This window comes from Struthio camelus, chromosome 21 (assembly GCF_040807025.1).
Source record: "Struthio camelus isolate bStrCam1 chromosome 21, bStrCam1.hap1, whole genome shotgun sequence".
In the NCBI taxonomy this organism is placed as follows: domain Eukaryota; kingdom Metazoa; phylum Chordata; class Aves; order Struthioniformes; family Struthionidae; genus Struthio; species Struthio camelus.
The window spans coordinates 7,454,754-7,728,826 of NC_090962.1; the positions used below are offsets into that span (position 1 = coordinate 7,454,754).

Below are 274,073 nucleotides of genomic sequence, written 5' to 3' on the forward strand. Positions count from 1 at the left end.
CCAGGGTTTTTTCAGACTAGCAGGGAGAGGGAGCAGATAGAGCAAAGAGGTGAAGCGGGGATGTGCTGGCTGACACAGCAGTTCATTGCACCCTGTGCAGTGGCGTTGCAGGAAGGAGGCTGCAGCGCGGATCGGGAGACCTGGCTTCGATCCCCCACCCCGTGCTAAAAAACTCTCCCTGGGCAAGTCCCTTAGCCTTTCCTCGCCTCAGTTCCCCGTCCGCAGCAAGGGGCTAATAACAGCCTCCCTCTAATAGGGATTTGGAGCAGGCGACGTGCATGCTCCTCCCTTGGGCTTTCTATTGCTGTAATCTGGCAGTGTTGTGTTTCCACCAAGGCCATGGTGCATGTTTCTGTAGTGGTGTGTTCATTCCCAGAGAAAGCACCGATGACTCCTCGGAGGAGAAAAGCAGGCAGAGCTCCCCAAGTCAGCATCCCTTGCATTGACAGGTGGAGTTTTTAAAATAAGGATGAATCAGCTGTGTCAGACTTTCCTGGGAGTTAACTCCTGGTCCTTCCTCCGCCAAAACAAGCCTGCCTGGTGCTTACACCGAAATAGTCACGACAGGGCAGCAACTGTGGTGCTGCGCCAGGCAAAGCCATCCGGATTACGTATCCACGTTTAGATACCAGCCCTCACCATCAACTCTTTCTCTTGTGCCTCTAAGCCTGCAGGCAGGAGAGGGTTAAAGCAAGCAGCTTTCTCCTGCCTGGCTGAGTTAGCACTTCCATGTGCCTCCAGTATAGCTGTGAGTAAGGGGGAGGGGGACCGGGAGGGAGGCAGAGCCACTGCAGCAGGGCAGAGGAAATGTTATTTAACCGTGGCTCCAATCCCCTCCCACTCGCCAGTTTTACTGGGGGGAAAGGGAGAGAGGTTTGTAAGGAAGGAATAAATCAGGGGGCTGATGCCAAGAGCTGATCCAGTTCCTGCAAACAGAGGTGCCTGCTGCAGACAGCTGCTTGGGTTCGGGAGGAGGGATTGAGCTGGAGCGGCTAGCGGAGACGGGGACCATCTTGGGGACACGGCTGTGGGCTCGGTCGTGCTCCTCTGGCATCGGTGTCAGCAGCTGGAAGAACTGCTTCCCTCAGTGATCTCCTGATGTGAAGCTTGGGCTCAAAGCTGGAGAGATGGAGGGACGGAGAGATGGCTGAACCCAGGCAGGCGTAGCACCAGCACCAGCCTCAGGCCCACGAGCAGAAGACCTCGGGCTGGAGGAGAGGTGGTGTTGCCAAGCGAGGTCCTTCTCCCCCTGCGCACATAAGGGCAGCGGGGGGCTTCGTCGCAGCTGCTGGGCTCTGCCCCATGACCAACGCCAAGGACCCGAAGGACACGATGGACCCCTCACCAGTGACCTCCAGCGCTGCGACAGGCCCTGTTACCTTCTCCCAGGTGTTTGGGCAGCAGTGCCAGCTCATGGAAGCAGGTAAGAGAGCGGGACGCGTGTGATATAACCTAAACTTCTTGCATGTCATCTCTTGGTGAGCAATGGTTTGCATCCCTTCCCCCCTCCTCGTCCCATTTCCCATGCTCTTCCCAAACCTGGTGTTTCTGAAAGCGAAAGTTGGAGTCACCTGCTCGGCTCCCGGTGGGTTTGCACACCTACCTTAGCTTCTCCTGACCCCAGTTAAACATCCGTGTAGCTACAGTTTGAGGCAAGGGTTGGGATGGTTATGTGTTTTAGATTAACGTGAACTGGAACAAGCTGCGCTTAGCCCGATGCTGGAAGTTAGCGCTGTGTTTAGACCTGTACACAGCAGATGTAGCAACTTCTCAAACACTAGTATAGAAACGAGTTCAAAATAATGACGTTCAAACTGGAAGCTGATTTGCTGCCCTAGAGAGCGACCGGTACAGTCTAGGGCATTGCTGGGTGTGCAGATCTCTGCTTTGGTGTTCAGTTCTGTGAAAAACAAAGCGTTTGGGGTTTTCCTTCTCTTTCTTACTGTTTTTGTTACCGTAGCACCTAGAAACCTCCTTCCCTTCCCCAGTCGTCTTCAGGCATTTCAGCCTCTCTACAGGTGAGCCTGATTGCTTTGGGTGTTAAAGGAGGAGGGTGTAAATTTTCCATTTTTGCCTCTTGCTTTTTGTTATCTGCTCCCCACAGATGGGAAGTGTAGACGGCTCCGGCACGCTGCTCCGTGAACTGTCTTGGAGCTTTGCGTTAGCGTCCCGCTTGATACCTGAGCGCCCAAAATTAACAAATTGGCTTAACAAATGTTACAAGACTTGCTCTCTTTTAACATCCTTGCTTACAGAAAGCTCTGAGAGCTTCCTCATAGCTCTTATAGCCATGGAGAGAGTTGCTGTGGGTTTATTTTGTTTGTTTTTTGAGTTTATTTTTATTTTTTTTGTTCAGTGCTACCATAGAACCCGCTATGAATTTCTAGCGCTCACGTTATTCAGACTGACTGGCGCTTTCTTAATGCTGCCTGGGATGGAGAACTTACTTGCCAAGATATATGCGCTGAAGTGTTCTGTTCCCTCTTTCGCTCTCCCTTTTTCCCTCTCTCCTCTGCCCAGCTGATATTGTAACTGATGACGTTTGGGTTGTTATTATTACACTGATGTGGTGAGATGTAAAATACGATACGATAGGGCTTTGCTGTGGACGGGTGTGTGACTTCTTGTTGTTGTTGCGATTCTGGCACTACTTTCACAGATGAAATTAGGGAAATGACTCGTTAGCTGATAACTTGTCCAGTTAATCAAGCCTGTGATCATATGGTTGCCTCCCAGGAAGTGTCGGGAGGTTTTCCAAGCAGGTTTGTCATTCGTCCTTGCACGTTATAGGGTATGTGACCAGTGCCGAGGCTGTGGCTCTGCTGTATCGGGCGCTACACAAAGAAAAGAGGTGCAAGAGAGTCCTAGTCCTGCGCATGCCGTTTATACACCCCTGAGTGAGACCAGCCAGGTGGGGAAAACCAGGTGGCAATTTTTGCTTTGTTTGCTTTTCCTTCCCCTTTCTTACCAGGGCAATGACAAAGAGGAGGTCTGTGGTCCTAGCTAGGACTTTCAAATCCCACTTCAGTAACTTGGCCACGAGATTTCTTCTGTTTCTGATGGATCGCTTTGGTGGCTTTTGCTAGACGTAGCTGGAGGCTGAAGATGCCTGAGAAGACAAGGTGGGACGCCTTGTAAGGATGGCTGGCCTTAAACGTCCCTAACATTCAAAGGGGAATGAGCAGAGCGCGTGTGTTCGGGAATGCGTTTTGTTACAGCCAAATTATTTATTGGTTGCTTTCATAGGCTTATGATATATTACCTCTAGCTCTTATAACAAATGGGCAAACACTGCATAGCCCTTTCTAATTATCATGAGTCCATATATCTGAGGCTCTCAGAATTTTACTGTGATGCTGGCAATTAAAACTGTTTTTTTTTTTTTCCTCCTATAAAAGCAGTTCTGTATTGATTTCTGTTTGTGTGAGCTTCCTACCTTCAAGGCAATAGCAATGCTCACCTAGCATACCTAAGAGCAGAACTCTGGGTAATGTTTTTGGGTAACTCTCTTTATAGCACCTTGCAAAGCCTGGCTATGCAGACTGTCGCTGTATCCTGGGATTTCAGTGTGGACAGGCAAGGCGAATCCCAGGAAAAAGGAGTGGCTATAGGTTTGAGACACCAAACTTCAATTACTTAGTTGTGTTGTATGACCCTGAACAAATGGTTTTTGGGGTAGAGCCATAAAAAGGCTCTACGTTATTTAGAACCATCTAAGTGCCCTTCGAAACCATAATACCAGATCTTGCCTACAGTGATTCCTTTGCAACATTGACTTTTAAGGAGCTATGTGGATTTAAATTTTGGCCTGTATAGCCCAAACTTCAGGAGCAAGACTTGTAGATACCCTGCACCACATTGCTGTAGTTAGGGGCGCTTAGGCTTTTTTAAATAACACTGTCATGTACTTAAGTGATAATGTTCTGGCCTCAATTAAAAAGCAAACTAAGTGCCTGAAGAAATACTGAACTCTAAATCACAAATTTGGCAGCACAACTTTTATATACCACCTGAAAAGAGCCTGTGTTTTCTATGGCTTCTCCCTTCATTGCATGGCAAGCAGCAAGCCAGAATGCTAGAAAAGGAAAATCTGCTGCTTCCCCCCCTGCCCCAACCAAAAAAATAGCTCCTTTCTTGCTGAAGAAGACTTGCGGAAGGCTTGAAAAGCTTTTGATGCAGCTGATGCTGCATAATTGGCTGATTATTCAAGTGTAGATTTTGCAGATTTGCATAATACCCTCGGATGTCCTATGCTAATCATAATATTAGTCTAAAGAGTATCTTGCCATAAGGAAGCCCTGCTCTAAAGCTGTTTTGCCCTTTGCACAAGTGCTTGATCTTTACTTACTCTGAAATACTGTTTATTTGTACACTATAGGGATAATGAAATTTTAAAAAGAACATCCTATTTTCCTGGTCTACCCTACCGTACCGCACACATGGCATGTGTTTAATTTGTCTGATGCTGGAAAGGGCTGTTAGCGGCAGCCGAGGGCATGGTCGAGTGCAAAAGGGGCAAAATTTCAACAGAAGAGAATAAGTTTCTGTCTTGGGGCAAGGTGTTTGGACAAGAGCTAGGTAAACTGGTTGATTGGTCGGTTTTTCACCTGGCCCAACCTCACTGTAGAGCTGATTATTTCCAAAAGCAGTAACTGAGAAAGAGGCTAACTTCACAACCCAGGTGCAAATCTTCCCAGTCTCAGCTGAAAATCCTGTCCAGCTGGATCTTTATTTTTTTTTAATATAAACATCAGTCGGAGGAAATTTCATGCTATAGATTTTGCTAAAACTGAAATATGTTGTCATAAAAGATTTTAGGGTTTTTTTCCCATTTGGCAGTTTCGGATTTAAAAAAAAAACTTTTGGTTTAAAAAATTTCTGACTGGTGCTCTGAAGCACTTAAAAATGAGGGGGAATTTGGATTTTAGGAGAATTTCCCCCCCCCCCGACATGCAGTACTGAAAGCACAGAGGGCTATCCAATCTCAAGGAGAGCTGAGGGCTCTCCTGAAGAATTAAGATAATCAGGGAAGCCACTTTCTTTGTATGTGGGCAAATGCCAAGAAACTTGTTCTCAGCACACAGCATTTTTCCAGGCTGGTCCCTGACTCAGTGCTCCATTAGATTAATTGCCATTTTCCATTAATTCTTTGGCTTATGGATACCTTTTTTTTTTTCTCCAGTCTTGCCAGCTAATTTTCCACTGGTTGTGCAACACAGATCTCTGTTCCTGATGTGACCTGAATGAACAAGAAGGTCTAAGCAATTTGAGAACTAGCCAAACTTCAGGAAGCTGGACTGAAACTCTTATGTATTAACTCTCCGTTATATATATACATCCTCCAGCACGTATATTTTGTATCCCACTCCGGTGGCTGCTCCGCATACAGGTATGACCCTGGTTTGGCCACCAGCTAGAGAGGTGGGATGTGATACAACAGTCATGGGAATTTTCCCATGCAGAAGAATGAAATTAGCCTTTTTCCCCACCCAAGACAGAGGTTTGTGGTTAAGCTCTTGATCCCGTTCCTCTCAAGACCAGGATGTGGCGTTACCTGTGCAATACATTTATACCACAGCAGAAAAAGGCTGAGGAGATGAAGATTTGCCATCCATGTTTTGTTGTTTTTTTGTTTTCTGTCCTTTAATCCCTTCTGTATTAGTACTTGATTTAGTCTGTCACCAGCCAAACAGGATCTAGGTTTCAAACCTTTTACCTGGAGCTGGCTTGGAGCATAGTGATACGGCTTCACCTTCTTCCCAAAAGCAAAGTTTTATGGTGCCTGTGTGGGCTGTGCACTGGCACTTTGAGAGCAGTGCCCCTCACTGATTTTCTTGCACATAAGCAGGATAAAAGGAGATTATTTAATGGGTTCGCACCAAAATGGCAGTACGTACCACTGAGGTTGATGCAAGTGAGCTGTACTTGTCCATATTGGGAAGATTTTCAGAAAAAGACTCATTAGGATTGGGAAAACGTCTGGAAAAATCTGTGAATAAAATGACCAACAAGGAACTAAAGCTACAGTTTCTTCTCAGGCCTTTCCCAGGCTTAAACCTTACTTCAGTGACCCCGATGTTGCGTGAGCGTAGGATTAAATCGCTGCGGGAGGGTTTCATTCCTCTTGGCGTGAAGCCTCTGGTCCTCGCGGTGCCGCGCTCCCACTCTGCCCCTTGCTCGCTGGCTCTGTCCACAAGAGCCTTCGCGTGGACCTTGTGTGACAGCTCTTCTCTCCTGTGGTGGAGAACAACAGAAAACGGTCAGCATGAAATCTTGCTTAGGTCAGTCGGTTTAAGACCGTGTTGAACCGGGGCTGGAGATGCGTTCCTCAGCGCATCAGGTTGCCTGTGTACGTGACTCAGTAATAAATTGTTTTCACCATAACAAGTTGTTCGCTTCCCTGAGGATGCAGCTGTCGTCCAGGTTTGCGTGCTGGTATCATGGCAAGTTCCAGCAGGTCACAAACAGCGAGCGTAAACCTGTGCTCATCCCTGTGATGCTTGAAATCATGTAGACAAGACCCCTGCGTTTCTGTGCATGGTGTTGTCATGCTAAAAAAGGTTGTAGAAAGAGATAATTTTTATCAAAACTATATATAGTTTTTTTTAAGGTCACAAGAAATGCTCAAACATATGCCAGATGCCTTCTGAGTTTTGTATTTTAGGAGAGAAGGGGATAATCTTGTTCTCTCCAGGGCCAGTTCCAGCACTAAGGGAAAAAATCATGCTCCTGTCTCCAGAGCAGCGTAAAAACCTCCCTGATAGATGATGTCCTCCTGCCTGAGCTGAATAGATTAAGCGGGTGCACTTGGTGGGTGCACGTGCTGTTGCTGGCCTCGATTAATCTGTAAAACAGACCAGCGCAGCATTGCCACTGGAGGGAGGAGGGTGCAGTGACTGTAGTTAACTAATAACTATGAAAATATATGTACTTAAAAAAAAAAAGGTGCAGGTGGTAATACATGGGAACGGGTAACGTAGAGGCTTCTCTGGGAGCCTGCAGTAATCAATCAGCAGTGCGTCTCGGTCACGTTGGCGATGACTTTGGCAGCCCCCGAGTCGATGCTGCCCCGAGGTTCTTGGTGACTTTGCAGAACGCGCTCAGGGTGCGTAAAGCAAATGACACTTATCCGTCTGGAATAGGGGAGGAGAGCTCTTCCGAAACGTGAGGATTGCTGCAGACTTTTAGGCATTGACTTGCGGGTAGCTGCTTCGCGAAGTGGATGCAGCAATTCAGGTGTTGCGGAGGCACGGTTCTCGCACCTCTCTGCAGGAAGGTGTTTTATAAAACTCGGGCTCTTTCCTAACTTACCTGTTCTTGTGTCTGTGGTTCCCACACTAGCTTTTTTAAGGTAAAAAAATAATCAAATAAGGAGGGTTTCATACTGAAATAAGACAAAAGCAGGAAAAAAGAAAGATGAAAATATTCACCCTCTTCTAACTAGGGAGACTCAGCTATCGCAGCGTCTGTGTACTAACCACTGGCCAGCTGCTTTGCTCGTGATTAAGTTAAGAGAAGCATTCATCTCCATTCCTGATGAAAGAAAAGGATTTTGTCCAGGAACGGCAAAGTCTAAGGAAATAGCTCTTTGAAGTTGAAAGTAGACACCATTTTTTTATGACACTAAAGTAATGAACTGAGAACATGTGTATGATTAGATGTGCAACTACAGATGAGAAGTAGTCGTCCTTTCTTTTTCTTTTGAGGTCTTTGAGGCCATTTTAATGGCCATGCACAGTAACAAAGGCAGTAGAACAAAAGACTAACCTTTGAGTAAGGTATCTGAGGGCTAAAAGGGCTTTTGAGCCCTTTCTGTGGCCTTATCCTATTTTATGGAAATGTGGTGATTTTTGGTACAGCTAGTTGAGAATTTTATGAGCGGGTATGGGATATTTCTCAGTTGCCTACTTCTACTTTGAAGTAATTGGAATATTTTACTGGAACGCTTCCAGGACCCAAACATTTCGTTTGGGAAATTATGAGTGTCTTTAGGTGCCATGATCCATTGCAAGATAAAAATCGTAGGAACCAGTTACTGCGTTCATCTAAACAGTAGACTTTCAGGCAAGTGTAGAGTTTTTGAAAGATGCTGAACTCGGAGCAGCGGTACCCGCAATCTCAGTCGGGGGATCTGGAGTGTGTCTGTAAAGACCTGGCCAAACCAAAGGCATCGGCTGCTCTGAAGGTACCTAGAATTTACAGCAAAATGATGTTTCATCCTTCCTGCAGCATCTTGCTGCATGCCCCATGGATAAAAATACTTTGTCCCTTATCTGAGCTGTTCAGATGATCTTGCAACGGAGTTTATTATTAGCTTGATTTTTGCAAATGTCAAAACAAAGGTACAGCATGTTTCAGAGACTCTGCAAAATTGTGCACCTCAGCCTTGGTTTTGCCAAAAATAAACTCCAGTTTCCTGGCTGCCGGTGCGAGATGCCCACGATGCCTCCAGGAAAGGTTAAGCAGCGAGAGTGGACGACGGAGAAGCTCGCGGAGTCATCAGGCCATCCTGGCGTTTTCCAGAATAATGGAATATGCTGTTCTATACAATCAGCAAAGGGGCGAAGAAAAACTCTCAGCTCTCTTCTTCCACCACTCTGAACCCTGCTTGACTTTTGCAGGTATATTCTTTATTAATTAAAACTCATATGAATTATTTTACATATACTATTCTGCATCTATTCCATGCTTCTCAGGAAGTTATGTTATTTTTGCAGGCTGCCACTCCTGAACCCAGTTATCTGATATTTTCTCTAATGCTTGAGTCAACACATCAGCTGCATTTAGGCAGGCTGAGCCTTACACAGATGACAGCTGTATGGGCCAGGGGCGGTTTACCCATGCATAGGAAGGCAGGAGAAATCTTATGCAACGCTTGAACCTTGCCTCAATCTTCCAAGCCAGTGGTTGCTGGCAATTTGTGCCAGAGTTGCTCCAACGTGATGCAAGGATCCTTTGCTTGCGCTGGCGGTGGTGTTCAGCCATCGCGGCAACTTTCCTCGCGTGGATGAAGCCCTCCTCTGCGTGCAGCTGCGCGTGCTGCTTGCAGCTTTCCTTGCGGTTTGCAAAGTTTTGGCTGCGCTGCTGGGCCTCATTTGGCGATAGTGAACCCTGTTAAGGCTATTGCCTATCTTTGTCTTCGTATTGTCTTCAGTGGCTTCCACTGCTGCCTGGGGCAATGGTCCCTCCAGCAGCTCTTTAAACAGGTTTTTGGCTCTCCTGGGCGTGACTTTAGCACATGCAGTAAGGCAGCACTCTTGGGTATCCGCTGCGTTAACCATCTCCAACACAGGGTGTTTAAAAGTATCTGTTTTGCCTGAGGAATTCTAGTTGTACCTCAAACAGTAGGTTAAATCAATGCGTCATTCTTCTGGTTTCAGAGGAATTAGGCTTTCCCTCTTTCACTTGAGGACGGGTAGTTTCAGCAAAGGAGATTTTTTTTTTTTTTAAAGTAGCTCTTTTTCACCTGCTTAACCGTGGTTTAAAAGGCCTGGAAAACGATCCAGCCCCTCTCTCATAAATCTGTACGTGGCTATGGCCCGTATCTACAATTTGAATAGTTCTGCTTTCTGGAAAAGCTGAGATTTAAAAAAAAGAAAAGGAATACAGGTGCTGTGGTGCTGACCCCCAGCGGCCACAGCTATTAGCCGTGCTGCTAATAGCAGCGCGACCCGGGAGGAAAGGAGCCCGTAAAGCAGTCTGTGCGCGAATCCCGATTTCTTGTCAAGCATCTCCTCTCGAGTAAGAGAAGTGCTGGGCTGAAATTTTGGTTCTTGGACTATACTCTGAGAAACGGCACAACAGTTTTCAGAGACGTGTAAACCTTTTTTTTTTTTTTTTTGTCGCTTGCATCAGCTGCAGGCCTCAGTGATTCAATGTGGGGAAACGTATTTCCACTGGGTTATTGCAGAACTGAGAATAGACTGGGGTTTTTTTTTATGAACTGATCATTCAATTTGCTGCGTCTGTTAATACGCCGATAACATACCGACTTGAAAACAGATGAACGATCATACCGAATTCCCGTGGCGTAGTCAGGCTAATGGTATTGGCGGCCCCAGCTGAGCCGGCGGGTCAAAACACATTTCTTAGCTGAAGCTGATATTTTCAAATTCATCGTAAACATATTGTTTCAAGAGCTGGGACTCGAGAAAACCAGCAAGTACATCAACGCTTATAAATGTCAGCTGCCTGAGCTGACAAGTTAGTACTTGCGTTTCGCTGTTTACAGAAAACTTCTCCTTTTGCAGGTACAGAAAAGCTTTTATCTCCAAGGCAAACTGCAAATGAACCACAAATGTAATTTAGGCAATGCCAATTGGTTAAATGGGATTTACTCCTGCAAAGATTAATACAAACGTAGCTACCCCAGGAAAGGCTTTCCAGTTGCGAGAGGCCTCTTATGAAGTGTCTGGATTATGACTGGGAATTTGCAATCTGCAGTTCTAGGGCTGGCTTTGCTCTGAATCAGAGCAGCCGCTCTTACAGCCGCCGGTAGCCGACGCTCCTCAGCAAGTTCCTCCCCGGAGCTGCCCTTTACGTCGCAGCGAGTTACTTCGGAAAAATAACGCAGGTTGTAGCTGCTGCTTTGTCTCCTAAGTATAACGTGCTTTTTTCCAATGTTTTTTTCCTTCCCTTCTAGCTTTTATAACCCAGTTGACTCCGCTCTACTTAATTTGCCTGCGCAAACTATTTGGTAACAGCTAACACGGGGCCCCGTTGCTATCAGCAAGCTGTAATGCAGAAGTAGGGTTAAAAAAGGTTTTCTGAAACCGCTGGGAGAAAAAGAAGTGGAGGAAAGTCCATTCATATCCCCAGTTTTCCCCCCTTTCCCTTTTTTCCTTCCTTATTCCCGCTTTGCCTGAAGCTGGAGGCCAGCAGATGCAGCCAGCCCAAGTCCTCCTGGAGGAGGAAATGGGCTGTGAAAGCAGTTTGCCCAGGGAGAAGGATTTGGTTGTGTTTAACTCTTACTATGCTTGACGATATTTCTCTTGAGGTTTGGTGTGTTAGTTCTCGTTGACTGAATAAGGAAATTTTGGCTTGAGGAGGAGGTCCCCCCCACCCCCTTCGGGAGAGCACTTTGTAATAAGCTGAAGTGATAATGAGTGTGGTTTTGCCGCTTGTGATAGTTTCCTTTAATAAAGGCTGGGTAGAAATTGTTAGGTTTTGATACCCCTGCTTGCGATCTTGAACACGGATTATTGGCATTTTGGCTCGTCTGTTATCTTTTGTTGTTGAATAGGCAAGGGCATTTCCTTCAGCCACCGGCACGCGGCCAAGGCTCTCGTCGCAATCCCCAGCGCGCGGTCAGTGGGTTAATGGCAGAAAGGATTTCCCCAGGGCTCCGCTGTATCAGTCTATAGGCTTTGGGTATCTTAAACGAGCGATACATCCTTGTGTGGCTAATGTGGCTTTCGCTTAACTGGGATTGTGTACTAAAGTTTTTGATTTAGGCAATGCCAGGGAATAGGCCAGGAGATGGAGGCAGAGTACACTGTAAAGCAGAGCTCGCGGTGCAAAAGGTGCCTACTGTCACTAACAGATTTGCAATACGAGCTGCCTGCTGTTGGTCCTCCCTCACTTACGAAATAAACCGATGTTGATCCTGTGGTTGAGGAATTTGTAAAACTCTCCCTCCCGTATGGGTATCTAACTAGGGTTGAGGCCGCTCCGCAGCCCGCCTTCAGCGAGAGCAAAATTAAAAGGATCTTTCTCCTCCTTTATTTTTTTTTTTTCCCCCCCACTTGCCTGTTGAAAAATCAAAGTGTGGGAATGTAGTATCTCGGGGACCGCTGCACCTCTGCACGCGCACAGCTTGCTTACATGAGCCCTACGTCCACAGGTTGCTTCCCATCCACTTATTCAGTCTGCAGTTATCTCAACTGCACACCTATTAAAGCCAAAGTCTCATTGCTTGATAACTCGGGATTAACCCTAAAAATTGGTGGAGGCTCATTATGGTGTGCAAAAGGGGTACGGCAGATGCTAGCCTGAAATCTAATGCCATGAGGTGGTAGGTGTTTCAGGTTAGCTAATCTATACAGATTGAGGCTGATATCAGGTTTATTAGGTTAATTTGAAGTAATTTGATGGTTACAATTAGCAGCGTTTGGTTTATCAGATTAAATCAAATTTGGTATAAATCAGTGTGTCCTCCTGAGAACTTAAGTCCAAGAAACGTCAGGTTGCACAAATCAGGTAGTGGAGATTGCACCTACAGTTTAAAAAAGAGTTGGAGGGGGAAGAGAAGGGAAATAAAAATTGGAAAATCAGAGCTTTGGTGGTTTATAATGCTTCCCTAAATCTAGTAATCATGCCCGCTGTGATATGCAATCAGGCACTGCACAGATTTTTCAGCTGTAGTGAGCCTTTATTTTTCACAAAGAACAGAATTACTGATGTTTATTTTGTGGTTAAACTCTAATCTTTTTGTGACTTCTGCTCAGCTGCTTTCATGTCTTGCAGAGTCTTTTTTTCTTTTCTTTTAGCCTTTACTTGCTATTCCAGTGATTTATTATTTTTGTTTGCTACATTTCGGTGTTGATTTCCTCAGAGGAGGAGGAAAAAGCTACTTCTAATTGGCATCTGAGTGGTGTTTGGCCGAGATGCAAGTTCTGGATCTGTCAGCGGTCATCTCTCTGCTTCAGCATCAGTCTGAGTATTTAAAAAAAAAAAAAAAAAAGCCTCTGCCGAGAAGAGCTCGGTTTACCCCTGCTGGAACAAAAGCCCTGCCTTTTTCTAAGGTGAGAATTTACTTACAGGTTCATGTGTTAAAGCCTCCCAAGCTGAACAGCAACATTCAAACAGGAAGGTTAGCGTCCCTTAGCAAGGAGACTGTTATCTGCTGCTTTGCTTCAAAAAGGTATCTCAAAGACATTAAAAATATTTTGGAAACCTGTAGCTCTTATTAGTCCCGTCTTCTCATATTTCTGGGGATCAGTCCAAATCAAAATGTATCGTAAGGCTTAATGCTCTTGTTCCCTGTGTAAAAGTTTCATTTGAGGCCCCGAGCAATCTTGAAAACTCTTCTGGACTGCATCAGTTTGCTTTAATTTAGCTTCACGTTACAGCAGATGATCTCAAACGACCCCGAGCGAACGTCCCGTGCTGAACACGGGAATCTTCGGCGCGGGTTTTGGGTCGACTCACGCGCGGTGTGGTCGAGCAACGCGCGAAGCCTCTGCGCCGTGGGCGAGCACGTGGCACGCAGGAAAAACGAAATTAGTGTTCGGCTTTGCCTGCGCTACCCAAAGGAAGCAAGGAGCTACCCAGGTCCGAAATAACTCGCCCGAACATCATTACGTGATTGAGGCTTAGGACAAGCGGGGCACAGAATTTCCTGCCGGAGGAGAGGTTTTAGCTAAATAAAGTTCTTGTGAGCAATTACTCTCATAATTCAGTGATAATCCTGCTGGGGGATTGCTCTCAATAACTCTTAATTAGCTCGACTAACACCAGGGATTAATAAATATTGCAGCGTTCTTCTTTTAAGTGAAATGTTATTTATTTATTCTTAATTTATACATGGCAAGCCTGAGGCGTTCAGATCTAAATAACTTGCTGATAGTCGGCCACCGAGCCGGTGACGCGGCCGGGAACAGAAAACGAAATTGTGACTCAGGTGAAGTAACAAGCAGCCTCGTACCAGTTCGGCGGCAAATGGGTTACTCGGCTTTGTTTCTTCTATATAAATTAAAACACAAGCAAATAGTTTTGCAGAATTATTCCTTAAAAAATTTCAAAGGGGACAATTAAGCTAAACTTTGATCCAAAAATTACGTATTGCTTTTCCCACCTGAAAAGTGCACTTTTTTATATCTCCTCCTTTTCTTAATTTTGGATAGATGCAGAAACACTGTTTTATTTTTTAACTATAGCAGCCTTGTTTGTGATTTTTTTTTTTTTTTCTTTTTTGGGCAGGGGGGGAAGGTTAGGGAAAGCATGAAGCTTGTTTGGGAGGAGGCCTTGATGCCTTCAGGGAGCAGACTGGTGATGCTCTTTGGAGCATCTCCAAAGTAAGGCAACTTCCCAATCGCTGGCGTGTTCCTTAAAATCACAGCAGGCTGACTCCGAACGCGCGTCTCGTGGTGGCAGGCTGTGATGGGTGGATGTGCGTGTGGCCCTGGGTTGGTACCCAAGTCTTGGCTGGCAGCATGAAGGTGAACAAAGAAAGCTCATCTACTGCGCTGCTTTGACAAGCTCTTTTTCCTCCTCTTATTTCTCTTTTTTTTGTCAGAAAAGGCACCCGCGTCAGGCTAACCTTTTCCCATGAGCAGGCTGAGAATTAGTTACGACACTTCTTGTTAGGCAATAAACTTCATGTGCTGTTTTCTGCTTATGCTGCCATTCCCCCCCCCTCCCTTTACGCGTCTGAACCATTAGCGCTTTAATGCATCATTGAGATGGAGATTTTCTTCGTGGCTTGATGGTCTGCTCAGACCTCTGCAGTCCTCGTCACTGAGACGTGACAGCGCTAAGAACAGCCCACGCTGCCCTTGGGTACCCGCGCGCCTGCATCGAAGCCGGCTGTGGGACAGGAATATGGCACAATATGCGTCTAGCCTGGTGGCGGACTGCAACAAAAGATGAGGAATGGTAGAAATTTATTGGAAGTCACTTTTGTTACAACCTGAGAGCCGTAATCCCCTCGACTTCCTTGGGTGCCGGAGGGGGTTGTCAGGCTGATGGATGGCTCCTTTCACTTGCTTTACTACATGGAAGGATGTGTGTCCACGGGGAGATGCTCTCCTTTAGGGTATATTTTTGCATACTTCATGAAATATGTTTTTTCGAGCGTGTTCTGTGGTGCCAGGTATATTTATTTCCTTTAATAAATAGAAATAAGCATAAAATGAGAAAACTTGCTAGGGTTGTTGCATTGGGGTAAAAAGTAATGTCCCTAAAGAAAAGGATTCATTATATTTTTCTAAGGCTGGTGTGGTTATTAAATAGATGAATAGCTACATAAATCTACACATAATTAGCCCTTCACTCTGTGGATATATGACGAAATTGGGCAGACCGCTTGTCAAGACATTTGTATCAGCCGTTTGAGGACATCTCAAATCTCTAAGAAACTGTAATTTTTTTTTTAGCAAGCATTAGTTTTAAGGTTAGCTGCTTTCTCTATTAAACTCCCCATAACCGTTATTAGGTTTTGCTTGTATTTGCTTGCAAACGTCCTATGTCTCACCGCTACAGTTCCTGGTGGTGTGTTTTATGTCCTTCTGTATAATGCTTTTTTCACTGTGTCACTGCAGTTCTGGGGAAATTAAGGGCGAAAAAATCTCATGTTGTTTTAAAGTTTTTGGCCTGAGTATATAGCTAGGGTTCCTCTCCCAGCTTTTTAGCTATTTTCTTACATTTATGCTTTATGTTTTCATTTATATTGAAAAACCAAAAGGCCAAAGCACCTTGAATAGACATGGAGTAAGTGTAAGAGTTGGGGCCGTTTCTCTCGGGGTGCGTGAGACTGAGTTGTTTGAAGGATCCAGCCCTTGAAGATCCTGGAAGCATTTTGGCAGATCTGGATACTCTCTGCTACTTAGGTGTTAAATGAGTAAGTAGAGGGGAAAGAGCATGGCTGGAGCCGTCTCCTGGGTCGTTATGGGACCAAGTCCTGCGGGGTGCCGGGAGGGAGTCAGCGGAGACGTTATTTGTTGAACGACATGAAAAACGGGCGCTCTCGAAGGAACGGCTCTGTCCTCCTTAGAGAAAGGAGAATCGCTTTTATAGCGATGCTCTGGAGACGAGCTACTTGGAAACGAGGCAGCTTTCGGAGATGTCATCCGCGCTGGTGGGAAAATACGCCTTCGGTCCTGCTCAGTCCCCTGCGTGCTGGTATCTGCGGCGAAGCAGATGTCTATATTTGTTACTGTCCGCACTGGTGCGATAGCTTGGCGATAGCTGCTCGAGACATGGGACGTCCACGTGCGCCTCCGCGCGCTCTCACAGCTTTCCTTAAGGCCTTTTAGCAGTCGACGGAGTTAGTGCTCGCTTCGGGTCCCAGGGTTCAGCGCAGGGGCTGCTGTGCTCTGCTGAAATAGCAGAGGTCGTGCGAGTGTTCGATATACAGACACCCGCCTTTTGAGTAGTGTGTCCTCTTTGGAGCATGAGCAGAGAGAAGATGCGAAGCTTGGAGGGTTGTGCCTCGTCTCCACGCTGGCCCCAGGGCAGCTGCCTCCCTTGAGTCTTGCCACTTTTGGCGGCTGTTTCAGGGTTAATTTATTTTAGGCTACTTTCCGCGCAACTGATGCGAGTTGTATAGTTCAAGAGCTTATCTTAAATGTTTTTACCCTATTTTAAGACAAGGCAAAGCCTCCTACGTTTTGGAAGAGCTGCAGTCAAGTATTTCATGTCATTACTCTTCACTCTTGTCTTGCCTCCCAAAACGTCTAGACGTAAGAAATGCTTGGATGTGTAACAGTAAAACTGCAGAGACTTTGGCAGTATATCCGATTGGAAATTCAAATTGAGTTTGGTAGCGTGAATCTAAATCTGTCTTTCAAAATACTGCACAGGCAGAAAATAAGGTAGAGATGGTGTTATGAATAGCACTTAGGTGAAAATTTGCATACATGACTTATTAAATCTTTATGGCATAGTTTGTAAAGAGTGTTAAAACTGCCATTTTAAAGAATGGGAGGAGGAAACTTGAAGATGGTGTCCTTTTTCTTCTGAACATCCAGCTACTGCATTTTACTTGCAGAGGCTCTGGGAATCCAAAACTCTCTCTAATACGTCTAAAAATTACTTGACGGTCCCGTAGGTTCTCCAGTTGTAACGCGTGGATCTTGCTGGTTCACCAAGGACCACGTTCAATAGCAGAGCTAAGGCAGCTGATGGAAAATGTGTGATTTTTCAAGGCCCCTGGAGTGGATAATTGCCCTTTCCCTGCCAGAGGTTGATAGAAGATGAGGCTGAACAATTATTTTTATGCTATTGTGTATTCCTCCCCTGCAAATACACGTATTTTTGCCTTCCAGCGGTTTTTTTGCTTAATTCACTAGATCATTTCACGTAATAATGACGAGAATAAAAATGAGTAAACGAACTAGCCCTCCCATTTTTTTCTTAAACAACATAAACTCAAGTCAGCCGAACTCAAAATTGACTTTCATGGTTGTTACTTTTCACTTTTTCATTCTCCTCCTCCCCTCCGTTGTGCAAGGGGATTAGAAGCTGCTGTTCGTTTCATATTTAGCAATTCCACAGGGTCTCTAGCATGTTTGGGAAAGGCATTTGAATGAAAAAGAAAGTCTAAACCCACATTTTTACTATTTCTAGACACTCTAGAAGGGGGGAAAAAAATTGAGAGGTTGCAGCAAAGAATGGCAAAGGCATATTTTTGCCGGCTGAAGAACTCTAGATCATTTGAATAACTTATTTTTCTTTCTTTCTTTTTATCTGTCCAGAATTTGAACTCTTAATTTGGCTTTCTTTTAGTTGTGTATATCACCAACAGAAACACATTGGGCACGTTCATAAATAAGCCTTACAACAGAGATAGTTATTCCCGGTCTTTCTTATTTCCTTTTATAACTATCTGAATTGTTTTCCAGTCAAGAATAAATACCTTTTCAGGAAGACGAAAAGGTTAAACTGAAAGTCTTCGCAAAGGTATTCGTGCCTTGGTTTTAGAAAGAAACAAGTGAGATGTCAACTAATGAAAATCAGTAATGTAAAATTTTTAATAACTCGCTTTGTCCTTTGCTGCCAAAGAAGCAAATGCATGTTCAAAAGTGTATCAGATGAAATACCCTTCATGTCAAGGAAAAATTGCTCCATATGGTAATGTAATTGCAAGAGAGAAATGTTCTTCTCCTATTGATTATTCCCTCCAGACATCCTGGTAAAGGAATGCTTGTATAAAAAAACAGAAAAATAGAGAAAAAAACCCTGTAACTCTTGGTTGCAAAGCTGATCAACTTTCATTTCTCTTGAAAGATGCAATTATTATTTTTTTCCTCCCCCCAACTACAAATTAAAACATGGCCATCATGGTGTTACAGACAAGAACAGACATCGTGCTAAAACTCTAGGCGCAGATCTGTGCGCCTATATGGGCGTTTGCATAGATGTACCTTCCTTGTTTGGACGTGTATGCAAAAATGACCATCGTAAAGTGTAGTTACATTCAGAAGTATGACTAAAATTAAGGAGAGGTACTTGTAGCTGCTACCAAATGCTTGTATGTCTAAGCAAATAGGTTAGCTGCAAAAAAAAAAATCTCTTCAGAAGAAGATAAAAGGAGTGGTTTTGTTTTTGTTATCATTATTATGAAGCCTTGAAAAACAACCACACGTACATCATCTTGTATTTACCAGGTAATCCTTTAGATCTGAAGTTTGTGCACAGGAGGTATTTATGTCTTTTACACAATACTTGGAGATCAGTAGAAATGAAAAGCACTGTAATTACCCTCTGGCCTTTTATCTTTCTTTGCTACCATCTCTGGAGATGGATATCGATGTGATATAGAAGCATTTGCGCAGTGGATTATCATAACTCTTAAATGAAACGATACCAGATTTTAAAAAAAACTTTTTTTTTTTCAGTAAAACCTTAGTGTCAGATTCCGTGTTAGTCGCTTACGGGAATCATGCAGCCTGAGAAACAGCCATCTGATGAAGGCTATACTCAGAAGGACCCAAATTTAAAAATGATTCTTCAATATACTAGTACATTTTTATAAAACGTGGTAGGTAAATATTATAAAAGGTGGGGAGGGGAACGCACAGAGAATGCGGCTGTCGGCTTCAAGTGCCAAATACAAATCAGCCTTAACGACAAAGTGGCGGTCCGCGCTGCGTATTTTGTGCCGGCTGCTAAGCAGTTAGCAAGCAGGAGCACCACAAAGATGACAACTTCCTTTAAACCTGTATTTTTAGTGGGCGCAAGTGCTAGCGCTTTTTAAAAGCAGGGAGTGAAATGACGGGATTTGAAAAACAGCTGGGATTTAAGAAGTGCCGTAACGATGCCATTTGGTAGTTAAATACAAGCGAAGGGTTTCCTGCCTCCTGGTTTGCCGTTATGCCCGATTCCTGAGGAGCGGCTGAGTGAGAGGAGCCTGCGACTGCGTGGGGAATAGTCTCTTGTCCGTATGGTCTTGAGCGAGTGCCACATCCAGCTAGTAGTGTTTAAAGGCGGGGGGGGGGGGAAGAAATCAGTTGGTCTCGTACCCCAGAGAAAGGTCTGAACACCTATTTATCACTGCTTGTCTGAATGCAGCTGAAAGTACAACGCAAGTTTGTCACTTAATTTTTTTTAAGCAGGTTTGGTAGGGAACAGAATACCAGTAGCCATGAATTCTTGTGTCATTGCATTTCCAGAAGCCTTTAGGATTACAACTCAGGCATGGCTGAACTTGGCGTTTTAGTAGTGAATTCAGTGGGGGCTGATAATTTTGTTATAACCGCTAAACTCTGCTTTTCTTAAGAACTTGGACTGCCCCGTGCCTGTAATGGGCACATCTTAAATTAGGCTAGAACTAGCTCAGGTTTTGGAAGGAATTAACGGTCTCCCGTTTCAAAAGCCAAACCTGGGCAAATATAACGCCCTTCCAATCCTCCCAGAGAAGTGAGGAAGGGCGGTGGAGCAAGAAGAGGCTTCTCCCCGGGGAGGCGGGAAGGGGCGAGCAGGCACGCCAGCCCTTGAACTCAATTCACCGCTGTCGCCCGGCCTCCCGGTGAACGTGGCTGGTGGGGTTTTTGGCCAGAATGCCTGAAATGCAACGCTATTAAACGCCGGTTCAAACCAAGACCGACAGCAGCTACCAGCGCGGGCACAAGTACCGTTGTGATGGGCGTAAGAAAAGAGCACGAATATAGATCCTGCATGAGTTTGCAATGGGGTGGAGGAAGTTTTGGTCACGAGTATGTGGACCGTGTCCTGTATGGCGCAGCAGAGCGTGATTTAACTGCAAACGGGGCTGGAATTCGCATCGGGCTCAAAGCGTTTTGTGTGTTCTGGGACGGAGTAGCCTGAAGATCTAGGAAGAAGCGGTTGGGTGTTTAAATAATAAATGATGGCAGGAAAAACATTGTAGGAGAGGTTTTAAAATGAGAAACTTGCATACATGGATGTTGTAGCATATGGCTGAATATACATTCTTGAATATGGTCAAGAAGATACATTGTCAAAAAGCGCAAATATTACCAGGTTCATATAATACCTGAAGGGGTAAAGTGCTCCTTTGGTGAGAGCAATGCTGCTACATTGACACTAATATTGCAGCAATTTACCAAGAAAATGAAAGTAATTTATTACGTTTTTTTACAATATTTTTCATATGAAATGAAAAGCTTGATTGCCTCCAGTATAGTCCATTTTGCTCTTAATATTGATTTTTGCTGCATTTTTTAAAAACATTTTTAGAGCTGTTTCCTGAACTTGGCACAGAGTTTAAATTTTAATGCAGTTGACAACATAAAAGCCAAGTTTTAAGAAATCTTATTCTGGTAATTACACTTCCCTACTGGAAGCTAATGGCTAATGTGTACATTAAATGTAAAAATATACTTTCTGGAGTTGGGGAGTCGGCGTAAAGGGACAATCGCTTAAATAAAATAGTTACAAGAACATTTCAAGTCTTGAGTGGAAGATAATTTCAATATGTTTGAAGAGCTGGAGAGCGTACATGCCTTCCAGTGCTTTTTGTGTTTTCCCGCACTTCTAGCGATTAGACTTTTCTGCTACAAATGCTTAATACAGGCCTAACTTTTCTCAGAAAAGTAGTCTAGGTATTGTAGTTCCTCGTCCTGGTGGACTGTAAGTATAAGGTAACAGTCAGGCTAGGCAGATCAAGCACAGTGTTTGAAAATCTCTGTGGACTGGGAAATTTGAGTGTGATTAGCAAGAATGTTTCAGAAGTGGCTGGATGGCCGAGCTCCGAGGGTTGTGGTCAGTGGCGCAGAGTCAAGTTGGAGGCCTGTGACTAGTGGTGTCCCCCAGGGGTCAGTCCTGGGCCCAGTCTTGTTCAATATATTCATCAATGACCTGGAGGAAGGGACAGAGTGCACCCTCAGCAAGTTTGCTGATGATACTAAACTGGGGGGAGAGGCTAACACACCAGAAGACTGTGCTGCCCTTCAGAGGGACCTGGACAGGCTGGAGAGCTGGGCGGAGAGGAACCTCCTGAAGTTCAACAAAGGCAAGTGCAAGGTCCTGCACCTAGGCAGGAATAATCCCATGCACCAGTACAGGCTGGGGACTGACCTGTTGGAAAGTAGCTCTGCAGAGAAGGACCTGGGAGTGCTGGTGGACAACAAGTTAACCATGAGCCAGCAGTGTGCCCTTGTGGCCAAGAAGGCCAATGGTATGCTGGGGTGCATTAGGCAGAGTGTTGCCAGCAGGTCGAGGGAGGTGATCCTGCCCCTCTCCTCAGCCCTGGGGAGGCCTCACCTGGAGTACTGTGTCCAGTTCTGGGCTCCCCAGTACAAGAGAGACATGGCACTCCTGGAGAGAGTCCAGCGGAGGGCTACCAAGATGATTAGAGGGCTGGAGCACCTCTCCTAGGAAGAAAGACTGCAAGAGCTGGGCCTGTTCAGCCTGGGGAAGAGAAGATTGAGAGGGGATCTCATCAACGTGTACAAGTATCTGAAGGGGGAGTGTCAAGAGGATGAGGCCAGTGTCTTCTCCGTGGTGCCCAGCGACAGGACAAGAGGCAACGGGCAGAAACTGAACCACAGGAAGTTCCATCTGAACCTGAGAAAAAACTTCTTCACTGTGAGGGTGACAGAGCATTGGAACAGGTTGCCCAGAGAGGTGGTGGAGTCTCCTTCGCTGGAGATATTCAAAACCCGTCTGGATGTGATCCTGGGCAATATGCTCTAGGTGACCCTGCTTGAACAGGGAGGTTGGACGAGATGATCTCCAGAGGTCCCTTCCAACCTAAATGATTCTGTGATTCTGTGAATCTCCAAGAATAATATTTTTAGAAACAGTTTCCTAAACATCTTCCTAGGGGCAGCAGAGTTCGGGGGGAATAAGTTGATGAAACAACTTCTACTGCTTCATTTGCACAAAGCATTTAAAAAATAAGATGACCCAGTAGAAGCCATGAAGGGGTCCCAGAACAGACATAGCCACATATTGAGGGTAAAAGATGGATTTGGGTTGTCTTTCTAGAATGGAGGAAAATAGGTTAGGAAAAGGCAGAGAGTGAGGGAGAAGGGACTTGCGGGATAATCCCAAGGCAGAAATTCTGTTGTTGTGATTTATAATGATGGAAACGGCACCGCAGCCTTGAGCGTACAGCGGGAAACCGCCCAGATTAGGGTCGGGGAGCGGCCGTATCCCTTCCGCTTTATGCGCAGAAGGCAAGGCCAGGCCAGGATGGGATGATAATGATAGCTGAATAACTGTAATCGTATTTGACGCTAATGATATTATGCGAACACGAGAATTTAAGGATAATAAATAGCTGCAGGACTCAATGATATATAGCTTTCCGCTTATCTGAAAACCAGCGTTTCCATCTTATCTGACTAAAGTAAGGCAAAACATTACGTTTATATGTGTATGTGTGCATATATATATATATATATATATATATATATATAGAAGTAAATGTGTGTGTGTGTGTATATTGCAAATGAAAGGGGAGTGAGCTTGTGTTTGTACTCTTCTGCGTATGTGCGCACACCCGCAGAGTATAAAAATTTTTTTAACTCCTCTAGTCAATGCCGTGTGTCCCTGGATACCAATGCGCACGAGAGGGGTCGTGATCCAAGTACGTTACCAAGTTTGGGGGATTTGTTTCTTTCTCAAAAGCAATTATTCTCATCCCAGCACATCCCTTAACTCCTGCATAAGAATTATTTGTTATCAAATGGCAAAGTGGTGCGGTTAAACTCGGTCTTATCTAAACTGCTCAAATTCTTTAGGCTGTTTGCCAGAATTGCCGGGCGTTTTCCCCTACGAATATCCATGCCGCAGCGGGGGAAACGCATCTGGTCAAAATGCCAGGGAAGTAAGCCCCCTTCTTAAAACAACAAGAAAGTGTTACAAAGGGATTTTTTCTTTACAAGCTGTTTGGGGGGACGTTTGGGGATATTTTAATTGTTGTTGCACGTAGAATTTTTAAGTTCCGCTAGCAGACGTGTTGACAATACCCAAGTGTGTGGGATATTTCTTTTTTAACTAATTTTTTTTTTGTATCTTATCCGCACCTGGAAAGGCAGTACTGAGCTGCTGTAAATGTCACCGTTCAGCCCGTCCACAAGCCCGTCTTGCTGAGCTTGGCCCACTGTTCTTTGCTGAAAAGTTTGGAAATAGTTTGGCTTGGCACTAAAGCCAAGTCTAAATGAGATCTCTATTCTGGCTAAGATGTTCTGCGTGTGGCTTTTGAGTTGCGTGTCAGGTCTGCATTTGAGTTGCGTGTGAACTCCTGAGTACGAGGGTTCCTCATTTTTTAAGAGATGTTTAGTCATTTGATGGTTTTTCTTCTTATTGACAAAGTCCAGCTGTGTTAAGGAGGTCTGCAGTGTAAATTTGGGATGTTGGTAACGCTGACTGAGGCGCCAGGACCCTCGAGCTTGGACGCGAGGCGCTCGGCTGGGCTAAGAACAGCGCGAACGCAACCACCTCTGTCTGCAGGCTGGGATGCTGAGACCTTATTACGTGAGGAACGATACCGCTGAGCTGCCCAGAGCCTGGGCGTAGGCTGGGGCATGGGTACAGGTATTGGTGCAACGCGTGCCGACCGCTTTTTGGCGTTACCCACGCTAGCAACTGCGTTTGCAGGTACCTGTCAGAATTCGTCGCAATGCGTTCCCGCCTCAAAGCAGGAAAAATAAGTCTTCCTGCTTGTTGCAAATCGCCTCAATTTTATTTCAATGTTCTGAATCCTGTTGGCGCGCTCGTCGTCACTCCGGTGGATTCAAAACAAAAACGTATCATCCTAAAACTCCTTGCCGTGTCTCTAACAAATACGTTGCTATGGTAACTTGATGTTCCTCTAGCTGTTACACCAGATGCGCTAGCTAGCTGTCCCTCGCCCGGTTTTTTCCCGATAAATTAATCACATTTAAATTAAACACATGAAATTTGTTTCGTGTCAATTAATCTGAACGTTAAGCTGGATGTTTGCAGAGTTTCTCTCTTCCTAGTCACCCCGCAACATTAATTAACTCCTCCAGATCCCGTAGTCCGTCACATAAAGCTGCAGTCTTTCCCCGCTATCTGCCGTTGCAGTACTCGCTGCCTGCTTGGGAAGTAATCAGCGTCCAAAATAATTGCTTTTCACAAGCCCATAGTCAACTGTCTTGTCAGATATTTAAGCAGTAATGAAACCGTTTTGGTTTCCAGGAAAAGAATGTTCTGTTGAAATGTGCTGTAATTGCAGGTGGAAAGCAAAGCTGACAATGGTAGCGTTTGCGTTTTGCATGTTAGGAGTCCGTTTGCTGGTCCGCTTTGGAGGCATCTCCTATTGCCACGCCATCTTCTTTGTTTGCTTGCTGTGCAAGCTCCCAATATTGCTGTTTTGCAATATTAAGATAATAAAAGGGGGAGATGAATTTGCGGGTAGTATTAGAGCGGATGAAGAGCCACCTTTGGCACAGAGGTGGGCAAATAGTACGGACCGCTTTGTACCCGCTTCCTGGACTATGTTCGTGAATGTCCAACCAGCAGTGGAGACTTCAGGAAGTATTTATAGCCTTTTATGAAGCATCGGTTAGAGTTTATGAATAAGAGTTGCTTCTAAATCTAAGAGCTCAGCAGCCGATGAGCCCATCGGTTAGGTTTGCACACTGTGGTCCTATGGTGATAGGCGTCTACGAAAATTCAAGATTCTTGAATCGGAAGAGTTGCTGCGGGATACGTGTGTCCAGCATCAGCCCAAAGAAAGAAGAGGAGGAGATGGTGTGTATGGAGCTGACCTAAACATTTTTATACCCAGTTTTCTGATCTGTGGCCGTAAACGGTGGCAAAACTGACTGATAAATTAGTACCCCCCAGGAAAACTTTAGCAAGGAAGGCAACAGAGATGTTAATGTGCTGCTATTAGCCTTGTTTAGACCATATGCTTTCTCTGTGGTGGGAAACAGTGTAGTCCCTGCATAGTCCCCAGGATTTTTGATTTTTTTCCTATTCAGCTCAAGCGTGTTTCACTTTATGAATTGTTTTGCTATGTCCAGGGCATTGCAATCCTTGGCGGCTTTTCACTGAATGCAGTGAACCTAAGACGACTTGTTGCTCTTAGATTGGTAACAGTTTTGTTGCCAAACTTCCCTCGGAGCCTTCAAGCGTTATTTATTTACCTTTTTTTTTAAAGGAAGGCGAGTGCCTGCACCATGGCCGTTTCGTGCTTTCCTGTTGAGTCTGAATTTTTAACTGAAACATAAGCCTCGCAAGCAACCCTCTGATTCCTAGCTAACTGCGTTGCTGGCTGGTTGTAGCTGGGGAATACAAACGTTTCCATTTTGTTCCTCATCACCTGCGAAATAAATAAACCAGGAGGTGTGTGTGGAATGAATCTAGGGGGCTGTATTAAGGCCAAAGAGGCTCCTGCTTAGGTTGCACTTCTTTGATTAGTGAACGGAGTTATTAGGTACGTGAAGAACACCATTTAAATGTAAATCCGTTCTCCTTCTGTAATAAATGTGCTTTGCCTTGAATCGGTAAGCAGAATACATCACTTCGATGTACTAACTGGAACTGAATAAAGCCAGTCAGTAGACCGAGGGAAGGATGTGCGTAGTTTTAATGCAAATGGGACGCCGGAGCCCATCAGTTAGTTAATTAACGTCAGTTTCTATTTTAATGAACTTTTTCTGGCACTTGCTTAAGTGTCCAGATACTTTCAAATGCTTTTTTTCTAAACAATAAGCTTTTTTTTTTTTTGCTGTGCAATAAATAATAAATCATGTCTATGCCAGCAACACTTTCTCTCTGTTTGCATTGTGGCAGCATCAGCTGCGCTGGCGCTGCGTTGTGCCAGGCTCAGTGCAAGCGCCTTGTCGTCCCTGGGGCCAGCGGCAGCAGAAGAGGGAGGGACGGAGCGAGTTTAGTCCCGCTAGACCAAAGTCTTCCAGAGAGCAGGCAGGTAATCCCTGCCTCGGAAGTTAGAGCTCCCAGATCCTGCCAGATTTTCTTCAGGGATTGACTGTACTTGTTAACACCATGGGAATGTCCTTTGCTATTTGCACCAGGGCGCTCTGGAAGAGACTTAATTTCGAAAGGACAATGCAGCAATTTTTCAAATTGAGCTTTGCTTCCTTGCGGAGGGGTGAGGGTGGAGGGGGGAAAAAAATCTGTGTAGCGGCACTGCCTGGTGGTTCCTGTCATTGTGATATAATAAATGACAGTCTGAGTGTCAGATTTTGCCTAGGGCGGTATTTCGGGAGCGCTCCATGCTGGCTTAACTCTTCAGTAGGAACAGAGCTAGGCAGATTTGCTGTGCCTTGGAAAATCCCTCCCAACAGCAAATTCGGAATAAGTGCGTGTGAAGTTAAATAAACGGCACAGTAAGATTTCTGTCTGAGCGCAGTAAAAGGGGGAATTGTCCTGTGGTTGAAGTCCTGGGCTGAGATGTGGGACAGCTGTCTGCAGATTGTCCCCTCCACCCCAAAAGCACAAAGAGAGGCAGATGTTTTCCTCTTGCTGACTTTCCATCACCCCTTCTGCCAAAGACTTCCTGTGTGCCACTGAGCGCGTTGCTTTTTCTCTCTGTGATTCAAATTGCTTTTCGTAACTCATCTCCTGCATGTTCTTGACTCTTGTTTCCTTGCAATATAAGCACTGCAGAGGAGGAACTATCTTACATGGCGTAGCTGGTGTAACAGGGCTGTGCTCTCATGAAGAACTGCAGAAATACAATCAGTAACCGGAGACAAATGCCTGAGTTTCTTGTCGGTATTATGTAAGAAGTGTCTCTTTTCTTTTTTTTTTTTTTTTTTCTTTAAATCCTAGAGCAGATGTGTTGTAATTGTAGAAGCAACTGTCCTTGTTTAAAGGATCAATTTCAGTATTTTTCCTATTAATTGGATGTTTCATTCTTTTAAACTTCACAGTAATCCGTGGAATGAAACAGATTTAAAACTAATAGTAGTAGCTGAATAAATGTACCTGCCAATCGTGGAGCTTCTCAACTACTGCTCGTTGTAACTGCAATTAGCCAGTTACAGCCATCAGACGTCTGTGTGTTAAGAGATTAGGTCGGTCTTGCTGCTTTCATCGCTTCTGTAAGAAGTGGGAGGGCTAATGAAATGGTACTCATTTTGGGAAAAAATTTTCAGTAATTGTGGTGACCAGCTTTTGTACTGATGGCTCTATTCAAAATGCTCTGGAAAAAGAGTATTACAAAGGGATCAGTCGCTACCGATCCAGGCGGTGGGGAGGGATTTTGGTCGTCCTCTTGATGACGAGCCTCCGCAGTGACGTGGCCGCTGTACGGCGGTGCAGTTCATGTCAGGGGCCCTTCAGGAGAAGGGTATAATGTAGACGCTATAGCAGAATAGCGTAAAGGAATAGTGTAAAATGCTGCAGAAACTGGGGCATGATGAAAAGCCACATTAAAAGTTGTTCTCTCTTGTTTGGCTTGGAACAAAGCAGGTGCTGCATGTTTGGAAGCACCTTCGGAATGGATTTGTGCATTAAAACTTACCTTCCCCCAGGATCTGCTTGCAGAACTGCTTGGCCACTGTAATGAACAACAGTGTAGGGTTTTTCATTTCTTTCTCTCTCCTTTATGTTTTCTGAGTTGTCCCTCTAATTTTCAGATCTTTCCTGTGACTAGCCATAAAAATTGTTCATTTGAACGTCTCATTAATGGGATTTTGTCTGGGAGCAGTCAACACAGGCGTTATTGCAAATTAATCTTTTCAAATCACGACTGGTTTAACTCCATGTTTCATTAGATAGTCCTCAGAGTGAGACACTATAACCTCTTTAGTGAAGCCAAAACCAATCTTGTTTTTTCTGTGGGATGGGATGGAGAGGCTTTGTTTGAACTAATATCTCAGCAGGCTTCTGAAGCCCAGTCATTTGGTAGAGCCAATTTCTAGTTTCATTCCCCTCTCATGTTTTAGGCATAGCTACGTCTCCTTCAGGTAGTCAGCACCTCAGCCACTGAATCTGGCTATTAAACCCATGGGCTGGGAGCTGCAGCAGCCCAGTCCAGCTTGCAAATAAGTAGAGAAGAAAGAAAAGGAGGAGGAGAAAAGAGATGAAGAAAATGGATAGAGGAAAAGGAAGACTAGGTAAAGACGGAGAATAGATTCAGCACAAAAAGGGCTCTTTGGCTTATTAAGGCTCTTGGCAGAGCCCAGCTGGTAGCCAGGTAGAGCTCAAGGTGAGGCTGAAGATCCCGTCTCTGGCATCACCTAAAGGTTAAGTCGCTTGCAGGACCCAACAGTTTTGGCAGCTGCCCAAGGCTGCTTTCATCAGTTATAAATGCCAAGGAAGAAATGAAATTACTTTTCAAACTGTATCTCTCCAACCTGGGAAAGTTTCTGTCAAGTCCCTGGAGGAGAGAGCTTTACTTAATCCTCTTAAAATTGGTACTAGAGCTCCAGGGCGTTCTCTCATTAGAGCCCTGCTCATTCTCGGGCCCTCTACTCCACCGGTGGAGGAAACTGTGTCCTCAGTCCCTTCCTTGTTCATGGTAAGTAGGTGAAACTTGCTGCACTTTGTGGTTTCCTGCGTGAATTGTATATGAAGACGACTATACGCTTCTGTATAGCTGTGCCGTGAATTATAAACCAGCTCGCCTGTCTAAATGCCTCTAAATGGCACAGGTCTGAGATTTGTCAGATCACCGGGAAAATAAGGACTACAGCCAAGTTTCTTGACACCAATTCTAGTGCTCAGACCAAAAAATCTCCTTTTTTTCAGGTACTGTAGGACAACACCTGCTGTTTTCAGACCTCTGAGATGTAGCTGTGATTTGTGCTTTACGCTCATATGTGAGTTCTCATAGTGGAGACGGGAACTGGAGTTTGACTCCAAGTTACCTGCTCTTGGACCCGTTTCCATACACTTCTGCTTGTTTGCTTGAGAGGAAGGATAATTAAAAATTACGAGTCTGGAGATATAGCAGGGACAGTGGGGTGTAGGGAGCTATTTTATTTGCTAATGTTGTGCTATAAGCAAAGCCTTCTATGTATCGGTCAAAATTGTGTCCAGCAGAAAGAAAATGTGATGGTTAACTTAAAGAGTTTGTCTGCTGGGTTTCTCTGTCTTTATGTACTGTCTGCTCTGGAATGTGAGTTACTAAAGCCGGATGACTGATGTACCCATACAGACCAAGAAGTGACCCTGAACCTTTGCTAAGATTTGAAAAACCTACGCTCATTTATTTAGATTCTCTTTCTCTGTCTCGAAATTAGAATTGAAAAAAAGGAGTTTGAGGATCATCTGAGAAGGGCAGTGAAGAGCAGGGGCACTCGGAGGTGACAGAGTTGCTGTGGACGGAGCTTTCCTCCAAAGAAGGCTGAACTGGTCCATAATGTTTTTCTGAAAATCTGCTCGAAAAAGACTGAGCTTTACACATTCATCTGCCATTCTGGATGCTTATCTAACTGCTCCACAGCTCGCATTTCAGTAATCGCTTCTCAATATTTCATCTTAAACTGATGATCCATAAGCTAAGTATTTTCTGAATATGAACCGTTGCCATAAAAACAGCTCCTTTGAATATATGAGGTATAGTGTTAATGATCTGTGCGTTGCCTTCATCCTTGTAGTTTCCCAAATGCTGAAAGCCTGTGATAAGGTTCTGAGTAGCGATGGACTTGTTGCCTGGGGTTCTGCAGACTCTCAGATTTTCCAAGGGTTTTGGGGTTTGGAGGACATAAGGACTTTCGACTTCTCCTATTTTAGTCTTCAGCTGGTTAAAAACCCAGCTGAGCTGGCTGTGTGTCAGGGATGCCCAGTGTGCAGAGTCTGCAGTATTTGAGGTCTCGGATCACTTTTTTCTCTCATTTCCTGTATGTATTTTTCCTCCCCTGATATCTTGGGGACACAACCCCAAAAACTTTTGGATGCACTTTTGAACCTACAGCATCCAAATAGAGGCAAAACGTTGGAAGAAGTGAGTTAATTTATCCTTTACTTCATATGCAAACCTAATGGGAAACAATGTGTACCTAGCCCTGCGCTGAGGAGCGATACTCTGCTGGGTCAATGACTTGCCAGTTAAGCAGCCCCAAGATACCCTCTAAGGCTAATAATAGCCTCTAAGTAATAGAGCAGATCAGCCTGCCAGGTCAAAAGCTACTTATTGTGGGCAAATGTGGCATTACAGCATGCTTTCACATGCAACACCTCTCTCTGCTATCTTATAGATATGGAGAAGTGGGAACTTACTCAAATGGATATTAATATCTATTTTTTAATGGGCTAATTAAACTGACCAGCACAATACCTCAGAGGTCAACTGTACTCTCAGCTTGTAACAGTTAAATTTTTTCAGTAGGACTCCGGCAGAGAGACGTGGCCAAGGGTTGTCTTCGCGTCAGAATCCCACGATTCACTCGTGTCAGTTCGTGTATTTAAAATGCTCAGTGCAAATGGAGCACTATGATAACAAGTACCTTGTTTTCCAAATTTTCCTGAAAGATAGCATGCTCATTTAGGTGGTTGAACAGATATGCCAATATGCAGTCATAGAGTTAAGATCCTAATCAAATATATATTATTATTTTCTTGTGCAAACTTGGGAGTTTTAATAGAATTAAAAATACAAATCCAAGGTAACATAAGCCCCCTTTGTAGTTATGCTGCTCAGAGTTTTAAATTTCACCCAAGAATATAGGAATATGAGTCTCTTTTGTGAAACATGGTGGTGCTGACGTGCCATCTGGAATGAGCTGCTAGTTAGATTTGGCCATATAATTTGTGCTGTTAATTTATTGGGCAGTGAGGTTTTTAATATATACGTCATAAGTTTCCAAAGGGTTTATTTGGCTACTAGCCTGAGAATACTGATATTGTGAAGATTAAACAAACAAAAGTCAAGTAATCTAGTAGTGAGACTAAATCAATACACAAGGAATGGTAAATTAATGGTGTACAGTTGTAATTGTGAGTGTTGAAACATCTGAAGACAATAAAATGTCTAGAGAAGGCGAGGGGCTGAAAAGGTCGCTGAAAACAGAACCTATATAATTTATCACGGACATTCACAAGGTGGGCCAGAAATGGGTTTTGGGTGCAAATCTGTAAATATCAGCCCTATAATTGGCTAATAGAACCATAATCTGTGCAATTAGTTTCTTTCTGCTCACGTTGGATGTGTTTGATCTGTACAGCGTTTGCAATGTCGTATCTATAGTTTTTTAAGCTGAAAATCCATATGGCTGAGGAAGATTAAAGTTTCGAGTAGCGCACCACCAGTGCACACGCTATTTCTATCTGATTTGAAAGCTGTAGAGTCTGATGCCTGAAAAGTGGCACGTTATGTGTCAGACGTAAGCAGAATCAAAACTTGAAGCTGTTCTCGATGAGTCTGTATGGATTCTCAGAACTGGCTAATAATCTCTGTGAATGTGCAGATTTTAGAGATCTTGTCTGTGGAAAGGCCCATATTGCCATGAAAATTCATGGTGATTGAAGAAGGCTGGGAAACTTCGCTCCAGCTCCCGTTAGATCTTGGCAACCTCTCGGGAGGGAGATGCCTGCCAGGAGCTGTCTCTCGCGCTCGGGCGTTGGGTAGGGCAGAGCCCCCGCGTCCTGGCTGGGGGGTTCGTTTCGGAAAAGGCAGCAGCTTTCCAGGTGAGTGCAGAAAAATCTGCTTTTCTCATCTCCCAGCCAAAGGAGTAGCTGGAAGGGGGAGGACAATTAAGCATGATGCTTTGCTCTAAGTGATGGACTGTAAATCACGGCCTGGGGAATGCTGCCTTTTTTTTTTTTTTTTTTTTTTAATGCACTGTCTAGACCTTGTGCTCCGTGCATCGTGCAGTGCCCCACCATAGCTGAGGAGTGAAGTCACTCTTTAAGGGAAGTGAAGGATGTGACACTGAAGCTGTAAAAAGGTGCAAGGCCCTTGGTATGTTTGCAAAATAGGAGAAACGAGTCTGGATGTCTGCTTGCTCTCGCTCTTAGAAAAGAGGTATTTAAGAACTTAGAGTAGGTTTCTTTCTTGCTATTCTTTAATAAACATGATTTATGGTGGGAGGCGGACAAAATGCAGTAAGCAGAAACGCTTGTGAGGAAAAATTAACAGAAAGCATGACTTGAGGCAAAACTCAACGCAATGAGGGTAGATCACCAAATTCTGCAAGGAAAATATTGTCTGAACAATGTGATTGGGCATTAAAAAATCCCTATAGACAAGAGAGTAGGCCAAGAAAAACACCCGTCTGAATAAAAATTGATGTTATAATCAGAGGCCCACATTCAAGTTTTTTTCCAGAAAAATGCTGTAGGAATGATGCGAAGAAGTAGCGCTGTATGTTCCTAAACTGTGCCTCGTAGGGATTTCCTGCGCGGCCTTGCTGAGGGTTAGTCTTGCTACCAGCAGCCATAATCTACAAATGGGCATAAGAACAGTGTCGGATCATCATGCCCTTGGGTATACTGCTACCTCATTTCCAACTGATTGCTCTTCACTTTTATCCTTAATATAAGGTGCGCAGCCCTCCGTTAGGAGGAAATAAATGGAGAAGGAGCAGTCTAGAATAGCGCACATTCATTTCTCTGAATTTTGAGGAAGTTCACAGCTGAATATCACTGCTCCTTTCCCTAGGAGCTTGTCTGAACCCCTTCCTGAAGGCGAGGGAGCCTCCCCATCGGACCGCGGGTCTGTAGGATAATTCAGGTCGGCAGGGACCAGCCCTTCCTTTCTTGTTTGGCTCTGTCCATAAAATCATTGTGAAATCGGTTGTCTTCAGCTTCTGTAAGAAGTTGCTCGTGTCTGTGTGAATTCTGTGGTTTTGCCCCTGAGCAGTGGAGTTTTCTCTTCTCCTTGCCTGAAGGATTCCTGAGAATTTGACAGTTTGGTTTCTTTTTTTCTTTCTGAGGGGACAAGTGCGTTCAAGGGGGTAAATCAATGAGAAGGGAGGAAAAGAAATAAAACCACGGCAATGCGGAAAGGGAGAAGTGGCACCGCCTGTGACAGCCGGTGCATCTCACCTGCCGGTAAATGAATTCTTAGCAAGCAGCAGCGAGCTGGAGAGCCTGTTCCCGATACATCAATCCAAAGGCCAGATCATCTTTTGCAGAAAGGGAATCTGAGAGACTCTGACCTCAGGAGCAGCTTCAGTCTATCACAGACTCGGATAAAAATACTCTCGCAGTGCTAAGTGCTTGCACAGGTGATTTGATGGAGAAATGCATACTTCTGAACTGCTTCCCCTTGTGCTGGGGACAGCTTATGTACTTATGGGAGTGATTTAGGCCTACTGACTCCAGAGTGATAGTTCACCGACTTTCACCAATCCCAAAGCAACACTGAGGGGTAGCCAAAAGCTGGAAAGCGGAGAAAGGCATCTTCCCCCCCCCGCCCCCCCCCATTAAAGATTCTTGTATGAATAATTCATTTGTACGTGCATGCGTCTGCATCACTCATTGTCACAGGCAGCATCCTACATTTGGGACTTAACAGATGAAGAGGTCATCTGTTGGCCTATCCAAATGTTGATTTAGAGCTGAGTTGCTTATTTTCTCGGGTTGGCAGACCCTTATTTAAAGATGTCCCTACTTCTCTTTAGTTTCTTGTGCATAAAAAGACATTGATAAGGCAGTTGTATGTTCAGAGGTTATTTGAGCTGCTGAAAGAGAATGTTTGACCTTGAAAGATGTAGGAATTGGATTTTATTTGCCTGAAATTATAATTCAGTTTTCCACACCTTGCAACCCTGCTGTGGCTCCTAGAAAACCATAACCTGCCAGTTGAGAATTGCTAACTGTCGTATTAAGGGTTGTATTAATTGGTGTGCTCACTGTAAGGGTACGCGTAACAGAATGCCCGCAAAACTGCATGCGTACTTATAATACTATAACAAAAATAATAATAGTTGAAGTTGAAGAAAAGTGGCGGCTGAGCTTCGGAGGAGGTTTGCAAGCATTACTTTGAGAAGAGGCTTGCGACTTGAAACTCGGTAAAGGAGGAATGGCAGTGGAGCAAAGGCTGGACACGCATTTCGCTGTCAGCATTACAATGTTGCAGTGCAATCACGCTTCGCTTGCAAGTGCGTATAAGTTCATAGTTCAGTGACAATTTCTAGGATGTGATTTCTGTAGGGGATATTTGAGAACTCTGGAGCTTGTCTTTTACAGTTGTATGCAAGCAAGAATACGTTGACTTGTATGGAGTTACTCTGGGTTTCCACCATTGTAACCAAGAGGAAAAATTGGCCTATTGTGTTTTATTTCTTATCCCAAAACCACTTGGCAGTGGCTGTATTTAATTAAGCCATACAAGAACTGACGTATCTGCTAGGAAACCAATTTACTGAAAATACCAGAAGACTCTGTACAAAAGCAATCACAATCTGGTTTTGGCCAAGGCCACTGTAGCGCCTTTTATGACTTATGACTCCTCTGCTTTTTTTCCCTCATTTGAGGCAACGTTAGAAGATGTGATTGGAAGCAGAAGGAAGCCGCGGTCTCAGATTTCCAGCCAAGAGGGTGCCCCCCTCTCTTTTCATCTTGTGTTTATTATTTTACCCCATCAAAGAGAAAAATGTCAGATGCTTGTGTTACAGGAAGAGCAGTGTGTAGGAGTAACTGAAGGAAAACAGGCTGCGGGCTTTCTTAAGAATGGAGAAATCTTGTTGTTAGCTCCTTATCAACAGAAAGCAATGGCCACCTTAAATAAAGCTGCATTAACCGTATAATTAATTCATCCCTCTGAAGCTCTGTGTCATCTATGTGTGTGATTAGGAGAGGACAGGGATGAAAGGGTCTGTCTCTGGCATTGCTCCTCTGTTTTATTCCTGAGGGTTTTGTGACCGCATCCTTTTCCCTCAGATAGTCAGGGCTCTTCTAAAGCTCTTCCAAACCTTGCTTTCCATAAATGATAGTCAGATGCAGCGCTCGGTGCACATCTGTGCTTTGTGCTAAGCCAAAAAAGCCCCTTGCCCATCGGGCAGACATCAAACCCACAGGTCTCAAAGTCTGGTGGACGTGATGAAGGTTTTCGTTCTCTGTTTCTCTTTCAAAGCCGCAGAAGGGGGGTTACTGTGGCCGAGGGACCGAACAGGGAGGAGTGGATGCTCATGCTGTTAAAGCTTGTGCTTTTATAGTCTTCCCCTGAGCAGCTGCCAAAGGCAGCCAAAAGGCATGGAGATTTCAGTATCAGAGCAGGGCAGTGGTTCCTCGTGTTTGCTCTTCTGCCTCTATGGATGGCCAAAAAAGAGGTGCATTAAAGGAAGGGGCAATACAGTCTATCCTGCACATTGTATAACAGCATTAATCGCTTCTTCACGAACAACTCTTCGTCCGAATGTCCTTCTTTTTCTTCTGATGATTTAGGCTATGCAAATAAGTGGCATAAGGAGCATCTGCATCAGTGTGTGGTGGTGTTACTCTCTTTAAGCACAACTTGAGGAACAGAACTACAGGACAGGACATGCCCCCAGGAGCTCACGTTCTGGGTGAGGCGTGCTTGTTTTTATTATAATTGGCATTATTCCTACAAATGCCCACGCTTCAGCCTGCCTTTTCCCCTGAGTAAGCAAGGGCCGCACCATGTTTCATGATATATTCCCTGGTTAAAGTGCTGTATCCCAATGTCACTGGCCATTATATGCTCCTGGATGTGCTATAAACGCACACTGCCTAGGCAAAATGGAGATCACTGATCTTTACTTTTACTAGTTTCCTTCCAATCATTTTAAGGCCTTGTGTGAGGTCAGCGAGAGCTGTGAACTCTTCAAATTATGTTCAGAATAACTTCACATTTGCCCTTTGGATTCATTTGCGCTAATCAATCTCTTTCCTGTTATCGCTAGATGAGTCACAGGCTGCTTTCCCTCTTCACGTTTAGCGTTTGCGTGGCATGGTCGATTATGACCCAGTTTGGATAATTGTCCTAGTAATGATTCATTTATTGCTATCCAGAACCCACTTCAGCAAAACACTTTAAAAGTGCTTTTAAATGCTGTACTTCTGAAGAATTAAAACAAGCAAGTGCTTAGATGGTCTGGAGGTGGGGAAAGTTGTGTGCTGATCAAACTTTTCCCTTACCAATATAACTGAAAAATGTTCCCGTCTTAGTGTTTTGCAGACAAAAAGAGGTGAATAAATTCGATAAGTAGAATCAAATAAAGGCAGTGTGTCATTCCTCATTAAATCTGACATCGTGCTAACATCTATCGTCCATAAACTGTGTTGCATTGACGCAAGTCTTTCCTATTAAAATCTGGCTCTGAATTACAAAAACCATCTAAACCATGTAAAAAGGCTTATTTCAATTCAAAGAGCCATTGATTTGTCAGAGAACAACAGAGGAAATCACAGTATTGGTGAATACTTTCAAAGCGCTCTTGATCCAATCTTCTGCCTTTTGCAAACAGATGCGGAAGAATGTGTTAAGTTTAAAAAAAAAAAAAAAAAAAAAAAAAAAGTCCTCCCCCTGCCCCAACATGTAATTTTGTAGCCTTTAGATGTCCATGCGCCATAATTTTTGACTACATTTGATCACACTTGCCTCAATCTGGATGCAATCTGGAGCGCCATGCTGAAGTCAGTATGGTTGTGTGTACATTAAAGCTTTTACCAGCTGAGTTGAGATGGTGAAAAATTCTACCTGAGGCCAAGCAGAATTCATATGTCATTCCTAAAAATTTTCTATAGGCTTTCTTCTAAACCACATGGGACATAGACTCTCCATTAAGTAGATTGTGGAAAGTTTTAGTGTGTTAATGAGTCCGCACTGCGTGCCAGTAAATAATTTGTTTAACTTGCTGTTCCAGCTGCAAGAAAATATTCCCATTAAAACTGCAGCAGAGTGTGAGCTGCAGTATGGCGTATAGTTTCAGGACGAGACTTTTACACCTTATTAGCGCAGCAGTAAGGGGAAAGTCCTTTAAACAGCACTTATGGGCAGGGGAAAAAAAAGGAAAAGTCATTAAAAACATATTTGTCAGCTTCCAGAGAAGTTAATGAACAGAAACATGATGACATATTAACAGCTTGAGATCCTTTGCTTTTCCATGGGAAGACTTCAGCATCATGTACGTCTTTCATCTCAGCATGGAAATGCATGGTGATGAAGTCTCTGTCTAGGACAGTAGCTATGTGAGGACTTATGACCAGAAAAAAAAAAAGAAGGCAGCATGCGTGTAGCTGCTCCTTTACTTCATTTGACACCTAAAGAAAAGCAGTGAGGAAGAGCAACAAGAGGAGGCGGTGGAAAAAAGCTAGACAATCCTTGCCAAGGGAGAGAGGCGCTGCTTCCGAGGGGGGAAAAAATCCCGTGGGTGCTCGCGGCGGTGGTCTTAGACCTCAGGTCTGTTTTTGAGTGCTGGGGGGAGCTCCGTGCCACATCCTGCTGGCGGTAATAACTGGGAGAAGGTGCCTAGTGGCCTCCTTGCTGCAGATGTTTCTTGGGCTGAGGAGCAATCAATGTTGACGGGAAGGAGGTGGTTTTTGGCTTTTCATGAGCCTACTCTTGTCTGAGCTTAATAGCTAATGCTTGACAAACCTCACGGCTATGTAAGATATGCCAAAACCACAGTGGATTTCAGTATAAAGTGGTTTTGTTTGTCTCAGTGTAAAAACAGTATCTCTATATAACCTCACCTATGAGAACTGTATTTGATATGGGTTTCCGGTTTGTGTCAGAGGAGAAACAACAGTTGACTGCTGAGAAAGTACGCAAATGGCCAGGGCGACATGAGCTGACCTTTTCAAGAGAGGAGCCTTGTCAGTGCGCTGATATGGCCTATAAATGTACTTCTCTTGCCTTTTTCTCAAGTGAACTTCATAACCCCAGTGATAACTTAATGATCATCACTAAAAGGCCGCTTTAATGAGAAACATAAAGAGTACGTGTAGTCTGAATAGGCCATTAAAATGTAGTGTTGCGTAAAATACAGCATAAAGGCTATATGTAAAAGCAGCTCGAGGCCTTCAAATATTGTGACAGCTCAAACAGCATCCGTCTCCCACCTCTCCGAGCATGTCTGAAAACCATCTTTGAAACGTGTTTAAAATGTATGCTTTAATTTCTCTTTTCTTAGCACGTCATTTTCAGTCTGTGCTCAGCTACATTTAAAACGTAGCTTTTAAAAAAGGGAATGGAGATATTCCAGCCATTGTGTGCTTCCAAGAAAAAGGGCTCCGTGAAAATGCAGAGCTCCCAAGGTGTGAAATAAAGTCACACCAGCTGTCAGCAATACTTTTATCTTGATTGTAACTGAAAGTTGTTTAAAAAAAGCAAGAGGAAGACCCTCATGACCATCTGGTCTGGCCTGGCCCTATGCTTTGCTCTGCCCGCCATGTTGGTCAGTAAATTGAGGGTAATGCCAGTGAAATGGGTCAATAGCGTCATGTTTGGGCTTTGCTTTTCAGCTGCCACCTTCCCCCTTTATCAGACTGAGAAAAATGCATGCTTTAGGTTGTTAGCAGTAAATGTCTGAAGACTTTAATTGCTCAAGATTCACTAGCGTAGGAATTGGGCGTTAGTGCACCCATATGGATTTCTGTTGCTAAGAAACCCTGGCTCGCCTGTATAATGTCCTTTGGCAGCTTGGCCGGTGGCTCCCCGATGGACGAGTTCGCTGTCTCTGCTTCGTCCAGAGGAGGGTGTGCTTCGCTCGCGGCTCGCTCGTGTTTCTGAACTCTCCGTTTCCAAAGTCCCGAAACTCCTCTCTGCCAGTCGCACGAGCCTCCGGCGCTTAAGCGTTTGCTGTGCGGGATTGACGGTCCTGCGGTTTTTTTTGCAAAGCCAGCAGGCTTTCCCCGAAACCAGCACGCTGCTGGTCTTGCGCGTCTTGTGCCTAAGAAATTCCGTAATGCAGCTCGAGGCAGAAGGGCAGCTGAAAAGCACAAGCCATCCGTGTTGCACTAGTGCTGCGTAGTGTTCTGGTTGCCATGGCAAATCTGGAAAGAAGAGCACATGCACAGCCCTCCAGGTGAGGCAATGCTGCCTCTGCAGGGAGACATAAAATATATAGCTGTTTTATTGTATATTTTTTTTCTAATGTGGTGCTGAAATCCACGGGAGCCTCCTCGAGCTGTGGTTTTTTTTAGCCGTGTTTTTTTTGTCCCTGCTCTGGGTATGGTGTTTGACGCCGGGCAAGCGCTTGCGTTTCCCTGGCACTCGGTTTCCGTGTGAACAGAAACGTGAAGGTTTGCCTTTCTGAAGCGATTTCGGGCATCGTGTGGCTGGAAGACAAATTTTGGACTTTAAAAGTTGGAGAAAAGGGAGGGGGGCTTTCAAAAGGCAAGGGCTCCTTTTGGTGCTAACCCTACTGTTGCCAGCAGGGACGTGGGCAAATCTGAAACCTTTGCAAGATACCGAGCAAAAGAAATGCAGAGAGGCACAGCATTTTGTGTCACAGTGGTATAGATAAGCATCAGCTCCGTCAATCTCTATGGCATTACTCTAGTGACAGTACTATGCAGCTAGAGCTATTGGGGAAGGGTTTTTTAGTATTATTTGCATGCATGTTGCTACTGAATTCTGGCAGCTTTGATGCTGATCTCACACTGGCTTTATGAGAAGTGGAACGAATAAACCGCTCCCAGCACGCGGGTCTTAGGTTGCCCTCCGCGTCTTCCAAGAACCCCCTAAATATGACACCAGAATTAGTTTGCGGAGCTGTATTATCATTTTCCTTATCTTTCTTTCTGTCTTTTTGGTGATAATTAGCAGGGACGCTCTCTGTCAGTCAAGTGTCAGAATGAAACGCTGGCTCTCCATCCATCAAAATGCCTCCGTCAAAGAAACGGGTCGTTCCCCCGCGGCAGCTGCCGAGGGAGAACGCGGAGCGACTGACTGCGTTATTGATGGGGCCGAGTAACTTTTAGCATTAATGTTGTCATCTGGGCGGGCGCGGGGGCCTCGGGAAGACGCAAGGCTCTCTGACGCTTGAAGTCGTTCTTCTCAGCAACGCGAGCTGATCCTCACACAGGGAGGGAAAAACAGAGCTATGGATATTTGACCAAAGGCCGCACGTTCAGGAACGTTTGAGCTCCATCCTTAAAAGTAAGGTAGACACCAAAATGCCACTGATAGTCCAAGGCTCAGGAGCCAAAGCACCTCAGGCACTTTTGAACTTAAGTCTCTGAATCGCTTAAGGATTTTTGAACGTTTTGATGAAAACCTTTTCTCTTTACCTAATATGCTCTGTTACTGAGGAGAGCCTTTTTATTTCTCTCTCGTTCTACCTCTGTTCTGGTTTTACCTGCTTCGGACGCTGCTTAGGTATTGCAATGATCTCATCTTTCCCAGTGCCTGGCGGGGATCCCAGATTTTTACTGCAACTTGGCACAGTAACGTGATTGATGGAAAATCTGAGTTCTTCTAAGCTTTGCTCATGAAATGCAGCTTCCCCAGGTTACAGTTCTCCAAAGCCAGCTTCATCCTGGTGATAGTTGTTCCTCTTACCCTTTATATAAGTTTTATTTCATTGCCTTGCCAAACAATCTTTCTGCACAAGCTACAAACGAAAATGAGGAAAGGAGAATAATGCAATATATGCTACCTCTGCCTACAGGCTTGCAGAGGATGTTTGGTTTTCTCCTGCTCTCTACTCGCTGAAATAAATGTCGCCAGCAAATGTGTACAAATGCAGTGTGCATGATCTAGAAATAAAATGCAAAGTTGGCCATGATGTCAAGGTTTAAAGATAAATCACAAAACCTACGAAAGCCTGAATGAAGAAGGCAATGTTTTCTGTAGCCAGCCAAATGATTTTCCCACTGGTCATCAACAGGAAAAATACCTAGCTCACTTAAACTCTTCCATGAAGCTTTTATCAAATTAAAAAAAAAAAAAAAATCTTAAGATGCTCCTTCCCTGCTGAAAAATCCCACTGAGTTTTCATCCCACTGAGATGAAAGCAACTAATCGGGGGCACCTAGAAAGCCTAATAAATTAAAAGCAATGTTTTTAAATGAGGCAAACGTTTGAATACTCTGTAATTGTCATTGAATGCTCTCATTTTTCTTTTTTGCTGGAAATATAATTTTGAAAAAGTCCATACTCGGATAGAATAACAGCAACATCACTTACTTAAAAGAAGTGAAACTGCCTAGGACATTGTTAAATTCCATTCTGAAAGTGTAAAGAGGGTATGCTTAAACATCTTCAAAACTTACATATTTTCTAAAGGAAACCTCACGATTGATGTGCCTTTCAAAATTAGTTTTTGTCAGCAAAAGCAACATTTCTGATGGAAGAAAAAAAAAAAGATTTTGACATATTTCATGCTATTTCTTCTTTGCAGTTCTCCTCACCTCTAATAATATCACGAGGTAATCCAAAAGGTCTCGTTATGTAAGATGAGAAAAGGCGCAGTGATTTTTCCCGTGATCTAGGCTGCGGCTCCAGAACCTCCCCTTGTTCATCCTGAAGTATGTTGGAGCTTTTGGTATCTGTATTTTGTCTGTGAAGGACAAGCCTGACCTAAAGCAAGACTTGCATTGCTGTGCTTCATGAGAAGATGTGCAGCAAGGACAGCTTAACTCCCTGTAGCTTGCATTTTTCTTTATCTTGGAGAGGATGAAATCTGATTTTCTGGAAAGTTAAACCTGTCGCTTTTTCTGACTGCTTGCGGAAAAAGGCTGGGTGCGCTCTTGTAGGGTGGGCTCAGGTCCTGGCGCTGAGTCTGGGTTGCTCAGGGGCTAAAACCCTGAGTTGCCCCTGTCCAGCTGGGGCAGTTGCTTTTGTGAAAGTGCTCGATAAAACTTGACCCTCTGATCCAGTGCACTCAGCCAAGGTTTATCAAGTCGTCTGGTTCCCATGGCTGAATTTTAATTTTTTTATAATGCTGTGCCAGGTTAAGTTTTTAAGGCAGGATTGCTAAAAAGAGCATTTTGTTAGCTTTGTATTTTATAGTTTTGAGCAGCAGAGCTGTTCAAGGAGATTCCCAAGAAAGTTTAAATACTTGCTTTAACAGCACCCTCCATCCCTCTGTTCAGCTACAAACAACAGATGCAGACACTTTCAAAGAGAGATTCGTAGGTCTCCAGTTTTTGTGACTTTATTGCCTGTCTTTTTTATGTTAATGCTTATGGTTAAGAGAAGTGCCATCTTAAGGGCCCGAAGAAAACCTAGAAAGCTGATGTGAACAAACCCAGTTTGTTTGTTAAATCTTGTTATTTTTAAGCAAGTCTCGGGATTTCTGCTGACCTACTCTGGTTATTTTAACCCCAGTGGCAAGACAATATTTGTCAGTCTCTAAACACTCACGACAACTTGTACCTCTACTTCACCCTCTCCTAGATGTTTGGTGGGAAACAAATCCAGCTCAGTGGCGTTCTAACAACTTCGGCTCCTTCAGAAACCAGAAAACTCCACGATTTGCAAATTTCCTCCAGGAAGTGTTTTCTGCCACCTTTGACACTGAGGAGTTGGGGCATCCTGTTTCCACCAGGATCCACTGGTTAAACTGGAACAATTTGTGATTTGTGAGTGAACGGATGATACTGGGCAAAGCAATCCTGAGGGTGGTGGTGGCATCTTGCATTTGTGTTCTATGATGTTTCTGTGGGCCGCGGTGGTTGTATTTACAGATAAGAAGCTGAAGTGCGGAGCGTGTAGGTGACCTGTTCAGGAAAATGGGGCAAGTTTTGGGCAAACTGGGAACCAGACCGCCTGACACCCCATCCAAGTCTCGCAGTGCCATACCATCATCCTTTCTGTGAGCGCAGATGGGTGCCGGTCCCCTAAATTTGTTTTGTAACAGCAGAATATTAACAGCTGGATATCTGGCCCATGCTGTCTTTATGTTGGCGTAGATAACTTCTGTTGTTCGCTTCCTTTTTGTCTAAATAAAGTAGCTCTTCTTTATGAAATATAGTTAGGTAATGAACAAAAGAAATGACAAATAAAGAGTTACCTAACAGAAACAAGAAAACAGCATCTGCAAGGCTGGGTGCCACCACATCTGGTGGTTCTTCAGAAAGGGGTTTTCGGTTCTTGCAAATATAAAATTAGTTTCTCTTCCAGCAATTAGATTTACCAGTTTGGCAAGCCTTCAATGTTTCTCTAAATCTGACATCATTCCTGGCCTAGCGGTGGGTAGTTCTCTGGGGAATAAAAAGTAATTAAGCATCTGAAATATTTCTGTAAACAACTATATTTAGAACAGCAAAGTCTGGTGGAATCCAGTGTACATCTGGCCTTTTTTCCGCCGAGGAAGATATGGACAAAGATATGGACATCTGTCCTTGCGCCATGGTTCTGAAAATTCCATCCTTTTTCTGCTCTCTACTAAGAGGTATGTTTTTTGATGGAGAGGGAACATCATGGGAAACCACAAAATTTGTTTCCAGGTTGCTGGAATTCAAAATGCGTCCATGTTTTAAGAACAAGCTAAGATTGACGTTTTAATGGAAACAGTTAAAGATCCAACTTTGACAGAAGCTGCCCCAGCATCTAAAAGAAAAAAAAAAAAAGGCATCAGTGAGAAATCTTGATTATTAAAGAGCTGTCACAATTCTACAAAGCTCCACTTCTTGATGTTGTTTTTCCTTTTCAGAAAGGTCAGGTGTGTAAGGAGAAACTAATAAGCTGAAAAAGAGACCAGCTTCATTCCTGAGCGTGTTTTCCTCAGGAACTGTGCTGCCATTTCTTGGTCTGATGGGTTTCTTTCGTGTTTGGGAAGCTCCGACTGCAGTTCTTTGCCCGTTACGTGCAAAACATTTACAGCCCAAAGAGGCCAGCTCGTTGGTAATTACTGTAATGAGTTCTTCACAGTGTTTTGCTGAAAGGTGATTGAGCCCCTAATGCAGATAGCAGATATTTTTTCCTCAGTTAATGGTGTGGTAAATTATTCCAGCGAGGGGGCTCATTGAATGCCTCCTTTGAAACAAGTGAAGGACTACAAGGGAAAGAAATGGTGATAGGGCTCTTTAGTTATGGGAGAAAATACTAATGGAGGGTTTCAAGTCTAGATCTTCCCAATGTTTTTGCAAATGGCGTTAAGACCCCAGTCGTGTAGGCAGGGGCTAGCACAAGCAGATGGATGGGGCAAACGATGCAGGATATATTATCCAACAGCAAAAAAATGGAGGAAAGCTCAGTTAAAGGGAAATGGGCTCAGTTTGCCCGTCTCGGTGGGAGCAGATTTCCAGTCTTGGTGACATATGCTGGCTGGTTACAGGAAAGTCTAACTTAAACGTCTGCTCTAATTTTTTGCAGCAGATGCTGTAATTTTTTGCAGCAGAATCGACCAATGAACCCAGGAATCCCAATACTGCGTCCCTTGTTAAAATTGTTATACTGTACGTCCTCTTTCATTTAGTCAGCCCCGCCGGCTAAAATTAATTTTAGACTCTGCTGGCTTTTGTCAGTAGATCTCAGGATATATTATCTACAGTTTATTTTATTTTGCATTTATCTGGGCAGTGGCTGGAGAGAATAAAGTGGGGTCTCCTGGAACAACTTTATTGCTTCAGCCTCTCCCATGAAGTAGGCTTTGGCATGAGTATATTTTTCTCCTCGTCTCTGACAGAAAGCAATTTCCTTTCTCCCCGGTACGCCCTTCAGTCCCGGTGATTCACACTGTGAAGCACCCTGCAAAAAAAAAAAGACTTTGTTGACCTGTTCCTGCTTCTGGAGGTGGCCAAACAGTCCTCACCCAAAGCAGCACCACGCACTGGGGCAGCGGCCACAGCAAACGGCCCAAAGGCAGCGTTTGCTCTCATCCCCGAGGTGATGTCAAAGCGCTAATGGGCTTGCTCACCTCTTGAAATTCTTCCTTGCGCTGAGGAAATGCAGAAATTGGAATGGGAAAAGCTGGAATTATGGGGCTCTGAGAGCTGGAACTTTTCCTTAGCCGCTGGCATCGCTTGCGGCATTGCCGATGTATTTATTGCCCAACCTGAAGTGAAGAAGGCTGAAGCAGAAAGAAAAAATGGCTTTTTTTTTTTTTAATCTAGGGATCAAAAAGTGTCTTTCAATCTGAACTGAATACACCTGTGTTTATATCTGAGGACCACAATTATCTCTTTTCTTATGCTGCCTGTCTCCCTTTTTAGATAATGTTTAAGGTGCAAAGAAATTGCTAGCTCTAGTAAAGCGCAGCTCAGCAGAAATATTTAAGGCTAACGTTGAGAGGGATGAAGAGTTTGCCTCGTTATCCTTCTCACTTGGATTTCTAGTGTCCACAAGGCAGGAAGTTCCTCTCAATTCGTTTAAATACGAAGCAACAAATATCTTCTGCTGATTACAAGGATCCTTCAGAAACTGAGCTGCAGATTGTGAAACAGGACATTCATAACATCAGTGCGATAAATTAATTTTTTTTAGGCTTGTTTTTTTTTCACTTTGTCTATTGGCCTCAGGTTGAAAAATCTCTATTTTACTTTCATGAAGAAGACTCGGGCAGCTTTATTTTCAAAGAGTTTTTCCATTGTCCACATGGAAAGACTTGTTTTGCTAAGCCAAGTTCCAGCATGATGCGAAGGCAGATTCGTACACGAGTGAAATACTGCTCTGTGCTTCCGCGTTTCTACTGAAAGCGTTTCTTCCCATTTCTGCGGCATCTCTCTAAACTTAAAGAACTACAAATGAGAGCAGTGTTTGCCCTCTATAGCTTAATGGACCGCATGTTGCTCAAACAATACCAAGGCTCCCAAAGGGTAAAAGAGGAAATACTGGGAGGATATGGAGCTGTTCCTTCAGATAAGGAGATAAGAATAATTTAAGAAAATATAATTGTATTTGTTTCCATTTGCTTTAAAATCATAACATGGGGGAAAATTGCTCCATGCGCTAGTTTCTGGTGGCAGCGTCAATCTGGACTGAAGCCATTAATTTGGAGAAAATAACCCTGATGTACGTCCGCGTTGCTGAACGCAGAACACGGTCTCATAGTGCAAGCCAACCTTCTGGAGTATAAACAGCTTCCAGATTATCCATCCTCTGTCCTTCATGGGTCAAAATGGGTGGGATTGAGCACTGAGGTGCGTTTACGCTGGGGAGATGGCTCTCAGGACTGACGTATCTGATAGAAAAGAAACCTTGGTCGCATATGAGCGGTGGTATGCTATGCCCTGATTTTCTTTCTTTTAAGAAATAAACTAACTTCTCGAAGACTGCAAAAGCTCTGTATGGCTTTTATTTTCTCACTTTCAATTTCATCAAATGAGGAGAAAAAAAAAAATCACTTCAGCACTGCAGTCTTTGGTGGAATGAATCCTTCTGCCTGACTCGCAGAGCTTTGTAATAGAAATGCTGACAGACCCTAATTTATAATGGTGTTAACAAAGCCATGGTAATGGGCCTTGGAAAAGAGAAAATGCTTGAAGCTTTAGATGGTTGAGTACAGGAAAGGCAAACAGAGTGGTTCCAGAGGACTGTAGTCAGAAAACTAAAGATGTGGTCCCTGGTATTGGTGCGAAACACGTGTGTTGTGTGAATGGTGCACTCCTGTGAGGCAGGAGCACTGCAGAGGAATGGGACACGCAGCCCGGGGAGGCAAATTGCTGGTGCTGATACATGTCAGGGACCAGAAATCAAGAGATGATGGGTGATACACAGAAACTTGCTGGAAAATTTGCAAGCCCATGTTGCATTTTTATGCACTTGTTAAAAATATGAGAACATTCCCTCCCCCCCCCCCCCCCCCAAAAAAAAAAAAAATCCTCTTCTTTTGACTCGATCTCTGTCAGTGATTAGTGCATTTGCAGTCAGGGCAGGCTTTGTCCGCAGTGATGCTGCGTCAGCTGCCAGGGGAGCTCGGTCTCCTGTGGTCGGGCTTTGCTTTTTGGGTAGAAATGCATGTGTGCGTATTAGTGCTCAGCATTACCGATAAATATTGCTCTGGAGAGAAATACTGAAATGTTTTGGCTCAGGGCAGTGTTTCTCGAGAGCCCTTCATCTTCTCCTTCAGTTCAGCTGTAAACGAGGTATTGACATAATGAATAAAACACAAAACATCCTGGGTAGTGGCAGAGCTTATAAAATTGTCCGTAACGCCTCTGCGCACCTCTTTATCTAGCCAGGTCTTGCCTAGGTTAGCCTCCAAATAGCAAAGCAGGAAAGAATCACAGAATGGTTTAGGTTGGAAGGGACCTCTGGAGATCATCTAGTCCAACCCCCCTGCTCAAGCAGGGACCTCTAGAGCATATTGCCCAGGATCGCATCCAGACGGGGTTTTGAATATCTCCAGGGAAGGAGACTCTCCTACCTCTCTGGGCAACCTGTAAAATATATTTACAAATTGGGGGAGGCAGGGGGAAGAGTGTGGGAGTGCAGGAGGAAAATACAGTTATTAAGCATTCAGTCTGTAATCTCTCCGTGGCACCGAGAGGGCCACCAGATGTGTGTAGTGAGGAACAAGCGGACAGCTGCATGTTTTAGGAACACTCAGTGCATGACAGTGAAAGATGTTGCTTTGGGAAACATGGCAATGTTATAGGCAAGTTAAAATGCTTAAAAGAATGATAAACATTTCAAAATAAATGCTTTGTACTTTGTTTCGTTTCTTACCACAGTTGAGCTCTTTGTCCTGATTTTAGCAAGCAGAGTTCAAATTCTTTTTGTATGACAAACTCTGGGGTTTTTTAGCTTAGCTTCAGCCATTAAATTTCCAGGAAACTGAGAAACGAGGCTGCTGCTAAATCCATTTTAAGCCCATTTTGAGAAAGGTTTCTCATCAACTCTAAACTTTTACTCTATTTCTTACTTAGCAGCAAGCTCAGTTTTAAGGACTGTGAGCATCTGGTTTACGGCATCAGACGCGTCAAAGCCTTCTGCTCTGCTGCTGGCAGTGACCGGTACTGAGCGCTTAGGGAAGAAGGCCCAGATTGCCCATAATATACCTAACAAACTGTGCTGGACCGAGTGAGGAAAAATGGTGCTATTGGAAAAATTCTCGTGTTAAGGGAGCCATGTATTACTTAAAACCTAATCACAAGAGGAGCTGCTCGCCCCTTGTAAGACCAGCTTAATATTTTCTCCACTCCCATGAACAACTGCAGTGGAAGTATCTGTCACTATGCTGCCTCGCTTTGCCTTGAAAGTGCCAAGGATACAGGACTGTTGCTCCATATTAAAGCACAGCAAGCGCTCACAGTGTGCGGACTCACAACAGCAAGTGAGTCTGTAGAATCCAAACCTGCTTATAAACCAGCCCATATTTCAGACAAGACCTACTCGCCTTATGCGCTGCTGCCCTAAAGTATTTTCTTGCCGTAACATGTAAGTATGGAATAAGTGAAAAGCCCATTTTGCTCCATTTTTGGAGTTATCTAAAAGTACCCAACTTGCTTATGCCACTGTGTCAGAGCAGGAGATAATACCAACCATCAGGATTTCTTCTTGTTGGGGCAGTCCCGGTTGCAATAAGGAATTTTGGTTTTGCCTTTGCATAGTAGGTTTAGCAAAGCTATCTACTCCGCCTCCCGCCCGAATGAGGGGAATAAGATAAGCGGCCGCCCAGCGTATGGACGTCTGCTGCCAGGCTTTCACCAGCCTCGTACCTTGTTGCAGGAGGGCTCTGCCACGTCCATTCACAGCAGGCTCCAAAAGTCCAACTGACGTTTAAGAAAACTTCATCTCTGGCTTCAAACTAGCCAAATTCCCATTCATTCCCCACAGGTTTCATCACTTTTTTTTTTTTTTTGGACGTTAGGTTTGCTATGAACCTCTTTAACAGACGCACAGAATTTATTCTTCCTGGAGCGCTACGGCAACTCGTAAAGCCAGAGTACCTGTATTCAAGTAAATCAAGCAAACGAGCCTGCATGAGCGCTCGGAGTCGGACTGGCCTGTGTTTGCGTGGCTGTACGCCCATGTTCACGCGCTGGCTTGTGTTCTGGGGAGGACGCTAAGAATGTACTTGTGCCCCTTGCTCCCTAAAATATGGGATTGGAAGCTATGTGAGAGTCTTGCAATAAAAACGTGACAACTTTTCTAGTCCAGTGAAAATCCCCTAGGCCATTATATTGCACACTTGTGAAAAATGGAACTGATTCAATTAGTTATTCCAAAGTCCTCATCTTGCATATGATTTATATTACAGCTTAAAATGGGCCCATCCATCATGGTGAGCCTCAAATACTTTTTTCATGAGCAGTTATGTGCATGAATACCCCAAAACCCATATAATGCTCCTAATCCCCTTGGACTGACTCCGTTCAAGACTTTTTCAGGCGCAGAGTTTTCATCCAAAATAAGCACTGTCGGAAAGGAAGACTCTCTTGTTTCACTCTTGCGTTCTGGAAAAATACCTGTTCCTTGTTACCGATTCTTTGTCGCTAGAGAGCTGGGGAACGTTTTCCCCTTAATGTGTAGGGTTTCTGGCTAATTTTTGCTACTTTGAAGCTTGTGGTAAGATCTCATTTGGACAGAATTAGGTCGAGTATGTTTCAGTTGCCTGGTGTTCTTAAAATCAGCTCATCAGAGTCCTAAGTAACACATTGCCTTATTCATAAACAACCTAAGCAGATCAGGGTTTGCCATATGTGCCAGTGAAGCACAGTGCAGAGGGTGACAGTGATGTGTTACTATGAGCCGCAAGCTTATCAAAGGATTTTACTGCATGAACCAGCAACAAAAAATACACTGCAGCATTACTTGAGCCTCATTTATTCAATGAGCCTACAGTAAAAATGAAAATGCAAAACTTGTGATGGCTTAAAAGCAAACTGCAGCATGGATTTTTCAAGTCTGTGGGAATGCAAAGGTTTTTATTGTGTAGGAACAAATTTGATCGTTAGTTTACATCATTATGGTCCATGTAAATTGCAGCATCATGAAGTGCATAAAACTGCTGGGGGGACTTCTCTGGGCCACGAATGCGGTAATTTCTGATGCTTACATGAGTGGGTGCAGAATCCCTCGTATAATACTGGGGTTTTGACCCTGTGAGGGAGAACATGTAAGACTATCGGTGTTTCAAGTACTGATGATTGCGAAGAAAGACAATGAACATTATTTCAGTTGTTGGACTTGCTCTCTCCCTCCTACCCTGGCTCATAAAAAGCCAGTTTCTTTTTTCTGTGCCCTTCTTTTTTGCCTGAGGTGTGGGGTCCTGGCATATCACGCAGAGCCAGGCTCTGAACTGGGCCAGACTGTAATTTTTATTCTAGCGACAACCTGTTATTTGACCTTGGGCAATTGGCTTTCCTCATGGCTATGCAGTGCTGCTGGCTGGATTTGTCAACTCCTGGACGATAAGACATACAGACTCATTTCTTAACAAGAAGGATCTTCCATTTCAGCTGGGTTTTATAAACACTAATATCAGACAAATTTTTGAGAAGTGGTATTTTTAACCCTTCTCTGTGAAAATGTTTAGGTATATCTTGTTCCAGTCCATGTATTGCCCTAGCTGCTGTGGTGTAACCTTAAACTTAACCTTGGATGAGTCACCTTTTATATAGCTATATATATGTGTGTATGTATATAGGTTGTTTATAGTTATAGAACCTTATAGCAATAACTCAGTACTTTTGCAACCCTCGTGTCTGTTGCAGTATGCACTTAATTTAAAAAAAAAAAAGAATACAACGTTGGTGCTGCAAATACTTATTAGACAGGGAAAATAGGCTGCCTGTCATTTGATACGGGGCACAATGAGATTTTGGTGTTTAGATTGTGGCTGAATCTTGTTGCTATCTGAAAATAATTAAAAATTAATACCATGGTGTTAATTTAGACTGCGTCACCTTGCTATTGCTGCAGTTCTCTGTCAGCATTTGACTTTACAGTAGTCACTACTGTTTTTCATGCCTTTGCTGGCCCTCTGAGCAGCGAGGCCAGGGGAGGTAATGAGAAAAAATTTCCAGCTGCACTTTTAGAAAGAATATCCCAAGGCTGGGCTGAACCGCAGTCCCAGGGCAGCACAGAGAGAAAACGATACCCGCTCTCCCTGCGGCACAGTTTCATTCCCTTTGTTGTCTCCCTTCTTTATCTCCCCAGCTGTAGAGTCGTTGCATTCCTTAAATGACCAGATCTCTCATTTTATCGTGAACAAGTCGAAAACGTTGGACGAAGACGAAGATGCTTTTTTGCCCAGCGAGAAGGAATCTCTGAAAAGTTCCATGATGCTGATGAGGCATCTCCTAATGGATGCGCAGGTATGAAATCAATAAACCCACCTCCGTTACTGAGTGCAGAACGCCCCTTGCACAGATCCAGAGGCAGGACTTCACGTTTAGGGTTGGTTTTAGCCGTGAAAAACATTAGGCCCCAACACTTGTTTAAAACTGACTTTGGCTTCTGAAATTCACAGCTGTGGAAAGGACACCTGGGTTCACAGAGCTCTGATAGCCTATATGTTAGATTTAGGGTTGCAAACTGCTTTGAAGTTACAGGAGGAAAAGGAGTGATATACTAGTTGATGGGAATCTAGCATCAGTTCTAGCAAAAGACAGTCTTTTTGCCACTAAGCATCCATGCTGAATGCCAGTTTTAAGAGTGCCAGACACATAACTGAACTGTTTGGTTTAACCATGCTCCAAAATGTCAATTAAAAGTCATGAATTGGTGTGCAGATGTTTCTTTGTGCCTTTGCTGCTTTTACGTAAAATCTCTCCCTCTCTGTACAGTGTAATTACCGTGTAATTCCTTCAGACCATAAAACCCCCTTCAAAATATTCATTGTATTTATCTTTTTTTATATTGCCTTTTAGCCTTTTTTTGTAAAGCTTAGATGGAAAACAGCACCCTGCGTTGGAGGCTTGTGTGGAAAACAGCGTGGTCTCTTCCTTCTGCCTCCTGCAAAGCAGGTCTCAGACTGTCCCGAGCGCTTGTGATACTCTTCTTGCTAGCGACACAAGCTAAAGTCTCTGCATTGATATTGCTCGGGCAGTACAGGCATCCCAAGTTAGGCAGATTCTTCCATTTCCATGGACGACCCCTTGCTCTCCAGCTTGTAACGGGTGACTCTGGCTCTTTGGCACGTTGCTAACAGAAAATGGAGACGCATATTAGGTTCACGGAGCAGTTGCAAGGGGTGTCTGGAGATCATCTGCTTCAGCTTAGGTCGCGTTGCTCAGGGCTGAGTCCAGGCCAGTGTTGAAGCTCTCCAAGGGTGGAGATCCCACAGTCTCTCCGGGCCCCTTTCCCCTCCTTTGGCCGCTCTCAACAGTGAACGTTTTTTTCTGAATACCTCATTGGTATTTCCCTTATTCTTGCTTTTGCCCGTTGCCTCTCATTAAAAGCCAAATAAGAAAATAAAAGAGGAGGAGATTATTCCTGTAAGGATTAGCTGGGCTGTGTGCAAAATCATCTTATCCAGGGCTTCTTCTTCATCTTTGTTCCATGCTAAGCCCATCTTGCCATTGGGAGTACAGACATGGATTGGTGCAGAGAGTCTAAAACTGCGACTACCCAGACCACCATTAACCAAACGGCACGCTCACCCCCATGCTCCCAAGCACCCAGTTTCCCCTGACTCGCTGCCAGCGTTGTACAAATACCTTCGTGGAAGACTGAAACAGAGGAAGCTACGCTTTTTCATGTTTTATTCCCACATACTCTGCTGCGGAGTCTGGTGACTCCCTGAGCAAACTTACCTCTTCCTCTTGCTTCCAAAGTCCCTTTCGTCCCAATCAGCCTGGCCATCGCAGCAGGACCCTTGTTAGGTCGAGAGTCGTGTTTTAAACCCACCCCCCCCAAAAAAAAAAAAAAAAAAGGCTTTGTTACCTGTTATGTTATGCCAAGCATGCTGTCCCTTACGCGGCCCTCGGTTAGTTAAGGGTTTCCTCACAGGACTCCCCACTGCTAGGCTGTGAAACAGTTGTCAGGAACAAGGCTTGTCAGCCACAGGGAACCTTCCAGAAAGGGGGCGGGCCCGAGCGCTTTTCTATGCTAAGCAGGATCCCAAACGGACCAATCGCAATGTGGGCCCGTGTTAAATTTGACCAATAGCAGCATCTTGTTGCCTGTGGGGGGAAGGGGGGTGGTAATGTGGTTTACCTCAGAGAGGGCTGCTGTGCCCTGGCAGAGCTGGAGTGAAGAGCTGAGCTCACGAAGCCCGGGGAGGAAGAAACCCCAAGGCGGCCTTTTACCAAGGCGTGAAGACACTCGGCAGCCCCTCTGAGGGAGGACGTTCCCCGACGGAAGGTGGCTCTGCCACAGGCTATGGCACAGCCAGCGGAGTGAACCACCTTGGCCGAGCCGGGCCGCAGAGACTCACCGCAACTACTCCCCCAACCGGGGACACCGGGCTCTTTGGGATCCCCACCGCTACCGACCCTCAAGCAGCGATTAGTGTGTGGACACGTGAGTTTGAATCTGGAAGTGTGAAGTGGCATAATCCCCCCCGCCGGGTGTCTGGAGCTGGAAGCGGCGCTCCTCACACCGGGTGCCACCTACCCCACCCCCAGCATGACCCCGGGTGTCTCAACCCATAATGGTGGCGTCGCTTAGCAACATCTACCCCAAAGGGGAGTACGTGTGTGTTTGTTTACCATCCTCTGAGCTTGTGTACATACATGTATAAAAATATATATAACCATTTCTCTTTTATATCAGATTTATTACGAGATTGAAGCTTGGAGCATGCAATTGTAAACAAGTTAGCGCATTGCGGTTATTATATATTATTAGCAATCTGTTGTTGTTACTGTAACTAAACTTTTGTGATTTTTATCAGTCAACGTCATTGTAAACTCATGCATAAGGGATAGGGAGTCCCGAACCTTTCTAGCGTACGGGGTCCACCGGATTGCCTAACCAAGGTATAATGCCTGTCAGCTGGTTTGGTCGTTGCGCGGATGCCTCCCGGCACGTTGGCTAACAGGGGTTTTGTCACACGTAAGAAGTGAGCTGGGAGCGGCTGGTATTAACGACAGCTGTATTACAAAAACCTCCCACGTTTTTAAATGTGGAGCGAGGCAGCTGCGTTGAGTCACGTGCCAAAGTTTTAGGATGCTCAGTGCTTTAGATGCTCCAAGTGAGAAGGGTGGTGACTGAACCGAGCAGAAGTCTTCAGCCGGTTGCTGAAACTCGCCCGCAGCCTTTGAATGAGCCTTCCCGTCTTGACCCGCTGCCAGTCCTTCCCGACGTGTGGATTAGCAATAATGAGCCTGAAGCTTCACACATCTCATTTTGCACAGTCTTACGCAGTGTAGCCATTGCTGCTCATGGCAGTGTTGCAAAACTGTGAAGAATTTATCAGAGAGAGCCTTATGGATCTCTTATTTGGTGTTAGAAAAGGCAATTTTTTTTAAACTCAGAAAATGCTTCAGCAAAGCAAAACAAAAAACAACCCAAACCACGAGGTATTGTTTCAAAAACGCCAGAGTAAAATGCAAATGACTGCTCATGAGACAAGTACGCAGCTGATTTATCTGCAGCTAGGTAGGGTGGGCTCATTCTGCTCTGCTGCCTCAAAGTTAGATTTAGCTTCATAGCAGAGACTGTCGCACGTGTGGCAGCTCCCAGTGGTCCCTCAGCACTGTGGCACGTACCAGGACCATCAGCAGGAGATGTCCTAGCAGACTCAGGGAGGGCACAGGGAACCAACCCGACAGCTCTGTGCAGGATTTTGTCTCTATTGGTGCTGTGTTCAGGCCGCTTCTGTACGTCTTCGGCCAAATCACTTGTCTCAGGTCAAAGGTTGAGGTGCAGCTATGAAGAGATGGAGAACGTGAAAGGTTAAATCATGCTTTTGGTTTTGCCCATGTAGCTTGTGCTGCTGGTGGAAATACCTCTGGGGGAGTTCGGCACGGAGGGCTGGGAATAGGCAGATGCTCCAGAGGCAGCTGCGTGTTGCAGATAAAATAAATATGGGGCAAAAAGTACCCATTGATAATCCCCTTACGCAGGAATTCTTTTTTTAGCACCTGAAAATTGCTTTACTGCTTATCAGTTGTCCCAAATACATATTAAGTGCTGCCTGTGATAGTGTGACTGATTAAGGAGATGCTAATAACAATGGGGAAATGTCAAGTGCTTCTATGTCCTCCTAATGCATCTGGAGCTCTTCCCAGGAAGCACAGGATGGCTCCTGCCTGAGTTTTTCAAGCTGGAAGGATGACAAGGTGGGAAGTGGTAGTGATGAGTAAAAGGATGGAACGGAGCAGGTGACGACGTCAAGTACAAAAAACCCAATAAAATAAATCCTCTGAGGAGTGAAAGGAACATGAGGTTGGCAGCGAGCTACCTAAACAGGAATATCGCCACTAGTGTGTGCATATAAAATATGTACTCACTGCGATTTCACAGTGCCCTATGGCTCTAATTACACAGGAGGGGAAAATATCATTAATGCAATAATTTGCTTTCCTTTCACCTGATACTATTTCTTTCCAGTGAGTGAGTGTTTTTTTTTTTTTTTAATAGGAAGATAAAGCCCTCCATGTGATTGTGCTAGAGTGATTGTGCTAGGCTCTGTACGAAGACAAACTAAAATCTTGTGTTTGACCTTTTTCCTCCCTTTCTTCTTCAGACTCTTGGCACGGGCCTGATTTTGGCTGGCAGGAGCCTGAGGAGAGACTATCCAGCCTGAATTTGTGGGTGGTAATTAGCTGGACTGCTCAGCTGCCAGAGTGGCTGATCTTTTGAATTCCTAGGGGATGGGCAGTGGGCATTTCTCACTTCCCTGATGCTGGTGTTTGCTTTTAAAGCTGGTTTAAAAACACAATCCATGGTGATGACTATCTAAAGGCTGCTGCGTTTTTGGTACGGAGAGAACTTGTACAAAGTTTGTGGCTGGGATGCCAGCAGGCTGGAGACATGGCTGAAGTAAAGGCTTGAGCTCCTCCAGTTCTAACCTTGATCTTGAGTGGCTTTTTTGACTTTACATGAATCACAAAAAACAATCAGTGATTGGAAGCCAGTGGTTCAGTGGAAGTCTTTCCAGTCTGCGCACCATTTGGAATCTCTTGATCGTGGGTCTCTTGACCCTGGTGGTCTCCATCCATTGCCCCATGGATGGAATTTCCTCATCGCAAAAATACCCTTTTGCAAGGATTGCTCGCTGACCCGCGTGCTTGCCACCAGGCTCAGCAGAGCGTTTCCGAAGGGCTTTGGTAATGAAGCCTCACCCTTCCTCCAAGTGAGGGTTGAAGCTTTGCTTTCCAATTGCTCGTTTCTCATCTTTGTTTCAGATTTGCAGCAACCTTATGACGTCAGTCAGAAAGCGTAAAGGCATTACATTCCCCTAAACAGCGCTTAACAAGTAATCATCTGCGCAGTAGGCCTGAAAGGAGAGAGCATTCCAAGAGGAAATTGAAACAGTGTTATATGAACTTAAAAGCTGCTCTTAGATAAAACCAGTGCATGAAAGCAGATCCAGAGAAAAGGTGCATTTTTGCTGTGTGACACGTTCCATCCTCCATATAGCATGAGAATGAGTAAACAGTTTGAGATCTGCTAGAGAGCCCAATGCAAGGTGCTATCACGCGGATATGGCGTTGTATGATAGATGGTCATTGTTGTCAATCATTTCTGACAGTCCTTTTATGCTTGGAAGGGATGTTTGCTCTGTGCATGTTGTTTTATAATCCTCAGAGGTGGGATTTTATCGCCTAGCAGCGTTTTTTGCTCTGACGTTTCCCTAAGCAGGACTTATTACTTTTGAGTGACACGTGACTTGAATCCGTTACACCTTCAAACTTTAAATCTCCCTCCAGCTTTGCCTAAACTTTTTTTTTTTCCTTAACTTCTCTGTTTCTAATTGCTATTGTGAGAGACTTAGCTGGCATGGAACAGAAGGTACATCACATCTAAAGGCTGAGTCATGTGCATCAGATCTAATCTAGCAGTTTGCCAAAGTGGTTTGTCTAATGAATTGAAAAGGTGTATCCAGGCTCGCGGCATCGGCCTAGAAGTAGGTTAATGTTCTTTCTCATATGAAAGAACGCATGTGAAATAAAAGGCTTCTTTCCCACACACCTGACCTTAGATGCCAAGCTTTCAGGAAGTTCTGAAGCATCTAGTTACTTCCATAAAGTGTTTAATTGACTTCAAGTAGATTTAAAGTTCTTTGGGAGAAATACTGTCTCTTTATGCCGTGTCTTTCACAATGGTGTTGTGATTATCACTGGGGCCACTTTGGTGGTGGTGTAAAAGAAATGAAGAGAGCGCCAATCTTTTTGTTACAATCAAGTCCTCATGTGATGACTGTGCTTTTCAGGCACAGTCATAAAGCACAGGATACAAAAGAATAAGATTAACTTAGTAACCTTGTGGAGCACTTGGCTTAAATTCAATTGGATTTCAGTAGTTGACTATGCGTGATTTGGAGACCTTAAGGATATTGGTTTTCTGCTGAGGATTAATTTCCTTTCTAGGTAAGGAAAGAAAATAAACCTGGCAGTACTGCTAGCTTGCGTTCTGTTCACAAAATAGTGTGGGTGCAAAAATTATAGGGAGGAAAGAACCCACACCCTTCCATGAGTGTTTGACAACTGTGAGGCACAACAAGTGGTTTAAGGTCAAAGTACCATCTTTTCTTTCATATATTGTCTGTTTCTGACTGAGGTGCAACAGCTTCATCTGCAAGTTGAACATAAAATACTCTTTCCTTCTCCATCACCTTCCACCTACAAAACTTCTACAGATTTAAAGCTTCAGGTTTCAATAATTAATGGGACAAATCCTTAGCTAGTGCTTGTCAAGACAGACCTATAGACATTTTTGGCTGTCGATGCCGACTCGGGCAGAGGATCTGTCACTATTTTTCTTCGGAAAATATTTTACAATTTGAGTTGTCATCACCACGAGCCCCTTACTTGTGACATGAGCATCTTGTAAATGAATCAATTAAGGTGAGAGGAAGTCTTTCGGTTTTTGAAAGAAGGAAAAGCGCATACGGCACTACTTACTTTCAGCTACTCAGTATCCCACCAACTACCTCTCTTCCTTTTCTCCCCCCAGAAAAAAATGTAATGGTTTCTTGAGATTTTTTTTATAGTATAATCTCTTTTTCAGTAGTCTCCCTCTTTCCAAGGCAGGCTCCTACTGAAACAGCTGTGATGGTAGTGGCAGAACTAGCAGCAGAGTAGTGCTATTTCATCAGTTGACCTTTAAAAATAATTCTTATTTTCTGCAGAGCTCTGTTTAAAACCGACCATGTTGTTGCAATATTCTGCTTGCGAGTTTAATACGCACCACCATCTGCTCTTCAGACTTGGAGCAGACAGAGCTTTAGGAACAAAACACCATGACCTTTATTTTCCTGCGAGTGGGTCATATTGGTATCAACAGGAGGAAAAGTGAAGGGAGGATTTGCTCTTCATTGCAATAAACTGACATTGTTTGAGTTCTGAAAGCATCCTTGCCACACTAATGTGTTTCGAAGGACCCAGGAATAGCTACAACATTAAGTCTCGGTTATGAAATACTATCCAAATACCATTTTTAACTGATGTTCACGCGCCAGTGTTCACATTTTGGAGGTTGATCTTGGAAAATGACAGCAGATAGAAGACGTTTAGTGGAAAATCTGAAAAACAAACTTGCTGCTCCATACACGTTGCATTTTTTACATTTATCTTGTCATCACATTTCCATATGAAGAAATATTCCTAGGCACTTTCAAGCCACTGGTTTGTATTCTAATGATCTCTGCTAGGTCTAGTCGGAAACGGAGCACAAAAGCCTCTCATTTCTGTTGAAGGGGAAGATGATAAAACACAGAACCCAGCAAGTCTCATCAAGGGCTGCGTTGTGCCTAATGACATCATTAGCATGTGTTACACGAACCTGGTTTGCAGAGCCTTTCCCTAGAAGCGTACCTGACAACCCACTGCTTCTCTTCCTGGTCGGGGAGAGGAAAAATTGATTTGTGGGCTGCGTCTGTTAGTTCAATTTATGTCGAGAATGATGTGCCGTATAATGGACGGTGATCAAAGCTACCCTTAAAGAGGTAGTTGCGCTGCAATGTGGACGCTTCTGTGTTCCCCAGCGCAACACTGCATGCCGCTAGATGCTTGTAAATGGTGAGATTGGGTCAAAACAATGATCCTTTTGAACATTATATGTGGGTTCACTTATTATTCCTCAACTGTTTTTTTGCTACCTGTAACTATTGATTCATGTTGGGTTTTTTTTTTTTTTCCAGACTGGTATTCTCTGTTCTTCATTTTTAGTGTAAGGTAGAGACTTTCTGAAACATGTGACGCCATTTAGTCCGGAGTTAAGTGAGAGAGAAAATGTCCTTACTGTGTCTGAATGGAGGGGAAAAATGGGGTTTGCACAACTCCACGCATGATTAAGGAGGCTGAAAGCCCTGCACAGTTCAGACCCATCTATTTCAGTTGCCGTTTGCCAGTGAAGGATGAGCTAATCCTGTTGTGCTGTTGGACTGTCACCTCTGTCGATCTGTTTGCCCTGCCAGCTCCTGTCCTCTGCCTCGTCCCATGCCGGATGGGATCCATCACCCCAGAGCAGTTCCTATCGCTTGGCTAGTGCAGCTAGAGCGAGTCCACCCAATGTTTTATTCTTCCTGACGCTGATCCGTTTGATCAGCCTCGTGCAACACTGCGAAGTAAGAGTAGTTGTCGCTGTGCATTTTTCACCATTATTGCTTGGCAGGGTTGTCATCTGAGGGTCACCGCGGTCATCAAGCTGCTGCTATACCAGCAGGTGTAGCAGACCAGCCGGCCTCGGCTCCGCTCCTCCCCGGAGACTTGTGAGCAAAAGACATTTTGAATTTGTTAAATCCTTATCCGTACAAAACATGACTGTCAGCATCATGAAGGGAATCTAAATGCAGCTGGTTTGTAATAGGGGAAGCTTGTTGTTACTAAGGCTCCTGCCATCCCTTCATCACGGTGTTGTGTCTCAATTTGTTTCTTGCCTGGGCGATACGATACGTGCTGCAGTTTTCAATACAGTTTGCTCTCTTCTTGCAGAACTGCGCTGGGAGCAGCAAAAAGCAACAGTTTCCCAGGCAGGGAGGAGACCCGTCATTTTGCATCGCAGGGCCGAGCGCCCAGGGAGGCGCAGAGCAGAGGGGAAGGGTCTCGGATGGGGTGGGGAGAGCCAGGCTATATGACCTTTTCCAGAACTTAAGGATTTAGGAGTGGGTAGAAAAACTCATGCTGAGGGACAGGCCTGAGCTAGGAAGCAGAGTGCAGGGGGCACGTGAAAATTGGGGAGGCATCCTGGGAGAGAGCCAGCGCGGCTCAGGTTCCCAAACAGGGTGGGAGCAAAGAGGAAAAATGAGAGTGAAAATCCTGCCTTGTTGCAAAGGGGATGGGAAGCAAAAAGTGAGTGGAGCAACCTGGTCCCACCCTGCAGTTTACTCTTCTGTGTCTTTCTTGTGTTGATTTTCTCGCTCTTATGAAACAGGCACAGTTTTTTCTTTTCCTTATTTTTTTTTCTTTTAAGTTTGGATAAGTTTGCACTGAGGCTTCTAGTTGGGACCATAAGGCAGGGACTTGGCTCTCATTTTCTTCTTACCCTCTGGGTGTTGTTGCCATGCAAAGGATGGCTTCTCTTGCCTTCCATCACTGTGACAAAATATTTATATCACTAGGTAACAATATTGAGCAAGAACATTATATCTATCATCTCCCATCTTCTGTAAGGCAGAAGACGGCAGTAATGCATTAGATAAAAAAAAAAAAAAAAAAAACGCTTCAGTATAGTGACATTGGGTTGGTTCGAATTTCATTCTCTCTTTTTCTCACTTGCTCTTCTCCTTCTTCTCCTTTTTTCGTTCTCCTCTGGTGAATCATCATGCTTATTATTCTGAGTTAGGTTTGATACTGCTGGCTTGAAAGCTCAGAGATGCTTTCAATATGTGCAACCCTGCAATAGTAGAAGGCTCCAAAAAAAAATCCCTTCTACAAATAGGAGACTACAAACTGCTGTTTAATGGGCACAGGAGTGAGATTCTCAACAGCTCTGTTGTTCGTTTCATTGCTTATGAATTAATATCGGCTTTTAATATTTTCATTACTGTGGGGAGGTCAGTAGGAGAGAATGGTCATGCCAGCAGTGAGGTCACGGCTGGACTTTGCGTACCAGTCCAGGACTGCGCTTCAGAGAGAGGGAAAAATATATATGTATGACTATATAGAAGAGTTTAGCTGCTGAACAAACAAGATAGGCACTTTTTTTTTTTTTTTAAGGCAGAGGGGAGCCAAGAGTGACTAAAAGAGAAAATACCTGAAGAAGCCAAGATCCCTTCAGATAGCTCATGTTGCAAATCAAGCTCGTACCCAGATAATTTCAGAATTCCAGTTTTATTGTGCCCCTTTTCTCACAAAATGCTTTCCTGCCTCTGAGCACGTGGTCCAAGACAGAGCTTTTCAAATGCAGAGTCCTGTTAAATACTGAAGAAAAGATGACAATTTTCTGTCACTTCTTCAGCAACTTAAAAAATGATGTATATTCATGAAGGGCTATGTGTGTGTAAAACCTCTGCAAGCTTTAATTAGAGTTCATGAGAGATAAATGAGAAGTATCTTCATAAATGTGCAAGGAGTAATTAGGGGAGACTAGAGTGTTTCTGCTATCGCAGCAGTTTACCAGCAATGCGGATTTTCAGCTAAGAAGAGGAAACACCAATTGTGCAGCAAGTAAACGAAATAGAAAATTCTGCTTAGTATCACGTCTGCCACTCTGAATGTGGAAAGTATTTTCTGCATGAGCCTAGGAAATGAAAACTCAGGAAAACGTTTTATTCTTTCTGAATATGGTTTGGTAGTTCAGTATGAAAAGTCTCTATAAACGCGAAGATAAGAATGACACAGCCTGCAGCGATAAGGTGTTGTCGTGCTCGTCTTTCCTGAGATGCACACGGCCCAGTTAGAGCCTGTTTAACAAACAAGTTGCAGAAATTCGGGCTGCGTGCCGTGTCGACAGCCACGCTGCCGACCTACGCTACGCCGCAGTGACGAGCCACCGCCAAGCAGAGCTGCTAAGTCACTAAGCAATTACGTTGCTCTGAGTTGGAGCAGCAAAACTTGCTCTGCGCCCCACGAGCTCGGGGTCAGAAGAGGAGGCTGGGCTCAGCATGTCGGGGACGGGGGAGAGAGAAAGTGTATCTGTGTCCTTTCCCCACATGCCAGTGGTTGCTTTAAGCAATTCCTTGGGAAAATGAAGATATTTTGCAGAATTCGTGCTTCGGATGCTTGGTAGGGAGCTAATTTTGCAAGAGGAAGCGCTTTCACCACAAGAGCTGGTTTTTCAAGAACGCCAGTCTACAATCGATACTGGAAAAAGGCAAAAACATTCACAAGAGGCGTGCAAGCTCACCCTGGCAGCACATCTCGTCCAGATGTTGTACTGCTTTAACTCTTTCCATGCGGCAGGCTAAGCTATTTTCCAGTGGCAGTATTCCTCATAAGTGTGCTCCATCTGCTTTCATTTGCACCGAGCTTTGTTAATCTCCGTAGCTTTTCTCTGGACTTAAATTTTCTGCCCAAGGAGACTGATTCCCTGATGATAAGACCTTCTCATCACTTACCATCGGTTTCCACTTTGTAGAACCAGTGTAGGGAAGACGATGCGTTTTATTTGTCGTGCAACTTTAGGGAAGTCACTTAATTCCTGTCTTCCTCTACTCATCTGCGAGCTGGGAATAATATTTGCCTACTTCACAGTGATCGTGTGAGGCTCTTCATTAATTAATATTTGTAAAATGCTTGGAGATCCTCAGGATGAAAAGTACTTTAGAAGATGCTGTTAATAATAAATATCAAGTAATGCACCTTGGTATTCCTTAGCAATAATTAGCGCTATCGTTTCTGTCCAACTCTTCCACAAATTAAAAGGCCTTGAGCGGGACTGGAACCACGAATGGGATTGGGACCAATTAACATGTAATGATGTGTCAGTTTTTATATCCCTGATTTGCCTGTCATGGGAGTCTCGGGCAAAATCTCCACGGATTTTAACAATGCGGTGTCAGAATTAAGCCCCAGACGCGTGTGTTTCATCATTGCTGAGCAGCCTGCATTCTTCTGCTCACCTGGTTGCCTAGTGATTAGGTTCAAAGCATATCTATCCTAGTTTAATATTAAACATAAATGGAATTGCCCACTCTTTCTGTGAGTTAAACGCTACACGAACAATTTCTTTCTAAGCAAAACATGCTTTTTTTTTTTTCTCTTGATATTTGAATTTTAATGAAGTATTTTGAGGAAATGTTGATAGTTTTTGACCTGCTCTTTCTGCTTAATTCCACTCTGGCATGTGGAGGCTGGCTGTTACGGAAAATCCAATGATTTGCCGCTCAGTCACCCGGCTCAAACTTTTATTAGATTGCAAAGGCACAGCAGTTACTCTCCTAAGCACAGCGACTCTGAATGTGTTTCCTACTTATGTAACAAACTCACATAGAGAAACTACCTGCTCTGCTTTCAGAGATCTTGGTAGTCCTTTGCTAGAACATGCAACACTATCCTACGGAAGGATAAAGTGCTGAACCCACGAATAGGGTGGAGAGAAGGGAAAAGAGCATGCGAATTTGGACCATGCAAATTAATGCGTAAGAAAGCTGGTGCCCAGCAAGGTGTGAATTTACAGCAAACTGCTTCCTCCTTACCAGCTACTCTGGAAACCCTCTTACTCTTTGTTGGTGCAAAGTGCGCTGCACAAGGCGTGCTGTGAACATTGATGGTGCCACATGGGGGAGTTGTTGAAGAAGAGCTGGATTGCTCCGGGCCTGCCCATTTAGGAGCCCTAGGTGTTTAGGAGCCTAATTCCTCTTATTTTTCTGGGGAAAAAAAAAAAAAAACCCTTATGCTTGTAAATATGCATGTAAATATCTAGTTCACTTGTAAGGGGGCCATTGCAAGCATCTGCAAAATTATCCTGGTTTGTAACTTGCAACTGCTGAGGGTGCTTTCACAGGAAAACCCATCAAGCAAGGTAAAATAACTCGGGGAGTCGTTATCACGTCCGCATGCCGCTTCTCTGCGTGCTGACGTACTGTCTTAATCTTGTCATCTACTTCTTGCATGACTATTTAGCAAGCCGTGATTTGACAGGGAGGATTTGCATGAGGAAAGAGAGGCTGGCTGGTGTGCAGGACAGTTAAAGTGACTTCTTGTTACTGTTTCCGAATACACAGAAAGTAATGACAGTCCCATACAAGTGGCTTGTGATTTGCTCTGGCCTGGTGGCCACCTTTCCTGTTTCTTCTTAAAACAATGCTTTCCAGGAGACTGTGAATTAGTGGTTAACATTTCATTATGCTTGAGAGATCTCCGTAGAAGCCTTCTAGAAATGGCTTTAGGGGAAGAGTATACCTAGACGATATGAAAAAGTAAGATTTTCTTTTTGAAATACTTTTCCAATCTCCGTTCTTTCCTGCAATGGCTTAAAAAGACATTTGCTCTAGGACAGTGATATGTTTTATAAAAATGCTGGCAACTGGATCAACAGGTAGAAGCACCTGCCTTTGTAAAAGGGATGAGTCGTGAACGCACAGGTAGTCTGGCGGAAGTGAAAATCTCTGAATTTCCCAGTTAAAGAAAAGGTACAAATACACAGTGTGGCCCCAAAAAGCAAAGAAGTGCTGCCCTCTTGGAAAACGTACTTCAGCTGACGTAAGGCTTAACTTCTGCTGCACTTTCGAGTGTGACCTTCCCATTCCAGCCATGGGCTGCCAGAGGCTGAGCGAATATGCCACCTTTTTTTTTCCTCGGTCGTCTTACATAGTAGAACTCACTGCATGATGTGTGCCTTGCATGACGTTCCCCAATTGTTTCGTTTTCCCTTCCAAATGATGTCAGTCTCCATCGTTTTTGGCATAATGGTAGCAAGAAGAACGTCTGTTGTTCTAAAAAGCTTTTCTCTTTTCTCTCATTTTTGTGTTCTTAACAGTCCTTGCTCGACTAAGAATTTTTTTTATCTTTCTGGTTTTGTCTTACATCGCAAAAAATCTAAAACAATAATAAAAAATGTCTTATCTATTACTTCCCTGTTTTATACGTACTGCAGACATTGTAGTTAGAGCGAGCAGCAAGCACAACATTAGCGTGCTAACTAACATCTGTGGTCAACTCTTGTCCTATATTGGCAAAAGCCAAAAAGATTTTACATGGAAACAGTATTCACATCTGACATTGCTTTTACAGAATTTAGCAGCTTCATTTTTTTTGAGCTGCCCATTTAAAAAAATGCATGAAATTCGCAGCCTCCTCCGAGATGAATGCTCAGCCCTATTTAAGTCATATTCAATGTGCAAATCCTGGTTTCAGAGGCAGTTATTATGCACTGCTGAAAACCTTTTTCTCTGGTGCCCTTGGTTATTGATCTGATGAAAAGCAGTGGACAGAAAGTCCTTCTCCAGATGCGCAGGGTGCTTCTCTTCTGCTTTTAACCCTCTTTCCCATCTGCTGCTCTAGCTCGTGGCAAGCCCCTGGATCCCTGTCCCCATGGTTTAAAGACATTCAAAGTGGCCAGGAAACAACCCGGCGCTTTTCCACTGCTTCCTCAGCATAACCTGGTGGTTTGATCCATCTCCGACTGTGAAATCTTGAGGGTTGACCTGTGGCACTTCAGACCTTTGGAAGCGCTGGCATCAAAGATAGCTCAGTTTACTTGTTCCCGACCAGAAAGTTCCCAAGACTCAGACCCGAGATCTCGCTTTTAATGCGAGAACATCGTTGCCCCAGGGCTCATCTGTGTCCAAGGCGCCCCATCCTCGCCATCAGCAGCCAGTCCGGGGCTCTGCAAAGGGGCCCCGAGAGACCAGGAATGGCCTCTGAGAAGAGTGCGGTCTCCCAGGTGTATCGACCTTGGCATCTTTACTCCAGTGTGGTTTTGAAAAAATTCAGCCCAAATTCTTCACCTGTAGGCCAAACTGGGGCCAAATTTTCAAAACTCAGTCTCTGAATTTTCGCAGCGTGATGTAGCATGTGAAGCTGCGTTCACACAGATGGAGTTCAGTCTGAAATCGGAAGTGCCGTGGTACGCAGAGCTCCTTCCAGGGGTCGTTAAAAATATAAGGGAATCAGTTCCTCTGATTACAGGCTTCAAACAAACAGGTGATGAATAATGCACTTGAGTTCCCGTAAAAAGCCATGGCAGTGACGCTGCCTGTTCATATGAATGCATGGCATTGAAGGTGTAATTATAATTTTCTGCGTGGCCAGTTGCCACTTCCACAGCTCTCATGCTGCTGGGAGTTGGATGGACCAGAGATTATCCCAGCTGTGGGGTGCTGGGCTCTCTGCTCCTTGCACTGGATTCAGCAGAGTCCTTTTTTTCTTAATAGTTGAAGAGAAAAGGTAATCTGGAAAATCCTACGGATACCTTCCTCCCTTAATTCCCTGACTTCACTAATGGGTGCTAAATCAGAATAATTGTTGCTCTTTCAGCATTTACTACCATCCCTTCACGGGGTTGTCCGTACTGACTTCTCTCTGCCGCGTTGCCCTCCGGTTATAGCTGGTGCAGCAAGAGAAGCCAAATTCTTCCTGATTGCTCGGTTTAAGCTTGGAAATAAAGCTGAAGCTTCAAAGCGGTTCGTTACAATCGTTAGCCATTGTTCTTGCAGCCGAGCTGCGGACTGGCTCTGCAATCCCTTTCCCCACGGACGATGCCTTGCCAAACCATCCAAAAGCTTCGTGACCTCTTACACAGATTGGGAGAAAAGGAGCAGTTGCTACCCAAACCGCGACGGGAAAGAAGCACGTTGTAGGCTGCTGTGCCGTGCAGTGAAAACAAGCTGGCTTTGGTACCAGGTAGCCTAACTGAGGGGTCGCACGTGAGTGCATCTGTTCCTGGGGCAGTACAGAGATGCACGGACGGCTTTCTCTAGCCAAACTAGCAAGAACAGATATGCCCAGCTTTCCCCAGGGAACCCGGGGTGAATCAGGACATTGACCTCGAGGCTCCTAATTTCCTCCCTTTTCACCTGTTGCACTGTTCTTATTTTTCAATCAGCATTTCAGATGCATTCAGTGATTAACACCATTAAGCTACTTAGGAAAAAAAAAAAAAGGGGGGGGAAGGCATTACTTTCATAACTGAAATGAAAGCAGAATGAGGGCTTGAAACCTCCTCCTCCTCCTTTTAGAATGGATATAAATGTATATGTATTTATAAAATAAGGTTTTTATAATGTGGTTTACAATGAAAAGTTGCGTAGAATTATTATGCGCTCCCCACTCATCCTGTCAAATCCAAAATTACTGGCTAACCTGATTCTCACCGCTGCACTTACATTACTCATATCATCAGTGATGACTCTGCACAAACATGGAAATAAACCAGTCCAACGGCTATATTAATGTATCTGCTCCGCTGGCAACACAGAAAAATGCAATGTTTGCAAAAGGGGGAAGGGGAATTGATAATGCAAAGAATTTTATTGTGGCGCATTTGAGAGCAGAGCACACAATGGAGAAGGGATAAAGACCATAGAAAAATAGTTGGCAGCAACTCCTGCAAATCTTTCAAGGTATGAGATTCTTATTTTAGCTGATTTACTGATCTGACAAGGAAGCAATCATCGTTAATCAAAATAACTCGTTCCTACTCTGTATATGAAAGCTGAAGTTAGATGAAGGTCATGGAAAAGAAATGAAAAACCACTCAGGGTATTTAATGGCTTAGCATTAATAAGAAGTCCATTTTTGGTGGGTAAATAGATTTTGCAAAATGCTGATTATTTTCAAAAATGCATTTTTTAAAAAGTAAGGTTCAAATCTGCAACAGATTCGTAGATGCTGATGTTCGTGACGGGGAAAGGGATGATTTCCTAACTGCTGTTTGTAGCAAGGACTATTGAAAAGATTTCTATTGAAAAGATTTCGTATTCTCCTGGTAGCAGAGAGGAAAGTAAGATCTGGATAAGATATTCAAAACTTGAAAACTGATATGGCTCTGTAAGTGCCAAACCACATTTTCTGGGTAACTTTGAGAGACTAAGTCGCTGAAACTTTAGAGAATTTTATCTCTTGTGCATAATTGAGATTTCTGTCTTGCACATAATTCCCTTTCTGCTTCAGCAAGTGTCTTTCCTTGTCCTTTGTGGTGCAATGTTTAATTTCCGATGTGCCACACACTGCGCTCTCTTCCACGCAGCGTCCCGCCAAGGAGGACTTTATTTAAAATCAAACATTTTGGGATCGAGGAGGTTTATTTTCTCTTCTATCTTCTTCCTGTCTCATGGACACATGTTGTAAGTCCACACCTTTTTGTTTGTAAGCTGCTGTGAAGCGTCTGAACCTTCTGGAGAATGCATGTATATATTTTTTTGCTTTAGTGTATGTGTTTTATCAGTAACAAAAGCACTCCCAAGGAACACAAACATGCATGGAAAGCAAAACTGAAGATCAAATCCCAAATTCTGGGGACTAATCCAATATTGTGAAAGCTGTAAGTTGTAATATAAATAGCATACACCTATGTCAGCTCATGAATTAGAGTGTTTTTCCAAGTGATCTCTTGTGGCGGCCTAGCAAAATAATATATTACACGCTCCGAGGCAGCGTTGCACTGGGACATTGAGCGTAGGATAATTAATGGCTTCTCAAGCCCCGGCTGCGTTGGCGGCGGCAGAGAGGAGCCCTCCAGGACCCGCGCGCGTCCCTTCTGCATGACGGACCTCGTTGTGTGACACCGGCGGAGAACAAACCTGGCGGAGGAGCAGGTTTGCTACCCAAGATGAATACGTAGAAGTAACCCACAGGGAATCGCACAAAAAAAGCGGTAGCAGGTGGCCCTTCTTTTCCCTCTGCAGAATGCATGTTCAGAGCCCAAATGGAGAGGAGGAGCCGATCAGCGGGAGCACGGCGCTCGGAGAGGCAGGTGCTCGCGTGCCAGCCAGGAAGCTGCCGAAACGCAGGTGCTTTATGCACAGCGTTGGCCTTGGCTGCAAAGTTTGGCTAATTACAGAAGCAGAGGATAAAAAGACTTAATGGGAGCTTGTTCCTCAATGAACAGAGGACCCTTAAGGCAGTGTTAAAACTCAGTAGAAAGTGAATTTTCAGGACTGAAAAATGATATGCATTCAGTTGTGAATAGAAGGTGATGTGTCCTTCCTGGTCTTTCAAATGGTGGGAAATAGGGAGACATTGACAGCTGGGATCTGTATGAAATTGCTTCAGGATGTGCGGAATAAAATGACATGCAATTTAGTCTTGAGCAGAACCGCCAAATTATAGAAATACGTTGTGATATAAAATGTAGGAAACTAAACAGCCGAAAGGAAACCTATGGGCTTGCACGGGGGAAGAGACTAAAATAGCAATGCTTTGGCTCTTGTGGCTGTAGCGCTCGCCTTTTCCTGGCTGTGACACAGATGGGTTTATGGGCAGCGTCCGGGGAGGGACAGAGGCAGCCCACCCAGGGGGGCTGTGTGTGGGGGCACCGTGCCCACCTCTGCGCCAGGAAGGTGTTTTGCTCCAGTCAACAGCAGCCCCTCCTGGAGAGCGAAGGAGGGCCATTAATGGAGCTACAAAGCGTTTATTACTTTATCTTAGTCACAGTTTAGAGCCTGAAAGTCTTTGCCGCAGGGAAGAGGCGGGAAGGCAAAGTGGAGCCATGCATAGAGCTGGCAGCGTTGAGGGGAATTTCTGGAAGATAAGGATCCTGCGTGTTTGGCTTATCTCTAGCTGTGCGCAGTCTGTCAAGGATGGCAAGTGGAACCAGGGCAAAACGGGATCCAAATGTCAGTTTTCTAATGTATGGGGATCAATAAAAAGAGAAAGAGGGAAATAACTTTGCAGAATTATGGTTTTGGCTCTTCAGGCAGCAGCTGTGCTTGGCAGTAAGGTGGCAGGGCTAAACCCTTTGGCGTTTCCCTGCTATTGGAGCTGAGTGCTGCGTTCGCCCGTTGGGTTCGTTACACCTTGCTTTCCCGTCCCACCGGTGTCTGTTCTGCAAAGGATGCTCTTCAGTAAGCACCCTTCCTCCAAGAAAAGATAAGCTCTTCAGACCTCATTAATTGCCTAAAGCGTCTCGATAGTGTTGTTCTTGCCATTTTAGAGCATTGACACGGGTAGCTTCAAGAAAAAAAGTAGCGGTGCAGTAGGTTTGGTGGTCGGGTATGGTTGCAATATAGAAATAGCAGTTTCCTGGCATGTCCCTGGATCAAAGCTGAAGTCAATAGCTTTGGGACAGTAACAGGTTTTTTTTAAGAGATGGTGTTTTGAAAATGTGAGCTCAAACAGTTACAGCATGTAGATACTATTTTTATAGAAACATTTTTTCATAATATTTACATATCAGTATACCACTGTTAAAGACCCGAGTCCCTCTTGCGTTTGCAGACATTAAAGGCTGACCTAAACAACTAACGAGTTTGGATTTTGTTGCAAGCTGTATGCAAGCTTGTAAAGGAAGGCAGCAAGGAAGCGAGCAGAACTTCAGAGCGAAAGGACAACTCTCCCAGGCTTTGGGTGATCGCTGGAAGAGGCACTGGTGTGTGGGACCCTCAGGTCCCTGGCTCTCGGTAGCACGTGTTCAGTTCTGCCGTGCGGCCGTACCTTTGACGTAAGCCGGCTGAAGATTGATTATTGTCACGTGATGGCTCAAGTTATAGATGGTGAACAGAGAGCAGGTGCCGAATAAAGCCACGTCTTTCCGTGACTCTGCGATTGCTGAACACCATCTCTAACCAGGAGTAAATAGCAGAAGTCCCCGAGCAGAAGAAAGGATCAGTAAAAAGCTACATTAGAAAGAAACCTGCTGGATATATCAAGGGCAATAGTGAAGGCTTTAAACAACGCTTTACTCCGTAGGTGTCAAGAAAAGAGGGCAGCTAGAAGGCAGCCTTATTTCTGGCACAAGCTGGTTGTGAAGCACTTGGTGCTATAATAGTTTCCAGTTGCCTCAGGCAAAGGAGGTTAACTGTGAATCCTAGGATAGAAATCTGAGCGTTGCATTCCTTATCATAAAAGAGAGATCTGAGTAATGTGTTTTTAAACAAAACCCCCCAGCAAGGGAACAGCTGGAGGTATTTGTGAATGATCCCAGGCTGAGGAACTAGCTTGAAATTTTTGGAGGGTTTCTGAGCCTTTGGTAAGAAACTGAACTGAGAGATGGACCTGGGATGAAAAAGCCCAGCAAGCAGACAGAGTTGTGTGAGAGCCATAATTATCTTCTGACAAAGCAATTAAAATTTGACAAGAAAAGGAAGTCTCGGCACCGGAATGAAGCTTACGGAAGTGGACAGAGCTCCAAATGTGAGTTTTATAGAGAATCCAAAATACTGTTGGAAAAAAAATGGCCCGAGGCAGAAAAGGGGATGACATTCGGGGGGAGAGTTCTCCAAAAATAACAGGCGGAGCTGTGCGTGCGGTGGCAGACAGAAGGAGCCGTCACTTCGCACTGCCCCGGCCAAGATCCTCATGGGCCAGACTGCGGCCTAGCCTACACTTCTACTGTGAAAAGGTGAATTTTGGAGTTCTTCTCCCCGAATCTCATCGTTTGGTACTATTTTAACTAAGTCTTGTTACAGAAAAATGGTTCTATTTTCTTCTTGTCTCTCAAACGTGACCAGAACATTATATATGTGTGTGTGTGTGTGTATATATATATGTATATATGTATTAGGGGGTGTGAGAGTGTGCGTATATGTGTGTATATATATGCTACCTTTTCTATATGGCAGAATTCCACCTATCAGGTAAGCTATGAAAACCAAAAAAATCACTCAAGAGGACGGTCAGTCATGTCTGACATGGCATTGTGTGCGAGCTTTACATTTTCTCACATTTCATAAAACTGATGCAATAATTTCCAAATTTAAATGAAATGTACCTGCAGGTTGACTGCACAAAAGAATTGAATCATTTGCACAAAATCTGTTTCGTTTCTTCACAGTATAATGGCACTGATCTGGTTATTATTTTTCTTTGCTTTAACTAACAAAACGTATCTCACTGGTTTTTGAATAAGTAATGCTGTAGACTTCAGCTTTGATCCAGCAACATGCCAGGAAACTGTGCCATCCAATCTACTGCAAAGCAGCATTTTCTAGTGCATTATTTTTATTCTGGTGCTCTAATACAGAAATCCCTGCAGTGCATTGGCTAATGTGGTGTCTTCTGTCTCTTCCATCACAGCAGTTGGCTCTTTCCTGACCTGGGAGAGCTACAAATCCTATTAATTTAAAAGCAGCATCAGCCCAACTATCTTTCTGCTTGCAAACTCCAAACTTTGTTTGTCTAACAGATAGATAGATAGATAGATACGCACATACATGCATACACACACGCGTATTTTCATGTTGTAATTGGGGTGTTTTAAGACGTGCTTGAGCAGCGAAGCACCACGAGGTGGGAAGTCAGGGAGAACTTGTACAAGCTTTGCGCGGTGGGTTTTGCAGTCCAGGCTCCCACTGAGACTAGAGGCTACCCAGACCTCGGTAGGAAAACTTGTTGCTGACGGTGTGCTGCTCTAATCTATCTTTCATTGCTTTAAAATAATACGGCAGAAAGTAATGACTTAAATAACTCTCCAGTTCTGGCTAAATCTCATTGAGCGACTGGTTGTGCCTTGAAAGTCCCAGCTGAAACGAATGAAGGAATGCTGGCATTTCCATGCTGACTAAAAATCGACTTTATTTTTCCCTTCCAAAAAATGCTTGCAGAAGGAGGGGGTGGAGGGTGGGTGAAGTGGTACAGTAATATTACAAAATTCTTAGCACATTTGGAAAGTCTGCCCCTCATCTAGCAGGTATATTGCTTTGCCTGATAAGCACTGTAGATGGCCTGATTTGACAGGATAAAATGTAGCGAGTGGCAACATTAATCTTCTTTAGCCAAACGAAAATGATTTCTTCCCCGCAGATCTCTCTGTCTTCACCGATCTGTGAAGCCGCTGCCAATATTTCCAGGAGCAGAGATGTTTACTTACATGGGCTGCCCCTTGCTGTCCCAAAGGCTTCAGTCTGGGGATAAGAAATCAATGTTTGAGGATGCCTTGGTGTCTCATGTCCATCAGCTGCCTTAATTGCCTAAGTCACTGAGCACCTGTGAGAATGGTCATTGCCCCCTCTCAGGAGGGGCTTATCGATAAAGAAATAATGAGGCCCGAGGTTCGTGGAGCTGGTCTCCTTGCCCTGCTCTTGCTGCAGGCAGGAATAGCTGCACGGAGGCCACTGGTTAGCACTGGTAGGAGAAGAGACGTAAAAGAGAGAAGGGCGAAGGCCTTTGTGAGGCAACCCGTGGTTTCGACTGCCCGTGTACTTCTAGTGTACGCTCTTGCAAACCTGACCCTGGCAACTTGGGTGATGGCTTTGTTGGTCCTGGGACAAAGGATTCAATGAGGAGGTTCCCTCCCTTCAGCAGGAAACTATCTTAGCTTTGGGTGCCCTCAGGCATGGCCCAACCAAAAATGACCTGGGACCAGGCAGCGGAGCTTACCGTTCTTGCCTTATTCAAACCCCAAATAGCCAGGTCAGCAGATCACTCCGTTGGAGGTTTATTTTCAGAGCCCGACCGCGAGTTTGTTGGAAGAACTGATGGCTGATGAGGAGAGCGCTTGTTTGCTATGTCAAATTACCATCCAAACAGCATCTCTGAGCTGAAAAAAGGAGTGGGAGAAGGAAGGCGACTGGCCTTTTGGTACTGGAAGTCTGATGTTTTTGTAATTCCAGACTAAAAGGAGGAAGACTAAGCAAGCAGTTTAGAGGGACTTTTGAAAAAATGTTCAGCGTGTGTTTGTCTTAAGGCCACGAAGCGTGGGTGTCAGGACTCCCCGGCCATCTAACTGTCACATCGTAACAACAGCAGAGGGGCCTTAGTGCTACAAGCCAGCATGGGTGGCCCAGTAAATCTTAAAGAAAAGGCTCCGTTAACCATGAAAGCGTTTTGGCAAGTGTGGGAGCGGTAGGTGCATGGCTGAGGCGGGATATATTCTGAATGCTGGTGTCTCTGGTAAGAAGTGGGAAATTTATTTGATCCTTTGATACTGGTTATAATATAGGATCATTTTTGAGTGGAAAATACAGTAAAAGCATAGCTGTTTCTGCGGTCCCCTGATTAGCGTTGTTTTACTCAAGCTTCTTTGCCTCTTTCTGTCCCGTACTAAGGAGGTCCCTGTTAGTACGCTGCCTCCACTCTCAGTTTTGGCTCTGATCAGAATTGACTAAAGGTTTCTGCTCTGTGGCTGCTATTGATTTCAGTCTATGTAGGCCATTTCCTTCTCCTGCATCATTTTATCGCTCAAAGAGCAGCTATCTTATCTTGTTCTGTCACCTGCAGAGTATCTGGGTAGTGACCTTTTCTCTCTCTTTCCCTGTTGGCATAAAGAAAATGAATTTGGTTTAGCACATTAACAGTTAATTTTTAAAGAAATCATTCACTGGAGGAACTCAAAGAAAATCCAAAGCAAATGAACTAAATAAGAATGGGGTCTCTTTTGCAGATTTATAGGTGGCAAACTAAAATGTCAGGGGGTCATGTATTCATCTGTCAATGCATAATGCAATTAGACAAGATAATTGGGCAAACTAAGCTTTTAATGGGGGCTGGAAAATGTATTAACTTAACTTCATTTGCTTTGATTTGATAGCAGTACACTGACACTGGCGATGAGCCTAAGCTGCAAAACTGAATGTGGATTTAGAAACAAAGCAAGAAATTTTCCAGTGGGAACACAAATCCAGCCAGCTTTCTGAATATCCTAGCTCTGCTTACACTAGAAACAGCATCACAAGCGTGCTTGGCTTTACATTTTGAATGAGGAAGGTTCAGCCACTGAAATAGTGGGGGCAGCTGAAAGTATGAGGCAGGTAAGGTCACTTAATTCAATCAACACTTTATAAAAATCCATGTGAAGTAAATGACCTCTTCAGTTATATAGCAATATTTACTGTGGTATCTCCAAACGTGCTAGGAGAGTGATTAAATATTCTGGTTCTCGTTTTGCAGATGGGAAAATGGAATTCCAAAAACTTAAGTAAATCTCCCAATTTCTTTAAAGCAATTGCAGAGGCAGAGGTAGCGCTCAGGTTTCTCAGTTCTAATCCATTCTTACAGCTTAGGCCTCAGTGGGGTGCTTGTCCCTGCAAAAGGGTCTTGATTCCTAATTTCTAATTTCTAATTTGCACGTGTTCAAGAGTTAATATATACCCTGCTATCATTTTTCACAGCTGGCATATTTCACGTGTTGAATCTGAAATCGTAGTCATATGGCAAAAAAGCAAAAGGAAAAGCTGTAACAGGTGGGTTTGGAATTACCACTGAATCAATACATACGTTTCAACATGCAACAGTAAAGTATTAAATGATGCGCTTACTTCAGTTAAACACAATTATGCTTAACTAAAGTAAGCCAACTTATTTGATTTCTGCTGTCCAAGCTTTGTATTCACCATGTGTCTGAAGTCTTGCGGTAGTAAGCAGCTGGCTGTATTCAGAGGAAAATTGCTCCTTCATGGTTTAAAGGGGAAACGCTCTTCCAGATAACCACATATTGCATCCAGTAGCACTCTTCATCCGTCTTTAGCACACCCAGCGCCTCGAGAAGAGAGCAAATAACAAAAAAAAAAAAGGGAGAAATTGAAGAGCAACGGCCTCGAGCCGTGGTCTGCCGCGTTAAGGAAGTGAGCAGGACGTCTGTTGTCCTACTGCGTTTGTCACTGCAATCTAGGCACCACTGGGAACAGCCACCGTTTCCTCTCAGTGAAGGATGACCCGGGGCCAGGAGCCTGAATTCCCTCAGGCTTGAGCATTTAAGGCAATTACTGCACTTTTCATTCAGGTTTTGTGTACAGGAAGCTCTTGCATAATTATAAAGTTTGGAGGGAAAAGCACATGAACTGAAAAGGGGCAGGTTTTTAAGGCGTACTTGAAGGCAGCCGTTTGCCTGGCGTGAACCATTCTGTTAAGTGAATAGAAGAGCGTGCAGTCTGTTCCTTCGCGCCGTCTGAGCCGCTTGCAGAAAGCCTCCGCTGATAAACGAACAAAAGCAACGGGTGTCTCGTCTAACCCCCTCCTGCTGAAGCTGCCTCGCCACCCAGGGTGCCCGCGTAGGCCAGGCACCGGCAGAGGTGCTCTTTAAGTAAATTAGGGTGCAAAAGCAGCCCTCAGTCCTGCAGAAACCCCACCAGCGTGGCTCAGACCAAAAAAGAGGGGATATAGCTATAATTTATCGGCAGCAATCGAGTTACGCTTGTCCCTGTTGCTCAGCCCCGAAGGCTTTTCCTCCCCTATAGGACGGTTATTCTCCTTCATATGGGAAATTAGCCCGAGCTGATGAGATCGTCGCTTGGGTGTTCAACGTGGGATGACGAATAAAACGGACAGATACGGAGTGGTTTGGGGCTAATGGTGAGCCCTGCCTGCCTCTGCCAAGCAGGCTAACGCGCTCCCCTGGCTTCGCTGTACCATCTGATTTTCTGGGTGTCAATCCCGCGTGCCCAGAGAAGCAGTGAGGATTAGAAACTAAGACACAGCCATTGCTAGATGCCCTTTTTTTTTTTTTTTTTTTTTTGCATCTGGAACAAGGCTGCTTTATATTTGCCCACTAGCATTCCCCTTCTGTGCTGCCTTGTCAGGTTAGTGCAGACAGTCCCAGGGATTATAATGCAAAATATAAATACAAATTTACACCATGGGGCTGTGAAACCTGCGTGTTTATGAAAGTCACTTCACTTGAAGGGAAGACAGGACTTACCGCAAAGGGGGCAAACAGCTTGAGAGCTCATTTGAGGGAAACGCATAGCTTAGACATAGCTTTCAGGGCATGAGTGCATCAAGGGCAACGAGGGGGGGGGGGGTGTTAACACGTATGCCACGTACCGGGACCCCCATCGCCATTGATTATATGTGAGATGATCCTGAGAGCCACTGACAACACGTATTTTCAACAGACAGATATCATTAGCCATTTCCGATTTCTCTCGGAGACGCAGGAATTTACGGAAACCACTACTTCTGTAAAGCTCTCCAGTAGGAATCCAGATGATGATATAGAGCGCTACAGAACCTAGAATTTGAACACGCTAGGTTAACAAACGCTAGCAAGTCACCATAACTCACAAATTAAAGGCCCTAATTTTCACAGTCAGGCTGCAAGATCTAATTAAGGCTGGTGGTGCAATTCAGAGTGTTTGGAGAGTAACTGCCTTGTTTAATTTATCAAGGGATTTTGCTACCTTCCTTTTTGAAGAGTGCCTCTCGTAATTTTTTGAAAGACGACAAGGATCTCAAAGGCAGGAGAAATATTCCTCCGGGATGCGTATGGGTGCGTTTTAGGGGACGAGGACATGCAGACCTCTGCAGAGCACTAGCCCATCCGTGCCCGCCTTGTTCCCACACCAGCAGCGGGAATGTGGAAATTCCCGGTAAGACAGTCCCTGCCTCACTTGTGCCCAGAAAACCTAAATAAAAGGGCATTAGGAATCTGGCCGGGGAACTTGGTGGCCTTCGCTGGCAAGAATGGGCATCCCTTGATCCCAGGTACGGGCAGCTTTAGAGAAGGAGTCACTCCTCATGCTGGAGAAGGAGCACTCCTATGCTTAAACCATAGTCTGGGAGCCTGAGCGGCTCTGCTGGTTTTTGTAGGAAAGGCAGCTCTTTCTCAAAGGGTATAGGGTAGTTGACAGGTTATTTTGCACCCTTTCGGTTGAAAGAGCAGGGTCATCAGCAACAAAAAAGCTTGAAGAAACAGAGCACTGGGAGGGTTTTCTGGTGACAAAACATCCGGATGGGATAATGCCACTGCATGGAAAAAAAGTCAGAGGATTTATCTATTGGCATGTGAAGGGCTATGAGCTCACTTGCAGCCCGGTCGCTCCATGAGCGGGTGCAAAGCGGGGTCCTGATGGGTTTTAGGGTGTTCGTCATAGCTCAGAACGAGGGTACCGAGGTGCCTGGTAAAGCCCTTTGAGCCCGCCTTAGCACGCGACGTGGGACCTGGGCAGCCTCGTTGTGCGTGGATGGGAAGGAAGATGAAATTCGTAAGGATTAACTTCAGTAATAGTGGAGCCGTAGCCTTTTTTATTTTTAATAGCAGGTCCACTTCCAGAACAAATGGTTCCCTCTCTCAATAAATCACTTTCTGCATTTGTGGGACACGAATAACAGCACTGCTGAGGGGTGCCAGGAGAGCAAGCACTTTACTGAGCTGAAGGCGTAGAAAGAGTAAGGTGAAAGAGGCCAAATCAAGTGGATTTCGGTGAATTATTTTTTGGTATGTTTATGCAGGGCCTAGTAAAATTCAGATTTTGAGCATTGTCTCAATATGCGGCAGCGGCCTTTTCAGGTGGCAAAAGGGGAAGGCCGAGCAGCTCCGAGCGCATCTCCGGCTGCCGGCCAGGCGGGGAGGTTCACAAGAAAAACGCAAGAAGCAGCTCTGGTGCCTCTGCGGTTTGCATTTCATTATCATCTCTTACTGGTTATTTCCTAGGTAATAGAGACACTGCCGGCTTCATTTCGTATTATTCATCTCTTTAAATTAGGCCAAAGACAGCTAATGCCCACAATGGAAAGTTTGCTTTTATAAGTATGAATATTATTAAGTATAATTGGTACATGGCTGTTATCTTAACGGAGCGTGCCTGGGGGTAGAAGCCTCTGATATATCTGCAGGCCATTGTGTGAAGTCTGGCAGAAGGATTAAACAACCCTCAAGTCGCTCTTTGTTTCCCGGGAAATGAATAGCTAATTGCAAAGCCCACACCACACCGGGCTTTCAGATGCTCTTGTTTGACCAAATTATTGGGATATTCCTGTAACACCACAGGTTTCTCCTGGTGACAGAAAAAACTAGAAGCAAAGAAAGGAGATTATTTATGAAAATTTGCATCGGATGCTTAGAGCGCTTTCCACCCTAGGAAACTAAGTCTTCGTATCTTGGTACCGTTGGATAGTGGGACTCATTATATTGCAGCATGCCGAGAAACTGTTCTTCGCACTATTTAAATAACCCAGCTCCCTGCCTGGGAAACCTGTGTCCTGCCAGCACACGCGGGCACCCTGCCTGCTTCCAGGTGGTGCCAACTCCTGCGCGCCGGCAGAGGATGCGTTTAGGGATACCACTATTCTGCTATCACACATATAGGCCAAAAATGGGCTCAAACACTCCTGCTTAGGACTCACGAGCGATAAAAATATCCAGATCAGTTTTTATTTTACGTTAGCAGCCCTTCTAGTCACCTTTCCAGCTAGAAAATCATCTGGGAAAAGGAAGCAATGCTACTGCTAAAGCAGACTCACCCGGGTTGGCAGGTCGCAATCAGGGAGCTCAGAAGTCTTGAAGTCTGGAGGTAGAAATGATGTTGCAGAATTACGCCCACAATAACCTTTTTTTTTTTTTTAGCCTTCAGATAATCAAATACAAGCCATTTAGGAAAATGCAAATATTTTGACTGTGTCCAGTGGTGAGCTCTATGACCGTGTTAACCACTTACTTACTTTTAAATGGTAGACAATTAATTCCTCATACAGAGGGTAGGGTTAGACCCTTTCTCTTCCAAAGCTGGTAATATTCAAGGTCGTGCTCAACCAGCCCTCGGTCAGACATGGTCCTTGTGCTGCGCCCACAGATCACTTTGGTATGGGATGCTCTCAACGAACAAGAGTCCTGCAAAGGGAAAAAAAACACGCTTGGCCAGAAAAATGTGTCATGTTGTTATTCATCTAAAAATCCATTTGAGAAATGAATGTGATGAGAAGCTCTAGCTGCAAGAAGCCTCCTCAGGCAGCATCTCTTCCTGCAGCTCAGACAACTCATTCCCCCCGCTGCACACCCATTGGGACGATGCTTGTCTGCATGGCTCCCTGAGGGTGCTGGTCCACTTACGCGTCGCTCGGCCAGTTTTGCTCATGAACTTGGTTTCAGGTGGTCTCCCGACTTGCTTCTTTGCTCAAATTTGGCTGTGCATGTGCTCAGGGATTCATTGCACAGGATTTCTGTTTGATAGTAGACCCTTGGGTCCTCATTTTTAGTGAAGAAGCTAAATATCTTGCATGAGATTTTTGAGCACCCACCGCTCCAGATAAAATCAGCGGGGAACTGCGTATACTTCAAGTTTCAGAGCCCCTTTAACTTTGATTTGCATCTGGTATCTAGGGCAAACTCTGAGAAGTGTCATATTTCATCCAATCCTATTTAAAGTCTTGCTGACTTTTGTGATTTTATCTAAGTCTCATGGTATTTAGTGTTTTTTTTCATAACATTCCAGCTTTGACTGTCAATTGATCACACTAGAATTGAATTATTCACTTAAAAATAAAAGCTTGTGTCCCCTGAGATGCTGAAAAGAGACAGAACCTTAAAGAAAATTGTAAGACAAATAAAAGGAACCCAAAATTGTCTATTGTGAACATCTTAGAAGTTTTACACTAGGAAAGAAGTGGAGTCTTTTGGGAGTTTGGAGGCTGGTAATACTGTAGGAGAACAGTCAGTGCGGAAGAAAAGCTCTGCAAGTGAACCAGGATAGTGGAGGGGTTTCTTGATTTTTTTTTCCATGTAGTTTGCAAAGGTCTGATGCCTCACGCTGCTAGCTGTGCTCCTGATCTCGGAGGATTTTATAAAAGTAAATGGCATTTTAGCAAGGGAGGGAGAAAAACAGGGGAGTCACCAAGGTCACCCAGTCTGTAGCAAATCTGGGGACAACTTTCCTGGTCCAGCTCTGACAGATGATGCTTCTTCGATGCGTCTGGCGACTGGGTGTGCATTTACTCCCATGGCAAGTTCCTACAGCAGAGACCTTACAAAGAAGAGATACGTAACATCCGAACGCACTTGAGCATTTTCCATTTAAAGCACTAAGCTGCCACGCAGGGATGGGACTCCGGGACTGAGAAGCAAAGTGGAGGTGAGCAAGATAAGTTAGATGCGAGGGAGAAAGACGCTCTTTGTGAGCAGCGTATTTTGCACCGTTTGACCTGGACACTGAAGCCAGGAGCTCCAACTGATTCGTTACGAGTTTGCGCATGCAAAAGCTGCAGCTTCTCAATCGCATGGCCCTGGCGAGAAGAATGTCTTTAAATACACAGGGAGCCAGGGAGGTTTCTTGCACGGCCAGCTGCCCTTTTCTCCACGGTAATGACTGGTTCCTCAGTCATATGGTTCTAATTACAGACGCCTAATTGCAAAGCTACACTCAGCAATTGCGATGAGTGGGCATTGCAGGCAGGTCGCCTTGCCGAAACGCCAGCTTTGTAGCTTCCAGTGCAAGAGCGAGTAGTTGGCAGCGGTGCTTCTTCTCACTCTCTTAGCCCCAGTATTTCTCCGAGCTCCACGGATGCTAACTTACACTCAGTGAGCAACGGCAATTGTTATCTCAGGCCCATAAGCCCAGGAAAGGAATATGAGGACAAAAAAAGCAGGGTCCCCCCTTTCCCCCCCAACCACAACTTCATAAGTCTCATGTTACTAACTCGTTCTTTAATTCCAGCCTGGTTGCAGATGCCCTTTGCCAGTCACAGAAGGCTCCTGCCCTTTCTCCCCCACTGCATAAATGTGTTTGCTAACAGCGAATCACGTGGAATACTATGTATTGCATCACACCACTCCTCTCCTTGGAAAAAATACTGTAGGTGGTAGCTATACCACAAGAGGACAAGAGGACACCCAAATATGAGGGAGAATGTCCTGCACAAACCTGCAAGGGGGTGAATAGGTAGAATAAAACCTCTCCCTTACTGTTGCTGGTGGCACTGATCCCTAACATGCAGCTGCTCCTCAGAATAATGTTGCAAATGTTACAGCAACAGTGCACAATATGGGTAAGAAATACAGGGAAAATCTCGTTTCCCGTTAAAGCAGATGCAGCTAGGAAGGACAGCGCTAACTGCCCAAAAACGCAACCTGCAAATTGGGCGAACGAACTTGTGTGCTGCGAGGTTTCCGTCAGGAATGGCTGAGCTCTCCCTTGAATCTGATGTCCGAGTAGCGTGCAGCCAGCCTGGAAAGCGCATTTTATTGCATTGGGAGATTTTGTCGCCCCGGCACCTCCTAACCGAGCTGACCCAGGCGCAGCCTTGCTGATGCGCAGGGGCCGGCGACTGGGAACGGTGATCGAAACGGAGGTAAGCATGAGTGTGTTGTGGGATTTTCCCGTCCCTTATGTAATTATGAACTTCCCAACCTCAATATTCTTCCAGTGTAGCTTTCAGTACGGACTGGATTTCACTGCCTCTTATTTAATTACTATGTAGATTATGTTTAATGTACAAACAAGAATTTGGTAAGGGAATACAATGCAACAGATGGGCGTGTGCTTAAAAAGAATCGAAACTGTTAGGGAGGCAAAGGGGAATTTTCTGGCATCGCTAAAACGAGAAGTATGTGTTTCGTGACCCTTACCGGGGCAAATGGTGTAATTCGCTTGCAGATCTTGAAGCTTCTGAGAAGACAGAGTGATGTTTTCTAGGAAGGGAGGAGATGGGCCACAGGACAAATGACCGTGCAAGCTCATAAACAGCTCCGGAGCAGGCAGGGTTAGTTGTGTAGACTGCAGCTTGTCGGTAAAATGTTTGGCAGCCCTCTGAGCAAGCAGCGGGGGAACGGGGAACCCCGAAATCTGCAGTCTGCTGCTGCCAGCGCATCCCAAAATCCTCATGCTGCTGCAGAGACTCGTGGGGATGCTTTGGGGCAGAAAGGTCCTTCTGGGACAGGTTGGCGCAGAGCTCGGTGAAATAAACCGGGCTAAAAATAAAATGTAATTTTATCACTTTCCTCCATCCTTCCTAAGCCAACAAAATGATAAGACCACTGGGGAAGCTCGTTATACGAGCGCAGAAATATGATTCATGCAGTTAACGGGCTTCATTGCTTGGACAGTGCTTGAAAGCTGATTTGGAAAACCAGCGTTTCTGCTGGACTCTTTGCACCTCTTTAAATGCTAGGGAAAAAGTGTTTGGAGAAGGGTTACCCTTTTGTCTCCTGCTTCCTCCCCTTCATTCCTCTAGACAGGGAAGCTGTTTTCCAGACCTCACCTGTACACAGATTTCTTATTAATGAACATTTTGTGCCAGCACTCAGGGCTTCGGGGTCGCGTTTCCATAGACAATTTGGCTACAAACTTCTCGGAAAGGAAGTCATCCTCATAAACCACAGGGAAAATTTGCCTCATAAGAAGTGTTATCCCACCTGCAACCAATTAATGTTATGCTTAGTCCCTGATTCATGAAAGCTTAAATAATATTGTTTTTCTGATTAATCTCTGGAAGTTTTCATTTTCTGCATAACATTAAGTTCGGTGGTTTGGTTGGGAATGAATAGTCTGTCTGAAGTGAAAAATCATAATGCTATGTGAGACGGGGAAAGACTGGAAACGGAGATGGAAAAAGTCTACTTGTGAGTATGCGACCTTTTAAAGTTAAGATCGGAATAAAAGAAATGTATTTTAAGGCCCTCATGAGCTGATTAACACAGCCGAATCGCCTGAAAGCTGTTCGAATATTTTAATAGAAATATTTAAAAATTTTAAAACTCACCTAAACATTATTGCGAATCTTGACACCAGGAACGCGTATAGCTCGTACGATCAAAAGCTAGCATGGGCAAAATGGTATGAAACCGGCGGTTCAGCAAAATCAGCCTAATTTTGCAGTGTTCAAGTCCTATAATTAATAAGTCATGGAAAAAAGAGGTCTCACCTGATCCCCCTAACTCCAAAACTGATAAGAATAAGAGTTGTATCAAAAGAACCTATTTGTGATCAAACTGAGAACAGAAAAGTAGGCAAAATTAGTAACAGCGTATTCCATTATTCGCCAGATCAGGACACTTTGTCCTTTCCTACATCATCAAAATCAGGCTACCTGTATTTTCCTGGTTACTTGAGAGGATACATGAAGTTTACTAAATGCATTTTATTGCCAAAACATTTCTAAGCAAAGTTTATTTGTGCACATGCTCTCACTAACTTCCTCTTGTAACTATTATGTGGATGTGTTTATTTTCTTAAATGTGAACAGCTGTAATGGTCTAGGAGACAGCTTTAATGAACAGATGTGCATTTCAGGAAAAAAAAAACTATTATCTTTTTTTTTTCCCCACCAAAACTCATGGATTTTTGGCAATTTACATTCTAAACCGCAGTTTGGTTATAGTCCAACAGTAAAACAGCGGCTCCAGAAGTGTAAATTCATCTGGAAGAAATGCCAGGTGTTGCAGAATTATTATTATTATTAGGGAGAAGGTTGGCCAGTGGTGCAGCACCTCCTGGTGTCCCTCCCGGCCTCATTAACGAAACTCTGGGCTTTTATTTCAAGCGCTCCTCTGCGGTCAGAGAGGTTTCCTCGCCGTCACGTCGCTGGGTGCAAGTCCCACACTCCGTTGTGTGACCACGGGCAAAGCATGACCCTCCTCCTCCTTCCCTTCTCTACCTGTCTGTGAAATGGAAAACTGCGACATTAGCTCCTCCAGCTAAGCTTCCTACGGTTTCATTATGGCTTGCAAGAAGTTTGTATAAAATACACTGGAAAAGTTGGCTGTCATTCAGTGGAAAATGAGGTGTTTAGAAACGTATAGGGTTTCCGGAGCCCTAAACAGTTTATATTAACAAAATGTTGTAATAAGAAAAGTACTTGGCGTCTCTGAACTTACCTTTTCACGGTAACCATGGTCTAACCTTGGTTTTACCGAAAGTAGAAGCTTTTCTGGTGCTTCAGGAGAGTCAGTATTTGATCTTTCCACTTTTTGGTGCTCGTACTCATTGTTCTTTTCCCGAAAGATGCTTTAGAGGCTCGAGGAGCCTCTGGCAGAGACGCGCAAAGTTCAAAAGTAGCCACTGACTTCCTTCTTCCTGCCTGAGATGGTCTCTTTTCCGAGGGTGCTCCTGACTAAAGTAAATCCAGTGCAGAAGCACACGCTGGTGTCTCATACACAACTGTTCTTCTGTGCTGTCTTTTTCCTGTGAAAAGAAAAGGAAAAGATTTAAATCCGTTTGTCACTGTTTGGGTGATTTTCTCTTTAAGCCAGCAGCAAAAGCCAGAAATCTACTGAAAGCAGTGTGCAAATCGTATTGGTCATTTTAGGTCTCAAAGTGCCCTGAACAGGACGACAGTGATGTTCGTGGCTGTTGAACACCGTATATGTTCCTGCTGAGAAAGCCCCAAAAGACTTTGATTTTTAGGTGTTAAGGTCGCTGGGAGGAGATTAGGGGCCTCGGCCTGGGAACGGCCTGGCCCATCATTGCATTCGTAACGCGAGGTCATGACAAAGAAATTCAAGGCATCTCCCTCGTAATCCATAAAAGTTTTCTGCAGATCTCTTTCTACCGCTATGCATAATATGCATTTGTAGAAGTGAAAACCATGGCATTTTTGCTCTCTTCCACAGTTTACTCTTCTGGAAGCTAATATATACATGCATCTCTCTATATATTTTTGTGTGTGTGCATCACTTTGATTATATAGTTGCATCTCTACAGCCTGAATTGCAGCTTGCTTTATTTCACTCCTTTATTTCTAGTTATATCCCTGTTCTCCACACTACGCACTTCCTCTGCATGCTGGGAATCAACATGTTTTCTATGCGTTTGGCCTCGCATCCCTATGTATTTGTCATTTCTCTATGCTGTGCATATTAGAGATCTTTTTTTTAATGTTATTGTAATTCAGTGTTCCAGTAACAGGACGTTTTTGGCTGCTTTTCTCCACCATGAGGTGAAGGTGAGCTTATTCTAAGGTCATTTAAGAAAAAGATGACATCCTCCCTGGTTTGCGAGGGGAACCTGTTATTATGCAGCTTGAAAACCCACTGGCAGTGTATGCACATACCTCATGCTGCAAACTCATGTCTTATTTATTGTCCACCATTTAAATGAAGTCACTTTTACTGTGGCTCCAGGGCAGCTTTTCCCCCTTGAATCCCTGTTTCCAATTAATTTCCCTCAGATGTCATTAGCTTGTATTTTCCAGGTTGCATCTCATTTTGTTTTCTGTCTTTTTGGTTAATAACAAAAACATAAGGGGTCACTTTGAGGCAGTGGAACTAATGGGCAATCATGAATATTAGGGAAGCTTGAAAAATTATTAGGGTGATGAAATCTTTCTTATGCTACATGCTAATGAAAACTCAGCATGTGGCTGTTTCTGATATAATCCCATTCCTAGACTGATTGAAATATCATTGTGAATGCTTTCTTCTAAAAATATATATTCTAAATACATATACATTTAGCTTGCTGTGAAATTGGAGTGCCTTTTTCTTCTTTTGATGAACTCTCAAATGAAATATACTTGATGGATATTTGTAAAATGTTATAAAGCTGCTTTTGCTTGACATTTTATGCATCTTACGGCAGGAAAATTTGAGCACCCAGCGGAGCGTGCAGATACTCAGTATGTAATACCTCCCACTTACAGGCAATTAATGCCTGAACCGGCCCCCCTTGTAGGTCAGTGGCTGCAATGCAAGACTGGGACTTAGGAGCCTGCTGTTCTGAAAGAACCGAAGTACAAAGGAATTTTGCATGGATTTTTAAAAATGACTTTTCTTGCCTAATTAAGAAGGTACACTACTTCAGGGTAACTAATCTGTGTGCGCTACACTGAGATGAAACACGGCAATGTTGCAGCCTTTTGGGCTGACAATGGGGCAAACCCGATGAAATCCGTTCCAAGCAAGGGGGGAAAGGCAATAGCGTTGTCCTTGTCTGCTCTGTCTTCTTGTTGAACTCAAGGGCCTTTTCCTCCCTGTTCTTCCCTCAGCACACCGCAAGCTGCTTATTTCTCCTAGAGATACTGCTTTTGGCTGTGAATACCAGCTCTCAGGTATTTCTGAAATGTAATATTTGCTTCTCGTTCTTCAGAGCCGTATGAAAAAGCCAAACGCTGCCTTACTTTTCTGCTTGCCAAGACACACCGGTAAGGCAAGCGTAGCTTTATTGGAATGGTTTAAGGAGATAACATTGGCTGCACGAACCTGAGTTACCGCTTAATAGAGTTTCCCGTTGAGTTGCTGTGCCTTAAAGATACTGCAGATAATCAGGGGTTGTTTTGTGGCAAGTAGGTAGTTGGCACGTTGTCACCGCTCTCGTCCTCACCACCCTGCCTTGAGGTAGCAATTGGTCAGGCTCTTCAAACACAGCAAACCAGGATTCGTGGTGTTGCCAAAGGGACGTAACGTGTCGGGGAGAGTGAAATAGAAAATGATGAAAGAGCTTTGCCCTGTGCGATGCCCGCAGATGAGTGAGGATTTCAGACTCCGTCACTTGAGGGGAAAAGACGCTGAGGAACAGAAATTGGCTGAGCTTAGGAAAGTCTCAGTCTGGGCTAGCGCTGGAACAACCATCTGTAGCTGAATAACCACGCTAATGCAGTGAACGCATCATAAAGAGCGTAGCTTGTGTGTTGGGGTCTTTTCTGAGGCAGGACAAGCAAAATTCTCGCTCCAGAATGAATGGCAGCTATTCATTTCAAGGAGAGGAGGAGTCAGGACGATTTTACAAATCTTTATAAGGCTCTCAGTCTATTTATAAATTGCCATCAATGTGTGGCTACACACTTGGCAAGTCAGCAAAATAAAGACAGATGGCAATAGTTTTTAATTCAAGTATTTTTTTTTTTTAAACGAAGTAAAACAATTACAGATTTCTTCACAGTTTTTACTTCAGTTCGATAGCAATGCTTAGCTTTCCTGCGGCACGGTCACCCCTGGGGCAGTGGCAGCGCTCTTCAGGAGCGCCTTCCTCACCGCCCAGAACAAGCAGATCCGTCCTCCTTTGCTCTTCACTGACCTTGTCCGCCTGGAATATCCTGAAACTTCGTCTTGTCAGAGTTGGATCAACCTCCGTTGTCTATTGAGTTTAATATGCACTTGCGAGACAGCTGCGCTCGTGAGGATGGAGCTCACAGATTAGCGCCTCCAAGAGTTGCACCAGTTCAGACAGAGGTGGCGGAAAGGCTTGAACTATCTTTGCAAGCTCAGGGAGCTGGTGGCTTGGGAGAGACTCTTCTACTCCTAGCAGGTCATTCCTGCCTAGTGCCCCAAGGAAAGCTCCCTCGATGCTGGGCCTGACCCCCTGCCAGGCCAACAGACCTGTCGGTGCCTTGCTTCTCTCTCAGTCCCGAATTCGTGCTTGTGCACCGTTGCACAGGGGCAAAATTTAGCAATCCTGAAATAAGCGTTCCCAGAAGGAGTGAAGAAACTCAAAAGGAGGGAGAACAAAGAGCTGAGGCTGGGTTTAAAGCAAGGTCCCTCGCTCCCCCTGCAGCAAAGCGTATTCCCGGCGAGTAAGCGGCGTGCATCGTGCGAACGGCAGAGCAGTCGGCTGCGTGGGCTGTGACGGCTGCTCGTTAATCAAGCGCTCGGCCTCTGCGCCGCTGAGCGTGCGGGAGGCGTTTTGATACTTTCCCTTCTTTGCTAATACCTGAAAAGATGTGTAAGCAGGTGAATATGCAGCCCCAAACCCCATGGGTCCTGCACTACCAGCATTTTGGAAACACGGGGCGTGAGACTACTGACACAAGTTGACTGAGACCAAAGAGGTCCACCAGCAGCCACCTTGGCTTTGGCCATCCCGTTGGTGCTCCGGTGGAGGAAGTACCCCTGTCCGTGGTAAAACTCAGAGTAATGGAGCAAATGCCTCCAGATTCGTGTGGAGCACGGGCCGTTTGCGGGATACTAATCCTTGCTGAACCCTGTCTGGAGCTGAGGACAGAGGAGACCAGGGCTACCGTTACCTGTGACCACACGGAGAGGCCCACCGGTGGCTTTTGGTAGCTGGTCTGCTGCATCCTATGCTGAGTAGCAAGAGACAGAGGATGCCACCAGGACCTGTTCTGCGTCTCCGAGTTTGAACTGGTCTGAACCGGGCACCACAACGTGCAGAGAGCAGCCGGCTGCAGCTCCCAGCTGTCGGAAAGCAGAGAGGAGGCAGAAAACGCACTTTGCTGGCACCACGAGAGCCAGGGTTTTGCTGCACAGGGCGAAACGTTCAAAGGCGCAGCCAGCCTGTGTTGCGGGAAAGCTCGCAGGCTGAACATGGGCTTTGGGGAGTTTTTGTTTTGTCTAATGTCCTCTTTCTGTAGAAAAACCCTTGCTTTCCAGCAAGGAATGCGTATGGGTGGCCCAGAATTTTAGCATTTGTATTTCTAGGCACCGCGTTTGCCGTCACCCTTGTTTGTCTGCGGCGAGCATCACATGGCGATAGAGGCAGACCCGTGCTCTGTGCTTAAAAGGGACGTGATGACAAATAATTGCGCTCATCTCGCCTCTGGGCGAGCTGCTGCAGCACGTACAGGTGACGGAAATCTGCAGAGCTGGGCCGGCACCAAATAATTTCAAATAAATAAATATTTCCTGCATTAGCTGGGAAGGGAAGAGGAGAGCAACTCCTTTCTTTTGCTTGATAGGCGTAGGATCGGTTGCCCTGCCAGGGCCGGTAGGGTGCTCCTGCATGGAGCAACGACACCCTTGGGGCATGCCTTAACCACCGCTTGCGAATGTGCGGAAAAAGGGATTCGTCTGCGCTTACCCAATATCGCTGCAGCTTATCCCCGGGTAACCGATCCTGACCTCCCTGGAGTGTGCTGCCCTCTCTTTGCCGGTGTCTCTTTTCAGATACTTTTTGGTGGCTTTTGATCAAAATCAATGTTGTCTGAAAAGAACTTTGATCCTTCCTTCCCTGCCCTTAGGGGACACACATGTAATAATGGAGATGAAATGTTTTGTTGCTAAAAAGTAAGGAAAGATGTCTTTAAAATTAATTGCCCATAGTGCTATCAGGGTGTCCCTGCAGTCTCTCTAAGTGTCTTAATTTGAGATGTATCTGCTTTCACTAATGTGAGTATTTTTAGTTAATTATTAATTGTAGTATGGATTACCTCTCCATTTCAGTGTTGTTTGGAAGTGCCTGAACATAAAATCAGTGGAGTGACACACGAGCATAGCTTGCGTGGAACGCTGTCCCATGTATTATGTTGTCAACAAACCAGTATTTCGGGAGAGGTGGCTGCTGACTCCTCTTGATGACCTGCTGCGCAGCCTGGAGCAAGTCTCCTCCTCGTGTCTGCGTTTAACCTTCTTCCCTGCCCTTTCCTCTGAGCGCGTGCACGCACAGGTGACATGAGCTGTCTCCTCGCCTCTTTGCACACCAGCTAGCCTCATAGCACGTGTGCGTGCATATATTTAAGTAAAGTTGTTACTGTGCGTAGGTCTCTGCCCTCTCAGTTCAGGGTCAGCGTAAGGCTAACATCTCTCTTCTGCATTGCATATAGTGAATGTGGTTTGATTATTTTGTTTTTAAGGGCTAGCAGCTGCAGTTGTTCGGATGTGAGTCCTTTCTGGTGGTTTTTCCAGCAGCGCTGTTCCAACGCCGTGCTGCTTGGCCCGTGGTGCGCAGCTGGGAACCGGCCTGAGTACAGTCTTCTCATTGCCTGAAAGACTGAAGTTCACATGGTTAACAAGGGTAAACTGGCTTTCTAAGCCTCCTCCCCGTTTAATATTTTAAAATAATCAATAACGGCAACAAAAGTAATAACATATGTCAAAATGTGCATGTATAAAAATAGGACTGTAGCCAAATAATGCCCCCATTTTGTCCGTATGAAACTGTTTTATGGGCGTTAGTGTGGCAGCGCAGGATAGTAAGTCATCATGGCAGGGATGGGAGATGATGTTTTAACAGGTAGCCGTTGGTGTGTGTTGTTGAGACCGTGGGAAATCTTTAATTCTAGACTTTATATAACGTATGCTGGTTTTATTTCGCAACATATCGAGCTGGATTCTCGGAAATGGTTAGGTGAAATCTGTGGCCTGTGTTCTGTTTCAGGCAGTCAGCGTGATCCACTTTGGCCCTAAAAGCTATGAAGATGCTAATCGTATGCGTTATTACAGCACGGTTTATTGGGTCCAAAGGTCCCAATTGTCCGCTTATTTTATCTTTTTATGCGTTCCTGTGTACCCGCATTCTTTATGGAGCAGAATATGCGACTTGTACTCCTCCTGAATAATCCCATGGGCCACAAACTCCTCTGGTGGAAAGAAAGGCCGCCACTGCCTGCTCTCATTTTGACAGGCCCTTCTTGAGTCTCTTAGTGCTGGTGGGAACTATGACGTCGTAGCTGGGCAAGCGAATATTCGACATGTTGTGGGGAAGTCTCCAAGAAGGAGAGGTTGCTGCCGAGCCTGCTGGGATCCTTTCCCCTGGTATTATAGTCCAGGAGGGGTCTCCTGATGTTTCACGTCACGTTAACGTAACCTTTTCTGGCTTTGCAGTCTGCGTGTCTTGCAAATGCTGTCTCTCCATGAAAACTTCAGAGCTGCTCTGGAGCCCGAGACTGCAAGAGCTGCGGCAAGGAACCAGTTCATGCTATGTTGTCATAACAACAAACAGTGATTTGAAATGCAGATTTTTTTCATCTTTACTCGTGACTGAAAGCTGTGGAAAATGGGGGATTTGCTGTACTGCGATTGTGCCTATTAGAATAAGGATGTGATAATAGACGTTGGTAGGATGCCCAAGGGATAAAGAGTATGATTTACGAAGCATCTAAACCAAGAATTATATACATTTGTAGGAACGTTATGTCGAGCTATTTCTGTTCAGCCTGTACGGATGGTGCCACTGCAGCGGAAGCTCGCGGCTCTCTGGACCAAATGAACTACGCGACCAAATGAACTACGCGACTTCTTCTACCGCAGTTGGAGCCTGAACTTCTGGACCTTCCGATAAAACCAGTGGGAGTTATGGAGTTTTTGGTCTTCTTTTCAAAACAGGTGTTTCTTCCCTTTGTGTAGTTTAATTGAGTTTGCTGTAGAACTTTTAAATAGCCTTTATACTGATTTAAAAGAGGTGTTTAAATTGGCTAAGCAACGAGTCAGGTTGTTCCCTCCCATCTGTCACTTCAAGAGTGACGCTGCTGACAGCACGGGAATTGCTCTGGCTTTTACGCTGCGGTGCTGGAGAGCTGGCTTTGGCCCCCCACTTTAAACTAAATCGCACTAATTGTGGCCAAACCGGTGCAAAGGTCTTAGGTGGGTATTCCTCACTGGTTTACTCTGCTTTTGTGGGACCCGTAAACGATCACATGGAATCACGCCTGTCCTGCAATCCCTTTGCAAGCCTACAGGGCCTGGTCCCCAGCAAGTCCTCGCCAGGGAAAAAAAGCACTTTTCCTGAAAGCAACGTATCTGTGTGTCAATGTTGTAATAGCTACAATTTCCCCGATATTATGTTCCGGTTTTCTTTGGGTTTTAGAGGGCAGGAGAGACCAAGGGAAGGGCTCTCAATTTGTTTCAACTTGTGGTCTCAGCTTAGTGTCCCTGCGAAACCCGAATAGCCGCACATTGCTCAGCCGGAGCAGCGATACTCCGCGCGAGGCAGCGGGGACGTTAGGGTGTAATGGCACTGGGTGCAAGAGGTGACCTGGAATTGGTCCTTGTGCCAGAGGAGAGGGGAAAGGGACGGGAAGGCAACAGAAGGGAAGAGTGAGAATGACAAATCCTGGAAGCTCAGTGAAGGGGAAGCGACAGGGAGCAGCAGCAGAGAAGAGAGCAAATGCCAAACCAGCGCCCCTAGCAAAAGCACAGCACGGTACACAAACAGGGGCTGAAGTAAACCTCCTCTTCGTCACAGAGCAGACGCATTCCTGTAAGAAAGCACGTGGTGGGCCAGCTCCTTCGGTGCTCCTCGTCTGCTGGCACCACTCTCACCAGCCTCTGGGGTATTTTCCGGTGTTTTCTCCTTTGATACTGCAGTACCCTAACAAGCACCACGATTTGGGGGAATTGCGTTCAAACCAAACAGTCAAGTTACAAGAGCAACGTTGAGGTCTGCTCTTTCCTCCTCTCAGTTTGCTTCTTGAATTTTGAGGCAGACAAAGTGCCAAACTAAGTGCAAAAGGAGTTCAGGATAAATGGAGCAGGAATATTTCAGGGAGCATTTCTGCAATTCTGGAGCGCTGGTTTGGAAAACAACGCCGATTGCAGAAAACCTGCGTTGCAGGAGAGCATAATTTTGCACAAATGTGCCCCAAATTGCATCTCTGCTTGGTCATCTAGCTCTTTTAGCAAAATCATGACAACAGAACGGAGAGCCTTGTAGGGCACCTTTGACAACATGGAAAATAATCATCACTGTCACCAAAAAAGTGTGAAACCCGTCTGGATGTGATCCTGGGCAATATGCTCTAGGTGACCCTGCTTGAACAGGGAGGTTGGACTAGATGATCTCCAGAGGTCCCTTCCAACCTAAACGATTCTGTGATTCTGTGATTCTGTATCAAGCTGGGGTTCCCCGGATGCGTTTGTGGATTCCTCTGGACGAAATTACAGCGTTATAATTGCCCTTTGTTCATCAGTTAGCCTGCCTGGCATCCCACAATAACGTAATTTATTTGCGTTCGCATTCTCGACACGCTCGCAAAGCCGGGTTGTGCTGTCATGGATTCTGCTTTGATATCAAGACTGTCGCCGGAGAGCTACTTCTTGGTACAGCATCAAATAAAAGTCCAGTCTCCCCAAAGAGGGATTTAACAGCGAATTTGAAAATGTATACAATGCAGCCTGTGCGTTAAACGATTATATATCTTTTACCCATTTCGTTCCATATAAAGGGCAGGGAGCGGGCACAGAGAAGATTGCCGGGCATTGCTTTCACTTTGCACCTTTCAGCTGGGCGTCTGCGCCGCGATAAGGAGTTACTTTGATTAACAGAAACAGCCTTGCAGCGAGTTTCTGGCACTCTCCGTTTGCAAGGAAAGAGCAGTTCTCCTCCAGTTACTGCTCATTGCCTACGGGAATAAAAGCTGCCGAAGCGGAGGGACCGCGGGGCACGCTCTTACCTTGGTTATGCTCACGGAAATGTGAAGTATGCCGTTTCTGACCGCTTGCTGGATCTGACCCCCTGTCTTATCCAGCTGGCAGGAAAAGGACCGTACGGGATGCTTTGAGGCTTGAAAGTCTTGGCCTTAGAAAGTTTGGGGGGGGTTCCCACTCTTTTATATCTAGCGCCACGGCGCAACAAAGCACGTCCGTTAAACGCCTCCTGCCAAGCAGTGAGGATGCTTCTGCGTCGGAGCGGGGTGAGCGGCGGACGTGCCCCCAGTCACCAAATTTCCATAGGAAAAACAGGCTAACAAGCATGATTTTCTTCCATTTTGCAAATAATGTCATAAGCAGGCGTGTAGCCAGGGAAGCTGTGCACGCTCGGGATGTCTGGTCTTCGGGGCCATCCGGGAATAGCGGGAAGCGTGGAGGCAGCGCGAGGGGAAAGGGAAAATCCAGGAGTTAATCGCGCGCACAGTTAGTGGTGAAACTCGGCTGATTCGAGTGCCTGGCCATTGTCTCCGTTTTAGCGTTTTATATTCATATAATAGAAAATTGCGTTCTCCATGTGAACGCTGGTGTGTCTTCTCTAGCGTTTTGGGTGTGATTCCCGCTCCCTTGTTACTCTTCACATTTCACGACGCCTCAAACGTCAGAAACCTTATTTTCGCTGGTAGGCTTTGTGATTTCCTTAGTCATCCGTATCTGTCTCAACTCTTTTCTCGTATTAATGTTTCTGAGAAGCCAGCTCATTTCCTGAGCTTTAGAGACGGGGTTTTTTTTTTTTTTTCTTTCCCTTTTTACCTGATCTTCATTTCCTTTTTTTGTCTCTGTCCATCCTCTTTCCATTCCCTCGTTTATGCTTTTCCTGTCATACCTGCACTTTCCTTAACTTGCCAGGGTAAAACTTAAGAGAAGAATTCTTCAGAAAAGTATCATAATAAATGAAGGGACTGCGCTCCGTATGTCAACACAGACAAGGTTTGCTCGGAGCAGTGTAAATATCTTGTGAGCTGAGAGCCCTTGAAATGAAGCTTTCCCCATTCGGAAAAATGTGCTGATCCCACACAGTTTGTGCTCGGAGGAGCGCTGGGCCAGGCAGGAAGAGCGCCTTCCTGCCAGCATCCCCTACAGAAACAGCTGTTAGGCAGAGAGGAAAAATAAAAATAATAAAAAAATAAAAATAATAAAAAAGCAAAGCGGAAGCAAGTCTCTCTTGCAGTTATGCCTAGTGGCAGGTGCACTCTCCAGAGCTGCAGGGAGCTCGGCTCTCCAAACCTCTCCCAGGCTCGCCTCTCCGGGAAGCGGCGGGACGGTCCAGCCCTGCTCCCTGGCGCTGCTCCCTATTTGCATGCGAAGAGTATGACCGCTTCCCTTTTGTTGCCCTCGTCTTATTTAATAATAATTCCAGATCTGCCATTTAGGACAGCTCACTGCTATGGCTGCTGTGGCAAGGGCAATGGCTTTGTTAACGGATTTTACATGCTAAATTAGACTATGCGTTTTGTTCCTCGCGGTGGAGTGTATTCCTTTCTCGCGCCCCTGCGGGGTGGCAGCTTCCGCCTCTCTCTCGCCCATCTTTCTTACCAAATACCAAGGCAGCACGCTCTTAATATTTCAGCAGCCTCCGTTCCCACCGTCAGCGAGCTGATCTTGCCGTATTTTCGGAGGTCCCTCCTGTCTCCGCCAATGATCCTTTTTTGTATTCCGCACGTGGAAAAAAGATATTTGGATTTGTCTTAACCTCTAACGCTCATGCCCCCAGTGCCATTATTTGCCTATGCTTTTATTGTCCCCACAGCTCACTTTTCCCTAGATAACACTCAGAAACTCCAGGGCATGCATCTGGTTTTATACCCTTTCGTGACCTCAATTCCCCCCGCTCCCAGCTTCACCTAGTGCTGCCCTCCCTCAAAGCTGTTGGCATATATGGCCCATCAGGAGCAAATTGCATACCTTGACTGATGGCAGCCGAGTTTGGCTCGTTTTACACCAGCTAACGATGAGATCAGTGGTCTGTGGGTATATACTATTACATGTTCACTAATGTACATTAATATTAGGTGGATGTGTGTTTTCATATATATGCACAAAACTGAATACAGATGGATAAGTCTGACCGGCCACAAATAAAGAAAAACTTGGCGGGTTTAAGGTTATGAGATACGCAAGATGCGCTTATTTAGCAGGTTGCATTCACAGACAGGCCACCATCTGATCATAAATTCATACTCAGAAAGTGAAATATCTCTTCCCACCGGTGAGCAAGGCGTGGGAGCTACTGCAGTCCTTCTTCGAAGGCACAAAGTAGTTAGCGGTCACACGGGCAAAGTAACCCACCATGCTGGTACACGTCGAGGTTTTCCAGCTTGCCCCCCCAGCCACGTGCCCTTCCAGCCCTGCAAAACGGGTGCTCGGTGTTCCCAAGAAACCTGTCACCTCTTTTTGGGCAGCTGTGTTCCCGAGTCGACATATTTTCTAAGGCAATTTCAGTTATTTTTCTCTTCCTCTTTAATCATTTCAGTCTTTCATTTTCACACCTGGCTATGTGAGTAATAACAATAATTACACCACTTTTAAGGCTTCCTCAGGTAGCTAAACCACTTTACCAATAAGGGAAATGGAGTTATTCTCCTTTTGAGCATATGGAAAATGAGGAGTGTCTTGGCCAGCTCAGGTCGTCCGGTGGCTCGGGGATGGGAGTGAAGAAGTAAAACCAGGTTTATAAGGTCCGATGAGGTGCTCGGCCCAGCAGCTCACGCTACCTGCATGCTTGCAGCTGAGCCCTTTGCGTCTCACAGAACAGCACCGTTCTCCAAAGCCAGCAAAACCTTTCTCAGAGAAAGAGAAGTCGCTGTAATTCATGTCAGTGAGTCAGAGGTGGCCAAAGGTCCAAAAGGTCTTTGTAAAGGTCTGAGAAGTGGGTTTATATCTGGGGTTTTTTTTCTTCCCAAGAGCTTAAGTGCTTACCTCCCACTGCAGTTTAACACATTTTCATTGGCTTCTTTGGGAAAAAAATCTCTAAACTTGCACTCTTCCCAGACCAAATCCTCAGGGAAGCTGAGCGCTGCCAGTGGGGACGCTACTTGCTTGAAAACATCAAAATTAGATCCAGGAGAGAATGAATTTAGGTAACATAGCACCACTTCATCCAGAGCTTGTGTTGAAAGCAAAGAAAGAATGATGAAATCCGGTTATCTGTAGCTCCCGTAAGCTCATATTTTCATACTGCTTGAGCGGAGGAGAGCTGTCACACCGAATGCTGTTTTGATTTTGCCTGTTGCAAACCTTGAAAACTTGGAAGAAACTCATTCCTCTTGAAGTTTCTTGGCCAAATTAATGGATAGGAAAAGTTCATCTACTCTAATGAACCCTGCATAAGAATTCAGATTGTTTAGGTGCTTTGTCAGACTGAATCTGTGGATCTTGAGTTTTACCTGTTTCTAGCTGAAATTTTTATACCTGGAGGTTTGAACGTGCCGTGTGGCCGCTGGTGCCGAGAGCAAGGAGCACAAAGCTGGTTTACTTCATCTCGCCCCGTGCGTTAGCAGTGTGTCCGTCGACATCTTGTCCTTTTCCAGTAATTAAGGGATCTGCCTGGAGCTTCCTTACAGTTTGTGAAAGAGCTCTTTAAAACTGGTGTTACTTTGGTCCAAAACGGTAGCAAAACTCTGCATTTCCTCATACTACCAGAGCAACGCGTTTAGAAAGGCGACCAGCCTTGGGAAGAGTTGGCTCAGAACCCATTTAGTATTTTTCTAATTTCTTCATATTTTCTCCTTAAGTGAAGTGATGTGGCCAGCAGTCTCCTGGGATCAAGAGACTTGTTTTCCATGTCTGAGATGGATAGCGGCGGCTCCCGGTCTCTGCTGATCTCAGCTGGGTCAAAACCCATGACCAGAGTCTCAGTTCTTCCAGATGCTTCATCGTCCATGGTTAATTTGTCCTGGTGCAAAACCTGTGCTTTTAGCCCCTTGCTGTATGTTATATGTGACATTACACTGGAAAAAGAGCATACAAAGTGTTTCCTAATCCATTTTCAGCAGCATCGGAAATCACTAAGAGAGACACTTCTCGGGGAGTTGTGAGGAGAATTTTTAATTCTGCCTCTTTGCTGCGTGAGATATTTTTGGCCTATATGGCTCTATTATGATGCTAAGTAGTCTAAAAATGGATTTTTTTCCCCTGCTTTCGTCATTATAGATCAAACCCAGAAAATCTTCACTTTGCTAGCAGACCCCGAACGGGGTAGGAAAGTACCGATGTCATGTAAAAGAGCAGCTCGACATTCACCACGGTCTCTTATCTGGGCTTCTTCGAGTATTTCTGGCCGTGTTGATAGGTCTTTGGTTTATGAAATTCAAATAGTTTGTTCGTCTTCTCATTCTCCCGTGAATGTTTTCGTCCAACCAGGAATAAAATCCTATTTTTAGGCTCTATTGCTGTCACAGGTGTTGCTGAGCTGCTAATAGAAAATTCTCTACAAAGCCTTTGTCTGCGCGAAGCTCGCCGAATTGCAGACAGCGAGGAGGTGGGTGCGCTCAGCGCTCACCCAGTCGCTTGCAGACTCCCATCATGCAGCCCGTGAGACAGGCTTTGGAGGAGGCAAGCATCAATTTGTCTGCCAGTAATCTTGATATCATCACGGTTATTTTTAATAAACTATTTAAAGGCGTCATTGCTCGTCCCAAAACTCCAGCTGCAGTTTCAGCAAAGAAGTTTACTCGTGTGCTTTTCATCTGCCTTCATCTACCGCATGACGGCCCGATGTCATCCGAGCTGTGAAGTTGTCGCCTGTGCCCGTGAAGCTGCAGGATCTGTTGGAGGTGAAGTTCTCCGATACCCACAGCCGTGCAGGCAGTAGGAGGACAACGAAGGACAGAGCGCGTTTTCTCCTTTGATTTCAATGCACTCCTGATTCGTCATGAAGTTGGTCACTTCGCTGCAGGGGCCAGAGATGAGAGCCAGAAATAAGATGGTTTTTACCATCCCTATCATGTACATGCTCAGAGCAAGGAGGCATTCGGGATCAGACTGTGCTCCATCCTCTGGTACACATATATTTCAGTCGTAAAGCGTCTGTGCGTCCTCGTAAGATCATCCATAGCCTGGTGGATGTTAGTCTGCAAAATGAGCAACCCAAAAGCTTCCTCTCCTGCCTAAGCTATTCAAAGGAGTGCATAATGGGAAAATGTAAGTCAGTTTGACAGAGATGTCCCCCTGGCTCCTGGAGGATCCTGCAGCAGAACAGATCGCCACAACTGCAGCAAACAAGCATTGCTCCGCTGTTGCTGCAGAGGTATTTTTCCTGCCTTGCCATCCGAGCACAGACCTTCAGCGTGATTCCATCAAAGAGCCGGGGCTGGCCCCACACGGGAGGTGGCTGGCGCAGAGGGTGGCTGCCGTTCTGCTAACTGAGCCATCTTACGGGCTTGAAGCGACTAATGTCACCTCCACCGGGAACTCTTGCAGCTTTGCATGGTGTGGCGACAGCTGGGCTTGTTACCTGGTGGTCAGATGTCCTTCTGCAGAACAACAGCCCCCTTGTTTAGGGGCAAAACCAGGAGAATCCAGATTTTTGCGTTCTCTTCTCATCTCTGCCTCTGAGAATTAAGCACTACTGAAAATCCCTCTCGGATCTGGTCTGTGTGTAGGCTCCTAACTTCCTCTGAGTAAGCGTTGGTTTTTCTTTAAACGCACCTTTGGAAATATCTCGGTCCTTCTATAGCAACCTCTCCCCAGTGAGTTCATAGCGCTTGAAGTGCATTAACGAACGTAATCATCTAGTGTCACTCAAGGGATTTTCCCGGGAACCGCTCTTTTGTCTCTATGCCTCAACCCCTCCGAGACCTGCTCCCCTTCTGCGCTGTGCGAAAGTAAGGGTGGCTGCAGTCCCTCAACTCCTGTGTGCAACTCCTAGCTTGAGAAATCCTCAAATGAGAGACCCCATGGAGCAGAAAGAACGCAGTGCAGACACAGGAATACAACTGGATATATAGTAGTTGGCTGCGTGCCCCACCTGGGTGCTCCAAGTCCCTGCTCTTTTCCTTGGGCGGAATCATATTTTCTGTTTGGATTTGAATTTCAGATCACATCTCTTGCCTTGACGCGGGAAGTCGGCCCAGTTTTCCCTCAAGTTAAAAACCTACGTTATGAATATTCATTGACATCTTACGGTAGGCTTTGCTGATCTTGCCAGCCTCGTACAACGAGGGATCGTCACGTGAGGCAGCGATAGGGCGAAGGAGAAGAGTTTATTCGTTTTAAAGGCGTTCTGGAGTCCCTTTGCTCAGCTCAGCGGCCTGCGAGCGCAGAGGGTGAGAAAAAGCGCCGCGAAGGTCTATCGCTAGAAGAAAAGGCTTTTCCTCCTCTGCCCCTTATGGGACAGGTAGCCACTTTGCTGAAGTGTTGGCAGGAGTGGAGGCAAGGCAACCCCTTGCAAGCGCTGGTGTCGTACGTGTGCAACGACTAAGCACGAGCAAGGACTGAAGCTTCTGCTCTTCCAGAGCACAGAGCAGCAAATCCGAGCAGCTGTTTTCAAAGCGCTTTATTAGCGTTAATGATGAAAACTTCTGCAAGAAAAGTTGCTGTTAACACTCTGTTAACAGTCCTTTATAATATATATGTATACATAAGGAGGTGGCAGCCCTGGAGAAGCTAAGGCATTCAGATGCAGCAGGTGAAGGTTTTCAGATGTAATGAGGCCATGCAAGCTGCTGAAATTCAGTCCTGAACCCTTTGAAAATCAGTCCTCTTTTATATTCCCCCTCCATTTTTTAGACTTGTGAGGCCCCTTCTACTCCCACTGTAGAAAGTACTGGCATCAGTGACTTTCCTGATGTTACAGCTAACAGCGCATCATCTTTATATTGTAAAATCCAGAACTGCCGTCCATTACTTGTAGGGCTGTGGTCAGGCTACCTAAGCGGTTTCAGTCGAGCTTAATGGGAATTGTCCCGGTTGATGGCGTCAGCCCTTCTTGGGCAGCAGGTGAGCTGCGTTTCCAGCTGGGAACTGCGGGAACGTCCTGCAACTGCTCCAGGGAGACGGCAACAAGGGCCTTTCTATAGAAGTGTGTGGGGGGGGAGGCCCTCTGGGATTTTTGGGGTGATCTGGGCAATGCTTGCTGAAGGTCTGGGCCTGACTGTGGTATTTGAGCTTCCTGGGCTCCATCAAAAGGTATGTTGGAAGCAGCTTCACGTCTCGGGGGGGGGGCCATCCTAATTTTTCATTTTGGGGTTATTGTGTTAAGCTATAGTTAAGACTGTGGTTTTCTCATCTGGCTGAACAGCCTCTTTTCTCTTAGCAAAATGAAAAATAAAATGCTCTTTCTCTGATCTCGGGCTATTTGGCAGTGTATTGGATACCATGGTAGTCATGGGAGATGTTAATACCAGAAATACAAGCAGGTTGTTATTACTCATGTTCAGACTAGGTTTTGAATGGGTCTCTCTAGGATTTGCTTTTATTCATCATTTATTTTCGTTAATGGTTTGGATGATGTAACAGGTGACATGGTTACAAAACTTGCGAAATACAGGGGACAGTAAGTGCTCTGGAAGGCAGGATTGCAGCTCAGACTGAGCTTGGGGAATTGGCTTGCTTGTCTGCACAAGGTGAAATTCAGTATAAAGGGTAGCAAAGCCTTTCTCTTAAGAATAAAAACATTAAAACTACAGAATGGAGAATAGTTAGCCTGGCAGAAGTGCGTCATAAAAATATCTGTGGTTCATCGTGGGTCACAATAACAATACAGCTCAGCAATGCAAAGTTGTTGCTAAAAGAAAAAGCAAATCCCCATCTTTGGGAGAGCAAGAGGAATGTTGTATAGAAAGTAATTAGTCAGTGTTGTTTGTCACAAGATAAATCTAGGTGACTTTTGGGGAGGAAAATATGATGACTGTAGGGGATAGTGGGGCACAGGGATTCACTATGTACAGAGGCTGTAGGATCTCTTTCGCTTGGCTTTGAGAGCACAGATCAGGCAAGTATTATATGGGCTGGCCTAGGTGTGCTTGACCTGCACACCTTAACCTTAAAAGCAGGTATTTATATACTTGCAGTAAACCAAGATCTTTATCTGTGCAACAGTTTCTGGTTGCTGGTTAGCCAGTTTTAAAAAAAAAAAAAAAAAAGGAGATTTGGTGTTTTTGAGCCTCTAGAATATTTTATTTAAAAAATAAACTTGAATCTCTTGAAATGTCTTTCTGTTTGAGGGCAATAAAATGCTAAATTACTCCAGAATGGTTGAGTTTTGATGCCCTAAGAAGAACAGTCGTTGAAGTAAAGCAGCTTGAGCTTGCTTTGGTTTTACAAAGTGAAGCCCTGATTCAACTTCCCCCCCCCCCCCACTATCAAAATCAGAAGCATCTTATATTCATTAACAATAAAGCAAAATCAAAACTTTCGTACAGGTGACCTGTCTAGGTCAGAACTCCTGCTTTTATTCAGCTTAAACTCAAGTAATCCAGACTCTTGAAAAATGAATCCCTTTTAGACCTTGTCCTATAATGGTTGCGCCTTTCTCGGCGGCCTGCCTGTTTCACTTGGTTATCAGGTAGGAACCATAGTGTAAGAGCAGTTAAAGGTTGGAGTCAGATGGTCTCAGTGGTGACCTGCACTTGCCAAAAAAAGGGGGGAGGCAACTACAGAGTCAAAAGAATAATGTAAATCTACTGGAGCATCCCGTTGACAAGTTGCTGGAGTTGCCTGTGAGTTATTTATGAAACTCTTCTTCTGTTGGATACCATTGTTTCTCTTCATTGCTCCTTAGCTTCTGATTATTGTAGGGAAATGTGTTTAAAAGGCAAATCGAAAGATCTAGTCCCACCTGAAAACCAAGAGTGATGAGAGGTAAAGCTTCTCTTGGTTATTGTAGCAATCGGGGCTGAGGATTAGCACCATTAAACTTTCAGCATCACGTGGGGAAACTGCACAGAAGGATGCTGATAGAAAACCGCGGAGGTCCACAAACTGAGGAAAAGGTTGTGAGCCTTTGTTTTATTCTCTTAATATGCATTTAGAATTATTTAACTGCCTTGCTGGTGTATGAAAACACTAATTTCATGAGATGGGTAGTGGGGCTAGTATGTAAGTCAGGGTAAGACAGCGTTTAATGAGTTGCTTAGCTTGAGCCCTTATAAAGTCCTCATTTCATCAGGACAGGAATGACTAGGGGATTTCCCCCCCCCATTATTGGCAAAGTTCATCTTTGCTAGGTTTCCACTGGAATGAAATATTATCTGAACCCGTAACAGATTCCCTTTCAGTGCGCTGCTGGCAAAGATGCTTGTGAAGGCTTTCTTCTGAATAAATTCTTGGCAGAGCTCTTGATAATGAGATTTCCATTGAATGAGCTGTTAGCAGAGCACCTTTTAACTCAATTCAGATAGTTAGAGGCCAGCCCTGGAAGTTGGGAGTCTTGAATTTGGTCTCGCGCTGTGTCGTTAGGCAACAACATAAATATCTCTTCTCACTGCATCTGCACAATGGGTATATCAGCACCTGCCCATCTCGTCCCTGCTGTGGCGCTTGGATGGCACTTGGAAATTATCCTGACATCATCAGACTGCTTTAGTGGGTGAAATAAGAATATTGAGAATAAACTTTTTTTATTTCTGTGCGTGTGCAAAGATGGTATAGTTAAGTGTGGTAACATAATATAGTGCATGAAGCTGTATTACAGCCAGCATACTGTAGGCAATATGTAGCCAAAGCCTTTCTGGGTGAGTTTCTCGGGTGGTATCTGTTGCTCTGACTGTGCTGGCAACCAATGAGTGTCATTGCCTGGAGATAACTCAGTTATGTTCCCTCACTGGTGTCCTTTCTGAAAAGGCAGTAGCAGAAGTACTGGCATTGCCAAGAAAATGCAATGGACATCTGGGAGGAGAAAAAGGAGCTGTTATTTTCCAGCTTTCCACTGAAGTTCAGGATTATGAGCAGCAGGCTTTCATGCTACAAATCTTTGTAATGGGATTAAGCAGATAAGGACACGTAGAAGATGATTAGTACTCTCCTGGGAGCTGTTAATGGTTGTCAAAGGTCCTCACCTCAGCAGAAGTAACATCTACTGAGTTATGTTGTTCAGGAAGAAACTTGCACTTTTTCCTCTCTAAATTTAGAGAGACTATGGCTCTTTGGATAATCATTGATTCGTCAGAGATCTGAGAATTGTCAGGGATATAGGTTTAATCAGAACTGGGATTCTGGTTGTAGTGCAGACATTGCATAGTGAATTGCACATTTCATTAGGTTTCTTTTGATGAAGATGGGCGTGCAAGATGAAAAGTCTCTGTTCTTCCTTCTGATCATATGCTGAGCGCTGCTCTGCAGAAAGACCGAAAGCAACGGTTTCCACTCGACCAAAAAAGCTTGCGAGGAAAGTGCCCTCCAGTTTCCTTATGTGAGGTGGGGGACACAAGCACCTGGGAAGGAACTGGTGCATCTGGAGGGGATGTGTTCCCTCATGTTCCTGTGCTCTTCACGTCTCGCACGATCATGTATTGACTACAGCAAGTTTTGTGCTGGGCTTGGTGGGCTGTTGGCCTGAGATGGTGTAGGAGGTAGCACACCCTGCACAACGTGCAGATTTGGGGTTCTGGATGTGTGTGATGTATGCAAACGCATGCCCAAAGAAAGAGCTCCTCCGCAAAGCGCCTTCAATATCTCAAGCTCTGCGGCATGAGCTCCGCAGGCAGGGCTCTTCCTCTGAAAGTGCCAGCCTGCCTGGGCTCCTGCAGATAGGAGTTGTGGGATTCCTCTTTCTGGAGGGGATCCCCGTTCCTGCTCGGAGCTTTTGGTGTTTCTAGCCAGCTGCACGAAGAGCAATGAGATCCACCCGCAATTCTGTTTGCGCTGCGGCCAACTCCATCCTACTCGGGCTTAGTGTATTGGTGAAGTATGTCAGAAAACAGCATGTCTTTTTGAGTTATTGCCACGCTGTTCCTGGCGAGGCAGGAATTACTGCTGCTGTTAGCCTGAGGGAAGTGGCCTCCCGCACGCAGCCCATCCGGATGACTGCAAAGCCGGCTCTCGCTGCGATTTGATTTCCCCTTCTCCTGAGGCTTGGCCCCGGCTGCTGTAGTGACAGTGATTTTTTTTTTTTTTTTTTTTTTTGAGACAAAGCTGGCAAAAAACAGGCTTAAAGTTTCTGCTTTGCCCTTATAGCTGTCGTTTGAGAGCTGTATTCCTGAGGCGTGCGCGCATGCGCCTTGGTGTACCTCCTTGCTGCCACTTTGGGCCACTTGTATCTCCTCGGGATGGCCGAGACGAAAGCAATCCATACGTTCCACCGCCGAGCAAGCGGCTCAAAAGAAATGCCACGTTCAGCAGGCTGAAGGTTAAACGCACTTTTATGCGGAGTTGCTATATTCAACTGTTGTCATATTCTAAAATGAAGTCCGATTGCTGTTTGCGGCATGTGGATTTTCTCCCTGTTTAGACCTCAAGCAAACAACCTCAGCTTCACAGGGAGGGATGGAGGGATAAGTAAATAAATAGCTGCATATTTGCTGAGGAAGAAACTGGCTTAAAAGTCTGAAAAGCTGCCTTATTGGAAACACTGGACTTGAGATGCAAGGCAGGAAAAGAACAAAGGTGGCTAATAATAAACAGGACAACAATAAATAGCCTCTGTCCAGGTCAGGTCCCTGATGCTGAAAGTAGCAGCTCCTGGGGGAGGTTCTGGGCTGCCAGATAACGTGGCGAGCTGCCAAAATAGCCCTCGTCTTCCAGTGCTTGCTAATTAAGTTCTGGCTATTAATCTCCCTTCCTGGGTTAAAGGTCTCTTATGAAACAGCAAATCGGTGAGGAGCATCTTGAGGTAGAAGAGTAAGGTTTGTTTGATTTCAGATCAGGTGTCACCTGACCCCTTTGAAATGGAAGCGGTCTGCTGACAATTCAGGTTGTGGCGGAGGGATGGTAAAGGCTTTAAATTGTTAAATTTGTTTAAAATTGTTTTAATTGTTTAAATTGATCCTAATGCTGCACAGGCTGCAGTGTTCTCCAGAGCCCCAGTTGAGGCTGATTAGAGTTAACTGGCTCTGGAAGACCGAGCGGGATGTCATTGCCACGCAGAGGTCCACAAAGAGAAGGGTGTGTTAGTTATTCGCGTAAGTCATGTCACGGCAGCGGTGTTCGGGTGCACCACGATGGGCTCTTCTGAGCAGAGGAAGGCATCCTTTTCCTTGCTTCATCTGTGCCAAAGCAGGGAGAAAAGTCTTCTCCTTCACTGAGCTTCAGGCAGAGCTTTTTGTGAATCATTATGTCAAAATCAGTGGAAGAAATTCATGGCCTTAAATGAAAGGGGAGCTTGCACCCTTGTGCTTGAGCTCCAAAATGCCTGGCAGCTCCTGGCTGTTGTGGACATACCAAGTCCTTGCCAGCAGGATGCTGCTAGAGCTTTTGACTGCTGGGCTCTTCGCCCCCTGCTAGATTACAGACTGAGGCAGGGTCTGTCTACTCCTTCTTGTAGATGCAGCACGCAACCAGTATCAGCGCAATCAGCCTGGCTAATAATTCCTGAGGTGATGTTATGATGCGACTCCTTAATTTAATTTAGGAGTGGATAAGGTGGTTAGGAAGGAGTGGCTCAAATAGCAGGTGAGTTCATAATGAGCCTGAAGGAAGCCAGTCTGCTCGGCAGTGCTGAAACCTGCAGCAGGCAGCTCTTATTAGCTTTCCCCTCCTCAGGGCTCCTGTCCTGTATGCTGCTGCATGGAGGGGGGGGGAAAAAAAAATCACTGGAGAATTTGACTGAAGTGCAATTTTTTTCTAAACATCTAATTTTCTGCTGGGCCAATCGCACCTAATTTCTAATACATGGCTGTGACACTATAATGACTTGTACAGCACCATTCTGGGTGCCCTCGTCTATGTGAGAGCTGTCCTGGCATCCAACCGCTCAGCTTTGCTTCGTTCTTCTCTGACCTAAACTGCTTGCAACATCGCACATGGATCGGGCAAGAGGGCCTCATGGCAACTTAATGTTGAAGTCAGACCACTGCAGTCTACCAGCACTTGTCCAAAAGCTGAGCTCTGCCCTCAGAAGCAGCTGATCCCTCTGATCAGTCATTTTAATTAGTCTGAGATTTGACTGGGAGACTGAGCACAAAGATGGACTCTTTCCTTTGGCTGAAAGTGTGGACAGAATTTAAAGAAGGTGAAGGAGGAAGCTGTGAAAGAACTTGCTGTTATTCACCTTTATTGGGCCACATACATGATGTAAAACAGAGCGAGGAGAAATTCATCACTGGTAATTGAGACAAGCCGCACGGAAAAAGAAACCTGCAGAGGCCAATATGGATTCACATGCTCATCTGGATTCGAAACACAGGAAGCACATAAAAAGCAGCACATAGGAGCAAAATGAAAAAGAGTAAAACGGAGAGGAACTTACACATCTCTGCTTAGAAAATTAGCATTAAAGAGAGATTCTGGACAAGCAAGCACAACATCTGGTATATTTAATGCCCGCTTCCAGATGTAGTCCATACATCTCATGGATGTAAATGTTTGTGCTGCAGGAGATGGCCTGTAGATTGACCAGGTGGAGTTAATAAGGAAGTCATCACAGTTAATATTGGAAAAGCTGGCCCTGGACATCCTCGTTAGGCTGCCAAACCGGCCTGCTTCTCCTCGAGCTCAGCTCATGCTGGGACAAGCTCTTCTGTCTGGCCTAGGGTCTCCACTAGCAGAGCTCCCATTTGCCATTTTTTCCACAGATATGAATGGACCCACGTGGCTCAAGCCAGGTGTTAATGCAGAGGACCTGTGAGCAAAATGTACAAAACGCTTAGGAGGAAGGTGAAAGGCAGTTTTGATTCCCTCTGTCTCCACCTCCTTTTGTGTTCCTGTTTACCATCTAATTGAAATGTCCTGATGAAGTAGATGTGGAGGAAGCTTGGGAGGGCTGGGGACAGACTGTACGCAAACGGGTTTTAATCATATGCTTATTGAGGGCTCTGTGTGTCTGTCTAATCCTTTGCTTGCCCTTGCTCTGTATCAACTCCTTGGGAAAACAAAGCAATCAGCTTAATTAACGTGGGAGAGGTAGTATGAACAAGGTAAAATGATGCAGAAGGCTGCCAGGTCTTTCTCTCGCACATGCTGCTTGCATGGCTCCTGATTGCCGCTCCAGGCTAGAGCTGGACCTGAGCTTTGTAGAACAAAGTCTTGGGGCAAAGCAAGACACAGTAGTTCAAGACTTCTCTTTAGGAGCCTCCAATTTTGTGTTGGAGCACAAAGCGGGAGAAGGCAAACACGAAGCACTGCACCTTATGCTGTGTTTATAGGATATCCTTTTTTTCTTTGTTTTCTTCACCAGAAAGTGATCTGCAAATCTCTTCCACAAGTCAGTTGCAATTCAAAGGAAGACTTACCTCTTTCTCCTTCGTTCCATCTCCATCCGCCTCATTGTCACTCTGTTAGCTGTACTCTTCAAACTATTATTTTGTTCTTTTCCCTTTCTGCAGCCTGACTTAGAGTGGCAAAGTGAAATTCTCAGTTTCTCCAAGTTCTCGGGAGTTTTTGCCCCAGTTCTTCTTGAGTAAGAACGGTTACTAATGCCTACCTATACTAGGAGGTCCTCCAACAGGAGGCACCAGACTGATGAACAGAGACTTTTAGCGAGGTTGGAGACTTTCGGTATTTCTTTTTGCTGGCCCTACAGTGCTGGCCGCACTTTCTGGCTTGCGACACCCCTGCCTGGCCAAGCCTTTCCCAAAACCCTTCTCTGCAGTTTGCTGGGTGGCTGCTTTGTAGGAGGTCCCCCCATCCCCGGAGCCACGGCCTCTCCTCTGGGAACCGCTTCTCTAAGCGCTTGCTACACAAAATAGATCTTAGAACAAGTAGGAAGCAGTTATCAAGTGCTACGGGGTCTCATCTTCTCTTTGACAAATCTCATCTCGCTGGGAGGTTTTCTTTCTCCTTAAATTAGTGACACAAATCTTATTGATTTAAAGTTTAAGTACAGAGATCACTGTTTCGAAGCATGTCAGATCCTATAGGTTAAGAATACTGTTAATGAAACTTTTAAAAATCATTGTGAACTGAAAACCTGAAAGAAAGAAATTCCTGTGCTGTGTAACTACTCTGACTTAATAGCCTCTAAGTACTTATTGATATTGTGGACCACAAGAGAGTCAATCTAACGGGGCAAAACAAAGCTCTAAAATTTTTCCTCTGTTTATGTATTAGATCTTATGTCTGGAGGAGTTATTGTTCTCCCAAGTAAATAATTTTGTCCAGTTACATGCTTCTAGATATGTATAAATGGCATTAAAAATGTATGTGGAAATATTGAGTACAGTATATTTAAATATTTGAAGATTTTTTTATTTTTATCATAAAAAGCCCCTTGGATCATTCATAAACTGTTAAAACACCATTAAAGGCTGCAAACTATTAGTGCCATGAGTCGGAGCTGCAATAGAGTAATTTGGGTCCACAGTCGAGACGTCAGGGCCTCGTTGCCCCAGTGGTGCAACATGTACGTGTTCCTGGGCTCCGTGAGCACGTGGGAGAAGCTGTCTTTTCCTCGTTTCACAGGCACCAAACGTAGCGGACCCAGGAATTGGCTTTTATACTGGAAATGAGTGCATGTGGGCAGGGGGCTGGTTATGACACAGTGGTGGATTGTTCCTCTTCCCATTAGCTGCAGCTGTGCGCTTGCTTCATCTTTCTCTTTGTGGACCCCAATTACCCTGTGATGTCTCCTTGGGATTGGCACCCAGCCATTTGCAGCCTTATTTACTATTTTTAGTATTTCTCTCTTCCCAGGCATGGTGACAACTATTGATTTTTATTCATGGTAATCCCCTTGCCCTCTCATAAGTTTGCAGTTTCTCAGTTTTTAGACTCACTTTCCTCGTCTGTTTAGTGCAGCACAGCTTTCTTCTCTGATATAATAGATGACTTGCTAAACGTCGTCGCTAAGCGTTGATGAAATCTAAGGCGAAGCCTTATTAAATTAAATATGCTTCGAGAGTGCAGCGCTCCCTTGGCTTGCGGTCCTGTGATCGGCTGGCTGCATGCACAACTAGTTAACAGCCAAAATAACCACCCTGGTTTGGCTGACGTGAAGCTGTTAGCTCTCAGGATGTCAAACCCCCTGGCGAGGTGTTCTCGGCTATTCGGTAACAAGCCAGCTTGTTTCTTGGGTGCCTGTCAATGTTAATAAACGACATTAAAGATCTGTCCCGGGGGGGGAAAAATGGGACTTGAGCCATCATCTCATCTGTAGCGACACGTGAGGAAGCTGTGGCAGAGTCCTACCTGTCCGTGTGCATCGAAGGAAGTCCCTGCAACTTTCTCCTGTTTGCCTCTCCTGCACCTGTGCTTGGAGACACCCAACAGCTCGTGCCTAATGTTTGGAGTGGTTTTTAGCAGCTAGCCTTTGCTTTGGGATGTGCCTTTTTTTTTTTTTTTTTTTGTTAGATCAAAAAGCCCTTTGGTCCTCCGAGCTTATTCCCTCTGGAAGTCCTTAGAAACAGTGTTCCAGTCGCTTCTCGGTCTTCCTGGGATAAACCGGGCAGATTAAGCTTGCTCTTTTGGGGTGAGTCTCGAGTAAGACTCGCAGGATCAGGCCTTGGTCTTGTTTGTTCCTTCCTGACAGAGCCATGTCAGGGCAAAATGTGCATGCTGGTCTTCTGGGGGGGTTAATGCGTGGCAAATTAAAATAAAGGAATCAATATACTGTATAAATACCTCAGGATCGACCTCTTCCCTTGTGTGCTTGTACATACAGATGAGGCATGTTGCAATAAATCAAAGTATACCTTTAACAACACTGTAGGAATTGTATCTCAGGGCTGCAGGGATAAATCAAAGGTTTTATCATTCTTTCATCAGTAAACACTGCAAACTATTGATTAGATGGTGAAACGTCCAGGACAGCTTTTGACTAGCAGGTTTTTTGGCTTCTTCAGCCTCTCTGAACTGAACCCAGGTTGCTGGTGACAGCAGGAGCGCCCACGTGACAGTTTAGCCTGTAAAATGGCTTGGCCCTTCTACTTCCGCCCAGCCCTGGGCGTCAGCGAACGAGGATGGCACCGATGAGGATGAGGAGCGACGAAGGATGTTTCCTCAGCATCATCAGCTCCTGAAGTCTTTTGTTTCCAGCCTTTCCTATTTCATAGTCCGTGCACCAGCGCTTACCGGAGCAGTGCAGCAAAACCCATTACAGCGCTGCGATCCGACTGTGCTTGCCACGCTCCTGGCTGACTTACAGGCACCAACCAGCAAGAGGAGGGGAGAAAAAAAAAATAGTATTTCCCTCTTTCCATCAAACTTCAGGCATGCTAATTACTGAAATTAATTATTTGGATTGGATACTTTAAAAATATCTTGGCAAACAGTGCTAATTTGGAAATAATCACAATTCTAATTTGACAGAAAATGATCACACTCTGTTCACTATGATTTTTTTTCCCCCCCCCCTCTCCCCACCCACGCGCATACACAGTCTGCTGCAGGGTATCTGAAGGAAATGAGATGTACAGTCTGTGTTGCCTGGTAAAAGTCTATTTAAGTGATCCGCCTTAGACTTGGTTGGAATATTAGGCGGTAAAACGGGTTTTCTAGAAAATGAGATTGAATGGATTTACTGGTGCCAGGGGCAAAGATTCAAGAAAGTCAGGGGGATATGGTGACATTTGGGAAGCAAGAAGTACTTTTTCTTTCCTAATGATTCACATACTGAGAAACTGTAAATTGAACAGTGTTTTGAAACACGGGGCCTGATCCTGCTCTTACGCTCGTTTTAATAGAAGTTTTGACCTCCCTTATTTCATTGGTTTTAATCCTGGGGGAGAAGGATTAGATATAATTTCTGAAATGATAAAATCTAAAGCATCTTCCTCTGAGGTAGTGTCCTTTGAGGAGTGTCCGTATATATTTTATATATATGTGTTTACCTATATATATGCAAAATAATGTAGTGGCAGGCTCTGCTCCAGCAAAGGTTTTATGTTTTGAGGAGAAGGGGTGGGGGGGGAAGGGAGTGAAAGGGCTTTTCTCCCTGCTGTGGGCAAGGGGGGGGACGAAGGCTGGATGTTTCCCCAGGCCACGTGGCGATGGGCATGATGTTTTTGGCCTCGGCTGGCTGGGGGCTCCGGGGCGGCTGGCTTGCTGGGCCGGGGGAACGCAGCAATGAGCATGCTGCTTCGGGGATGGGCTTGAGGGTGATCTCCCAAATCACAATTTTGGCAGAAAATATTTGGGAATCCCAGAGGAGATCGGAATCTGAATTTTGGGGATGGGCCCTTTTTCTGTGGTGGGCTGACAGGAAGCAGCCAAACCAAGTACTCGAGAGTTGCAGGGACCCAAAGGCACTGGTGCGGCATGTCCCACCACCTGGGCCCTACAACACTCCTTAGATCATGTCGGCATCTACCAAACGCCCTGCTTGTGAGCAAGAGATGTAAAAAGGAGCAAGAAACCGATGTCTTCGTTGCTGGTTTGTCCTGCTGGCATCTCTGGAGCGCGGGAGATGAGCCCTATTGAGGTTTCCCGAGGGCTCTCAGGACGGATCGTCCATCCCAGCAGCTCATCTCAAGCATCCGTGGTCGTGTCTTTATCCAGTCTGGCTAGTTCAACGAAATGCTGCCGTCTCTGAATGAGGAGAAGTAGGATGGGAGATCTTTGTTGCCACGTGCGCTTGTAGTACAACTAGGCGTTACGAGCGCTGCGACTGCCCTTCCCCCCCGTGCATATGCTCCTAAATTCACTAGTATTAAAAACCAAATAGTCTTGCTGGTTCTCTGAGAAGGAAAATTGTTTTGAATCTCATTGCCTTGTTTCCAGCTTTACAAACGGGCAGAAACCGCGGGGATCACACGTACCAAGTGCGGAGTGACAGCCCTAGTTGCATGGGCCAGCAGCCTGATAGGGGAGATTATATATGTGTGTGTGTGCGCCTAGTCCTTGCTAGAGTAGCTTTTAAATATCTCTATTTTCCAGGAGGGGAAAAACAAACAAAATGTTATTCCCTGGGGCTGGAACAACTGCTTGGAGAGTTTTCATTACTGATGGTTGTGTTGCTGAGGAAAAGGCCTGTGATTAAAAACTTGGTGCAGGGCTTGAAAAGACAAAACTGAGCAGTGGCGAAGGAAATGGCCGAGCCGTCCTTGTAGCCCTCGGGTTTCCCTTGACCAGGTTGGCGAGAGAGGAGTCTCTGGGGAAATGCTTTGCGTTTTTCTTTACCCAGTGCAGAACTGGGAATACAGGATGACTTGAATGGTGCCGTTGGATCCTGCTCCAAGAGGCACCGGACAGAAACTGAACCACAGGAAGTTCCACCTAAACCTGAGAAAAGACTTCTTGACTGTGAGGGTGACAGAGCACTGGAACAGGTTGCCCAGAGAGGTGGTGGAGTCTCCTTCGCTGGAGATATTCAAAGCCCACCTGGACGTGGTCCTGGGCAATATGCTCTAGAGGAGCCTGCTTGAGCAGGGGGGTTGGACTAGATGATCTCCAGAGGTCCCTTCCAACCTCAACGATTCTGTGATTCTGCTGCTCTGGGACTGATCTGTGCTGAGGTGGCAGGAGCGAAGCTGGGGAGGAGAAAAGGGGAGAGAGAGAGGACAGACCTGTTGAGGTATTAGTCTGCAAGGAGGTGCAGAAGGCATCAGAGACCGCTGAAGCATCGAATGGGGGGAAAAACGCGTTTGGGCATTACGCCCCAGTCTGCTCCCTGTTGCCTGCTGCCCTGCATCAGCAGGGACTTTGCTGCCAGCCGTTCACTCCAGCACCGCAGTAGCACATAGCAAAAAAAGGCAGCTTTTGCATCTCAAATCCTTCAAGGAAGGATGAATCTCAAGCGAGGCTGGCAGAGCACACAGCCTGGTTGTGTGAAGTGCTGAAGATGACACTGGTTTCGACCGAAATCCATAGGAGCTGCAGGTGCTCAGTATGTTTGAATCAGCAGGTCTGACAGACTAAGAAATACATCCTGCCTGTGCTGTTTTGGCTCCAGGAATATCAAGAGTGCCGTTAGGCAAACGGTTAGGGTGCCGGCTGTAGCGTGCACGCCAAACTTCAGCCTGGTGCAGTAGGAAAGAGCTAAGACAGAGCACCTGGGAGATTAAGATGCATGATGGAAGCAGACAGATGCTTAACTGAAAAGTTTTCAGGCGCTGACGGTAGGATAACTTTGTATGTCTGACTTTATTTTTAGAGTTTGCTTGATATTCACAAAGGGAGAAGGGGAAAGCGTGGATTGTTGTTCCGAAAGACCAGGTTTTCTGTTGTGCCACAGTACAGTTGCTTTCATCATAATTCTTGTTTCTGATTAAAATAATTCAATGTGTTCCTGCAGTCGGCAGGAGGCTGAAGCAGTTTGTGCAATGCGAAATGCAATAAATGTTTCTAAAAGCAGGGAAAAATATTTAGCGACTCTAAACTAGAGTCAAGTCTCATCTACTGCTTTGTTTAGTCAAATTAAGAAAGATAAGACTCTTGCTTTTGCAGCGCAGGAATTTCAATTACTGGCAGGAAGCTTCCAAATTAAGGAGGAGGAGGTGACTAATAATGAAAATAATGTCCTTAGGTTTCTGGTTCTGCAGTGTATGAGCCAGGACTTTAGAGGTGATTAAAATGATAAGAAACTTCATACTTTTTGCCTATTCTTGTACACTTCCGCTATGCGTGGTAAGAAGTGCTCGGAGAGCAGGATGCGTTGTTTCAGCAGGCGACTGCTGCGGGTTTAGGCCCTGGCTTGGTGACTCGCTTTGCGTGGAGGAACTCTTGTTTCCTGGTCAGGATGTATGGATTTTGGTGAGGGTCTATGCAAGCACAGAGAAAGCTGGAAAACCGGTTTGCAGGGCCTGGAGCATCAGCCTGTGGAAGTAGGTCCTCATTCTGCAGAGCCTCTGCTCTGCGCTTGCATCAGTGTGGGGGCACTGCCGGTCCTGTGTGATCAGTATTAAGCCATGTATTTTTAGACTGGACTTGAGCTCAACCATGACTGCCAGGTTTCTGGTAGACCAAGCCCAGGAGCTTTGTGTCTAAAAGCAAGCTGGTTTTTTTTTTTTTAGATCTTGACCAAGGACCTGCCGCTTCATATGGCGTAACCCAACCACAGGAGGGAGACAGGCAACAGCACAATGCCAGCATGAGAGCTGAAAGGAGGTGACCTGTCTCCAAATGCTCTGCAGGCACCAGCGGTGGAAACCACAGAGGGCCCGCTGCAGGGCCTTGCCTTACTCTTTGCACTAGGAAATAAGTAAACGCATTAGAAACGCTGGGGTGGGAGGAAGAGACTTCTGCCGAGCGGCTTGGAGGGCCGGATCCGTGTGAATTGGACGCACGGAGCCAAGGTTTAAAGGGGTTGACGAGGGACGATGAGCTGGCAATGCAGCAGGGAGGAAAGGGGTTGCTTAGGTAATGGCTGCAGGTAGGGCAAGGTCCTGAGCTGAAGTTAAACGGCAAACTAAATACCAGCAGAAAAGAACAAAAAAAAAAAACAACAAACCCCTTCAGATTTACTGCAGTGATAAGGAAAGCGGGTAAGATGCAGGAGGCCACTGTGGCACCAGCTTTCCTCTGTTAATACAAGATCAGTCCAGAGAAAGCTGCAGATTCCCCCAAAGCTTCTGTAGAGGCTTAATCCAAGGCTGGATCCAGCCAGAGGGCTCATGCTGCAAGCCCGTGGCCTTAGAGTACGCTAACGAAGAGGATAAAATATGCCTCAAACTGTTCCAAGATGGTAAACACGAACCATCCTTTTTGACTTTTTTTCCGTGTTCAAGTTTGAAATGGAAATTGTCGCTCGCTATGTAAAAGCTACGGTAATGGGATACTTGAGGAATGAAGATTATTAGGTCTGAATGCAATTTAGCTTGTCTTCAACTCCTCCAGCCTCTCCTCCGCTTCTTCAGATGTTGGAGACGGTGCAGCCAGACGGAGGAGGCAGGCGGCTGCGCGCGCAAACAGCCCCCTTGTCGACGGGGCCCATCACCACCTGCAGGAGGTCATTTTCAGGCTTAGCACTTGTGGATAAAGCGCAAGTGTAAAAAGATCATGACCGAATTTACGAAAGCTACTAGTGCTTTCCATTTGTTCCAACTGGTCCGTTTCCAGTTGTTCTGTTTGTTTGTTTTTATTGTATTTTTATCACCCTCTTATTAGGCAGCAGCTATTCCATGGCTGCTCTCGATCTCTTTGCATCCTGCGGCTGCGTTGATGATCGGTTTTTTTTTTTTTTTTGAAGGACAGATCTTTTCCGGGTTTGAGTTATTTGGGTTGTATTAAATAAATGTGCATTTGTGTAGAATGGAAACTCTGCTCCTTATCAGGATCATCTGTCTCGGTGAAGTGACTTGTAACAGCTGTTCCATGAAGTAAAATCTGCTCCAAACACACTGAATAGATATAAACATAAACATTAGTTACCATGGAAACAAAAGTTACTGCGCGATGCCTTCAAAAGCTGTGTTTCTATATGTTTTTTTTACCCTGACTAAATATTCGCCTGGGATTTTGCCAGCCACTTCACTTAAATCCCTCTATGAAACGCTCTGCCAGCACGCATACAAATCATCGCAGAGTGGCACCTACGAATTCTGGTGCAGCATAAATCCACTATTGAAATGAACGGGGTTGCTGGCTTAGAGTGGTTTTTTCCCCCCCCCCCGCAGGCTTGGGAGGGACAAAATATCCGAGGATGAAGTTGAATTTGGGTACTGTCCAAGGGGGGGCATTGCTCCTTCTGGTTGCCTGTTGTGCTGGGGCCGTGCTGCAGCCCATCACCAGTTGGTGGCTTTCCCTTGGGCTGTCGGCAAGGATGGGGGAGTAGCGGCTGCTGCCACGTTAATGCCAAACTTTACGTGCTGAGCTAGTCCTTGCATCCAGCCACCTAGCAGCTGAGCCCAGGGATGGAGCAAATAGGCCACATCTGGTCAAAGTCCCACTGTACTGCAGCCTATGAGGAAGAGCGATGCGAAGGAGGTCGGTGCTTCCTTGGCCCACCTGCTGGGCCATAGTCTGAGCTGAGCGATGGGAGGACTCTGCTCCCTGGACTGCCCATCTCGCAAGTTGTTCGTGCATAAAATATATGTCTGCAGGGGAAGAAGATTCCTCACATGCCAGATGTGCTGCAATTAAACACCATTTTTTTTCTGAAGGAGGAGCTTCATCTTCAGACAGCCCTTGGAGACTGCTGCAATGAAGGTAATTGCTGGAATAAGACTGGCATCTCACAAGCCCTAAAGCCGAGCCAGCAAAGACCCCGTGAGTGATTCTGGCCATGATACAGAAATAGCCAGCAAGGTGCAAATGTGAGCCTATCCAGAAGGAACAACTTGCTCGGCCTGAGGTGATACCAAGTTCAGAGTTGGCATCTTAGGGGCTTGGGTGTCATCGAACCCCACCTATATGCGGCGCTAAAATCTCCCCGCAAAGGAGTGGTTATTCCTTTGGCTTCCTGGGCCTTCTGTCTCCTTTTTTCAGGAACTGAAGAAAACTTCCACCGTAAGTCACCGTAGCAACCACAACCTCCATGGTGTGTGTGTGGGGCTTCCTATGGCATACCGAGGGAGCCGAGCACCTTCAAACAGCCCCCCGTAGCTCCCTGTGTCTGAAGGAGGAAACACTTAGTAGCTGAAGCACCAGCTGCTTCTCAGCCCTTGAGCCTAGCAGACTTTGCAGCGTGGCAGTAGGGGATATGTTAAGTTGATCTATCTTGTCCCATTGGTTTTCAGCAGAAAACTGGGCAGTTTGGTAAAAAGAGCTTTTAGAGTAGCAGAGGATTCAGTGGGGGAAGGAGGCACCGAGCTCCTCCCCTGTGGATGCATGGGGAAATGCAGGCCAAGGGGATACAGCAGTGTCCAAAGAGGCATCGGATGGGAGCACCGTGACATATTAATTACTGGACTTCAGTAAGCTAGATGCTCAGAGGAGCGAGTTCGTGCTGTTAACGTGCTTTGTGCTGTGCGTCCCCAGCCTCTGTCAGTCGCTCTCCTTCCCTGTTTGGCTGTCTAGGGCGAAGCAGGGAAATTGCTGCTAATTGTTTTAGCATCTGCTCAGCGTATGCCGATGCATCCTGATCTTGTTATGCAGTCCATTGAAAGACCCCGTTCCACCTTATAATACTGCCTCTGAAGTCAGCTGGGCCAGCGCGCAGCTGCGGAGTGCTGCTTGAGCAGCATGTCCCGAGTTACTGCACAACAAGTCTGCCAGCAGCATCCCTGAACAAGGCAGCCGTTGTTCGCTGTGGCCTTTTGTGTAGTCTCCATCAGTGCGGTACCTGAGCGTTTAGGCAAACTTGTGCTGAACGCGTGTGGGTAATGCTCCATGAAGTCAGGAACGCATCAGCAATGTGCCACGGCCAAGACACCTTGGCATTTAAAGGTCCTATCTGCACGGGACGCGTCCCTCTCCAGTAGGGATTGACAGCTGCTGGCACAACGCGTGTGGTGAAGGGCTTCTGTTTTCAAAAGTCCAACCTGCCTTACCACTGTTTGCTGGTGTAGAAGTGTATAACTGAACTAGCCAGCCTACGCACCTGGGAAACGACAGCAAGCATCTGATTCTCTTCTCGCTCCACCCCACCACTGTCCCAAAGAAGGAAACCAAAGTGGTCTTATTTGTCAGTCAGAAGGTAAACTGTGAATTTTTTTTCAATAGCGCCTTTCCATAAAAATACTGCTGTTAGTTGTAGTGTAGATCTATTTTAGAGTGGTAGAAAAGGAAGGAGCTGCAGACACCTAGATAGCAGTTTTCCCTTGAAGTCTTGCTTCCCTGTGTCTGCTGCAAGACCAGGTCACTCCAAAAACTGTAACGCAGCAGCTCTGACCCACCTGGGAAGCCCCAGGTGCTGGGGGGGGGGGGGTCTCACTGACCTGACTTGGAGAAACTTGCTGCCCAAGTTCTGCTGAACCATCGCCCCTGTGTTAAGAAAACTTAACTGTACTTGCTGAAAATTTGGGAAGAAGATTGACTAGTAGGGACAAGGATGGGTCGAGGGTGCTCTGTGGCATGTGAAAATGCAACTTCCATTTCTGTGGGAAGCTTAAATTTTGGTTTTGTTTTGTTTTTCCCCTGTATCTTTCCTCTTATCGCCCATTAAGTTTTACCTGAAAACCCCTTTTTACTTAACCCTCCTTTCTATGCGCTTAATGGAAATATGTTGATCGTCTGCATTATTTAGTGGCGTGTAAGCCGACGGACAACCCTGAGAATGAAAATAGTCCGGGGCTTTCAGGAGAGCTGGTTCCTACCCAAATCTCGTCAAGTTCAGTATCTCATTCACTTAGGCTCCTCCTGCTCGCTGCAAACGCCAGGCGCGTTTCTCCCAGCGCGTCCATCCCACCCCACGCCGGACCGCGCCGTGCTGGCAGGCAGCCGCGCTCGCCAGAATAAATTATCCCAGCTTGTCACTTTGTTTCCCTCTGACTCTTTGCAGGGATTTTATGAATTTTTTTTTTTTTTGGGGGGGGGAAATGTTTGGCGCTCACGTAGCCACACCAATTTTGGCCTCGGCGACGCTGTCATCGTACTCCCAGCAAACCTTGTGGATAACCATTAAATAAGTCGGAGCTCGCTAGCGCCGGCCGCAGAAGCCGAGCGGCTCCACAGCCGCGTAGGAAGTGCGAGATGGGGGGGAGGCCGGGGCCATTCAGCCCGTCGGAGAGCGATTCACAGCGTGCGAGCGGAGCGCGATGCCTCCTGCATAAATAACCACCTTGGCTGGGCCATTAGGATTCACGGGGCTGCAGCCAGTCGCCTTAAGCCGGGGAGCTGAGCGCTGGCGTCTTGTGGAGTCGTCACTTGGGACTCCCCAAATCGGGAGGTTTCTTTTTTTTGGTTTTTTTTAAGCTTAATGAGGAGAAAATCTGGTGTCGTGCTCGTTTACTGCCCTTACTTTTGAGCACGGGAGCGCTTGTTCACGAGCATCCCTAAGGGCCGTGTGCCGTCAGGATGCCGCTAGGCACCAGCGGCAGTAAGGCGATCCGGGATGGCGAATACCCGCTGATCAGGATAGAAGGAAACGCTGTGAATTAATGGAATAGCTCCCAAAAGCTGGCTGTGCGGTCGCAGCGTAGCCGCGCAGGTGCTGGCGGCTGGTACGATACGTCGGTCTCCTGGCGAGCGTCTGACCTGGGTGTTTTAGAAAGCGCGAAGGCTTTGAGCTGGCCACGGGGCAGCTTCTCCAAATCCAGCATAATTGGCTCTTTAATCTGCCCAAGAGAGTCCTAAGGCTTTCGCTAGCGTCGGATACCGACGGTGTCTTGCTCCTTTTGAGGGCAAAAAATAAAAGAAGAGGCACATGATGTGAATTTATTTGCATCTCCTAACAATAATCCAGTCATTCTGCCCAGGAAATGTGTGTCCTGCTTAAAGCTCCTTTCTGTGGGGTTTTTGTGTTAGGCCCCAAGTTTGTTATTTGTTGACATATTTATTTTTGCAGAGGTTGAGAAAGAGAGGCAGAAAACGCTGTTCCCTTCTTAGTATTGGCGCGGGTCGGGGCTGGACGTGCCGTTACGGGGAATTATCGGACCACGTCCGGAGACCTGTTAATAACATTTCCAAATCCCGGGGCTCCAGCCCGATAAACGCAGGCTGTCCGCCCGCGCCGGAGACGTCGCTCGCCGAGCTGTCAGCTCGGACGCTGAGGTTTTTCTCCAGTGGGACATAGTTTGTGCTCATCCTAATCATAAAATTCATGTAAGAACCGAAACTCCAGAATCTGCGCTTCGGTGGCGGGCAGACCCCGGAAGAAAGCCGCACCGTAGCGGTTTTTCCTCTTTTATATGAATTACGCCTGGATAAGCGCAGAATTGTTGGGATGCTGAAATAGGTGCCTTATTTCACCTTTACTTGCTAGAAACGATGCTGTTAGGCAGAGTAATTACACAATAAATTTGTTAGAGGAACATAAAGCCGTAGAGAAGCAGTGGGTAATGGTTTGCAATTTAATAGCTGGATCGTGCATGAATTTTCCTACTGCAGCTGTAACGTAGCAGGTCGCTACGTTTAAGGGGAGGTTCTTTGGGGCGCCTTCAGCGTTTTCGGTGGTGGTGCGAAGTTCAGCGTCGTTAATGCGCTCCCTTCCAGAAGCCGTAGAGTTAACAGCTTCAAGCCGTAAAAGACGACTTTGGCTTTCTCGGGAGCCAGCCGCCTCTGGAGCGACAGGGCCTCTGTGGCCTATGTTTGCAGGAAAGACCGCACAATACCACCTCTGATTTGGTTCGAAGCATCTTTGGAGCAGTTTAAACTGATAATGATGCATAGCATGCAATTATACCGTTGATGAAACCCATTATTTATATGGAGGGACAGGGAATGCCCTCCCAGGGATGTGAACTCTCAGCTATTTCTCCCTAATCCCGAGCAGAGACCAAAAACAAAATAGTCTTTTTAAAAAAAAAAAAATCACGCTCTCCTAATAACGACGTTGGGATGTTGTTGTTGCTGAAACGCTCCCGGATCCGTGGCACGGCTCGAGTGCCAGGGCTACGAGGCGGCCGCGGGTCGGGAACGCGGGAAAAGGGGGGGGAATCGCAGCCGAGAGATGAGCGTCAAAGGCTTTGGAAAAGGTTTGGGATGAACGGGCTGGAATCCATCCGGTTTCTTGATGGGAAATTAATACCAATACTGTTGATCTGGAGTTTTGCAAAATGTAGATATATTTTTCTCTATATAAAATACATATACGAACCCCAGTGTGCAGTTAGTGCTGTGTTAACCCGAGGCAGCCTGTGCTGGGAGATGAAGGACGGAGGATCTCCGGGACGGAGATGACTTGTGGGAATCTACGCGATGGAGCAAAAGGAGGTCCCGCGCTACAGAAAGCGCTGCCCGTCCTTGCCAAAAAGAGCCCAGAAGCTCTCCTCTCCCTACAACTTGTTTAACCAAGTGTTTTCTGCCCTGAGGCCCCCCCCCGCTGTCCCGCCAGGAATCTGCTGGAGAAGGCAGAGCTATTGTGCGGAGCGGTGGGTGTCCTGTAAGCGTTTCTGGAGCGGGGATGGAAAACACAGGGCTCCATTGTAAACCCCCGAGCGCTGGTGTCCCGGGCGAGTCTCGGCGCTCCAGTGCGAGGGTGGAAGCATATGGCATAGGACTTTAAAAAAAAAAAAACCCTTTGAGAAGTATGTTTCTGGTGAACTTCAAACCACTAAAGCTCTTTTAGCTCTCCGTTGTGCTCTTTGGTGGCTAGCTCACAACTTTCTCAAAGGAGAAAACTACAAAATGTTTTATTGTTGTTCTCTTCCCCCCCCCCCATCCCTTCACTTCAGCATTTATTCTTCACCTTGATACTCGCTGCCTGCCCTCTTGCCTGTCTGATGTGACCAACCTCGGCTAAACTTGCCACCGATGTTGTTTCCTGCGGGCGGAGGTAATTTTGGGGGCTGCGTGCGTGCAGCACCGTAGCATCTCGGCCTTTTTATCTGACAAGTGCTGCCACGATATAAATATTTAAGTATAACAAACAATTATGATAAAGTTTCTTGGGTGACTGCACACAGCAAGTGAAATTAAAATCCGTTTCCCACGGGTGTTCAAGCTTCAAACCCCGTTTCTGTGCATATTCATGCTAATAAAACTCCGCTGCGCAGAAAGGGAACACAGGAGAGATGCAAATATGACAAGGGCAAATTTGCTTAAGAGTTCAAATGAATATTCACAGACTCTTTATTATTTTGAAGTATTCACCCATATTTGTTATAAAAAGATTATTTTAGCTTCACTCTCCGAGCTCGGTGAAGCATGCGTTTCTGAGGTTTAAAAATATTTCCTTGGACTAATGGGAAGTTTTGTTACTAGCAAGGAAGGAAATGCATTTAAAACATACTTTATCTTCAGAAGAAGTCCCCACTGGACCAAAACAAGTCATCACCATCCTGATTAACATTCGTATTTCAACATATCTTGCATTTTAGGCTTATTTGAAAAATCCCAGCCTTAAGCAATTTAAAAGCTCAACTCCCACTAGAATTTGGGGGGGGGGAAGGGTCAGAAGCAATTCTCTTTAAAAAATCTTTTTTTTAAAAAACCCCAATTTTAGACGCGGAAGGTGAACTCCTGCCCCATCTCAAACCGGTGACAAAATCCCGTGTGATTTTTGGCCACGCCAGACCGTCGCCCTCTGACTCTGCTTGTGCTGATCTTGGAGTACGGCACACGTTAGTTATTCCCTTTCCACCTCCAGCTTTCGCGTCCCCTCTGTTCATCTCCTTTACGCTTTTCCCAGGGCGTTTCTCCGAGCGGAAAGTCCAGCCCGTCAACCTGCTGGCTATGGAGAGCCTTCAAGCCTGGTCTGCTTCAGCATCTTCACCAAAACAAACCCACGTGAGGTGGGTTTCCAGGCTTGTTCTGCTGTTGTTGTAAGCTTTCCCACCCCCCCCCAACTGAAGCTGTAGATCTCGGATTCAGATTTTAACAATCTATGGTTTTTCCTCTCATTTTCTGTGCTCATCTTTCATCCGGTGCTGCCCTTAATTATGAGAATGACAGAGAGCTCGTGTACTTTGGGGGCTTTTATTTCACGCGTACCGAGGCTGACGTTTGGGAGGGTTTGGGGGTCACTGTGTCTCCTTGTTTTCCCCTCAGCCGGAGGCAGCGCTGTTTTGACATCTTCATTTGATTTCCATCCTAGAATTGAAAGAGATGCAAATTAGCAATAATGAATATTTTCATTAGAAGTAGCTAGATGTTATATCTAAGAATAAGATAACGATGCTGCTGCTCTCTGTAAAATACTCTGACGTAGACTCGGGCCACCTTTTTCCTCAGAAGAGATAATGTGTATTTAAAAAAAAAAAAAAGTAATTTAATATAAATGAAATTAGGGTAATTGCTAATTACGTAACTGCAAATGAGGCAGATCTTAATCTTGAGGCAACGTGGGCTGTTGCAGACTATTAACCATTAGTTCTAATGGAGTGTCATCGCAGAGCAAGAAAATCAGCCGAACAGCCCCAAATCGTAAGTCATTTCTAGTGCTTGTCCTGACCTTTTGGATAGTATTGGGTGTAAGGTTTGGAACATAACCGATTGTATAGTGGGAGGGCTTAGGCCTAAGTCTAGCCTAAAATTTAGTCTGGGAACGTAATGACTTTATTTAAAACTTCTTTTAATTATCCCTTCCTCAGAGAGAGTGAAAACTGTTTCTTAATTGTGAACATCTTAACTTTTGAGGTTTTATATTTCTGTATGTACTGGAGGAAAGCTAATAATAGAAGAAATGCCCTGAAGCTCTGAGTACCGTATTACGAAGTGACTGACTTTGCAAAATAAACGTAATAGTCTTGCACAAGGCACAGGACGCAGCTATTGGAAAAATTAAATGCTCTTGAATAGCTTTGTAGATATATATCTACAAAACCTGCTGTAAGTAAGCAAACAGAAGAGCTTGGCAGTTGTCCTGCTGTGTTTCATTGCGTTGATAGGTTTTATGTGTTTCTTTCAAACCTCTCTGCCAGCAATCATTCCAGCTCACTGGTTTGGGCCTTGTCCGAAGGACCTTGGGGGCGATGAACGTGTTGGTACCCGTGGGGCCTCTTGCATGCACTGGACCTTGATGGCCTTCTAGGAGGTCACCAGTAGCGTTCCTTCTCCACCGGATATTCGTGGCACAGCAATATCCGCTTTCCTTTGGATCCCACTTGTTTCATCAAGTCTCCGTTTGAAGGCATTTTCCTTTGGCTCCAACCCCGCAGACTTGTGGAAAACTTCCCGGGTTTCGTGCAAAGCTATTAACGACATCGTTGACTTTCGCAAACTCCCCTTCAGCGTGAGCAGTGAGACTTCCTTGCTGTTCACGGCATTTTCTAGCTCTCTTAGAAATAACTTTCACCTGAGTTAGCGGAAGGGCTAGATAACAGTTCAATCTTTCTTTTTTAATAGAGGACTGAGCTTCTCTTGATGTCCCAGCTGATGACCAGGACCATCAATTTAGACTGGTAGATTATTCACTGCCAGGGAATCAGGCTGAGGCATCTCTGTCTGGCTGTGGCTGCTCGCAGCTGGACTGACTTATCTTGAGTTTTCCCCAAAAGTGGAGGAACTGATAAGCAAGTCTTGACAGCTCAGGAGATTTTGGCAGAATAAAGCACTTCCTTGGGCTGTGCAAGAGCTGGCAGTTGGGGAAGGGAAGATTGGGGAGGAATAGTGAAGGATCCAACTGTGTAACCTTGTTGGTATTTTGGGACACACTAAAAGCAGAGCTTGCACTGGCGCTTTGGGCAAGGAAATAAAGTTCACGTTCCCAGGCCTAAACCAGTACCCTAAATAAGGAAACAAGGAAAAATTAACCCTGGAAGTGGGCTGTTCTGTGGATGGGGATTGCTCCTAAGGCAGTTGGTTCTGGGGACAGCAGAAGACAGGACAACAGGTCGGAGGGGTGTCCGTCAGCGCTCCTGGGACGGAAGCTGGGGTCGCATGGGAAAAGGGAGCAGGAATGCAGAAGTGGGAATAACTTTAGATGGATTGTAACTGTTGTCCGTCAGAAGTACAGTGAAATGCCCAAGCGAGTTGATAGCACCTCCATTTGACCTCTGCCATAAGCCGACTTAGAGGAGAAACCCAGCTAGAGTTCTTCTGAGGCTGCTAATCTGCTCGGTATTGATTTTATACTCAGATACTTTTTTTTTTTTTTTTAAGAAGTGTAACCTATGTCAAAAGCTAAATAGGCTTTTTTAGGAGAAGCATACTCCCTATCTTTCCGTAGCTGGGTGTTATGTTTGGGTAAAATCAACCTCCAGCGGATTTCATTATAAACTCCTGTTCAGCTGAAAAAAAGAAGTGCAATGCCTAAAAAGTATTTTCTTTCTGAGCACTGCAATAAAGTAAAAAAAACGCTGAGCCGGTTTGAGTCAAGATAGAAGAAACAGCAATGCCCTCGTGGTTAAAACTTTGCATTCCCTGGTTTTTAACTCTAGACTCTGGACCTCGGTCGTGTTAATATTGGAGCACGGCACAAACCCCCCATCAAATGAGGATTAACGCCCGAGTGTGGCACTACAGGAGAGTATGGATGACTTAGCGACGCTACGTTTTTTTTAGGCAAGAGATGAAGGAATTGATCGTTACTTAACTAGAAATTTATAGTAGCTTGTTAAAAGCCAGAAGCCAAAACATAGTAGGTGAGTCTTCTGCTGAGCCACAGCAGTACTCGGCACAAACGGTTCAGCCCATCTGCGCCTCGGTTTACCCTCTTGTGAAGTAAGTCCTGTCATGTTTTCCTGCCTAATCAAAGAAATAAGGTATGTGTGAATTGATCTGAAATACAGGTATAAAGCATCTCTCTCAATCTTGAAAAAGCGCTATTTTTTTCACGGAGTAGATGACTCCAGCCAATCCAATCCATATTTTGAACAATTGAGGAGATGGAAATCAATCCAAATCTAAGCCCAAAATACACAAAAATGAGTAGGTACCGAATCCTTAAAACGTGACTATTGATCATATAATGCATATATGTTTATGAAACACACTTAAGAGCTTATTTGCCATTTCTTCACAAATACTATGGTCAACAGTCACATTTGCTCTCTAACATCTTCCCATTTCAGGATCTTCTAGCTGTGTGTAAAGAGTAACAACTGACACTTCCCACCATATAAATTGGTTTTCGTTTGGTTTGCTGCGGAGGAGGAAAGGACTGTTCTTCCACTTGACCTGCTGATGGTTTGTGTGTGTGTGTGTGTTTTTTTTTTAAATCACAGTGAGCGAGTCCAAACGTTTATTCCTCCCACGTGCTCCCCTTAGGACACAGAGGTCTTGCCTGAAACCCCCCAGTTGAAAGGGGGTGAAGTGACTTGAGGGTCATGAAAATCCAAAGGCGCCCGAATTTCACTGTGCCTCTTGCTAACGTCAAATCTTTATAGGATTTGACTTCACAGGACAAAGGCGCTGTCACACGAATACTGATGTGGTATTAATGAGAGGGTCTCTTGACCCGCCCCGGCACGTCACCGCCGTTTCCAAAGGAATCGGAGGCAACCCATAATCACCTTCCTTGCATCCGTCACGCTAACACCTAATTTAAGTATATGTTTGTCTGCTGATTGATCACAGGATTTTTATAGCGTCTATTATCCTGCTATCTAAGTGTTTCGATATCTCTCTATTCATCTAAGTTTTCATACGATCCTTACGATACCGTCTGAACAACGGGTAAATCGGAGCTGCCAAGCAAGTGTCTCTCTAGATTTCCTGAATCCTCTGCTCTTTCTCTCCCAATAGGATAGATGATTTCTTTTAGGAAGTCAGTAGGACTTGATCTCCTAAATCGCCCTGTGCCCTGTTACCGACCTGTGGTAGGTAACGAGACAGCAGGTCTGAAATCGCTGCCGCGTTATTCCAGCGCGGCTACGGGGTCCCTGCGTTAGGCTAGACTGCACCGTAACTGGTCACGTCTTCCCAATCAGTGGCACAAAATGAATTTTGCCCGTTATAAAGCTGAAAAATGAGGTCACCCTATCACGACTGGAAGAGACGTCTAAAAGCGGGGCGAAGTGACAAACGGGGCTCATCTGAACAGGAGCTGTAGCTCTAAAGGATGAGAGAAGCGCTTGCGTCGCGGTGTTTGTCCGTCCCTAGCCCCACCGGTACCGAAAACAGCCGCTTGGTCAAACCCGTCCCCGTACGTCGAGAGGAAATAGAGAAGAGCGGAAGTTTTGAACGCGTTGCAGCGAGAGCTCGTCACCGACGCCGACTCCTGCTTTTAGGCGGCCGACATCTTCCACGTAAAAGTTTAAATACGAGCCGAACGTGTATGGATTCACTGGATTGCTGTGATTCATTAAGCAACCGTTGGGTTTAACGGGGCGGCATGTAAAGGCTAGTGGCGCGGATGCGCTCGGCCGTGAAGGACGCTGTGGAGGTCGCTGGTTTTCAAGGGGTCGGGAAATCGGCTTCCTGTTAAGGCAAAATGGCTTTTCTGGAGAAAACCTCTCGGATCAAATTTTCTCTCCGTTAGACCCTTCTCAGCGGGATTCCTCGAGGTTTACACCAGGATAGCTGAGATGCGGCTAAATCTGGAGGCTGGGGTCTCAGGTTAGTTTGGATCTGTTGGGCCCTGTAGCTCGTCGCAGTGACGTAATTCCCGCGGCCCGAGATGCTTTATAAACGTGAACGGATTTGTTTCCTCGGTCCCCAGGGAGGCACCGCAGAAAAAGGTCGCTGTGACCCGTTTCACCTACGCAGAAACCACGCTGGGGGAAGTGTTGCTGCAGCCTGGTGGAGAAAAACGCCGTCTTTGCCCAGATTTCTCAATAACCGCCCTGTCTTTTGCCCTATTTAATACCATTCCAACTTCAGTTTTCATAACTTATTAACTAAAACGCTAACGTTTCAGCCGTGGCACAGCAGTAGCACGTCAGCGAGACAGCTCGGCTGCTACATACCCCCCCTAAGGAAGAAAAGAGTTGTTCAGTATTTTAAGAGCAAGAAGGGGGGGGTCAAAATGCAGTTATAAATGCACAAATTAAAATGTGACCTCTGGAGAGAAAAATATTCCATAGACATTAGCAACTACTGTAACTTAGAAATGACTTAGCGGAGACACGCTACAGCAGACTTGTTTAGCTAAAGGCATGCTGTGCTTTTGCTGGTGATTGCTGTTAGAAGTTTGCTCGTCTCTGGGATCAGATGTTTTTGGCGTGTTTTCTCTGCTAATGAATAGCTCTACGGCCGCCTCTAGCGACATCTGGAACAGGTCAAATTATTGCTCTTTGCCGGCTAGCGTGCCAGGGCCTAACCAAACAGAGAGGAGAGAGGAGCGCATCAAAAATCCCATCTTCCGCGCTCTTTTTTCCCAATCACAGAAGGTCAATTTGGGAGGAGATGTGGAAAGAAGGTAGCAATGCTTGCAGCCTTTTCAGCTGGGAGTTATTACTGTAAACAGAGATACATTGAGCAGATGAGAAAATAATGTAAATACGCTGACAGACGGCGATTTCTTTGTGGAAGTGTCACACGAGCAGATAAAAAGCAATCAGCAGAATTTACATAAGCCTTCACCATCTCGGAGGTCATCGCGCTGGAAGACGACACACGGAAATTCATTTTTATTAAACTCTGGCTCATTATATAATTGGAAAAGAAAGGATTTAATTGAATCGAGCCAAAAGGCCGCATTAGATTATGGTCATTCTTAACGCAAAAGGCATTTCCCGTTTAGCTAGACAGGTGCCTTGGCATACCATACATACTGAACTGCAAAAATGGGAAGGCGAACAGCAAAATAGAGGGCGTTTGGAAGGCTTGAACTGCTTTCTACTCGACGCCCTGCCATCTCCTAACCTCCGCGCGTTCCCTTTACCCAATATCTCCTTAGTGTGAACTAAGAGCAAACAGGATGGATGGTGTTTTGAAGCTTTCCCCTGTCTGCATGTTTATGCCACCTGTATATTCTTGAGAAACAGTCTGCCTGGATGTAACACTACTACTGGAACGTGCTGCCCAAAACTCAGTTTTTCAGGTCCTCAAGGATACTAGCTGGAGAAGATGCTGAACGTCCACAGCGAGGGACGGAGAAGCGTCTCACGTCCCCACACGTCCTCAGGCAATGACCCTGACCTCTCCGTCCCTCATCTATGAGGTGAGGGGATCCCATTCCTTACTGATACGTGTCTGCTGCGTAGTTGTCAAGCTCTTGGTAAAAGCTAGAATTTAAAAAAAAAAAAAAAAAGCAATTTGGAAAAAATGTTTCTAATTTTAACTAGGTAATTAGTTTTTAATTTAACTTTTGTTAATTCAAAGCTAATAGAAAAAAGGGGACGAGGCCCAGTTCATTTCTTCATTTCATCCCTGTTTTGAGGTTTTAAGGAAGGGCTCGGCCATCTGAAGGGGAACCAGTACAACCCCAAATAATCTTCTGGTTTTGTGCTTTAAATGACATCAGTAACACATTATTGCCCCCATGTTTAACAACTCCTCCGTTTCTTCTAAAACGTAATCGTTAATCCGCATGAATGAGGATTTCCGTGTTCACAACAGATGAAGAACCGTGGTTTTGGGGGGTTTGTGGGTTATCCTTGTGCATCCCCATCTTCACCTTCTGCCTCTGCCAGGTCCGAGGGAGGATTTCTCAGGCACGTCCTAGCCTAAGCAATGACCACCTTCCCCGATGTAGGCACTTCTTCCTGCAATCAGAGCTCTTCAAAAAGGACCATCGCTGCTCCGGGGTGTTAAATGCTTCTTGTTCCATCAAGATATCTGCGTCTTTTAGGATGGAGCATGCGCTCTGGCGTGAATGAAAAGACGGTATTGAACGTAAGCGTTTCTGAAGCCGCTAGTGCACCTCTTTTGGGGACTGCCAGTGAGAAAACGCAGGCAGGGCTCAGTACGTCGCACTGTTTTTAATTGCGTGCGGCCACCGGACCCCAGCCGGCGTCACCCTGGAAATCACTTTGCCCACGCGGCTGCCTCGCGTTGGTGCCTGCGCGCTCGCAGGGAGCTGCTCGTTTTCTGCTCGGCTCTCGCAACGCCAGCTGATAGCTCAGGATTTCTGCTATATCGTGCACTCTTTTCAGGCGGGAGCGCAGTGCGTGGAGAAATCAAGCGTTGCTTTGAGAGATCAAAATCGATCCTAAACGGACCCAGCTGTTCCCCAGTAAGGAAGGGAGGAGGTATGGAGAAGGGAAGAAAATCTTTCAAGGTATCTTCAGGGGAATCTCAAAAGGATTTAAAGTAATAAGGGAGATTGTTAAAGCTGGGTTATTAATTTATGGATGAGTCCACAGCTGAGTTGAAGAAACATTTTTTCAATGGCACATGCCAACGTAGAAATTCTCTTACGTTTCCAATTCAAAAAGATTGCAGCACTACCAATATAGTAGTAACTCAACTAGTCTATTATTGTTAGATTGAGTGAGAAGCATCATCTGGACTTTGCTTCCACAGCTGAATATGTTCTCAGAAGGTTCACATCAGTTCTTACCTGCTTTTTGTGATAAAAAAATAACGTGCCTGCTCCTTAAAGCTGAGTTTCATTCTGATGAAGCTTGCATTTTATCCAAGTACGACGACTGAGTTTTTGCATATGCCCTACTGCGGTTGCCCATCCAGGTTATCTCGTTACATACGTAATTCTCTCATTTGCAAAGTTTGTAGCAAACGCTCATGCAAATGAGGCATGAAACGGGGCATTTATCTTGATTAGAACTGCATTTCTATATATATCGGCTCAGACAACTTTACCTCTTTCACGGAGAGCTGCATAGACGACGAAGAGAGACTCTCAAAAAATGGCCTTCGTTCTCCGTCCAGGTTGTTTTTCCCACCCTCTGGGAATTCATTAGGGAACGGGGAGGACCTCTTCACTTCCCCTTCCCTCACGTTCCCAGCGTGCCAGCTCAGTGCTAGCGTGCGAGTTGCAGACACTGCTGGCGCCTCTCAATCAAAAATAGCTTTTCCTTGATAAAGCCCTTGTACCGGGTATCTGAATACAGGATTTTCTTTCTTTTACCGCACGTTTGTACAGCTTGCAAAGTCGAGGTGTCACTTGACGAGGTCTCAGTCCTCCTCGCTCTTGGGAGCCGTGCAGCTGATGATACCTAATACTGTTTTCGAGTTCCTTGTCCTCTAGTTCATTCCCGAATTCATCCCTAGAATAAAATCCGGTCCATCGATGTAACTTCCTGCAGCTACGAAGTTCTCAGCAATTTACGCCTTGGAGATGGGTTTGCTGATGGTTTTTACCGGCTGTGACTCTGATAAGCGAAGAGTCGTCCTCCAGCGCTCTGGCGGGAGGTGCTCCCCCCGTCCGCGTCGCTCGAAACTGGTACGTGCCCCAAAGCGATACCTTGGGCTGCCACTCTCTCCTCTTTCGCGCTTCAGTGACTTCTTCGGAGGTTCAGCCAGGAGTTGCGTCCCTGCGCTCCCGAAGGGACCCGCGCCCGCCTGTACGTGCCTCCTGCAACGGTGTCGAGCCTCTCCAGGTTGCCGTCCTCTTTCACGGCTCTCCGCGAAGGCACTCGGTCTCGCTTCTGCTGCGTTTGGCGCAGAGGCCCGTCCAAGGGCGGCTCCGCGGGGCCCGGCTTTTCGGGGCGATCTGCGGCCGCGTGCGCCCAGGCGGCCGGCGGAGCCGCCTTGCCCGGGCCTGGCGCTGCGGGCCCCCTGCCAGCAGCTCCCTCGCAGGCAGTGATAAGACACCAAGAAACATCAGTGCTCCCTCTAGCAGGCATAGGCGAGGATGCCAAATAATTCTCTCTCTCCATATATATATATATATGTATATATTTTACCGGGGGTACACACCATATGAAGTCTCTGGCTTCTTTAGCAGGACTCTTTCATTAAGCAGCACTGTAGCACCGACAAAATAATGGTTTCCCCCCCCCCCCAGCATCCCGCCGGCGGGATACCCGCTGCAGGGCCGAGCGCGGTGCTGGGGGGGGGGGGGTGACGGAGCCCAATTAGCCAGCAGGCAGCTAATTGCTCGCTAGGATTTCCAGCGGTCCCCAAGGCGGTTTGGAGCCGGGGGGGGGGGGGGGGGGGGGGACACCGCTCCGCGGATGCCCTTGGCCGCGCTCGCTGCCGCAGCGCTGCCCGCCCGGGCAACAGGTAGGGGTGAGCCGCTGCGGGGCAAAGCCAGCCCCCCCCCGAACCCCCCCCTTTGCACAGCCCACTCCCCTTGCACACCCGCCTCTTGCAGCCGGCTCGCACAGCCCCCCTTTGCACCCCCCTGCTTGCACACGCACCTTCTTGCATGCCCCCCCCCTTGCAGCCCGCTTGCACGGTCTCCCCCCCCCCGGCACTCCCCTTTTGCTCCCCCTCCCGTTGCAGCCGGCTTGCACGATCCCTCCCCAGCACCCCCCCCTTTGCAGCTGGCTTGCACGGCCCCCCCCCCCAGCAGCTCCCTTTGCTCCCCCTCTCATTGCAGCCTTCTTGCACAATCCCCCCCCGCCACCCCCCCTTTGCACCCCCTCCCATTGCAGCCCGCTTGCATGATCCCCCCCCCGGCACCCCTCCCTTTGCAGCCGGCTTGCACGACCCCCCCCTCCCGGCACCCCCTTTGCTCCCCCTCCCATTGCAGCCCGCTTGCACAGTCCCCCCCCGGCACCCCCCTTTGCAGCCTGCTTGCACAGTCCCCCCCCCCAGCACCCGCCTTTGCAGCCCTCCCTTTGCAGCCGGCTTGCACGATCCCTCCCCAGCACCCCCCCCTTTGCAGCCTGCTTGCACGGTCCCCCCCCCCAGCACCCCCCTTTGCACCCCTCCCTTTGCAGCCTGCTTGCACGGTCCCCCCCCAGCACCCCTCCCTTTGCAGCCGGCTTGCACGATCCCTCCCCAGCACCCCCCCCTTTGCAGCCCGCTTGCACGGTCCCCCCCCCAGCACCCCCCTTTGCACCCCCTCCCTTTGCAGCCGGCTTGCACGATCCCTCCCCAGCACCCCCCCCTTTGCAGCCCGCTTGCACGGTCCCCCCCCCAGCACCCCCCTTTGCACCCCTCCCTTTGCAGCCGGCTTGCACGACCCCCCCGCGGCACCCCCCCCCCTTTGCAGCCCGCTTGCACGGTCCCTCCCGGCACCCCCCTTTGCACCCCCTCCCGTTGCAGCCGGCTTGCACGACCCCCCCCGGCACCCTCTTTGCACCCCTTCCCGTTGAAGCCCGCTTGCACGACCCCCCCCCCGGCACCCCCCTTTGCAGCCGGCTTGCACGGTCCCCCCCCGGCACCCTCTTTGCACCCCCTCCCTTTGCAGCCGGCTTGCACGACCCCCCCCCGGCACCCTCTTTGCACCCCCTCCCGTTGCAGCCGGCTTGCACGACCCCCCCCCGGCACCCTCTTTGCACCCCCTCCCTTTGCAGCCGGCTTGCACGACCCCCCCCCGGCACCCTCTTTGCACCCCCTCCCGTTGCAGCCGGCTTGCACGACCCCCCCCCGGCACCCTCTTTGCACCCCCTCCCGTTGCAGCCCGCTTGCACGACCCCCCCCCGCACCCCCCCGTTGCAGCCGCCTTGCACGCTCCCCCCACGGACACCCCCTTGCCCACCCTCCTACGGCCGGTTTGCCCGCCCCCCCCCCCACGGCACTCCCCCCTTGCCCAGCCAGCCGCCCCCTTGCAGCCCCCCCCCCCCGCGGTCGCAGCCGGCTTGCCCGCTGCCCCCCTCCTCACGCCCCCTCGCCTAGGCCACCCCCCTCCCTCCCTCCCCCCCCCGCCCGCCCGCCGCTCCCGCCCCGCTCTCACCTCTCTCCTCCTCTTCCTCCCTCCCTCCCCAGGCCAAAATCCTGCACATGATGGACGACAACAAGCAGCTGGCGCTGCGCATCGACGGGGCGCTGCAGGCGGCCGGCCAGGAGGTGACGGCGCTGCGCGCCGAGCTGGCCGCCACCGCCCGCCGCCTGGCCGAGCTGGGCGCCGACGGCGGCGGCATGGAGCACGGCCCGCCCGGCGGCGGCGGCGGCGGCGCGCAAGGTGGGTCCGCGGCTGCCCTCGGCCCGGCCGTCGCGCTGCGCGGCTTTGGGGGGGGGGGGGCGCCTTCCCCAGGTGCGCGCCGGAGCCCAGCGCGCTCGTGGCTTAGATAGCCGCAGCCCGGAGGCTTTTTGGGGAGGGGGGGGGCGGGTTATTAATAATAATAAATTAATATTATTACTATTATAATTATTTTTCCCTCCCTTCGCTCTCACAAACGTGGCCGTTTCCAAGCCGGATCGCCGAGCCGCGTTAAAACTCCCCGGTAGCCGAACTCCGGTGAAGAGCCGGTTGCCGTAAGCCAGCAACAAAGCAGCCATGTTATAATCAACGATTAACGCGCTACGGGGTCGCGCGCCCGTGGCAAGCCGGACCGGCGGCGCGGGGGGCGAAAGCCGGGGCCGGCGCGGAGCGGGGCGCCCCCAACTTGGGTTTTGCCCCAGGGGGGGGAAGAGGCATTTCGCGCGGGCGCCGTGTTTTGAGGCGGCTGTAGCGCGGGGCTGGGAGGAGCGCTCCGCCATCCTTAGGTCCTCCCAGCCTTTAAACACCCCCTCCCCAAAAAAAAAACCAACCTGGGCGCGCTGTGCCGGCCGGAGGCGCCGAGGTCGGGCTTTGCCGTCTCGGTTTTTACGCAAAGGCTTAAGGAGCGAGTTGCGGGCGGCCGGCTTCGCCTGGTTTCCCGCCTGCCCGGACCGCGCCGCTTTCTGTTAGCGGCGCCTGAGCATCGTTTTCCGCGTCTTTCGTTCCCCTCCCCGGCGCCGTGGCAGGCGCCGAGCCGTTGAGCGTAAAATTGCGTCCGGAGGGAGCGAGCCGCGTTTGTCGGCCGTATCGAGGAGGGCAGCGGGTCTCGGCGAAACGCGGAGTCGCCTGCCGTTTTGGGTTTGCCTGCCCAATTGTCGCGCCGTCCTACAGCCTTCTGCGCCTGGTTTTCCGGGCAGGGCTGGTGTAGCTGTAGCGGGCCGCGCGCCTTCTCTCGTGGCTTTCGGTGACGACGTTCGAAAGATGGATAAAAACAAGCGTCTCCGCGGTCTCTGAATAGCTCGAGCGTTGGGTGTTTTATACGTAGGGGGGCAGCCAAGCTACTTGGTTTCAGTAGATAGGGCGAAGCAGGAGGCTCCGAAATTGGGCGGACCGCTCTCTACCTCGGCGTAGGACGCGCTGGCGGTACCCGGCCGGCCGGTCTTGTCCCCGGGGGAGAAGCTCGTGCCAAAATTAGGAGGCCCCGGCGGGGAGGAGCGCGGTGGTCCAAGCTCTCGCCTCTGCGGGGGCGCGGGCGGCGACGTCAGGAGGAGCGGGGGAGGCGCGCGCAGGTTTTTGGGGGGGGATGCAGGCAGCAGCAAGGTATCCTTCGAGGACCTGTTTTACGTGATTTTTTTTTTGCAAGAAACGCAAGGATTGAGCAGCGAGGAGGATGGCGTGGTGGGCGTGCGCGGGTAGGTCGGAACGAAACTTGTGTGCTCTTAACGATGCTTAGCGCGAGCGTCGGTCGCTTGGACCTCCGGGTCTTTTCCGCGTGGCAGGCTTGCTGGAGAAGGCGTTTGGGCAGCAGCCCGCCTATAAAACCGGATGCAGATCAGGGTGGAAATCAATACTTAACGTCCCCGGCTCTTAGCGCGGCGATTGTCGGCAGTTCTTCGTAACGTCAGCGGAGTTGCAGACCGTGTGTCAGCGCCCTCGCGTATGAGTCCTGATTTGAATATCAGTTGAATTAATCCCGAGCGAAAAAACGCACCCCGGGCCCTGCGGCCTGGCTCAGAGTCCCCTTGCTTATCTACAGCGTAGGCTTTCGCACAGGGTGCAAACACCTACGTGTGCAGCAGCGTAGATGCGAAATCCACGGGAAATAACAAACATCAGGGCGCCAGGACTCGTCGTGCTGAATCCGGCAGCCGGTCCGCTTAGCCGAATGGTTTTGCTTCGGTCTAGTCCTCGCTTTAAGTGGGAAACGCCTTAGCTAATTAACGTTTGCCGAGTGCTTGCGGACGCAAAGCACGATCAATAGCTAAGCGGCGTTAATAATATCTCCTTTGGCTTATCTTGCTGCGCGTGTCGAGGCGCCGGTGGCATGCCGCGGTTGCTGCAACGTCAGCACGTAAGAAAGATTTCGATAGTAGCTTGGTAGCCCGTGAGGCCAAAGGGCCAGGAGGACCTTCACGCTCGCGACGGTCAGAAACAGTTTTCCCGCTCTCTCTTTGATCTCTGTACGCTTTCACCGCTGCAGCGGAGAGACGTTGACTTTTGCCCAGGAGGCAGTCGGTTGCCGCTGTTGCTGTTTTGTGAGTAACCGTCTTGGGCTGTTGAAAAAGTGTCATTTTCATCTTTTCGGAAATGTTACCTATTTGTTCTTCCAGAGCTTGAGAGCTGGCGCTTAAAGGAGCCCGAGGACATAGGACACCGAGGTCCAGTTGGGCGCCCGAGCGTTTTTGCACCAAGCTCGTTGCAGGATCAAGGTCTTACAACTGGAGTGCAGCGCGGGTGTTTTTTCGTTAATCGTTTCCTAGTTTGTTTACCTCTGTCCTGTATAGTTCACGGGGTGAGGGACTAATTAGTTTCATGCTCTGAAACAACTGCATGCAGTGGGAAATCAATTCGAGTGTGCTAATGTTCACATGATTGTTTCAGACGCAAGGAAGTGGTTGCAGATAGCACTTCAGGTCCCCGTTACGTTTTAGTTCTTGCTGATTTGAATAATAAAAAAACCAAACTCGTTTATTTTGGGTTATGGACTTTTCCTAATCAGAAGTCTCATTTGGAGTGGTTAATATAACGTTTATAATAACGTTTAGATGATCTTTCCTGACCAAGTTTCCAGGCCTGACCAGGTGCGTTGTGGACACTGGTTCATGGGCGCTCTGAGGTTGGGGAAGCGTTAGTGAAGTCGCTGGATTTAAGGACTTGAATGCAGGACGTCTGGCTCCCGGGTTTGTTGCATGACCATGCAGATAGTGCTTGCAGACAGTGAGAGGGAGGTAGCAACAGGCCCAGATCTTGCCCTCAAAAAAGGCCAAGGGGGATTTTGTCCATTGGACTGCGCTGTGGCCACCGGCGCTCGCTGCAGAGACGACGGGTCCAGGCGCTCGTGCTGACGCTTCCTCTCGCTGTCGCGTGGGGTCGCTCGGGAAAGCTACCGTTGGCTTCGCGTGCAGCTAGAAAATAATTGCCAAACTGCAGCAGCGTGGGTAGATGAAGTACACGATGAAAACAAAATAACATTGCTATGTGTATCTTGACATTTTTTTTTTTTTTCTAATACTCCCTCCAAGATATTCTGTAGGTGCTGGTGGTTCGCACTAGCGCAGGCATTGCTGCTGGGAAGGTTTATTCCCCAGCCTTTAGGTTAAACGCTGCGGTTCTTTGCTTGGTTTGTCTCTGCTTTCCTTTCAGTTCCAGAGTCACGTTACGTTGTTTTAATGCACGCGCCAAACTTCAGCACCAGCATGATATATGGCAACGCTTCAGTCTTCGGCTTATTAAAATTCAATTCTCATCATTTCTTGTTGACAGCAAAGCATGAGATAAGAGAGTTTGATAGTGACGCAGCGGCTCGCAAACTCGACTCACTTGCAACATAGCAGATGGTACGTGCGCGGAGCCCAAACACGTGTCGCGCGGCGGGAAAGGCAGCGTGGATCCCACCCGGACGCCCAGGGGACCTCAGCGCCCGGGAGGCAACGCGCCCAAGGGCTTAGCTGCGCCACGGTCTAGCTCTGGCTGCATCTTCCTGCAGAAGATAACATACTGAGGGGAAAAAATAGTATTTGTCGCAAATAAGGTTTCGGTACGTTGCGTGGGATGCAAAGAAAGCAGGTAAGAGCAGTGGCGTGCTGTTATCCGTCTTAAAGAAGGTTTTTCTCCAACTTCTTTTTGCAACACTAATCAAAACTGGGAGAGGGGGGCGCTTGACGTGGATAGACAGTTTTTTGCCGAGCTGATAAAGCAAGGACTGTTTTGAGGCCAGCAAGGCCCATTTACAGCGTCTGAGCTTTTAGACGGGGAGGTTCTCTGAGCCCTGGCTCGCGGTTTTCAGTTGCCTTTTTATTCGTGCGAAACGTGGAATTTGCAGAGATTGACGTAGCTTTCTTCTCCTGATCGTGCAATACCGCTGTAAAGCCGTGCAGCATCTACTTGCAGAGGGAGAGTTGAAAAGGGAGGCATAGACCAAAAAAAAAGCCTTTGCTTTGGACGTTGAGAAAGAGATCTTTTTCTCACCCCGTTGCCCCTGGCTTTGCTCGGCCCGCGTGGCCCCAGAGTTGTGCTGCCCAGCGGTTTTGCCCGGCCGTACGGCTAACGCTCTCCCAAAGCCAGCTTGCCCTCTGCCGAATCACTTGGCCACCTTACGACTGAGGCATTGGCCGATGTTGAGCGCGCGCAAGCATACGCGCCGTTCAAGTGCGGAGATGATGATAGATGAGCGCTGGCGGCGTACCAGCACGTACGCAGCTCCAGTCCGTTATTTTTAAGCCGGTTGTTTATTGTCCTCCCCTTGAAATCAACTGAGGGGAAAAAAAAAAAAAATCGTGGGGTTACTACTGGCCAGCACCGAGCTGGCGCCGTGTTCATTTGACGGCATAGCTGCCATAGATAACCAAGTCGTCTCCTCCCTTTTTAATAATAAGAGTATCCTGATACACCTCAAGCGTTTGCTTCTTCCCTTTGGGCTCTTGTTTAGCATCCCAAAGGCGTAGCAGGCCGGGCAGATGTGCTGGGAAGGTCTCGGGAAGGTCCTGCCTGCCGCGCTCCCGCGAGGCCGAGTTGTCTCTGCGTTTTGTTTTTCAGGGTATTTCTGCGTGCGCTAAGGTACTGCTGCTGCCGGGTGAAACTCGCGGGTGGTGCGCAGCAGCAGAAACGCCTGTTTTCCGGGAGATGTGCTGTTCTCGGGTGGCAAAGCAAATCTCGTTGGCTTGAGAAGCAGGTTTGAGGAACTTAACTTTTAGGTGACCTAGCCACTGTCTTAAGTTGCCGAAAGGGCGGCTGGTCTTCGTCTTGCAGCAGAAGCCCCGAGAGGTCCCTGTAGAGGTGCGGTGGACTTGCAGTGGGATTTTTGCTCGGAAAATCTCCAAATGCAGCTGCGTTTTGTGTCTTAAATAGCGCCGGCCCCCACTGAAGTCGGTGGGAGTTTTGCTGTGATTTTGGCCTGAGCAGGACTGAGCGCTTCACAGGAGCTTTCTCCCACCCTACCTATCCGCCAAACTGTTTTAGCACCCGGTTTCTAACACCCCTGGGAAAAACGTGGGAGCGAAGCAAAGCTGCTTGGCGGTTTTGGTATCCTCGTTCCCTCTTGGCTATGGAAAGCAGAAGAGCTGTGACTGACAGCTTTCCGCGACTCCAAACTATCTCAGGAGCTAATAAACATCGGGCAAAAACTCATGGCGTCAGATGCTCTGTGAGCTTTGAGCAATGCAGTGTTGTGATTTCGTGCGACAGCGGCACGTTCGGGGAACGGATCCTTCATGCTGTAACAGTGCAATATTCCCTCTCTGTGCTTGTTCTGCGTCGTAATTTTTACTAGCCTTAAACGCACGCGATTATTTGCTTTTTTGCCTTTTGTCAGTTAACGTGTTATCTGCCAGAGCAAAAATGTCATTTTGCTTACCTGCCAATTCGTATGGTAATTCTTTGAATTTTTGTATCCCCGCTAGGGTATCCAGGGTTGTTAAACAGCTTTGTCCAAATTTCTTGTTGTTTCTTTCCTGCCAGGGTGCTGGCTCGGCGGCGAGGACGGTAACCGCCTCGGATGCAGATACGGCGAGCTCTCCGGCGCCGTTGCATCCCGTAACCGAACCCGCAAAGATCACGGCTGTCGTCGCAAGGAAGGGAGCTCGCTTCAAAGCAGCGCCGGGTTTCGTTCGGCTAGGCGTCCGCTTATGCGAACGTACGGTCTGTATTCGTAGCTGAGAGAGGTCCAGGACTGCAGGTTTGGGGTGAGAGAACCGATTCAGGGATCGAGCTACTAAATTATCGTGAAAAGCAGCAGCTGTGGGGCCGAGTGGCCCCGTTTTCGCCCGATTTTAGAGATGACTTGCCCGGTGCTGAGGGTTTTGGCCGAGCGGAGGCCAAAATTTTACTCGGTCGCCGGCAGCGGCGGGGGCTTCTCTGGATGTGGCGCCGAGTAAAATTTATTTCTGCTTTTCGGGCAAAGCAAAGCTGCAGAAAGCACTTGGCGTTTTAGGCGCCTTTGCAGAGCATCTTACGTGCTCCTCCTCCTCGGACATGCCTCATTTCTAGGGAACTCGAGTCGGTGATCTAATCTAACACAACTTCTACACCCTGCTTATCACTGCGGTTTCCGAGCGCGTTCGTTAGGGACGGGTTTCCTTTCTTGGTGTAATTCCTCTGACAGGTGCATTTATTCTGCAGTGGCAAAGCATCTCTGATTCAGCAGTACACACGTCGCAAGATTAACGGCGAGCCCTTTCCGCAACAGGCACAAATACTTTGTAGGTTTCCTAAAGCGTCTTTGCTTTCTCGTTTCGGTGGAGGCGTCTGACCTTGGCGCGAGCTTTGATACGGTTTAGCTGCTGCTGTTGCGGTTTGTGGGAGAGTGCTCTCTGCCCTGCCGCTGCCGGTGCCACCCTGCCTCTCGCTGGCCCTGTCGCCTGGTGCTGCACCTGGGCTTTGGGTGGCAGCCTGCGGTTAGCTTATCTATTTTTTGTCTTACTTGAGAGGGAGTGGGGAAAAAAGCATGAGTTTAAAAAAGCTCTGCCTGTCAGTTGATGCGATAACGGCCACCCTGCAGGATTAAAGAAAATCACGTACGGACAACACGTTAACGCCGCTTCCTAGCGGCGTTAAGTGATCTCAATGGTGACAAATTGGCAGAGCCGGCTGGTGCGTCAATGCGACAAAACAAGCCCCCCGTCCGTGCCGCAGCCTGGGGAGCCACACCGTTAGACTTGCCCCGAAGCCTAGGCGAACACGGCTTTGTGCAGTCGCGCGGGGGATCTTGCACGGGGCCAGATGAAGTAACTCCTCGCTGGAGGGGATCTCTGGGAGCAGAGAGTTGAGGAGTCTTGGAGGTCATGGCCAGAGGTGCCCTCAAAAAACCACCTCCGCTCTAACCCAGAGGGGACTTTGGGAGGGTCTGCAAGGACTTTGCCGAGAGTCACAAAGTGGTCTCGGTGCCTTGCTGCCGTCCTTGCGTCACCAGCACGAGCAGAGCGCTAGCAAGTGGGAAGAATTTGGGCGAGCGAGTCCTGTCCTCTCCTGCAGCAACCGGGTCGGGGGCTGGCGGGTCCCGCAGGGTACGCGGGCAGCCGGGACGTGCCAAAGTGGCTTTTACCTCCGGGTTGGCAGACATCTGCTGCGGGGTATTAGCGTTTGAAATCACCCGGATGTTTTTGAGAACGTCAATGTCGGGTTTTCCGACGTCTGCTTCGTTGGAAGCAGCTGAGCTGTTGGTTTCTCGCGGAGAAGGAAAATTGTCTCTGCGCCTTGAGGATTTACTGTGATTTATGCTGGTTCTTTCAACTTGCGGCTGTATATAAAGACTCTAAACGGGGAATATTTTGCTTGACTGCAATTTTTGTGCCGTAGCTCTCACTTACTAATTCATTTTTGGTCATTACTGGGGAAGCAAGTATAAGCTTATTTTGCAGTAATGTGATTCTGTGTATTTCTCCTGGACTTGAACCAGCAAATGAGTGTCAATAGCTTTGTGCCAATCTGATGAGGCGCAGAAGTGGAAAATTTGGAACGGTGCTCTCAATTTTATTCCTTTTCTTTAAATATTAATAGCTACAGACATTTGTCAAAGTAGCTCGATGAGGAAGGGTGGGTTGGATATACATATGGATGGCATGAATTGAAGTGGAGCCAGCGCCCGAGATAACCGGTAGGAAATTATTAAACCTTCTCTGGTTCCCCTGAGGCATGTTTTCTGCATATCTTGAATTTCTTTAAGTGTGTGTACATAGTTCAGAGGGTAATACCATTAATTAGACCAACAAGAAAGACTAATAAAAAGTATAACCCTCTATAGTATACCGGGTTTATCCCTGATTAGCAGAGCTGCTCTGATCTCATTGTAAATCTGTGCGTATGTCATTAGGAGAGCAGTATTAAAATGGCATTTAGCGTTGCCAAAAAGTTCCACTAAAAAGGAGGAAAAGCGGTAAGGAAAATAAAACGCAGATAAACGCGGGGAGGATAAAACCGCAAAAACGTGTAGGTTGTGTTTGGGTTTGTATCTAGAAATAGGGAGTTGCACGGCTGTGAAATTTTGCTAAGCTTGCAGCGTTAGTGGGAATGATAAAATAGCAGGGATTTTGGCAGTCAGCGTCCTTCTGACGGCCTTCGGTGCGGGAAGAAATAGGTGTGGAAGCCGTGTCCAGAGCAGAGCAGACCCCGTAGATGGCAACGCGCGCGCGGCACAAAACGCGGCGTTTTCTCGGCGTGCTCCCGCCGGGTAAACGTTGCCCCTAACCTATCTGCATCAAACACTTCCCGAATTTTAGCCAAAACTTTTGCCCAGTAAAGGCGCGAGAAAGCGCAGCCTGCCGGGAGCGCAGCCTCTGCTCGGAAGCGTCTCCGTCTCCTGACGGCAGCGGCGAAAGGAGCGGCGGGCGAGGAGGTTGCGCCTTATGGATAGGCGGCCCGTCCTGGACGTTATTAAAAGCGTCGCCACCGGCAGTCACGGCGAGGCGCGGGTCAGGGGCCGCGCTCCGTAAAGCTGCCGGGGCGACGCGGCCAGTCGCCGCGGAAGAACCTCGGTAAGGAGAGGCGCGCAGGGGGAGCTTCCGCCTTATGTTTTCGGTGCGTTATTCCGGCGCGTCGGAATCTGCTTATGGCAGACAGTTTCCTTCCTGCCTGTTTACTCGGGCAAGCACGAGCTTGCTTTGTTAGTTATTTCGCCTCTTGCAAACGATGGCTAGCAGGGAAGACTTTTGATGAACGAATGATTTTTTTTTTCTTTTTCTTTTTTTTTTTTGATTGTGGTAGTCCGAAAATGGTAGCACCAGGAGGATTTGCACCTATTTGCATGAGGCTGAGCTTGCAAGCAGACGTGCCCCTTGTTTTAGCCTGTTGCACAGCGAGCCCAGACCTTTCTCGCATGGAAACGCAGCCGGGTAAGCGGAGTTCCCGTCGCGAGGATGTATTTGCGAGCAGATAAAAAGCAACAAGGGGCCTTATCAGCAGCGGGCTGTTGATAAACTCGAGCGCGAACGTCTTGGCGCAGGCCCGCGTCTCCTACTTATCTGGAGATTAAATAAGCTCTTGAGGCTTTGGGTTGTTGTAGAAGTTAATTGCGAAGCTCTTTCACCCTGGCAGCCCTCCCGCGTCGGGATGCGTCATGCCCGAGCTTGGCCCTCGAACAGGTCGAAGTCATGCCCAAACTGGTTGGGCAGGGAGGGAGCGGTACCTCCAGAGGGCAATTCTTCCTGGTTGTTTTCGACATCACAAGCGGGGACGAACGGTCCTCGGGGAGATGCCCGAGGCCGGTTGCGACAGCAAAGCCGGCGCGCGGGCGGCTCGGGGAGGATCCCACCCCTACTGCTCATCTCGCCGGCTTAATTCAGGGCTGCAGTCGGGAAAGGCCGCAGCGCTCGCATCAAACCTGGATGCGTCTCCAAGCGGAGCGAGTCTTTCGGAGGGCGTCACGGCCCGGATCTGGGGCTCTCCCGCAGGACAGAGCAGTTTGGAGAGGCAGGTACCATCCATCTGTGCTTTAGGGCTGGTCCTCCGGAGCGTGATTGCATCGGACCGTCACAGGTGAGGACGCTGCGTTTCGTTCGTTGCTTCCTACGTCCTGTCCCTCCGGGGGATCTCGCGAAGCCCAACCATTTCGCCGGATGCGATCGCACGTTCGGTTTATCTGCTCTCCTAATGACCTGGTTGAGGGGAGGAACAACAGATTGATTGAATGTATAGCTGATGATGAACTTGGTGTTGCGAACGCCGGTCAGCACGGAGGTTTCGCGCGGGGAGGCCGGGGCGACGTGAGACACGCTGGGCGGAGGGTAGCAAACGCGCCTGCGCCAGTTAATAAGTATTTAACGTGAATGCAATGCCTGGGATCGAAAAGGGTCTTACTGGAGATGACGCGTGTTAAGCATGAGTGTTTTGACACTGCTCTGTTGGTGCTATAGTGACAACAAACGTGTAGCATAGAAATATCCTCAAACTGAGCATAACTTTTGCTGTGGCCTTACGGCCTGTTTCGTATTCTGCGTTTCTTTTCTGTGGCTTTTAAGTAATGGGAACAAACAACTCGGCTTCACCTTGGGTTGTACCAAACTTGGTTTCCCGTTGTTCTTAGTATTCCTGACCTTCCTGGTTGTGTCCAGCTGGAACCCCTTGTTAAAAGCGATCTCGGATGAAAAGTATTTGGAGGCAAAACGTTAGCATGTTCTTTTGGGAAAAATACTCCCAGGTCTGTTTCTGAAGGTGGAGTAGGTCACTGCGGATGGATTCAGTTGATGCTCCCTGCCCCATCCCATCTGTGCCGTCTTGAGACGTGCTTTAGCTCCGCTTTCTCTGAGTCCGTTTAGCGCGTCGTGTTTTGGACTCTTGCAAGGTGGGCGGAAAAGACCCAGAAATGCCCTGTTCCTGGGTCAATAAGCTCTGTTCATGCCGCAGAGATATTAAAAGCAAAGCTCAACGTTATTCCTGGTGGAGAACAACTGGACAGCTATTAAGGGGCCGTTGGAATCTGCTATGAAGTTACTGGTGTGTTCAGTAAAGAAACGAAAATGCTTTATTTTAATAAATGAATGAGCTCGTCCTTGTCGTGAGCCCTGCTCGTGTTACTAGGAGGCTGCTTTAAAATGCAGGATTAATGCATTAGCTTGTTATAGTTCCTCTTGGTCGGAAGAAGGATGTTATTTTACGGATCGATGGCTGTTGTTCGGTTCCTATTACACGATCTCAAAAATGCGCAGTGTTCAGGATTTCTTTGGTTTACCTTTACATAATTTTGCCATTGCTTGTTGCCTCTCGTTTTGTCCGTGTATTTGATTTTCTTTTTCACTCTACGTGAAAGCCTCTGCCCCGAGGTGCAACTATCAGGTGCGCTGCCGTTCTGCGTTTGAGCAGTGCCAGGACGAGAGCAAGCAGTCAAGCCATCGGAAAGCAGATATTGCCAGGCGTGCGACTTGAGGCGTTCGCTTACCAAAACGAGGGAAAAAAAGGATGTTGAGGTGATTTATCCAAAAGGAGGATGCTGCCGGCGAAAAAGGCAGGTACGGCTTTGGGTCGGAGAGGAAGTAGACCTTTCAGGGCTTGGAAACGTCCAGGGAAGGAGGATCGATTCCCTCAAGCCCGGCTCCTGTAACGAAGCAATTACACGCACAGAAGAGCATTTACCGCAGCCCCCCTCTTTGGGGAGAGCTAGCCCGGCTGGCGGAGGGGCGCTTGGCCCGAGGGAAGAGCAGGAGACGCAGCGGCGGCAGGAGCACCGGCGGCTCCTCTCCGTGGGCGCTACTGGAGACAGCGGCAACGCTGCCTGGCCTTGCGCGGGCGCCGGAAAGCCCTGGGCTTATTCCTGCCATAGGCAGCGAGCGCACTAAATGAAAAAATGCTCCCCCCGCCCGCCGATAACCGCTGATTGATTGGTTGTGTTTCGTATGAAAGCATTTGGCATGCAGAGGGGTACGTGCGCAGGAGAGACGGGCTGCAGGGAATTTGGAGAGAGCAACACCTGGAGCAGCCGAGCTCTTAAAAGGAGTTTAAGTCATTTGGAAGCGAACTGCGTTTGCCGAGTTGTGATTAATCTCAGACCGCTCTCGCCATCTGATGTGCCTAAAGAGATGAGCTGCTGTTGGCTAAGATCGATTTATACGATGCAGACCACACTGGTAGTGGGGTTTTTTTTGTTGTTGTTGTTTTCTGGTGGTTTTTTGTTTTACTAATTGCAATTACTTCACATCCCCAGATCTATTCTGATACTTTTTAATAAGGCATCTAATTCATTATTTAAGCGGTCACGTCCTGACGATTAGCTGAGTTACGTGTGTCAGTGCTGATGGGTGGGTAAGTACCCACGCGCGTCTGCGGCCGCGCGGCGTTTTGGTCTCCGGCGGAGGGGCGCGGGTGGCGCGGCCCTGGTTTCGTGGCGGTGCCGGCTGGCGAGAGCTTGGAAGGATTCAGGGCTTGTTCCTCTAGAAAATCGATGATGCTACCCGGTGCTAGAAAAACGCTAGCAAATACAAGTTGTGTACGGTACGTTTAAATTGACTCACAGAAGGGCCGTATCTTGGGCGTAGTTTTTTCTGAGGAGCAAAAAGAAGAAGTGCTGGATTCCTGTGGAATGTCCTTTTTTTTTCTTTTTTGGTTAATTCCTGTCTATCTCGATTAGATAACGCCGTTTTAAACAAAGTAGCTAGGCTGAGATACCAAAGCTGCTTGCAGAGTCACTTCTGCCGCGCACAGGGTGACCTGGCTGCGCAGGTTGCTCGCTCGTAGGGTTAAGGTTGCATCCTCACTTTTTTCATTTAGTTGTAACGTGCTTGATTAAGGCTGCGGTGGCCTAGGGAGGGCACGGGGAACCCGCGGACTATTGCGACTCACGGGCAGCTGTCTGAGGGGTAGGACACCCCGGCGTTCCTCCTCCAGCGTCGACTGGACCAAGTAGAGCTGTTCGTCCCCTGCAGCTTAATTAAGCATGCGTTTTTGGAGTCGCAGTCTTCTGTCCTCTCCGAGATGCTGTGAACCGTGCTGTTAGAAGAGATTATTTAGCTGGAGCTGAGCCATCACGTTATTCAAGACCAGATCTCTGGAAAGAGGAAGTGAAACGAATTTTTTTGTCGCTCGGTCATTCTTAGCAGATCGGTTACAGTCGTCTTCTGTGGCTCAGTTTTAGTGCGGAGGGTTTCACGCTCCCTGCTTTTGCAGATGGCACCAGGCACAAAGAAGCCCGGGGAGGGGGGACACCTGCTCGTGGCCCTGGCCGAGGTGGGGACGGTCCTGGGAACGAGGCAAGGGCTGCGCGCTGGCAATTAGGGCAGGCCTGACCGTTTTCCTGAGCAAACCGACGTGGCATGGAAGAAGCCACGGGTGAGCTCTGGGCTTGCGTCGGGGACGGGGCGGGGGGGGTCTGCCGCGGCAGACGGTCCGTCTCCGTCACCCCGCTGCAGGCCGCTAAGGCCGCCTGCGGTTTCTAGCAGCTTCTCGTCCGGGGACTGCGACGTTATTTCTCGTAAAACACCCCGATTCCAAGTAACTAGTGCTTTACGCATGGTCTCGCTGCCTCTGAAGAGGGGGTCAGAGTGAAAGTCAGTTAAATGGCTGGATTGCCCTGGTGCGTTTGCCACCGGATAATGGAAAATTCCTGCGAGGAGCCTGCTTGATCGAGGGCCAAAGGAAACAGGATGAAGCCTATTCCACCAGCGACATGACAGAGGAGTACACTGAGTGTCTTCCGGCCCCTGCTGCCAGCGCTTTTATAGGCTCAGAATATTTTTTTGCAGGAGAGAAGAAAAGTAAACCCGCGTAAGGCCCATCGTGCGGCTGTGCCGGACTTGTGGCGCTGCGTCTCTCGCGCTGCCTTTGTGCCATTTCTTTATGTTATTTTGCAGGGCGGCGCGCAGAAAGCCTGGGATAGCTTCGCTTTCTGCTTCCAGGGCTTACAGGGGGAATTCGTTGCTGCGGAGGTGCCACGTGGTCCGGCCCGGCGCTCGGATGCTCTGGCACGACGCTTACGCAGGCACGTCAAAGTCTTCTGACGCCGGTGGGAGCCTTTCAGCGACTGCAGCTTGCTTTCCCAGAGTGGGTCTGGGCCCACACTGCTGCATGGAAATTTAAAGCTTCCAGTCACTGAGTTAAAGGGGATCTTAAAACATTAGTATCTAGTAGAAGTCCTTGAAAGGAAGTTGTAAGACCCCTTAGGAACATGCTGGCGTCTTCATGTTACGAAATCGCTTGTGCCATAAGGCTTTAGACCGAAGGATGCAACTTGCAGTTCTTACATGGTTAGCGTTAATAAAATGCCTTTGTACTTTGATAGTCTCTTTCATTCAAGGATCTAAAAGTACTTAAAAAGTGCTAATGAATTAACCTCCTTGACTGCTCTTGAGCACGGCTCTTTGTACAGGAATTTGGTCCAAAGCCTAGTGAAGTCAGTGGAAAGACGTCCATGTTGTTAGCGCGGGCAGATCCCTTAATCTGCCTGTGTCTCTGCTTGCCCAGTCTGTAGCCGGAGCTAAAGCTGAGGAGCGTGTCGAGGTAACACCAAAGAGGTGGCTAGGGAGGGGGCAGAAGGATGGGGGGTTGTCTGTTTTGTCTGCTGTCGCGCTCTAACGTCAGGTCTGAGACCTATGGGGAACCTGGGTCAACTTTGTTGGTCTGGCAACACTGAAACGTCAAGACGATACCTCTGTGCCTCGCGCGTGCCATCACGGTCGACCTCGAGCTGCAGCCAGTTCATCCAGGACACCTGCAGCGGTGGGAAGAGCTTGACCAGATCTACTGGTTCCCCATCCAAGACCATCGTTCCCAGCTGTTACGAGTTTGTTGGAGGTTTGTCGTCGAGGGTTCAGGATCGCCCCTCTGAAAAGGAGGCTCTTTCTGCTGCCGGACGTAGCTACGGGAATGAGTAACGACCACGGAGCCGCGCTGTGAGGACAAGCGCGTAGTTGCTGGTGGAAGCTGTCTTTTGATCCACTTCATTTAAACCTAACGCTATCAACCGAACTACCGTGGGGATTCTTCTTCTTCCAATATTAAAAAAGATAAAAGCAGTTATGCCGCTGGGAGGGCCACAGGAGCGAGGCGCTGCCAACGGCTTTACGTCCTTTCCTTCGCTAGCAACAGGATGGGTCATGTAATGTCCTTATGCCTGATCAGCCATGACAATCTGTATTTTATGGATTCTCACTCTATTTGTTACCCTATTACAATTTCCCCTCTCCCCTACCTTTCATTAATTGTCTTTCAAAACTATCTCATCGTTGCTCTGATGATTTTTTTCGGTGGATAAGCCTGTTACAGATAATCTGGTTTGCTGAATTTCCTTTCCGCCAGGCAATCTCCTTAATAGCCTCCTTGGAGGATTTCATCTTATTTGGTAACAGGACACGGCTTTGTAGAAATATTCTGTTTCTTCATGGTTCTTCTGCTGATTAAGGTCTGTTCTTTCTCCTAAATAAATTGTCTCATAAAATACTTTTGAGGGGGGGAGAGCTGCATGGAGTCCTGGCATGCGTTCAGTACTTCTGAGCAAATTACGCTGGCCAAGATGTTCGAAGTGCGCCATTGGTTTGGGCACTTCAATTTTCATAGGTCAGGAGCCAAAAAAAGTGAAGGCAGGAGGGAGAGGAAAGAGTTACAGCCCTTAAGTCTGATGTCCCACATGGCACAGGGCAAAGAAGCCCACGTGATTATGGGGGTACCTGCTTAGTTTGCCCAATGGAAATAGAGGCCAAAAGCGGCATTTGTTCGTGTTATATCCAGTTCGCCAGCATAGCAATCCAAAAAAAAGCTCATTTTTCAGCACTTTAAAAAATAAACCTATCTCTTTTCTTACATGCTTCAGGGATCTTCTATTTTTTTTTCTGTCCAAGGAAGCACTGGGTGGAGGGTCAGGAGATTACAGTTCTGTCCCTGACTTTGCTCGTGAGTTGCTGAATGATCTTCAGCAGTTCATTTGATCTTTCTGTGCCTCATTCTCACAAATAAGGATGCTGGTAATAACTTGCTATTGTTAAAGCTCTGGTAATAACTTTCCATTGTTAAAGCTCTTAAAGCTCTTGTATAGAAAATGCTATATGGGAGCTAGAATAATTATTATAATCATTTGCAGGGAAAAAAAGCACTGGAAATAAAAGTTTCTGCAGTGCGGACTGTAGATTTTTTTTTGGCAGGCCTTGTCTCTATGGGTTACAGTAATTTTGGCTGCAACGTGCAATAAAATAGGAGTAAGGCAACCAGTCCCATCAGTTTGTGTTTGATGGGAAGCTAGGTGATTCAGAGACGTGACAGATGGGTGAGAGGTATCGTTTTTCATTTGAACCTTCCTTGGGGGAAAAAAAAAAAAAAGACCTCTATTTCAGCTGATTTTTGGTCTTGTCTGTCATTTATACACCAAATGGGTTCTTCTTTGTACACGTAGGCTGAGCCCTTTTGGCAAGAAGGCAACTTAAAATGGGAAAAGCTGTATAATGGTGACCATAACTGTACGTACTGCAATTATAGGTGTATTAGGATAGCAGAGGAATAGATAAATTTGCTCTATAAACTTCTAAAATCCTGGCTCCCACCCTGTTCCTTATTGCCACTAATTTACAGCTTGCTAAAAATAGGTCGTGTAGAAGACTTGGAGCTGTGGAGACGGAGACCGAGCAAGCCTGTAAATCATTTGACAGCTCATTTCCTTATAGCAAATATCTTACTCTTATAACTATATGTTTAGATTAAGGAAGGAATAAGAGGAATAAAATGTGGCAAGAACTCGGTTCGGTTACTGCATGTCTCAGTAGGGTTTTTTTGTTTTTTTTTTTTTTTCCTACTTTTATGAATAATAGGTACACAGGAATACTGTAGTAAAGACCGGAATTGGCCATCAGTTTCTATAATTGAAACAGATCTCAGGTTTGGAGGTTTTGGCTGCTAATTTGGAAATGAGAGTGGTCATTAGCGCCGGAGCTGGGATCTAAAGTGCAGAATTGTGCACAAAATAGGTGACAGGAATAACAACGTCGGCATGAAGTAGGATGGCATTAAATGCATCTGGATTGGATTATTTTACCTGACTTTGCGTGAGATGATGGAGAATAATGCATTCTACAATTGCCTGATTCTCATGCCCGCTAAGCCCTTTTAGCCTTAGTTTTCGCAGGAATTTGTTGCCTCAAATCCTTAGAGCCCTATTCTGGCAGCCGGTGGGAACTTTGCCAGTAATTTCAGCTAGAACAGGATCAAGGCCTCGACGGTCATTTCCTTGCCTTATGCACGCAAGGCTCTCAAAATACTTTGCAAACACCACTTGATCCGAGGGTCCCTCATTAGGCAGGTCAGCGGCACTGTTTAGATGCCGGGTTAGGTGTACTGGCTTGCGGTATTTGCTTTCCATGGGAGCTGTGGGTGAGAATCCCCCGGGCTACGGCTGGCGGTGGGTTTGGGGGAGTCCCAGGCACCCTTTTTTGGAAAGAACTTTTTGGCAAATTTCGGAGTGGGCGAGCTAAGTTGATGGAGGTTGCCCCTATTTTGATGCACACGTTTGATTTTTCTCTAGCTTAATCGGCTCTTTGCTGTGCTGATGACTGCTGTTAAGGGGAGCAGCTACCCGAATACAGCTTGTGTTGGAGCTCCGCATCCTTCTGATAATCACGTCCGTTGTCTAAGCGTTGTAATGTTTTTCGTAGGAAGTGTTTTGCCGTTGTTATGCGTGGCTGGGTATCTGCATCGTTTAAGGGCAGCTCAGGAGATAGGAGTCTTGCTTCCAGGCGTGACAATAACCTGCGGTAAGGTCTTGGACAAGTCTCTCTCACCTGAGCTGTTTTTTTTTTTCCCCGACTTACGCGTGGGTGGACGAAGCTGCAGACCTCGGTCCTGTGCCAGCTCCGGGGTGTTAAGTATTCGAAGCAGAAGGAGTGATAACCTAATCGCTGTCGGCTATGGGGACCCCTCTGTCTTAGCAGTTCACGCGCTTGCTCGCAAACGCTGCGCCCCATCTGCAGCCCTGCGCTCGCGGTGGGGATCTCCGGCTGCGTGGGGTCGGCCCTTGCCGTTCCCGTCCTATTCAGCGTGGTGGTGAAAGACAAACGAGTACCTAAAAATGAGCAAGTCCTGCGTGCGAGGGGAGGTGGGAACGGGTGCCGCAGGGGCTGGCCCTCAGGGCGCCCGGGACCTGCTTGCCTAACCGTTCCCCCGGGGGCGTTGGGCACCGGTCAGCGGGCGAGCTGGCTTCGCTCTTCTCTTGCGTCAAAGCTACCTTGTGGCAGCTCCGAGAGAGCTTAAAAGCCAGCATTTCCGTAACGGTTCTGCGATAACGATATTAAGGTAACGGTGCTAACAACAGCTGGTTAAAGGCAGATCTACAGAGGTTGCTTTTTCCATTTGACCTTGAGTGCTGACGTTAGTGGCTCCGGGTTGCATTTTTCCCGGAGTTGGAACCGGAGAGATTCTGGTTCAGGAAGACTACTCAGTCCGCTGTTTCTGTGCTGTTTGGTAAAACAAAACATTTATTGTTTCCTCTGTTTTTCACATGTAACGATACCCCTTGCCAGGCCATTTCCAGGACTTGAACCTCAGTGAGCTTCAGCGGCTGGAAGGCGCGGAGGCTTGGAGACGTTTGTACGGGATTCAGTTCCTGGAGGACAAGGGCTCGTCCTCGGCGGCGACGGGTTGGACACGCGCTGCTTCCCCGGCACCGTAGGACAAGACGTGTGGAGGCAGACTCTTCCCGTGATGGCTCTACCTTAATTTTCCTGCTTGCATGGATTATTTTTTTATTCCCCGTGCTTGCATTGAAATTTTGCTTTTGTCTCCTTTCCCAGTCAGATGCCGACTCCGAGCTTTGTACGCTTTATCAGATGCCACGTCTTGCATGTATTGCCCGCGCTCCTCGGTCAGCAGATGCCGGTGCCCACTTGTTTGCCGGCCCTTCCCGGCCGTGTTTATTTGCGTGCCTCGAATTCCTCCTTGCGGCTCAGCGGCAATAAATGAGCCGTTTGCATAATGAGCGGTTTCACAGTCGGCATCCCCGCAGCGGTTTGAGCCGTGCCCTTCCGAAGGGTTTCCCAGAGAAGGTGGCACTATTCAAAGCGCTTAAACTCCTCAGGGAAACCGAGCTTGGATGTTGAACGCTCAGGTTGTTTTCCCGCTAATTTATGGTTAGATGGTGCCCTCGCACAGCATCTTCCCTGCCTCCATAGACGAGGCTTTTTAAGCAAGTGGTGATACCGCGGCCTCCTGCTCTTTGTCACTGTGGGATAAAAGCACCTGCAAGCAGCTCCGACTTCCCACCAGTGCTCCCCCAAGACGCGGGGACGCGTCGCGTTCAGCCCCCTTCCACCCTCTCCTCTCTCCTGCTTTTCCCCGCGTCTTTTCCCATCCTGCACGCGATTTTGGTTCCTTTGGGAAAATTTTTCATTCAGTGCAGCCTTGCACTTGTCCCCCAGCTACGCTGCCTGCAAGGACAGGCGTGCAGCTCTTCGGGTGGCAAGGCTCGCCGGAGAAGGCTTTCTGCTCGCTACGTTATCGTAAAGGACTGCAGTCTAGTAAAGCCCCCGGGGGGACCGCAGTCTAGTAAAGCCCCCCGTGCTGTTTTTCCCTGCTATTCTTCGGGTGCACGGGGAGCTTTGCAGCGGCGTTGGCTCGGGCTGCCTGCAGCTAGGTGCATGCCGTAACGGGGTTTCCTTGGCAACTTTTTCCTCCGGCGTGTTGGTCGCTCAGGAGCGAAGTAACGTGTTGATACTTGGCGCTCGGGAAGCGTCAGCCACCTGATCCCAAGAGGAGGAGCGTGGCTCGTCCTAACGCCGGGCAGGCACTTGCGGGGCCGCCAAGAAGCCCGCTAGACCTTTTTTAATACGAAAAAAGTAAGATGAAAAATGAGCAGCGATAACTCTCCTGCCAACGTTAGCGTCCTGGTCAGTCTGATAAGAATTTGTTCCCGCTCGAGTCCCTTAAAATGCTCTCGCTGTTTCCGGGAGTCTTATTGTAAAATTTCCCTAAGGCACCCGTTTCTTTGTTTCTGTTCCTTCAAACCACTTGAAATGCGTATTTGTCAAACTGAACGCGTGGCAAGCTTCATGTGAGGAAGAAGAGATGAGAGTAGCTGAGTCCTTCACGGAGCATGGAGGTGAACCAAGCTCCAGTCCAAAACCCCAAATATCTGCCCCGCAGCAGAAAGCTCCGCTTTAAGAATCGATGTAGGGAAAAATAGGTTACATTTAACTGCTTTGGATGCCCTGTTACAGCAGAAACGTGACGAGGCGATAAAAGACGCAATTTAAAGCTCAGCAGCAGTGGCTTGAAAACACCGGGAGGGAGATGCTTCATCCTCACCATGTCTGCGCTGAGTTAAGATAAATGCTAAGCTATTAAGTTCCTTCGAGCCATAGGAGCCTGCGAGAAGGTCGCTTACTGCTTGCAATATTTTGCATTAGCGGCTGTCTTCGCCCGCGCTCCGTGTGTTTCCCTTTGCTCGTGTGGCGGTTCGCGGAGGGACGCAAGCGCGGTGGCCGGCGTTCAATGCCCCAGCCAGGTGCTGCCCGCTGGAAAACCCAAAATCCTGGCGGCCTGAGCTGCCCCGGCTCCGTTCGTCCTTCTCCAGCCCAAATCCTCTTTTCCTCTGGGCCCCGGAGCTTGCACGGGGCCCTGGGAGATAAGAGTAAAGCGAGGGGCGACGGAGGAGGGAAAGAAGACGAATCTACCGCGTTCGTTGTTCCGTATGCCGAGAACATCCAACGCGCTAATGGAAAATCCTCTCTATATTTTTCATCAAAGCAGTTGTTAAGATTTGGCAGGCCGGTTTCTTATCGGTAAAATATTTATGAATGAAGCGGCCGGGATGCTGGCTTAGGCAGAGAGTGAGTAAACGCTCCCTCCCTCCTCAGGAGACGCTTTCCACGCGGTCGCTTTTCCCCGCTCTGCGTTGGCGGACGTGCGTCGGAGGAACGGTTAGGGAGAGCGGTCAGGGCCCCCAGGCTGCTGAAACCCCGTAACTCCTCCTTTTGCAGAGGTGCTGCGTCCTTCCCCACGCAACGCGCGCAGCTGTCCCCGCCGTGGTCTCCAGATCGTCGAAAAGACACTGCGTTAAACTGTTCCCAAGCTGTGGATTAAATTTCAATTTTCACCTCCGAGCTCACGACCGACAGTTCCTTTGTTTTTTCCCCCTCAATTCACAGTGAACTCGCTGCGAAGTAATGAAGCCATCAAGACTTTTTACCGAGATTAATCCGGGATGCAGCATCTCAGTTCCTGGATCTGATTTCTTCCATGGGATGTTCTGTGCTTCCAAGTCAAACACGCTGTGCAACTGTGGGCTTTCGGCTGCGTTTATCCACGTACCGGAGAGCAGGCAACAGGGGAGAAGGGGCAGCTGGCTGCATTTCGAAAGAGAAAATATTTCCTTCCTTTTAATGGGGCTTATTTATACCGTTTTTAGATTAGTTTTTCTTCCTGGGCACTGGGACTCTTTATTTTACATACAAGTTTTTTTTTTTTTTTGGGGGGGGGGGTAAAACAGTTCTTTTACCTTCCCCATAAATGCAGAGGATTTAGGTTTGCATTATCCACGGTATGCTAAACCTGAAAACCTCCTAACTTATTTCTAATACTCATAATTCATTGCGGGTGTTTTTCTCCTAAGAGTGGCATTTGCGCTGACCTGAATGAGGTTTCTCTCTCTCTCTCTCTCTCTCTCTTTCTCTCTCTCTCCCTCTCTCTCTCTCTCTCTCTCTCTGTCTTTTTTTTTTAATTCTTTTCTAATAGTTAGGCCCACCCACATGTAGGGAGCATGAACTGATTTATGAAGGTGTTTTGATCCCAGTTTATTACTTCCTAATCCTGATTTATTATTATTCCTTCCAACTTTGCATAGCCATTCGGTGAATAAGGTAGTTCGGAAATCAGAAGCAGAGATTAAGAGCTCTTATTGGATTGCCTTTGAAATAGCCGGTAACAAGAAATAAGAGCTAAAAAAAGGAAACGTGCCACACACAAGTTCATCGGGAGGGATGGGAAGAGCAGCCCAGTTGCAGTCAGTAACTGCATAAACCCTTGTGTCCGGTCTCAAGGGCATTAATGCTCTGAATTTATTTTTAAAACGCGCTGTTCCTCCTCCTGGTTTTGTCCAGAAGAAGGTCAATCAGCGCCTTGCCAAACTCATGTTTTGCACGGCGACTCCGTGGCTCCTCCTTCCCCTCTCTGGAGGCGATGGGAAGATACTGCCGTCGCAACAGGGACGCGGGACGGCGAAGGCCGAGCGTGGGGTGATGTGGGCTGCGCTCGCAGAAGCGACGGCGATGAAGCTGAGGAGTCACATTGCTTTTTGGAGAGTACGGGAATTGTGAGTCCTCTAGGGCTGGACCTGAGTAGCTCTTCCTAAGTTTAAAGAGCTGGCTTTAACTGAAAGTTTTGACCCGAGGTCTAGGTGGGATAAACCCATGAACGATTGTCTGAGCTTCTTTGTGTTTGAAAAAGGGGGGTACTCGCGTATTGAAAGAGAGTTAAGTTCTAAACTTGAAATCTGCGAGGCTTAAATGGAAGATTTGGCTGGTCCAAGCTGCAACCTGGTGATGTTTGCATGGGCCGCTGCTGGGGTTGGCGTGGTAGGCCTGGGCGACTGCTGGGGTTGGCGTGGTAGGCCTGGGCGACTGCTGGGGTTGGCGTGGTAGGCCTGGGCGACTGCTGGGATTGGCGTGGTAGGTCTGGGCAACTACTGGGGTTGGCGTGGTAGGCCTGGGCCACTGCTGGGGTTGGCGTGGTAGGTCTGGGCGACTGCTGGGGTTGGCGTGGTAGGCCTGGGCGACTGCTGGGGTTGGCGTGGTAGGTCTGGGCCACTGCTGGGGTTGGCGTGGTAGGTCTGGGCGACTGCTGGGGTTGGTGTGGTAGGTCTGGGCGACTGCTGGGGTTGGCGTGGTAGGTCTGGGCGACTGCTGGGGTTGGCGTGGTAGGCCTGGGCGACTGCTGGGGTTGGCGTGGTAGGCCTGGGCGACTGCTGGGGTTGGCGTGGTAGGTCTGGGCGACTGCTGGGGTTGGCGTGGTAGGCCTGGGCGACTGCTGGGGTTGGCGTGGTAGGCCTGGGCGACTGCTGGGGTTGGCGTGTTTCCCAGCTGGCGCTCCACAATACTCAGCCTGGATGCAAATTTAATCATATATATGGGTGGAAGGCGGCTCAAAGCCCCAGGAGGCCATGAAGCGTCCGCTTCTGTATGGCAAAGAGAGGGAAAACGTAACGGTGCTTTGCCTTTGTTTGCTTTTTTAACGTTCCTTTCTTTCCTCTGTGTTTCGATATCACAGTGCCTCATAGCGCTTTCGCATTAGCTCCTCGTGTTGATTTAACGTCTGATCCAAGCGGGTGTAATCGCTTGCCTCTGTCCGAACAGGCCCCCGGGAAGAGGAGCTCCCCGCTCGGTAGCTGTCGCCGTCCTCAGTGAGTTGGTTCCCTAGGAGATGTCCTAGTGAAAAATATTACTCACCCGCTCCAGGAGCCGTCGGTCGGGCGCTGGAAGGATGGCGCTGGCGGAGGGTTGGGCTGGGTCACAGGCCACGTGCACCTTCCCAGACACGGGCCCGTTGCGGAGCGGCCGAGGTGTTGCGAACGAAGGGACGGTCCTCGACTGAAGCGGAGCTGCGGCAGCTTCCCCCTGGCCACGGGTCTGGCCTGTGTTTTATTAGCCAGGGGTTTTATTTGCACCCAGTTGGCATTCCTAAGACCCAGGGTTTTCTTTCGCTCATCTTGCTCGCATATGTTTCCCTTTGCCCGTGGAGCGGGGAGGGGGGAAAATACCTTCCCCTTGGTCTCTGCCCTCTGCAGCTCCAGCTGCCTGCTGGAAAGCCGGGCACGGCGGCGCCGGGAGCGGGAGCTACGGCAGCATGAGCCTTGCCGGCTGCCCGTGCCCACGCTGAGAGTCTCTCAATGCCTAGGTAAATAAATTCAGAGGTGGCGCATAATCCCAGCGGGAAGCTGTGCCCCAGCTGGGGTTAGAAATCAGACTCCTGTCGCCTTCCTCGCTCGCTCTTTGGAAAGCGACTGGAGCAAAGGCTTAAATACAGGGCGGGAGAGCGCGGAGCCAAAGGCGCATTCCTCCGCCAGGACGTGACGCCGAGGGGTGCTAATCTGAATATTTCCTGATTCGCTACATCTGGCCTTAGCCACACAGCATCGTTTTACTATCATTTAGCATCTGGATAGAGATGATTGAGGCATTCCTTGAGTTTTTGCGCTGCTTCAGTATTTTAGCTGAAAAAATATTAGGGTAATAATTTTGCCTAAGCATCTGCAATGAATTTGCTGGGGGCTGCGGGAGCTGAGCGCAAGCAGCCTCTCCTCGGGCTGGCTTGCAAATGCGGATGAAACGCAGAAGAGCAGGAACGCAAGCAGCGGTTTATAGGGATGGCTTATGCCAAGGCGCGGGGTGTCCGTAGCGTGGCGTAAAGCCGGTTGGCGATCCGGGTGCACGGCCCGAGAAGTCACTGGAGGCTGATGCAGTGCTGAGGATTTGGGGCTTGCTTTTGGGTTCAGGCCGTCTCCCGCGGGCTTTGCAAGCGAGCTTGTAGCAGGAGGGGGGTCGTTTCCCCGAATAACTTGGCAGCCCCCAAAGGGGTGTAGATGAAGCCGCTCATGGAGATGCCGCTGTTTCTAGCGGCTGTAGGCGCAGGCACGCGCACACCTCCCACCGCGGCGTGTGCCCTTGACAGCCGCCCCGGGGAAGCTGGCTGCTAACCGACGAGAGGCACCCGGGAGCACGCGGACCCCAGCGCTGCCACCACCGCCGCGCCTGCTCGCTCGCTCCCCAGCAGCAGATGGGTCCTTTGTCTGCACCGGTCACCGGCGGCCTGTGAGCGCCGGGCTGCGCGCCGGCCATGGAGGAGCGAGGTTTGCTCTTTTGTTCCCTTCCGATTTCATTGTCGCTTTTGGTACGGGTGGTCAGTAAACGCACGCATTTGTGTTCACTTGATGTAGAAGAAAAGAAGCAAATCATAGTCCAGGGGTACGGGAAGGACTGAGCTGCAGAGATAAAGAGAAGGGGAGGAGGGATGGGACCCAGGGAGTCAGTTTAGGGGAGGAAAAACCTGAGCGAATATTTTTGTCATTGCAGCTAGGTATTGCACGCCAGCGCAAGCCTGATGGCGTATTAATTCCTGCCTCGTTTCTCTGATAGGAGCTAGCCTGCAGCCCTACGACTTGACGCGCTTGAATCGCTGCAACGCAGTGCACACGCTGTAGCGTCACGGCGCAGCTAAAGAGTGCCAAGCTTAGCTCTGCTTTTAAACCAGTATCTTCCCTCCGTCCCTCCCACCCTTCCAGGGTTTACTCATCGTGTTGTATCGTTCATCCTGCAGATGAAGTCTACTGAGGTTGGAAATGCTTTGGGTATATTATGCGTTCAGGTTGGCGCGTGCAGTTACGCCGATCTGGGAGCGCAACGCTGGCCGCAGCGTCCCAGCTCCGTAAGGCGCTGGGGTGTCATTACGCCAAAGCCGATCATCACCTCTTGGTGAGCGCTGGGCAGGCGGAGGTGGGGCCTGAGCACCCCGTTTGTGCGGTGCACGCAGGTAATTTTAAGCGTCCCTCGGTCAGAAACGCCAGAGCCCCGTGCCTCTTGCACTGGGAGCAGGGGAAGGGCTCCGAGCTCAAATCCAAGTTTCGCATCTTGGAGCCGTCGCTGCTTGCGACAGATAAATAAGTTATTTCTCGGCTGCGGATAGACTCTTGTGGGTTGGTGATGGGAGAGTTTTCCGTCTGCTCCCGCCGGTGCAGCTCATCCTAAAATAACCTATGTTCTGGGCTCATGGCAAAACCCTGTTGTGATTCTTGACAAGTGCGTTTTGCCCGTATGCAAAACCCTTATTATTAGGCAAACGGAGCAAGAACCGCAAAAGCGTGACGGGCAGGAGGAGCGGGGGGCTCGGCGGGTGTGCTTCCTGCCAGATATTCTGTGCCGGGCCGCGGGAGAGCCTACAGCAGCCCGACACACCTGCGTCCGTGCCTAGAAGAGCCTGTCAAAGGCGGGTTTGTGAACGCAGGAGTCGCTCTGCATTAGATGAAGCCAGTGAATTTTGCGCTTATGTGTTTTCTTCTGGGTCTGGTGGATGTGACAGCCAGAGGGACTCCCAGAGCACATTTTATTTAACAGAGGTTGCCTTCAACTCTCTCCAGGCCCAGAACATGACAGTTGCTAAATCACCTGTTATTACACAAAGAACAAAGCCGTTCTCAGCGAGCAAAGACAGAGTCTGAAATTTGGGGAAGGAAGAGCATAGCGGTTTGAAGGAGGGAGCATTCCCCCGGGTGGGATCGACAGCCATCAACGACAGTGCCAGGACCTGGGGGCAGGCGGACGAGCCTCTGAACGTGGTAAGCGGCAACTGCTGCTTAAATGTCCTTCTTGGGGCCAGTTATTTATGGATGCGTAGAGTGAGGAGAACCAAACAGGCCAGATGCTGGCCAGATGTTGGCTGGTGTCTGGCGCTACACTGAGTTTTGTCCTGTGGCAAGGGGGTGAGCGTGGGGCTGCCCGATGGGTGCTGCACCGGTGCTGGCGATGCTCCAGATGTGGAGCTCGTGCCACCACAGCATCTCCTGAAGACCAGCGAGGAGCCACGTCCAGGCTTGGTTGCAGTTTGTTTGAATGTTGTTTGGCCCTTTAGAAGACCAACCAGCGTGGATGAGAAGAAGGACTCGAATGTAGATTTGGATTTCTACCCTGAACACCCTCGTTTGCCGGTCTTAATCACGAGGGTAGATCTCTCGACTGTGGAAGGGCACTTTGCCCGGTGAGGACTGAGAGTCTGGGCTTCGCTCAGAGCCTATTTCCACTTATTTGTTTTGCAACTCAACTTTAAGTAAAATGATGCAGGCAAAACCCCTTTGTGTCAACACCAATCTGCCACCACAATGTTTTTCCAACTACCCAAGGTTTTGCAGTGAGCCATCTGAGCTGCTGCAGGCTGCAGACTGAATCAGCAAGGCAAGAGATGCTTCTGTTTTCTAACAGTCTTTTGATGCTATAAAGCGAATCCCTCGGTCGCAGCCTGTTGTCACTGTTTTGCGTAGCCGTTGGACATAAACATCGTGCAAACAAACGGGAAGTGTGATATCGTACCGGAGCTCTTTGAAAACCAGGCTGAACATTGCATGCGGTGTTGGATGAAACCTTTTTTCTTCTTCCGTTTCCCTAAAGCACTTTGCTCCCTGATGGTGCTATCTAAATAATATTAATAATTAAGGGCTCGATCTTGGGAGCGAAGCCGCAGGGCACAGCGCGTTGTCACTCTGAATTTCCTCGAGTGAAGCAAGAGGCTGGGCAGGCTGGTGGGGCGACGGGACGGCCGTGTCCAGAGGACATGGAGGGGCCGTCGGAGCAGCTGGCTGCCGGAGGTGCCCTTTCCTGGGAATTGCAGGATTGCACTTAAGCAACTGCGCCAAAGCTGGCAGATGCAGCCTCCTCGGGCCGTGCGTCTCCGCGATGGCGTCGTCCGCTCATGGCGAAGGTGCGCGCGTTAAGAGAAGCAGAAGTAAACACCCAAGCGATGACAGCAGGAGTCGTTCTGAATATTTAAAGACTGTTGATGAGCGAGCCAGGCTGGGACATTGTCCACTGGCCCAAAAGAGGTGTCTAGAGCTAGCAGGCGGTGGAGAGACCGCTTTCCTGTTGAGGGCGAGCAAGCTGCTTCTATAATTTTTCCTCTCTTTTTCAATTGACCGGTTCAATGCGTCTGTGACGTGCAGCTGGAAAATTTGAGATGGAGACGCGTGTCCACCATCCAAGGCTCCTCCAGGTCTCCCACCCAGCCGGCCTTGACGGGAAGCAGGGCGGCGAGTAAGGACGCGAGGGCTCCCTGAGGGATTTGCTTCCCGGCTTTTTGGCTGAAATAGGCCGTGTGGGACAGCGGAGGCTTTTGCCAGGCGAAGTCCTGACGGACGTGCTAATCCTGGCTGAAACGTGGATGTTTGCTAAGGCGGCTCCCAGCGCGGGTTCCCCCTGCTCGCCGCGATGATGCTGGGAGGGGGAGCAGCTGCCACCTGGCCTTTGGGGAGCGAGAAAAGCACTTCAAGTTTGGCTGTGATGTCAATAATGATTGACTGCAAAGCAGGAGAGATACTTGTGAAATGACTCTGCAAACAGGGCTTTTAAAAGAACAGAAACGTGTTGATGGGAAAGGAGAATCATTCTTCTGGAATTAAAGTAAATGGCTCTTCCTATAAATCTGAATTTCAGGTACCAAAGCAGACTTTAATTCTTTCTGGGGCTATTGCAGCAGACAGGATTGCGAAATAAAGCTCTTACAATGGCAATAAGGTTAGCGATTGCTGTGATTGAGAATATATATGTTTCCGAGGAGGGAAAGGCCACTGCCAAGAGCCCGGCGTAAAAGGCGCTGCTGAGGAGCCTACCTTAAGGATGGGTTTTTTTAAGTTGCTACAAAACATAAGAATAAAAGATCAAGGCCATTTCTTTCCAAGGACCGTAACATCCTTGAAGACTTAATTCTGCTTAACATGTTGTCTGTCCAGATTTGAGACTTGCGTGCGTGCCTACGCCTCGGCTGGGTTTTGGTGCACGTGGCAGAGCTGGGGCAGGGAGGCTGAGCTCCAAATTGCGCCGATTGCTGTCATTTCATTTTGGCATCTGGCCGACCTGCGTGCTGCAGGGGAGGGCAGCAAGTTCACGTTTAGCTTATATATATTAAACGACAAGACACGTCCTGCTTAGGTGACTTGCCTGCCCCAAGTGATATCTTGATTTTTCTGCTGTGATTACCTGTTCAGATATCCTGATTTTTTTTTTTCCAGCTTCTTCCCGTTTCAGAAGATCCTTGTCTCTTTGTGCTATCCGTCCCCTATATCCTCTGTGAACACTGGGACAAGGAGCGGAATTAATTTTACATATCTGTCTCCTTTGTCAATATTTTTGTCAGGAAACTGCTTGTGCAATTTCTTAGCGACGTCGCCGTCTCCTTTCGCTGACCTTTTATTTCTTGTGTGGATGGAGCATTTCTTCTTTAATATCCTCTGCAATCTTCTCTCAGCCTCCGCTTTCGCTCTTATCATTTTTAATACACTAGCCTATGATCTTTCCATTTTGCATCTACGTGTTTCCTGAAGTGTTTTTCCCTGCTCCCTAACCCTTGAGGGACTACCTGTGGCTCCTCTTCTCTCCTATGTAGCAACGCTTAACGCCGCATACTTCTGCTAAAGGGCGTGATTAGCAGTTGGGCGTATTAATTTATTTTACACAGTTTTACTGCGTAATTGAATTGGTCCCGAAGCAGGATGCCCATTGCCCCAGAGCATCGCAGGGCCGGGAAAGGAGCGCTGGTGCAACGTGCCCTCTTCTAGCATCGCTTCCTGTTGGTGCGGCGTCTTGCTTTTAGCCCTCTCCAAGCCTGCTGGAGGTATCGGCTCCGTTGGCTTTTTGCCATTTCACCCCAAGTTTCCCCGGTCGTTGGTGGGAACAGCCCTGCTATCTTCTCTTTCCGAGTGCCAGGTGACGCCGCTGCGGGTATGCGGTAAGAGCTGAACGGGTTGTCTCGCTCTTGGAGACCCGCAGGCACGGCCCTGCAAAGGCAAATTTACAGTCCGGCAAGAGCACAGAGAGGGAAGTTGTGCTCCAAGCGCAGCGCCTAAAAATGCCCGCTTGGGGCTTTGTGAATAATACTTCAGATTTTTAGGATGACATAGTGGAGATCACTAAGCAAGTAAACACCAAAACCAATGATGATTTGTCCTTGAAAAGCGCCTGGGGCGGTTGATGAGGAAAGGGGAGATGCGCTGACTTGGACAGCTACTTATAAAAACCAGATGTGCGAGTTATAAAACCCAAGTGATGAATGCGACCCCATATGGCAGCCCTGTCACGAGTACTCAGAGTCCCGGCCCTGCATGAATGGCTCTTGGTTTCCTTCCCGCGACGGCAACTTGCAGTCTCTTGTAAAACACGAGGACGTTTTGGTTTCTTTCTCCCCGCCAGCTTCTTCTCTCCTGAATGGAGCCCCCTACGCCCTACCGTTGTGCCTCGTACACCAGAGAGGAAAGGGAGAGCGGGGGCAACGTATATCGTTAGGACAGCTTTATGGTTCTTTCCTTCGCCGCTGCCAGGACTGCACGACCGAACGAGTAACGTGAGGGTCCGTAAGAGCTAAAGGGGCTGCCCGGGCTAGCCCTGACGTGCAGAGCTTCCCAGAGCAACTGTGCTTTGGGTTGGTTTTAAGCAGCGGCGAAGCAGAGCGTCTTGCACAACTCATATTTCTTGACTTGCTTTCCCAAGGCTGAAGCAAAAGAGTAGAATAACGTACAGAAAGCAGAGCTTCGATCAGCCAATTTCCAGTGCAATTAGCATCAAAAGAGCCTCGTCCGGGACGTTGCGTGGTGAGCTCTGATGGTGGTGGCCACCTCTGCCCCTCTCGGCAGGCTTCTCTCGCCGAGACGTACGCAGGCTCCTGCAAGGTGTTGCGCTCTCAGGGGCGTCTTGACGAGGAGCTGGATCACCAGAGCAAAAACTCGCTCAGCTGAGCGGCAGCACAGCCCCTCCGAACGCGCTCCGGGAGGCAGCAGGGTCTCCAGAGGGTCCCTGGTGCCACGGTGCTGCACAGAGAGACAATGTGAGCTCTCCTTCCCCTTCCTCTCCCCGCTCCCCAAGCTCACAAAGAGAGAGAACGTCATAGCTAAGTATTTTCGCTTTGTGGACGCGCTGTTTTCTTCCGGGCTCGTGTAGAAACCGCTTTTCCCGCGAGCGAGCGGAGGCTTAGTCGAGGACTCTCCGTTAGGCCACCTGCTTCGCGTGAGAAAGCCGCCGTTGCGGTCCTCCACCTCCCCGGCTCATCAGTCCCGCTAAATGCTGTTATATGGGAGTCTAATAGGTTTTAGGAGTTATTGTCTTAAGTGTGCGGTCGATGAAATTAGAGTCCTTTGCCCACAATATCATAAGGAGATTAAAAAGAAAGCCCAGATTTATGGGAAACAGAGAATGAATACATTCATAACCTAGTGAAAGACTGCGGTGAAGTATCCTAAGCAAGTATTTTAGACTTAGAATCCTAGTTTAACCCAGCGGTTAGCACTCAAGGGTTTTTTTTTTTTTAATTATTTTTTTTTGACTTGAAAGCAGTACTTAGCCTGGCACCAAGGAGGGAGAGAAATACGCTGATATAAAGGAAAACAACCCCGTCACCTTAATTAGAGCATTTCCCATTTACAGCAGCAAAGAATCTGGCCTGTCGCGCATTTAAATTTCTTTGCCTCATCGCTCGAAGCTGGGTTCGAAAGCTTGCCGCCTCTGGGCTTTGCGTTTTGGAAAGGAGCGTGGCGTGAATCCGTGGGTTCCTGTCATTCCCGAGGCCTCGCTATTCATGCCCCAGCGCATTGCCATTCCCGGAGCGGTGGGGCCGGACCGTTGCTTTATTTACTTCTCCTTTTTGATGTGTTGCCGCAGACTAAATTAATTTCTTAACAATTCTGCTTGCAGCCCTGTTGAGTAAATGGGTCTCTGGAGGGCAGCATCGTTAGCATTGATAAACATTTCACCACGCAGTCATACGCAAATGGAGACAACGAAGGAAGAGGGAAGAGGTGCCATAAAGTAATTAAGGAGTCTGGTGGTGTTGGCAGCGCGGCTGATGTCTGCGTCCTGCTCTGTCGCTCGCCAGGAAGCCTGATTTTGGAGAAGAAGCTCCAAGCCCCTTGCTACGGGCATGGGCACGTGCAGAGGAGCGCTGCTGAAGGAGCTCTGGGGCTCAGGGTCATCACGCCGTGACGTGGGCGACCACCAAGCCCTTATGGCCCTCGCTGCTCCTTCCGCTTGCGGTGTGGCGAGTCCTTGCTGCCGTTTCCCGCCGGTGGCCTCCTCCTCCTCTCGGTTCTGAGAAGGTCCGTTCATCCTGGGGCTTCCGGTGCCGCGAAGGTTGCGGCGTGTAGCTAGCAGGCAGGTTGGCCGCCCACCCTACGGGTGCGCGGTCACCGAGGGCGTCGTCGCGGTGCGAACGCAACGCGCCTTGCGCGCCAGCCTGGCGCGCTTTGGGCAATCCCACCCGTCCTAGGTGGCCACCGTTGGGGCCGCTCTGGGGAGCGGGTGAGAAAGGCGTACGCGTGGTACCCTGCGAACGAGGGCATGTTGAAGCCTCAAGTGGTGACAGCTATGCCGAATTACCTGTTCGGATGCCCTCAGTGATTACAGTAGGAGCGTTGAGTGAGGATGACAGGCTATATAACAGCTGTAGATGAGGCTATAATTTACTAAATGGAAGACCTTTACGGTCTCGCAGGACCGAGGCCTTGTCTCCACCGAGAACAGGAAAACTGCTTAATAAACTCGCTGAAACCCTGTTAATTAGCACATTTTTACACGCGGCAATGCTCCCTTGAGCTAAAGATGGCAACATCTTCAAGAAGGGGTCAGCACGACATTCGTAGGCCTTTTCAGACTTATTTCTAGCATCACAGCCTTTTTGGGGGTTTCTAAGTAGGGTTCTCTGATGTGGTGAGCGCAGACGGTCGCTGCGCTTTGTTTGAATCTAGCAGGCTCGGGACTGACTCCGAAACATCCCCAGAACCCGGCAGAACTGGGGGCTCGAATTCCCCCGGCAGCACCTTCGGGAATCCCAGCTGGTGCTCCTCGCACCGAGCACGGATTTCGATGTTTTGCAGATGGCATTAGACCAAAATGCTTGCGGTTGGCTCTTTTCGGGTTTTGTTTGTCAGCGGCAGCGGTTCATTTAAGGGCAGTGCTGACTTGCGTCCTTTGGATCTCAGTTGGCAGTATAGCTTGGAGGGTTTTCTCTTTTAAAAGCAGCTGAGGATGTGCACGTACATATATGAGAATTAACTCAGTTGGACATCTAACCAAGGGATTGCTGGTGGTTGGTGTCCCGGTTTGGGTGCTGTGGGAAGCAATGCAAACCTTGGCTCAGGTGTGGGGCTTAGTCCTTGCCGGAGGTCTGGCAGGCTTTGGTTGACTCCCACAGGAATCCAAAATATTTCCTATATCCCAGTGATGAATTTGCTGGTCTGGTGGAGCCTCAGAGGTCCCTAAGGCTCCTCCCAAGGGTGACTGGAAGAGGCAGGAGCTCAGTGCGCATTGCTTGCTGAAAAGAGTGACGTCCACAACGGAGTCCACTTTCTTTTAATGCATTTGGTGAATGTCTTTGTATGTCCTGTAGAGCTGTGCATGACCTGCGGCATCCTCTGAGCATGATTTACGACAGTAAGTCGCTTATTTTGCGGTGGAAAGGATGGAAAATGCAGAAATCGTGCCGTTGCGGGTTTCCTGCAGCAGTTGGCATTACAGAGCATTGTTTGTATTGATTGGAATAGCGGCAATTAAGAGACTCCCACTGCTTTCCCGGGGAGTTTTTCCTGCATAAGGAGGCTTGAATCAGAGGGGAAGAACATTACAGAGTGTAAACACCAGGCAGGCACACGGATGGGATCAAGAGGCATCTCGCAGCCTCATTTACGCCGTGAAATATTTCTTGCTGACTAGCAAGGGGTCGAGCAGAAAAGACCGTGAAGCACATGGGTGTCGGCGACGTGTCTCGGGAGCCCGGGCAGCCAGCGCGTGTGCGCAGAGGGTGAACTCCCCTCGGCGAAGGGGTGAGGAAACCCCCTTCCCAGCCTTGGGAAGACCCTCCGCGCTGGGTTTCATCCGTCTTGGGGGTTATCTTGCTGTTGAGACTTCTCCAGTTTGTTCTTAGACGTGTTCTTCTTGAAGCTGTCTGTATCCCTTGCCAGTTCTTTTCCTTCCTCTTACTGTTGTGGTTGAAAATTATTTATGTTAGGGAGAAGGAATGATGAACCTGAAGCTATATTTAAAAAAAAAAAAAATTTTACCCAGTAGAAAGGAGTTTGATCGCATACGAATAGCGTTATGCTGCCTTCTGTGGCCTCCAAGTGCCAGGGGAGCCCTTGGCTTGGGAAGGGGGCTGAGGGCTTGCGAGGTGAGACTCGAGCCCACCAAGGAGCTCCTGGTCCTTGGCCTCTGCCCTGCACTTCGTTTCCAGCTGTGAAAGAGTTTCCTGGCCGTAGTTCCTGAGTGTGAAACGTAAGAAACGGGGACGGGTTGTATGAAGTTAAATTGAGCAAGCGAAAGGGCATTCCAGTTTTGATGTGGTTTTTAAATCTGCAGGATTTTGTCTCAAAAGAAAAGAGAGCGGCCGCAAAACGCCTTGGTCCTTGACGCGTTCGCATGTCCAAGATCGTTCCTGACGTCTTGCTTAACATCTCCCTTTAAACATGATACTCTGCAGCGGCCCTTTGGGACCCCAAATCCTGTTTAGACAAAGTAAGCCATGATGAAATTGGACGTTTCTAATTCAATAATGTGGCTGCGAGAACGTTAGTATGAAAACACTGGCGGAAAAGCATAAAATGCAACTTTTCCCTCTCGTGGATCTCCTCCTTACTTAAAAAATGCTGAATCTTGTTTTCACTTTAAAAGGATGCTTTTGCTCTCGTTTCTTTTTAATTCTGTTGGCACGAAAACCACAGTTGTGGCTATAATTGAGAAAAGGTGGAGGAAAACATTTTCTGTTTTGTCTTTTTGTGCATTCCCCAGCTTTGGGTATGTAGCCATATGTAGCTGGTTTTTCCACCGAGTATTCAGTTTTCCCCTTAGCGGGGGGACTTGGAGACGGGCGTAACATCTGGGAGCGCTTAAAGCCCATCCGAGAAACTGAGGGTGGCTTGGTGGGATAAGACAGAGCGGAGGAGCATCCTCTGCCCCGGCCGCGGTGCTGCCGGGATGGGGCCGTAGGGTCAGGGCGGGCGACCTGGGTGATGCCCAGCCCGAGCCGTAGCCGGAAAATGTAAGTACCGCCACGCTAAGCCTGTTGTTTGCTCTAAGCGGTTGATTTTGCTGCTGAAGGATTTTATAATCTGCTTGGCTGAGTGAAAGCAGCCAGAGAAACCTGTGGTCTGAAATTCCCAGTTTTCTTGGTTTTATGTATATGTGTGTGTGTGTATTTACTAAACATGTATATATATATAAATATATATCTATAAATTTACGAAATATACTCTCTCTATATATATACATATATATTTTTACCTCTCTCTGAAGCCGGAGACCCCCCCATGCCAGGTCAGCACAAAGCAGGAGCGCTCAAGGCTTTCTGGAAGGCTGCCTCAAATCCGCTGTAATATTGCTAAATACCATAATCCGGTGAGCTTGTACCTCGTAATATGATAATGAGTTATTAAAGACTGAGGCAGGAGGCTTTGGGGAGGGAGAGGCCGAGGTTTTGGGAGGCTTCTTCTGCTGGCGACTCTCGCCTGCCGTGGCCAAGCGAGATCTCTGTTTGTACTGAGCACGTTGCTTGGAAATGCCACGTATGTAGCGGCGCAATGCAATTCAGTCCCTGTTGCGCACAGTCCCAGCAGCGCTTGAGGGCAAGGCAGACCATTCTTATTTGCTTGGCAAATAAATGCATGAATAATAAAAGACGACGTAGAGGAATGTGCCAGCCATTATTTGAAAAGCTGTTGCGCCTCGTTTGGGGAGCATTTGGCTGCTGGGAGCTGAAGCCCTTGCAAAACTCAGGCCAAAGGAAAAGCGACTTGGCTAATCAGACAAGCTGTCAATCACCCGGCGAGCCGGGAAGGGATTGCGGATTGTGGGGAGAGCGGAAAAAAGGCCAGAAAGGCAGAGCTGGCGAGGACGCGTCCCGCGGAGCACCGCGAGCTGCCGCGGGGGCGCGGGCTCGTGCTGCTCAGTGGGAAGACACCCTTTCTGGTGAGGTTTTTCTTCCTTTCCTCTCGTTCAACCCCTGGAAGGTCAGGTTCGGTGCTGGCACGTCATTTTTAAGGTCGGTTGGAGCTGGATCCCGCTGCGTCCGTTGGGCCGTCTCCTCGCTGCCTTCTCCAGCCACCCGGCCTCGGCCAAAAGCCCTGCAGAGGGGCAAGGTGCCCCTGTGAAAATCGTGTCCGCGAGAGCGAGGACGTGCGTGGTTAAGTACCGGTGGCAACTTGGAAGCTGGTAAAGATGTTTTTATTATTTCCCGAGCGCGGTAATTACCATCCGGAGATGTTTTCCTATAGCTGAAGTGATCTACCCTGCTTTAGCTGTGCAGCGGCTCACGCTGGCCCTCCGTTCCTTGGATATAGTCAATGCAAAAACCAAAGGTGGGGAGAAAGGAGAGAGAGAGAGAGAGATTTATTCTTGTTAATTATTGTGGTATGAAGCAACCTGTAACCCTGCTGCCAGCTTAATCTCTGCAGCGGCAGGCTGGGTGGGGGCCGCCGCTTGGCGCGCGGGGCCGTCGGGAGGTTGGCCGCGCGCGGGTAGAAAGCCAGAGCCAGCGCTGCCTCTGCAGCAGCGTCGTGCAAAGGGCACGTCCGCAGTTCGCTTTTGGAAAGCAGGTGCATCAACCCCTCGCTCGTCGTGGGGGCTGTTGCCGCCCTGCAGAAAAGCAGGCGCTTATCCGAGAACCCCTCTGCTCTTTGGAAAGGCCTGTGCTGGAGGTTGCGTGGTGCCGGCTGGCCGAGGGGCTGGGGAAGCCCAGGGTGGTGGTCCCGGGGCGCCGGGCCGGGCAGGCCAGCCGACGACTTGTGTCGCTGCCTCTGCGCTCGAATCCCCGGCGTTTTTCTTCTCCATCGTTGCTTTGACTCTGTCACGTCTGGAGACTCTTTCCGTGGTCCTGCTTTTCTTTTTTTCCCCCCCCCGCTAAGTGCAAAGGAAGGGAGAAAAATCAATTTCCATCAGCTGAACGCAAGGCTTTGATTTATTGCGGCTGGAGGAAGAAATTCTTTATCTGCCTCTCGTTCCCCTGGAAGGGATTGCTTTGCTGTTTGCTGCTAGAGAGAGATGCTGTAACAGCCCCGTTTGTCCGAACCCTGATATTTTGATAACCTTTGCCATTCGGAGGATGGTCGGTCTCCTGTTTTTACTGCAAGCGCTCTCTTTCGATTAAGTAATTACAGATTTTTTGTCTTTTTCTTTGAGCTGCACGATTATACCGTTGGTATCTCTGCAGAACGATTTCGCTAGGCAGAAAGGAAGCGTGTAAAGGGCCTTGATTTTGCTTTCAGAAGGGACCGCGATAACTTCGGATGGCGCCGGCTCACAGCCGTCCCGCCGGGTCTTCTGCTGACGTGCATAGGCGTGATATATGACGGCGTTTTTGCAGTCAGTTACCTCGCATGAGGTCTTGCAACAGCGGCAAAGCAACCGAGCGTGAGGGGTTTAGCGGAAACGCTCTTCCCGTGGAGGTGCCACGCGCACCTCCGAGGTTGGTCCCATCAGCCGCTTTCAAGGAGCTGGCACGGAGCAAGCGTGTACCGTGGGGCAGGCAATGCGAGGGGAGCAAGTGGGAGGGATGTGCCGGAGCCCTTTCAGGCAGCCTCAGAAAACGCCCTATTTCGGCTGCGCGTCGTATATAAAAGCCCCGTGCGCTTTCGAGCGCTGAGCAGAGATTCGCCAGCTACAGAGGCGCGCGTTTAACTCGCGGCAGCCCACGCAGCAGTGAAAGAGCATCGCTCCACCAGCTTGCAGTCCTCTCCCAGGCCCGGAAGCGCTTGGACCTTCGCACGGGAGAAACACGAGCGCGGCAACCAAAGCACTGGCGCGCCTGGACGCGGCTCAAAGGTAGGCGTCCACGCGCGAGAGAGTCAACGTCGGAAAGATGATCCGAAGCAAAGGGGAGAAGACGAGGCGTGTGTTTTCGCTGAGCGGCGCCAGGTTTTCTTCCCCGTCTCTTTGAGGATCTGCTTCGCCGCAAGTTCCCGGGGCGGCGCGGAGCGCCTTTAGCCCTGCCAGCCTCGTCCCTCGGCGTTGCGCTTCGCAGCGCGTTGCTCGAGCCGCCGCGATTTACGGCGTCAACAGAGATGTCAAGGCAGTAAATCGAAGGAAGGAAAGAAATAACCGTGTGAGAGAGGAAGATTAGCACAGACGTCGGTGGGAGCCGGGGCTGAGCGGCGCCTCCAGAAATCGGGGTGAGAGCCGCCGCCTTTAAGGGACTCATTTGCATTGCGACGAAGGCAGGGCGACGTCTTAATTACCCGCAATTGCTAAAACAGGTTAGCGGCCAAACGTGCGACTACGGACGCGCAGCCGGACTAATTTGTTGGTAAGAAGCGTGAGCTGAGGATGCAATTAGCGCTGATTTTGCATTTCTGCCCGCGTCGGTGCGCTTCGGCTGCTCGCCGTCCAGCCGTTTGCCGGCGTTTTTTTAGCAAGCGGGACAGGGAGATGCATCCCTCGTGCTGCTCAACACCTTGTCCGCAGAGCGACCGATTTGCAGAACGTTTGGTGCGTAGGCCGCGTGGTAGCAACGTATGTGATTTGAAGAAGATGGAGAAAATTCAGGCCGTCTCAGAACCACTTAGTGTCAGAATCAGCCCATCTCCCCTGTTGGTTACTCCGACAGCGTTTGTTTATTAGCGGGGTTTTCCAGGACGTGAAGTTTTTGCCTCGGCAAATCCCCTTTTTGCAAGCTATGGGAGCCGGGCAAGGCAAGGACCGGAGCGTATGAAGCATCCCAAAGACCACGATCCTTCCTGTAGGGCCTCCCAAGGCAACGCAAGCTGCAGAGCATCCTTTAAGAAGACTCTAATTCTATCTGAAGCGTCGCAAGTCTTTCCGTGAGGGCATCGCCATCCGGCAAGTGGCGATTCCTGCGTGTGTCGGGGTTAGGGTCAGGTCGTTGTCGTTGCCGCAGTATTAATTACTCCGGAAGAAAAAGGTTGATTTGAAGTTTTGTGGTTTGCAGTAGTCTCTCTTGTGCAAAAGTTCTGCAGAAGGTATCGGAGAGGAGGGAAAAAAAAAAAAAAAGCCTTTAATTTGGCCCCATCACGCTGAACCAACAGAAAATTGGGTTTCTGCAAGAGCGTTTGGCGAGACCGTTGAACGCGATGCTCTGGATCTCCTCCGCTGGCTTCTGCAAGGTCTTTGGGGCTACTTGCTCCATCCCTGTGAAAGGCGGCAGGATTTGTCCCTGCAGGGTTTGCAGGGAGTGCTCGAGCGGAGCGGCACTGCTCCCTACGGTGCCCAGAGCAGATTTCACCCGGCGGGCGCACATCAGGATTGCAGATCCGGCAAGGAGTTCGCTGCCGACCTTATGCCCCGTGGTCGAGAAGTCGTGCGATCCTCCCGCGCTGGGTCGAAGGCGGCTGCCTCTTCCTCCGCCTAATTGCACAGCGCAGCGCCGCTAATGAGGCTTTCCTGGGCTTGAGGATTCAACGCGGCTGGTTTTAATAGATGTGATATTCCCAATACCCTGGTAGGCTCCAGAACACTTGCCGCCGGTGACCTCCATTGCTTTCCTGGTGGCCGAAATAAAAACAAACTCCCGTATTTCTCGTGTTGATTTTGCTAGTGCGTCCCTCATTTAAAAAAAAAAAAAACAAACAGGAAGGATGAAGATTTGTCAAAATGAATTATTAAAACAGTCCTACCGTGCGTTTCCTTCCAGCCTTGCGCGTTGTCTCTGAGAAAGCAAAGCACGTTCTCCTTTAGTATAATACATCTTTTATTTTTCCCCCCTCTCCCCTCCCAAGGAAGGAGGGCTTTTACGGCTTTGCAATAACTCAGCCAGCGCCCGATCTCTGCTGCAAATCTTCTGAGAGCGGCCCGAAGCAATAGGTTGTGTGTGTTTGTTTTGACAGGGCAAAGCAAGGGAGAAAGGGGGCCACCAGGTCGGCGAGGGAGAAGAGCGTCTCCAGTAGGTTTGGTTGGTAGAGTTGTTGCCGTCGCCCTTTGCTTTCAATACGGAGCCGCTGGGGAGCGTTAAACTATGGCGCGCGTGTATCATTTTCACTCGGATACACCAGGCACGTGGAAATTATCACTAGTCAAAGCGTATTTGATGCAATACGGAGCAAAGTCATCCGGGCCTCCTCCCCACCCGACGCCAGCAGGTGCCAAAGGAGCTGCCTGGATTAAACAGGAGAGGGCAAGCAACCCCTTTCCTCCCCCTCTTCTCGTTCATAAATTGTGTTTGGTATGCAAATCCACCGGGGTGGGGGGAAAACACTCGTGGGACCACGAATGTCAATTTTTGGAGCGCAATGGCATGTTAGCAGAGTTGTGTAGTTAGGATGCTATCGTGGGAAAGTAAAGCGGGCCGTTAGCTGAAAACGGCTTGCGATTAAGCACCGGTGCTGGTATTTCCAGGCCGCAGAGTCGCTAAAAAGCGATTCGTGTTCAGAGCCTCTTGACTTAACCTGGCCTTAAGCCGGCGAAGCTGAGCGCGAGCGGTGGGTTGGGCGGGTAGGACGTAAGCAAGCGGTCGCATCTGTAGTGCCCCCGCTGAGAACTCCTGCGTGATGCGACTTGAACGATGCCGGGGTCTAGCTTCGAAGTTACGGTTTGCAGGTTGGGGGTTAGAGGTAAGAAGGGAACCAGGGGAAGGGGAGATGACTGAATATATATGTATTTTTTTAAAAAAAAAAAATATTTTTTTGCAGATATCTTATTTTTTAAGTATGCTTGCTTGCTTTCCCCCTCCCCATTTTGTAAAACACAGTTGTGATTTCCAATTAAGCAATGCAAATTAAAAAGTCCTACATGTATAAAAGCTGCCATTAGACGCTAATGAATTATTCAGAAATGAATAGCCTTGGAAAGCTCTCCAGAAAACCGAGGGGGCACTGGGAAAGGCAGCCTCCGAATTGCAACGCGCTTTGACGTTAGAGGACCCGGGGGTGCCGTTAAAGAGCCTGGGATGTTAGCGATATCTCCGAGGCTGTGAGCCTAATCCAGTCGGCAGAAGAAACTCCTGGTAAACTGAGCCGGGATGCGGTTGGGTAAGGCATAAGAGGTCCAGAAACGGTGGTGGAAAGAGAAATCCGTGTGCCGACGCGCTAGAGCATCCCCCCTCGCCGCCAACGTGCGCTAGGCTAAATTGTGCCCGAGTTTCTTTCCAGGTATCGGAGCGGCAGAAGCTCGTTGGAGGAATCACAAGGCAATGAAATCAGGAGAAGCAAACAAACTCGGCCTCTATCTCCCTTCTGCCTGAGCGCGAGGTTGGGTTGTTATATACAGGCAGCCGGAGGTTTCCCGCACAGTCTCACCTACTGCTTGGAGAAAGGGAGAAAAAAAGGAAGGAGGACCTCTTAGAAAATTGTACCTTCGCAGTCGGTCTGATCAGGTATGGCTCCGGTAGGACCTGGCGTCCCCGGGTGTCGCGTTTCGGCTTTCTCCGGGGTGGCTGGACCGTTAATGCCTGAAAAAACCCACCTCCGCTGAATTCCCACGGAGCCTGGTTTTTCTTCCTCGGATAGAGTTAGATCAAATAATATCTTTCTTCGGCTCTTTTGGGATAAGGCGCACACATCTCCGTTTTAATTTTTATTTGCAAACAGCCGTAGAGCCGACGCTTCTCTGTTTAGGATCAGATCCTCTTATCAGAGGGATTATAACTGCCTCACTAAACAGTATAATCCCTGTATAACCCCGAGCAGTCTTTCGGAAGGATTTCCCAAGCAGCTGAAGAGCAGAGTAAGAAAATCTCTGGATATAGGATTAATTGGTATAAAATCAAGCTTATACTTGACCACAGGTGGGTTTTTTTATTTTTATTTTTTAAAGTGCGTGCATAAGTGCTAGCGTATTCTGCGTGTTTGCTCTTAGACGGTCCCTGGGTGGCTTTGCAAGCGCGGATGTTGGTACGTCGGCTCGGGCACTCGGAGGCGCACGGGAGCGCGCGAGTTTGGGGCAGGACCGAAGCTTTGGGTACCGAAAGCGTTTGCTCCTGGGTCAAGCCTGCTGGAGCCGCCGACTGAATTATTCTCGTGTTTCCAAGCTGGGTTTGGGGTTGGCGGGCGGCTGCGCAGCGCCTCGCGGTCGAAAGCGCCGTTCTGCGGGACGCTGCAGCCGCTTTCGCCCGCGGATCGAGACTGGCCGGCTGACGGGCGTTGTTTTCTTCTGGCTTTATAAGCTGCGTTCCTTGAATGCAGCTGGGCAAGCTGGGTTACTAGAGAGGTTTTTGTGTCCTTGCCGCTTGCCTTTTTTTGTTTCCTCCACCAATAGGACAGAATTAATGGCAATTGAGCGGCACCAAATACCTGCGCGTTGGGTGACTGGGTTATCGTCGCTGGAACGGCCTGAGATTATCAACCTTCCTTGCCCTTTGCATGTTGATAGCGCCGAACTCAACCGCGCTCGTGTTATGCCAAGATCCCGTCCGCTTGCCGAAGCTGCCTTTGGTAACCGCCAAGGAGATAACCCGCTTCTGCGTCGTGTTTTCCTCCTCCCTAAGCCTCCAGAAACCCCGACCAGAATTAAGTGACAGATTTTGCGGGCTGAACTTCTCGGCAGAGCCCAGATTGTTTCCGTCTCAGTTGTCACTTCGGGACGGTTTTGTTGGCTTTCAGATGGCATCAAATATTTGTAATCCTGGAGGGGCTGCGGTGCGGGGGTGAATCTCGCTTCCGGAAGAAGGGCTTCCGTGACAATCAGCGCCGTGTAGGGTGGCTGCCCCCGGCGGGGGCTCGGGAGGTGGTTGGGACCCCGGCGGGGGGTCCTCCTGCGGGCTTGGGCGGGTGGCGTTCGGGTCAGGTGGAGTTTATTGCAGAGCCACTTGTTTGAACTTGGGTTTCTGCTGGAGAAAAAAATAAAAATAAAAAGAACGAAATCTGGGAATCACGTTGCAGGGACACGCGATCGCTCGTGTCGCCGGACCAAGGTCAGCAGCCCGGGCGGTGGCTGGTGCTTTCTGGGGTGGGTTTTGGGTCGTGGCTGGTGGTGCTGAGTCGTTCGCTACAGAATTAGGAAATACTCTTCAGGCAGACTTTCACAAAGTGGGAAGGGTTGGGGGGTGGTTTTTCTTTCTCTTCTAAGATTTTTGTTTTGTAACCGCATGGTCAAGATCTTAGGTCACATTGTCCGTAATCGGAGGGACGTGCTTTGATCAGCACCAGGCTTCTGCAAAAGCTAACCGGAAACTCAGCACGACCGGGGCTGATGGGATTGTTTGGGAACGCTTAAGAGGGGTTTCGGAGAATTGGGAAGAGTTGTGAGAACCTAAACGTGCATCCTCTCAAGTCCTGCTGACTGTCCCTGGCTTAAACCCAGGGCTGCCGGGTGGCCCTGACTGGGCGGCCCTGCAGAAGGCCCATGGTGAGATCGGGATCTGTCCCAGCATATCTAAGATAAAGGATGTAACATCTGAAATACTGAAAACCTACCTGTTTTCCTAAGGAAAAAAAATAGCTCTGAAGAATTTTGAGTCTTTGAAGTCTTCCGGGAGCGGTAAATAGAGCAGGGAGAAGAATAAAAAAATATATTGGGGGGTTTCCCTCGCATTATATCACTGGAGTGCGAATCATTAACTAACAGGGACAGTCGGAGGCAAGGTGGAGTCTGGATCAGTGCTTGATCTGCTTGGTTTTTTTTTTTTTTTTCCTTTCTTCTTTCCCCTCCTTCCTCATCCTGAAGCAGTGCCATAAATCAGCGCAGAGCCCCGGCACGTGGATCCAGGCTGTGATAGAAGCAGATTTAGTGTTACAATTACAAAGTGCCTTTTTTTTCCCCCCCTTTCTTGCTCCATCTATCTAGGGGAAGACAAAACCACTTTACAAAACGGTAAAAATACATCTTTCCACGCTTTCCTAAGGAAATCTGGCCCGAAGCCACTAAAGCAGCGCGAGCAAATCCTCGATTCGGAGCGGTGCTGGCGAATCACCTAACGGCGCACACGGCTGTAGGCTTTTCCGCTTGAATTTCGTCACCCCCGTGCAGCGCCCGGCGCTCCTGGTACGGCGTCGCTGCGTCTTCCCCATCGAGCTGGGTGTCCTGTTCCCTCGGGTTGCTGCTTGAGCCAAGTTATGTGTATTGCGTTTGCTTGTTTTTCCGTTTTCCCTCCAAATTCCCCGGTTGCCTGGGTTATTTTTGTTATTATTGCCCTTTTCAGCTTGACAGCATTTTCTGGGGAAGTGACCGGCGCAGGGCACGGCTCAGAAGAGGCTGTAGGAAGGCAATGTAGAAACGGTACCTAAGACTGGAGTCTTTAAATGAGAAAATAGCAGGAAAATACATCCTTTTTTTTTTTTTTAACTGGCTGAAATAATGTATTGTACACTCGTGCTTAAATTACTGTTCTTGGTCACATTTAGTTTTCAATTGATATGACTGCTTCTTAGGGACCTGTCTCCTAAGGTTGTCACTTTTTCCAATATTAACTATTCAAAAATCGTGGTTCAACCGTAGAGATCATGAAAGTTGAAAACTGTACTACATGAATATATATATCTATATATTTGGAAGAGGTAAGGTGTTTTTTGTTTTTGTTTTTGTTTTGCCTGTGCAGTACACTGGAAAAAATCAGATATGTTTTCTATACCGGAGGCAGAGGAGGCAGAGGAGGTCGTAAACATTCATAACCTGGAAGCCGAGATTTTCATGAGTTCCTACGATTTGCGCAATTGGAGTTTGCAAAAGAAGAAGGAAGAATACAAAACGGGCAATTATTGCGCGACTGGTGATCAAGTAATGAAAATTGGTAATCCCTGTTTTGCATCTCTTTCTTATTCCAGTCGTTTAGTCTCTTCTTTCACCCTCAGTCTGCGTTCCCTAGAATAAGCTCCCGCTTCACCTCTTCCCCCTTCTCCCTTTAGCACGACGCTTCCCAGCAGCCAATTCCAAAAATATCCGACGGGGGCGAGGAGCCCCCCATCCCTTGGCCCGCTTGGCGCGGGAGGTGGGATGTGAGGCTCACGATCGGTGTCCAGAATACATTCATCGGCTTAACTTTCCTTGGCTGCTGTCTCGTGATCTCGGACCACCCTTCTCACCTACGCGCCCCTACGGTCCGGCGCCGTACAGTACCAGCACACCCGCGTTCAGCTCGAGGAAGCTCTGCCGCGGTCTGTATTTTGGAGATTTAGCCCTTAATTTCCCAGGGGAGAAGGAAGGACAGCAGCGCTCGCCTCCGCAGAAGGATGCGTTTGGGCGGCTCCAGCGTTGCGCGTGCGGCTTCCGGCTCCGGCGGGCTCTCGTTTGTGGAAGCCGATTGTTGACGCATCTCCGAAGATGAGCCCTCTGGTCGGCGGCCTCCTAACTCGCTTCGCGCCTTCGGCTGCTGCAGCTTCACAGCCCCCGGGAGATCGGCCGGCTCGAATAGGCGGCGTTAGCGACCGGTTTGCCCTGACAGCCGGGAAAAATCCCTGATCCCGCCGTTGAGAAGATGCTGCCTCCGACAGTTGGCGGCCGCAGAGCAGATCCACCGCCTGGGTCGGAGGACGTGAGCTTTGTAGTTTTAATTCCATCCACTAGACAGCAGCAATACTTTATCTTACGTGGTCTTTTTGATGGATTCTTGCTGTCTTTCCGTAAGAAAGCCAAAGCGCTGATTCTCCTCTCGGTGAAGGCCATAGGCAGCTAGGCCATGGAGGCTCGGATCCACGCGTGGGGTCACAGCGGCAGCGTGCGGAGAAGAGGAAGCAGGGGAGATGAGACCGGTAGTGCGAGTGGGATTAATTTCTAGGCTAGGGAAAAATATTCTCCCCAAAGGCAGGTAGATAATGGTTGTAAAACGGCAGTTGGGCGGCATCATGCAACTCCGTCGCCTCTGACATCCTTGCTGCGTCCCAGAGCGCGTCCTGAACCGAAGTAGCCTGGGGACGGGCAGGGAAGGGAACGCAAGACCACGGTTCTTGATCGTGGGAGTAGTCGTGATGGTTGGGAAGGTTATAGTTATTCCTCCCCGTACCCATCACGCACTCGCACCCATGACACCGGAGCAGGGGGGCTCCCAAACTTTCCGTTAGCCCAGGAAATTCATCACGGTCGCAGTGTCCTGTTATCATGAAGCTGATAAAAAACATCTGCGTCTCTCCTGCTCTTCATGCATCATATCGCAGCTGCACAGGCACTTAACCAAGAGCTGGATCAAATGCCATGGATTCTTCCCAGCCTTTTTCTTTTCCTCCCCTCAGTCGGGCTGTTAGCAAGCCGTACTGCCCATCAGACCGCGTCGGATTTTCTCGAATGGAAATCTTTAATTCCAAAAGTTGCTTTTATAGCTCCAAAAGGAACACCCGGGAGCTTTGAATCCCAGGCGTGCCGTTTGCGGTGCGGCTCTGAAAGGAGCTGGCATAGCTTCCAGATTTTCCAGATTCTAGTGGGAAAACCCCATAAACGGGAAAGCACATTTCCTCTTTGCCACAGACCCATTTGTAGAACCTTACGCCGCTCGGGTAACCTCCTTGTCCTAAAATCGCCGGGATCCCACCTGGCCCGAGAAGATCGGGCAGCAAAAGCAAGACCTGAATGCGCTGCGTGATGCTTACTGCTGGCAGCACGTGCGAGGGCAGCCGGCCCCGTTAAAATGGGAAGGGATTGAGCCGAGTTGGGTCTGTTTGGGTGTTTTTCCGAAAGACTCATGGCCGGTGTGCCGTGAGGTCTGGTGTGTTTTTTGGAGTCATGTGAGCATTTGGAAATCCTAGCTGTTTTATTTTTATTACTGTCGGTGAAAATATTTTTGTGCGTGTCGTGCAACGAGCAGCGCAGAGATGCAAGGAAACAGAAAGCTCTGTATTGCAAAAGAAGCTGCTGTGACGTTATCCACATACAACAACGCGAGAATAAAGCTTCGGTGGAGGCTAAGAAACGCGAGAAACCCGCGTTCAGGGTTTTCTCCCCTGCAACAGTGCTGCATAAAACCAATTTTTGTAGTAGCTTTTTCTTGATAGCTCCTCTATATTGTCGGGAAATGTAGTGCTGCTGAGTTTCTCCAAAAAGGCTGACAGCAAACGGAGAGAGGAAATTTCTAGGCGTTGAAAACCCATTTCTTAGAATTGACTGCTTCTACAGGTTTTGACAGCGCAATTCAGGCCAAGAGCTCCTGATTATGAATGGTGGAGGAAAGCGCAAATGTGAATCGAAACACTTAAAGGAACAAAAGCGCCTGAAGATGACTGATGACTCCTGAAAAGGCATTGCTCCATGTCGCTACGTGAGAGAGCAGCGCTGACTCTTTGGGACGCCGAGCAGAATAATCTGGATTTTGAAAGATCGGGAGGCAAAACCATCCGAAGTGCAAAGTGACTAAGTGCCCGAGTTCCCTGTTCAGAATGTGATTTATGTTGAAACGTTCAAAGATATCTCATGGTTTTTCCATCCTGCCCAGACAGGTCGAACGCCTGGATCTCACGTGCTCGTTTGGCACTTGGAGAGGCCTTTCGGGTTTATGAAAGAAAGAAGGTTTAGAAAGTTTGGCTCTTAGTCACTTAGGAATGATTTTCACTGTATCGCTTTGGAAGATGAAACCTGTCCCCTAGGTTAATAGGGAAGAGGAAACCTTGTCAAGCGTTACTTCAGAGCGTCGCGCTGAAATTTCTGCATTTTGGTCTTTGGGACTGGCGGTTGTTTCCGTTCCTGAGCACTTTTTAGTTCTTATGAAAACACAAAACGATACGTTAGCTCTTGGGTGGGTTTCAGAAGAAGTGGGACGGTTTGAAGGCACAGGTTTGGGACAGCTTGGAGACCTGCGTGGTGCAAATCACGCAGGATTCGAGGAGCTCTTCACAAATAAGATGTTGTCTTCTTGCTTCCCGGGGCCTCCTAAATCCTGCAACGAAACACCCGGCCCGGGCTCCTGCCTGACCTAGCCGGTGGGCTGCGTTTGCTAGCAAACACCCCTGCAGCCCATTTCCAAAGCTCTTAGCGTGAACCATTAACTCTGCCTTTTAATTATCCAGGTCACCTCTTTTTAAATTTCTTTTTAAAGTGGAGTTAATAGGCTCTGCCGCGGGGGCTGCCAGCCGCAGCGGCTCCTCCCGAGAGGAGGCGTGCATCACCAGCTCATCTTCCTTCGTGGTCCCCCATCTCCCTCTTGCTGATTAATTGCTCTGGATAGATTTATAAATATGCTGTTAATATGGGCAGCAGACAGTAGGAGAACGGGCTCCTCCCCAGCGTGCCGGTCGCAGGTCCATCCGTCCAGCTGCTGTCCTTTGGGCGCGCGTCAGCCCATCGGCTCAGATGTCCTCTCCCCAGCGGTGGCCCGCGAGCAGCCAGGGCTTACCCAGGCTGCCTCCGAGGCTGAGCTTTTTCCACCTGTTTATGTCTTTTTTTTCTGATTCCTGCAAACAACCAGAAACGGTCTTCTAGCATCGTTCTGAGTCCTGCTCGCCAGCTTCGCTTACGCACACCTACAAACCCTGCTGGTTTTCACAGTCTCAAGTAAGGAGCCATTGGGACGTTTATACCCTTCCGTGAAGTCTATCCTGTTAGTGGCTTGTTGTGTCCGTCCGCACATTTAGCTTCATTTGGCTGAATTCTGCCCCAGAGCGGCTGTAGGGATTGCACTATTACATTGAGATGATGATTAACTTTTTACTAGGATTAGTTTTGCAGCTTTTAGATGGCCCGCCTGGGAACGACCTGCCCTCCTTCCCTTTGAAAGCAGACCTCTTTGGGGCGATGTACGTGCTGAGGCCAAGATGGGTAGGATTCCGAAGAAGTGAGAATTTTTCATAATTAGCAAGAGCGCCGCAATGTTTGATGCATGCATTTAACGTATAGATGTCCTCTTGCTCCGTTGCGATGTTGCTTGCGTGGAAAGCGAGGCCGGTCCCGAGCCTGTTCCTGGGGCTTCCGTAAAGGCAGTGGCACGACCTCAATGTGTATGAGCCTAATTACATATTACTAATTAGAGTTTGTCAGTTTAGTGTGCTGCTAGTAGCCAAGGCTGCTGCTTTATCGTATATATGCAGTTCTGTAATTTCTTTGTCATCATATATGGTAATATATTCACTGCAGCATGACATAGGACGAGATTCGATGAATAGCGTAAAACCCAGAATTACACTGAATCTATATTAGATGTGCTTTCCTCCCAGCGTTTTTTTAAGATAAAAAATGTTGATTCTGATGGGGTTCAGAGGTTCAAAGCCCTCGAAGAGCGCCTGTGTTTTTGAGTTCCTGATCATTATTGTAAACCTCGCCGCTGGCCGGGCCGAGCCAGTTATCCCATTCCCCGGCAAACTTCAGGCTTTCAGGTGAGTCTTGCTTCGTTTTGCAGCGTGGGCAAGAAGTGGGCTTAATGAGTTCACCAAGTTCCTCGCTGAAGGTTTGCGTCGCTAAAGTCCGTGGGAAAGCAAGCGGCGAGTGACCGTGCGTGTAATATCCTACAAAGTGCAAAGAGTGCAAAGAGGTAGAACAGTTGCTTTAAAAAAACCAAAAAATACCCAACTAATCAACTCGGGGGGGAAAAAAAAAGACCCAATCCAGAAGTCGTTGCCTTCGCGGCCGACTGATGGGTGAGGACACAGCGAATAAGAGCTGGGCTGGGTTTAGCCAGTTCCCCTTGGGGTCACGTCCAGCCTGCCGGTCTCCTCTGTGTTAACTTAGGGGACAGGTTTCATCTTCCAAATACGTATGTAATATGATAATAATATGTAACGGTGATTCTCGTTTGGGGTTTCTTAGGGAGACTTCAGCGCTCAGAGCAATAATGAATGTTGCTGGTCCAGTAATCTATGAAACAGGTAGGAAACAGAGGTCGGGACTGAGCAAGCATTACAGATCCGGACATCTGCTACCCTGGGATTTGTTATTTGGGAATCTCAGTGTAAACAGTGCAGCTGTGTCTGTGCTGATCCGTGCCTCCTCGAAATTAAATCCTGACGGACGGAGGCGAGGGCGATTGCAATCGTGGAAGAATTACACCGAGAGCAAAACCAACATCGAGCAGAAATCAGCTGAAACTCAAACCCGGTTAACAAAATTATTCCTTTCGTTTTCAAGTGAATCTGGGTCAGTTGATACTGCTGCATTAAACTAATAAAACATGAGCGAGCCTTTTACTTAAATTGGGGATTATTCTACAAGCTCAAGTGGAACAAGCTCGGGTGGACTCGACGCAGAGGGAGCCTTGCCGGGAGTGAACCGACGTCGAAGAGCATCACGTGGCCTCGATGCTTCTCTGATCCAAGTTACGCTCTCTTTCGTCTCCCTGCTGTGCTCCGTTTTTCCCCAGGTAGACACCTGGTGGGGTAGCATTAGGATGCTTCCCTCCAGGATTTGTCCGCTCTCTCTCTTCCGCTTTGCTCGTGGGCCGGTTTGTTACGCTGCTTGTCTTGGCCGTGGAGCAGGAGCCCTTGGGAGTTGCACCTAAATGTGGGCGAAACATTGAGCCCTTCCGAAACAGGAGCGGTTTTCCATGGAGGGCAACCATCGGGGCTCATCTAAGCTCGCGATTGCTCGTGTAGAGCTAGACGTGTCCCAAGTGCCCTTTCCGTTCTCCGTTTGCGTGCCGATTTCCGTGTAATGGATGCCTCGTTGCAGAGCGCCTGCAACACCCTGGAAACACAAAATCCATGTAAATAGACCCTTCAGATTGAGTATCTGGGCAACAACACAACCAGCCTGCTGCCGTGACTGCTCAGGCATTACGGTGATGAGCAGCTACGGAAATGCCTACAAATAAAATGAACAAATCATTGCTAAAGTGAGCTTGGGTAACATTATCCTTCTTTGCTTCGCTTGTTTTTCCTGAGGATGGATTCATTTGGTACGATTTGATTGCCAGTTCTTTCCCGTGCTTTATTTATTTAGATTTTCCCCGGGGAAGAAAAGAAACATGTAGCTAACACAAACACGTATTTTGCTGGCACAAGTGGACAGAACTCCATTTAAAATATGTTTTTTTCCCATCCTCTTACAGCAGGCTTTTGGCCTGCGTAAATCAGGCTCGCTACCCTTAAGGCAATATAGCTGTCCTGATTTACACCAGCTGAAGATCCGGCGCTCACATGACCGCTGAGAAAAGCATTTAAATGGCAAGAAACTAAGTTAGACCATTCAAATTATTAGCATTAAACTTAAATGCTCCGGACCGCAGCACTGTCGTACACGTTTGAAGGCCGAATCTGACACCTTTTATTAGCTATGCGCGTCGTCATGTTGCTTTCGCAGAGATATCGCAATGCCAGATCGCAGGGATTTCTGTGTCCCCTATTGAACTTGGTGCTATTTTGCCTAACGGAGTCATAAAAATCGGGGAAAAAAAATGACAGAACTCCACCACGCATTTAAAATTTCGTAACGGCAGAGGGTCGGGAGGGACCGTATTTAGCGGTTGTGGCCTGCATCTCTCGAGAAGCTCTTTTCCGTGGAAAAAATCAGGAGTGGCTCCGTTTCCGTCAAGAAATAGCAGCGGTTGAACACCAGGGTGGGAATTGAGCCCTTGGAGCTCCGAGGCTCACGTTCTCTGTCCCCAAATTGCCCCTGATTTGGTGACAGGGTTTTTCAAGGCTTGTGACCCAACTGCTATCAAAAATATATATATATATATATATTTTTTTTTTTTTTTTTGCCTGTAAAATGAGACTGATGCTTCCTGGAGCGTCTCAGAAATCCCCCAGCCGAACGCTTTTCTCTGCGATAACACCAATTTGTCAAAAGTGAAGTGTTTGACAAAAATGTGTCAATTTAAAGAAAAGTTTGTTTTGAAAGAAAAGCCGGAGGAAGAAACCAGCTCTGCTTCAAAACGTCTTTTCACTTCATTTTGCAACGTAATCAAAAAGGAGAAGAGGCTGGGACGGGAGCCAGCTTTTCCCATGTCAGTGCCGACCCTTGGGGCTTGCCGGGGCGGGGGTGAATTGTTTGGCTTTATTGCCCTAAAAGTGCTGCATTTTATTTTGGGGTGGGTTTTTGTTTTTTGGTTTTTTTTTTTTGCTTTTTAGCATAATATTTTCTCGACGTAGTCTCTCGAATAATTTCTTCCCTTTTAGCGGCATTCAGGCACTCTTAAAGAGCGGAGAAACGGCGTCCTCAGCCCTTAAGCGTCTCCGTTCAAACATAAAGCTCGTGTTGTTTTTGAAGGTCACCGCGGCTCTCGATGCAGCGTCGAGGTAATGCCGTTTCTTTCGCGTCTTGTCGCCCTTACAGCTGAGCTAGTCCTTTTAGGAGAAGAAACGTTCTGTAGCCAAAAGCAAGGCAGAACATGTGTTTGTATTGCTGAGTTTCCATAAAGCAGAGGGTAAGGGGCACACGTGCCTTGCTTTTAAGAGGTCTCCTGATTTTCCTGTTCCAGTCATTGGATGTTTGTTAGCGGCTTGGTGCAGTTGTTTTACGGATAGCTCTCGTCTTGAGATCCAATTTACCTCTGAAAGGACAGGCTGCAGCGGTGCCCACCCAAACGAGACGCAAGAGGCGCACAAATGCGATGCCGCCCTTCCGCAAAGGCGCTCGCCGCAAGGCTTGCGTGCATTATTCAGAAATAATCTGCAGCAGGTGTCTAAGAAAAGGCAACGAGAAAGGACGCGCGAAAGGGTACTCCTGCCAGCACGGTTTTTCTGGCCATCTGCTGTTAGAGACACCAGCCTCTGGAAAACCTAAATTTTTCATGTCTAATTGCCCTTGGTGGGGTCTAATTGCCGTGCCAACTGATGCTTTCTCTGGCCGGAGGGCAGCTGGGGGAACCTAGCGTGCGGCGTTAGCGGAAGGCAGCTGTGCCGACTCTGTTTTGCTTGGGAAAAACATGAGCAGAACAGGCTTGGAAGCAAGGAAAATGCAGGACCGTGGGAATTGCAGGGAGGCTGGCCGTAATCACGGCTCCAGGCTAGCCGAGGTGGGGTGGGCCGGCCCTACAGCATGGAGACAGCAGGTGGTAGGTCCCATGTGGACGTCCAAGCAGCCCCATCGCTGTTCCCGAGCGAGCCGTGGGCTTTGGTCGGAAGAGCTCGGGCAGGTGTCACGAGCAGTAGACACGCTGCTCCGCTGCCTGTTTGTTGTAGCCGGTTTCACTGCAGCGGTCACCGGGTCTGGGCTCAGGATGGATGGTCGGACGGACGTGTCCTCCTTGTCCCAGAGCGGCCGTGACCTTTCTAAAGCAAAACGCGCAGCAATGCAAACAGCGAGCCGGATTTGCCGGAAGTGACTCAACGGGCAAAAATACACTCATTCATTTTGAGCTTCCTCTCTCCGGCCCAGGGCTGGGATCATCTTCCCGTTTGTTGAGCTGCTTCTCCTTATCCTAGGAAATACCAGCCATGCCTTCAGTGTTGCCGTGCTTGGTCTTCAGGCGCGAGATGCTCTGGTTTTACGCCAGCACAGTTCACGCCGTCACCGCCTGGCTGCCTTTGGGGCATTTTCTTCTGGAATCGCTCATATTTACTCTTCAGTGTTGCATTTGGGTTAAATCCATTGGTTCCTGGGCCATGCTACCCCTAGTCATTGGGGCTGTTTTCCTGCTTGTACCCAGTGCCCAAGCCCGACTGTATAAAAGCAGTCCAAATGTAGATTTTCGGTTTAAAATGCTGGTGGCTTTCCTCACAAACCCCCTTTCTTTTTTATCCTTCCCATTTAGAAATTGTATTTTAGCGGGAAATGCGGTTTTGTCTCTCACCTTTGTCCTTGCTTTCTTAACTACAACATGTGGGGAGAAATATTTAAGAGGGGCAGCACTGAAAAGATGAGGACTTAAAATTAATAATTGGTCCCACAGAGAACAGCGACAATGTGAAGTTTACGGTGCAAGAAATCTCGCGAGCTTAGGACCAGGCTCAATTACTTGCCTTTCGAAGCAGAGCCTGGGGGCTTATTCTGAACTGCCCTGCCCACAGGGCACCTTTTGGAGACAGAAGGGATGAAAACACAAATGGCAAAGTATAAATCTTTGCAGGAACCTCTTGGTCACTTATTTTTCCAGCAGGATTATGAGCAGGAAGAGACCCCAGAAGAAGACCCGTGCATTGGAAGAGGAGCAAGAAGGGTGATATTGGTGTTGCAGGCGTGAGTAACGCTGGTTGGCCAAGCAGAGGTCCACAGTTAGTCAACAAGAGCCAACACGCCAGCCTTGGCCTTCCTTCCCGATTAATCATGTGCCTCTCCTCCCAAGGAGGAGCATTGGGAGTTTGGGTCACTGGGAGCATGGGATGAGGTTTTGGGGAGCTTCGGAGCTGGGCAAGGCAGCATTTGGATGCTGCTGATGAGGAGCCACCTCGGTGGCTTGGCTGCAGGTCACGGTGGGGGATGAGGCAAGCGTTGGCCGTAGCCGGGGGCGACCCACCGTCTCAATACGGTGTTGAATAGGTCAGAAGCAACCTCTCTATCCCAAAACTCCCGCCTCTTTCACTGGGGGCAACGGGCTGGTGCGTCTCCTCTCTGCAGCCGCTTCCACCGGCTTGTGGCAGGCGCCTTGCTCACGCCAGGGGCTGTGCAATAACCTTCGCCCAGCCCGCGCTTAAGCACCGAGCGCTCGCAGACCCGGCGCTACGTTCTTGCCGGCGCAGGGTTTTCTCGTTTGCTCATCGCCACGTGAGAGCCCTGCCCAAGGCGCAGACGTGATGCTAGGGCGTCTGTGACAGGTTGTAGCCACGGGTCATGCGGAGAGGGGTAAGCACGGGTTAAAGAAAATACTGACGTAACGAACGCTGGATATTTTTTCCTGTTCAGGTGGAACTGGTTCTGTAACTATTGCTATTTTTTCATGGCTGTCCTGGAGGAAAGGTGTAAGGCAGGTGAGGTTGAGCTCTCTTTCCCCCTTGCAAACGCGACAGAAATGAGCCGGTTTACAAAACCTACCCCGTTCTGGCCCTGCGTTTCTACAGCTCTGCTCTGGATCGGCTGGCGGAGCGCAGCCGGGGAGGCGAGCCGAGCCGAGCCGCCGGCGCCCGGGGCCGTAGCCGGGCTCCGACGTCCCCGCTCGGAGATCTGAAGTCAGCAGAGGCGCTCCGCAGAGGGAGCCTTGCGCAAACGGGGCGCGATGGCAGGTGAGGCACCCGCGGGCGCCGCCTGCCCAGAGCGAAGGTTTTGCGAGCGGCCGAGAGTTTCGCGTTGGCCCCGCGAGCGTTTGCAGGAAGGGTTGAGGAGCCCGCGGGCTCGCCGGACGTCACCGCTGCTGCGGGGAGCTTTGGCGCGTTTTGCGGGCTGCGGGGGCTTTTCGGCGCGAAACCCCTGGCTTTTGGGGGCGGCCGCGAGCGAGGCTGCTGCAGTGATTTGTCCTCGGGGCCGTGCCGGGCCAAACGACCCTGCTCAGCCGAGCCAAAACACCCCTCCATCCTGCCAAAATCGGGGACTGGGACCGATTTTGCCCCGGGTTTCGCCGTCTACAAGCGAATCCCTTGCCAGGAGGGAGGGGAGCGGGGTGGTATTTTCTGCGCGGCTGCTGTAGGCGATGCACGGCCTTAGGCGAGCCGCCTCTCGCGGCGTGCCTCGGTTTCCCAGGGCGTGAGGTGACGCCGCTGGCTCTTTCCCGGGGGGGGGCAGAGCGGTCCCACTGCTGCAGATTTGGTGCGGATGCTTACGCGTTTACAACCGGTCTGTGTTCAAGTCAGTAAGTAAATACAGAAATCCGGCTATTTCGCTATTTCCCGTTGAGTTAACGCGGAGCGAGCTGCAGCACCCTAGCCGCCCCGGGCCTCGGTTTCCCCACGGCGGCCGTCAGCCGTGGCTCAGCTTTCTCGGGAGCAGCCCGGCAGCGAAGCGGATCGTGCCCGTGCGGCTGCGGGTTGTTATCCGCCCAACCTGTTGCCTTGCGTTAGGACTGCTTACCCGCTCGGGGGGCTGCGGGATGCTGCAAAAGCATCTGCATCCCCAAGGTCGCCGGGAGCCTCCGGCGGCGCCCGGCTTTGGCAGAGCGAGGAAGAGGCCGGCGACGGGGAAGGCCGCTCGGCTGCCGGCCCGGCACGGGGCTGGGAAAGGCTATAACCTGCGGAGGGGTCAAATTCCCGGCGCAGGTAGCGCCCGCCGCACTTCCTGCCGTGCCGGGGAGGAGTCTGGCGGAGGGAGGGGAGAGGCCGCCGGAGCCAGCCGGGGTGACAGAGCCGCCGCTCCGGCCCTCCGGAGCGCCGCGCTCGGGGCGGCGTGGGTTAAGGAATAACAAGCCGTCGCTCCGCCATGAAATCGGACCGCGAGGAGAGCAAGCCGGGTACGTGCGTACCCCCGCGGCGTGCGCCACTCTTTCCTCCAGGCCCGGCCTATTGTTCGGGGCCGCCGGCGGATGCTCCCGCGGGAACGCTCTGGCCCGGCTGCGGGAACGCTCCGGCCTGACCGCGGGAACGCTCCGGCCTGACTACGGGAACGCTCCGGTCAGACCGCGGGAACGCTCCGGCCCAGCTGCGGGAACGCTCCGGCCTGACTGCGGGAACGCTCTGGTCAGACCGCGGGAACGCTCTGGCCCGGCTGCGGGAACGCTCCGGTCAGACCGCGGGAACGCTCCGGCCCGGCTGCGGGAACGCTCCGGCCAGACCGCGGGAACGCTCCGGCCCGGCTGCGGGAACGCTCCGGCCTGACTGCGGGAACGCTCCGGTCAGACCGCGGGAACGCTCCGGCCCGGCTGCGGGAACGCTCCGGTCAGACCGCGGGAACGCTCCGGCCCGACCGCGGGAACGCTCCGGCCCGGCTGCGGGAACGCTCCGGTCAGACCGCGGGAACGCTCCGGTCAGACCGCGGGAACGCTCCGGCCCGGCTGCGGGAACGCTCCGGTCAGACCGCGGGAACGCTCTGGCCCGACCGCGGGAACGCTCCGGCCCGGCCACCACGGAGGCCTGGGAACCGGCGAGGCGATGCTCGCCGGGTCGGGGAGCGAGCGGGGCGCCGCGCAGGTGGGGACAGCTCGGGGCGAATTCGTCGGTTTTCGGGCGACGGGACCCGGCAGATGCGCCTTGTCCCGCTTTTTGTTTACCTCTGCGCGCTCCCTTCCTGCTTTCTTCCCCCCCCCCCACCGCCACCCTCCACCCCTCCCGAAAGCTGCGCAGCGACTCCCGGCTGCCCGCGTCGCTCCGAAGATCCCCGAGCCGCGCGAGAAAGAAGTGGGAAAGAGCCGCTTTGCTTTGTGCCGCCCCCCCCCCCCTCCCCGCGCCGGGGGCGAGAGTTGAGCGAGGGGAGCCGCCGCCGCCGGCCCCCGCGGCGGGCAGGGAGACGTCCCCGCGCCTCGCGTCTCCCCTGCTGCCGGGGGCTCGGCCGGGTCCCTGCAGCCGCTCCTGCTGCCTTTGCTCCTTGGAGAAGCTGGTGGTTTCTCTGTTTGGGGGGTTTTGGAGGCGTCCTCCCTGCGGACCCCTTCCCGGTGCCTAAGCTGAGTTCGGGGAGCGGGGGGGACGCGACAAACCGAAAGCCGCCGCCGAACACCCTCCTGCAAAAGCATGTGGGATGGGACCGAGCCGGTCGAAATGCAGCAGGTACATATAGATATAGAAGAAGGTAACGTACGGTCTTGCTGGAGACCTGCTTGCCCACCGCGTGCATGCGCTAACGCCCTTCAGTCCTGCCGGTAAACTTGCAGAAACGACCCAAAAAGTCGGACTGGAGCATCCGTTTCCCCAACCTTTTCCCCAGAGAGCTACGGTTTACCTAAGCACCGCGCTTATGGAGCGAGGCTTTTAACTGCGGCCCTGCTGTTTATGCCCAGCGCGGATGTCGTCCGCTGCGTGGATTTAAAGCTGCGTACGGCTGAATGGAAAAGTCATGTAAATACTGTAGTCCCTTCAGCCATGCAATTTTTTTGGGGAGGAGACGGCAGAGGGTTTTTCGCAGGATGGTGAAACGGGCTGGTGCAGCCCGGGCTCTGCTGCCTGATGGGCGTCCTGGCGCGGAGAAAATGTAATTCTCCAGCGCAGCTTTCACCCAAGACACTAATTTCCCTAACATGAAATGTTGTCAAGAGAAAATCCATTGCATCCATTGCATTTTAACGTACAGCCTCTACAGACAGACGTGCATGTGTAGCGGTCGCGTCAGCTGAGTTACATGGAAACGGATTCTTGTAAATGGATGTTTTCAAATTGATGCCTGATCCGAGGGCAGCGGAAGCCGGTAAAAAGGCTTCGCGGCTTCACGGCCTGTGGGTCTGTTCCAGCGGAGAGAGGCAGAGGTGGGATTTACGGGATCTGGAGCGGAAGCTTCAGCCCCGAACGCTACGTAGAGATATTTGCCACAGAGCTTTCGACCATTAAAAAAACCAAAAAAGGGAAAAAAAAAAATTTACTATTTGCATCGTCTATTAACGCTACTCGGTGCTTAAAGCATAACGGATGTAGAACATGACAGTGTCGTGTAAGTTTAATGCTATCAACGCAAATATAATTAGCGGCGAATTATTTCAGCGTGAATTGTAGTTTTCCTCAATTGGTCCAGGGAATATTTGAAATGCATTAATTTCATAGCTGCCTGTTTGCAACGTTTTCGAAAGCCGCCGAATGAATCAGCGTGGAGGGGAAAAAAGGGGGGAAAAAAAAAAAAAAGGCTCATCCGCATGGGGGATGTCTGCGGCGCAAAAACCTCTCCTTCCTCTCCGGGTGCTTCAGTCTGCAGTAATTAGAGGGCTCGGTTACAGCGTGTGGACAAACCCACATCAGAAAAGAGCAGAAAATGCAAAAAATAAAAATAAAAAAGAGCGTGTGTTTAAATATAGGCGCGGAAGCGGCCAGCTTGCCCGTCAGAAAGTTTGGAGGGCCTGCGTGTTTTCCACCAAAACTTGAGGGCAACCTCTGTTGCCGTTGGGGAGAGCGCTGGCGGTTCGGGGGTAGCGCGTCTGTCGGCGATGCTGCTGCAGCTGCTCCGGACGGCGCGCTTGAGCAGAGCCGTGTAAGGGGCTGAAGCAGTAAGTGGAAGAGGCCGGGTGGAATAATCCATATTTTAAGGTAGATGCTGCTAGAAGGTACGTGGAGATCGCGGCCAAGCAGTCTGCGTTTTGAGGAGATGGAGGCTGAACTGAGGCTCCTGACTGCTTGGCCCTCTTTTCCCAGATATTGCACCTTGAACCTTTTCCCTAGGCTGAGGGGCTGCCTGGAAATGGCTCTTTTTGAGAACCGGATTATTTATTTAGGTGCTTGAATTTGGCAGAGCAGCAGTTTTTCCCTCCCGGTTTAAAACTAAGTTAAAATTCCCCCTCCCAAGCCTAGTAATTCTTCTAATGTGCTTTAGGCAAATAAAACGCTCTTTCTCCGCATGAGCCTCTTCAGCCGGAGACTGCAGTTAAAACGCGACGGAAACTTGTCGGCGACCAATTACAACCACATGTTTGTGTCTGGGGAGCGATTTCCTTACCTGCAATGCAAGCGTTTCCCCGAGAAGGCGCTGGGAGTGGCCGAGGCGATGGGTTGAGGGAGTTTTGCTGCCTTTAAGCCTATTCTTGGTTTTTACGGCGAAGACGTTGCAATAGCCTCAGCAGGGAATTTGGGAGAGAGCGAGCGCGGCAATATTTTTCGGTGGATTAAAAGATCTAACTGCATGGTGTGCGTTACAAAAATCCCTCTTGGACTGGACCTCTGTTTGGGTACTTTCCTTTCTCGCGTCCCGGAGAGCGTTCCCTGGCTGCGGGGCTGCCAGCGTCTCCCGTTCCCGCGGAAATCACGGAATTGGTCGGAATATTTCTCCGTGGCGCTGGAGAAATACCGTGGGGGTTTGGAGAGTCGTCGTGAAAACCGTCCTGCCGCCATCCCTTCTGCTCGAGTTAATCATTTGCCAAGGAATAACTTAACAAAGCAGCTCATAATTACAGGTGAAAACAAATTATCAGAAAATTAATTAACGACAATTACTGGTTTTGTTTCTCTGAAGGAGGAAGTTTGCAGGTTAAACCCCTGCCAGGCTTTCCGGGGCCGGCGGCTGATTGTGATGGGCGTTGGGGCAGGTTAGGGCTGCGATGGGCGTTGGGGCAGGTTGGGGCAGGTTTGGACTGTGACGGGCATTGAGACAGATTTGGACCGCGATGGGCGTTGGGGTAGGTTTGGGCCGTGATGGGCGTTGGGGTAGGTTTAGGCTGCGATGGATGTTGGGGCAGGTTTGGACCATGATGGGCGTTGGGGCCGGTTTGGACTGTGATGGGTGTTGGGTAGGTTTAGGTTGTGATGGGTGTTGGGGCAGATTTGGACCGCGATGGGCGTTGGGTAGGTTTGGGCTGCGATGGGCGTTGGGGCAGGTTTGGACCGCGATGGGCGTTGGGTAGGTTTAGGTTGCGATGGGCGTTGGGGCAGGTTTGGACCGCGATGGGCGTTGGGTAGGTTTAGGTTGCGATGGGCGTTGGGGCAGGTTTGGACCGCGATGGGTGTTGGGTAGGTTTAGGTTGCGATGGGCGTTGGGGCAGGTTTGGAGCACGATGGGCGTTGGGTAGGTTTAGGTTGCCATGGGTGTTGGGGCAGGTTTGGAGCACGATGGGCGTTGGGTAGGTTTAGGTTGCCATGGGTGTTGGGGCAGGTTTGGATTGCAATGGGCGTTGGGGCAGGTTTGGGCCACAGTGGGCACTGGGGCAGGTTTGGACCACAGTGGGCGTTGGGTAGGTTTAGGTTGCGATGGACGTTGGGGAAGGTTTGGACCATGATGGGCGTTGGGTAGGTTTAGGTTGCGATGGGCGTTGGGGCAGGTTTGGACCACAATGGGCGTTGAGGCAGATTTGGACTGCAGTGGGCATTGGGGCAGGTTTGGACCGCGATGGGCGTTGGGGCAGGTTAGGGCAGGTTTGGACCGTGATGGGCGTTGGGTAGGTTTGGGCTGCGATGGGCGTTGGGGCAGGTTTGGACCATGATGGGCGTTGGGGCAGGTTAGGGCAGGTTTGGACCGCGATGGGCGCTGGGTAGGTTTGGGCTGTGATGGGCGTTGGGGCAGGTTTGGACCACGATGGGCGTTGGGTAGGTTTAGGTTGCGATGGGTGCTGGGGCAGGTTTGGACCACGATGGGCGTTGGGGCAGGTTAGGGCAGGTTTGGACCACGATGGGCGTTGGGTAGGTTTAGGTTGCGATGGGTGCTGGGGCAGGTTTGGACCACGATGGGCGTTGGGGCAGGTTGTGGCGGTGGAGAAGGCAACCGGGGTTTTGCTCTATTTGCTGCAGGGACGGAGCGACCGGCACGGGCACACGCGCGCGTCCCACTCCCGTGTCCTCTGTTTAACGCAGACCTCCAGCGATATTTAGGCGCTCCGTTAAGTGCAACGAAGCCGTTGCGTTGCCTCCACGTGTGAAACCCGGCCTTCAGCCTCGCCGAAGACCCCCCGGCCAGCGTTTGGCCTTCACCTGCGAATAAATCTGTGAGCTTTCAGAGACGTATAGACGTGCATATAACGTATTTCTTTCTTTCGTTCTTTGTTTTCTCCTGCTGGGAGCAGCTGGCCGCCTCTCGCTGCGACCTCGTCGGTACGGCAGCGTGGGAAAAGGCGCCGACGCCAGCCGTCCCCCCGCCGGCCCGCGGTCGGCTCCCAGGCCAGGGCCTGCCGCTGCAGCGCGCCTCCTCCTTGTGTTTCCCCGAAACGTCCCCGACGCTGGAGCCGAAAAGCCCGGTTTTTTCCAGCCCCTCGAGCGATCGTTACGTTGCTTTGGCGAGGGCCGAGCCAGCCGTCGGCGTTGGTCCTGGGCAACGTATTTATCCCAGCTTTTTGGTGGTGGTGGTGGTTTGTTTTTTCTTCTTTTTTTGCTAGGAGTTCGGCAAGCTCTTGGGACTTTAATGAAATCCCCCCCGTCCCGGCTCCGGCCCGCAGCTCGAATGTTCCTCGTTAGTGACTTTATGGCTCAATAATTTACAGCGCGAGCCCTTGCCAGGTTTCTTAAGTGAAACATTTCAAGTATGCAAAACATATTTTATGCCTTCCTGGCCCAGCTGCTCCCCCGCGCGCCCGCCGGTGCCCCCCGGCCGCTCGCCCCCGGTGCTTTTTGCAACGGCGATAGCCAAAACGTGGCCCCCCCCCCCTCCAATGACCCCCTTTTCAGCCCTTTCTTCTGCAAAATCTGCTGCAATTTCTTCCCCGGAGATATTCAAAAGCCGCCTGGACGCGACCCTGGGAAATACGCTGTAGGTGACCCCGCCGGAGCAGGGCCGGACTAGCCGATCTCCGGAGGTCCCTTCCGACCTCGACCCGTTGTGTGATCCTGCGATTGCCGTGGTCGGGGAGAAACGGAAAGCGGTCCGTTTTCTTGCGTCGCCCGTAGGCAAGGCCGGGGGGTAATCGCTTGCGGAGGGCGCCGGGGCCAAGGCGCGCTCCAACGCCGTTCAGACGTTAAGCTTTCCCGTTGGGGTGGCAGCCGGGTGGAGAGGCGCGAGGCCGAGGGGGAAACTTCCCAGCGCCCCCGGCCTCGCCGGCAGCTCGCTTTATACCTTGGGAGGACGTGAGAAACGGCCCGGGCGGGTGTTTTCTCAGCTGCGGTGGAGGTGGTGTAATACTGCGATGCCCAGCTGCTACCAGCCTGACGGGCTGATAGACGGCGGTGGTGTATAAAGGGACCCGAGGGCGCTGTTTTGGGGCCGTTTTGTTTCGTTTTTCCTCTTCCCCCGCCGGGCTGTAAGCGTAAGGTGCCTGCCCAGGGCCGGGCTTGCTTTTTCACACAAGTTTCAGATTTCAAGTTGCTAACGAAAGTAGGTTATTGCCTGCTCCTGCCCTTCCTGTTCCTCGGTGCCCAGCAGGTTTCGGCTCATCTGGGAGGAAAACGAAAGCGGTCGCTGTAGTTCTGTAGCTGTCCGCGGGCATTGGGTCAAAATCTGGGAATCTGGAGGAGTTTTTAGGTTGGCCGGATCCTGAGATGCGTGGGATTTCGTGGGATTTGGGTTGGGGGGCGACCTCTTGTCCGACACGTCTTCCTACGAGCGGGTGGTCGTGCAACGGGAGGCGGAAGAGCGGAGCCGGATGGTTTCTGCAGGCTCGCGCTCGTCGTCTTGGATCGGACTTGGGGATCGCAGCGGTTTTTACGCAGCCGAGAAGCGTTTTTGCAGGAGGAGGCTTGTAACGGGGAGGAGGGGGGAAGGCGATCGGCGCAACGTGGAAATAAAAGCGCTTTAATACATGGGGTCCGCGCGATTAACCGCCAGGCGCGGCCACGGGAAGCGAGGTCTGTGCCGTTCCCTGCTCTTGCAACTGCTGCTTCGGGGCCTGGGGCAGCGGGTCGCTCTGTCAGCAGGGTCTGGAGAAGAAGATGAAATTTGTTTGCGGAGAAGTGTTAGGGCGCAGCACAGCTCCTCCCCGCACCCTTCCCCAGATGCGTGTTCCTAGCGATAGCCCAGCTGTAGCAGAAACCTGGCCAGACTGGAAATCCTGGTAATCATCCAAATTTCAGGTTTTTTCAGAATGAAAAAGAGGAGGTTGTTCTCGGTGTTTGGGATTTTTTCCCCCCCTCCCTCCCGCCTTGGAAACGCGCCGGTTGGGAGGTCCCCCGATGGCCCGGCGCGGCGGGGAGCCGCCGGGCGCTTCCTGGCATTGTGCTCTCTCTTCCCGCAGGGCTGCTGCGCGACGAGGTGGCCCAGCTCCAGGAGGAGGTTCACCTGCTCCGGCAAATGAAGGAAATGCTGACGAAAGACCTGGAGGAGACGCACGGCGGCAAGTCCACCGAGGTCCTCTCGGCCACCGAGCTCAAGGTGCAGCTGGCACAGAAGGAGCAGGAGCTGGCGCGAGCCAAGGAGGCCCTGCAAGGTAAGCGGGGAGAGCCGCGTGCTCGGGGGGCTTCACGTTCAGCCGCTCTCGACTTGCACGGCGCAAACGGGTTCGCGTTTAAGGACCGTGATGCCTGAGCTTGATCGCTCGCTTAGAGGTGGCGCGAAGCTCCCCGGAGCCGAAAATTACTCGTATGCAGCCTAGTTGCGCGAACGTTGCAGCAAGCGCCGGCTGCCCCTCGGGGTGAGATGCGCGAAGCCCGACCTCGCGGTCCTCCTTCTGCATGAGGAGGAGGATGGGGACGGGGAAGGAGACGGCGTGAGTCGAACGCTGTCCCGCGGGACAGGCGGGAGCGGATCCCGCGACGGGAGCGCGCCGGGCAGCCGGAGATCTCCGCCGGCGCGTCCGGAGACGCTCGTATCATTTCCAGCGTGCCGCGCGGCGCTTCGTCCCGTCAGCTTACATCGAGAGATTAGAGCGCGACGTTGTCAAAAGTTTTTAAGCTCAGAGGCTGAGCGGGGCGCAAGTCGTTGCCGGTCGGAGCTTTTCCGCGGCGGGGTGCGACGCCGCCGGCAGCGCGCCATCCCGGCGGCCCGCGGGGCTGCGGGACGCCTGGAGCTGCCCCGTTTGGGGCAATACGGGTGGAATAACAGCGTTTCCATCAGCGCGTTTCGGAGCAGCGTCGTACAGGTAGAGAAGCGAAGCGGTTTCCTCCCACTCCTTTCCCTGCCGAGAGCATACCGCGGCTTTTTACATCCGGGAAGCGCTAAATATGCAAGAGGAAAACTATTTTAAGAATGTTTGCATTCAAAAATATATAGATATATAGGGCCTGTGAAGGTGCTGTGAGGTCGTGCACGCTTCTGCTCACTCAAAAAACGCGCGCCTGGCTTGGGACTCACGAGCTTTTGAGGAACGTAACGGTAAGGAGAGTAAAACCTGCCGCCGCTGCTCGCGCTGGGGCTGTTGTCCCAGGAGAAATGGGTCGGCTGAGCAGGAGGAAAGCATTCGGCTCTGATTATTGGCTTGGTTTTGGGGAGCAAGTGCGACGTGGTGGGGATGATAAGCCGTGGTGCCACGTGCTGTCAAAAAAGCTTTTCTCGCCCCCTCCCCAAGTACTTCTCTCTTCTCGGGAGAGACTTGTGCTTGCATCCTGCCAGGGGATGTCGTTACAGAGGTGCGCCGGGGCCAAAACGTTTGCCTGCCGGGCTGTTGCTGGCGTGCGGCCACCTCCCTGTCCCACTTATCGGCGAGATGCTCCCGCAGCAGCGGCCGCCTCCCGCAGGGTATCATTTAACGTCGTTAGCAGATAAACGATATAGAAATCTATTCTCCTTACTGGCGCCGAGCCCGCGAGCGGGGCGCAGCCGGTTAAGAGCGATATTGGCCGGCCGGTCTTAAGGCAGAGGGAAGTTTTAAGGGCAGCGCGGGATTTGCCGGCGGTTTGTTTTACTCGGCCCCAGCGCTTTTAAGCGCCCCGGTCCTGCAGAACGGCGCTTCTCCGGCCGGCGACAGCTGCTCGCACCCGTTGGGCGGCGGACGAATCGCGGACGGCGACGTTGCTGCTCCGGATGGGTTTTTCTTGATCCGAAGGCAGCAAATCCCCCAAAACGCCGAGACAACGCTTCTCTCGGTTCCCGAAACTCCAGCGCGCTGCCGAAGGGGGTTCGTTTTGTAAGAGCGCGGATTAAGCGTCCCTCCCTGCGTCCTCGAGATACCTTCCCAGGCCTTTTCGAGAGCGTTTGCTGCAGCATAAAAGAAACAAACAAACAAAAAAAGCTGCCTGCAGAGCCTTTCCCTTAGCAGCAAGGTTTTTCGGGAGAGGAGAGGAACAAAGATCCGCTTTTCCTTTTGTTCCCGTGCGGTTGCAGCAAGCAGGAACGCTAGGCGCGGAGTAGATTGGCCCCGAAGCAGCGCAGGACGCTCCGGAGGAGGCGCTCGAGAGGGTCGCCGCGTCCCTGGGAGCCGGACGTGCGTTTTCTGCCTCTTTATTTGCTCCTTGCCCTGGGCTGGTTCCGCTCCGATCCCTTCCTTTCCTCCCGTCCTTCCGTTTGGATCGTTGTAAGGTGCAAATAAAATCCGACGTCACGCGCTTCTCGCTCCCTTTGCAGGGCGAGGTGCTCTTACGGGGATTTGCCGGACGCGAGCGGCTCGGGGGCTTAGCGGAGCCAGCGGGAGAGGAAAGCCAGACCTATTGCAAAGCCGGTTTGAAAGCCAGACCTATTGCAATGGCGAATTTGTGGGTTTAGTAGCTGAATCGGAGCAATAAAAAAAAGGGAGGGCGTTGCACAGACGTTGGGATCGCGCAGGGCTTCGCGCTCCAGGGCTGAGGTCTCTCCCACGGCCAGATGTGATGCACAGATGTTGAGGTCTGAACCTGGAGACGGGGCGGCTGCGTCTTTAATTACAAAATAAAGAGCGGCCACGTCATTCCCGCGCAGGGCTGCCCGATTTTATGGGTTAGTCCTGGCGACAATATTGGATTTCATGCATGGGACAGAGGAACAGCAGAAATTAAGTGAACGTTAATGCGACGAGACGGTTCGCGCCTTCCCCGTGGGCAGAGCCTGGCTGAGCTGCGAGCTCGCGGTTCCCGGCGCTGGCAAAGGCGGACGCCGCTCCAGCACGGCTGGAGTCGCCTCCGATTCCCTTCTCCGCCTGCTGCACCCGGCTCTTAGAAAACCCAAGAGCCGAGGTTTTCGGTGGCGGTCCCCCTCGCTCGCAGCCCTCTCCGGCGGGCCGATGGGTAAAGGGCGAGCAGGCTAAACGGGTTTTAGCACAGCGGGGAAGTGCGTTTTCCTTGCTCCCCGCTCCCGACTGCTGGGCGTTGGGTGCTGCGTCCTCTCCGCCTTGCCGGTAGCCCCGCAGCTTGCCCCACTAACGGGCCGTTTTTGCCCAACTTTTTATTTTCTCCTGCCTCTTTCTTGCGTTTGCAACGAGGTTCTCAGGTGAGTGGCGCATCTTTTCAGCTCAGGAGCGCATCAGTTTTGGAGCAGCGGAAAGAAGCGGGGAGGGGGGAGAAAATGCACCGATTCCCGTGCGCCCCGGGGACGCCCGATATCGGGCGACGGTTTGCGCGGGATAGAGGGAAAGCGGCCATATCGTTTCACGGCGCGCGCAGCGTAGTTTGTCTGGGCTGAGCGAGGCGCTGCGAGCTGGCAGCCGTGTTTACCCAGCGCTTGGAAAACCCTCCCGGAGAAGCACTTCGCAGAGGCGCCGTTCGGGAAGCGAACGGCTGGCGGCTAATCCGGGACGCTCCGACGTCCCCGCGCTCAGAAACCCCCCCGGAGCATCAGCCCGGGGTTTGGCAGAGGCGGGCAGCAGCGCGCGATGCTCGGAGCGAACGACACTTGGCAAGTATTAAACCTTCCGAAACTTGATGTACTCTCCTTGTAATAACACTTCCGAGCGATTTCTTTTTTTTTTTTTTTTTTTGGCAAGGGATGGCGTATTTGCCGTAAATCTTGAAGGACCTTGAGCGCTGGCCACTAACGAAAACAAAACCTGCCAAAAACACCAAAAAAACCACCCACCCGGATATTTGGATGCCAACGCATAAGGCGCGCGTGCGGCGAGCGAAAAGCCTCTCCGCGCCGCTCGCGGTTTTAACCGAACGAGCGGCTGCCATCAGCCGTCGGCCCCGCAAAGGGGGAACAGCTTCGTTAGCTGGCTTTTCTTTTAATTACCGCCTAGGCTGATTATTTTTAGCCTGCGCTCTTCCGTGTCGCCTTATGCCAAAGTGGTTGCTTGCTTGCGCGTTTTTGCAGTAAGCGATTGGAGCGAGATCTTGGCGCGTGAATTAAATCCTGCCTGGGGGAGACGGGATACAGCGGCTGTCGTTTAGGGAGCGATTTTATATATCCCCCCCTCGAGATTTGCCTCGCTGACGGGGGACGGCTGGAGGGCGCCCGGTTTTCCCCGCCGCGCTCGGGGTGGGAGGATCGGACGCCCGACGCGGGTTTTTGCTCGCGGCGGTTTGGGTCTCGGCTGGCGCCGAAGCTCGCGAGAGAAATCACCCCGGCCGGAGGAAGGAAGGAGCAGAGCCCGACTTCTCCGCGCAAACGGCTCTTTAACGGAGGGAAAAAGAGAGGCGGGAAGCCAAGGTTACGGCAGGTGTTAATTGCTCTAAGGAGACTTAATTTCCTTTTACGCCTGCCGTGATAATGATTTTCTTGTATTCCTCGTTCAGGTCTCTATCCCGCCGGCGTCTCGTCGGGATGAGCGCGGAGCTTTTTTAACGTTTGTGCGCCAGCGGGACTTGGGAGCCCGTGCGCGTTGGACAAATTGCCCGGCGGCTCAGGCGGGACCGTGCGGGGCCTGCTGAACCCCCGGGGCCCGCGAAATGGCGCCTTAACCGCGACGTATAGGATGGCGGCGGGGGCATTGCCCGTTCCCCGGGAAAACGCCGTTCCCTCCCTTCGCCCTCTATTTCGGGGCGAAGCGGAGCGAGGCGTTAGTCCTGCCCGGCCCCCGGCATCGCCCCGCTTTAAAAATAAAGCTCCCCGCGCTCTCTCCCGCAGCCATGAAGGCCGACCGCAAGCGCTTGAAGGCCGAGAAGACGGACCTGGTGAGCCAGATGCAGCAGCTGTACGCCACGCTGGAGAGCCGCGAGGAGCAGCTCCGCGACTTCATCCGCAACTACGAGCAGCACCGGAAAGTGAGTGTTTCGGCGGCGAAAAGGCCCGCGGCAGCCGGGAATAAATAAATAGAGAAGGAGATCCGGCCGAGGATCAAAACTGAGCTTGGTTTGAAGGCACGGCTTCATGATGGGGCTCAGACTGCAGAAAAGAAACTCATCAGCATCAGCCCTATCTTTTCCTGTGCGCCGAAACCTTGAAATAGCTTATTTCCAGGGACACGTTTTATGGTTGCCCTTAAGGTTAAGAGCTTGTTCAACGAACGCCCAAACCGCAACGTCTAGAGTAAGCTCCTTGATAATAAATAGCGTTTCTCTGCCTGTTTTCAGCGTCTGAGCTCCGTTTAGAAGAGAAAGAAGGTTCAAGTGGTTTTTAGGCACGGTTTACTGTTTCGTTTTTGATTAGCCCATATAGAGGCATCCCCCGAAACGAGCAACCGTGGGAATCCAACCTCTACAATGATTCTGGGCTTTTTTCCATGCAAGGGGAGAAATTTGCTATTTTTAAAGCATTGTGCCAAGGGAACATTGCTTGCATGCAGCTCTGGGGTTGTTTTTTGTTTGTTTTCTTTTTTAAAGGGAACTTGGAGGGTTTGTTTAATCTCCTGCCATCAGAAATTTTTTGTAATTTTAAACGCGCACACCCTGCCCTGCGGTCAGGTGCATAGCCTGAAAACGCCATGAGAAAGAGTTGCGCCTCCTCCTCCTCCCGGCGCTTGTGCTTGCTCCCAGCCCTAAATGCTTGCTGCTGGAGGTAAGCCGGAGGCTGCGACTCCTTGCTCCCGCCGGCCGCGCTCTCTCTGCTGCCTTTCTGGCAAAAGGCTGCTGTTTCCACTAGGGACGCTTGTGATATGTAAAGCTGACATTTGCCTTTTAGCACCGAAGTGATTGGATGGCCCCCGAGAGGGTCATGTCCGCAGCGCGACGGAGGCTGGGAGAGGTTTTGCTGTAACCTCGCTGCCTTGCCGCGTCAGCAGAGGGGTGTTTGGCAGGCAGACGAGGACACCTGAGTTTTGCTTCTTGGGGCGCTTCGGGTCGGGAGTCATAACTGCATACCCGCGGGTGTCCCGGCAGGAGAGCGAGGACGCGGTGAAAGCCCTGGCGAAGGAGAAGGACCTGCTGGAGCGGGAGAAGTGGGAGCTGCGCCGGCAAGCCAAGGAGGCGACGGACCACGCCAGCGCCCTCCGCTCCCAGCTGGACCTCAAGGACAACCGCATGAAGGAGCTGGAGGCCGAGCTGGCCATGGTGAGCGGTGGTGGCCTCGGCCACACCAGCCCTGCTGGTCATTCGGGGCGATTGAGGGTTGTTTTTTTTTTTAAACATGGTGGGTGCTTCTGTTTGATTGTCCAGGGAAGCGAAATATTGAGCAGGAGGAAAGCTCCTCGCCAGCTTCGCCGGGGAGCGGCGGAGGCACCAGCAGGGCTGTTGGACGTGCCTGAACCGCCGCCGGCCGCTGGCTTTCCCTTGGCGCCCGTGCCTTCTCGGGCGCCTTGGCCCGGTGTGCAGGCGATGGGCCTCTGTAGGACATCTGGCTCAGCTGCGGGCCCAGCTTTCTCGCGAGCTGCTTTACTTGCAGCCTGCTTTGTTTTATTCCTCTTGCCCGGCCGATCGAGCGCTCAAAAACCCCCGCGAATTTTGATGCGGGTAAAGGCTGCTTATTGCGACGTGGGCGGAAAGCAGGTTCGTGGCTCAAAATGCTGCTGGGAGAGGAGCCTGGATCTCCTTGGCGGAGGGGAGCAACACCCACCGATTGGGGTGCTTCTCTGCAAAGGCGAGCGCGAGCCCGCCGGTCCAGCGCCGCCGGGGTGGCTCTGCGAGCCGTGCCGCCCGAGACGTTGAGTTTCCCCCTCCCGCGTGTCCCTTCCTCAGGCCAAGCAGTCACTAGCCACGCTGACCAAGGACGTCCCCAAGCGGCACTCGCTGGCCATGCCGGGCGAGACGGTGCTCAACGGCAACCAGGAGTGGGTGATGCAAGCCGACCTGCCGCTCACGGCCGCCATCCGGCAGAGCCAGCAGACCCTCTACCACTCGCACCCCCAGCACTCGGCAGACCGGCAAGGTGAGCCTGGGAAACCGCCGCGCCGCCCGGCCTCGACCTCTCCCCAGCGGGATGTCCCTGGGGTCGGCACTTGCTGGTCGCGGGAAAAAGGTAGAGGTTTAAGCGCGTGTGAGTTTTGGAGGCAACGGGCCAACTCTCCAGCTGGTGCAGTTTGGCTTCGTTCGCCTGGCATCAGCGTGGCTCAGGCTGGTGAACCCTAGCTGCAAATCTGGCCTGCAGACCTCGGCCAACTTCCGTCTGAAGCTTGAAAATTGCCCTTTGAATAGCAAAGGCTCCTTCCCAGCTTGAAATGAAGGCTTCCCTCGAGCCCCCGCGTTTTTCTCCGCAATTGTTGCCTATCTGGAAGAGATGTAGTTAGCTTCATACGTGAGCTTTCCTCTTCACCCGTGAGCTTCGCCCTTCACAGGCACCGCTGCGCCTGGAAGGGGCTGCCAAGATCAGGTAGCCGGGGTGGCGTGAAGGTCCTCGTGGGGGAGGCGGTGGTGATGTCCCTATCAATCCCCCTGACGCCCGGTCCGTCCCTTGCGTTGCAGCTGTCAGAGTGAGCCCCTGTCATTCGCGGCAGCCCTCCATCATCTCCGACGCGTCCGCCGCCGAAGGCGACAGGTCGTCGACGCCGAGCGACATCAACTCGCCCCGGCATCGAACGCATTCGCTCTGCAACGTAAGGCGCTTGCCAAGGCCAATGGTGCCACCCGTCTCCCTCTTCCCCTAGGGCCTATCCGAAGCCTGCTGCAGGCATTTTGGGGCCTTTGGTATAGATCCTAACGTGTGCCAAAACTCCCTGCACGCTGCCCCTGCCTTGGCGTTGGCTTTTGACCCGTGCGCTGTCACGGCTGCGGCCATGCGTCCTGCAAGGCAGCAGGAGGCCGCGCTTCTTGGAAAACAGCCGTATACGGGAGCATACAGCTAAGCATGGCTAAGGGAATATTTTATGGGCCGTTACGATGGGGGGAAGGCTGCTTGAGGTCAATTTAGGATAAAAATCTAGATGATTTAATTGGTTTTGCCTCACTGAATCACTCAGAGAAAAAAAAAATTTTTGTTTTTCATGTTCCGGAAACCATAGAAATATGAATTTCCTTCTCGGTGGACTTAATTTTACGCAGCTACCAGAGCTCGCCCTAGCTTGGTTGCCCCTTTCCCGAATCTTCGTTTCCCCTCCCTGCAAGAACTGGCAACAGCTTAGCAAAGTCTCGTGCTGCTTTGCACCCGAAAAACAGAGAGTTCTGTGCAGAATCGTCCAACTTAAGGGGATGCTTTTTGCTCTAGCGGTGTGGGACCCGGAGCTGTGCTCATGCTGTTTCAATTTGATCTGTCTCCTTCTGCTGGTAGGGGGATAGTCCTGGACCGGTACAGAAGAACTTGCACAACCCAATCGTACAGGTAGGAAGCGACTCCTCCTCCTAATACGTGACGTTTTGCTAGCGACGGCGTTGTAGGGGCAGTTCAGAGTAATTCTGAATATACGTCCCAGAGCGCCCTCTCCCAAGGTCAGCTCATAGCTCCGAAGAATAAGGCTTTTACAGGATAACTGGTTTTTTTATCCTGCTGCCCGTCGTCCTGGGGGGCGACGGGAAAACTCGGTGGCAAAGTCTCTAGCGGCTTTCATGGGGTTTGGCGCTTTTTGGGAAAGGGTGCAGGGTCCCGAGCATGGCAGTCCCTTTCCATTTGCTGCAGACATTCATGTCTTTTTCCCTCCTTCTCCTCCTCCTCCTCCTCCTTCTCTTCCTCCTCCTTCTCCTTCTCCTGCTTGTTTTTCTCCTCCTTCTTCTCCTCTTCCTCCTTCTTCTCCTTCTGCTCCTCCTTCTTATCCTCCTTCTTCTCCTTCTTTTCCTTCTCCTCCCTCTTTTTCTCCTCCTCCTTCTCCTCCTCCTCCTTCTCCTCCTCCTTCTTCTCCTTCTCCTGTTCCTCCTTCTTCTCCTTCTCCTGTTCCTTCTTCTTCTCTTCCTCCTTCTTCTCCTTCTGCTCCTCCTTCTTATCCTCCTTCTTCTCCTTCTTCTGTTCCTCCTTCTTCTCCTTCTCCTGTTCCTTCTTCTTCTCTTCCTCCTTCTTCTCCTTCTGCTCCTCCTTCTTATCCTCCTTCTTCTCCTTCTTTTCCTTCTCCTCTTTTTCTCCTCCTCCTTCTCCTCCTCCTCCTTCTCCTTCTCCTGTTCCTCCTTCTTCTCCTCCTTCTCCTCCTTCTCCTCCTTCTCCTCCTTCTCCTTCTTCTCCTCCTTCTCCTCCTTCTCCTCCTCCTCCTTCTCCTCTCCTTCCTCCTCCCTCTTCTCCTTCTCCTCCTCCTTCTTCTCCCTCCTCCTCCTTTTCCTTCCCCATCCTCACTGTTGTTTGCTGTCTCCCCTCCCACAGTCTCTAGAGGACCTCGAAGACCAAAAACGAAAAAAGAAGAAAGAGAAGATGGGATTCGGCTCCATCTCCAGGGTATTCGCCCGAGGGAAGCAGCGGAAATCGCTAGACCCGGGCCTCTTTGACGGTACAGCCCCCGACTATTACATAGAGGAAGACGCGGACTGGTGACCCCCTTCCCGGCCGGCAGCCCGCCTCCCGCTGCCGGCGCGCGTGTGTGTCCGAGTGTCTGTGTGCGCGGATGTGTCCAGCCCGGAAAGCAACGTGAGCCCGTTGGTCTGCGTCGCCGCCCCCAGCCGATGTACATACTACGCACCAAGCCCCGTGTGGATATGTTAACTGTTGTCGTTGGAGCGATGCGGTTGTGTTGTAATTCTCTCACTTCCGTAGGGTTTTTGCTTTTGTTTTGATTTTTTTTGGTTTGGTTTTGTTCCGGTAACTCTCTCTCTCCTTTGTTGTTGCTTCGATTTGTCGTTTCGGAGTTTTGATTTTGATTTTTTTCTTTTTTCTTTTTTTTTTTAAATTTCCTCCTCCTTTTTACGAAACTTGAAACTTGAAGGACTGCTGTGTACTTGTAAATAACAGAAATATTGTGCACTTTGTGCTTGTGACGTCTCTTGTCCAAAACGCTGTTTTCTGGAGCCCATCCTGGCGGTGCATTCTGAATGCGGCGTGTTCTCGGGGTCGGCTCTCGGCGAGGACGGGACCCCGTTCGCAGGGTGCACCCGACTTACCTAGGCAATGACAAGCAGTAGGCTCGGCCTATCTAGAGAGACCTTAAAAAAGGAAAGAAAGAAAAAAAAAAAAAAAGGAAAGGAAAAAAATCTCATTCGATACGATGTCTTCCTGGCCAAAACCTGAGGAGGCAACATGGGCTCTTTTTACTGCCTGCCAGTCTGGAATAATTGTTTTAATTTTCATTTTGTTGTTTTAATTTATTTGCACAAATCCAGAAGAGCTATTCTAACTAAATTATTGCATAAATTTTGGAATTTATATTTTTCCACGTTGGTTGGGATGGGTCGGGGAGGAGGAAGGGGGTCTTTGTACTGTACTGTTGTGCTAAGCTGCTGCCCGATGCCCGCGGGGCCGGAGCGAAGCCGGGGGGCTCGGCCTTCGCCGTCCCGGTTTTCGGGAGCCGAGCTCGGGCCGGGACTCGGACTATCTCTCTGCTGGAAGGATAAATGCAGTCGGATGTCTGAACAGCCTTTCCCGAGCTACAGGAACCGCGCGGGAAAACGGGGACTTGGCGGCGGGGGGGGGGGGGGGGTGGTGAGATAAATCCGGAGGGGAAAGTCGGCACCTCTTTCCCCCGCCTCCGCCACCCCGCCGCCTCGTTTTTTGGGGCGTTGTTTTCCCGCGCCGCCCCGGCCCCGATGCTCCCGCGGCCGCTCGCTCGCGTCCCGCTCCGGCTCGGTCCCCCACCCCGGCGCGGGGACGGTGGGTTTTTTTTTTTTTTTTTCCCCCCGACTCGGCGATTCCTACACGCGAGTTGCGTCCGTTTGGTGTTTTGACGTGGAGCTTGCGCCTCTAAATCCGCTCGGCTCTCCCGAAAGCGCCCCTCGCCCCGAAAGCTTAACCGCGGCTTCCCCCCCCTCCGCTGACACGCAGCGCTCTCCGCCTCTTGCCAGATAAGTACCTTACGCTTTACTGCTTACGACATAATTTTGAAGCTCTTAAAAACGTATTAAGATTATTTAATAACGCTGTAATAGTGTATTATTTTCCTTCCCCCCCCCTTAATTCTCCTGAAGCGCCCCCCCCATCCCGCTTGAAAGGGATGCTCGGTCTGAAATCACAGAGCTGAGCCCCGCCGCCGGCGCGCCGCGCAGCCTCCCCAACGCGGCGACGCGGAGAAGCCCCGGGGGGAGGCGAGCGAGCCGGGACGGGCCGGCGGCGGTGGGGGGGATGAGTTTATCCTGTGGCATCTTTCTCCGCAGAGAAGCATTTTTCTACGTTTCCCTTGCGTTTTGATAATTTAAAATACAAAGCAACGGAAGAGATGAGCGCTCTCCTCGCTCTTGAGTAGCTTTCCTTTTCATTTCTGCTTTTCTTTTTTTTTTTTTTTTTTTTTTGTAAATTAGGAAATAATTCTACCAAATTACTAAGAGGATGATTTATTTAAAAAGAGAACTTCAGTAAATAGCATATGAATTATGGGTAACCCCTAGAATTTAACTTTTTCCCCCACGTGCGTTGGGGCGGGGAGGGGGGGGGGGAGATTTCCTCGACGGCATGGATGCAAATATGAAATTATAAAAATTTAAAAAAAAAAAACGAAATAAAGCTTATTTTAAAGTATGACCGAATCCCATGTGCTTTACTTGCTGCGGGTTGCCGTTCGCCTGGTCGGGGCTGGGTCGGGCGGAGGGGGCGGGTTGCAGGCGTCAGCCCACGAGGTTTGGAGGAGCCCGAGGGGCGGCGGACGCAGAATTAAATCTCAGCGGCTCCAAAAGAACTGGCGCGGCCTGACGCCTGGGCTATGGGCTGCAGCGGGCGGCCGTGGATGGCCTAGGTGGGAAGCAGAGATACGGGCAATTTTATTTTATTTTTATTTTTTAAAGATAATGCAATGCATTAAAACAGCAATAGAAATCTCGCTTTCGAAAGCTTGTTAGCGGGTGAATTACGGCCCTCGGCGCTGCTAGCGCCCGGGAACGGCTGAGTCAGCGCTTCCCGTGGGGCTCCGCGTCCGCTCGGGGCAGGGGGAAGTCGCGACGAGGGCAAGTCGTGAGCGCCGGGAAGCGGTTCGGCGGGTGCGTGGCTCCAGATGAAGCGGGTGGGGGGAAAAGGGTAAGAGGAGCTGGCTGAAGGCGAGCGCTGACCGGCGCGCGGGTGACAGCATCCCCTCGGCCGGCCGGCCACGTTGGCGGCAGCTCTGAGCCGCTGGCTACCTAGCGGGGGTTTGCCAAATTATAACTCGCTATTCGAGTGAATCAGCATGCCCTGCTGCATGCCCACTGCACCCTGCGACCTGCCCCACAGCACCCTGGTGCACCCTGCGACCTGCCCCACAGCACCCTGGTGCACCCCGCAGCATGCCCTGCTGCATGCCCACTGCAACCCACGGCCTGCCCCACAGCACCCTGGTGCCCCCCATGGCATGCCCTGCTGCATGCCCACTGCACCCCGCGACCTGCCCCACAGCACCCTGGTGCCCCCCCCGCGGCATGCCCTGCTGCATGCCCACTGCACCCCACGGCCTGTCCCACAGCACCGTGATGCACCCTGCGACCTGCCCCACAGCACCCTGGTGCCCCCCGTGGCATGCCCTGCTGCATGCCCACTGTACCCCGCAACCTGCCCCACAGCACCATGATGCACGCCACAGCATGCCTTGCTGCATGCCCACTGCACCCCGCGGCAAGCCCCACAGTACCCCGGTGCACCCTGCAGCGTGCCTCGGCGCATACCCCACAGCACCCCATAGCACTCCGGTGCACCCCGCAGCACACTCCACAGCACCCTGGTGCACCCCACAGCATGCCCCACAGCACAGCTCGGTGCACCGTGCAGCACGCCCCGCTGCCTGCCCTGCTGCAGCCCCCCAGCACCCCAGAACACCCTGCAGCATGCCCCAGTGCATGCCCCATAGCACCCCGGCACCCCAGTGCACCCCGCTGCCTGCCCCACTGCAGCCCGCAGCACCCCGCAGCACCCTGCAGCATGCCCCGGTGCCTGCCCCACAGCACCCCAGTGCACCCCGCTGCCTGCCCCGCTGCAGCCCGCAGCACCCCGCAGCATGCCCCGGTGCATGCCCTACGGCACCCCAGTGCACCCTGCTGCCTGCCCCACTGCAGCCCGCAGCACCCCAGAGCACCCTGCAGCATGCATCGGTGCATGCACCATAGCACCCCAGTGCACCCTGCTGCCTGCCCTGCTGCACCCCGCAGCACCCTACAGCATGCCCCACTGCAGCCCGCAGCACCCCAGTGCACTCTGCAGCATGCCCCGGTGCATGCCCCACAGCACCCCATAGCACCCTGCAGCATGCGTCGGTGCATGCCCCACAACACCCCGGTGCACCCTGCAACCTGCCCCGGTGCATGCCCCATAGCACCCCACTGCCTGCGCTACAGCACACCTCGGTACACCCCACTGCCTGCCCCACTGCAGCCCGCAGCACCCCACAGCACCCTGCAGCATGCCCCGCTGCCTGCCCCACAGCACCCCGGTGCACCCCGCTGCAGCCCCCAGCACCCCACAGCACCCTGCAGCATGCCCCGCTGCCTGCCCCACAGCACCCCGGTGCACCCCGCTGCAGCCCCCAGCACCCCGCAGCACCCCGCATCATGCCCCGCCGCCTGCCCCAGTGCACCCCGGCGCACCCCACTGCCTGCCCCGCTGCAGCCCCCAGCACCCCGCAGCATGCCCCGCCGCCTGCCCCAGTGCACCCCGGCGCACCCCACTGCCTGCCCCGCTGCAGCCCCCAGCACGCCCCGCTCGGCCGCAGCGGCGCGGCGCTGCTGCCACCGTGTGAGCGCTCGGCGAGCGGCGCGCCGGCCGGCGGCGAGGGGCGGCCGGGGGGGGGACGACGCGAGGATTGGGGGGGGGGCTGCTTGGCCCCCACCACCATGCCGGGGAGGCCCCGGCCACGAGCTGCCGGCTCGCTGCCCTCCGCATCCCCGGCGGCACGACCCTCAACCCTCCCGGCGCCGAGATCCACCGGCCGGCGACGGAGAGAGCTGGAGCTCCGGCTTGCGGGCTGGGGGCGCAAGGGACGCGCCTGGCTGCAAAGCGGGAGTTTTGCAAACCGGACGGGGCCTGAGGTATTAATGAAGCGGTAGCCAACGAAAAGCCTTCAGGCAGAGGCTTAACGATGCCGTTTCGGCCAGGATAAGCAGTAACAGGCAGAAGCAGTAACGGGGATGGCAGCGCTCGGGTTTTCACCCCCGGCCGCCGCAACGCTTTCTCCTCAACCTGGGCAGGAGATCGCGGGGCACATATACGTTGCATGGAGTTGGTGAGCAAAACTTGACGGTTTCGACGGGTTTCGTCACAGCGGGGCCTTTCGGAGGGCTTTGCGCGAAGCCGGGCGGGTTCCTCCTCATCAGGGGAGGAAGAGGAAGACATCGGCAGTGAGAGACGGGGGCAGCGTTTCGGCGCAGCGGGAGGAGGAGCTGGGACGGGCGAGTCCGTGGCAAACTCCATCGGCTTGATGCGGGTTCCCCCCCCCCCCCCTTAAGCGAAAGAAATGCAATTTTTGTTTCCCAGGCAGGGGAAAAAAAAAAAAAAAACCGATAGCGTCTCAGCTCAGATTTGGACTCTGCAGCGGTTCGACGCGAAGCAGCTCGAGCCAAGGGCGTAGACCGGGCGCCCTTCGCGCCGCACGGTTTTGGGAGGAGGCGAGCGGGAAACCGCGCGGCCTCGAACGCGCTTTGTCCATCGGAGCGGCGCCTTCCAGCGCGAAGGCGAAAGAGCCGTCGCTGGGGCAAACCGGCAGACTTTAAGTGCATCCCCAGCGGCACCGGAGGCACGTTCAGACCACGCAGGGCCACCAAAAGCCAGGAGATAGACAGGCTTGAGGGAAAGCGCGGCAGGCTCCCTAGCGCCCGCTCCGAGACCGGGATCCGTCTCCCCATCCCGTGAACGACCGCAGCTATGGATCAACGGTTACGAAACCCCAGCCCCAAGAGGGTGCGGGAATTACGTACGCTGGGAGGTCGGTCCCTGCGTTTCAGCGCGGAAACCGCAGGAAGGTCTTGGCCGCCAGGCAGCTGGGCGAGCAAAGCCGGGGGGGAAGCAAGGTATCCGGCGCGCCAAACTAAACCATCGGCCGGCAAAGCAGCTCACTAGAGGTAGAGCCTGGCAATAACAGAAACGAGGACCTAGTTGGCCTTGCTTAGAAAAGGGCACGTCTTCAGGAGAAGATATCCGGGCCCCTCGCGACCGCAAGCCTGGATTTGCGGAGCGCACAGGTTTGGGAAAGGCGGGTGAGGATTCGCCGCCCCCTCCGGCGAGGGAGCGCTCGGCCCTGCTGCAGAAGTCAGCAGCTCGTGCACGGGGAACGGGAGGAGCGAGGCTGTTGCAGGAAGCAGCTTAACTGCTGCAAAACCAGAACCGGCGCAAGCGGGAGGCCGCTCGGCGTGAAAAAAATATATATATGAAAAAAAAAACCCAATACACCAGCTCGGGAAAGGGCCCCCGATTGCAAGTCGGTTATTTGCCCCGGTGTCACAAGGCTTTGGCGACTAAGTTTATTAAAGCCTGCGGACTTTCTAAGAGAAGGGGAACCAAAATCTGCCCTTCCAGTTCCCCCCCCGCTTCATTTTCTGAGAACATAAGAGCAGCAAACGGCAGCCCCGGCGAGGGGCTGACGGGGAGCACCCTCTGCAGCAGCCTAGCCGCGCTAACGCAATTAAAAGGACTTTCGGCCGGAGGATTAAATGCCCCCCTTTCGCCTTTTGCCCAGTCGTAAAAGCCCAAGAGGGAGATGGCTGCGAGCGCCGAGGCTGACGATGCCCGCAAAGGGAGAGGAGGGGAAGACGGAGGGCTGCTGCCCGTTGCCCGGGCTGTTTCCTTCCGAGCCTGCCGGCGGATTTGCACCGATGTCAACAACGGGGGGGGTTGGTGGAAGACATTGAGCTGGTTTTCGGCATTACCGGTTTCTCAGGGGCCGTGTTCGCCCTTTCCGGCGGGGGCTGCGGCGGGGGCCGGGTCGGGCGGTGCAAGCGCCGCCCCGGGGAGGGTTTTCCAGGGCCTCCCGAGCCAGAGCCGGAGCAGCGGCGGAGGGAGGGAGGTAGGTAGGAGGCCCCCGATGGGGTCGGGTTGGGAGCCGTCGTGCACGGTGGAAGGAGCCGAAGAGGAGGGGGATGATGCCGGAGGGTCCACGCAGGAGTTTTGGTAACCGGACAGGAGTCGGTGGGTTTTCAACTCTTTGTGTTAAGCCGAACAGCTGCGATGGGTGTTTTGAACGTCCACGAACGTCGCTTGGTGAGATCAGGGACTCCCCTTCCCCCGTGCGTCCACGCTCGCTCTGCCACCGAACACCAACCTGGTCCTCTGAGGCCGCAAAGGCAGAACGGGAATGAAACGGGGCTGCGGCGAGGACGAGCTCCTGGCGGTCACGGCGCTGGCAGGTGGCTCGCACGACCGCAACCCGAAGCGGTTGTCCCAGCTGCGCACCCCGTCCTTTTCTGCGGTTTGGGTAGGGAACGTTGCCCGTTACCATCCCAGCTATTTTTGGGAACTCTCATCTGCGGCGATTCATTCGTGCGTTGTGTCGAGGGGCATGGGGGGGGGAGGAAGGGGGGGGGAAAAAAAAAAAAACGCCGTATCCTTTTGGGTTGAACGTGAACATCAGCGCGTTTCGCCCCCGCTGGTAACCTCACGGAGGGACAGAGGTGGCGGGGACTGGTGTCCGTGGCCAGGGAAAGGAGGAAGCCTGCCTGGTTCTCCTCAAGCATGGGTAAACCTTGCCCTCTTTCACAATCTCGTGCCTGGCTGTGAGCAGTGCGCCTTGTAATTGCCGGCTGCCGGGTGGTTTTACGGGCTGTTGCTGACAGCTTTCCTCGCAGAGCGTTTGTTTTTTTCCTTCCAGCCCGGCTCTGTGTGTGTTAGATGCGATCGAAGTACGTGCCTGCCCCATATTGACTTTAAAAGTGGGCTGTCTTAGGGAAGGAGTTGTGTTACACCCAGCCCTGGTGCGGCAGAAGCAGGACGGGGCTGATTTCGCTACCACTGATTTAGCCCGCGCGAGAAACCCGTGGAAACCCTCGCGTGTTAAACTACACCTGCTGAAACTCCCCTGGCTTGGAGAGACCGGTATCTATCGTAGGAATAGCATCCAACGCAGAAGGCACCACGCATCCAGAGGGGACGTCAGGAGCCTTCTGTGAAGATCCCTTTGTTTGCTTGTCGAGGCTAGCGAGATGTGGAGGCAGGATATCTGTTGGGGCGACTGTCTCTGAGCAATTTGTAGCTCGTTTTGTTGGGAAACGTGGGCCCTGCGAGCAGAAATCAGAGCACGCTGATGGAAGCACATCCCAAAAGTTAGAAATTGTACTGGAAGGCTAATTTTGTTGGGTCGTGCTAATCTTGTAGATAAAAGCAGGAGGCTGCTTTTGAAGCCAAGCTAGCCATCAGCCTTACTGCGCTTGGTTCGCATCTCAGAGCGTGCAAGGTGGGTCCCTTTCAGATGAAGCTGCACCTGAAGACGTGGTCCTGACTATACTAGCGTGCTCCAGATGCCAATGGAGGTTGAGGCCACGGAGGCCAAAGTCAGCCCCTTCAAACTCACTCGGTGCAGACCTCAGGTCCTCAGCACCAGATCTACCTGCGTTGCGCCCCTCTGCGTCCTAGCGAAGACGTAGCCAAGTGTCCTGCAAGGCTTGTAGGGCGCCTACTTCCACCTCCTGTCTCTGCGGGATGGCCAGAAAGGGAAACCGCCTGGGGTGGTAATGAGGAATGAGTGGGTGTGGGGATAGTCAACCCAGCCCTTAGACCATAATGAGTCGGAAGCATTTTATCTGCCTTTGATTTTAACTACGAGCTTAATTGCATGAGTGGAAAAAAATTCTTGAGAGGGGAAGCGGCCGGGCAAGCAGGAACGTTTGACCATCCTTGCCCTGGAGATCACTGTCTCTGGGTGATGCTCTTCACAAATTCAGTGCCTTAATGTACTGGTGGATCCTGGTTGCAGTTCACCTGCCATGGAGACCTCGGGGAGGTGAGGGCCAGGTGGGGTCCGCAAGCTGGGTGGAAGAGTCCTAGAGGAGGGAGGGCTTCCCAGGCTGAGTCCTCTGCGGCCCAGCTACGTGTAGTTGGGTCCTGTCTGTCACTGAAACACTGCTGAATGGGCTTTCTGTTTTCCATGTATTTTTATTTTTTTTTTAATGAAGAAACTAGTTTTTATTTTGCTCTTCAGTCTTTCCTGGAACCGAGTTGAATATACTCTGTGAATTTTGCAGGCTTTTGCACAGCAGACTAATCCCAGAGTAAACTTCCCTCAGTATCAAACTACCTGTGGCTTATTCACTGAACAGTGGCTCATTGTGGCTTCCCGCGGCGTTTCGCAGCGCTTCCCAAATCCCTTCACCTCTCCTTCCCGTAGCTCTCCTGGCTCCCGTTTGCTCTCTTTCTGCCCTGTGCTCGCTTTTGTTTCCTTTCCCTTGTTTCCCTGCCCGGTGCGGTCTGCCTCTCCCTGCACTGCTCCCCTTGCCCCCCGCGCTCGCCAGCGCCACGCGGCACAGAGCAATTCCCCAGTCCTCCTCCTGCCGTTCCCGCAGACCCCCGGGGCCGGCGGCAGTCCCGGCGCCCTCCCGGGAGGGACGAGCTCGCCCGCTTGCTTGCAGCGCGCGGGCGGGCGCTGCGCCCTGTCGTCCCATACCGCCGGCGTGGAGGCTGTCCCTCCCAGCCCGGTGCCTAATGCAAAGTCTTGCTTGGCTGCTCTCTCTGTAAAAGCTTTTTTTTTTTTCCTCTTTTTGCAGCGAACGCGACGGGGGCAGCGGCAGGCAGGAGCTTTCAAACAGGTTGAGCGCGGCTGGCAGCGCCCGAGTTGATTTTAAGCTGCCTGCTGGCGAATACTGGAGGTGTGTAGAAAGAAATTATGTAAAAATAGATGCTGTAGGTAAGAATGAGATTCAGGCTGAAGCTCAGGGCCGCTGGAAGGCTGGCTGTTTCCTTAAATCGCAACAGGTTTTATTAGCGTATCTTTGGAGAAACCTCTTTGAAGCATCCTGTGAAGCAGGGCAAGGAAAGGCGATGGTGTATCGGGGAGCAAAGAGATGAAGGACGTGCTTCAAATTCCCAGGATGAGGAGGAGGCACTTGCAACGCTGATGTACAATATGCTGGCCCGGCCTCCAAGGTTTGTGACTTGCAGCCAGGGGACCTCTGGACTGCGAAGATAAGGCTCAGGTTTGCTCCTGCAACGTGATCGGAGCTGTTAAAAGCACTTTGGGAAGGAGGGATGGCAACCGCTCAAAGCTACCGCAGGCAGGGCTGAAGGAGGTGGCGGAAATAAGAACGTTGGCTCGGACTGAGGCAGATATCGCGCGGGCAGATGGAGAATGTCGAAAAGCTCTGCAAGGCGCTGAATGACACGCTGAGACGGGGAGGGTTCGCTGAACCAGCAGTCCAAAATTCATGCTTTTAAGAGGAATTCCTTTATCTCTGTCAAGTACTACGTGGGACAGATTCGGACAACTTTAAACTGTCCACAAGCTCGGAAAGAAGCAACGGAGGAAGCTCGGGGACAGTCCTAGCTTTGCCCTCGCTGCATGGATTAAAGGGGTCCGGAAGGAGGTCAGGAGGGGGCAGTGTTGCAGGGCTGGGAGCCCTGAGGAGCCGAATTTGGGGCAAAACACAGGGTGTGGGCCTGGGGCCGTCCCACTCACACGAGGAGCAAGGAGCTGGCTCTGCTTTCATCCCATTGGTAAAAACGTGCTTTAAAGGGTTGCGGTGAGAACCAGCGGTCCATCTGCTGTGGCCTAATCAAAAATAAAGGTATCAGGTATAATCAGAAGTAAGCCGGGGAAAGATAAGAAGTCGGTGTCGGGATTTTCCCAGGCTTGTCTGTTTTTCCCAAAGCTTTTCTGCACCACGTGCTCTGGGTGCTCCAAAGCCGTTGGTGGCACCTGTGGATTAAAACAAACAAGCCAACCCCAAACCTGCACCCAGTTATTTACTGTCGAAAGCTCAGCCTTAAAATCGTTACGTCAGCCGCTGCCTACGGGACGTGTCCTGAACTTGACTCGCTCCGCACGTGGTTTTCTTTTATTTTATGGCAGAACTGTAAATGGCTTTGCTCAAGTCCCTCTTTCCACCAGGTCTTTGCTTTGAAGGCTTGTCGGCTTCCTGATGAGCTCGTGGAGGCCCGTTCGACTCGTTCCGGGGCTGAATTCCTGAGTCTTCCTTTTTTTTTTTTCATCCTCTGCCAAGCGCAAAGACATATGTTCCTAGAAGTTGTGAGGAGTGCCTCGGCACAGTGTAGTCTTGAAATTCAAGTCGCTTATCTAGCCTTGAGAGAGGCAAACCACCCTGAATTCCCACATCTCTGTTTTCGTAGAGTCTGGCCCGGAAGTTTTTGGTCATGGAGGCGGTGCAGTTTGGTAGGTTGGCTAAACGTATGAGCTGCGCATGAGAGGAGCCCTGAAAAGCTGTTGGTGCAGCAGGCTGCGATGCCCCGAGGGCTAACGAACCCCTGATGCCGTTGTAAATCAGCGCTGGCGCGCTCTTCGTGGCTCCTGCAGACGCACAGTGCGGGGACCGCAGGCCCTTCGACCAAACTGCCCCTCTGCTGCAAGGAGAATTTATCCTTATCCCTGCCTGACAAAATACACGTTCCCCCCACCCCGTGATTTATTTAGAGCCCTCTGTTAAGTGTAGCAGCAGAATTATCAGCATGAATAAATGGAAATGTCTCTAAATATCAATTTGAAAGGACTCCTTGTCAGAGTCCATTATGGGTTTGCAAAAAGCATTCTTATAATAAAATTATGGGGAGAAAAAGAGACTGGAGAGCCATTTACCATGCTTCGATGGAAAAGTTGAAGCTAATGGCTGTCCGCCCCATATTTACAATTAAGGGTCTGCAAATACTGTTACTGTGGCTTGTGTGATCTGTGCTACCTGGGAAACGCGCGGAGACTTGATTGCTTGCCGGTGTCCTGCATTACTAAGGATTTAACAGTTGAAGATGCCCCTGAACACCGCTGATGTTTTTCTCCTGTTGGCTAAGCGGATATTGAACGCGGAGGGATAGTTTTATTGCCTCTTCAACGGGGGAAACACTGCTGGAGTCAGAAATCCTGTCCCTCTTGGTTAAAACAGCCACGTCAACTGCAGGATGGAGAGAGATAGAGAGAGAGAGAGAGAGAGAGAGAGAGAGAGAGAGAGAGAGAGAGAGAGGCTTGCGATTAAACCGGATTTCATCAGTGAAGCGCTTGATCCCTTCCGTAACGCATGCTGGGCTCCGCGGACAGCGGCGTCCCCACCTCGCAAGCAGGATGGACAGGGCTGGTTTGCCCTTGTTTTGCAGGAAGCTGCTGGGCCAGGGCCGGGGCCGGGCTCTGCTCCCGCTCGCGCTGTTGCGAGTCCAGGAAGCTGCTGCAGGCGCCAGTTTGAGTGGATGGCTCCGGGCAGCACGGTGCTTCAAGGCTTCTCATCTGGTGCTTTCAGCCAAAGAGCATCATTGAGATGGATTGATTAAAAACAAAAAGAATAAATTGCTCTGAAGTAACTCTTAAAATGCTTGCAGGGAATGCAAAGAACTCCCACGCGAAGGGCCCAAGTGATCTGCTGAGCGAGGGGATTTTTTGGGTGGCGTTTTTGCTGTGTTTTACCGTGAGGTGGCTGCCAGATACTGCAGCTGCTCATGGACATGGGGTAGGAATTATTTAGGAAGACCGAACCCCACGAGGAATAACAACATGAACCACCAAATTCCTTGGTAACGAAAGTAACTGATGGGTTGTAATGAGTGCTCCTTGGCTCCCTCCTGGATAAATCAAACGGAGCCGACTGTGCACGTGTGCTCCGCGTGTTGTGACAATGCGGGCAAGCTAAGCGCAGTGGTTGGCGCCGGAAATAGAAGCCGTGGGAAAGAAATGGGGGGAATCCTGACCTTGGTCCGTTGAGTTTCCGACCCCTCATGGAGTTTGGCGTTGCTTGTGGGTTGACTCCTCCTGTGACTATGACTCTGTGCGAGGTTGCGGCCGCTGCAGAAACTTTGATTGGAGCACCGGCTTGTGGGCATCTGTTGTGGAAAGAGATTAGCGGGAAAAATAGTTAACGCAGAGGTTTCCTGTATGTAAACGTGAAAATGAAGGTAGCTGCCTTGACTGCCGGCTCGGACCAGGGGAGGCGAATACCTGCCTGTTCCTGGAGCTGGGGGTGGGGGGAGGAGTGAAAAAAGGTGCCCAAGGCATCTGCAAATCAGAGCCGCAGACCAGAGCATCGCCTGCCTCGCTGATAATTTCTGGGTCATTTCGTGGTCACCCACCCCAGGACTGGGGAAAAAAAACCCTGGAATTTCCTCCTGTGCTTCGGAAGATAAAGCACTCCGGCAATGCCTGGGCACGAGGAATTGATTTCCTGGGTTGAAGGTTGCGTTTGAAAGGAGCCAAAGGACCTTGCGGCTGTAACTCTTAAAGGAAACGAAGAGGGGTAGACGCTCAGGCACCACTGCTAGCCCTAGGAGCCGTTCGGGACGGATGTAAACTTGAACGTGGCTTGAATAATCAGCAGATGTGCAGTGGGCTCTGTGCTGTTGCCTTTTTTTTTTTTTTTTTGGATAGGACTTTGTCTTCCCGCTTGTTCAAAACCAGGCTCCAGCCTAGCGTTTCAGCGTCGTCGTAAGAAACTGGAGCGTCCCTCCAAACAGTTCTCGGAGTATGTCCAAACATAGCTCTTGTTTTTGCTTGCCGGCTTGCAAAGCTGTAATCGCTGATTTGTGGTTGTTGGGGAGGCGTGGGGTGAGGAGGGGAGCGGTACGTCATGCCGCGGGGCTCGCAGCCGTTCGGAGTTGTTTGAAGGCTCCGGCTCGGCTGCTGAAAAGGAAGAAGGTGGTTGGGAGGGGGAGAGGCGCGAGCAGGACAAAGCTCGGGACTGACAGTTGTGCGAGGAGGTGCCGCTCGTCTCTGTTACGTTGGCTGAATCACGGATGGGGCAAGGCCCAACGAGGGCGAATCACTGTTGCAGCAAGAGGAGAGCTCATCTTTCTTTAGCAATCGCTGAAGGTGGTGAGGTAAGGGGGGAAAAATACCTGGTGTCCCCCCCCCACCCTGCCCGCGCTTTCTGACGTGGCAACCCGAAAGGCTGATTTACCTGTTGCGTGTGGGTCTGCCTACTTAAGTCAGCTGTCCGCTGGGTGAGGTTTATCTCGTGGTTTATGACTTCTGCGGGAATCCCGCGCTGGGCTGCGGAAACCCAGGCGCCCGAGGAGTTGCGTCGCGGCCCCGGAGGCTCGCTGCCGGTTGCTCTGACTCCACTTCGGCAGGCGGGGAGGGAAATAGCCCCGGATGCATCCGGGCTTTGACCCGTTGCCCTCGCTGCGGGCTCATCCGTAGCCGTCGGATGACAACAAAAGGTTTAGTTACCTGAAGCGGGAGCAGGGAGATGACGTTAACAGGACGGGGCGGGATGGGGGGAGAAAAAGCCCCGAGGTTGCGGAGGGCAGAGGAGGCGCGTGGGTGTCCAGCTGGTCAGCGACGCGTTTCCAACTTCCGTGTTGGCCCACGAGCCGCCGCCGAAGGAGCCGCCCTTTCCCCGAGAGCGCAGGCGCGGGCTCCGCTCGGCCAAGCGGTCGGCCGCCGATGGGCAACGAGGAGGCGCGCGCGGCCGGGCAGAGGGAAGGCTAAAGGCGAGCCGGAGCGCCCAGTGTAAATCATTGACGGCGTCCGGGCGCGAGGCCGCAGGCGCGCGTGGGCCGGGAGCAAAGGTAGTCCTCGCCACGGGAAGCCCCCCCGGGCCCTGGGCGCGTGACTCCTCGCGCTGTCCGAGGGAAGGGGCGTAGGGACGTCTGCCGGTGGCCTGAGAGCCTGGAAAGGGAAGGACTAGGGAAAGGAGCATGACATGGTCTGAAGAAGGTAAGGACCGATTGACTCGTGTCTTCTTTTTTATAATACCAGAGTCCATCGTCCTGGGGAGGACTGCATTGTATTTGGCATGTTCCTCGTGGTCTTTCTCTAGATGTCAGCGGTAGATGTCAGCGCTGGAGACAAGGTGCCGGGCTTGGAGAGATTGTGGCCAGGCTGAGGTTGTTTTGTGGTTTCCCCAAATCCTGATTTGCGTGCTGGCTCCTTTCTCCGTGCCGTCCGTTTGCCCTTCTCCTTTGAAACAGCCTCCGCCGAAGGATGTTGGACCCAGCCAGCTGGCCCCAGGGTTACAGAGAGCAGCAGATCCCAGTTTTTGCAGTTGACGTCACAGCACCATGGTTATTGCTAAGCAAGTGATAGCAGTGCCCTCTTGTAAGCCAAAAGAAGAGAGAATTCAATTGAGAAGTAGACTTGTATGTGAAGGCTTCTGGTTTGATTTGCTTTGCCCTCGCTGCAGTGCAAACTTGCAAGCACTGCAGTGATTTAGGAGCTTAAATCCTGTTGCCTTCCAGTGGGCTGGAGATGCCAAAGTGAAGCTGGAGATGCTGGGCATCTGAGAGGAGATTTAAGAGGCTGAACAAGTTGTTGCTTTTGGAAACTTTCCTTCCACCAAAAAAAAAAAAGTCCATCCTGCTCATGAAATAAATGATCTGTGTTGCATTGCTGAATTTTGCTGAGCATTTATAGGAGGGAGAGAGTTGAGCCTATGCTCAGTCTGTGCTTAAGTCTGTGCTGAGCACTGCCCTGCGCTGATGCGGTGGATGAATGGTCCTTGGCTAGCATGCTTTCTGTGCCTACCACGTGTACAGCATAATTTCTCTTCCCCAAAGCCGTAACAGCCGTTTGCAAGTAAAATCTCAGCCAGGAGATGCAGGTTTGTAAAAGACCTCGCTTGTAGTGTGAAGACAGGAGCTTGCTCACATACGTCAAAAATATTTATATTACAGCTAGACTTCAAGAGACCCTAAATGAGAAGCAGGGTGACAGCAAAGGTCAGATCAGCGAGGTTAGGCTGGAATTTATTAAAGCTGACGCAGTATTCACTCGCTTGTCCTTGTCGTAAGAAAACGCTCCAGTCTTTCAGTGCATTTTTGGAAGAGGTTGAGCAGTTAACTTGCTCAGGCAGGAGCGGGAGTGTTGTCAGTAAGCTGAGACAGGATCCGACCACCTTTCAAGTGAGCAGTGGTGGTGCGCGCCGCCGACCTAAGCCGAGGCAGCCGGTGTGGTTGGAGGTCTCTGGCAAGGCAGGACTGTTAGCAGCCTCAGAGCAACTTAATCAGAAATTGTGCTGGTTTCGCTAATGCGATTTCACGCTTGGTAATGAAGCGGGGAATGTGCTTACGTGGGAGAAGGTGTCCCGTAACGGGGGCTTCGTAGGTCTCCCCAGAGGAGCTTTATGGCTGGAGGAGCCCCGAAGGGTAAGAGCGAACGCCGGGAGCGGGGGCACAACGCCTCGGTGGCGAGCTGAGCGGCGTCCGATAGCACCTAGGTGCATCGGCAGCCTTTCTAAAAGGCTGGGGCAAGCCCGGCATAGCTGGGAACGGGGGCTGGTGCCACAGGGAGCGAACGAGGAGGAGGTCGTGTGATGCAACATCCTTGCCTCTTGCTTGATTTTACAAGCCCACGGAGCGCAGCAAATCCACGGTGGCTTTGCAGATTAGGCGCTCGCCAGAGCAGTCCTTCGCTGGGCAGAAAAAAGTGCAAGGTCCGTACCGTGTGCCCTGGCCAAACTTTGGGGCCTGGGGGGAGGGAGGAGGCAGCGACTGCGCTGGCAGGTTTCCCTGGGAAAAGGATGAGGGCTCAGGGCTGATGTGAGCGAAAACAGTTCAACACAGGCAGTTTTGGCTCGTGGTTTCTGACTCCGGTTGTGCAGTTGCCGCTTGCCGGCACTGCCGTGCAAGTGGAGCCTCCGAATCTGGCCCGACTCTGCTGGCGCGCGGAGCCCTAGGTGTTTTTCTGTCTTCAGGAGCTGCAGATAAAAGTTGTCCTTGTGCAATTTCTGCAGGGGCCTGAAGCGCCCGTCCGCTGCTCGCGCCCGCCTGGGTCTGCTCACCCTTGCCCGCCTGCCCGCTGTGCACAGCCGGGTGGATCGGGTCAGCGGGGGGGCCCTTGTGCTCGCAGAACGGCCACGGACAGACCGCAGGGGCAAAGACTTTGCGGTGCCCTGACCTGCAGGAAGGATGCCAACCGAGGGCTCTGCTTAATGCAGCGCTGATAGCTCTCTCTGGGTCTTTCACGCGTCAGTAGCGCTTTGAAGAGGAGTGGGCTGAGACGGGAGAGCCCACGCTGCAGCTTGCTCTGTTCCTCTGCTGCCTTGTGTGCGTGCCTTTTCCTGCAAGCGCCTATGTTCTTGGAACGCTGTTTTATTTTGGCCCTTGACCCAGTGAACTAGGCTTTCTCTCAAACCAAACAAGCAAACATGAAGCTAAGTACCGCTGGACTGGATTGCCGTGATAAAGAGTAAGGGCGTGTATGGAAAAAGCACACAGCGGTATCATATCGAAGGGGGTGACTTCTAGCACAAACAAGCATGGAATAGCCAGAGACTGGGAGGAAAAGAAAATACACCGGCATGTTTGTGCAGCTGCATGCTGCTTTTGGCAAGCATGTAAGGCTGGGACACTGCGAATGCTGCTGCTGCAGGAGTGTGTGCAATGGAAATCCAGGAGCTTTGCTCCAGCGGCCTTCGTTACTCGTGTGTGGTTTCCAGTAACGGATTGCACGCTCAGATGCCATCTTCAGAAGTTAAGATCAAGGAGCCTGACTGCCAGAAGATGCAGCGCCTTGTGCTTATTTTAGGAAACCGAGCACGTCTAGTTCTTGCAACGAATTAAATGCAGAAATTCAGTTCATACTGGTGGAGTTTCTACAGTTGGTTTGTCTTGTTCTGGACTTGAAATGCTCTGACAGGACCAAGCCCGATACGTTCATTTGGATGCACCCAGGGGACTCGCCGCTGGCGCGTATCGTCCGAAAGTAAGGCAACGCTCCCCAGAAGGGAGCTGTGTGCTTCACCGAGGTCTTCCTTTCGGAGCAGTCTTTGTGGCTGGAGCAGCCAGGAAAAGCTGCACGGTTGGTTTGGCTCGGAGAGCAGCAGTTTTGCTTTCTCTTCTTTGTACAGAGAGTCTTTGAATGGCAGCCAGCCAGCTCCACAACCAGCCCTTCTCAATCTCTTAACAGGAAAAAAGGCAAAGTTATGCAGCTTGTGGTTTTTTTTTTCCTGGTGGTTTTGGGTTAGTTCGCAGTAAAGCTTTTTTTGGTGCAGTACTTGCTGTTAAGAGATCAGTTAGCACCGCATCGTGGAGCTGTGTGTAGCTGACTGTTTGCTCCTCTTAAGGAGAGTTAATCTCAGTGCTTAGCAAATGTTAATAGCTCGGCTCTAAGGTAGGTAGGTGTAACAGCTGAGACAGTAGCAAAAGGTAAAAATCTGCTTTCATGTGTCTGTGTTATAGGATCCTGCATTTCTGTTGTTTTTCAGTAAGTCGGAAAGAAATTTAGGACCGTCTTACTTAAAACCTTCGCCTTAGTTTCTGCTGTGCTGCAGGAGTTTCCAAAAAAGGGCTAGGTGGGAACCTCACCAATTCCCATCCTGCATGAGATACTTAATTTGTGAGGCTGCTCATTAAAGAGCAATCACAACCAGGTGAAATGCAGCAAGTCCAGCTGCATTTTAGGTGGAGGAAAGATCCATGCAAAGGTGGGAAGAAGAAAGGAGGCAGTTGTTGGATGCTGCCTGCTTTCCTGTGCTGCATGCCAAAAAGGTGGTGTAGAGTGAACCAGACCCCGTCTGGGATGGATACTGCTCTCTGCTGCCTAATGAGGATGGCCAGCAAGGACCCTGCTGCTGGCTGCCGTGTTACGTCCTCGCATATTCTCTGCAGAGAGGGTGTAATTAGATTTCCAGAGTTAGTCAGTGGAATAAAATGATGTTATCTTGCTCCCTGAAATTGTAGCTCGTGTAGCTTTTGCATCTGGTTGTGTGCTAACCGGCACTTTCGGTCTCCTTGCAGATCTCGCCGTCCGCTTTGGGAGGGATCGCACGCATGATACGAGGATTGTGCACCCAGCACCTTGAGAAATGATGTAACCTGGCTGCAGCCCGTCCAGCCAGCCAGCACTGGGCACCATGGCCCAGTCGCGGACAAACGGCTCGCACTATGCCCTGACTGCGATAGGGCTGGGCATGCTGGTCCTCGGGATCATCATGGCAGTGTGGAACCTCGTCCCTGGCTTTGGCCAGACCGATAAACCCGCAGTCCATGCGGGAAACAGCAGCAAGCCTGACCGTGGCGGTGGAGGTATTTTGAAGAGCAAGACTTTTTCCGTGGCCTATGTGTTGGTCGGGGCTGGAGTGCTGCTTCTTTTGCTTTCCATCTGTTTGAATATCCGGGACAAGAAGAGGCAAAGCGAAGATATTACTAGGATCCAGCACCAAGTATCTGCAGAGCCTTCGCACCAGGAGGACAGGTGAGCCTTTTCCAGGGGAAAAGGGACAGGATCTAGTGTAAAAATAAAACCAAGAGCCATTTTCCTCCTCAAAGAGGTGAGGAGCAAACAAATTAAGGCCAACAGCAGGGCCTGCTAAAATAAAGGCAAGCACATCTCCTGGCTTAGGCTTCAAACTTAAGTTTTAGAGATGAAGAAGGACTTCATGCAGCTGTATTTATGGTGTAGCAGGTAAAAGAAGGCATTGTTTATGTTTAAACTGTGGTCTAGAAGGAGCTGTGGCCAAGCAAGCATCGCTGAGGCATTAAGCGCCCTGCTTTGTTAGTATACAAACAGTATGCTGAGAACGAGTGCTAGGAGATGTTAATGGTTAACGCAGCTGCAGAGGAGCAGGGAGGAGGAAGGCATGTGGTGTTGGGGCAGAAAAGGTAGGATGTGCTTTCTCACTTGGGGCAGTCAGAAGTGCCAAACAACCTTTTGACTACAGCTCCAGGAGCGTGCTCAGGTCAGCAGCTGCAGAAACCAGAATTTAGACCTGTTGAAAGTCTTCAGGAGCTTGCTGTTTGCTCGGGGAACTCCAGTAAGCAGGGCAACGACTGCTGTCGTAAGAGGGACAGTCTAAATAAACAGCTTGCACTCAAGCACGGATCGCGGGAAAAGTCCCCCAAATGTCTTGGCAGCGTGGAAAATCTGTGCAGTACGTGATGCGGATTATATCCTGCCCCCAAAGTGCTGCACGTGGCTTATTTTCTGTCCAGAGAGCGAAGGGGTTATTGAGATGAAATGTGACCCAAGGTAGCAGAAGGCAGCCCTCCTGGCTTTTGCTTGGGAAGTGCTGTAGGTGAGAGCTACAGCGCATGCACGGATAACTTTAGAGCGGTTTTTTTTTTGTGTGCTGGGATCCACAGAGAAAACTCTTGTGCTCTAGCAGATTATGGCAATGTCCTAATGCTAGAGAAATGCAGACTGGTTGCGGTCCGTTCTGTCTAACTGAAATGAACTGGTATGTAATGTAGAGGGGCAAATATCTCTATCCCTTTTTTCTGCTTTGGGTTTAATCTCTTATTCCTCTCCCCTCCACCAATGAAGCCGAAATCGGGTAAGACACTGATAGTTTTACTGTTATCCCTTACAGCCAAGAAGAGGACGAAGAGGTGTCTTCCCGGTACTATGTCCCCAGCTACGAGGAAGTGATGAACTCCGGCTATTCTGAGCCCAGAGACTCGGAGAGGAGCAACAGGATCAGCATATCGTTGCCCTCCTACGAATCTCTAACGGGCATCGATGAGAACGTACCAGCGTCGGGAGCTGCCGGCGCCGAGCCCGGTGCAGAGCAGCAGCCCAGCCGGCACAACTCACGCTTGAGCAAGCGCCTGAAACCACTCAAAGTCCGGAGAATCAAGTCCGAAAAGCTGCACCTAAAGGACATCCGGCTAAATCTCGCTGATGGGAACAACACGGGTCCTATAACGATAGAACCGCTCACCCCTCCGCCCAAGTATGAGGAGATTCAGGAGAAAGCACCAGAGAGGCAGCAAATGACTTAAAAAAAAAAAAATACATATCTCTATGATTTTTCCTGATGAAAACACTGAGAGAGGCTTGATCTCTTGGTACAGAAGCATTTAGCACTCCCTGAAAGCTGAAATATCAAGGAAATGATGGCTGTTTACCTCTGTATCACATGGACAGGACAAGCTTTCCCAGGGACGGTCTTTTATAAAATACCGCAGGGGGCAAAAAAACTGAATGCAAATAAGTCTGCTACTCTGAAGTAAATGAAGGCTGGAAGTACTGAATATGTATGTTGTTTTGTTTTAAATTAAGGACCGCCTAAACACATCCTCTCATCTCTTCTCTCCCTTGCCCCAAACAGGAATTTTCCAAGCCACAAAACTGGTATTTAAGAAGAATTTTACAAGCAGAAAAGGGAAATGTGTTTTTCTTTGTCTTTTCTTTCCGAGTAAGAAAAAAAGAAATGGTCAGATTAGCGCCGTGGCTTTCTTCCACTCCATTCAAAAGTGGAGTTGGGGTGGTGGCACCAAGCCAGCGTGACTTCCTGCGACGGTTTCTCCTCGTTGGCGAAAAGTGGAATCAGTGCACGAAATGACCCCTTAAATTCAGCAGACGCTTAGGTAATTGCATGACACATAGGAGGTCTCGTGCTGGCCTCAGAAGCCGGACTCCTTCAGAAGAGGACCGTGTTTCTTGCCACTGTTGTTTTCTCTTTTGTGTTTTGTGCCCCGATATGAAGGGGCAGTGCGTTTGAGGCAAGCTGATAAATTCAGTGGGTTGGTGACTGTATTAGTGTACCTCTGCCAAAAGGTGTTCAAGATGTTCTGGTTCAAACTACTGTTGAATATGCTGTGCAAGCAGACCTTTTCTAAATAAATATTTTGTACATTGTGTTTGTGCGTGTGTGTACACTTGCGCATAGCTGGCTGTTCCCATGAGCTTTAAGCAGGAGCAGGACAAAATCAATCAGTTGTTTGCTTTAGGGTGGGTGCTGCTCCGTGAGCTTCTAGCTCCTGGCCTTCTAGCAGAGCTGTGAGGACTGCAAGTTCACGAGCGTCCATGGCCACGTTTTCCCTTGTGTGGTGTGCGTGTCAAGGTGTGGACGTGGAGCAGAGCCTCTCCTGAATCCATAGCAGATGCCTGCTACACGGGGCCGGTCTGTCCTCTGCCTCTGGCGTGTCACTAGGGAGATTTTGTTGGTGTGGTGTCACTAGTTTTTGTTGGTGTGGATGTGTCGAGTATGGGACTTTGAGCCTCCTGCGGTGCTGGCTCTTGCAGCACCACAAGAAGTTGTCGTCAGTCACTGAGTCCAGGTGCTGGTGGGAACATTAGATCTGTTGCTATGTGGCTTGGTAAGTGCTCATCCATGTAACTTGGACCTGAGGGCTTCTGCAGAGGCAGCCACTTCAACGGAGGTTGACTCAGTGGTTCCGTCAGTAAAAGGTACCAGATATGTTCAAACAGCCAAAACAAAGGTAAAGAAGAGAGGCTGGTCCAAACCTTTATGGTAGTTTATCTTGTTATTGATTACTTTATCTTCTATCTCATCATTTCCATCATTTTAATCACAGGAAATTCTCTTTGCTGTACCCCAAGAGACACCATGATCTCAGATGGGTGAAATAACAGCATTTAATAAGGGCCTTCCTTAATCAAATAAAGGGAAAAATAGTAAAGGTGGGCCAGAATGAGGGGTTTTTTCCCCCCCCCATTGTTTTTGTTCTTGCTTTTGTTTAGGGGCTTGAAAGGGAGTACAACTCTTTGGAAGTTTTCTCCCGGGTGCATGTGCCTCTAAGAGGGAAACAAATATCTTAATTGTTAAAATCCCTGCCCAGTGTTTTCCTTGGGTATGACTCTGTTCAAAATACTGGATCCTAAAATTTTCTTTGTTAAGCATATGTACATGAAGATGAAGTCTTCTGTCAGTGGTTTTGTTCATTCATGCTGTTGGTTTAACTGGCCAAAGTAATCCGAGCTATACATCCGACGGCTGCGTAACAGACGTGCAACTTGGCATTGAGAGGTACGTACAAAGCCCAGTCCCCAGAAGCGCGTGTGCTGTGTCCAAAATGCAACCTAAGGGAAAATACCGTGGGAAGGGTGAAAAAAAAACCCAGCCGTGACAGTTGTCTTACAAAATCGGTGTAACCGTCGGGTTAATGACGCGCGGGCCCTTGTCTGAGCAGTTGCAAGCTGCGATTTCCTGGAGCTCCTTCAGCCAAATTGTCCCATTTAATGAAAGAGGCTGGGAAAAGCAGAACGCTTTCCAAGCATTGCGTGTATGAAAAGAGCTGTAAAAAAAAAAAAAAAAAGAACGCTGTAAAATGCAGTGACCGCAATGAAATTTCCCGTGACCAATAAAGTAACGATGCAAAAAAAGCCTGAACGGCTAATGAATATCTCCTCCTACTTGAACTTGTGCCAGTATTTGGGAAAGAGAGGAGGAAGGGGCGAGCGCTCCTGCAGCCGCTGCCGTTGTCGCTTTCCTGGGCCGCCTCTCCTTCCACGTGACATTTAGGTGGCTTTGCAATACGCTGCAAGCTGTAAAAGAGAATAGTTAATCCTGAAAGCAAGCGTTACCGGGAAGGAAGGGCAGCGATCTCACGGTCCCCGCAACCTCCGCGCACGTAACAGAAGGGGCGCTTCACCCCGACTGCAGGTTGTTTCACGTCGTGTTTAATCTCTACTGTGGGCGAAATCTGGCCGTGTTTGCCTCGCTCCCCCTCCTCCGCGCTCGCGAAGCCTTCATACGTCTCTTTGCCGCCCCTGAAGGAAATTCATGTCCCGACAGCAACTCCCGGGCTGCGCGGAGCCGGTCTTGGCACCGCAGAGGAAGCGCGGCGGTTGTCGAAACTCCCCGAAACGCCAGGTTCGGGCCCTAAAGCGCTAGAGCCTGCGGAGGGCGAGCGGGGTGAGGAGATGCTGGCAGGACTCGCAGGAAAAGCTGCGCCTCCAAAAATAAAAATAAAAATAAATAAATAAAAAGCTTTCTTAGAAATTTCCCAGAATAAATCTCTCAAAAACAAAAGCTTTTTTTTTTTTTTTTTTGGTTGTCTGCTCGGTTCAGTTGGGTTGTTTTTTTGGTTTTTTTTTTTTTTTTCTTTCGGTTAGGGCGCGCGGGCCACCACGCGCGGTGAGCGGGCAGCTGGGCAGGGCTGGGCCCTGCCGCCCGCCCGCCCGCCTCGCCGGGGGAACGGTCGCCACAACACTCGCCGCCGCGTCCTCCCGCGGCGAAGGAGGCTGCCGGTGACGCCGCTTGGCCGCCTTTTGGGCCCCGAAGGAGCGCGGAAGGGGGAGGCCCAGGGTGGTGGGGGGGTGCCGACATGGCCGCCCCGGTTGCCGCGGCAACCACCAGCCCCCCCCCCCCCCCCCCCGGCAGGGCCGCCACGAAATGGCGGCCGGTGGCAGTGCGGGCAGGCGGGCGGGGGGGGGAGGGGTAGTATCTCGGTTTACCGTCAACGTGCGCTGGATCAGGGTTACTAAATGATTACCGTTTCCTAAATTCAAGCTTTCCGGGTGTCCGGGCGAGACAATGCGAGCCTTTCTGAGGAGTTCGGAGGCGTGCTTTCCGCTGAAAGCGGGAACGACGACCGTAGGAAGGGGCCGAGACGCGGACATCGTGCTGGAGGTAACGCGACGCCCCCGGCTCCTGGGCCGGCGCGCGAGCTAGGCGTTAAAGCCACCCAAAAAACAGCGGGAGGGAAGGGTCCTTGCTGCGTTAGCCGCCTGCTCTTTCATTACAGGCCGGGTTATTATTAGGCTGCGGGTGGGACGATGCGTTAAGACTCCTACGCGCGAAGCACGGGGTGGGGTTGGGGGGGGGAGATGCTAAAAGCTGGTTGACGCGTAGACGTAGCGAGGAGGCGAGAGCTGGACAAGCGCCGTGAACCTGACCGGCTCGCCGGCCTCCCGCCGCAGTCCGCAGGCGTGGAGGAGCGCCACGCGGCCCTCGCGTGCGCCGGCCCGGCGGGCGGCTTCGTCCTGCAGGACTTCAACTCGGCCCACGGCACCTTCGTTAACGACTGCCGCGTCCAAAACGCGGCGGTGAGCGTGAGCCCCGGCGATACGCTGCGCTTCGGGTCCGGGGGAGCGTCCTACCAGCTGGCGGTGGACGAGGTCCCTCAGGTGAGGCGCCGCGCCGGTTCTCCCCCCCCCCCCCCAACCGCCTGCCCCGGGGCGGCCAAGCGGGCGCGCGTGGCCTTCGTCCGGGTCCTTCAAGGCTGCTCGTAAAACAGGAGCCCGGCCGTAGGCGGCGAGCAGCTTCCAGGGGACGCCGACCACGCTCTTCCCAAGGGCAGGAAGCTTTCCCAGCGTTGGGAAAGGCAAGTGGGGAGGGGAAAAAAAAACAAAACAAAAACAAAAACAAAAAAAAAACAAAAAAAAGCTTGAGCTCCCTCTGCTGAAGAAACTCGAGCATTTCAGTAGGTTGAAGGAAGAATATGTAACAGGTTTCCGAAACGCCGAGTAGGACTGTAAAAACATGCACGGTCCTGCGGTGCTTACAAGTACAGGTTAGTCAAACTGGAAGATGTCCTTCACCTGTTTATTCCATTTTATCTTTCTTAAGAAGACTAATTAGTAAAAGCAGAGAAGCTTTAAGATCAACCAGAAATGTAGAGCTGTTACTGGTGCTTTACTTGGCAGGGGTACCGTAGCCGGAGATAACGGTGTTGTTCTACCCAGCAAGGCCAGCAGATCGCAGCCTGACTTTTGAGCACGATATAAATGCAAAGCAATCGTAAACATGGAAAGAATTTGATAAAACATCATGGAAATCTCCTGTCTGCGGAAAAAGAGCTGTCACGAGATGACGGCTGAGTTCATCAAGCTTTTGGGTTATTCTGTTGTAAAGGATGGATGAGATCCGTTCCTGTTTTTATTACTGTAGATCTTGAGGAACCTAGAAATAAAGTCCTGGAAAGCTGTCAGTGTAGAGTGCCTGTAATGGGAGTCCCAGAGCCCGCTCTTTGCACAGTCTACGTAGCAATAGATCTTCCCTTGGGTAAGTCTGTGCATCCAGATACAGGTTTTGGATGTCTCAGCAAGTAGCCTGGCTTATAAGCTGACCTTGTGAATCCAAATTTGTCCACAATGGTTAGGCCAAGAGAAAAAATTAAGCGTCGCTGCACAAGGAAGGCAGCTTTATAAGCCGGCGTGGTTAGAGTGCCAATGCTATTTAGATAGAGGTTTTTTTCCTACTGGAGCACTGAACGTTTTAATTTCAAAAAGTATATATGTACCACGCACACAAAAAAGCGGTTATGTACAGTGACACAGAAAAAGCACAGTTGGTTCCTCTTTATTGCTTTGGGCTTTATGATCCTGCTTTGATATAACAGCTTTGAAGCCTGACACTGCTGACTGCAGAGAGTAAATCACTTCTACGTTTCAGTTCATGCAGTGTTTACGGTGTTTAATACAGGGAGCTCTCTCTCTCTCCCTCTCTCATTTTAGTGGTATTAAGGATGAATATGTTTTAAGGAAGAGTAACACCCAACTAAGACAGCACAGTACTCCATTACGAAAAAATAAATCGGAAGCTCTGAAAGTTTAAAGCAGACTGGAAATCTGTCTCTCTTGTCTTGTCAAGCCCTGAGTACTACAGGCACCCGCACAGGTTAAGGAGCGAAGCAGCATCCTGACGCATGAGCCTCAAGTTTGTCTCCCGGATCTAATAAAGACCAGTGTTTTCAGAGAAAACTTAAGGTTATGTCTCTAAATTTCAAACGTGGGTGTTCCAGTTATTCTTGATGATCCTTTTCTTAGAGCTGCTCTAAGGAGTCTCAGTTGTCATTTAAAGAGGCTCAGACTGTGTGTGTGGAGGAGGGTCCTCCCCTGGCAGGTATTTCCTGCAGGCTGGAGAAGGCTGACGGATGCTCTGCACATATGGGCTGACTTGCTCTGTAACCCCCCTTGCTCCCGAGTGATGCAAAGGAGTTATATTGCTGCAGTGTCTTAGAGCACAGATAAACGCCTGGGAATGGACTGCTTAATGCCATGGTGAAAAACAGCAGTGAAAGACCGGTCAGGGTAGCGTTAGAAACAAAGGGTGGTTGTGTTCTTGTAGCAGCACATCAGTCACAGCTAGTGGCTTGCCACGGTTTTCTCCCTTTCTCAGAAAATCAGCAAGCTCCAACCATGCAGAGCGTGCTTAAGAGGAATGGCATTAAAGCATGAGAGTAGGCGGAGTAGCAAAAGTCCGGGGAGCAATAACTAACCTTTGCCTGGAATAGGAGCGGCTGCCAAGAAAGATCTGCAGCTCTCAGGGGAAGCTGGCATGTGTGTTAATGGGAACCCTTGAGTTTATGGGCTATGCAGCGCACAGGCTCAGGCTGTCCTCCTCCCAAAATCTGGGACTTGCCCTGTGTCCGCAGAGGCACTGTGCAGCGTGCTGGCTTGCTGACAGGGGTGTTATCCTTCCGCTGCAGGACTAGTTGCCTCCAGAGATGGGGAAAGCGGTGGGACTGAAATCGGACTGGGACAAGGCAAGGTGTCGGAGTAGTAGGGGACATGTGCTGAGGTCTCTTGAGCCGTTTCAGTAAGACTGGAGGGTAACGGTCAGGTTTTTAATTCTGGATCTAGGCCAGTTGCAAGGCTATGTTGTCAGGTATTTATTTCAGTACTAGCTTAGCTTAGAATTTAGGGGAACGTATAAGCTCATGCGTAAGATCTTAATGCTGGCTTGTCTCTGCAATATTTGAAAGCTAGTCTCGTAAGCGTAGCAGCATATAGTGTCCTAATTACATGTCTGACAGGCACAGTGTAAGATCTGATAAATGTGATCGCAGCCAGGTGTGCAATGAGAAGCTTTGTTTCAGAATATTGAATGAAAGAAATGAAGATGAGCTGCCTTCTCCTGTCTGGGATACAGCATTGCCGCCCATGAACCGTGAGACGGCTGTACTCCGTGTAGCTGTATTCTGAGACGGCTGTGTTCTGAGACGTTTACCGCCAGGAACTGTATTTTCTGGTTTCTCGTAGCATGCTCTGCACGCTTGGTCTCAAAATGAAAGTCTACCAAGATGACAGGTTCACAAAGAGAGTTATGCAAGCCAGTGCATTTTACATGGCTCCCAGAAGAGTCCCAAAGTGTGGTAACGCTGATATATATCAGCAGCGCTCCTCTGAAAGAAGTGAGTGTCTTCATAATTAGCTAGAGTTCCAAAATAGTCGAAAACTGGCAGAATCCTTAACAAGGCTCGGTTAAAACTCAAGGTTCTGGTAGGTAAGCACTTAAGAATATATTGAACTTCAAGCAAGTCACTGGACCAAGTGACTTCCGTTCTTAATGCTATTTGATTTGTCAGCAGAGAAGTGGGGGGCTGTTACTGACTTTGGCAGTGTAGGACTGTTTGTACGTGATCCAGGAGAGGCATGAAAGGAAAGCTTACAGGTTTGGCAAATGACACAAAGAATCAGGCTAGTCACATCTGGACAAAGAGTGAAGCGGGGAAAAAAAAAGCAACGAGCTCCCCAAAATCCTCCTTAAGCGTTTATGCATCATGGTTTAAATCGAATACTCAAACAGTGGGGGTTGGAAAGAAGGTCAGGTTAATTCAGTGTTATTGCACTTCAGCTCAGACATGTGGCTGGGGTTTGTAGTGCATATTGCGCATTCAGCATAGGCTAGAAAACTTCTGAAACTCCTGCTAATGTGGTGTCCTTTTTCCGCTGCAGCTGTCCTATCCACCAGTGAAGCGTCGCACGGCATGGCCTGGGCAACACCAGTTGGTTACGGAGCCCAAACTTCATGCTCCTTCGACTCCTCCCCACCTCCCTTTGCTTCAGTCTCAGCATTGCCCCAGCACGCACAGCAGCTGGGCCTCCGGAGCAGGTGGACGTGTGCCCCATCCGCCGCTCAGAAAGCACCCTATGAGTGCCTGGGCTAGGAGCGTGACCTCCTCTTTCTCTCCAGATACTTTCAGTAGGTCCTCTGCAGCGAGGCAAGGTACTTCCTGATGTTTGCAGGAATTCTTGATATCGCATTGAAGGAATTGTTGGTGGTACGTGGGCTGACCTTTTTCACCCGTGCTTACCCAGCAGTCTGTAGCCTTGTGTCCTCTCAGACCACTTTTGCATTGAGTTATGGTGATCTGAACAGAGAGCTTTTTGATTTGTGCTGTATAAGTGACAAGCAGCATAAGCAACTGGGTGTTATTCGTTGTCAAGTGAAGCTGGGTAAGTTAAGAAATGTTCTTTGACAAACAATGAGGAATGTCATTGCCTTAGTGTGGGTGACATTTCCTCTTCCTTTTTCCTTGTGTGTGACCTTGTGCAGTGATTACTGACTTTATCTTCACCAGTGACTCATGCACTTATTGCAGTCTCTTGTTTGAACTGGTGTTTTTTTCTTCTTTTGATGTGCAATTACTGGCTGCTTTCAGTAAAGGAACTTAAAAGTAGAGCCATAGCTGATACCTTTTTTAGAAAGTAAAGTCTGCAATAGTGGCAGAGCAAAGGGAAGGCTTTGGGGGTGCAAATACAACTGAAGAAACAAAACCATTTATTAACCAAGATTGGCTTGGATACATGAATTGACACATCAGCAAATTGTAGTACCTTGTGCACTCGTAAAACTGTACAATGTACTTGTAGAAGTGTACATTTGTAGAACAAGAATTTTGCTGTGAATGTAGCATGCTATAGCATAATATGCGGTGTGGTTATTTTCCTGGGTTTTTTTCTTTTTCAGCAGGGATAGACAGTATGAAGTCACTAGTAAACCACTAAAATACACACGCTGTTCCAGACCCAAGGGCATTACAATGCAGTCACAGCAGTGTAGCATAAAGAGCAGTACGTGTGCATGTGCCTAACTTGAAATTCCACCAAAGGTGATGAGAGTGAAGCACATGCATCAAGGTAGCACATACTCATAGGATGTTGTGGACCAGAGCCAAAAGGATCTTCATGTGCTAATCCTCGTTAATGTAACTCTTCACGTGCTATAAGTTTTAAAATTATAGCTTCTTCTTGCAGGGTAGGGCAATGTTGCCAATTTAGAGGAGCCTTCATCTGTTGTGTCTCTGTTTGCCTCTGAGGCTTTTTTATTTCCCAGAGGTGTATTATTCCTCTGTGTTGTATAGATCCTTTGCACTAATGAGTGTCTTAGTACAAAATACTTGGTTATTCTGTTTGTGGGCTGAGCTCATAGACTGTAAAATAGCAGTTGCCTTAGAGTTATTTTTAGACAAGTGGGAGAGAGCCGTCAAAGAAGAATTAATCCTGATCAGAACTAGTTCTCATACTCAATTTTGGTACAATTTCGTTTGTTTTCCTTCAGACTTGACAAACGTATCAGGAAGTGGTCAGAGTGGTGCGGCAGGAGTTCCTTCACTGGGAATTCATAACGTGGATTTCCTTCTTCAGGAAAAGGTGATGTTGAGGAACGTGTGAGGGGTGCAGAAAACAGAAACTGTCCCGTTCTCGAGGGAGTGTATTGTGAGTGATTGCTCTGACTGGTAGGTAAAGGAAGCAGAAATGCCACGCAAAATGTTAGTGTGTCTGACCAAGAGTCGCATCAGTGAGCAGTGACTCACTTCAAATGGGATTACTCCCACGAATGAGAACTACTGGGTAGGCTGAGGAATCGGATGACTTAGCACTACTGAAATTCAGGGTGAGAAGGTAAAAGGTGTTGATTGTATCTGAAAAGTATGGATGTCACAGGGTGACTGCAGTAAATTATTAATAATAGAAGAATGTCTTTGTCCAAAGTTGTCCCTGTGTTTTATGAAAATAAGTGGTTTTAGTTATTACTGGAGAGCCTGGTGTCTCTGTAGCTGGAGACTGTGAGACCTCACATGAAATCTGCATGCAGGATGAAAAGCTTCTGAGACTGGAAAAGGAAATCAGTCGCCTCTCTGGATTTGAAACCGAAATGAAGCATAAAGACACAGTGATAGCAAATCTTCAGGATGAAATTGCAATGATGGCAAAGACCATGGCTCAGGCTGCTGCTAGAAACAATGTAGAGCTGACTCAGAAGCTACTGACCTTTGACCGAGAAATGGGGGCAAAAATGGGAGAGATTAAAGCCTTAAAAGAACAGGTACTGAATGCTTAAATAGGCACTATCCATTGCAAATCTCTCTCTAATGTACAAAACCCTAGTTTGGGGAGTTTCGTTTAACACCTTGTTTTTTCAGCTCTGTAAGTTGCGTAGGGCAACGTAAGCTGTGCATTTGATAGCTCTTTGTACGAGTTTCCCTTACAAAAGCTGGTAACTAAATTTCCCATTTAATGTGGTAGAATCTGTAATACTGCAGGAGGAAGGCAAACGTGTTTAAGCCAACTTGGTGGTGGAAAAAAGGCATGCACCATCGTGCTGGGTCAGGCTCCATGACCCCCTCTTTCCCCTTCACCACTCTTTCCCCAGGAACTGACTCAACAGTTGCGTTCGAAGGGGGGGTTATAGTCCCAAGGGCAATTAGGCTCTTTGGCAGTCAGGTGAAAGTAGATGGCTGTGTAGAAGAGAGAGAGCATAATTGTCTTGTCAAGGGATATGTTACAGCATGCACCCATGTTTTATTGGACAACAGAATATGTGTTTGAGAGACAGCCTGACGGACTGAGTCCTCCTAAATATCTCAAATGTGGGAGAAGAGTCAATCAAAGCTGTCAGTCCAATACGAGACGCACAGGCTTCGGCAGCCAGGCTTCCTTAGATCTGGGGCTTGTGTTGAAATGGGGTGGCAAAGCCAAACCTGCTTGACATGGTGATGAGGAGACCAGTATTGGCACATATTTTATACAGACTAGATCTGAAGGAGGCTGTGAAATGCTGTGTGCTCATTCTGACTGTGTGTCAGAAACAGGAACTTTTGATAGGCAAGTTCCATGCGGCAAAAAAGAGATCCAATTCTGGGGGTATTGCCGGCATCTCTCCTCTTACACTGCCGAGATGATGTGCCCTCTGTATCATCCAGACAGCTTTCCTTCCCTAACAAAAGGCCCTTCCACCACTGTGTTCACTCTTTTAGCTTCTCCAACAATTGGTTTGAGAAAGGTTCCTGAAACCAGTGATTTTAGCAGTGGGAAGTATATTTTCACTTTCTGTTGGTTGCCTTTGTGGCGATGATATGCAGAAGTAGATTGTACAGATTCTTCCCTGCTCCTGATACCCGGTAGGGAACATAAGAACCGTGTTTGCAGTGGAAATGTGAACCTGAGTTATTAGCATCTCCAGATCTGCTTTTCTGTATAATAAATACGGATGCACTTTGAGGGCTACAAATCTACAGGTGTTTCTGGCTGTTATTGTGCTAGCGTTTTCAGCCAGCCCCAGCTGTATATTCTCAGGATTGCAGACAGCATGATACGTTGTTTCGCTGGTGCCTTTTATATTATTATTTATATTATGTGTGAACAGCCAAAAGCGCTTTAAGAAGACGCTGTCGGAAACAATTATTTCTGAGAATTAGCCAAAGACACTGGAGAGTAACCCCATCAGACTGTGACCTTGAAGGGCTAGATTTACCTCTCTGAACTGGGTAGTAATAGACAGGTAGCTTTTGTGTTATCCGTAGAAATACCGTCAGCACTGCCCATGCGGAATCGGTGAGAAACATAGGAATTTTTCTGTCTGAGTGTTTAAGTTTCAGAAGCAGGAAGAACATTTGATCGCTGTAGCGAGAGGAGTTTCTCCTAAAATGCTGTCGGCTTTTGATCCTGTAAGAACTAGGACTTTCTGTGAGGGTATGAAAAGTTAATGTAAATCAGAAAACAGTTGACTCTTTTTGAAGCCTAGAGAATGTTTACTTTGTGCTTAGAACAGAAATGTATTAGAGCTGCTCCCAATGGAGTGTGCATTATTCTGTGTTTTGTAGATCAGCAACCTCCAGAAAGACTCAAGCCAAGTTTTTAGCCATTCCCTCTCTGAAAGAGACCTAGAAATTGTAAGCCTGAAGAAGGAAAGCGAGAAGTTAAAGAGGGATCAATCTCTGACTGCAGGTATTTTTCCATTGGCATTTTGGGGAACTCAGTTTAGAGCACTAAACAGTTTAGGAGTGGCACTTCAAAATGACTAAGTATTTGTAAATTGTCCTGACAAGAAATGACTTGTCGAGGCTCATACAAATTCTACCTCTTTTTCTATTTCTTGTGGATCTTTGGGACTTGCAGGTAGTCTCTAACATAATGACCGCGATGGGAGTGAGGAAAAACATGAGGGCATAAGGCAGAGAGAGATGGCACGCAGAATTGAGTTCAAAAGCAAACCAGCAAACACTGATTGTAGATTAGGCTCCGAGCTGCTTGAAAGCAGCCTTGTTCGGTTGCCTGCAGTGGCACCAGGGGATCCCTCACATGCTGATCATCAGGCTCTGAGTTCCTGCTGCTCTGCACATGGCTGCAAAGCCCTCCTCAAACTGCAAGCCTTTTCCAATTGCCTTTATCTCGGTATTTATCAGGCCCGAGGAATATAATATTTACACAAAACGTTAGATTTTTTTTTTTCCCAAACAGGCATTCATAATGCATTCAGATTAGCAAAACCGTTCTGCTTCATTGCCATTGTCTAAAAGGATGCCGTAATAACAGTGATTGGCAGGGAGAAGGTATCACAGCTTTAGACCCAACATACTAACCTAAGAGAATGTGAGCTGCAAGAGAAATGCTCGTCCTTCAGGGAGCATATGCACCAAAGCCCGGAGGAACTTGTTAATAGTGTTGTCACAGAATGATGTCCAGCGTGGCTTGCCAAAAGCCGACCCTGCTTTCCAAGTCAGATTGCTGCAAAACACAGAGAATCGCTGGTCAGTGGCCAGAGGGGTTTGGTAGGGCAATGCTTTTGTATCCTTTGACTTAAATTGTTTTTCACAGGACTAGTGACCAGCCTGCAAAGAGAAATTGGTGTGAAGGAGCAGAAAATTCAGCAGCTCAATCAAGAGGTTGAAAGAATTAAGAAGGAAAACAGAGAAAAGGACAATCAGCTAGCAGTTGTTTCTGCCAAGGTTACATCCCTAATGATGGGCTCTGTAATTTACTGTCTCACATATGGATGAGTGTGGAAAATAAGATCAGATGGATCCTGCTACTCTATGCGAAGGACTGTAGCAGCTGTTTTAACAGCGTTTTGACAGGGACAGTTGTAACTTCTGGGTCGGGCTGCATGCAAATTGAAGCTGTGAGAAGCATGAGCTGTATCACTGAGATGTTACAGTGATTGTGTGTAGATGGTGCAAAAAGCCCAGAGAGAGGTTTCGGCTGTCCTAGATGAATCCCTCTCCTTGTTCTGAGTGCAGGTACTTTGTGACCTGAATTTCTGGGAGCACTGTAGCTATTTGTATGTTCAAAGCACCTGTGCCAAGATCCTTCCAAGGAGCCATTATTAGCCATGGAAACCTGGTCTTTTTGATGCTCCCGACAGCCAAGCCTGTCTTTTTCCTTAAAGAAAACTGCCTTTCTAGCAGATTGTTTCTCTGTGCATTTTCAGCCCCCCGCTCAACTGACAAACCTTACGAAGCTGCATAATTTGCATAGTAAGTGTAAAACGGGCGCTCCATTTTGGCTGGCTGACTAGGCAGTGCTCCAGGAAATTTCAATTATTCACCACCATTTCTGAGTAATGGAAGGCACTAGAGGAGGTCTCCTGGGCCCCTGGGATACAGGCGGGGGTCACAGAAATATACCTTTTTCTGGCTGATCATCCTCACTGAGCAGCTCCCTGGGTGGCTGCAGGAAAACCCGTCCTACTTGGGGAAGTGCCGAAGTCAGTGAGAGCTGAGAGGTCTTATGAGTTTATGGAAGCCCAGCTTTTCTTAGGATCAGCCGTTTGTAACCTGTGCAGAAGCTATAGGTTAGAGCACTAGATTTCCTATGTGCAGGGGGGGGAATAGGTGTGCTGGGAAAGCAGGCTGCTTTGTGCCTGGCGGCGCTTCGCTGTGCATGTCACTCGCATAGAAGCTGTGAGCATGTCCCAGGGCGTCCCTCGGAGGTTTCTGTGGGGAGGCCAAGCGGAAACTGCTCCATGGTTGCAGGAAAGGCTTGGAGCAAGGCAGGAGCTGTTCTGCGTGCAGGCTTTCCGGAAGGTACCTGCGCCCTCAGCAGTCGGTATAGGACTCATTCTGTGCAACCCTGATACTCAAAAATGCAGAACTGAAATGCGGAAGAGCTCCGTGTAAGGTTAGCCTGAAAATACCTGTTAAGGTAATGTTCAGAATCCCATGGATGTTTTGAAAAAAAAAACCATTCATCTCCTTCTGTCCTTTCGCTCCCTTCCCGTTATACTTATGCTCAGGCCTGAGGAATTTATCTGTGTGGCATATTCATTGCAGGTGATTTTTCTTCTCTCAGCCAGGCTATGATTTCACAGGGCCTTTTGAGGTGCTGATGCTCTTGTACTTTTGATGCCTTGATGGCCTGTTATGGGCACTGTGCCACCCATTAGGTGTCCGTGTGCTTAGTACTGATGTATGTATCGACATTTACTGTAGAAATGACAGTGGCTGGCTGGCTTGGTGACTTTTTTCCTTGGTTGCTGTTCGTTCTAGTGTTCTAGAATTAAAGAGGAAATGAAGCATGAACTCGGAGAGAGAGAAGTAATTGCTTACCGAAATGTGAGTTCCTAGTTGTTTGGGGTGATTTAGCACACAAGAAAGCAGCAATTGCAAGAATGCATCATCGAGAGAATAATTAACGAGACATTTTAAGAAAGTTGTTTGGAATCCGGCTCCTACAGTAGAAGGGATCTACCTTGCATAACGAACCAGAGAAATGTAAACTCCTGGAAATAGTGTAACTTCGCCTTGCAATGCAGTGAAATTCTGTTTGAAGTGAGATTTAAATTCCACTTGAAAGTCATGATAACAGCAATAAATATAGACTAGAACAAAAAAAACATCGGGGTAAATTAAACAGGAAGCTGGCCTGCTTAGTGCTCTAATGCAGCGTCCTATCCGTTTCATAAGCATCATACTAGTCATTTCCATTCCGCTTCTAAATGTGGTGTCTTTAGTGATAGATGGGGAAATTGTATTGCTTATTGGTTAAGACCTTCAAGACAAGCAATAGTGGAAATACTGAGCTCCCTTAATGAAACCTTGCACTTTGCTGGGACTCTTGCAGCGCATTGGAGAGCTTGAATTTCATCTGAAGGGACTGCAAGGAGAAATACAGAAGTACTGCACTGAACAAGAAACCATCAGAAACAGGCTCTCTGAAAAGGCAAAGGTAAATGTCCATGCTGCAACTAGCTGCTCTCTGCTCTGGAAAGGACAGCGTGCAGCTTGGGAGGTGAAGTACGTAGCTACAAACTTCTGAACGGGGGCAAAAGAATGGGTTATTTGGTGTCGCTGTAGTGAGGTGGATCATCAGACAGCCTCTAGGCTGAGTTTGGCCTGTCCAATCCTGCATTCATGTCTGGCCAGGCTCTTTGGGAAGCCCTGACGGTTAGGACTTTTCCCAGCCATCTTACAAGGCTGGAGTTCCCCCGAGGAAACTCTTTGTTGCTCCTCCAGTCTGGGCTATGCCATCGCTCCTGCTTTTAGCCTCCACAGGCCAACAGAGCTGAGACAGATGCTAGTTTGGCACCTGCAGCTCCTGTTTGGGACCAGTGTTTCCAATTCCTTTATTTTTTTTGTCTGTGTTTTTTCCTAATGTCTTAAAATAAAAGCGGTGATAAGTCTTACAGCACTTTTGCCATGCAGGTGCACTTGCTGAACATGTATCAAATTATAGTAGATCCTTCATACTTTTCTACTTTTTGTCCCTGCATCTAACCTTGGCCCCTGGCAAGTCCGTTTTACTGTGTGTTGAATTTGGTTACCAGCCAAGGTTTTCTCTTCTGTCGTTGCATTAAAGACCTTGCGATAGAAGATGCTTCTCTGAATAGGAAGTAATTTTTGCATGTAGCACTGGTGTCCCCCTTCGGTACCGATTCCCTGCAGTTCACAGTACGCTAATGATAGCTCTGCAGCAGCCTGTGGCCACAGCTGTATTTAACCAGGTGCCTGTAGCAGCAGTTAGGCTGCACCTAGAGAAACGGAGACTTGCTGTTAAGGGGCTGCCCTATGATAATGTGAACTAGCTGGTGCGGCCAAGCTGGCTGTTCAGCAGATCTGATTATATTCAGCAGAGGGCAGCCCTGCCCTGGTGTGCGCAGCCCTGGGCGGTGAGGATTCGGCGCTGCAGGTCCCTCAGACGTAGAGGTATGGCACAAATTGCAGAGAGGTATGGTGCAACTCAGAGGAAGCGCCTGCGAGATCTGCAGGGCAGAAAGCCCCTAGGAATCCTGCCCCTCTGGCAGACAGTAGCGCTGTGCCTGACTGCTACATACCCAGAGGGAAAAAGATAACTCTTGTAGCAGAGACACTGTGTTTGACAGTATAGGGTGGATGATGTCCCAAGGGCCTAAGTCAGGCCAAAAACTGGTGTTAGGTGTCCAAAGCTTCAACCGCACCCCCCTGCAAAAGGACTAAAATGTGTCTCCTGGTAGCTCAAAGCTATATTTCGAGTTGTCTGCTGTGAACAGCAGATATTGGGGTAGAACTGCTCATGGCTTTATTTTCTGGTATTGCTTTGATATTCAAATGCTCTCATTGTTTCAGGCTGAAGAGGAGCTGAAAAAAGCATGTGAAAGGAAATCTCAGCAGTTACAGGAGATGGGGCGCAGGGAACGCCTGCTGAAATCCGATTTGGATCGGGCCAAAGATCAGGTAGGGAGGAGAAAGAAATGTGATTATCCTACAGTTCAGGCTGTAGGTAACAAGAGTCCACTTTCTCTTAGGGGAAAAACATAGCTGCGAAAGGCATTCAGAGCTTGAGTTCCAGAAAGGAAATACTGACTCCTGAGCACAAAGCTCTGTGGCACTGGTCTTAGTTTGTGGTCATGTGCTGTATGATTGGCTTATACAACAGGATGTGTTTAGTCATTGTACAAGATGCAGAGAGTTTAATATGATACGGAAATGCAGTACTATCTCTGTGATCTTAGTCATGCTGTCTGGAACCCATGCGAACCCTCCACTGTGTCTATGTAATGCTATTCAGCGCAGAGGCAGCCCTTTGCAGAAGAACCTACCGTATTTAAAGACAAGGTCTGTTGCAGCAACACAGCCTTGGGGCACTCCCATTGCTGACTGAAAGCCTTACCTTACAGAGCTACCACTTTTAAATGGGTTTGTTGCTAGCTGACTGCACCAAAGTTTCTGCACTCAGCATGGGAGGAAATTATGATTTGTCTTTATTTGTGTCTGACAGTCATGTCAGCTCACCATGACAAAGCTATGCTTCACATGAGAAGGTTGTGCCCCCAGGTTAACCTGTAACACACAATTTTGCTACCATGGTTTGTTAGTAAAAATTCAGTTGATGAGAGGCAGAAAAGGCTTTGATTAAACGTTTGGTAATTAACCACAGCTTTTAGCTTTTGTGACTTGTGGAGCTGAAGGCAACCTCAAATGTTCAACGACAGATGAAGACTTGACAGTGTTGAACAGAAACTCCCACACTTTTCACAGATGATAACCTCCTGCCTTGCGGGTCTGCATGTTGTCATGTAGGTTAGCACAGAGATAGATGTTTGTCAGAGGCCGAGGAGGAGCTAGCACCGTCTACGAAACTGAACTGTACTGAGATGCTCAGTGAGATGCTTAGCATCTTTTATTGAAAAGACACTGTGGGTGGCATCCTCAGATGTCCCCAACGAGCCCCTGACTGTTTCGCAGGAGGAAACAGGAGTCAACCATTCGAAATCCCCATCTGAGTGTGGAATTCAGCAACTGCGTAGCAATCTGTCTGTCCTGAAATACCACCTGGGCAAGAAGATAAAGGCCTTGAAGAGGGAGCTTGTGTCAACACATACTGTAGTCTGACACCTTTGCTCCTCCTAACCAGGCACTGGGAGTCCAGGGTACTGTGGTTCTTCTTGTCCCAAAGGTCTCGCTGCCCCTGGTTTGGCCAATTTCCACTTGTTCTATGGTCGCTCCCTCAGGCCTGGGCCTTGGCTGAGCCCCACAGTAAACAACCCTCAGGCCCTTTTGGGCATGTAACCCAGGTTCAGCACTTCAGCCTTGTCTCACGCTTCCACTGAAGCGCTACCTGTCAAGGTGAGCTGTTTCCCAGTCCTAGATGTAAGGCTGTCCTTTCACACTGACGATGTCTGTCTCTTTCTCCAGCTCCCCGCCTCGGTCTCCTCCTCTCTCGGATGGGGTTGGATCCTAGGGCAGGATTCCCCATCGTCTTCCCCCCGCAGCAGCCCTCCCTTGTCTGCCTCGCTAACGGCGAAGGGTTGGTGGCAGACGGCTCGCTGTGTACTGGGCTTGCACCTTCCACCCTGGCCTCTGTGGAGAGCGGCCACTTGCTAAAGCAGGCAGAGGCGAAAGCGATAGCATTGAATAGAAAGCTGCGCATTAACATGTGCTTCAATCTCCTGCAAACGATAAGCAGATGCATTAGCAGTATCCCATTAGGGGTCTCAGAGGCACGGAAATTGAACCAGTGTAATTCTGGTGTCAGGCAGAAACATAAGCCTCCCCAGAGTCACCCAAATCACTTGACCTTCCTCCATCTCTGGTACTGTTGGACCAACAGCAGTTAGGTGATATAATATACCAGGCTGTGGTTGACTGTAATAAGGGCTGAATTAGATACCAGCTTTCCAGGGGCTCCTCTGTGGGGTTCCTTTTGCTTGTGTATTGCCTTTTTCCATAATCAGTCTCCTTACATTTTTAGGTTTCTATTTCAGTAGTTGTGTTCAAGTGGGAAATTCTTGCAGGGAATTGCTTGTGGATATTTTGTACCTAGCAGTATGGCCTTTGTTTATTATCTGTAGCAGCCCTATGTCAGTGCCCTCTTTCCCCAGCATTAGCATGACAGCAAAGGACGTTCAGGAATCACATTTACCTTGATGGCTGATTTGAGAGCCTCCCTTGTGAGCCCTGGTGGTGGTTACAACTTGCATCTCGCAGACAACATAACTAATTTTATTAATGGCAGTGCCTTGCTGTCAGTGGGATGTAAGTCATCATATTAAAAGGAAGGGTTTTGTGAACTGTTGTGGCAGAAAATTGAGTGTGAACTCGAGCGATGTCCTGAGGCGATGGCAAGAGCATATCCTAGGTCTCAATGTCAGAGATGACAGGCATAAGAGTCTCCCAATTTAATTCATAATTACTTCTGTCTTGCTCTCAGATCCTGCCAGCCGGCATAAGATTAGGCCATGGTAATGAAACAACATAGCAGGTGCACAGAGATGCCCTTCTAATTGATTTTTGTAGGGTTGTATAGACTTAACAAGCAGAATTTTTATTGATTCTCAGTGATGTTATTTCCTTGTGTTAACCTCTGCTGTAGCTGGAGTCTTTGAAACACCAAGTGGTGCAAGTCTGTTTTCCACAAGCAACAGGAACTGCGGAGAAGTCCATAACAGATCAGCAGGTGAGCGCAGATGCCGTCACCAAGAGCAGCTCGGTGCTCCGCTCGGTGCTCCGCTCGGGCAGAGTCGGCTGCTGCAGAGCTGCCGCAGGGCCTGCGCTGTGCACGGGAGTACCGCTAAAATCATCCAGACTTTTCCATATCCCGAGACATTCTGCAGGTATCCCAGGTAACCGACAGGTCACCATGACGTGAAGGAAATGTGATCCTTTTTCTCCTCCAAAGTTTGGATGAAGTCACTGGGCTATAACAGGGAAACACCTTATAGTCTTAAGTGGCTAACGTTTTTCAGCAATTTTCAATCACTGCCCTGGATTTCTATGGCTCAGTGGCTTCCCCAAGGCCTTGAGGAAAGGCCCATTTTCTCAAGCCTGTTCTCCTTGCGTGATTGCAGACCCAGCCTGTGTGGCAGCCTTACAGAGTAGAGCTAAACAGCTGTATATGGTAAACTGGACCTTGATCCTGCCATGGGTTGTGCTTAGATAGTGCTAAAGCAAAGTGTGGACGTGTGCTTCAGCGTATGCATGTGACTAAAACCACTCAAGGGAAGAGCTGAGAGGGCAGTAATGGAAAATTTTTCTTTGGGTCTTTGGTAGTTACAGTATCCGTACATGAAAATTGGCCTGAGGAGAAAATGTAGAAATGTAACGAGAAGCATGTAATGAAGAGCCACCTCAAGGTGGAAGAGTGCGTAATCTTAATGCCCAGAAAAACAATGTCCTAAGTCATTAGAAAAGCATAAAACTACTATACATGCTACACACCAGTTTTATTTGAGCATGTGTTTCTCAAAAGCCAAATCTTAGAAGTATGCAGACTTTTCTTGTGGAATAGATTTTCCCTCTGCTGAAAATGTGGGTTAAAATGTGGGCTACTACTTAAAATAGTGCTTTATTTTCCTCTTCCTCCCCATACTTTTGCCAGTTAATTGAGAAGATCAGGCAGATCTCCGAAGAAAACCACCGAAGTCTTGAAAAAGAGAAGTTTTTCCAGGAGGAAATTAGTTCTAGGCTCTCTAAGGAAAAGAAATTGTCCGAAAACGTTGAGGTGTTCAAGGAATCATTATGTGAGCTCCAGGTCAGTTGTTTATACACTGTTTATTACCTGTCAGTGAGGAGATAGCAGTGGCAGAGTGCATTTTATTGACCTAAGGATACATCAGAGGAAAGATATGCTTGTGTACCAGCACTAGCAAATGTTCTGCTCTCCAGATCAAGGAGAGCAAGTTTTGTCCCCCAGAAGTGAAGGTTTGAAAGAAAGTGTCCTCCCCTCAGCCTGCTTGCTAGCTAGGCTGTACTGACCCATCCCCAGCAGGGCCTACCAGGTGCCTTTTCCTCCAGCGGGTATCAACCTCTCAACACAAGTGCCTTACCAAAGTTTTCACATGGCTGTACCCAGGGCTAGACTGCACTAAACATTGTAGCATATAAACTAACTTCTGATGGACGAGTGTGGCTGCATTATATTCTAAGAAAGCACTGCTCTGGGATGCTCCGTGAATAGTTACATCTCAGTGCTTTTATGGAAGTTTAGTGTTATTTGTCAAGTCACAGAAGCCCCCTAATTGAGGAGGCTGGTTTGTTTATCGGTTTTATTCTTTCAGGCTTTCCTGAAGACCTCTTGCTGCAGCACTAGCCTGAGACGGGAGCTCTGTAACTTTGAGGCTCTATGCGTGGACCCCTTTGTCTTGGAAATCCACACAGCAGTGGTTGAAACCATGCACCAGCTCCTGGCCTGGATGGAGGGAGTGGAGCAGCTCCTGGAGAGCGCAGGGCTGGACCTGCCTTCCTCTGACAAAGGTTCTCATCCCGGCTGGCATTTGCTCATCTTAACTGATGTGATGCAAACGGCTTTCCTTGGCAGCAAGCGGGAGAGGTGAAAGTGCAGCGTAAGCTTGAGCATTTCAGGCCCCCACATTTGCTACCATCTAAATCAGTTTTGGCAACTGAGAAGAGAGTGAGAAGAGGACATGGTATAACAGCAGGAAACAAGACTCTAGCACATCTCAGCACCATCCTTCCTCAGGCAGTATAGCAGATAAGGCAACGCAGTTGCCTAAATAGACTAGCAAGCACTCATTTTCATATTTGTGTCTGGGCATGTTACCAGACGCTAGTGAGGTTACGCACTCTAGCATGTGAGTGGGTTCCTGGTTTTCAGGCTGGATCCATCTCTGCATCTTAGGTTTAGCAAGTTGTGAGAACAGTCAAGTAGCTGATATTTTTGCTGGTTGTTTTCAGCCTGTAACGCCAATAGAGCATGACCTGGATGCAGGTCATGCGTTCTGCTCTGGCAGTGACCACTCTTCCACATTGCCTCTCTGACACCAGTCACCCTCTGTAGCCAGTACCACCCAGTGTACATTTTGGTATTTGTCTTTCAAATACGTTGTGTATATTATGGTCTTTATCTACTTACATCCTGGTTATATATTCAAAGTGGCTTTTTCATTGTTAGCATACTGGAAGCAGTTCTTGGCAGTGATTGTAGCTTTGCTGATTGCTGCAGTCTGAGATCTTAACTTCTTATCTTGAGGTAACGAAGCACTTCTTTGTCTTTCCTTTCCTTTGCAATCTCTGTTGTGGAGCAGAGCAATTGCGCTGTTGAATTTGCAGAAAATGAGTTAATGTGAAGAGTGTGTGGAAAACGAAGTAGCTTTGAAAGTGTAGGTCTGTGTCAAAGCATCATATGATGTGCTACTTGTATTATGGAGCGTAACTGCGATGAATAATTGCACTGACAATAGGGTGGGAGGAGGAAGCATGTCAAAAGTGTACCGCAGTTTAAAAGTGTAAAGTGTTGTGCAGTAGAGGGGAGCAGCAGAGTGGCTTGACAGCCTGCAGTCAGTGGGGAAGCGGCAGGAGGGAGGCGGTTGCAATACTGTTGTGGTTAGCAGCATGGTCATGATAGCACCGGAAGCATCTCGAGAATAACATTTATGTGCTGGAGAAATGATCCTTCCTCTGCTCTTGAAGAAGTGTCAGGGTTAGAGGAAAAGGGAAGACACAGCAATACTGATAACAGTGTTTGATAATACCATCTTCCTAAAATAAAGTCTCCTGGTGAGAACAGTAGTCCGGGTTGTCTGCAAAGTCGGCCTCACCTCAAGAAAAGTCTTAGTAACGTTGGTGATTCTGTCAATGGTTAATTTGAATATTCTGCATAATCTCCCGCAGGTGAAAATGTACTGCGTGGCCTGGGTTTTAGTAACTGTTCCAGAGGCTCTCAGCTGGCCCTTAGGAGCCTTTCCAAGCTGTGGCTGAAACAATTCTTTGGAAAGACACAAGCAGTATCCTTAGGCCTTTTCCTGGACCGCCACTTCCAGAAGTCACTGGCCAGATACCGCAGGCAGGTAAAAATGGCTTGTGTAAGAACCTCCTAGGTTAATAGTCCATTTCTTTTGCAGGACTGTCAGCTTGTATCAGGAGATTGTTGGAAAATAATCATGAAGCCACGCAAAGGATTCAAATATTAGAGGTAAAATATATATATATATATATATATATATATATATATATATATATATATATATATACACGTATGGGATCTTTGTACTGGTAAAAACGGTGGCAGCCTTAAGAGACCCAGTGATGAAATGAAATCATAAATGCAGAGTAGCAGAGAGCTGCAGATCTCCAGTAAGGGCAGTAGAACGAAAAACACAGTGCCCACTGTCAACGTGATATGGGAATTTCTTTTGTCCGTGTTGCTACTTCTACGAGATTGAATTGTACATGTCTTGTCTGAATTGTTTGTTAGTGAACGCACAGAACATTTTTTCTCGTTCTGCCGCTAACATGCTTCCTTTAATGCTGTGTTTTCTAATATTTCCCTCTAGGCCCAATTAGACAAAGTCCAGGAGTCCCAGGATGCTTTGCTACAAGAGCATTTGAACAAGCTGAAAGTGAAACATGAGGAAGACCTACGGATAAAAATCAATCAAATTATACTGGAAAAGGAGGAGGAAAGCAAAGAGGTATGGCAGCATGGTTATTTTTTAGAAATGTGTCTTTTATGCAGGAAAAATGAGGATTGTCTTGCCTATTGAAAGGAAGAAGTCTCTAGCCCCCAATTCCAAAAATGTCTAGGTATGGTCCCAAGAGCACACGAATAATGGCAAAATTCAGTACTGCTTGTAAATCCATGTGAGAAAGCTGTAAGCAAGTTGCATCATCCAGGTATGACAGCTTTGTAAGACATTGTGTTGTCTGTAGTAAATTGAGGCTAAGCGCAGATTCACTTCCGTACAAGCATTTTCCTCCCTCCCCCCAGCCATGTGTTGGTGCTTCCTTTGCAGGGTGCTTTGCTAGAGCGGGGGTGACAACACATGTTTCTCCAGTAATGAAAGCAGTGCATTGTTATTCAGGGGAGAAAACAGCCTCCCACATAGTGAACTAGGTTTAGGTCTGTGTTAGCCGGAAAGTATATCCCCTTTGGAGCAGGAAGGGTCGCTACATGACTGGTTTTCACTCAGGCATCCTCAATCCTGAGTAAGCCCAGGTCTTTGGGGAAATGGAGCTGGTACAGGGCATATTTGCCTTAAAGATCGGAGGTAGTGGTTTGCTATATCTGTATCGTAGCAACATACTGCAATGGGACAGCATATTGCAGTTGTCTTGTAAGACAGTCTCTAGTGTGCTCATCTGTCAGTCCCTTCTGGCACAGCCTTTTCCTCAGGTTTTCACACGAGCCAGGTAATGAACAGCTGACTGGCTTCTGCTCGTCTCTGCCGTACCTTTCCCACGGTGCTCTCTTCCCCTCCCTCATCGAGTTGTCTTGTGTCGAGCCAAGCTCTTCATCCAAAATATGCCCCTGCTCCAAATCAGTAACTCTCTTGGTTGCTTTCCTCATCTGAGTCAAGTTCTCTTGCTTTATTTTATGATTTTATCTTTACCAAAATGGTTGACAGTTGCCTGTTAATTCTCAGATTCTGGAGAGTGCTGTCGCCAAGGAGAAGGACAAGTTCAAGCAGTCTGTGGATGAAGAACAGAAGAAGATTCAAGATTTGGAAAATCACCTGAGAAATATGACTGAGGTTAGTGAAACGCGTAGGAGGGAAAGCAGAGCCATCTACAGTTGGTTTCTTTTGTTCTGAAGATGCTCTGTAATGTTACAGCCCATCTGGTCAGGTGCTGTCTGGGGACCATGTTGTTTTTCAAAGACACTTAGATGCGTATTTGCAGAGAAAAGCGTGGATCCTTCTAAGCTTAGGATCTGTTCAGTTACCACTGTTTTCCTCATGTAGGTAATTGAAACGAAGTCAAAAGAGCAGGAGGTTGTAAATGTCAAACTACGAGAAGCTGTGGACAACTTAAAGGAAACTGCGAAGCGAGAGGTAGCTCTAATAATCTTTGTGGGTGTGATGTAGATGTAGTTTCGCTGAAAGAGGTTCCCCATTCCCTCCTGATGAGTGGGGCTGCAGCCTGCCCACCCTATGGATCCTTTCAAAAGGGGAGCTGGCCTCTCTCTGATGGTAGACCCAGTAGGAGTGAGTCTTGGCTCCCAAAGTGCCCAAGCGAAATCGCACATCTTGTTTCCTAGATCGTGTTAAAGCAGCAGTTACTCATGCAAGACAAACAGCTAAAGAGCCTTCAGAATGAGAATGACTTACTGAAGCAGAAACTTCAGGAAGAAATAATGGAATATAAAGAACAAATTAAGCAACATTCCCAGACAATTGTTGCACTAGAAGACAGATTGCTGGAGGCCAAGCAGCAGCAGAAGACTTTAGAAGAGGAAAATGTAGCGCTCTTGGAAAAAATAGAAGGTAGCTGAGGATTGCATGGGATGTGTGTGTACTGGGAACACCCTTGGCTAATGTGAAATTATATTTAGAGATAGAGTAGTGCATTGCTTGCCACTATGAAAAGCACTTTGGATGTTATTTTGAGGTTTGTCTGGGTGCAGTATTTACTTGTTCGTACCTCGAAGGACCTATTTGACTGTGAGTTGGAGTATGCTGTTCTACATCTTCTGTGACTTTCCCAAGTGCGCCAAGTTCCTAGACAGGTCAACCCATCTTTGAGAAGGGTTCTTTGCCCTCAAAAGCATTGGAGAGTGAAGTGCTATTGGCTGAGCCTAAGCATAAGTGAACCTGAACAAGGAAGGACATAGGGGTCTGTTTAAACATTTTTGGAACTGGAGCCTATGGGATGTGGGTTTCCAAAAAAGAACGGCTTCGGTCTTAGCAGGTGAAGTGAAAAAATAGATACATCTAGCATTGCCTGCGTAAGATGCTATGGTTGCAAGTCCAAATATTTTTTCACAGTACATTCCTGCCTGTTCATTCCTGGATGCAAACAGTGAAGCCCCGAGAAAGACAGGCCTCAGTAGAAAGCCACAGTTCAGTTCTTAGAGGGACATGCACTGAGACGTTGGTGCGGGATGCAGAATCCATTGCAGAAGCGAGTAGACCGAAAATGCTTGTCTGTTATGAATAAATAATCTGTTTTTGTTATTGTTTCCTGTAGGATTTCAGGGTGATCCCTGCAGGTCCTCATCAGCTGCTTCACTAGCAGTTTGTCATACAGAGGAGCCTCACGGTTGTCTTATGTAAGCAGCTGAGGATCTCTTGCTCGTAATGGTCGTGTTTAGAGGGGCTTAGAGAAAAGTAGTTATCAATTGGAGAGCTTAAGCAAGACAAAGGAGCCGACTGCAGTTTGCCCTGAGGTCTTTTCTGTCTCTGAGGTTTAAAAGAGGTCCTTTTATTAGGCAGAACATATATTTTCAAGCCGTTTAAGGAGTTTGTCTAGAAATACATCTGCAAATGAAATAATCTGCATTTGGGGAGATAGGGCAGCTCTCTCTCTCTCCTCTGCTCTACATTGTTGCAGAGATCCTAAGAAATAAACAACCACCAACACGTAGATCCTGGCATGACAGTGATTATTACCTGCATGCTGGTAGCCCCCAGAGTTCTCTGGTGTGGGCTGAGGCTTTTGTTAGCAGGAGCAGCTAGGGAAGATCCAGGGGCTCCTGTGTTTAGCCTTGTGCCGTGAGTCAAGTAGTCCGTGAGGCAGAACAGTATGCTAGTTATCCGCTGCCCAGTCCTTAATGCATGACATGATGGCTTGAGGTAAGAGAGAGAGAGAGACGGCAAATCCTCATGCCACAGGCCTGAATTCATGTGGCTAAGATGTGATTTTAAAAATAGTGTGTATTTATTAATAGTAAGATCCAGCTACAGAAGGCATGTGCAGGCTCTGTAAAAAGAACCTTCCAAATGAACCCCGGGTGTTGCAGTTTTCTTTCTCATGAATTTCAGAGAAGAATTAGCAGCTGCACAGAACGCAATCCTGTCCAAAGAGGCTGTCATTGCCAGATTAACAAAAGAGCTTGTGGAAACCAAAGCCCGAATGTCGGACATGAGAGGTCTGTGAACTGTGTTGCATGGTTTCCAGTGGGTGTGTGAACCTTCCCATCCCTCTGCTGAGCAATAACAAGGCTAAGTATTAGCGGAAAAAGAAGGGCACGTGTGGATAATGGTAAATTGATGTCACCTTTGTAAAGCAATGTTGTCATCCAGCTCAAGGCAAAGCAGCTCCAGGCTGTCCGTACCCTTTGGCCAGGTAAATTCCACATGCTCCTAAGCTAAGAGGCTGAGACGAATGAAAGCGATAGTAGTGACTCTGGGTGTCTGTAAGCAGATGCCCAGCTGAAGGTCCGTTGCCTGAAACTGAGGCTTTTCTTTTGCGAAGTCAGGCTGGTGGGTTTCTTAGAACAGGTATCTGAAATCAGTAGACTTGGAAAGCCTTGCCTGGGATTCCTCAGTGTGTTTGTGTATCTGTGCTTTTGCGGAGGCTTTATTTGAGTTTCTGGTATAGCCAGGGAGAAATGTAATGAGACCAAGTCTGAAATGTAATGTATGCGAGTGGCTCGCTATCTGTGCCACTAATAGTGAAGTGTGAATGCAGGGACATGGCGTACAAGTTATGTATTTGGTTAAAAGCCTGCAAGTTAGAAAACCCAGGTGACCCTCCGCTTTTGCAAGCTGAAAGAAAATTGCCTGAGCGATTGGTTACTCTGGCATACACCTACACAAAAGGACTGGCCTTGCCACGGGTTTCAGTAAAGGAAGGTCTAGTGGAATGGCTGAGTAATTGAGTGCTGCTACATGGGTTCTCGAGGGCAGGGTGAGGAACCGTTGGGAAAAGCTCAGTTGTTGATGACAGCCATCGTGAGGGTGCGTTGAGAAAAGGGGATGCATCCCAAAAACACATTTTACTGAAAATTGCAGGTACCCAGCACCTGACTGCAGAGAAAACCAGTAATCTGTGAAACCTCTCTGTCCGTAGGAGAGCTCAGTGAGAAACAGAAGGTAGAGCTGGAGCGGAACCTGAGTCGTGTGAAAAGCCAAGAGAGTGAATTGAACATGCTTAGAGAGAAGCTATTTGAGATGTCAAACCTTGTGGATAAGAAGGATAAAGACCTGGAAGCAGTAGCTGAAGAGTTAAGGTATAAGCTGCTGTGACGTAAAGGTTTGCAAAAGCTGATCCGTAGATTCCCAACAGATGACTTCACTTAGATATCTCCCCCAGAGCAAAGGGCATATTTGAAAGCATAAAAATTTAGCTAAGCAGTGTTTTCTCTATGGAAATGTCATATGAACCGACACAGGGATTTGGAAGAGCTCGTGCAAACAGATTTGTAACTAAATCATTGTTTGTTATCTATTCCCACCCACGCTTTTAAATTCAACCGCAGTTATCCAGGTTGCTGTTCTCTGCAAGCTGTTTGATTGACCTTCATCCATCATTGTGTATTTAGCAACATTTTTGTCTCTTGGCACAGGCAAGCCCACGAAAACCTGAAACTGCTGAAGGATGCCTCAAAAGAAACAGCAGAAGAGCTGAAGACTCTTCCTCAAACACAAGTGCAAGCTAGAACTGCGGCAGTGGATGAAGTCTCCGAAAGGGTAAGTCCGCACCTGCTGGAAAGCTCTGGAAACTGCAGAGGCATTAGAAGAAAGAGGAAAAAAAAAAGGGGGGGGGGGGGGGAAGAAAAAAAGAAAGAAGCAGTTGTTACAAAGCAAAACCTAGGGCAAGATGGCCTGAGTGCACTTACATATGCATTTCAACTGCATGGGCCGAGACTCTATGAGAAGCAATATCACCCTCCCAAAATCCAGCAAATGAAGAGTGGGAGTGACATGCAGACTATGTCTCATATCCTCGTTCTCAGCTTTCTTGCTAAAAATAGGTTGCTTGGGTGATCTTCCCCCATTTCTGGTGCTGCCTTGTCATACAGCTGTCAGCAAATCTGGAGGGTCAAAATCTCCAAAGTCTTGCTTATGAGTCTCTTTTCCGTGCGTATCTGGAACGCAACTTCCAAGTGTTCTCTGCACAGAGTGTTTCTCTTAATTGTAATGAGAATGGGCAATGCTCAGCAAAGCCTCAGGTGTCACTTGTTCAGTATGCATCAAAAAGGTATGCAGGATCACTGGCCTTCCTTTTCTTAGAAAGCCCTGCCTTTACTAGTACCCCTCCCTGACAGCTTCGGCGGCAGGGCTATCTCAGCTCCCGTGCAGGCATTTCTGCTGGCTAATTAGCTGATGTTTGTACAGCACTTTGCAAACGTGAAGTGTTGTGCACGATAATGGGTGTTATAATTGCCAATTAGGCTGGATAACAGCTTACAAAAAACATGTAACTCTTCCCTCCTTTTGTGAGTCTTGCTCAGCTGTACGTGCTGGCTGTAGTGGTCATAAAAAAAAACAGTTAGGCTTTAATGTGCAGGATTAGGCTATTTCGTCATAAAGTTAAGGAAGAAACGGTCACCGTTCTCTCATTTTGTGTTGGAGCACCATTTGAATTCCCTTGCCTTAGAAATATGAATAAATCAAAGGTGGCTCCAGGAGCAGATGGAAGGACTGCAGAAATTGTACATCCTGTACCAAAACAGTGGCAGACACTGCCAGCTAAAAAGACTGGATTTATCGAGGCCAAATGGTGACTCATGCCTGGATGATGAGCAGGAGGTATCACCCATGCCTTTCTGCATAAAGATGAGGTGGGGAAGCGTGTAGCTCTGTAGGTGCAGCACAGCCAGTTCCACAGTTATTGGAGAAACTGCCTCTCATGGCAGTGCAGCAGAGCAAAACGGCGAGACCCAAGGTTGCATTTTCCATCTATCATTAGCTGTGTGCAGGTTTTAATAACGTGCTCGCCCAGATCTGTATCTGTGGATGTTAGTCATAAAGCAGTATGCTGGGTGGTGCTGGAACGTGTCCATTTGTGCACAGATGTATTATAAAAGAGAAGCATTTCTAAGATCATTGTAAAATGTAGGCCACAAAGTAAATCAGTATTTGTGCTTCAAAAGCAGTATGTGCACCACTGCAGCACAAAGTAACAGAGGAAAATTCCAGGGCGGCCTTTCCGAGCTGTGCGCCGGCCCTCCCAGCTGCATATCCCAGCTCCCTTACAGAGGGCTGAAAGACTTTATTTCCTCCACTAGAGCCAGCCGGCTGGCACAGCGGAGCATGAAAGGGATCTCTGCTGCTCTTTTCCTTAACCCCCAAATCCGTGGAGCGGGTGTTTTGTCAAACACCACAAGAGCTTTGCCCTCAGCACATCCCAAAGCACCAGCGCTTTCGGAAAGACTGCCTGCCAGTGGCGACTATCGAAAGGCAGCAGAACGTCAGGTCCCATTCACCTGCCCAGGTTACTCCAAGCTGGGGTTGCGGCTGCTCGCTCACCATTTATGCAGGGCAGAACAATATTCAGGCTGAGCGAGAACTGGCTTTTAATTTCAGGACCTGGCTTTGGACTTGGCCAACATTGGCGCAAAATGCAGAGGCCTCAGGCACGAGGAAACAATTCGGCGCCAAAAAGAAGGCTTGGCCGAGCTCCGTGAAAGACTAAAGGTGCTGGAGAAGGCTCGGTCTTCAAGTAAGTGCAGCATGACCTGTCTCTCCAAGAAAGACAGGAGGTATCCATACGCCTGACCAAGCCGCTAGTCCCAGTCGATAAAATGAAACATGCTTTAAGGTAGCCAAGCTGTGTGTCAGTCTTGGCAGGACTGGGGTCTGAAGCAGTGGAAGGCATAGTGCTAAGGAAGCTGCTACACAGGGCGGGTTTTTTTATTCTTTCAGTTGTTACAAAGTGTGGGTTTTTTTTTTTTTTATTCCTTCAGCTGTTACAAGCCAGGGTCCTGAGCCACTTGTGGTTCTGAAGAGAGACTTACCAGAGGAAATAGTGCAGAAAGCAGGCCTCAGGAAGGAGCTTCTACCATTGCCAATATCAAAAAGGAAGGCCTGCAAGGTAAGGGAAGAGCTGTGTTTAATTTTGCTTGCGGTTTCAGGGGAAGAAGTAGATCCAGGCTTCAGATACGGTAAAAAAGGCAGGTGGGGAGAGGGGTAGGCGTAAAATCTGTTGGTATATGCTTGCAGAGAGGATCTTTATTCCTTTAAGGGGCTGTATTTTGCCCAACATCTTTGGCGTAGTGCTGCTCAGAAATGCCCCTTAGGGACTTTGGTGGGAGTTTTTGGACTGCAGCTTTGCTAGCGCAGTTTTCCTAACCGGTAGAAGGGAGACTAGAGGTAGCTAAGAAGCGAGGATCTCTATGTGCACTGTTGATCTTTCTCTGCCCCTTCAGTTTCCTAGCGGTTTTCCTAACGGGTGTTCACCTGTAGCTGTTGAGGAGCCAGCAAACGTGGAAGTATCTGATGCATTAGACCTCAGTGAGAAGATGGTATGTAAGCAGCAGACGTGTTAAAGTTGTGCTTTACACTGGCAGTTGGTGGATCCTTTTCAAATGCATTTCAGCAATAAGCGACCGGCATCTGGATGCCCTAGGAATGCCAGGAATTTCTTCAAGGATGAACTCCAGGTTCGAGGAAACAAAGAGCTCCAGGCATCTGCCTGGACATCTCGGGACCACAGAACTTGCAACGGCCTATGTTTCTTCCCCGCCCCCTTAAACTTCTTGGGGGTGCTCCCTTGGGAGGCCAGGGCTAGTCCTAAAGGACAGGTAGGGTATTTGAGGAAAGATGCCTTAACCTGCTTCCATGCCTGGTAAATGATCTGAGAGAGGCTGTGGACTGGTAAATGTGGATGGCACGGGATGTATATGTGGCAAGCTAAGTGCCTGTGCTGTTTAAGCGGGCCTCTTCTGGTGGAAATGTGCAGAATATCATCAAATAGTAAAAACAGCATGTCCTGATTAGAAGTCTGATCCCTAAGACTCTCGCATCTGCGAAACAAATGTCGTGTGTAATAGCGGCTGTTTGGGATGTCGATTTTGTTTCTGCGCAGGTGTGTTACCTATCTGAATGCCTCAAATTAATCTGCCCGATGATATGAATGAACCCCCATCTGGCTGATTCTGTAAGAGTGCTTGGAAAGGCTTGTATGGGGAAAATATGCATAGAAATTAAACAAAGGGGAGTGCACGCAGCAGTTTACTTACGACATTTTAATCTCTTATGTTAAAGCCGAATGAAAGCAGATGGCTGAGTGGTGTGATCTTATTTGAATTAAGAATTGGCAGGCCTAGTAAATAATTAATTCCCTATTCTTTCTACAGTACCTTGATTTAATCCGTGCTCTGGGAGCGCTGATGAATATGAAAGAGCTGACAGGAATGCAGTCTGTGAAACATCTTTCTCAGGAGGAGAGGGAAAAAGTGGGGCTGCAGAGACAGAAGGACCTAGAGCTGCTGTACGATAAGATCAGTAAACTCAAGAGTCGTCTGGAAAGGAAAGAAGAAATGATAAAAGATTACGAGGCCAGTGCTGAGCAGCTCAGGTACAGAAAGCCCATACACCCGTTATCGGCCGAGGGGCGTAGCTGCAGGTCTGACTGCCCTGAACGGTGAGGCCGAGAGCCGGACTGAGAAGCGAAGGGAAACTTAGAGAAAGGACTAGTGCGGCACCTTAAAGTCGAAAACAGTGCGGGTTCATGTGTAAGCCGGAAAAGTCTTGTTGTGGTTACAGTCTCGATATAAGAGTTGCGGAGACAGGGAAATGGCCTCAGAGAACCTCTTAGCTCTCTGTAGTAGTGTCTTCCCGGGCCACATGCGCTTAACCAGTAATAGGGCTGTGGAAACCTTTCTAAGCTCCCGAACATGGGATGGCCAGACCCTGCAGCTGCAGTGGAGTGGGCTATAATTTTAGGGAACATCTGTTTCCCGGAACAAGGCAGGATTGGTTTTGCAACCTGAAGGGCCTAATTTGATGTTCCTGCTCTAGAACCTGTCCTACAAGCTTGCACGTGTGTGCGTGTGCGTGTGTGCGTGTGCGTGTGTGTGTGTGTGTGTGTGTGTGTGTGTGTGTTTGTGTTGCAGGAGGTGATAAGGGGCGGGAAGCAAAAACCTGTTTGCTTGGACTGGAAGCCTGTATGTGTCTCTTCAACAAGGGAGCATCCAGACGCTGCTGCTTTTTATGCTCTAATGGCATTACCTCATCTGGCGTTCCTGCTGAGACTTGCTTTTGATGGTAATGGATGGAAGTAATGAGGCCGTAATTACCTCTCTGAATCAGCGATCAAGCCGCTGAAGGTTTATTGACAGATAAATCGGAGTGATATATACGTATTGGAACTGTATGCATTGTTTGTGGTGCTTGTTGCGGTAAAGAAAAACATCTAGGCAGCTGGAAAAGCAGCGCAGACCAGTAGGGACCGGGAGGAACCCCTTGGAGTGCCTGTGTAAAACTCTCGCTTTCACTTGCTGCACGAATGCTGAAGCATTCCTGCCCACAGAACCAGAAAAAGTGGTTTGGAAAGATATTTCTAGGCCTGTTTAAATATACCACAGTGTTCTAAATGGGCAAGTATTTTTATAGCGATTTCAAAGCGAGTAACGCTTACAAACCCATCCAGGATCCCTCTGAAGTCTCGTATTTTGAATGCTGCGCTCTACTCTCTGAATACGCAGTGATCTGCTCTGGAACAAAGCAGAAAGAATCACAGTCAACACACCGCGTACATGTGTGAGGGTGTCTCTCTTACTGGGTGTCCTTATGGGAAGTCCTGAACGGAGGCTGTATCTCAGTCGCTACCCTCTGCAAAGGCAGGAGGAGAGGGTTCTTTCACAGAGTAAAGAATTGGAACAGAGGAAAAACTTGCTAAAACATGTGCAGTGTTTTGCAAGACGTTAGACGGTCTGATTCCCATTTGTGCAACTCCGTAGTGCTAGGGCTCCTAGGAGGGATGCAAGTGCCGTATACTTCTGCTTGAAAGCACTTTCTCATAGCCGGAGCTCCGCCAGGAGTTGGAGTGTCGATGTGAGTAAAAGCCCCACGCTCTGTTTCGTACAGGCTGAACCAAGTGTCTTTGCAAGCGTGCCAGGAAGAGATGACTAAATTAGAAGATGAAGTCTATAGGGAAGCAGAAGAGAATGCTCTGCTGAAAGAGGCTCTGGAGAGGACACAGGTCCAGCTGAACCAGGAGAAAAGACTGAACCAAGTGGTGAAACTGCACAAGGTAAGAATGCATGAGCACAGGTGCAATGTCTGTGAGGACACTTGCCAGCCCCAGTAACTAAACATCCTTGTGTCCAAGTGTACATAGATAGGTAGCGTTTGGCAGTAGGAGTCACTGGGTTCAGAGAGATGTCGTGTGACCAATGATGTAGGAATGCAAGGGGGAAATGCATGGCACGATCTGAACGCTCAACTGTTCCTAGGAGGCCTAAGGTAATTCATACAAGCAGATGCCACATTATTGCTGTTTATATCCAGAATCTCGTCGAGGACAAGGAGAAGAGAAATGGAAAGGAGCTTCCAGGCTGTGCCCGTTCTCAAAAAGGCCGAGTTGGGAAGGTATGACACCCTCCAGTCCCTTCTTTGTAAGCATCTAAAGGGAAGCGAGGTGGGGTGAGGAAGCGAGCTGTCCAGTGTTGCAAGGAAACGTCTCTCATCTCGCGTGAAGGCTCACAGTTTTCTATTGCATGCTCTCCTTGAGACGACCACCTCAGGTAGCATTTCATAAACAAAGCGCTGGGGTTGCTGCCGGAGAACCCTGGAGCAAAAGCAGCCTAAAATTCTCAAGAGCGTTGATGGCTCTTGGGAAGTCAGGTGACCGAGAGGAGCTGCTTCCGACAAGTGCATATTGCATCTGCAAAGGGGCTGTGACTAATGCATGGAAACCTGCATGCGCAGGTGAGCTTCCTGTTCCTGCTCACGCTGGGTAAAAGGAGAGTGGCGGTGTCAGGATCCCTAAGATGCATATTAGAAGCAGAAGTAGGGCTGCATCTTTTTTTCTTTGCTTACCAAAATAAGAATTGTGGAGGGGCCCAGCATCGTGTCTAGCAAGAAGCTGTGAGCCCCATGGCAAGGTAAGATTATGCCCAAAGTGCATTTCCATGGGTGTCCTGTACCACATGTGGCTGTTCCGTTCTGGTGAAATGGTGCGGTAAAGGGAAATGGGATGAGCTGCGATTTTTATGCAATACCCAACTCCCATCTTTCAAAGTGCCATGATTTTGAAGTCCTGTTAGCTGTCCTGAAGGGCCGTACTCTTGGCTTGGAGCCTTAGGGCTTGGCTGTCTCTTAGAGGTGCTACCCGGATCATGACTTTATATTGAGAGTATGTCACTGCAGGCGCTGTTTTCCTGAGAGCAAAGAGCAACGGGCCAGATTACCGGACGGGGAAGGCAGGGCTGCTGACCAGTGGCTGCTAATCAGCTTTGCAGAGCCACGGCTACCGCCCTGGGTGCAGGCTGGTGAGATCTCCGGCAGGCACAGGCCACCTGCCTAGGTGAAGGGAGGTAACAGCTATTACGTGTCCGTTGCTGCTTAACGCACATATGGCATTTGACAAATCGTATCTGACATGCCCAATGGCACAAGGCAAACAAGCAAGAGTATGTTATTTGCGTTCGTGTATGAGTGCTTTAAGAAGCAGGATCCGGAGCCAGATTGCCCTGATCAGTTAGTAGGGATTGTAAAGAAGAGGTCATGTATAACAAATCTGATTAACTGCCTTGCGGAAGGGACTATGGGAGCTGACAAGAGCGAGACAGGAGACATAATCTACTCGGACTTCAAGGGATTAAAAACACTACACCCCCAAGGGAGAGTGGAGGTGTGTGGGCGACCGGTCGCGAAGGTAGCGCAGGGAGCGTGGTGGCCTGGCGCTGGTCGGGCAAGGAGAAGCAATGAGCGCTGCAGCATCTGCTTTTCCCTCTGCACCGGGGAACTTGCAGGCAAGGGAAGTAAATCACAGATGGAATGCAACTAGAGGCAAAACGGGCCCAAAAGCAGTCTGAAGCAGTGGTATTGTAAGGACTGAGTGAGCCCAAACATGTGCAAAACGATCAGACTTCCCTACAAGTGAGCAGGACCTGTGATCCAGCCTTGCCTGTGCTACAGCAAAGTCCACTGCAGCAGCGGTACAGTAGACATTAGCCACGCCAAACAGGGCAGCTATAAGAAATCCGTGCCAAAATGTAGGTGTTTCGGCTTGTCTTCAGGCACCCGTGTAAGCGGCCTGCTTTTAGATGGGTCCAGGTACACAGTGGCTTCCCTGCCATGGGAGTCAGACGCGTCTGCTCCGTGTCTGCCAGCCTTGTGTCCCAGGCTACTTAACTACAGGGCCTCGTCACACGATGAGCTTCGGGGATGCCCCTTGCGCTCCCGCCAGGTAGTTTCCTAATGTGAGTACGCTCGGGCAGCGCAGACCGTGCAACCGTCCTCGTCTGCCTAACGCTGCGCTTAGCCCATGGGTTTGGGCCGCTTACTAGGGCGAGGGAGAAGAGGAAGGTCACATATAGACTGCAGTCTGTGTAAAGTCCATGCAGAGTTCTCATATGAAAATGTTTTGTACAACTTCTCTATGTTTTGCAGCCTGGAGCCCAGAAGTTTTTCCTTTCAGAAAAGCAAAAGATGAAAGACCGCACGGGAGGAAGCTGCAAGGCGGTGAGCGCATAGGCACGGCACCGTGTGGGCCTTCTGTTGGCAAAGGGCTTCGGTAGGAGCTTGTCGTCATATAAAAGACTGCTTGGGTTAGGCGTGGAGCAAAGTGAGTAACTATTTTGAAGAACCTCTTTTTATACCGTCCCTGGAATAGTGGTGTGTCTGTAAATTGTATAGGACTTTATTGTCCTGCAGTACCTGTGCCATAGCGCGTGTTGTTGTTTATGGAAGCATAAGAAAAAAGAGTGTTAATATAGCACAAATACGTACGTGTGAAGCAGTCAGTTTTTTAAGTTCTGTAACTTCCCTTATGAAACGGCCTCGCACGGGTGAAGCCTGCCGGGGCCTGACCCATCTACAACTCCCTTTGGTCTCCTGGGCTCTCAAAGCCCAGTCATTTCGCAGCGGGGTTGCAGCACAAGGTACGTAAAAGTGGTGACACCTAAAATGCCAGGAACGCCCGAACAGGGCCGCGTCGAGCCTGTCGCATGACGACAGCAAGGAACGAGAAGGAGGTACGTTACATCGGTCGCGTGGCCCGCGCCGCGTGCGATAACCAGCCTCTGAGAGCTAACCAAAGTCCCGTTCTCTTCGGATGCTGCAATAACAAGGGCGCGAACGCCTGCAGTTTTGGTAGGATATAGCCCTACATCCCGTTGCAAGTAGCAAAGGTGTCTTGGAGAAGAAAAGCTGTCTGTTCTGGGTGAAATCAGAGCCGCGAGCTGGGACAGCGGGCCGTGGTGCAGCGCTAACGGTCATCCCTGCAAGCAGGCCTCTGCCCATCTTCTCAGCCGGAGATCAGTTCCGTTCTAGGCTGCGGGGAGCGAACCTTGATTCATAGGGCAAAATGCTCTAAAAGCAGCGCTGCCGGACCAGCCAGCCTGTTTATGGCGTCGTTTGGGGGGACACGCTGTCCGTCGGAGCCCCTCGTCCCGGCTCTGTGCGGAGGACAGGCAGTACCTGTGCCTCTTTTCCCGGGTGGACCCTGGGCGAGGTACTGGGCTGCAGAGCCGAGCGGGGCTCTGTGCATTGCCAAGACCTGTTTTTCCCGCCGCGGGGTGCAGGATGCTGGCACTTGCGTGCTGCATCCCGCGCGTCTTTTGGGGGACAAAGCTGCTTAAATTTAACACTTAGCCATGAACATCCTGCAGCATGGTGGTTTTTTGGGGGGTGGGGGGTGGGGGGGAGATTTAGGCTGGGCTGTTTCGTGTTTTGCCTATAGGTTTCGTCCTTCCCTCGCTCGAGTTGGGAGGGCTGCAGTGCCGGCAGCGCTGCCGCGGAGCGGGGCCGGGGCGGAGCGGGGCCGGGGCGGAGCGCAGCGCAGCGCGGCCATCCGGGCACCATGGCGGCGGCGGAGGAGCTGGCGGGGCGGCTGGGCCGGCGGCTGCAGCTGCGGCAGGGCGAGGCGGCCCCGGAGGCGCCGGCGGCGGCGGGCGGCGCGGGCTCGGGCTCGGGCGCGGGCTCGGGCTCGGGTTCCGGCTCGGGCTCGGGCTCGGGTTCGGGCTCGGGCTCGGGTTCCTGCTCGGGCTCGGGCTCGGGCTCGGGTTCCTGCTCGGGCTCGGGCTCGGGCTCGGGCTCGGGCTCGGGCTCGGGTTCCTGCTCGGGCTCGGGCTCGGGCTCCGGCTCGGGCTCGGGTTCGGGCTCGGGCTCCGGCTCGCCGGGCGGCGGCGGGCGGCGCGTGTTCAGCCCCGGCGGGGAGTTCCGCGAGTTCTCCCGCCGGCAGCTGCGCGACATGGAGCGCCTCTTCCGACAGTAAGTGCCCTGCATCCCCCCCTCTCCGCGGCCTGGCGGCGGCGGCGGCAGGGACCCCTAGGGATCCCCCCCCCTCCCCGGCTCCTTTTGGGAAGGACCCCCACATCTGCATTGACTTCTTGCAGGAGGGACCCCCGGGATCCCCCCCCCCCACCAGCTCCCTGCAGGAGGGACCCCCTTGCTGTCCACCCTCCCAGTTTTTTGCAGCAGGGACCCCCCGTGTCCCCCCCTCCAGCTCCTTGCAGGCTTCTTGCAGGAGGGAACCCCCCCCCCCGGGATCCCCCCCTCGAGCTCCTTGCAGGACGGACCTGTGTCATGTGTCTCCCCCCCACCCTGGCTCGTTGCAGGAGGGAACCCCTTGCTGTCCACCCTCCCAGTTTTTTGCAGGAGGGACCCCCTGGGATTCCCCCCCCCCCGAACTCCTTGCAGAAGGGGTCCCCAGAGATTCCCCCCTCCGACTCCTTGCAGGAAGGACCCCCAGGATCCTCCCCCGGCTCGTTGCAGAAGGGACCCCCCCCAAGGGTTCCCCCCTCCAGCTCCTTGCAGGAGGGACCCCCCAAAGGATCCCCCCTCCAGCTCCTTGCAAGAGGGACCCCCAGGGAACCCCCCTCCCAGCTTTTTGCAGGAGAGGCCCCCATGTCTCCCCTGACTCCTTGCAAGAGGGACCCCCAGGATTCCCCCCGACCAGGTTTCTTGCAAGAGGGACCCCCACATCTCCACCCACTCCTTGCAGGAGGGACCCTTGACGTGTCCCCCCCCCCCACCAGCTCCTTGCAGGAGGGACCCCTCCGGGGTCCCCCTTCCCCATTTTTTGCAGGAGGGACCCCCAGGGATCCCCTGACTCCTTGCAGGAGGGACCCCCAGGGATTTCCCCCCCTGTTTCTTGCGGGAGAGGACCCCCCCCCAGCTCCCTACAGGAGGGACCCCCGCATCTCCCCCGACTCCTCGCAGAGAGGGACGCCGGGACCGTGCAGGGTGACGGCAGCGCGCCGGGACCTCGCGTCCGGCCCTGGACATCACCTGCGGGGTTGGAAGCGGGGGCTGGAAATTTCCAGGGGGGAAAATACGAGCTGCCGCCAGGTCTGCCGGCTGGGAGACGAGGACGCGGCGCGTTACTCGCTGGGGAGGGCGCGAGGGGGTCCGCAGGGGCGGTAGCTCGCGCCGCTGCTCTGTGCGAAAATCGTGCCCTCGTGGCACCGTAGGCCGGAGCTGTGCGAGGTCAGGGCCGGGGGGGACACAGCAGCCGCCCCCCGTTTTGCTCCTCCTTTTCTGCAAGGGCTCTTGCAGAAAGCTACTTTGAAGCCCCGAGGCTGGAGGACGGGCTCGGAGGCGCCGCGGCAGACTGCAGCAGAGCCCCGAGCCGCAGCGCGGGGTCGGGGTCCGTGGCGTTTCCCCGCGATGCCAAGATCGCGCCTCTCTCGAGGGCACCCGAGGACCTGCCAGGAGGCGGCGGGCGTCTCTGCCGCCTGGGACGCTCACCGTGGCGGCGGTGGCCAAGAGGCAGTCGGCGCGAGCACGCCATCGCAGTGTCGCACCGCAAATCGAGCGGCGTGCCGGCACGGCCTGGGGAGGTTTTGCTACCGCGCTCTTCCCTTACGAGGGCATCGCGGGCCGAGCGTGGCTTCCTGCGCCGGGCTGCGGAGGTTGGAGCAGGGAGGTGAAGGTGCCTGGCGGACGGGAAGCCGGCAGAGCGCTTGGCAGCATCCCGGAGGGCGCTGCTGCCAAATACCTCGCGTAATGAAAAGCAGAACTCAAAAGGTCTCCGGAGATGCTCCCGGGTGCCGTTAGCGGTTCGGCGGCTGCTTCCAGTGGTTTGGAAATGATCCGAAATCATCGGCTTTGCCGCCGCCTCGTGACGGCACATAGGGATGGGGGAGGCCCGTGGCTGGAGAGGCGCTTGGGGTCGGAGAGCCAGAGGGACGGGAAAGCCGGAGCCGAGGCAGCGGGCGTTTTGTGGCCTGGTCTAGAGGGAGGGACGAGCCGCAGTTCGGGAGAGCACCTCCCGGCCAGGCCCGTCCCAACGGCGCCGCGCTCCCGTCCCCCAGGTACGACGCGGGCAAAGACGGTTTCATCGACCTCATGGAACTGAAGCTGATGATGGAGAAACTGGGAGCGCCGCAGACGCACCTAGGGCTGAAAAACATGATCAAGGAGGTCGACGAAGACCTGGACAGCAAGCTCAGCTTTCGGGAGGTGAGAGGCCGGGACGCGCAGCTCATGGGGGAGCGGGTAGAGGGACCTGCAGACTCGTCCCTGGCAGCTGGAGCTGCGTCGCTGCCCTATGTCCGGTGGGACACAGCGATGCCTGGACGCCTCTTCCTTAGCTGGGAGGTGACACGCGGGTGTCTCTTTGCTCCGACCCGGCGCGTCCGGGAAGACAGCAGCAGAAGGAACGAAGCGGTCCGCAGCCGGGATGGGGCTGGGTCCGACGCTCCTTGGCAAGCGGTGGGAACCGGGGGGAGATCTGGCCTCTGGGTGGTGGTGTGGCGCGGAGCGGCTGGGGCACCTCGGAGAGGGCAGAGGGCCATGTGCCTTCAGGCTAGGTCGGGGACATGGTGACCGTGGCTGGGCCGCTGTCCCTCTTTGATTGATGCCGAGGCGGGCTGAAGTTAAAACCGAGGGAGGGAGCATTTGGTTCGGAGACATGGGCAGAGGTAACCTTGGCAGCTTGTCCTCTGTTGCAGTTCCTCCTGATTTTCCGCAAGGCGGCGGCAGGCGAGCTGCAGGAGGACAGCGGGCTGCACGCCTTGGCAAGGCTCTCCGAGATTGACGTCTCGACGGAGGGGGTGAAAGGAGCCAAGAGCTTTTTTGAGGCCAAGGTAAGGAGAGCGCAGCCCTCGGTCGCTCCCCGAATTAGGACAGGGAAGTGCAACGGTGGCTTTCTGCCGGCTTGCTGGAGCAGCGGGGTCATGGGAGCATATGGGCAGGGGGCTGGGTAGGTGCTCAGGGGCTGGGTAGGTGCCCCAGGGCTGGGGCGAGAAGTTGGCAGAGATGTCAGCAGCAAGCCACGGGTGCTGTAGGCTCTTGGGAGGAGGCTCGCAAGAACAGCCGCGTGGTGGGTTGGGGATCTCCCCTGGGCTGGCTCAACGCCGCGGCGTTTGCAGGTCCAGGCCATCAACGAAGCCAGCCGCTTTGAGGAGGAGATCAAGGCTGAGCAGGAGGAGAAGAAGAAGCAAGCGGAGGAGCTGAAGCAGAGGAAAGCGGCGTTCAAAGAGCTGCAGTCGACGTTCAAGCAGTGACGGGCCGCCGGGGCGGTGCCGGGAAAGACTGGTCCATGGCACGGCCTCAAGCAAAACCGCTGCCTGGGACGTGCCGGGGACGTTGTGTGTGTGAAGTGTCGCCGGTTGAGTGGACCAACCCCCGAGCAATGTGTTGTCTGTGAATCCCCGCCAGGCTGCCGCCGGGCTCGTTGCCCGCCCAGTGTCAGCGCTGCCTCCTGCCCTCCCCAGCGCTCCCTTTAGATGTTCCTCGTGGAAACGTGTGTCTGCCGGGTGCCCGGCCGCTGTCCCCCGCAGCTTTTGCACACCGCTGTGTCGCACTTTGCAGCGGCCTCTCTCAAGGTTGACCATGGCCAGCCCCCGACCAGCTCCGCTCCTCCACCTCGGCGCCAGGTCCACCCCAGAGCCGTGCCATGGTGGCCAGAGAACGAACAAGACAGGAGACAACGGCGTGGAGCAAGGGTGGACCTGGGAGGGAGGCCGGCGCGGAGACGTCCCCGGGGGGTGTCGTTGTGTTTTGCATGTGCTGTGATTTCTTTTTTTTTGGGGTGGACATGCCCCCCTGCATCTCGCCGCGGTGCGGCGGGCAGGAGCGTCGCCGCCACGTTCAGCTGGCGCTCGTAGCATCCCCCGTGTGTTGCACAATGTGATGTTCGTCCCCGAAGCCGGTCGCGCTGTGCATGAACGTGCCCTCCCCGAGCGCGGAAAGCCCTAAGCGTTGGTGTTCGGGCGCGGAGGAAGGCAGAGCGTGGAAGCGGCAGAGTCGGCGGTTGTGTGTCCGGTGTTGATGTTTCCTCTGCAAACTGGATGAGGATCTGTACCACTGTTAGGCAAACCCACCGCTTTTCTTGCTCCTCACCGGGAAAAGCAAAAGGTTTGCTCGATTGCTCTTAGACTAACAGTTTATTTTGGTAAAAGATGTGCGAAGAGGCCACTGAGGGGTAGAGAAGTTTTATTTATTTATTTCTTTTTTCATATTGCAATCGGCCAAAAAGGAAAGTATTATAGCAGCTAGTTTCTTCCATTGGTCTCATGATTTTCCATGTAGGAAATGTTTCTTACAGATGAATTTAAAGAGGTGTGTTTTCCTCAGAAGCGACTTCCATTCAGTGGTACGGGTGTTTTTTTTTTTTTTTTAATCCCAAATAAATATTATATTTCCTAAGCATGGTCTGTGCTTGAGACTCTGGGGCCTGGGGAGAAATAGACAAATAAAGAGGGTTTTGCTCCTCTCGAGAGCTGAACCGTCCGCCGCAAGTGCCCGGTCGGGACCCTCGGGAGCCCCTGGGCGCCTGTGGAGCAGGAGGTCGAGCCCTGCGGTGGTCCTGCACCCAAGAAGCGGCCAGGTCCGTGGAGGAGACCCAAGCGGTGGCTCCTGGGGAAGGCTAGGAGCAAGCTGCAAGCTTTCATCCTGGGTATGGCTGAGGCCGCGGAGGGGAAGGTCTGCAACCGTCCCCAAAACGTGGTGCCCCGCGCAAGGTGACGCCCCTGCTGGAGCATGGCGAGAGGGGCCGTTGGTCTCTGCCATGCTGGTGTGGCATCGTGTTACTCTGTTGCAACCAACAGCCCGCTGGCCGATGTCCTGCAGCAGGCTCTGCTGCCCGTGGTGGACCAGACCACCAGCACACAGAACGACTGGTGGGGCAGCCTGGTGAAGAGCACCGTGGTGTGCGCTGGCGGCATCTCGAGGTGCAACATGCATGCCCGCTTCCCCGGGGGAGCCACACGAGGTCCTCCTTCGGGCACTCGGGGACCAGGTGTCGCAGAGGGCAGGTTCAAGCTGTCCCCATCCAGGCAGGGGGATTCGGGTGGCCCCTTGAACTGCGATCTCTGCGGGGTGCATGGCATCGTCAGCTTCGGCTCCTCGGTGGGCTGCAACATGCCGCGGAAGCCCACTGTCTTTGCCCGCATGTCTGCCGACATCACCTGGATCAATGAGGTGGGTGCCACCATGCTGCGAGGGTCTCTGCCACTTCAGCTGCTGGTGGGTCTCCCTACATGTCCTGCCGCCTGGCTTTTGCAGAACATCAGCGCCAACTGAGGACGCGGTGGGCGAGTACTGTCCCAGGATGCCACGACAAATTTGATAAAGGAAATAAATGCCTCTCACTGCCCTCACTTGTCCCTGTGGTTATTTGGGGTTGGCGCCTTGGTGCATTCCCTCGTGTTGCGGGATGGCTGTGGCATTGGGTTGTGTCCTCCAGAGGAGCTGCACTGGGGCTGGGGATCTGGGAAGGAGGGGACAAACCTTTACCCCTTGGTGACCGCGGCTGGCACCTGGTCCCTGGGGCAAAGGAGGGGGACTCCCGCCATGGCAAGGCCCGACCAGGATGGGGGACATCTGGGGACATGATGCTGCCTGTCCTGGGCAATGCGGGGAAGGATGGCACTGTGGGTCGACAAGACGGCGCATGCAACGGGCTGCGACGGCTCTTGAGGCTGGTCTGGGGCAGCGTTGGGTGTGGGTGTCAGCACTGGCAGGGACAGCCCGAGGAGTTGGCAGGGTGCACGGAGCTGACGTGGGAGGCCTTCCCTCATGGACCCTTGGACAGACTGTAGTAAAAGCTGCAAGTCATTGAGGGTTCTTGTTCTAGACTTTCCTCCAAGAAGTCTCACAGCTGAGGACCTTGAGGCAGTGATGGCTGCTTCACAAGCCAATAGTCCATAGTTAGAGGTTGTTATGTTGTTACTGCATTTCTGTCCCGAGAGCGACTCCTGAACCTGTAAGCAGTGATATGGCATGACATATGGGACCTCTGGTAGGGGATGCACAGGTATAGCAGGAACCCGGCTGGGTAAGGCCTTCTTGGAAATATATAAGCATCACAGTCGTATGTCTTCCACCGTTACAACATTCACCTAATGGTCTACAGGTGTTTTTGATTTTTGGTTGTTTTTTTTTTCAATGGCAAGACCTCTCCAAAAAAAAGCCAAGCTATAACTGTAGTATGTTTTCAATCACACAACTGAAGATACCGTACTTTTAGGAAGAAGGACTTTGTCCTTCAAATGTCATGGGAACATAGGACCAGCAACCTGTACACTTCTTTCTTTTAGACCTTTCTATCTTGAGCAGGACTTGATGACTCCTTTTCTGTATGACCAGTATCGTGCCCTGTTATTTTAAGCATATGGGAAGATACTGAAGCCCTCTGGGTCTTTGTAGACTCGAGCTGCAGAAAGCACATCTGCAGAAGTTGGTTCACATGAATAAAAGAGGAAACCAGGGAAGGTTCCCATCACAGATGTGACATATTGTCCAAATCTGAACTCACAGGTCTTCTACTAGAGGCCACTTTTTATACAGACCTAGAGAGGTCTCGCGGTGCCTTTTACTGAACAGCTACACGAGCAATGCTGAAGGTATTTTAACTGTAGAAAAAAAAGTGATTGTAAAGGCTTTTACAATTGTAAAGGCTTTTACAATCATGCCTTCATCATCTTGCTTCTTAAGCACTAGAGTTTTTTGTACGGCGCGCTCCAAAATACCATAAAGTCTGTAGCTATAGCTTTCTGTACCCACCATCTAGCATGACTTTTGGGGCTTTTGAAACTGGTAGCAAAAGTGTGTGTGTGTGTGTGTGTGTGTGTGTGTGTGTGTGCGCGCGCGCGCGCGCACGCGCGCGTGTGCAAAGGTAAAGTTGTCATAAGTGTGTGGGAAGTCATGCAACAGCCTTGCGGGATCACACAGGGCCTCGGTATGATGAGAGAGTGGTGGAGCTGCACTGCACTAGGTCGGTGTGAACAAACTCCCATGCCGCAGCTGTGCAGCCACAGGAGAACCCATCAGCGTGCGCCGGGCGAGCGCCGTTGGCGAAACAGTAGAACTGATATGAGCAGATCATGCTAAGGCTGCGCAGGACGGTAGCAAAGCTGCAAGGTCTGGATGTAGCCTTTGGTTGGGTTCTGTCATCATCATTAAGTGGTAGCCCTAAGTGAAATGAAAGCGGCTATATGAGCTGCAGCTGGTGACTGTCGCTTGCAGACGCGAGGCTTGGACCAACTCTTGTCTGCTGAGGCTTGTTTGAAACTGGCACAGTGTGAAGCGTGACAGTAGTAATGTGTGGTAAGGCATGAGTTAGTTACAGACAAGTCTTGTCCACTGAGAACTGGTCTTTTCAGTTTTCTCCCAGTTTAGGAACTTGGTTAACGCTGAGGTGTCAGACTAAAAACTGAACGGTAACTGTCTGGTTTGAGAGTTGGGCCAGTACCTCTGTAGGAAGCTCAAATAAAGCTTAAGAGTGTCCACAGTATCACAAGTCCCTTTTTTTTTTTTTTCACCAAGTCTCTTTAGAGCCCACATGGGAGGTCTTGGTACAAGGGGCAGGGCTGGAGAACCGGACTAGGTGTAGACGACACTGCTGCTTTCGGAAGAGGAGTTGGCAGTTTGCCAGAACCTAAAGCTGCACCATAGTGATGTGTGGAAAGCGTCAGTCTGAGGCCTTGCTGTAGAACAGCTAGTTGGACAGATCGTATGGAAGGACGACCTTCCATATTAATGACTGTGCACGGGGAAGTCTGCCAGTATAATTTCTGGACCGCTCTTAAGAGCCCATGAGTGTTGCGGGTGACTATCAGACTGCAGGCAGTGGGTACAGCAGTTAGCGCACGGCTCCAGTTTTACTGGACAACTTGTCTGCGGAGAAGTCCTAGGGAATACGAGCACGTCCCAGCCAGAAGGAGAGGATACCTGGAGCTGCGCTAAGGTATCGGACAGGAGGCGCTAAGAGTGCACACATGCAGGCCACAAAGCTTGCATAACTGTGTTTGAGTTTTGAGATGTACAGATGTAGGAAGGGAGGAGGACTTCCTCAGGCGTGAGGCTGGCACACGTCCTGTTGCATCGGAGTTGTCTACGTACGTCTTTAAATTCAGGATGCAAGGGCTGTTCCTAAGGTATGGGTCAGCATGTAGGCTTTAATGCCTGCACTTTGTACAGCGAGTCAGGCAAGAAGGAATAACGGCCGTGCGCTGGGACGTGGCATAAGTAGGTACCCAAGAAAGCCCAAGCAAGGAAGCTGGAGCTGAGCATCTGCAAAAGAAGGTCCACGACTGTTTAAGGGCAGATCGACAGTTGTATGACTGTCACCTTCCAGAAACCCATTTCCCTCCCCCCTTCCATCGTCTAATGCCCGAGGTTGGACCAGCGAGCCCACCCTTGTTCAGATTCGTCTCACGTCTGACCATAGTCTAGGGAGGAGACGAGGTGGGCTGCAGGTGCAGGAGTCACCACGCCAGGAGGTAGAGGTGCTGCTGCCTGCAAGCGCAGCCAGGGGTTGTTGCACCCTGAGTCACACGTGGACTCAGGACTCGTGCCTCGATAAAAGTAGTGTGTTCAACCAACTGGAGTGAAGGTGTAGAGAGACCTGCCGGAGGAGGGATGTAAACAGGGACCCTTGTGCGGGGGTCGGGCCAGCCTCCTACCACTGTCATCGCAGAAGGCTGACCTGCATTTTAGAGCTGCTCTACAGCCGGGAAACGGGACGTGCAGTGCCACGTCTAAGTAGTGGCACGATGGGAAGGGGTCCACGTGCATGATGCAAGGGCATAGTTGCACCTAGACCACTGAGAGCAGAACTGCAGCCAGGCGTCCTAACAAGGGGGGACGGGTGTAACTCAGTATAATTGTGAAGGATGGTGACATACTATGTATGCAAGTGCATAGGAAGGTGTTTAAGATGTGTCTCTCTGTCTTAGAAGTCCTTAGTGTAACTCAAAGATGCAGATGTAGGTTTAGGAAGTTTTTATTGAGAGTTTTGCACCTGCCTCGCCGTTGCGCTTGGCATAATCAATACCTGTAATTTAACTGAGCCCAGAGCAGCAAATGGCTTATAGACAGTGTCATTCAGACGATGGTTGCTTACACAAGAAAAGCAGCTTTGATCCAGAGTTAGTGAAGACTTAGGCTTCTCAACACCTTTTGTGGGTCGGAGACGTCCATAGGAAGAGAGCGACGCCGTAGGGGAAAGTGGAGCATAAGGATTTTACGTCTCGGCAGCCCGTTCTCCTCCGTGCCTTGTAGCTGCGGATGCGCACACCGTGGCCATGGAAGTCCATGTGGCTTTGGGCCACATGCCAATCTTCGGGAGAGGGGCAGTTAGCTTTAGGACAGTGCCACTTACAGTTTTCACCTACAAGCGGTAACGTCCAGCTCTGGAACGGAGATGGATCTGTTGGACGTACCTCTCTGAACCTAAGTGCAAGTGCTGTTGAATGGGGATCGTTCCCTGTTACTTGGTGAGAAGATGGATGGTCTCCTGCAGAAGGCACCTCTTGCTCTCTCTCCTGCAGGACACAGGTTCTAGGATTTGCATCAATGTAATGTAAGTATGCCAGGACTGACGGGGAACCTACCCGAGGACAGCGTCCTCCAGTCTATGTAGGAGAAGCTATCTGTGAAAACTTTCAAGGCTTTAGAACTTTGTAGGGTTTAATTGTGCAGTCCTAAAGCTTTTAGAGGACTCATAGTAGCATTTAGAAACTATAAACCCTTATAGTCTACAACCCTTCATAAAAGTTTGCAAGTTAGACCTGTACATAGAC

General features: G+C 49.3%; 4 protein-coding genes across 29 annotated transcripts; all 4 read left to right on the top strand.

The window, feature by feature from the left end:
- The first annotated feature begins 776 nt into the window (after positions 1 to 776).
- KAZN (kazrin, periplakin interacting protein) lies at positions 777 to 208,099 on the top strand. 8 transcript variants are annotated; one of them, XM_068915635.1, is made up of 8 exons: positions 777 to 1,423; positions 196,641 to 196,832; positions 201,314 to 201,450; positions 202,504 to 202,674; positions 203,299 to 203,488; positions 204,022 to 204,152; positions 204,824 to 204,874; positions 205,838 to 208,085. In XM_068915635.1, exons 1-8 carry the CDS (start codon positions 1,303 to 1,305, stop codon positions 206,003 to 206,005), a joined length of 1,161 nt encoding a protein of 386 aa, XP_068771736.1. In that variant the 5' UTR covers positions 777 to 1,302; the 3' UTR covers positions 206,006 to 208,085. The 8 variants fall into 8 exon arrangements, with proteins under 8 accessions (XP_068771736.1, XP_068771741.1, XP_068771742.1 ...); XM_068915640.1 differs by lacking the exon at positions 777 to 1,423 and adding an exon at positions 133,951 to 133,970; XM_068915641.1 differs by lacking the exon at positions 777 to 1,423 and adding an exon at positions 137,060 to 137,774.
- A 3,855-nt stretch (positions 208,100 to 211,954) lies between these two features.
- Positions 211,955 to 227,224, top strand: TMEM51 (transmembrane protein 51). Of its 10 annotated transcripts, none has more exons than XM_068915615.1 (3): positions 211,955 to 212,573; positions 224,381 to 224,837; positions 225,952 to 227,224. In XM_068915615.1, exons 2-3 carry the CDS (start codon positions 224,497 to 224,499, stop codon positions 226,361 to 226,363), a joined length of 753 nt encoding a protein of 250 aa, XP_068771716.1. In that variant the 5' UTR covers positions 211,955 to 212,573; positions 224,381 to 224,496; the 3' UTR covers positions 226,364 to 227,224. The 10 variants fall into 10 exon arrangements, with proteins under 10 accessions (XP_068771716.1, XP_009668293.2, XP_068771718.1 ...); XM_009669998.2 differs by having other exon boundaries at positions 211,956 to 212,695; XM_068915617.1 differs by having other exon boundaries at positions 212,545 to 212,981.
- A 1,609-nt stretch (positions 227,225 to 228,833) lies between these two features.
- Positions 228,834 to 268,695, top strand: FHAD1 (forkhead associated phosphopeptide binding domain 1). Of its 10 annotated transcripts, none has more exons than XM_068915610.1 (33): positions 228,836 to 228,990; positions 229,840 to 229,959; positions 230,250 to 230,456; positions 234,009 to 234,279; positions 235,615 to 235,706; positions 236,152 to 236,382; positions 238,160 to 238,283; positions 239,154 to 239,284; positions 240,824 to 240,889; positions 241,398 to 241,502; positions 242,879 to 242,986; positions 245,625 to 245,708; positions 246,630 to 246,782; positions 247,309 to 247,504; positions 248,882 to 249,057; positions 249,544 to 249,681; positions 250,633 to 250,740; positions 250,951 to 251,040; positions 251,247 to 251,472; positions 252,176 to 252,257; positions 252,970 to 253,076; positions 254,000 to 254,159; positions 254,496 to 254,619; positions 256,459 to 256,594; positions 256,839 to 256,966; positions 257,301 to 257,396; positions 258,231 to 258,451; positions 259,963 to 260,128; positions 260,386 to 260,466; positions 262,492 to 262,563; positions 266,358 to 266,505; positions 266,997 to 267,131; positions 267,417 to 268,695. In XM_068915610.1, the coding sequence occupies exons 2-32, from the start codon at positions 229,864 to 229,866 to the stop codon at positions 267,080 to 267,082; spliced, it is 4,209 nt and encodes a 1,402-aa protein (XP_068771711.1). In that variant the 5' UTR covers positions 228,836 to 228,990; positions 229,840 to 229,863; the 3' UTR covers positions 267,083 to 267,131; positions 267,417 to 268,695. The 10 variants fall into 10 exon arrangements, 7 of the variants coding, with proteins under 7 accessions (XP_068771711.1, XP_068771709.1, XP_068771713.1 ...); XM_068915608.1 differs by having other exon boundaries at positions 228,847 to 229,200; XM_068915609.1 differs by lacking the exon at positions 248,882 to 249,057 and adding an exon at positions 249,112 to 249,182 and having other exon boundaries at positions 228,849 to 229,200.
- Positions 268,696 to 268,791: 96 nt separating this feature from the next.
- Positions 268,792 to 269,630, top strand: LOC104140963 (chymotrypsin-like elastase family member 1). The gene is made up of 2 exons (XM_068915621.1): positions 268,792 to 269,219; positions 269,325 to 269,630. Exons 1-2 carry the CDS (start codon positions 269,029 to 269,031, stop codon positions 269,569 to 269,571), a joined length of 438 nt encoding a protein of 145 aa, XP_068771722.1. The 5' UTR covers positions 268,792 to 269,028; the 3' UTR covers positions 269,572 to 269,630.
- The last annotated feature ends 4,443 nt before the right edge of the window (positions 269,631 to 274,073 follow it).

Excerpts from the sequence above, each read along its gene's own strand:
- KAZN (XM_068915635.1), top strand. The coding sequence starts at position 1,303 with ATGACCAACGCCAAGGACCCGAAGGACACGATGGACCCCTCACCAGTG. Across the intron at positions 202,675-203,298 it reads TGGAGGCCGAGCTGGCCATG|GCCAAGCAGTCACTAGCCAC; the intron begins GTGAGCGGTGGT and ends TCCCTTCCTCAG. Across the intron at positions 204,875-205,837 it reads TGCACAACCCAATCGTACAG|TCTCTAGAGGACCTCGAAGA; the intron begins GTAGGAAGCGAC and ends CCCCTCCCACAG.
- TMEM51 (XM_068915615.1), top strand. The coding sequence starts at position 224,497 with ATGGCCCAGTCGCGGACAAACGGCTCGCACTATGCCCTGACTGCGATA. Across the intron at positions 224,838-225,951 it reads CCTTCGCACCAGGAGGACAG|CCAAGAAGAGGACGAAGAGG; the intron begins GTGAGCCTTTTC and ends TATCCCTTACAG.
- FHAD1 (XM_068915608.1), top strand. The coding sequence starts at position 229,111 with ATGTCCCGACAGCAACTCCCGGGCTGCGCGGAGCCGGTCTTGGCACCG. Across the intron at positions 249,682-250,632 it reads AGGAGGAGGAAAGCAAAGAG|ATTCTGGAGAGTGCTGTCGC; the intron begins GTATGGCAGCAT and ends GTTAATTCTCAG. Across the intron at positions 254,160-254,495 it reads GCAGTAGCTGAAGAGTTAAG|GCAAGCCCACGAAAACCTGA; the intron begins GTATAAGCTGCT and ends CTCTTGGCACAG.
- LOC104140963 (XM_068915621.1), top strand. The coding sequence starts at position 269,029 with ATGGCGAGAGGGGCCGTTGGTCTCTGCCATGCTGGTGTGGCATCGTGT. Across the intron at positions 269,220-269,324 it reads TGCGCTGGCGGCATCTCGAG|GCAGGGGGATTCGGGTGGCC; the intron begins GTGCAACATGCA and ends GTCCCCATCCAG.